This window comes from Macaca mulatta, chromosome 7 (genome assembly GCF_049350105.2).
Source record: "Macaca mulatta isolate MMU2019108-1 chromosome 7, T2T-MMU8v2.0, whole genome shotgun sequence".
NCBI classification, from domain to species: Eukaryota; Metazoa; Chordata; class Mammalia; order Primates; family Cercopithecidae; genus Macaca; species Macaca mulatta.
Genome location: NC_133412.1, coordinates 96,964,305 through 97,193,884, shown reverse-complemented (window position 1 = coordinate 97,193,884; position 229,580 = coordinate 96,964,305). Strand labels below are relative to the sequence as shown.

Here is a 229,580-nt window from a genome sequence, read left to right as displayed (position 1 = left end):
CCCTCCAGGCTTCCTGGGCCTCCAGACCTGCACAGGGTGCTCCTACCACCTCCCGCCTCTCTGAGGGCTGAGGCGAGACTTCTCCTGGGATGACAAGGAGCTGAGAGAGTGCAGCTTTTGTGAATTAAACTGGAAGTCCAGGCAGAATTCTAATGCAATAGGCTAAATGCTCTTGCAATTTAAGAAGTGTTCATTCTTTATCCCTGCTTCAGGCTACTGTTTTGTGTGTCTGTGTGTGGGAGAGGGAGAAAGAGGGAGAGAGAGAAAGAGCAAGAAAAAGGGAAGTCCCCACCTGGAGCTGAGTGGCACATCTGTTATGGGGAGCCAATGGAAATGGGGTGAGGGGCAGGCATTGGAACAGATGGATCCTCCCCCTCTCACCACCACCACCAAACTCAGAAGCCTCAGTGGCCCAACTCGGCCTGTCTGTGGCTATCCAGGTCTCACAGTTTCCATGGTAACCCAGTCCTCCAGTTCAGCAGCCTAAGGGGAGGGCAGATGGGGCCTCTGGGCAGAGCACAGGGGTTGTGCTGGGAGCAGCCACCTCACCAGTTACTGTCATCTGTCCTCTACCGGACATAATAAATGGGAGAAGCTTTCGGGCATGGGGGAAGAGGCTCCCATATGTCCCTCTTCCTTTCTACCCCCTCTCTCCTCCCCCTCCCCAGCTGTCTCTTCTCTTCCCATCACAGTTCTTGCTCCCTCTTCCCCCTCCTCTATCCCAGCTCATCCCTCCTCCACGTAGGAGCCTGCAATGGGAGTCCTCTCCTCCATTGCTCTCAATTTCTCTCATCTCCTCTCCCTTCTCCACCATTGGCCACTGGCTATCCTCTCTGGCTCTGGATTCTCTCTCTGAGGGGCTCACAGAACCTTTAGCTTCTCTTTCTTCATCCCCTTCCACACTCATTGTTGAAGGGAGAGGATGGGGCCGGGAGGGTTCTTCCAGGAGCCCAGCTGTTTCTCTCACTCTAAATTTCACCTGTGTCTATCCTTGCCTGCCCTGGAGCTGTAATTGAGACCCACTACTTTTCTTGTTCACTTTTCTCACCTGCATGGCACACAAAGGCATACAGAACCATCCACAGACACCTGAGCACACAACTAGGCCACATATACCTGGGTCTCAAAATGATACTTCTGGGTCACCTGAATATACTTAAAAAAGTTGCACACTGCGGTGATTAAGAGTAGTGCTTTAGGTGGGGCGCGGTCATTCCTGCCTGTAATCCCAACACTTTGGGAGGCCAAGGAGGAAGTTTGAGACCAGCCTGGGCAACGTAGCAAGAACCCTGTCACTACAAAAATAAATAAATAAATAAAATAATTCAGATGTAATGGCATGCACCTGGAGTCCCACCTACTCAGGAGGCTAAGGTGGAAGGATAACTTGAGCCCAGGAGTTCGGGGCTGCAGTGAGCCGTAATCGTGCCACTGCACTCCAGCCTGCGTGGCAGAGTGAGACCCTGTTTCAAGTTGTAGTTCTACCAGTTTTTTGACCATGGGTGAGTTAAAACGAAGCCTCACTTGATTGTCAGAAAAATGGTGAAAATAATGGTAACCACCTACTGAGAATAAATGCATTTAAATAAGCACTTAGCATAAAGTTGACACATGCTACATAATGATATTTGCTGTTGTTGCTGATGTGATCGTTAAGCGTGTGAATCTGTGTATTCACGCACTGCACATCCCTGAGTCCATGAGTGTGACCCATTAAGGCCATGAACAGACACACACATTGACACACCCAGGAAACCAGACGGTACAGGCCTTAGATGCTCCACTATGTTCCCAGTTTACTAGCAGACCTGCTGCCCTCCTTTAGTACCCCCAGCACCTATTCTTGGCCCGCCCCACAGCTGTGTGGGGGCTGGGGTTCAGCTCCTGGGGGACTCAGCAGGGCCTCTCTGGAGACAGCTATAAGAAAGCTTCAGCCCGCCCCCCTGACAGCCCCTAATTATCCCCGTATCTCCTGTAATTAACCTCCATGGTGTGTAGACCCCCTGGGGTTGGGAGGTGAGGGTGGGGGCTCCTCAGATCCCACTGGCACATAGTTGGGGTAAGACTGCAGAGACAGCAGCCTGCCTGGGGAGCTCTGTCTCAGATTTTGAAAGGTGCTGGTCCTCATTTCTTATGGTGTGTGTGGGTGTGCTGCAGGCTGCCCAGTGGGCATCTGAGGCATGATGGTTAGAGGCTGAGGTGCTAGGAGCAGTTCTCTTTATTAATGGCTAGAAAGTCAGGATCACCCAAGGAAGTCACTGAGGGGCCACAGCATTAAAGGTGTGGGGTTTGGAGAGATAGGAGCAGGGCCCACCACTCACGTCCAGAACCCAGGGGGCACAGCTGGTCCAAGAGGTGGAGGCATTGGTCACTGGAGTCACGAGGGTCAGGACAGGCACCTGGGAGTGGGAGGAGAGTCATAAACACTCTCTTCTACACTACACCCAGCCTAGATGGGCCCTACCGAGCCCCACTTTGCACCCCCTGTGTCCACTCCTTTGGGCCCCCCAGGACTCACTGAGAGGCTGAGGGAGTGTCGGTCCGGAGGGTAGCAGTCATGGGCTAGGGCTGGGAGTCGTGGCCAGTGTGCAGGGCCTGGGAGCCCCAGGGCTGATGCCCTGGCTGGCGTAGTACTCCACCACCTGCCGTGGCACCTCAGCCAGGACACACTTGGCGAGTGCAGAGGGGGCAGCCTAGGGTGGGGACAGTGATGTGGTTAGGGGTGGGAGGAAGAGTAGGGCAGGCAGGGTCAGTTGAGGGAGAAGTGGGGCTTCAGGGTGGTCAGTTAGGCTCCAGCATCCTTAGCAGGACATCAAATGATGGAAGACGAAGGTCAGATTTGGGGGGATGAGAAGCTGAGGAATCCTTCAGCTGGAAGGGGCCCAGGGGACTCACATCCTTGAAGTCTCGGAAGGGCACAAACTGGACAATGTCTCGGGCTGCAGGCACCCCTCGGGGGCAGCGCAAGGGACCGTCGTCGCCATCCAGCAGCCGCATGTCAGAGAAGTCAGCATTGCCCACGCCCACAATGATGATGGACATGGGCAGGCGGGAGGCACGCACGATAGCAGTGCGAGTCTCAGCCATGTCGCTCACCACACCGTCAGTGAGCACCAGCAGCACCGAGTACTTCTGAGGGCGAGCAGAGAGGGTAGAAGGGTTGGCTTTGTGTGCAAGGGCATTGACAGCGTTTCTACCCAGGTGCAGGCCCTGGCCCTGGCACCACTTGAAGACACATGGGGTAGCTCCTGTTTGCCCACCATGTCTTCCTACCGTGGCTTGGCCGGTGCTCTGCTCCCGCTGGGCCGGCTCAGCCACACGGTTGATGATGGGGGCCACGTTGGTGGGGCCGTAGAGCTGGATCTGGGGCAGGCAACGACGGTAGGAGGCGATGACCCCTGAGATCTCTGTGGGTGAAGAGAAGTTGAGAAGCTGGCAGAAATGAGCAGGGCCTCTTCCTGACACTCTTTAAAGCAAGGAAGTGCTTCCAGGTCTGAGGACTGCCCTCCCCTCGAGTTCCTTCATTAAGCAGTGGGAGAGTTGGACGGTCCCTTGGTGGGGAGAGTTGGGGGCAGATGCTGGGCCTCAGCCCTGGAAGCCTCACCTGATGAAGACAGGCCTGGGATGGGTGGAAGGGACAGGAAGCTGGGCCCTTGGGAATGGAGTCTGTGCTCCTGTGTGGGGTGTGTCTAGGGCGAGGTGGGGCAGGTGAAAATCTCCCCTTTTACCTTCACATTCAGGATTTTCCGGGTCAAAGTTGATAGCAAAGTCATGGGACACCTGCGAGGGCAAGGCGGGAGCAGTGAGGGCCTGCCTTTTCTTCCTGACTGACACGCCCCCCATCTCCTTCCTTCCCTCACATCTAGCCTACCTCGAAGTTGGGGGGGATTCGAGCCCCAAAGCCAAAAGCTGGGAACCGCTTGTCACTGGGGAGAAGAAAAGGCTGTGGAATCCGTCGGGCAAGGCCTCCCTGCCTGTTCCCTCCCGCCCCACTCCCTCCTACCTGTCATAGTCCTGGCAGATGCCTCCCACTGCACGCAGGGCCTGCAGGTAGTGGTTGGGCTGTCGGGGGCTGAGGCAGTGCAGGGACTGGCTGCTCCTCGGGTCCCCATTGGAGGCGGTGAAGTCGATGGCCACCTGGGTAGGGGTGGGAAAAAGGTCATGCTGCAGCCATGAGAGCCACCAGATTGCCTAGGCCAGAGCTGGGATCTGTAGGGAGGACTAAGATGAGTAGGGGGGAGGCTACAGGTAGCCACATAATGATGGGGGGTGCATAAGCTGACAATGCAAAGGCTCGTGAGCAGCCCAAGTGGGGGCAGTGGAGATTCCAGGCTCCTTCCATTCACTATGGACTCAGCCCCTCCCTCTTGCCTGTGTGCCCTCCCTCTGAGTCTTTACCGTGAAGCTGATCTGGCAGCCACCCATGATGTAATCCAGGAAGGTGTGTACCTTCTCCACCTGGAGGTAGGGAGAGGGGTAAGGTGAGGGGATGGGGTGGTCCTTTGAGGAGGGAGCATGGGTAGGGCTTCTGTGGGGAACATGGGGGAGCCAGAGTTTTTTGGGTTGCAGTTGGGGGTGAGATAGGGCAAGGGTTCCCAGTTCCCAGAAGCAGAGAAACTGGTCTTTGAAATAAGGGAAGGGTTGAACCTGAGAGTGTGGTAGGGGCAGGGGCTGGGGCAAGGCTTGAAGCAGGAAGTGAAATTTACCGTGCACTGGGCCAGCACTACCGTCCCTGAGCTCTTGTAATTCTTCTTCTTGTCCCGATACTTGGGGTTGATACAGTCCCACTGCATCTAGACCCCACCCCACAAGTTCAGGGTCACAAATCCATCAGGTGACCCCTCTTTCTCCTTTCCAGCAGAGCCTCCCAAAGCAAGACCCCCATGGCTCGGTCCTTCAGCTGAGCCCAGGTGCTTTCCACCCTCTCCACTTCCTATGGAAGTCTCTTCAGAATCACCCCCAGGACTCTCCCCGGGATCTGGGTGGGGATTCTGGGGGTGGGGTATTTGTGGCACCTCCTGCCCAGGGTTTGCCGTCCCTTCCTGCATCTCCTGGAAAGTGCTGGTGAACTCGCCGATGAAGTCATGCTTCCCACTGGAGTCATAGTCATATACCAGGAACTGAGAAGGCAGGGGGAGGAGTAGGGTCAGGTCGGAGATGCTCTGCAGTGTTCACGGTGAGTAGGGGGACTCAGAGGCAGGGGCCTCACAGTCTTGAGGCCCAAACAGACATCCTCAACCTGCCCAGAGAAGCCACCTGCTGAACTTTGTTCTTTGGCTCAATCTGCCAGGGACTGATAAAAGGCACACATGTGGGAAGTTTAACATAGAGCTGTGATCTGTTATTTATCCCACAGTGGGATGTGCTTATCACATGGGGGAGAGGAGGGAGGCTTGCCACAAGCAGGGGAAAGGTCTTAGATAGCAGACTGGCTGCTCCAAGTAGGCGTGCTTGCCTGGCTGGGACTTCACCTTGAGAGGTCGGTGGACATCACAGCTGCACAGGGAATGCAGGGACAGGCGAAACGGCTCCCAGCTGGGGTTCAGGTTGTTCTTCACCACCTTGGAGAGGCACCAGGTGGCTGGTCAGCTCCTGTCTGGGTTTTCTTACTTTGCTCTCCCTCCCTTCATCCCCATAGCCCCAGGCACCAACCTCAGTTCTCCAGACCAGCTGATCACTTTGGTCCCCGTTCGTCTTATAGATTTCCATGAAAGGGTCAGACTTGCTGAATAGATCCTGAAGATACAGGAGAAAGGGTCCCTGAGGCTGCAAGGAGGGTGGGGGATGGGCTCACACTGGGAAAGGAGCAGGCCTGGGCTCCTGGGATCTGTCTTGAGTGGGAGGCCTAGGACTGACCGGGGAGTTGGGGGCCTGGACTCTGGGGTTCCAACCTTGTTGTCCAGCTTGTGGGCTCTGAAGGTGAGTTGCACATAGTCGTTTGTGCCAGAAACCTCCTCAGCCACGATCTGCAAGGGGGATGCGAGTGGCAGGACTCCTCTATCCCTACCACAAGGGCCACCCCATCCCCTTTCCCTTAGGTGGGGGTGGTCCTGGGCATGATGTCACCATAGGTGTCCATGCAGGGGCATTGAATACCTGGACCAAGGGTGAGTACAGGCGATCTTGCTTACCGTGATGGTGGACTTGCCCGCAGTCTTCCCATTCTTCAGCAGCAATGGCTTAGTGATCTTGGTTTGTGACACAATCTGGGAATGGAGGTGGAGGGAGACCCAGCTGTGACAACCCCATCTGCCTTGGCCACGTACAAGGGATGGAATAATAACTGCTCTGAGTGTCCACAAGGGTTGGAACTTTGACTTGGGCTAGGGTTGGGTTCAATTTTTACAGTAGTCTGAAGAGGGAAGCACTCTGACCACTCCCCCATTTTTTTGATAGGAAAAGTAAGACTCAGAGAGGTTAAGTATCTTTCCTGAGGCTGCACAGCTAGTGAATGGCAGAGATGGGAGCCAAGGCTGGGTTGAACTAGCTCTAGAGCTCATGTTTTCTCTCATTTCGGTGTCCAGAGGCAAAGCTGATGGAGGTAGGGTAGGGTAGCCGGGGAGGCCGAGAATGCAGACCTGGCCCAAGGTGCACTCTGTAGAGCCGAGGAAGGTATCATTTCGGGGGCTGGTGGCTCCATCCTCAGCATCGAACACGTGGAACTGCAGGGGCTGCTTCTCCTCAAAAAAATACTCGAGGGCCAGCACCCGGGAGAAGACAGGGCTGGAACAGGAGCGAAGCACCTCCGTGCGCTCTACCTGTGGTAGCAGTTGAAGGGAGGCAAGGGTTCTCTGGGAACCAAGGATACTTTTCCCTGCCCTGGACTACCCTAGTCATGCCAGCTCTTCTTGGGCCCCCACGTCCCCAGCAACCAGCTCTTCTCTTCCTAAGCTGATCCCTGAGCTTGGGGTACTGCCTGCCCACTGGACCCTCAGTCCACTGGGCTATCATGAGGCCTTTGGGAGCAACCCCGCTGCCTCTGGGGCAATCTCAGTCCCCTCCGGGACCCCATCTCCAAGGTTACACAAGCGGCCTCGAGAAGGCACTGCAGAGTCCACATATTTCCCTACAAGGCTTTCACTGCTCCCACCCAGCCTCCCTCCTTCCCAAGCTTAACCCAGGTTAGTTAAGGAGAAACCTGAGCTGCTCTCACCTCCACCCACTGCTCATCAGAGTAGAGCTTGAGCAGCACGCAGGGATGGGGTTTGGTGAGTGTGTCTCGGTCCAGGAGGCCATGGCAGGACACCCGCAGCTCCACCCGAGAGGCCCCCAGCGTCATGGTTGGGGGCTCAGGCACCCATCCCATCTCAGGGTCCGACATGTCACTGTGGGGACAGAGCAGGTGTCCTTGACCCTGGAAAGGGAACACCTGCCAGCAGAGAGGGGTCTACCCTCTGGGGTCCCTGGGCCCCACCCCCCTTAACCTTCTTCCCTAGACCCGGGGGCCTCACGAACCTCCTGCTTCCCCTGCCCTCTGCTCAGCTTCACCAGAGCTCTGAGCAGGGGAGGTCAGTGGACCTGAGCCTCCCACTCCTGCACAGAAGCCCTGTGCTGCTGGCCTAGGTATGCATGGATGGGGCTGGAGAGGGCTGAAGGGTTGGGGTGGGGATGTTCCTGGCAGTCTTGGCTCCTAGGCCATCGATTGATCTATACTTTCTGCGGCCTCAGCACCTTCTGCTATTTCCCGACTGGTGTTGGAGCCAGCGCTGCACTCAGTCTTGGCACGAGGGAGCTAAACTAGGGCAAGGGGGTGGGGCAGGGGGTGAAGAGGCCCCTGGAGGTCTGAAGAGGATGGGTCTCAGAAGTGGAGTCTGCAGTGGGCAGGAGACAGGTTGGAAAGTCCCCTGCTGGGGTATCCCTATCCACCCCCTGCCCCCATTCCCCTACTGGCTAGGTGATGGAAAAGGAGGGGTGTGGGCTGGGAGGCAGGACCAGGGCTCTACTGAAAGCTCTTTCAGGCTCCTGGCAGGAGCTCCAACTATGACAAGCCTCACATCCCTCCCCACCTCCCCTGTTTTCACACTTCTTGGCAGCACTGGCACTGTCTCTTAGCGACAGGATTTTTGGGGAGTCGTGGCTCCCTCCATGCTGCCCGTGGGATGCACGCATGCCACCTTCCCCCAGCAGTGCTACCAAGCCTCGGGCTGAAGCAGGCAGGGGTATGCCGGCCCGAGTTCATGGCCGGTCAGTCCATCTATCTGTGTCTGTACAGATCTCAGGGTGAGGCTGTCTGATCTCATGTCATGCTTCCCCGAATGAGTGTGCATTGGTGTGTCTGAGTGCCCCACCTTCCGTGTCAGTCCCCCCATGTTGTGTGTCCGTTTCCAGGAGGGTGTGACAGTTCCTGTACCTCCCTCAGAACTGGGACCTTTCTCTGGCTGGGTATCTACCTCCCCACAATGTGTGCCTTTCTGGATATGTGAGGGAGGGTCTGGGCTGGGGGAGGGAGATCTCTGCTTTCCAGCCACAAGTCTCCCAGTTCTTGGGGGGTCCCTGAGATAGGCAGGGGCTTGTGGTGGTGAAGGGATTGGGCAGGGCTGGGATCTCTCTGTGGGCTCCAGGATACGTTGTTATGGAGACTGGGCCAAGCTGGGCTGGGCTGGGGCTGGGCTGGGGAGGAAGGGTGGGCTCACCTGGGCTCTCGGTCGGGGGCTCCTCTCTCCGGCTCTCTGGCCCTGGCCCTGACTCCCTTGCTGCTCCAGCCGCTGGCGCTGGCTCCAACTCCGGCTCTGCTGCTATTTATGGGGCCTGGATGGGGAGGGGTGGGGGGGGCGCAGCACCAGCTCCCCCCGCATGGATGGATTGGGAGGGAGAAGAGGGAAGGGGCAGGGCCACAGCCTGGGAGGAAGCCACAGAACCAGGGGAAGAGGGCGGGCTAGGGGTGGCTTAGAGGCAGGACCCCTACAGACACAGTGACACACATCTTCCCCTTCACACCACACCCACACCCAGAATTACAGAGATGCGCACATTGCAGTGGTGCATGCATACACATTCACACAGAGAAATGATGGCGACACATGCACCCACGACTCACAGGCTCACACATATCTTGACACACACAGGCGCCAGTACATAAACTCACTGTGACACCATGACAGTTACAGCCCCCGGCCGATACACATTGGGAAACATACCCCTTCTCACATCACTTTCAACATTGTTATACTAGCTAAGGATATCTGCAGTCACATAGACAGGAACACCGGGCTGTCCTTGTCACACATGTACTCACTCACACTAACCCGGAATACAGCAGAATGTAGATCTTCCCGTGCTCCTTAAAAACCATCACGTACCTTGCTGAACGTCATAGCTTTGAGAATGACGTCCAGTTCCCTAGCCACCATTTTATAAGGAGACACAGGAAATGGACATAATTGCTTAAGGACACCCAACCTCATATCCTGGTCACATGAGGGCATGTGCTGAAGGACTGACTCCCAAGGCTTCTTCCCGGTGCCACAATATACCCAACACCCCCGGAGATTCAACCTATACGGCCTTACCCTTGTGGGAGGGGCTGTGCCATGCACAGATCTTAAGGAAACAAAACAAGTCATTACTGGTGAAATTAGTAATTAAGGGAAGTAAGCAGTTGCTTGGGGAGCTGCAAACCACATGTGAAGACGTTTGGGCACATTGTGGTCTGCCATGAGTATGCAAGAGCATTTACTTTCACCCTCCATCCCCTTAAGCTGCTCATGTATTAATGTAGCAGCCATTTATTGAGCATCTCCTGGGTGTCAGGCACTGTGCCAGGTGCTGGGGCTACACAGGTGATTAAGACACAGCCTCTGCCCCTGGGGGAGGCAGATGTATGTGGAACAGAGAGACAGAGAGAGGATAAGCCAATACACATATGCAATTAAGTGTGACAGGTGCAATGTTACGGACCTGCTCAGGATGCAGTGAGAGCACGTTAAGGCAGGGTGCGATATGGATGAGTGGGGAAGCCATCAGGAAGGGCTTCACAGAGAAAGGGCCTTTTGAGTGGGATCTTGAATGCCAAGACAGTATTTGCTAGGACACCATGGGAGGCAGCGACTTTAGTTGTTGACCTCATGCCACAGAGACTTCTGTTCACCTGCAAGCCACTCTGCTATTGAGATTTCTGACTAGTGAGGGTGCCCCCAGGACGACACAACATCATGTAATTCCCCCATTAGTGTGCATGCGCATGTACACACACACACACACACACACACACACACAGGCACGCACTGCTCCCCAGTGTCCCTCTGGTACACTGGGGCTTCCAATCCCATTACACCCCCAAAAGCTGGACAGACATTGGTGTTGGTTTCTGTCCTTTTGGTTCCTTCTCCAGGGAGCTCAGCCCTGACCCTGTGCATAACACCCACCTTGACTTGGGGACTTATCAGTCCCCTTCCCTCGACAGTTCTCTGTTTTTTTCTCCTGCTCCTCTAAGAAGCCCAAGTCTATCCCTGTGGAATGTTTCTCACTTTTCTCCACTGTGGCCAAGCTCCGAGGGTTTGTGGCAAAGGAGCAGAAGGTGGAGGCAGTGAATGGGGAAGATAGCAGAGACTCGAGGCAGGCAGTGATTTTGTTTTTTTATTCTATACAAGTGGGGAGAGAGTCCCTGGGGATAGAGGGACAGAGATCCACCCTCCTGGGGGAGGAGACAAGCCCCCACCCAGAAGCTCTCTGCAGAGAGAGGCATCGAGGCAGGCATTGACAGCCTCCATCTCTCCAGGTGGCTCCCTCTGTTCTAGTCCCTGTCTCCAGCTCCCCCATGCCTGGTCCTGCCATCTTGCCCCTGTAGGACAGGAGCTGGCAGGAGGCCCTGGGGGACTGGGGGTGGCTAGGGGTCTGAGTCCTTGTGAGGCACATGTCGAGGGCTGAGGAGGGTGTTGTGGCAGTTGTCAGTCTGTTCCTGGCTCACTGGTTCCTGCTGGGGACAAATCCAGGGAGCCCTGTTTCCTGGGCAGGGACAGCCAGCCACCTGGTGTTGGGGCTTCGAGGGGTGTCATGTTGGACAGATAGGTGGGAAGGGGGACTTGCCCTCTCACCACCAGCACCTGTGGGGTCAGGAGGCCGTCTTCTATCAGGTTCCAGCTTGTCACAGGACTGTGCCCGCCGTGTCCTCTTGGGTTTCAGTGGGGCAGTCCGCCGGCCTGGATCAGGGAGCCCTGAAATAACAATCAAGGCAGGCCTAACACAGGAGTGGGGGTCAGGCTGGGATGCTCATCCAGGCTGTGACTCCTGGTTTCACTCATTCCATGCTCTGGAAGAGGACCTGATGTGGGCAGCAAAGTCCTAGAGGTGCCCTGAGCCCCCCTTTCAGCCAGGGTGGCAGACCTTGGACTTCGGGCTCCTCTTGGTCTTGCTGTGATCCCAGCCTCAGCTGGGGTTTGTTGCCTCCTGGAGTTGCATCCCCAGCCTCAGCCTCCTCCCTGACCCCTGGCTCCTGAGGAGGCCAGCGGCCCCTGGGCACAGCCACTGGCTTGGGAGGCCGTGGAGCTAGAGCAGGGTCCTGTAGCTGGCAGAGGAAGGAAGATGCTGGGTCAGTTAGTCCCTTTGCCTCATCAAAGTGCCTCCCCCACCCATCTTGCTGGCCCCTCACCTTGGCATTCCTAGCTGGAAGTGTCCTCTCTGGGAAGAGGGTCCCCTCCTTCTCCTCTTCCCCATCTTGGGAGGCTGGGCTGGGACTCTGGCAGCTGTGGTTGGGGGCACTCTCTTCAGCTGGGGATGAGAGAGAGGAGAAGCTGCAGGAAAAGGCATTCTTGCATAGCTCCTGCCCCTGTCTCCTCTCTCCACTGAAGCCCTGGAGGCCAGGACTTTCTCCCTCCAAGCCCATTTGCTCCTATCCCATTTGCTCCTATGTCTCTGCCTTTTATGTACCTTTTTTTTTTTTTTTTTCTAAGATGGAGTCTTGCTCTGTTGCCCAGGCTGGAGTGCAGTGGCGCAATCTCGGCTCACTGCAACCTCCACCTCTCGGGTTCAAGTGATTCTCCTGCCTCAGCCTCCCGAGTAGCTGGGATTACAGGCACCCACCACCACGCCCAGCTAAGTTTTGTATTTTTAGTAGAGATGGGGTTTCACCATGTTGGCCAGGATGGTCTTGATCTCTTGACCTCGTGATCCGCCCGCCTCGTCTCCCAAAGTGCTGGGATTACAGGCGTGAGCCACTGCACCTGGCCTTTCATGTGCCTTTCTATGTCCACGCTCCTTAGCCCTTGTTTCCCAGGATCATCCTGAGGCCATAACCTCTGGAGGGGACTCTGGCCTAATTGTCCCTCTTGCAGAGCAGTGCCCAACCCCTTTCCTGCTGGGGCAGAGCCAGGGCCCAGGGCCTGCTGGGTCCACAGGCATGCTGCCCATCCAGGCTGCAGTGCCCTGGGGGCTCTGCCAAGGCTGCAGCCTGGCATTCCCAGAACTCTGTCTGAAAGTCTGATTTAGATGGAGGGGTGCCCTGGCACACTCATCCCCCGCCCTGGTGGCCTTTAAGCAACATGAGCCTGTGGGTCTCACACTGGAAAGTGTTGTCTACGTGTGCATCTGTGAGGTGTTTGTGCAGTGGGGCAACTGACTAACTGACTATTGCGGTTTCCTAAATGAAAGATGGAGCCCTACTTTGGGCGCTTTAATTAGCCTGTGCATGGGATGGAAAAAATCAGCAAAGATGCCCCCAGTGCTGGGTTGGCCTTGGAGGAGGAGGCAAGGGCACAGGCACTCCAAGTCTCAGGCTCGCCTGGTTCTGCACTACAGGGGAGAGAGGGGCAGATGCAGAATGGGTGGGATGGGACAGTGGGGAGCATGCGGCTCAAGCCAGACCAGCCAGCTCAGCTCTTAGCTCTTTTCAGCCCTTACGCCCTAGCCTGGTGATGGGAGTGGAAGAGGCTGAGGGGGTGTCACCATTAACAGGGAGATTTTGTTTATGTCAGTATTGCTGGAGGGTCATAGTCCAGGCCTTTGGCAACTGGAGTTGATGCTGAGCTGACCAACTTTTCTTTAGTGACTCCCTAAGTGGAAGGTGCACTGAGGCCAGCAGGAGGGAAGTGTCATGCCTGGGATAATCCCCTCCCTTTTACTCCTCCAGTCATGGGGCCAGAAAGTAAATGACTTGTGTAAAGTTGTGGGTGGCTGAGAAGGACTAATACTGCAGGTTTCTGACCTCCGAGGCAGAGCTCTTGCCCGTGTTTGGGGCACCTTTCTGCGTGAGCTGAGGGTGAGTTGATAAACGACTTCTGGAGGAGGCTGGAATGTGTGAGGTGGGCCTGGCATAGCTGGTGCTTGCTGGCAGTTTGACTTGCCCACCCTCTTCCCAGCAAGGTGCAGAGAGAAGCCTTCTCTACAGAGGCTGCCACTGTGCTGACGGTGACCAGAGGCTGCACCTGCTCTAGAGAATTCACCAGAGCCATCCACAAAGCATTGCTCCTGTCTGCTAACACTGGAGAAGCCGCTTTTGTTCTGTAGACGCTTTCTTTGGATTGGGTTGTCTCTTTTGGATGTAGCTTTGTAAATATCCTTAAACATTTTCACTGTGTTGACTTCTCATTGGCCCACCTTGGCCATACATTCCCCAGCACAGGGGCCATGGGCTTCTGTTTCTCTGGACACACCCTGGGCTTTCAGTACCGCTGCCTGAGAAGAGGCTTTCCATACCTATGTGCCACGTGGCCTCTGCTCGGCGCATGGCACTGAAGCTTGGTTTGGTGCTTTGGGGTGGTGGTGGGGGCTTCCAGGATCCAGGCCCTGGAGTAGAGAGAAGGGATGAGAAAGAGAGAAGGAGAAAGGAAAAAGGTAAATTTGACCCCCGAGAGAGGGGTCAAAGGAAGGGCTTGAATGTGACTGTTCTTACCTGCATCATCCGAAGAGCGCCGTTTCTGCCAGGCCTGGGTGCTGCCCTCCTGGTCTGGGCCCTGAAAGAACAGTGGGTCAGGTCGTAAGAAAGTCTCCTCTGTGGCAGGACTGCAGGTGACAAAGGGCTTCTGCTCTAGCATCTCCCATGTCATTCTCATGTCATTAGTCCCTAGACACTTAGACTGTTTTCCAAAGAATGGCACCCATACCTCCCCAGGGGCACAAGAAATGACTTACACAAATGAGTATACTTCCATCTTTATAGTTACACATGTATTTTATGTGTAGTAGAAAAAAACATGAGTCATTCAAAAAGCCTGTGATTTTAAAGATGATAATGCCTAGGTCTAGCCTAAGTTAAAAAAAAGTGAGTTAATTTAAATAAAAATACGATGTAAGTAATAATTCAGGTAAAAATCAGTCGCAAAGGTTATAATCAAGTCACCATGGCTTGGGAAACAGAGCTCTAGAGATAAGTATTTTTATAACCCCTCATTTTACAGTAAAGAAGAAGAAGTTTCAAGAGGTTAAGTGACCAGTCCAGGGCTCTATGGCAAGTGTGTGGTGGGGGCTGAACAGCAGCTAACATCTTCTAATGCCAAAGCATCTGCTTTCCCTACTGAACCACCAGGGATGAGGGAGTGGGAAGGAGAGGGTGGTGGACAGGTACCCTCAGGACCCACAGTTTGTTGTCCCAGGCTCCACTCACCTCTCGTTTCCCATCGAAGCTCCAACCCTTGGCTCTTTCCAACCCAGGAAGGGCAACACCGTGAACCCGTGGCTGCTGTGCTATCCCAGGGGCTGGGCCCCCCTCCCCTGGCTCCGACACCTCAGTGCCCTAGAACAAGGTCTCTTATTTATTAGCAGTTCCCAGTGGAAGGGAGCTCCCCAGGCTGCGAGGGAGTTGTCAGGAGGACCCCTGCCTCACTGAGTCCCCAGCCGTGGGGAAGCCCTGCGGAGACCCTCTGAAGAGTCCTTCCAACACCTGCATTCGCATATAGCACTCCCAGTATGCTCTTGGCCACTGGGTCTTAGTCCACTCTCAAGGAGAGGAGAATTGAAACCAGTGTTCCTGAGAACCCTGGGTCCTAGCATTTTCCCATTAAGCTTGGGGTGGGGTAGGAGATTGGGTTAAGTGTGGGGCAGGAAAAGGGGAAGACACAGCACCCCCTGCCTCACTTACCATCTTCCTGCAGAAGGAAGGCCCCCGGCCCCCACCAAATCCAGGCAGGAGGCCGCTCTCCTCCTCTGGGCTCCAGCAGGGAGAGGAGTTATTGCCGAGGCTTGGGGGGTCTGGGCTAGGGGGGCTCTCCTGAGTCGGGGGAGGGGGTGGGGGTGGAGGGAGGAGGAGTCCAGTGGTGGGGGACCCCGGCCCCCTGTCCCCCTTGAAGCTCCGGGGCCTGCGAAAGTGAAACAGGCCCCGGCGCCTTTTCTTCTGGAGTGGAGGCAGCGGTGGCTCTGAGAGTCCTGGCCGCACGGTCCTCAGAGTCCGGGGGTAGCTGGGGAGAATCAGGGTAAGTTAGCAACAAATGCCAGATGCAAGTTCAATCCTGGGTCTGATAAACCTGCTTTCCTCTCATCTGGTCTCTCCTGCTGCACTGCAGCCCTTTCCACTTCGTTCTCAGGGAGATGACGCCCTTGCCTTTCCTGTCCCGTTGTAATCCTCCAGCAGCCTTTCCCACAGACTGACTGTTTCTTCCCCGGCACCTCCCCCGCTTCTCCTGAGAGGAGAAGCATCTCCTCTCAGCTTCTCCAAGTGACCCGGCTCCTCCTGGACAGACCCTGGGCAGTCTGCAGGACAGTGACAGTGAATACTACCTCTCAGGCCTCTCAGCATTAATGGGTAACCTGTCCCAGGGCTGCTCCCCACCTCCCTCTCATCCACTGTGGTGTTTCACTCTGGCCTCATTCCTCCCAGGTGTCCTGAGAAGATGCAGAGGTCATGGGCCCTGAGGGCTGGGTGGGGAAGGATGACAATGTGGGGAAATGTCCCACGGAGACTGGCTTTGGGCACTGTTGCTATAGAGACTCCCGTGGGAGGTGGGAGGACACAGGAGCCCTTCTAGGGCCTTGGGGCCTGCTGAAAATGGGAGTGTTTTTAGGCATCACACCTGGAACTTTCCTCCATGACCCTTCGGCTGAAGAAGTCCTCCAGCCCCTCATCCAGGCGGGTGGCCATCCCATTCTCTTGACGAGTCCCAGGTGCTGGCATCTGCTGGGAGGAAAGTCCCATGGGACATCTCATCTAGGTCAGGAAGCCCCACCTCCCATCCACTCAGAGCATTCCCCTTTGGGCTTGGACATTTATGGACATTTAGACTTCAGTTCACCCAGTGTTTCCTAAGCTTGGTGGCTCTTGGTGTTCTTGGTGGCTCTATCCTTCACCAAAATAAGAATGACACTGCCCGGCAGACAGAGATTTCTTATCTGTGACAAGGTCTAGCTCTCATACAAACTGGACAATCCCTTATCTGTTCACTGGCATGCCTGGGCTCCTGCCCAATCCCTCAAGGCTATTGTTTCTGGAATTTGGGTCCTAAAGGTAAAACCCCTGGCTCTGGCATCACTAAGTGAAGGGGATCCTCTTGTGAGGCCTTAGGGACTCACACTGGGCCGACCAGGTCCTGGAGGCGTGGTCCTGGGGGGGCGGGGCCTCCCTTGTGTTTGATGCCTTAGTTTGTAACCATGAGTGGGCAGCTCAGATAGACCTTCCCAGGAGCCAGTAGCTGTGGGCTGGCTGCCCCCGAGTCCTGAGAACCAGCCAGGGGGGATTCCCAGGTTCCCCAGTTGGCTTTCCATGTCCTGAGGGCTCCCGCCTGCAAAGACAGTAGCATTAGAGGGACTAGCAGAGGAATGGGGAGCAAGCAGGATGGGGAGACAGAGAAAAAATCAAGGGAAAGAGGGGCTATGGAGGGTGGGAGTCTGGAGTCCATGAGAACGGAGGCTGGGAGACTCACTGATGAAGGCAGACACCGGCCGGATCTTGCGGCAGCGTTTCTGCTTTTTGATGGCCATGGTGTCCTGCAGAAATGAAGACGAGTGGCAGGGCCAGAGCCATCCATTCATCATGAAACCTTATTTGAGCCCATCCTGCCCCTTGCTCCTCAGAGGGCTGAGGCATTGGGATGAGGGAAGAGGTTGGGTTGGATTGGGATTGGGGGCAGAAGGCCAGGCTCAGGGAGGTGGCCAGGGGAGTCCAGAGCAGTGAAAGGGGACAGTGTTGTGCAGGTTTAAGGGCAGGGCCCCGGTTATTAAGGAGGAGCAGGGAGCGGGGGGCTCACAATGTTGGTCCCAAGTTCATCATCTGTGGTCTCCTCGTGGTCATGGTTCCGGCCTCGGCCCCGGGAGGACAGATCCTGCCCTTGGCCTGGGCACCCTGGTGGATCTGACAGCGTCCTTAGCTGGGTCAGGTGCCGGGCCTGGGGAAGGGCAGGTGTGAACAGAATTCCAAGGAAGCTGCCCACCTCCCAGGGCCTTGAAGGGGAGAGTGATTAGGGAGACGGGGTAATGTGGGGTAGAGGGTGTGCCTGAGTCAGGCCAGGCTGCAGAAGCCTTACCAGGCTCTTGTGGGAGTGGTAGAGCTCTTGCAGGATCTCATCCACTATGGAGTTGGTTAGGTAGGTGACGACTGAGAGCTTGACTTCACTGTGGGCACAGGTGGGGCTACTCAGAACAGTAGTACCTCAGTCCCTCGCATGGCCCCTGAGCCACTCCCTTTCCCAGAGGCCTGAGAGAATGGCCAGCTGGCCTGGTCTGTCTGCCCACGGAGCGCATGTGGCTGCTGAAGGAGGCAGCCTAGCCCGCGACACTCATTTGTCCATAAATACAGATCTAGTCCCACCCCGGAGCCCCCAGCCCAACTATGTGTGGGGAAAGAGGAATTCGAGGAGAAGAAGGAGCAAGGGGGCCCTAGGTCAGGCCCCTGGAGCCCCAGCGGAACAGAACTAGGTAATTGGGGTGCTGACTAACTAAACCCTGCTAGTTGCTACTGTGAGGGTAGAAAAGACCCTTCCTTGGACCTAGCTGTTTCATGGATATGTGTAGTACTTTTCCTTTGCTTTGGTGAGTGGTGGCACCCAGACCCAGAATGAAAGAGCTCTAGGGGCAACGAAAACTGGAAGGAAGACAGTGCTTCCACACACCCAACTTAGGGACTTTTCTTTGTCCACGCCTCCAAGGAGGCCCTGCTATCCCATTCCTGGTGTATTTGTGTGGGTATGTGTGTGTACACCTGTGTGGGCACAACCTTTGGCTCCTAAACCCCAGCTCAGCACTTAGATTTCTAGGGCAAAGACCAGTCAGACCCTAAATAGCAAGGTTGCATTTGGTTAAAGATTGATCCTTGTAATGGAGATTGTGCCATTCATTATTCATTGCTGATAGCTCTCCAGTCCCAAGTCCCTAAGTGATCTCGGCCAAATCCAGCTCAGCCCCCAGCCCTGCCCTTCGCCTCTCACTCCAGCTTGTTCTGAATGTCCTGTCCTGCTTGCTCCAGCAGTGCCCCTCGGATGAAGTTCCGGGGCACTGTGACACGCTCCGCCACATTGCTCAGCATCTTGTTGTGCCCCTCGGCCACCCGCATGGCCACAGGGCATAACTCCTGTGTCAGGCTGACCATGGACTCCAGGATCACCTAGTATGGGGGAAAGGGAGGCCAGAGGCCCAAGGGGGACAGGGTCAGGGGTGGCACCACAGCAGGGGAGACTATCTATTTCAGCCCCTCATGCTGAGACCAAGGGACCCACCTAAGGTCACAAAACCGTTAGTGGCAGAGTCTTGGACACTAAGGCTTCCCTACTTTCTGGTCAGTGCTCCTTCTACCCTACCATATAGACAGGGGGAGTCAGTCCAAGGATCCAAATCCAGAAGGGGTGGGCTCAGAGTTCAGGGACTAACATCAAAGCTCGCAGAAAAAAATCCAAGCCTGATATTGCAGCAATGCCTTGGTAACGTGGGACTGTGGGTGGTCTCAACTCTGCACATGTCCTCCTGGCCCTCCAGTAGTCTCCCAGCTCTGACTTTAGCTCTGGGCTTAGGGCCTCAGTCAACACTGGGTTCCCACCATGGCTTCCTCCCTCCTCCAGGACTTGCCTGCAGCTCCTTGTCCACAGCTTTGGACACCTCGCTTGCTACTGATTCCAGCCTCTGCCGCACAGGCCCGTCATTGGCCAGTACGTGGCCCAGCTCATAGAGGCTGGGAAACAGCTGGAGAAGGAAGGGGTTATGATTAGCAGGCCAGAACCAGGACTTGCTAGATCTCCGGGGTCCCTGGGCTAGGAAGGCAGATGCACAGGGCAGGGCTGGCATGGCTTAGCATGGTCGGCCTTCTTGGGTTCTCCAGACTTCAGGGGAAGGGTAGCCTGTGGAGGGCTCACCGCCCGGGAGTTCTTGGCATCTTTGATGAGGTCCCGAGCGTAGAGTAGCTCATCCTGCACGGGCTCCAGGGGGCAGAGTCTCAGGGCCCGCACCTCCTCCTGCACTCGTCCACACAGCCGCTGCAGCATCTGGAGCACAGTGGCAGGGGTGTCAATGGGACCCCTGCTTCCACATCTTCGCAGGTGGGACCCCTTAGGCAGTGCTACTGGTGCTAGCAGTGGTGGAGGTGATGTCTCTGGCTGGCCTGGTCCCCCTTGCTACAGCCTTTCTGAATACTCAGCTGAGCTCCCAGAGTCCTGTGCACTCCTGCTGTTCGCCCACGTATGTTTGAAGCCCATATCTGGCATGCCCTCTCTTTTTGCTTCCCCACATGGTTCAGTCCAGTGACAGGCACCATGCAGTGCCTCTTCATGCTCCCCCCACTCAATTTTCCATCACATCACACCTGTGCCCTGCATGCCCCAGGTATGCCCCCTGTGTCCCAGAGGGAAACGTTTACTTGCTCGGCGCTGCTGGTCACCAGGCCCTGCTGCAACCTGAAGGCCTGCTCCTGGGGGCACGTCTGGGAGTGGTTGTTCCTCACTAAGCACCATTGGATCTGGAGATGATGGGGTTGGTGGGTCAGGGCCTGGGGATGTGGGCTGCGCCCTGCCCCTTGCTGTCCCACCCTGCTTAGGATAGCACCCTGCACCTTCTGCCAGACGTCCTCCGTGCGCTCAGGGGCACTGCGATAGGCTTGGGAGATGTCGCTCACGGGGAAGGACATGAAGCGCAGCGTGTGGTTGCTGTGGGACACAGGGCACAGCTGGGTGGGAACAGGTGAGGATGGGAGGCCCCTGCCTCCTCTGTTGGTGAGCAGCCCGCCAGCCCCCTTGCTCATCATTTCTCTCTTCCATGGCCCTTCCTAAAATTTCTGTGCAAATAGGTCAAAGGGGCTAGGGTGGGGCAAGAGTAGTTCAGGCCTGATCCAGGCACAGGGAGGCTGGGGACTTGGATTAGGGTAGAAGCATCGTCTACTCACCTCTCCAGGGCCCTTGCTATGTCCAGGAAGCCCAGGGCAGATGTATTGTTCCGATCCCATAGGATAGTTCTGGGGGGAGGGTAAGCACCAGTTTAGCATCCCTCCCCCTGGGTCCCTACTAGGGGCCAGGGACACAATCCTCTTGGGGCAATAAGGATGACTCAGAGATGGTTCTGGGGTTGGGGGTCTTCTGAAAGCTGGGGTCCAGAGCATCAAGGCAAGCAGGGGGATTGTATATATATGGGGAAGGGCTGGGGCTCCAGGTCAGGGGGACCCAGTGTGGGCCCCACCTGAGGGAGGAGTTTATCTGCAAGGCCTTAGACAGCATCTTGGCCCCGATGTCCTCCATGCCATTGCCGCTCAGATCCACCTTGGCCAGGCAGGTGTTGCTGCCCAGGGCATTGATGAGGATGCTGGTGCGAAGCTTCAGCCGGGAGTCTGCCACCGACAGTGACTGCAGGGACTGTGTGGGCAAGGGGGGGTTGGGCCCAGCCCCACAGCCTCCTCCGACTGCAGGTCCCCTCCCAGGCCCAGGCACTCACACAGTCCTCTTCCTGGATTAGCTGCACCAGCTTGTGGAGGATCTCCTCCAGGGTCCTGCAGGGAGGTGGGGCTCAGAGTAGGAGGGGAGGGGCTGGGGTCATGCTATTGGAGGAGGAGAGAGGTGGCCAGAGGTAACACGGTGAGCCAAGAGGATGGGTGAATGATGGGATAAGGGTCTGTGGGCACGGAAAGGGGGCCTCACTTGGCCTTGACATTGAAGTTCTTGCCCAAAAACAGGTGCTTGAGGGACTTGTTCTTGCCAAGTGCCGGCACCAGTGTCAGGAGGTCCGAGTCGAACCCTGGTGAGCAGACGGGAGAGGCCTGGCCTTGAGGCCTGAGGCTGACTGGTGTCCCCTCAGGGCTGCTTCTGCATGCTCCAGGTCCCTGTTCTCCCCGGCCCCAGGGAAGTGAGGCACCACTACTCACCATTGTCCGACAGATCCAGGCTGCCTACACAGGTGACAGCTCCCAGCTGCTCCTGCAAGGCTTGGGCTCCCGCTGAGCGGAGCTGCAGGGACAAGGTGAGGGGTGGAAGGCAGGAGTTGGGGTGGGGGATAGGGCACCTTTAAGGCTTAGGATAGAGTAGTCACACCAGAAATCAAATTCATGCCAGGATCTGGGTGTAAAATCAGGGAGACTCTTTCCCCATACCAGATCCTTCCCTAGAGTGGCTTCCCCCACTTAGGCCAGAAAGGCTGCTATTCCTGAGACAGCTTGCTCCTGCCCTCTGGTGGAAAAGTCTGGTATCTCCCACCCCAAAGCTTCAAGGGCAGAGATACTAGAGACTGAGAGTGAATGGCCTCTGGAAAAGAGGGCCACAGACCCCAGACTGAGAGGGGAAAGTGGTGGTGTGGCCAGGTCAGGGGGTCGCAGAGGGTCAGCACAGAGGCTAGATGGAGCCAGGGGTTGACTTAGGTCCGAGAAATACACATGGGTCAGAGGCCGGCAGAGGGGTTGGGGACTGACGGCTCACCTCACAGCTGCTGAGATCCAGGTGTAGGTCACTGAGGTGACTGTTGAGGGAGAGGCCCTGAAGCAGCGCCCTGTGGGAGGGAGGTCAGCAGGCCCTCCTTTACCTCTCCCCGCTCCCCGTGGTTCCCTTGGATGCGCCCCCAACCCTGCACCCACCCGACCTGAGGGCCTCCAGGGGCAGCTTTGTGGCTGACAGGTTGACGTGGCTCAGTGTGTAGGCGCTGCTGAAGAACTGCTTGAAGGCCGGCGGGGACTCTCGACCCTTCCTGTGGAGAGACCCCTGGGGTCAGTGAGGGAGGGGGTTGGCCATGTCTTGCTCTGTCCTCCCTTCCCCCTCCTCTCCCACCTGTGGGAGCAGCTGTTGCGAGCCAGGTTGAGGTAGGTGAGGTGGGAGCAGCAGCCGTGGAGTAGGGCACCGAGAAGCTGTAGGGGGAGACATGGTGGGTCTCAGGGGAGCTGGAAGGGGGTGGGGAGTGGCAGGAAAGGACTCCCCCTTCCTCCCCATCGAGGTTCCTGGCTCTTCACTCTCTGTGGTCAGCCTGTGTGAGCCCCACTGTAGATGCCCACTCAGATTGTTGAAGCCTCTGTTTTCTCCCCTATGGAACATGGGTCTACTCCCTGCCTGGCTTACAGGGGCATAGAGCTGCTCACAGGCAGTGGATGTGTAAAGTCAGGGCCACCATTGACTCCTAAGGTGCCTTTTCAAGTCAGGAAAAGCATCCATTGCCCTGAGGGTGCCAGGGCGCACAGCTGGGGAAGGGAGCAAGGGCTGGCTTTTAAGCACAGCAAGCACAACCTTGTGGCCTGGATAAAGTGCCACACAGGTATGAACTACAGACATTGCTTTATACTTCAGCTGAACCTGAAGTCATCCAGACAGCTCTGTCCACCTGTGTACTCAGGGATGGGGGGTGAGACCGAGGTCCACTCTGGTCTCCCCACATCACCTCGGACTGGCTTCCCATCACCAACTGCTCACCAAGTCGATGACGCAGTCAGTTCCTGACAGGTCCAGGTGCACCAGAGCATTGGGTTGGGCCAGGAAACTGTAGAGGGCCTGGAGCAGGAAGGATAGAGAGGTTGCAGGGGAAGGGACGACGGAGTTTCGCCACCCCCAGAGGCCATGGGGCAGAAGGCCTCCCAGCTCCTGAAGCTTGAGCATGCTTTCTTCAGGGGACTGAGGCTGCTCTGAGGACTCACATTGGCCTCGTCCGTGGCGAGGAGCCCAGGGTTCTTGCTCAGGTCCAGGTATCGAAGGGAGCTGGCAAATGCTGGGTTGGCCCCGAAGGTCTGGCCGAGTGCCTGGAGCCCTGAGCATAGTGGGCACTGGACTGGATTGGCCCCTAGCCCCACCTCTTCCCCTCAGCACATAACTCTTCCCCGCTCCCCAAATGTGGCTCCTTTTCACTCTTCCATCCCTGAGATGGTGTGTGAGTGTGTGGGTGTACCTCTGGAGCTCAACACTCCAGGCAGCACCAGGGTAGGGTCAGAGGTCAGGGGTCCTGGTGTGAGTACCTCGAGGGGAAATGGCAGTCTTGGCCAGGCACAGTTTGGTGAGGCCAGTGGGGAAGCAGAGGAGCTGCTGGCTCAGACTGAAGAAGCCTGGGGAGTGGAGAGAGAAACGGGCCCAGTGAGGGGCAGGGCAGTGGGCGTGGGTGGCACAGAGTCAGGTTGGGGGCTCGAGTAGGGTACAGGCCTTGGGTCAAGGATGGAGGTTTCAGGGCAGGGGCTGGAATCAGGCTGGAGAGCTGCTGTTCAGACCTGGTTGGGTTCTGGGCTAGGACAGGGGTCTGCATTGTGATGGGGACAGGATTCAGGGCTGGGGCTCACCCTTGTCCTCGATGGGGTTGTGGGACAGAGTGAGGGCATGCAGCACACAGCTCCCGTTCTCCCCAAACACCCCGGCCAGCTTCTGGACAAAATCCCTTCAGGGAAGGGGAGGAAGGATTTGTCCTGAGCTGAGCCCCAGGTCCCAGCCTCTGGGCTTCCCCTCCTCCTCTACCTGCCTGCCTGGCTGGGGCTGCAATGGTCAGAGGTCCCCACAACAGGGGAATAGCTCAGGGCCTGCCGGGGAGCTTGTCACCACTCCAGAGTACCTGGGGGCATTCCACACCTTAGGAAGTTGTGCTGAGACAAAGGTCAGCTTTGGGTCCTCAAGACTGGAGCAGCCCACCCTGCTTGGTAGTTAATGGAAAAAGAGGACAGGGCATGGAACATCCTGGGGAAAGGCCATGGAGCTGGGGGTCAGGAGGCTTGGGTCTGAGTCCTAGCTTGATCTCCGAATTGCTTTGTGCCCTCTTTTGGCCTTGGTCTCCTCTTCTGTAAAGAGAGGCACTGGATAAGATAGTCCAGAGGCCTGCATCATGCTCTGAGGTTCTGGGACCCTAAAACTACATTAAGGGTGCACTACTGCCCAAGGAGGAGGCTGGCCTCACGTCTTAAGCCCGGCGTTGTCCAGCACCAGCTCTTCGAGGCTCCCCGACTTGCTCAGGGTATGTAGCACCTGTTCTAGCACTTCAGAGCCCTGAGGACAGAGGGGGTCTTGTGATCAGGGGCCAAGGGGGACACTACTCCTCCCCACCTCACCAGCCCCTCCTAGTTCCTACCAGTCGCAAGTCCTTGCAGTAGAGTTTGGTGAACCACTGGTTGTAGGCCAGGGCTGCTACCATTAGGGCCAAGTCTCTGTGGGGATATGGAAGTGGGCAGGAAAGTGGTGAGCAGGTGGCTGGGTCAGAAAAGAAGAGACCAAGGATAGGTAATTGGGCTGGGGAAGGCCTAGATGGGTAGATGGGGATGGGATGGAATTGGGGAGTTAGAGCTGGGGCTGTGGGACCAGAAGGGTGCTCCTGGGAAGGCTGGGGTTGGGCTGAAGTTGGGAATTTGAGGGTGGAGTCTCTGCCCCATCTGCTTACCGGCTCTCCAAGTGGCTGAAATCCAAGAGATTGAACTCCCGGTTATCTTCAGCATGGTAGATGGTGTCCACATCCTTGGAGAGGTGGAACTGGCTCACACCTTCCCCACTTCCTCCTTAGCCCCCTCCCTCCAGGCCCCACTTGTTCCCTATGGGGTCCCTGTCCAACGTACCCACTGAACCTCCTCACGGCAGTGTAACCCATTGTAGTCACACAGAGCAGCGTAGGTCTCAGAGAAGCCACCTGTGGGGCAGGAGATAGGCTGGTTCCACGAGGGTAAGGAGATGGGGAATAGGCTTGGATTCAAGAACAGTCAAGTTCACTTTAATTGGCAGTGCTCTTGGTTCTTGCTATGCCGTGAACTTCCTGAGGTCTGGGAGCTGGGAGTCCTTAGGGCAGGCAAAGCAATCCACGCAGGCAACACCCAGTGCACAAAGGGCTGTGGTCATGGGCCAAGATGGTGGAGTGCCTACTTTCCTCATATCTGCCCCTGCTCACCGCAGACACTGTGGGTGGTAGATGTGGAAGTCTCAGAGTTGGGGGATGTGTCTCGGGGCCCCTCTGGGGTGTCTGCGTTTCCACGCCGGATCAAACACCTGGAAAACAAACAAGTCATTCCAGAGAGGGCTGGAAGGAGGCTCTCAATTCTTTCCCCGTTACAGCTCCTGCATCCCAGGAAAAACCAGGAGTGGGGACATAAGAGCTCTTCTCAGCCCTGGTCCAGGGGAAGGAGGAAGGGAAGGAGAACTCTCCCTCTTATCTAATGCCTTAAGAGACCCCTCATTTGCCACTCACCCAGGGCCAGGGCAGACCTTGGACAGGGCAGAGCTCACATGTCGTGTCACCTGGTCCACACTTTCAGCTGATGGCAGCCGCATGCTCACCATGCCACGCTCCGTCTCCACCAGGATCTGGGGGAGAGGAAGCATCAGAGCCTCAGACTCCCTCCTCTCTGCTCCTTCCTCCAGCTGGCCCAGTAGTGGGGCCCAGAGCCCTGGTACTCACCTGGTTCTGACTGAGCGTGTTGAAGGCACGGATCTCCAGGACATTGAAGGAGCTCTCCACCTAGGAGGGATGGAGATGCTCAGCTCCTGGTAAGGACCTGGGTTGCCAGGCTCGGGAGGTAGGGAGAATGCTAGGTGCTCTCCTGCTCCTCAGCCCAACTCACCTTGGCTGGGACTTTCAGGGGGAAGAGGTGGAGGCGCCAGGAGGTCAAGGCCTGCAGAGAGAGGAAAAGAATGTCGGCGGTTCATGGCAGCTTCTGGGCCCTAGTGGCCCTGCCCTCCTTAAGCCCTTCAGCTCTGCTCTTGGATTGTCCCCCCAACCCGATGCCCTACCCTAGACTTTTGGACATCAACACAGTCCAGCCCTGCCTCCTCCCCCCAGGTTTTGTCTCTTCAGTGTCCACCCACTTCTGTCTCCTCTGTCCCCCCAGCTCCCTGCCCTCTCCTGGCCAGCTGCCCTTGCCAGCCACCTCCTGCCTCCCCACATGCCCAGTGCCCTCACCAGCACTCGGTCCTCAAACTTCTTGGGTTTTGTCTCCAACTTCACACGATGTTGTTGGAGCACGGCCCCTTGGCTCAGGCACCTCCGGATACTGTCTGAGGGTGAGTGGGAGCCTGCTCAGAGCTTCCCCTTACCCTGGCCACCTCCACCTCCCAGAGCTCTCCAGATAGAGGCAGGGTCAGGGTCAAATGGGATGAGAGAGAAACAGAGAGACAAGGGAGGACAGGGACAGAGGCCTTTCCTGCTTGGGTGACTTTTCACACTCTTTCTTTTTGGCTTTTCTCTTCCTATTAGAGAAGGAGTAGAATATGGAGAAAACTCTGGCTCCTGATGTCCCTGAGTCAGGGGACGGTTGCTGACTGTCTGTGGGAGGGTGTGTCTTACACTTCTAAGGGTGTGAAGAATTTCCAACCCATGCACTACAACAGCCATTGACACATACACAGTGAGTCAGTGTGTGGGGGTGTGGGGTGTCCCTTTGACTATATTCTAGGTGGTCTGGGTGTGAGTGTCTGCCTTTACTATGAGAGTGTGCATGCCTCCTGGAGATGTCAGGGAGTCTGAGTGTGGCATTGGTGGGGACAGGTAAGTGTGAATGAGTATGCTGTGGAAGGGGCACAGAGCCAGACAGTTCCTCCCTGTGTGTTGGGCAGGGAGAAGAATTAACGTTTAAATGAGACCCATACCATCTGCTGGCAGAACCACCCAGATATAGTGTGTGTGTGTGTGTGTGCGCGCGCGCGCGTGTGCTGGGGTGCCATCTCTGTGAAGATGTGTTTACACACGTCTCACGATTGTGCTGTGTGTGTGTGCAGGTGTGGGAGACCGCCACGGTGCAGCATGCCTCTGAGTATCCATGAGCATCCTGCGCTTTGCGTGGGCTAGCCTGTGCTCCCGTCTCTGGGGGTCAGGGTTGTGGCAGTGCTGGGTGGCCGGGCCTGGGTTTGGGCTAGGTCTGAGAACCATGCAAACGGGAGCAGCCTTGATGTGTGGGTGGTGGGTAGCTAGAAGGAGGCAGGCTGGGACGGGGGCTGTGGGAGGCGAGCCGCAGAGACCCTCCTGCTCTTGGTTTTAGCTCCAATCCAGGGCCTCTTCCCTGACTCTCTTCTTTGCCCCACTGGCCTGGGCGCTGCCCAGCTCCTAAGGGGCTCTTCAGGGCCAGTTCCGGGGCGGGGCCGGGAGGAGGGAGGGTGTTAAGCCACGCAGCGGTCAGGACCAGGGGCAGCTCCCATTGCCGGGAGGGGCGGGCTTGGCCCCGCCCGGCGGGGAAGCGGGGACTCTCCGGAGGGGAGACCGGACGCTTCGCCGAAGGTGGGCCAGGAACGCCGAGAGTCAGCCCCAGAGAGCGCCAGGGAACTGCACCTGTCACCGAAGGGCGGGACGGGCGGCTCCGGGACAGGAAGGTCCCGACCGGGTGAGGCGAAGCAGGCAGCGGAGGTGCTCCGGGGACAGCGATGCCCGGACTGGGATGCAGGGGCTGCCTTGGAGCCGGGATGCATGGGGTGAGGGGTGTGAGACACCGGGCTGGGGTGCACCGCGGGGAGGAACGCGCTGGGTCTGGGATGCTCCCGGACGGGGCGTCCCGGAGACCGAGGCAGCCTCGTACCTTGCAACTCGCGGGTGAGCTCCACGCTGGGCTTGGCCATGGCGGCCGCTGTTGCTGAGGCTGCTGCAGAGGAGCCGCCGCCACCGCTGGGGAGCCGCAGCACATGCTAGACCCGGCTTCGGCAGGGCCCAGGCGCTGAGCGCTGCAGCAGCGGCCGAGCCCGCTCGGGTCAGGGGCGGCTGCTTGAGCGCTCCTCCCCCGGCCACGGAGCGCCGGCTCCCCCGCCCCGCCCGGAGAGCTGCCCGACTGAGCATGCGCGACGCGCGGCCGAGCAGCGTGAGACCCCCCGCGCGCGCTCACGCGGACCCCTCTCGCCGGCTCCCGCGTGAGCGGGCCGGTGTGCGTCGCCAGGTGTCCGGGCCTTCGGGGTAGGGGGCAGCGTCCCCGCTTTCCGTCTACTATTCCTCGGGCCAGTGGGCAGAACCCATTTCTTTTGTTTGTGGGCCTGGGCAGCTTGCAGGGCGTTTCTCTATTCCCCACCGGCTCAGGACCTGTTCAGCTTGTCCTTGCTGACTCGGGAGGGAACTCGGGACCTAGGGCCATGCCAGAAGGGGACCTGGCCAGATCTGGGAGGCAAGGGGCGGGGAGATGTTAGAGAGTTCATCCTTCCCCACCCTCGCCCGGCTCGCCCTGCCTCGGGGATCCCCGTGGTGTCCTGGGAGTTCCCGTGCCACCTTCCTTCCAGTTGGCAGCTCTGCAGACACCTCCACCCCTGCACATCACGCTCAGGTCCTGGAGACAGGGAGGAGGGCTGGGGGATCCAGAGATCCAGCCTGGCCAGACTTCTGCTCTCTGCTCAGCTAAGCACCCCACACTGAGAAATGAACACGTGGATTCGATTCAAAGCCCTGCAATCATCTGCATTTTATTTGCACCTCATTTGCAAGTTGTTAATTTGCAACTCTGCTCCTTCCACTCCAGCTTCCTTCTCTCCCATCTCCCCTCAAATTCCCCAGTGGCCCGGGCAAAAAATATCTGTTGGTCTTTGCCAAGGTAGACTCAGCCTTGTCAGCAGACCTGTCCTGTGTTCTCAGGGGAGGCCTTTACCCAAGGCCACAACAACAGCAGGAATCCTGAGTAAGACACCACCTTGACTGCAGGGAAGGCTGCATCTTTTCACAGGGCAGAACTGATTTTATGAGGTGAACAGTAAGGTGAGGAGAGGTGGGAAAGGCCAGTGGATGAATGGAGGAACAGCACCAGGAGCTAGAGCCCAACACTGCCCCATGGGCTGTTTCCAGGTCCTCAGAGGCGGGACGGGGTTCCTCCACCCACCACCACTGTCTCCCCAGTGATGTAGGTGGCATATTCAAAGCACAGGAAAGACAAGATGCCAGCATAATCCTCTGACTCGCCTAACCTGGGGAATAGGGGAAGCAAGAAAGGGAGTAAAAATCAAACAGGTCTGCCTCCCTCACTCGGCCCACAGGGAATGAAATTTGCTTAATCAAGAATTATCAGATGACTTTTCAGGATCAGTGTACAAGCTTTCCGCCTATCAAATAGTGTTACCATGAGGATATGCTGTTATAATTTAGTATGAGCATACTGTACTCTGCAAAAACCATTACCCATAATATTCAAATACTGTAGAAACACACTGTTTTTTAGAGAGCTCAGGACACCAAAATCCAAAGTTATACAGATAAAATAGTAAGCAATTATTTCATACTTCAGAAAAAAAAATGGTTTCACATGTGCACACACTAAAGTATCAGGGAATCTGTGTGACAGTAAATGGTGTGTTTAAAATGATTCCATTTGTACAGGTTCAACTTACAGACAACTTTTTCAGGAATCTATACTTGTCCCTTAAAGTTAGGTTCATTTGGTGAGAATGTGCTAATTCTTATTTTATCAGTGACTGCATAGTTAGGAGACACTTTAATTTGCCTGCCATAGAATGCTCTAGAGGTGGGCAAAGTGAGTAACTCAAACATACAAGGGCTGAATTAATGGTTCTCCATTCTAGCTGTACCTTGCAATCATTTGAGAGGCTTAAACAAACAAACAAAACAAAACAAAAAAACAAAACAAAACAAAAAAAAGAAAAGAAAAGACAAAGAAAAACAAAAGCCCAGATGGTCAAGTCCTACCTTGGACCAATTACAAAAGAATCTCTGGGAGTGGGTGGGGCCTGAGCATCTGCAGTTTAAAAAGCTCCCCAGGTGATTCTAATGTGAATCCAGGATCGAGCTACATGGGCTAGATCAATTCATTGGAGCTCTAGGATGACAATCCCGAATTATTAATGAGTTACAAACTAGGCCTGCAGCTCATGCCTGACATCAGAATGCCTTTGGGAAGATTTGGGATGTCTGGACCAGTACAGAGTTAGGCATTGCTGGCATCTGTCCTCGAAGCCAGAAGATAGAGAGAGGCAGGGAATTTAGAGGAAAGGGAGCCCGACAAAGGTGCTTGAACAGTTCACCCAGCTCACTGGGGAAGAAAGTAACTCCTTAGGCAAGGGGAGTTTGGGGCTTAGTAAAGCTCTTCATTCTTTTCATTTGGATTGTAGATCATCAACCTGAGTTTCATAAACATGTGTCATTATTCAAGGGAACTAAAAATGCATGGTTTTGGTTTTGGTCTTTGGTCTCCATGGATGCTCAGAGGTGGAGGCAATCTCCCAGGTGGAGAAAGGACTCAGGACTTCTCCCAGAGCTCTGCACTGCTGAAACCCCGATGTCTCTGGGTTTACCTTTTGAAAGGGAAGCTGACTTCTTGCTCAGGCCACTGCAGTGAGAGTGTTTATGAATTTGTGGTCTGTGAGGCAGAGGAGAGCCTGCCTGTGTTATCTGTGGGACTGAGACAGTGGACTGTGGGCTGCTAGGGACCAGACCTTTCCATCTTCATGCCTCTTAGGGCCCTTGACCGCATGATGGTTTTACCTTCTGATCTGCAGAGTTTCTTTCATTCTTTCCTCTTTTTCCTTGTCTATCCAGAGCTGCAGGAAGAAGGGAAATGTCTTTATGTTTAAGAAGAGGAAAGCGAAGAACAGAAAGGGAAGAAACTGCCTGTCCTCATGGCAAGAGAGTAAGGATGGACAGACTTCCCTCTTTCACTTCCTATTTCTTTTTCTAGCTCCCAGCTCTCCCCACTGCCGTCATGTGTTTCATTTGTTTCAGGTTCTAGTGATGCATTTTGCTGCATCTCTCCAATTCTCATCCATGTAAGGAGAGAGGAAACAGTGTGAGTAGAGTCTGAATACCTCAGTCTCCACCCTATACCTCAGGAAAGGTTTGATAGGAGTCTGGCTTGGAAAGGGCAGTTGGTACAGAGAGGGAATATGGAAAAGCCCAAGGAAGGAGAATGGAGTGGTTGAGAGTTTAGGAATCAGGTACTGGGCTTCCCTGTCCAAGAAGATGGATGCCTTTCAAGGGGTTCCAGTGGGATGCAGAGCTCCCCTTCCTCACCATCCTGCTGAAGCTGGTCTTGATAAGTCCAGGTGCTAGGCAGTTCACCCTAATGTTCCTTGGGGCTAGCGCTATGGCCAGGGTCTTGGTGAGGCCCAGTAAGGCTGTTTTACTGACACTGTAAGGACTGAAGCCCTGGAGAAAGAAGGGAATGTGTCAGACTCATAGTTTCCAGGTCATTCTTGGTTCTAATTACTAGACAGAAAGGGCAGTGCTCAATAGGGATCTCCTGTAAGGGAGGGGCACAGTTAGGAAACTGTCTTGTGGCTAAACCTCCCCCAGGTTATGGTTTGTGGAGGCAAGGCATCTTGCAGGGCAGGGACTTGGTGTGATTCTAAAAGGGGACACAAACTTCTTTGGGTTATGTAACAGGAGGGGTGGAAAGATGTAGAGTGGAGGATGGGATGGAAGGGGCAGACAAAAGGTTTCTTACAAGAGATGGACTGAAGGCTGCTACAGAGGGCAGGAATACCACTGAGCCACCCCTGGAAAAAGAAGAGAGCTGACCCTCTTCCCAGTGTGGACCACTGCCCTCAGCCCGTGTGAGGTCCCATCTCACCCAGGCTCTCCCTCACTCTCTGTACCCTCGTTTCTCCATTTCTGGCACCACTGCCTTTGTCATCAGGGCTGGGGCCTTCACATTAATGTCCAGAGTCTGAAGCCAAGAGAAGAAGGGGAAACAGCATGAGTGAAGAGCACTGGAGGAGGCATGGCAATGAGGAGTTAGAGTGGGTTCCTAGGATGTTTGTCAGAGCTGACGAAGATCTTAGGATGATTCAGCTGCATCTTGCACATGAAGAAACTGAGGTTCAGGGAGAAGTAGCTCTCACCAGCTGCTCAGCTAGATAATGATACATTAGGTTCAGGTGAGAAAAAATGGAGCCTGGTTCATCTTGTTTCGTAAACAGCCAGGTATGATGTGGCCCAGAAGGGGCCTAAATCCTCAGGGCTCCTTTGGATTTGAGCTGTGTTTTCTGCGTTTCTTCAAAATAGGGAAAGTCTGCAATTGTCAGCCTCCTGGACCTGTCTTAGAGTGGGCCATGCTTCTCAGGGAAAATGTGGCCTGACCTTGGATTCCTGGGGTTGTTCTAGCACTTCTCTGGCTTCTGTGCTTAGGGAGTGAGATGCTCTTGGCCCTCTAGGATGGACTGCCTGGCTAGACCTGATTAGAAAGTGGGATCATGAGGAGGCACCTTCTGGGGAAACTGGAAGACAAGGTACAATCAGAATCCCCACATCCATAATCTAAAACAAATGCATGACCCCTGTTTACATTGTTCTAGACAACTGCTTATATTAAAATATTTCAATCTTACAGAAAAATTGGAAATAGAAATACAACGAGTATCTAGAGATCCTTCACTTAGATTCACCAATTGTTCTCTACTAAAAATACAAAAATTAGCTGGATGTGGTGGCATGTGCCTGTAATCTCAGCTACTTAGGAGGATGGAACAGGAGAATAGCTTGAACCCGGGAGGTGGAGGTTGCAGTGAGCCGAGATCCCACCACTGCACTCCAGCCTGGGCAATAGAGTGAGACTCCATTTCAAAAAAAAAAAAAAATAAATAAATAAAAATTAAAATAAACAAACTTAGTTGCAGATACTAGAATGCTCTATCCCTAAATACTTACCATACATTTCCAAAGAGCAAGGATGTTCTTTTACGCAACCATAATCCATTATCACACCCAAGAAGTTTGACATTGATGATAATTTAATCTAATATATTGGCCTCAATTGTCCCCAAATGTGTTTTTTTTAAAAAGTTCAGAGTTCAATCAAGGATCAGGCATTATGCTTGGATTTGATGTACTGTGATATTTAAAAAATATATATAATCTAAAAGAAAAGTTACAGGTACATCTTATTTTATCACACTTTGCAGATATTGTGTTTTTTTACAAATTGAAGGGTTTTACAGATGGAAAGTTCATGGCACTAACTGGAGCCATTTTTCCAACGGCATGTGCTCACTTTGTCTCTGGGTCACATTTTGGTAATTCTTGGGAATATTTCAGACTTTTTCATTATTATTATATCTGTTACAGTGATCTGTGATCAGTGATCTTTCATATTTTTATTATAATTGTTTTGGGGTACCACAAACCACACCCAGAAAAGAAGGTGAACTTAATCGATAAATGTTGTGTGTGTTCTGACTGCTCTGCCCATCTCCCGTCTCTCTCCCTCTCTGTGGGCCTCCATATTCCCTGAGACACATTTACACTGAAATTAGACCAATTATTAACCCTGCAATGGCCTCTAAGTGTTCAAGTGAAAGGAAGAGTCACACATCTTACACTTTAAATCAAAAGGTAGAAATAATTGAGCTTAGTGAGGAAGGCATGTTGAAAGCTGAGGCAGGCTGAAAGCTAGGACATGTGCACCAGTTAGCCAAATTGTGAGTGCAAAGGAAAAATTCTTGAAGGAAATTAAAAGTGCTACTTCTGTGAACACATAAATGATAAGAAAGCAAAACAGTTTTATTGTTAATATGGCTTCCAAAACTTCAAAGGACAGGCTTATTCTCTTGTTAGGGGCTAATGCAGCCAGTGACTTTAAGTTGAAGCCAATGCTTATTTACCATTCTGAAAATTCTAGGGCTCTCAAGATTTATGCTAAATCTACTCTGCCCGTGCTCTATAAATGGAACAACAAAGCCTGAATAACAGCACATCTGTTTATAGCATGGTTAACTGAATATTTTAAGCTCATCGTTGATAGCTACTCCTCAGAAAAAGATTCTTTTCAAACTGTTACTGCTTCTCGACAATGCTCCTGGTCAGTCAAAAGCTCTGATGGAGATGTACAAGGAGATTAATGTTGTTTTCATGCCTGCTAACACAACATCCATTCTGCAGCCCATGGATCGGGGGTAATTCTGACTTGCAAGACTTATTATTTAAGAAATACATTTTGTAAGGCTATAACTGCCATAGATAGCGATTCCTCTGATTTATCTGGGCAAAGTCAACTGAAAACCTTCTGAGAAGGATTCACCATTCTAGATGCCATTAAGAATATTTGTGATTCATGGGAGGAGGTCAAAATATCTACATTAACAGGAGTCTGGAAGAAGTTGATTCCAACCCTCATGGATGACGTGGAGGGGTTCAAGACTGCATCAGAGGAAGGAACTGCAGATGTGGTGGAAATAGCAAGAGAACTAGAAGTGGAGCCTGAAGATGGGACTGAATTGCTGCAATCTCATGACAAAATGTAAACGGCTGAGGAGTTGCTTCTTATGGATAAGCAAAGAAAGTGGTTTCTTGGGATGGAATCTATTTCTGGTGAAGATGCCATGAACATTGTTGAAATCACAACACGGGATTTAGAATATTATATGAACTTAGTTGACTAAGCAGTGGCAGAGTTTGATAGGATTGACTCCAATTTTGAAAGAAGTTCTACTGTGGGTAAATGCTATCAAACAGCATTGCATGCTACAGAGAAACCTTTTGGAAAGGAAGAGTCAGTTGATGTGGCAAACTTCACTGCTGGCTTATTTGAAGAGATTGCCACAGCCACCCCAGCCTTCAGCAACACCACCCTAAGTCAGCCACCATCAATGTGGAGACAAGACCCTCCACCAGCAAAAAGATTACAGCTTCTAAAGTCTCAGATGATTGTTAGCATTTTTTAGCAATAAAGTATTTTAAAATTAAGATATGTATATAAATTTTAAGACATAATGCTATTGCTCATTTAATAGACTATCATTAGATGACCATTATAGTGTAAACATAACTTTTATATGCACTGGGACACCAAAAAATTCATGTGACTTGCTATATTATAATATTGAATTTATTGTGTGGTGGCCTGGAACCAGACCACAATGTCTCCGAGGTGTGCCTGTACTTAGTTTAAAACTGACTTTCATATGGTCTCTATTCAGACTGTTCATGAATGATGTTCCTCCATTTTAAAGACTATCCGAATCTGTCTAGGTGCGGTGGCTCACACCTATAATCCCAGCACTTTGGGAGGCCGAGGTGGGTGGATCTGTTGAGGTCAGGAATTTGAGACCAGCCTGGGCAACACAGTGAAACCCTGTCTCTACTAAAAATACAAAAAATTAGCCTGGTGTGGTGGCACACGCCTGTAGTCCCAGGTGCTTGGCAGGCTGAGGCACAAGAATTGTTTGAACCTGGGAGGCAGAGGTTGCAGTGAGGTGAGATCGCACCACTGTACTCCAGCCTGTGTGACACAGTGAGGAAAAAAAAAAAAAAAAAAAAAAAAAAAAAAAAAGGAGAGGGAAATAGCCTAACAGAATAAAAAACCAGCTCACTGAAGAACATTTTGGCACTTCAGTCTTTATGTGTATGAAACACTGGTAAATAAATCATAGTATTTTCGCATCCTGATACTGTAGTGTTGAGAAATATTTGATGACATCTGATATAGTTGGTATGTTTGTGCCCTCTAAGTCCCATGTTGAAATGTGATCACCTGTGTTCAAGGTGGGACCTGGTGTGAGGTGTTTGTGTCATGGAGGTAGATACCTTATGAATGGCTTTGTGCCCTCCCTGTGGCAATGAGTGAGTTCTCACTCTATTAGTTGATGCCAGAGCTAGTTGTTTAAAACCCTGGTGTCTCTCTTGCTTCCTCTCTTGCCATGTAACACGCCTGCTCCCTTTTCCCTTCTGCCATGATTGTAAGCTTCCTGAGGCCTCATCAGAAGCAGATACTGGCACCATGCTTCTTGTACAGTCTGCAGAACTGTAAGCCAAAACAACCCTCTTTTCTTTTTTTTTTTTGTTTTGAGACAGAGTCTTGCTCTGTCGCCCAGGCTGGAGTGCAGTGGCGCAATCTCGGCTCACTGCAAGCTCCACCTCCCGAGTTCACGCCATTCTCCTGCCTCAGCCTCCCAAGTAGTTGGGACTACAGGTGCCCAACACCACTCTCGGCTAATTTTTTGTATTTTTAGTAGAGATGGGGTTTTACCATGTTAGCCAGGGAGGTCTTGATCTCCTGACCTTGTGATCCGCCCGCCTCGGCCTCCCAAAGTGCTGGGATTACAGGCGTGACCTGCTGCGCCTGGCCACAACCCTCTTTTCTTTATAAATTGCCCAGCTCAGGTATTCCTTTATAGCAACATGCAACAGACTAATACAACGTCAGAGTAAAAAGCAAAACCATGGGAGATCATAAAAAAATTAGCGTTTCCAAATCATGTGGGAATATTAACCTTAGTAAACAAAGACAAAAATTTTAGTTAAAGCTTTGTAATTAAAGAATGTCTGTGAAATATATTACGAATATAATGTAATTATATACTTACACATAAAACCCAATATTGTACCACTTGAATTTAGACATCTGGATCTCAGATTTTCTTGACATTGCAGTTAACAAGAAAATAATATAGGTTTTTATTTTTATTTTTTAAAGGATGTATGTTATAAAGTGGCAACTGGTCGTTTCACCAGAATTAGTATTTTACTTAACTAGCAGCTTTTAATATTTCCCAACTAATGAAACATGATTCCTTTTTGGTAGCTGAAAGGGGGACAGTTGGGTGTGTACGTTTAAGTGTCATAGTTGTTGGCATATTAGCTGCCATGTCTCTGTTGGAAATCAACAAGGTAGAAGAGCTTGCCGGGGAAGAATGCTGGGGAGGGGAGCAGACGGCGGATAGTGAAGAGCAGATGGAGGCAGACAGAAGTAGGAGCAGCAGAAACGAATAAGAAGGGCAGGGACAGAGGAAGCTGCCCCCACCCACCCTTTATGAGGTGTGCTCCACGTGTGTGGCATGTGGCAAAGAGTCCTCACATTTACACTGCTCTTGACAAACACATTCTAAAAGCAGACGGAGTTTGTGCTGAATGTGTTCTGAGGCCCGCCCCTTGCTGCTTTAACCCCCTCTCGCCTTGTCCCATATCTCCTCGGTGATATCCATTAGGCTTCCAAAGGAAGTGCTGGCAGCAGCAGTGGAGACTAGGATATCGATACTGCCATGAAGCTTCACAGCCTAAAGAGAGGGGTGATGTCTGGACCAGGGCCTCAGTAAGTCAGGGAGGTGCATTTGTCCATGTTGATAAAAACTTCCTTTTGAGCCAGGCCCTGTGGCTCACACCGGGAATCATGGCACTTTGGGGGCCATGGTGGGAGGATCACTTGAGCTGAGGAGTTTGAGAGAAGCCTGGGCCACACAGTGAGACTTTTTCTTTATATTAAAAATGACAACAAAAACAATGACGACAAAACCTTCCTTCTTAGGAACTATCATCAAAATAACTTCTCTTTTTTAAAATATCTTTTCTTCAAAACTGCCCTAAGATCTGCTGCTAAGCATTTAAGGTTGGCTTCTTTCTTTTCTTAGACAGATTCTTGCTCTGTCTCCTAGGCTGGAGTACAGTGGCATGATCTCAGCTCACTGCAGCCTTGACCTACTAGGTTCAAGCCATCCTCCTGCCTTAGCTACCCAAGAAGCTGAGAATGCAGGTGCGTGCCACCACACCTGGCCAATTTTTTTTTTTTTTTTTTTTGAGACGGAGTCTCGCTCTGTCGCCAAGGCTGGAGTACAGTGGCCGGATCTCAGCTCACTGCAAGCTCCGCCTCCCGGGTTCCCGCCATTCTCCTGCCTCAGCCTCCCGGGTAGCTGGGACTACAGGCGGCCGCCACCTCGCCCGGCTAGTTTTTTGTCTTTTTTGGTAGAGACGGGGTTTCACCGTGTCAGCCAGGATGGTCTTGATCTCCTGACCTCGTGATCCGCCCGTCTCGGCCTCCCAAAGTGCTGGGATTACAGGCTTGAGCCACCGCGCCCGGCCCCAATTTTTGTATTTTTTGTAGAGACAGGGTCTTGCCATGTTGCTCAGGTTGGTCTCGAACTCTGAGCTCAAGCCAGTCGCCTGCCTCAGCCTCCCAAAGTGTTATAGGCACGAGCCACCAGGAAGTTGGCCTTTTTTCTTTTGCAGTGTTTTCTTCCCACCTCCTATTCTTCTAAGGCTGTCTCTGACCCTTTGCTCTTTTCTTTACATTTTCCCATTCGGGAGCTTCTTCATTCTCATGATTTCAAGTCTCACCTCCAAATCTATTTCCAGTCCCCTCCTCTTCCTTTCACACTGAGTTCCACCCCCATTTCTCCAAGTGCTTACTGTCCAGTTCTCCTTGAATAAGTTACCCTTATCTCAAAGTCAATCTGTCCACACTTACTTGAATGGAAAAACGGGCTTAAATAGAGCTGAAGAAAGTTACCCTGGAGGGGCCTTTGAGATCATCTATTCCAATGTCCTTAAGGTGGAGATGATGAAACAGGTTCTGGGAATTTTCTCAAGATCATATAGTTCAGTAGTGACACACTGAGGGTAGCTAAGAACAGGAAGCCTGCTTATTCTATGTTTGGGAAAGTGATTTGCTCAGGGCACAAAGCTAGTTAGTAGTGGAAGAACTGAGGTCAGTCTCCCATTCTGTAGCACACTGCTAATTCATAAGAGCCCTCTGAAAGTGAGTTGGGGTCATTAGGAAACTGACTGCCCAGGAGAGCCATGATGGGAGAAGATACCAGCCTGAATTTAAAGCAATTCCATATTTGGTTATAATGTCATTTTCTCTGTCTCTCTCTCTCTCTTTTGACCTGGAGGCATGAAAGATTTAAGGCAGAAACTGACATTTAAACTGAGAAAGCCAAGAAAGGCAACATCTCACCTCCTTAATATGTTATAAGTAGGTAGTGAGGCGTGTGCTAGAGTAATGAATGGCCAAGCAGAATCTGCCAACAAGAGTTTTCAGTACAAAGCGACCCTGAAACCAGACTTTGCATTTGCCCAGAACTGGCAATTTTGATGCCTTGGGCAAGTAGCAGTACATGGGCCCTTGGTCAACTTTGTGCTTCAGATTTGGCACACAGAGGGGTGTTACTAACAATGTACACCATCTGCTAGCTTCCCGTTTTAACTAATTATTCTTGTTAACTAGGTGCTAACCTTCTACATGGTTGAAGGAATGCCTGGGCTGTCAACAAAATTAAATCTAAGAAAATTTAAAGTCATATACTCTTTTGAAACCAGTATTAATACTTTCTTGCACCCTTTAAATTTTGGTATCCTGGCATAAAGCCCAGTCACCTGCCTTGGCTCTGTATAAGTCTCACCAATGGACTTGTTACTAGGGAGGTGCAGAATAAGTTAATAAGTGACGTGTGCTGTGCTCAGTGCACGTGTGTTTGGGCTGGGAGAAGACAGTGGATTGCTCTAGAATCACCTGGAGACATTTTCTACTCCGCTGTATACCCCATGCCCCTCTCCTTCTAGGTCTGCAGCACAGAGACGGGAGGAGGCTGGGTTTTGATTGAACAGAGATAGGAAACCATAAAAGAAGAATGAGGCTGGGTGTGGTGGCTCACACCTATAATCCTAGCAGTTTGGTAGGCCCAGTGGGGTGGATTGCTAGAGGCCAGGAGTTCAAAACCAGCCTGGGCAATAAAGCCCTAACTCTACAAAAAAATTAAAAAATGAACTGGTGTGGTGGTGCATGCCTATAGTCTTAGCCACTTGGGAGGCTGAGGTGGGAGGACTACTTGAGTTCAAGAGTTGGAGGTTATAGTGAGCTATGATCCTGCCACTGCACTCCAGCCTGGGCAATACAGTGAGGCCCTGTCTCTGGGGAAAAAAAAAAAAAAAGATGTCTTCTTAGTCTTGTTCTAAATTGTGTGATCACTACACTAAAACGGTTAGGAGGTGTTTGCTCTGTGTTCTGATAGTTATACATTTTTAAGAAAAAATATAATCAAGCAGATAGGCAGCTAATCTGGTTTCCGCTTACCACACACTTAGAAGCTTTGTGGTGCAGATGAGGAGGCCACTGGGTAGTGACCATTCTCAGGGCAGTGGCTTTTCTCATTGCAGGGTAACATGTGGCAATTGGCAGAAGACATTTCAAATAGCTGACAAGTATTCTATCATTCTCCTCTCTGACAATGGTCACACAAACTACCTGAGAGTCATTTTTGACTTCGCTCATGTTTCCCACTTTTTGACATGGGGTTGGAAAATCTTGGTTCGTTCCCACTAAATGTCTCCTGGGCACATTTGTTCCAGTCCCACCACCACTGCTCTAAACCTGGATGACAGCAACAGCTTCCTCACTAATGCCCTGGATTCAGTGTTTTCTCTGTATATCCTTCCTACCAGAGCCATATTATCTTTCTTAATAACCATCTTTCTCTTCCTCAAAACCTCACATGGCTTCTTATTTGCTACAAGAATGTCTAAACATATCCTTTTAAGAGGCCATATCCTTTTAACATCCTTAACATATCCTTTTAAGAAGCTATGGCTGGGCATGGTGGCTCTCGCCCTTAATCCCAGCACTCTGGTAGGCCCAGGGGCTGGATCACCTGAGGTCAGGAGTTCAAGACCAGCCTGGCCAACATGGTGAAACCCCGTCTTTACTAAAAATACAAAAATTAGCTGGGCATGGTGGCGGGCACCTGTAATCCCAGCTACTCAGGAGGCTGAGGCAGGAGAATTGCTTGAACTTGGGAGGTGGAGGTTGCAGTGAGCCGAGATGGTGCCACTGCACTCCAGCCTAGGCAACAAGAGTGAAACTCCATCTTGGAAACAAACAAACAAACAGGATATAGAGGCCCGTGGCCTCTATCTTTCTAATGCAGCCCCTTTCCCAGCAGTACTCCTAAGCCTGTGCTCTCCACTGTGGACTGCCAGTGCTCCTCTCTTTCCTTCAGTTCCTCCTTGGCTGTCTGCTCATTTTGCAGAGTTATCTGGAACCTCATCTCTATTCCATCTGAACATTCCCATCCATTCCTAAAGGTTTAGCTCCAGTACCGCTTCTGGGCCAGGCCTGTAGCCCTGTTAAGTGAACCTGGTGGGGGCCACAGGATGTATTTCCACCAGGATTTTCACATTACATTGCTACTTACATGTGATATGGTTAGTCACTGATTGACCCAGACTCCCAAATGGCTCCTTCCACCATCAGGATCAAGTCCCCAATCTTGGGCTCTGTCCACCAGCCTAGGCCAGGCAAGGTGACTTTCTAGGACTCACATTTGGCTCTTTCCGATGCATATTTGAGCATTTGCCAGAGAGTTCCTTAAAAATGAAATTACCCTATACAGTCTACCATACTATTGTCTACTATTGCTTAAGATCCCCCTCTTCTAAGATTATGCAAATTATTTCTGCCAACCTTCCAATCTGTTAGCACAATCCCGTACTCTCCATTTTTGGGTAGATTCTCCCTTCCACTCTGGGGAATAAAGTGTGTCCTGAGCCTCAAGGGAAGAGGAGCTTCCTTTGCTGGATGGTTCATATTTCCTTCTGCAGCTGGAAGGCTGGTGTCCACTACTAACTGTGACATTGACTTATATACTTTCTTTGAGACTAAAGTCCAGTACCTGGTAGTCTGTAGGCAGCCAATAAAGGAAGGGAGCTTGGGAGGTCTGGGTCGAATCACAGCTCTTTCCTTACTGGCTGTGGGACCTTAGGAAGTAGCTCCAGCTATCTGAGCCAGTCTCTGCAGACTGAGAGAATAGTCCTTGCCTTGCCTGGGTTGTTGTCAGGTCTAGAGATAACCTTTGTAAGGCTTTGAACACAGGTAATGGCACATAGTAGGTGGTTGAAACATGGTGGGCTGCTTCCCGAGGTTCCCAGGGACTTGACTCTATAAGCTGAAGAACAGGGGATTGTTTATTAGCTCATGGGTGGGAACATCTATTTTATGATTGTATTTACCCTTGTCATCTGTCCAGTTAGATTGAAAATTACTAGAGAACCAAAACCAGTTGTTTCTTTGGGGTATTCAAGGGATGATGCAGGATTGAAGCACTAGAATGTTTTAACATTCTCTGATTGGGATGGGATGATTCTCCAACGTTAGTATATGAACATAATAGAAAGGCATACAATAAAAATGTACCGGTGGGCTGGTGTGGGTATGCAGAACGCACTGTTATGTTTTAGTTAACAGCAGTGCATTGGATTCACCAAGGCTGTCGAGGAAAGCAGGGAAGGCGGCTCAGGCTGGCTCCTTTTTCTACCTCCTGGCTCTTTGCCCATTTCCCTGCAGTTCACCGTGTCCACCAGCCGCTCCCAGTCCTCTGCCTTCCCCACATGGCACATAGTGCCCGTCACGCTGAGCCCCTCCCCCTGCAGGGTGGCTGCCGAGTTCTGCTGCTTCTGACTGCTGACAACTACGTGGAGCCCATCTTGGGCCAGATGCCCGCGATGGCAAAGCGGATCCTGTGAGCAGAAAGACACAAAGACTGCCAAAGCCTGTGCAGGGGAAGAGGTCGAAGCATGGGCTGTGAAGTTAGACTGCCCGGGTTTGAATTCAGGCTCTTTCCCTATCTGACCTCCAGGTGTCTCTACTCTGTGTAAAACAGGCTTGATGGCACGGCCTTTTGGCGCTCATTTACTTATTTTTATTATGATCTGGAACCGCAGCCTCAGTTCCCAAGAACTTACATCACTTTCTACAGTTCCCACCACGGGTGACAGGCTTCATCCCCTGTTGGGACTGAGAGGTGAGAAATGAGCTGGGTGTGCAGCAGCCACTTCCATGATTTGAGGGTCTCACTCAGAACAGCCTTGCCCCCAAGTTTCTTTCTTACTAGTCTACCACATTCTCAAAATTCTATCCTTAGTTATTTTTTTGGGGTGCATGTGAGAAGATGGTCTCCTGTCAAAAATGTAAACATTGCCTTGGGAGGAAGAGTTACACATTCTGCACTTGTCAGTCATTAGCATTTTACCTGCATTTGTATTTTAGTTTTGCGGAGAGCTGGCATCTAGCAAAGTCCCGTAGAAATGAGAACCAGGATAGACAAGAGTGGTGGGTGAGAAACAGGCTGGACAAGGTAGGCCCAGATGTACTGAGCTAAACAAAAATCTTGACACAAAGCTCTTGTGTCCCATCTAGGTAAGGGGGCGGGGTTCCTGGAGACTTTCCGGTGCCCAAATAGAGTGTCTGGTACATTTTCAAAGTGCTGGAGACCCTGGGATAGGATATTGAAATCCAGGTTCCCTCACATTTCTAGTTTCTGGTCTTCCCGGACGCTAGGTGGAGCCGGTTGACTGGGGCAGGCCAGAAGCCCGGCGGGGACTGATCGATGGGGCTGCACAGAGGTGGCACGGTTGTGCCAGAGGCTGCAGGGACACGAGGGCTGGCAAGGTAGGGCCCAGGGCCAGGAGATTCGGAGGGGGTTCAGGCAGACCACGTGGCTACTTTTTTCCAGGGCCAGACTTTGGCCGCATGTGAGGTCTGAGGACAGGGGCACTGGAGGCAAAGGATGAAAGACCAGTGCCTGTTTGCAGGCAGCCAGGGCCTCAGAAACTCCAGCACTAGCACTCACCCGTCAGTGGAGGCCGTTACCAGGGCCACCTTATTAGCGAGCAGGTTCCGGGGGGTCATCCTGGAGCTGGCCATCGGCACCGACTTCCATGCCCGGGCACAGTGGCCTAGCAGCCCCGCCTTGTGCATGGCTCAGACCAGCAAGTCTGGGTTCCACTCCTTCGAGGGGAGGTGACAGATAGTAGGGCAAGGGAGCAGGACGAAGGGCGGGCCGCTTTCCCTGCCACCCCCTCCCTGCCCTCGGCCCGCTGAGAGTTGTCTGTGACCCTGGGCGCCTCCCTCCGCCGCCGCTCCCCGCAGCCAGCTACCTTCCGCCTGACTGGGGCTTGCCTTCCGGGCTGGCAGGCTGGCGGGTGATCAAAGCGCTCTCTGTTCAAGTTTTCTGTAGGGCTCGCCCCTCCCCTGGACCCCGCAGGAACCCGCAGACTTTGGCCACTGCCCTTCTGCATCTGCTTGCCCACGTTTTTCTTCTGGGGGAAGTGGGGGTTTTGAGTTGCTTTTGCTTCTTCAGAATTTCTTCTCCAAGAAAGTCTAGGTCAATGTATGTGACAGCCCACAGGAGGACAAATGTTTTGAGACTGCCCATGGAGGTGAGTCCTGTGGTCCCCGTGGAGTCCACCAGGTGAGGCTGGAGGAGCCTGGGAGAGATGTGATACGGAGTAGCTGCACCAGGCCTGGCACTGCCCTTCACTCTGCCCAAGGTCTCCTCCATCTTCATGGGCCCTGGAGGGCAGACTATGGTCATTGACCAAACAGTATCTCACATCCCTCTCCAAAGGGACTTCCTCCTTTACAGGGGCTAAGTGCTAGAGAGGAGGCTGCAGAGTCCCTGGAGCAGTGGTGGAAATGCTGAGAACTGGGGGCACTCAAGTTCTCCCTAACCACTATGTCCCCAGGTCTTAGCCTCCATCCTAGTTCAATAAATATTTGTTGAATGCAAAATCTCTTTATGAACTGTAAGCTATAAGCACATAGTAGTTACTGCCACCATGTAGTGATTATTATTGGTGCCCTGGGCCAGACTCTTCATCTGTAAATTACTGAGGGTATGGAGTAGATGATGAATAAAGTCCTTACTAGCTATAAATTCTGTGTCCAAGACTTCAGCCTCCACTTCTGCTATGTGGGCTGAAGTGATCTCCCTCCTGGGTTTCTGGGAGAATCAATAAATGTGGATGGCTTATGGTGCACTGTAGAAAGGCCCCAACAGACGCAAATGTAAGCATCAGAATTGGTTTAACCCACTGGCCTCCAAAGGCCAGACTGAGAAGCAGTGCTGGTCCATGGCAACGTTTTCACTAGTGTAAGGCAAAATGAGAAAAGGAAACACATTACAGTGTGTTTCATGAAGCTAAGTTTATTTAACAGTCCTTTATTGTGGAGCATACGTTTGCTCCTTTTTTTGTGTGTGTGTTAGTGTTTTCTTTCAGAAAAGATGATGAAAGCAGATGGGTAGGTTTAGAGATGTGTTGTTGGTGAAATCACCAGTTTTGCAGCCTTATTTCCCTATAATTAGCAGGGAAAAGTCCTGATTTGTGAAATCCAGTTCTAGGGATGACTTTTTAATAGAATTCATGTTTGCTCAAGATTCATTTAGTATACGTGCAGGTCAACTGAGCAGCTGAAAAAGGATTTCAGCATTCAAAAGGGGTGTATGGCAAGCAAGTACTAGAACAGGCCTGCACTGGATTTATAGTATTTTCCTCAGCCAAGAAGTTACAGCTGCAGTACTCTGCTTTGGTACTGAGCACATCCCCATGAGATAAGAGAGCTTAAGTATAATTTTCCCCATGTCCAGGGAAAAACGACTCTGACTGGTGCTCCTCAGTCTGAGCCTCATGAATTATTGACAGAGGCTGGAAGGGCCACGCTCCTTGTCCTCTTGCACTATTTGGAGCTAATGCACTGTGGAAACCCTTCCCAGGGCTCTCCATCTGTGTGTGGGGCTGTGAGGAGGGTACACAGGAGGACTGCTGCAAGGGTTCTCAGGGCTTGGTTCAAAGGGACAGGCCTGCAAGGGGCATTTAATCTCTCTTCCCCTTCTCTTGAGAGGTAGACAGGCGGACTCAGGGTCTGAGGTTGGCAGGAAGGTGAGGAAGACTACACTTCAAAGAGCAAAGTATTCTGGGAAAAGAGAATTGTGGCTTGGGAGCTTGGTGAACATCACATGGCCCTTCCTTGTGTGGGCAGGGTTGCTATTTGGCCTCCAGCACTATTTCTTTTTCTTTCTTCTTTTTTTTTTAAATTATACTTTAAGTTCTAGGGTACTGTGTACAACGTGCAGGTTTTTTACATATGTATACATGTGCCATGTTGGTGTGCACCCGTTAACTTGTCATCTACATTAGGTATATCTCCTAATGCTATCCCTTCCCCCTCCTCCCACCGCACAACAGCCCCCAGTGTGTGATGTTCCCCCCCATTTGTCCAACTGTTCTCATTGTTCAGTTCCCACCTATGAGTGAGAACATGCAGTGTTTGGTTTTCTGTACTTGACATAGTTTGCTCAGAATGATGGTTTCCAGCTTCATCCATGTCCCTACAAAGGACATGAACTCATCCTTTTTTATGGCTGTATAGTATTCCGTGGCATATATGTGCCACATTTTCTTAATCCAGTCTGTCATTGATGGACATTTGGGTTGGTTCCAAGTCTTTGCTATTGTGAATAGCGCCGCAATAAACATACGTGTGCATGTGTCTTTATAGCAGCATGATTTATAATCCTTTGGGTATATACCCTGTAACGGGATGGCTGGGTCAAATGGTATTTCTAGTTCTAGATCCTTGAGGAATTGCCACACTGTCTTCCACAATGGTTGAACTAGTTTACATTCCCACCAACAGCGTAAAAGTGTTCCTATTTCTCCACATCCTCTCCAGCACCTGTTGTTTCCTGACTTTTTAATGATCGCCATACCAGCTCCTCTTTGTACATCTGGTAGAATTCAGCTGTGATCTGTCTGGTCCTGAGCTTTTCTTTGTTTGGTAGGCTATGAATTACTGCTTCAATTTCAGAACTTGTTATTGGTCTATTCAGGGATTTGTCTTCTTCCTGATTTAGTCTTGGGAGGGTGTATTCGTCCAGGAATTTATCCATTTCTTCCAGATTTTCTAGTTTATTTGCATAGAGTTGTTTATAGTATTCTCTGGTGGTAGCTTGTATTTCTGCGGGATCGGAGGTGATATCCCCTCCATCATTTTTTAAATTGTATCTATTTGATTCTTCTCCCTTTTCTTTTTAATAGTCTTGCTAGTGGTCTATCTATTTTGTTGATCTTATCAAAAAACCAGCTCCTGGATTCACTGATTTTTTTGAAGGGCCTTTCATGTCTCTATCTCCTTCAGTTCTTCTCTGATCTTAGTTATTTCTTGTCTTCTGCTCGTTTTTGAATTTTTTTGCTCTTGCTTCTCTAGTTCTTTTAATTGTGATGTTAGGGTGACGATTTTAGATCTTTCCTGCTTTCTCCTGTGGGCGTTTAGTTCTATAAATTTCACTCTAAACACTGCTTTGACTGTGTCCCAGGGGATTCTGGTATGTTGTGTCTTTGTTCTCACTGGTTTCAAAGAAGTTATTTATTTCTGCTTTAATTTCATTTTGTACCCAATAGTCATTCAGGAGCAGGTTGTTCAGTTTCCAGGTAGTTGTGAGATTTTGAGTGAGTTTCTTAATTCTGATTTCTAGTCTGATTGCACTGCAGCCTGAGAGACTGTTTGCTATGATTTCCATTCTTTTGCATTTGCTGAGGAGGGTTTCACTTCCAATTATGTGATCAATTTTAGAATAAGTGCGATGTGGTGCTGAGAAGAATGTATATTCTGTTGACTTGGGGTGGAGAGTTCTGTAGATGTCTATTAGGTCTGCTTGGTCTAGCTGAGTTCAAGTCCTGGATATCCTTGTTAATTTTCTGTCTCATTGATCTGTCTAATATTGACAGTGGGGTGTTAATGTCTCCCATTACTATTGTGTGGGAGTCTAAGTCTCTTTGTAGTTCTCTAAGAACTTGCTTCATGAATCTGGGTGCTCCTGTATTGGGTGCATATATATTTAGGTTAGCTCTTCTTGTTGAATTGATCCCTTTACCATTATGTAATGGCCTTCTTTGTCTCTTTTGATCTTTGTTGGTTTAAAGTCTCTTTAAACCAGGATTGCAACCCCTGCTTTTTTTTTGCTTTCCATTTGCTTGGGAAATATTCCTCCATCCCTTTATTTTGAGCCTTTGTGTTTCTTTGCACATGAGATGGGTCGCCTGAATACAGCACACTGATGGGTCTTGACTCTTTATCCAATTTGCCAGTCTGTGTCTTTTAATTGGGGCACTTAGCCTGTTTGCATTTAAGGTTAACATTGTTATGTGTGAATTTGATCCTGTCATTATGATGCTAGCTGATTATTTTGCCCATTAGTTGATGCAGTTTCTTCATAGTGTCGATGGTCTTTACAATTTGGTATGCTTTTGCAGTGGCTGATACCGATTGTTCCTTTCCATGTTTAGTGCTTCCTTCAGGAGCTCTTGTAAATCAGGCCTGGTGGTGACAAAATCTCTCAGCATTTGCTTGTCTGTAAAGGATTTTATTTCTCCTTCACTTATGAAGCTGAGTTTGGCTTCATAACCATTCCTCATGGCATGGTCCCTCTTGGCTTCCCTTGGCTAGGGGAGGGTTTCTTTGACCCCTTGTGCTTCCTGAGTGAGGTGATGCCCACCCTGATTCAGCTGGCTCTTCATGGCTGCACCCACTGTCTCACCAGTCCCAATGAGATAAGCCAGATACCTCAGTTGGAAATGCAGAAATCACACGCCTTCTGCGTTGATCTCGCTGGGAGCTGCAGACCGGAACTGTTCCTGTTTGGTCATCTTGTCAGTAACTCTTTTTATTTTTTAAAATACATTCTTGGTGAATGGGTGGTACATAATAGACCTGCTTTATTCTCTTTCTTCTTTTATAAAATAGCTGTACAGTATTCTATTGTGTGGCTATTCCATAATTTATTTAGCTAGTCTCCTACTGATGGATTTTTAAGTAGCTTCCAGTGTTTTGCTATTTCAAATAATACTATGGTGAACAACCTTGGATGAATGTATATTTTTGTGTGTTTGGTACAAATACATTTGTATGCTGGGTCAAATATTTTAAATTGATAGCTATGATGGTCAAATTACCTTAAAAAATATTTGTCAACTGAAAATAATAAAAGGGTCAGAATTGAAGTTAAGGAGCCTTTATTCAAGTGCAAAGTGTGAGGATGGACCATCTGGAAACATCAACTCCAAAGGAATGCAGTCAGCATTCTGAAGTAGAGAAGTTAAGGTTTCAATTATATATCCAGAGAGAGAGGAGTGTTTAGCAAAATTATAACAGTATTTGTACAAGGTTGGCATATAGTTACAGCCATTTGATCCTTATAGGCAGTGTTTCTTTTTGGGAAGGATATATTTAATATGTTTTTTAGAGGGTGTAATAATTGTGGGATTTTGTCATCTGGTCTAAGCAAAGCAGGACAACAATGGGAAATTAATCTATAACAAGGGTCATTAATTAAGAAGGCCAGAGGTTTTTTTCCATGATGTTATTTAATTCTCTCTAGTCTTTGTACAGTAGAAGAAAAATAAGAAAGCTAGTTAATCTATAATTTGAGAACAGAAGTTATAACCATATGTGACTCAGCTCACAGTCACGTCTCAAGGCTTAAAGTGATTTTTGGGGTTCCCACAGCTTTTAAATTTTATTAATTTTCACAGATTTAAGCAGTTTTGATGAATTTTTCCCCCTAAAGTGAATTTACCTGCTGCCCTACCTCCTTATGCATAGTATACAGAATGGCTTAAACTTTGGTGGTGGCTTAAGCTCAGTGATAAATGGTAACACACCTTAGGTCGCAGTGGCCAACTTGCAGAACCACAACTTGCAGATCTGAGGTACACCCAGTTCCACTCATGTTTGTCATTGAGAATGCTGCCTCAGCATTGCCAGCCCTTGGGGTTTTTAAACAGAAGCTAGAAATCTGGGTGGTAATCGGAAATATTTAAATTTTAAATGTAGGCAAATTATATACTTAAAAAAGAACCCAGAAAACAAAACCGTGAATGGATCTGTAGGTGCCAGAGACTGACTGATGTAGTCTGTCTATTTAAATGGAATGGATTATTAATTTTGTGAGATATTGCTCTATCTAGATTTTTAAAAATTATTATACTTTATGTTCTAGGGCACATGTGCACAATGTGCAGGTTTGTTACATAGGGTATACATGTATCATGTTGGTTTGTTGGACCCATCAACTCCTCATTTACATTAGACATTTCTCCTAATGCTATCCCTCCCCCAGCCCCCCATCCCCCAACAGACCCAGGTGTGTGATGATCTCCTCCCTGTTTCCATGTGTTCTCCTTGTTCCGCTCCCACTTATGAGTGAGAACATGCAGGGTTTGGTTTTCTGTCCTTGTGATATTTTGCTGAGAATGATGATTTCCAGCTTCATCCATGTTCCTGCAGAGGACATTAACTCACCCTTTTTTATGGCTGCATAATATTCCATGGCGTATATGTGCCACATTTTCTTTATCCAGTCTATCACTGATGGGCATTTGGGTTGGTTCCAAGTTTTTGCTATTGTGAACAGTGCTGCAATAAACATATGTGTGCATGTGTCTTTATAGTAGAATGATTTATAATCCTTTGGGTATATATCCAGTAATGGGGTTGCTGGATCAATTGGTATTTCTGGTTCTAGATTCTTGCAGAATGGCCACACGGTCTTTCACAATGGTTGAACTAATTTACACTCCTACCAACAGTGTAAAAGCATTCCTGTTTCTCCAACATCCTCTCTAGCATCTGTTGTTTCCTGACTTTTTAATGTTGCCATTTTAAGTGTCATGAAATGGTATCTCATTGTGGTTTTGCTTTGCATTTCTCTGATGACCAGTGATGATGAGCATTTATTCATATGTCTGTTGACTGCATAAATATCTTCTTTTGAGAAGTGTCTGTTCATACGTTTTATCCACTTTTTGATGTGGTTATTTGTTTTATTTTTCTTGTAAATTTGTTTAAGTTCTTTGTAGATTCTGAATATTAGCTCTTCGTCAGATGGATAGATTGCAAGAATTTTCTCCCGTTCTGTAGGCGGCCTTTTCACTCTGATGATAGTTTCTTTTGCTGTGCAGAAGCTCTTTAGTTTAGGTAGATCCCATTTGTCTACTTTGACTTTTGTTGCCATTACTTTTGGTGTTTTTGTCGTGAAGTCTTTGCCCACGCCTATGTCCTGAATGGTATTGTCTAGGTTTTATTCTAGGGTTTTTATGGTTTTAGGTCTTACATTTAAGTCTTTAATCCATCTCGAGTTAATTTTAGTATAAGGTGTAAGGAAGACATCCAGTTTCAGCTTTCTACATATGGCTAGCCAGTTTTTCCAGCACCATTTATTAAATAGGGAATCCTTTCCCCATTGCTTCTTTCTGTCAGGTTTGTCAAAGATCAGATGGTTGAAGATGTGTAGTATTATTTCTGAGGCCTCTGTTCAGTTCCATTGGTCTAGATATCTGTTTTGGTACCAGTACTATGCTGTTTTGGTCACTGTAGCCTTGCAGTATAGTTTGAAGTCAGGTAGTGTGATGCCTCCAGCTTTGTTCTTTTTCTTAGGATTGTCTTGGCAGTGTGGGCTCTTTTTTGGTTCCATATGAAATTTAAAGTAGTGTTTTTCCAATTCTGTGAAGAAAGTCAGTGGTATTTTGATGGGAATAGCATTGAGTCTATAATTTACTTTGGGCAATATGGTCATTTTCACGATATTGATTCTTCCTATCCATGAGTATGGAATATTCTTCCATTTGTTTGTGTCCTCACTTGTTTCCTTGAGCAGCGGTTTGTAGTTCTCCTTGAAGAGGTCCTTCACGTCCCATGTAAGCTGGATTTCTAGGTATTTTATTCTCTTTGAAGCAGTTGTGAATGGGAGTTCACTCATGATTTGACTCTCTATTATTGGTGTGTAGGAATGCTTGTGATTTTTGCACATTGATTTTGTATCCTGAGACTTTGCTGAAGTTGCTCATCAGCTTAAGGAGATTTTGGGCTGAGATGATGGGGTTTCTAAATATACCATCAATTCATCTGCAGACAGAAACAATTTGACTTCCTCTTTTCCTGATTGAATACCCTTTATTTCTTCCTCTTCCCTGACTGTCCTGGCCAGAACTTCCAATACTGTGTTGAATAGGAGTGATGAGAGAGGTCATCCTTGTCTTGTACCGGTTTTCAAAGGGAATGCTTCCAGTTTTTGCCCATGCAGTATGATATTGACTGTGGGTTTGTCATAAATAGCTCTTATTATTTTGAATTACATTCCATGAATACCAAGTTTATTGAGAGCTTTTAGCATGTAGGGGTGTTTAATTTTGTCAAAGGCCTTTCTGCATCTATTGAGATAATCATGTGGGTTTTGTCATTGGTTCTGTTTATGTGATGGATTATGTTTATTGATCTGCTTATGTTGAACCAGCCTTGCATCCCAGGAATGAAGCCAACTTGATCGTGGCAGACAAACTTTTTGATGTGCTGCTGGATTTGGTTTGCCAGTATTTTTTTGAGGATTTTTGCATTGATGTTCATCAGGGATATTGGCCTAAAATTTTCTTTTTTTGTTGTGTTTCTGCCAGACTTTGATATCAGGATGATTCTGGCATTATAAAATGAGTTACGGAGGATTCCTTCTTTTTCTATTGATGGGAATAGTTTCAGAAGGAATGGTACCAGTTCCTCTTTGTACCTCTGGTAGAATTCGGCTGTGAATCCACCTGTCCTGGACTTCTTTTGTTTGGTAGGCTATTAATCATTGCCTCAATTTCAGAACATGTTATTGGTCTATTCAGCGATTCATCTTCTTCCTGATTTAGTCTTGGGAAGGTGTACATGTCCAAGAATTTATCTGTTTCTTTTAGGTTTTCTAGATTATTTGCATAGAGGTGTTTATAGTATTCTCTGAGGGTAGTGTGTATTTCTCTGTGATCGGTGGTGATATTCTCTTTATCATTTTTTATTGTGTCTATTTGATTCTTCTCTCTTTTCTTCCTTATTAGTCTTGCTAGTGGTCTAGTTTGTTGATCTTTTCAAAAATCCAGCTCCTGGATTCCTGATTCTTTGAAGGTTTTTTTTTTTATGTCTCTATCTTCTTCAGCTCTGCTCTGATCATAATTATATTTCTTGTCTTCTGCTAGCTTTTGAATTTGTTTGCTCTTGCTTCTCTAGTTCTTTTAATTGTGATGTTAGGGTGTTGATTTTAGATCTTTCCTGCTTTCTCCTGTGGGTATTTAGTGCTATAAACTTCCCTCTACACACTGTTTTAAATGTGTCCCAGAGATTCTGGTACATTGTGTCTTTGTTCTCATTGGTTTCAAAGACCATCTTTATTTCTGTCTTCATTTTGTTATTTACCCAGTAGTCATTCTGGAGCAGGTTGTTCAGTTTCCATGCAGTTGTGCAGTTTTGAGTGAGTTTCTTAATCTTGAGTTCTAATTTGATTGCACTGTGGTCTGAGCGACAGTTTGCTGTGATTTCTGTTCTTTGACATTTGGTGAGGAGTGTTTTACTTCCAATTATGTGGTCAATTTTAGAATGAGTGCGATGTGGTGCTGAGAAGAATGTATATTCTGTTGATTTGGGGTGGAGAGTTCTGTAGATGTGTATTAGGCCTACTTGGTCTAGAGCTGGATATCCTTATTAATTTTCTGTCATGTTTTCTGTCTAATATTAACAATGGGGTGTTACTGTCTCCCATTACTATTGTATGGGAGTCTAAGCCTCTTTGTAGGTGTCTAAGAACTTGCTTTATGAATCTGGGTGCTCTTGTATTGGGTGCATATATATTTAGGTTAGCTCTTCTTGTTGAATTGATCCCTTTACCATTATGTGATGACCTTCTTTGTCTCTTTTTATCTTTGTTGGTTTAAAGTCTGTTTTATCAGAGACCAGGATTGCAACCCCTGTTTTTTTTTTTTTTTTTTTTTTTTTGCTTTCCATTTGTTTGGTAGGTCTTCCTCCATCCCTTCATTTTGAGCCTATGTGTGTCTGCATGTGAGACGGGTCTCCTGAATACAGCACACTGATGGGTCTTGATTCTTTATCCAATTTGCCAGTCTGTGTCTTTTAAATGGAGCATCTATCCCATTTACATTTAAGGTTAATATTGTTGTGTGTGAATTTGATCCTGTCGTTATGATGTTAGCTGGCTATTTTGCCCATTAATTGATGCAGTTTTTTCACAGCGTTGATGGTCTTTACAATTTGGTATGTTTTTGCAGTGGCTGGTACCGGTTGTTCCTTTCCATGTGTAGTGCTTCCTTCAGGAGCTCTTGTAAGGCACGCCTGGTGGTGGTAAAATCTCTCAGCATCTGCTTGTCTGTAAAGGATTTTATTTCTCCTTCACTTATGAAGCTTAGTTTGGCTGGATATGAAATTCTAGTTTGAAAAATCCTTTCTTTCAGAATGTTGAATATTGGTCCCGACTGTCTTCTGGCTTGTAGAGTTTCTGCTGAGAGATCTGCTGTTAGTCTGATGGGCTTCCCTTTGTTGGTAACCCAACCTTTTTCTCTGGCTGCCCTTAACCTTGGTGAATCTGACAATTATGTGCTTGGGGTTGCTCTTCTCAAGGAATATCTTTGTGGTGTTCTCTGTATTTCCTGAATTTGAATGTTTTTTTCCTCTCTTTGTCTCTAATCTTATCTTCTTGCTTTATTTCATTAATTTTATCTTCAATCACTGATATCCTTTCTTCCACTTGACTGAATCGGCTATTGAAGCTTGTGTATCCTTTGCGAAGTTCTCCTACTGTGGTTTTCAGCTCCATCAGGTTATTTAAGCTCTTCTCTACACTCCTTATTCACACCCACCTGTATGAGGTGTCTCTCCACCCCTACTGGGCAGTGTTTTTCAGTCAAGCTACACGGGAGTCATGGGCCTACTTGAGGGAGTAGTCTGTCTGTTATTGGAGCTCCAACCTCCTGCTGGGAGAGCCACTGCTGTCTTTAGAGCTGTCAGGCAGGGACACTGAAGTCTGCAGGAGCTGTCTGCTGCCTTTTGTTCAGATATGCCCTGTCCCCAGAGGTGGAATCTAGAGAAGCGGTAGGCCTTGCTGAGCTGCGGTGGGCTCTGCACTTTGTTTACACTGTGATCATAGAAACGCCTACTCAAGCCTCAGCAATGGAGGAGGCCCCTCCCCCCACCCGCCCCATTATGTGATGCAGTTTCCCCGCCGCCCTCTCCCCCTTACCGGTCAAGATCTAGCTCCAGCGGAGGATGCTCCAGGGACAGCGATGCCGGGACTGGGATGCAGGGGCTGCCTTAGAGCCTGGATGCATGGGGTGGCGGGGTGTGAGGCACTGGGCTGGGGTGCACCGCCGGGAAGAACGCGCTGGGTTTGGGATGCTGCCCGACTGGGCGTCCCATAAACCGGGGCAGTCCCCTACCTTACAACTCTCGGGTGAGCTCCAAGGGTAGGCTTGGCCATGGCGACCGCCGCTGCTGAGGCTGCTGCACAGGAGCCCCCGCCACATACCACATCCCCACCGCTGGGGAGCGGTGGCACATGCTAGACTCGGCTTCAGTAAATCCCGGGCGCTGAGCGCTGCAGCAGAGGCGAGCCCGCTCCAGACAGGGTCGGTTGCGTGAGCGCTCCCACCCCGGGCCTTGGAGCTCCAGCTCCCACGCCCGCCCGGAGAGCTGCCCGACTGAGCATGCGGGCCGCGCTGCCTAGCCTGCTGAGACCCCACGCGCTGGCGCCGACATCTCTCGCCAGCTCCGGCGTCAGAGGCCCAGCGTGCGTCGCCTAGTGTCAGTGTCTTGGGGCGGATACAGCGTCCCCACTTTCCGTCTACTCAATACTCGGGCCGTGGGCAGAACCCATTTCTTTTGTTTGTCTACCTGGGTACCTTGCAGGGCGTTTCTCTATTCCCCACCGGCTCAGGACCCGTCCAGCTTGTCCTTGCTGACTCGGGAGGGAACTGCCGGGAGGGGAGGTGGCCTGATCTGGGAGGCAAGGGGAAGGGAGGTGTTAGAGTTCATCCTTCCCCACTCTCGCCCGGCTGGCCCTGCCTCGGGGATCTCCGTGGCGTCCTGGGAGTTCCTGTGCCACCTTCCTTCCAGTTGGCAACTCTGCGGACACCTCCATCCCTGAACATCATGCTCAGGTCCTGGAGACAGGGAGGAGGGCTGGGGGATCCAGAGATCCAGCCTGGCCAGACTTCTGCTCTCTGCTCAGCTAAGCACCCCGTACTGAGAAATGAACACGTGGATTCAATTCAAAGCCCTGCAGTCATCTGCATTTTATTTGCCCCTAAATTACAAGTTGTTAATTTGCAACTCTGCTCCCTCCACTCCAGGTTCTTTCTCTCCCATCACCCATCAAATTCTCCAGTGGCCAGGGCAAAAAATATCTGTTGGTCTTTGCCAAGGTAGACTCAGCCTTGTCAGCAGGCCTGTCCTGTGTTCTCAGGGGAGGCCTTTACCCAAGGCCACAGCAACAGCAGGAATCCCGAGTGAAACGCCACCTTGACTGCAGGGAAAGCTGCATCTTTTCACAGAGCAGAACTGATTTTATGAGGTGAACAGTAAGGTGAGCAGAGGTGGGAAAGGCCAGTGGATGAATGCAGGAACAGCACCAGGAGCTAAAGCCCAACTCTGCCCCGTGGGCTGTCGCAGGGTCGTCAAAGGCGGGACGGGGTTCCTCCACCCACCACCACTGTCTCCCCAGTGATGTAGCTGGCATCTTCAGAGTGCAGGAAAGACACAATGCCAGCACAATCCTCTGGCTCACCTAACCTGGGGAATAGGGGAAGAAAGGAAGGGAGTAAAAATCAAACAGGTCTGGCCCATTCACCTGGGACACAGGGAATGAAATTTGCTTAATCAAGAATTATCAGATGACTTTTCGGGATCAGTGTACAAGCTTTCCATCTATCAAAAAGTGTTACCATGAGGATATGCTGTTATAATTTAGTAGAAGCATACTGTACTCGCAAAAAACCATTACCCATAATATTCAAATACTATAGAAACACACTGTTTTTTTTTTAGAGAGCTTAGGACACCAAAATCCAAAGTTATATAGGTAAAATGGTGAGCAATTATTTCATACTTCAAAAAAATGGTTTCACATGTGCACACACTAAAGTATCAGGGAGTCTGTGTGACAGTAAATGGTGTGTTTAAAGTGATTCCATTTGTACAGATTCAGCTTGCAACTTTTTCAGGAATCTATACTTGTCTCTTAACTCAGGACTTCTCCCAGAGCTCTGCACTGCTGAAACCCCGATGTCTCTGGGTTTACCTTTTGCAAGGGAAGCTGACTTCTTGCTCAGGCCACTGCAGTGATAGTGTTATGAATTTGTGGTCTGTGAGGCAGAGGAGAGCCTGCCTGTGTTATCTGTGGGACTGAGACAGTGGACTGTGGGCTGCTAGGGACCAGACCTTTCCATCTTCATGCCTCTTAGGGCCCTTGACCCCATGACAGTTTTACCTTCTTATCTGCAGGATTTCTTTCATTCTTTCCTCTTTTTCCTTGTCCTTGCAGAGCTGCAGGAAGAAGGTTTAAGAGGAGGAAAGTGAGGAACAGAAAGGGAAGAAACTGCCCATCCTCATGGCAAGAGAGTAAGGATGGACAGACTTCCCTCTTTCACTTCCTATTTTTTTTTCTAGCTCCCAGCTCTCCCCACTGCCGTCATGTGTTTCATTTGTTTCAGGTTCTAGTGATGCATTTTGCTGCATCTCTCCAATTCTCATCCATGTAAGGAGAGAGGAAACAGTGTGAGTAGAGTCTGAATACCTCAGTCTCCACCCTATACCTCAGGAAAGGTTTGATAGGAGTCTGGCTTGGAAAGGGCAGTTGGTACAGAGAGGGAATATGGAAAAGCCCAAGGAAGGAGAACGGAGTGGTTGAGAGTTCAGGAATCAGGTACTGGGCTTCCCTGTCCAAGAAGATGGATGCCTTTCAAGGGGTTCCAGTGGGATGCAGAGCTCCCCTTCCTCACCATCCTGCTGAAGCTGGTCTTGATAAGTCCAGGTGCTAGGCAGTTCACCCTAATGTTCCTTGGGGCCAGTTCTATGGCCAGGGTCTTGGTGAGGCCCAGTAAGGCTGTTTTACTGACACTGTAAGGACTGAGGCCCTGGAGAGAGAAAACAATGGGTTAGACTCATAGTTTCCAGGTCATTCTTAATTCTCATTATTAGACACAAAAGACAGTGCTCAATAGGGATCTCCTGTAAGGGAGGGGCACAGTTAGGAAACTGTCTTGTGGCTAAACCTCCCCTAGATTATGGTTTGTGGAGGCAAGGCATCTATTTTGTGGGCAGGGACTTGGTGGTGTGATTCTAAAAGGGGACACAAACTTCTTTGGGTAACATGAGGGGTGGAAAGATATGGAGTGGAGGATGGGATGGAAGGGGCAGACCAAAGGGTTCTTACAGGAGATGGACTGAAGGCTGCTATGGAGGCCACGATCACCACTGAGCCGCCTCTGGAAAAAGAAGAGAGCTGACGGTCTTCCCAGCGTGGACCACTGCCCTCAGCCCGTGTGGGGTCCCATCTCACCCAGGCTCTCTCTCACTCTCTGTACCCTCGTTTCTCCATTTCTGGCACCACTGCCTTTGTCATCAGGGCTGGGGCCTTCACATTAATGTCCAGAGTCTGAAGCCAAGAGAAGAAGGGGAAACAGCATGAGTGAAGAGCACTGGAGGAGGCATGGCAATGAGGAATTAGAGTGGGTTCCTAGGATGTTTGTCAGAGCTGACGAAGATCTTAGGATGATATACCTGCATCTTGCACATGAAGAAACTGAGGTTCAGGGAGAAGTAGCTCTCACCAGCTGCTCAGCTAGATAATGATACATTAGGTTCAGGTGAGAAAAAATGGAGCCTGGTTCATCTTGTTTCGTCACCAGCCAAGTATGATGTGGCCCAGAAGGGGCCTAAATCCTCAGGGCTCCTTTGGATTTGAGCTGCGTTTTCTGCGTTTCTTCAAAGTAGGGAGAGCCTGCAATTGTCAGCCTCCTGGACCTGTCTTAAAGTGCGCCATGCTTCTTAGGGAAAATGTGGCCTGACCTTGGATTCCTGGGGTTGTTCTAGCACTTCTCTGGCTTCTGTGCTTAGGGAGTGAGATGCTCTTGGCCCTCTAGGATGGACTGCCTGGCTAGACCTGATTAGAAAGTGGGATCATGAGGAGGCACCTTCTGGGGAAGCTGGGAGACAAGGTACAATCAGAATCCCGACATCCATAATCTAAAACAAATGCATGACCCCTGTTTACATTGTTCTAGACAACTGCTTATATTAAAATATTTCAGTCTTACAGAAAAATTGGAAATAGAAGTACAACGAATATCTGGAGATCCTTCACTTAGATTCACCAGTTGTTCACATTTTGTCCTATTTGTCCTCTCTGTATTTCTGTACAGTTTTTTAAATGAACCATTGCAACTCAGTTGCAAGTTTTCTGATTTTATGTAATAAAATGAAAAATTACTAAGAACAAAAATAAAAAAATGTAAATTAAAAAGAAGAAACTCAGAGGTGGGAGTGGTGTCTCATGCCTGTAATCCTAGCACTTTGGGAGGCCAAGGTGGGTGGATCACTTTAAGGCCAGGAGTTCAAGATCAGCCTGGGCAAAATGGCAAATATTGTCTGTACTAAAGATTCAAAAATTAGCCAGACATGGTAGCATGTGCCTGTAGTCCCCGCTACTCCGGAGGATGAGACAGCTGAATAGCTTGAACCCAGGAGGTGGAGGTTGCAGTGAGCCGAGATAGCACCACTGCACTACAGCCTGAGTAATAGAGCAAGGCTCCATCTCAAAAAAATTAATTAATTAATTAATTAAAATAAGTAAACGCAGTTGCAGATATTACAGTGCTCTATCCCTAAATAGTTAGCATACATTTCCCAAGAGTAAGGATGTTCTTTTACACAACCATAATCCATCATCACACCCAAGAAGTTTGTCACTGATGATAATTTTATCTAATATATTGGTCTCAATCGTCCCCCAAATGTGTGTGTTTTTTTCTTTTAAATCCAGAGGTTAATGAAGGATCAGCCATTATGTTTGGATTTGATGTGCTGTGATATTTAAAAAAATATATAAACTAAAAGGAAAGGTACAGTCACACCTTATTTTATTATGCTTTGCAGATACTGTGTGTTTTACAAATTGAAGGTTCATGGCAACCCTGCATTAATTGGAGCCATTTTTCCAACGGCATGTGCTCACTTTGTCTCTGGGTCACATTTTGATAATTCTTGGAATATTTCAGACTTTTTCATTATTATCATATCTGTTATGGTGATCTGTGATCAGTGATCTTTCATGTTTTTATTATAATTGTTTTGGGGTACCACAAACCACACCCAGAAAAGGTGAACTTAATCGATAAATGTTGTACGTTCTGATTGCTCTGCCCTTCTCCCATCTTTCTCCCTCTCTATGGGCCTCCATATTCCCTGAGACACATTTATATTGAAATTAGACCAGTTAATAACCATATAATGGCCTCTAAGTGTTCAAGTGAAAGGAAGAGTCACACATCTTGCACTTTAAATCAAAGGCTAGAAATAATTGAGCTTAGTGAGGAAGGCATGTTGAAAGCTGAGGCAGGCTGAAAGCTAGGCCATGTGCACCAGTTAGCCAAATTGTGAGTGCAAAGGAAAAATTCTTGAAGGAAATTAAAAGTGCTACTTCTGTGAATACATAAATGATAAGAAAGCAAAACAGCTTTATTGTTAATATAGAGGGAAAGTTCTAGTGTTCTGGATAGAAGATCAAACTAGCCACAACATTCCCTTAAGCCAAAGCCTAATCAGAAAAAAGCCCTAACTTTTTAATTCTTTGAAGGCTGAGAGAGGTGAGGAAGCTCCAGAAGAAAAGTTGGAAGCTAGCAGAGGTTGGTTCATGAGGTTTAAGACGCCATCTCTGTAACATAAAATTGCAAGGTGAAGCAGCAAGTGCTGATGTAGAAGCTGCAGCAAGTTATCCAGAAGATCTAGCTAAGATCAGTGATGAAGGCGGCTACACCAAACAACAGATTTTCCATGTAGATGAAACAACCTTCTAGTGGAAGAAGATGCCATGTAGGGCTTTAATAGCTAGAGAGGAGAAGTCAACGCCTGGCTTCAAAACTTCAAAGGACAGGCTTATTCTCTTGTTAGGGTCTAATGCAGCCAGTGACTTTAAGTTGAAGCCAATGCTCATTTACCATTCTGAAAATTCTATGGCTCTCAAGATTTATACTAAATCTACTCTGCCCATGCTCTATAAATGGAAAACAAAGCACATCTGTTTATAGCATGGTTAACTGAACATTTAAAGCTCACTGTTGATAGCTACTGCTCAGAAAAAAATATTCCTTTCAAACTATTACTGCTCCTTGACAGTGCACCTGGTCAGTCAAAAGCTCTGATGGAGATGTGCAAGGAGATTAATGTTGTTTTCATGCCTGCTAACACAACATCCATTCTGCAGCCCATGGATCGGGGGTAATTCTGACTTGCAAGACTTATTATTTAAGACGTACATTTTGTAAGTCTATAGCTGCCATAGATAGTGACTCCTCTGATGGATCTTGGCAAAGTTAACTGAAAACCTTCTGAAAAGGATTCACCATTCTAGATGCCATTAAGAATATTTGTGATCTCTACTAAAAATACAAAAAAAAAAAAAATTAGCCGGGCGCGGTGGCGGGCGCCTGTAGTCCCAGCTACTCAGGAGGCTGAGGCAGGAGAATGGCGGGAACCCGGGAGGTGGAGCTTGCAGTGAGCCGAGATCGCGCCACTGCACTCCAGCCTGGGCAACAGCGTGAGACTCCGTCTCAAAAAAAAAAAAAAAAAAAAAAAAAAAAAAAAAAAAAAAAAAAAAAAAAAAAAAAAAGAATATTTGTGATTCATGGGAGGAGGTCAAAATATCTACATTAACAGGAGTCTGGAAGAAGTTGATTCCAACCCTCATGGATGACGTGAAGGGGTTCAAGACTGCATCAGAGGAAGGAACTGCAGATGTGGTGGAAATAGCAAGAGAACTAGAAGTGGAGCCTGAAGATGGGACTGAATTGCTGCAATCTCATGACAAAATGTAAATGGCTGAGGAGTTGCTTCTTATGGATAGGCAAAGAAAGTGGTTTCTTGGGATGGAATCTATTTCTGGTGAAGATGCCATGAACATTGTTGAAATCACAACACGGGATTTAGAATATTATATGAACTTAGTTGATTAAGCAGTAGCAGAGTTTGATAGGATTGACTCCAAGTTTGAAAGAAGTTCTACTGTGGGTAAATGCTATGAAACAGCATTGCATGCTACAGAGAAATCGTTTGTGAAAGGAAGAATCAACTGATGTGGCAAACTTCACTGCTGGCTTATTTGAAGAAATTGCCACAGCCACCCCAGCCTTCAGCAACACCACCCTAAGTCAGCCACCATCAATGTGGAGACAAGACCCTCCACCAGCAAAAAGATTACAGCTTCTAAAGTCTCAGATGATTTTTAGCATTTTTTAGCAATAAGGTATTTTAAAATGAAGATATGTATATGCTTTTAAAGACATAATGCTATTGCTCATTTTATAGACTATTATTAGATGACCATTATACTGTAAACATAACTTTTATATGCACTGGGAAATCAAAATATTCATGTGACTTACTTTATTATAATATTGAATTTATCGTGGTGGCCTGGAACCAGACCCACAATATCTCCGAGGTGTGCCTGTACTTAGTTTAAAACTGACTTTCATATGGTCTCTATTCAGACTGTTCATGAATGATGTTCCTCTATTTTAAAGACTATCAGAATCTGTCTGGCTGCAGTTGCTCACGCCTATAATCCCAGCACTTTGGGAGGCTGAGTGGGGCAGATCAGTTGAGGTCAGGAATTTGAGACCAGCCTGGGCAACACAGTGAAACCCTGTCTCTACTAAAAATGCAAAACATTAGCCACACGTGGTGGCACATGCCTATAGTCCCAGGTACTTGGCAGGCTGAGGTACAAGAATTGCTTGAACCTGGGAGACAGAGGTTGCAGTGAGCTGAGATCACACCACAGCACTCCAGCCTCAGTGACACAGTGAGAAAAAAAAAAAAAAGAGGAAAGAAAAAGAAAGAGGGAAAAAGACTATCAGAATCAAAAAGTAGCTCATTGGAGAACATTTTGGCACTTTGGTCTTTATGTGTATGAAACACTAGTAAATAAATCATAGTATTTTCACATCCTCAAACTAGTGTTGAGGAATTTTTGATGACATCTGATATAGTTATGTTTGTGCCCTCTAAATCTCATGTTGAAATGTGATCACCAGTGTTCAAGGTGGGACCTGGTGTGAGGTGTTTGGATCATGGGGGTGGATCCCTTATGAATGTCTTGGTGCCCTCCCTGTGGCAATGAGTTCTCACTCTATTAGTTCATGCCAGAACTAGTTGTTTAAAAGAGCCTGGTATCTCTCTTACTTCTTCTCTTGCCATGTAACACGCCTGCTCTCTTTTGCCTCCTGCCGTGATTGTAAGCTTCCTGAGGCCTCATCAGAAGCAGATACTGGCACCACCATGCTTCTTCTACAGTCTGCAGAACCCTAAGCCAAAACGAAACTCTTTTCTTTTATAAATTGCCCAGGTCAGGTATTCCTTTATAGCAACGCAGAACAAACTAATACAACATCAGAGTAAAAAGCAAAACCATGGGAAATCATAAAAAATTAGCATTTCCAAATCATGTGGGAGTATTAACCTTAATAAACAAGGACAAATATTTTAATTAAAGCTCTATAATTAAAGAATGGCTGTGAAATATATTATGAATATAATGTAATTATATATTTTCACATAAAACCCAATATTCTGCCACTTGAATTTAGACATCCGGGTCTCAGATTGTCTTGACACTGCAGTTAAGAAAAAAATGATATAGGTTTTTATTTTTATTTTTTTAAAGGATGTATGTTATAAAGTGGACACTGGTCATTTAACCAGAATTAGTATTTTACTTAACTAGCAGCTTTTAATATTTCCCAACTAATGAAACATGATTCCTTTTTGGCAGCTGAAAGGGGGACAGGTGGGTGTGTAAGTTTAAGCATTGTAGTTTTTAGCATATTAGCTGCCACATCTCTGTTGGAAATCAACAAGGCAGAAGAGCATGCCGGGGAGGAAGTCTGGGGAGGGGAGTAGACGGCGGATAGTGAAGAGCAGATGGAAGCAGACAGTAGTAGGAGCAGCAGAAGCGAACCAGAAGGGCAGGGACAGAGGAAGCTGCCCCCACCCATTTACCAGGTGCATTCCAGGTGTGTGGCATGTGGCAAAGAGTCCTCACATTTACACTGCCCTTGACAAACGCATTCTAAAAGCAGACAGAGTTTGTGCTGAATGTGTTCTGAGGCCCGCCCCCTGCTGCTTTAATCCCCTCTCACCTTGTCCCACACCTCCTTGGTGATATCCATTAGGCTTCCAAAGACAGGGCTGACAGCAGCATTGGAGACTAGGATATCGATACTGCCATGAAGCTTCACAGCCTAAAGAGAGGGGTGAGGTCTGGACCAGGGTTGCAGTAAGTAAGGGAGGTGCATTTATCCATGTTGATAAAAACTTCCTTCTGAGCCAGGCGCGGTGGCTCACGCCAGGAATCACGACACTTTGGGAGGCCAAGGTGGGAGAATCACTTGAGTTGAGGAGTTTGAGAGAAGCCTAGGCCACACAGACTTTTTCTTTATATTAAAAATGACAACAAAAACAATGACGACAAAACCTTCCTTCTTAGGAACTATCATCAAAATAACTTCTCTTTTTAAAAACATCTTTTCTTCAAAACTACCCTAAGATCTGCTGCTAAGCATTTAAGGTTGGCTTCTTTCTTTTTTTAGATGGAGTCTTGTTCTGTTACCCAGGCTGGAGTGCAGTGGCATGATCTTAGCTTACTGCAGCCTTGACCTACTGAGTTCAAGCCATCATCCTGTCTAAGTCCCCAAGTACCTGAAACTACAAGTGCATGCCACCACACCCGGCCAAGTTATGTATTTTTTTTAGAGACAGGGTCTTGCTGTGTTGCCCAGGCTGGCCTCGATCTCCTGAGCTCAAGCCATCCACCTGCCTTGGCCTCCCAAAATGTTACAGGTGCGAGCCACCAGGAAGTTGGCCTTATTTATTTTGCAGTCTTTTCTTCCCACCTTCTATTCTTCTAAGGCTGTCTCTGAGCCTTTGCTCTCTTCTTTACACTCTCCCTTTGGGACGCTCCTTCATTCTCATGATTTCAAGTCTCACCTCCAAATCTATTTCCGGACCCCTCCTCTTCCTTTCACAGTGAGTTCCACCCACATTTCTCCAAGTGCTTACTGTCCAGTTCACCTTGAATAAATTACCCTTATCTCAAAGTCAATCTGTCCACACTTACCTGAATGGAAAAATCGGCTTAAATAGAGCTGTAGAAACTTACCACTGGAGGGGTCTTTGAGATCATCTATTCCAATGTAAGGTGGAGATGATGAAACAGGTTCAGGGAATTTTCTCAAGACCATATAGTTCAGTAGTGACACACTGGGGCTAGCTAAGAACAGGAGGCCTGCTTATTCTGTGTTTGGGAGGGGTGAAGTGATTTGTTCATGGCACAAAGCTAGTTAGTGGTGGAAGAACTGAGGTCAGTCTCCCATTCTGTAGCACACTGCTAATTCATAAGAGCCCTCTGAAAGTGAGTTGGGGTCATTAGGAAACTGACTGCCCAGGAGAGCCATGATGGGAGAAGATACCAGCCTGAATTTAAAGCAATTCCATATTTGGTTATAATGTCATTTTCTCTGTCTCTCTCTCTCTCTTTTGACCTGGAGGCATGAAAGATTTAAGGGAGAAACTGACATCTAAACTGAGAAAGTCAAGAAAGGCAACATCTCACCTCCTTAATAAGGTATAAGTAGGTAGTGAGGTGTGTGCTAGAGTAATGAATGGCCAAGCAGAATCTGCCAACAAGAGTTTTCAGTACAAAGCGACCCTGAAACCAGACTTTGCATTTGCTCAGAACTGGCAATTTTAATGCCTTGAACAAGTAGCAGTACATGGGCCCTTGGTCAACTTTGTGCTTCAGATCTGGCACACAGAGGAGTGTTATTAACAATGTACACCATCTGCTAGCTTCCCGTTTTAACTACTTATTCTTGTTAACTAGGTGCTAAGTTCAATTGTTTTTATGCGGTTGAACGTATGCCTGGGCTGTCGACAAAATTAAATCAGACAAAATTTAAAGTCATACACTGTTTTGAAACCAGTATTAATACTTTCTTGCACCCTTTAAATTTTGGTATCCTGGTGCAAAGCCCAGTCACCTGCCTTGGCTCTGTATAAGTCTCACCAATGGGCTTGTTACTAGGGAGGTGCAGAATAAGTTAATAAGTGATGTGCGCTGTGCTCAGTGCACGTGTGTTTGAGCTGGGAGAAGACAGTGGATTGCTCTAGAATCACCTGGAGACATTTTCTACTCCGCTGTATACCCCATGCCCCTCTCCTTCTAGGTCTGTCAGCACAGAGACGGGAGGAGGCTGGGTTTTGATTGAACAGAGATAGGAAACCATAAAAGAAGAATGAGGCTGGGTGTGGTGGCTCACACCTATAATCCTAGCAGTTTGGTAGGCCCAGTGGGGTGGATTGCTAGAGGCCAGGAGTTCAAAACCAGCCTGGGCAATAAAGCTCCAACTCTACAGAAAATTTAAAAAATGAACTGGTGTGGTGGTGCATGCCTATAGTCTTAGCCACTTGGGAGGCTGAGGTGGTAGGATTGCATGAGCTCAAGAGTTGGAGGTTACAGTGAGCTATGATCATACTACTGCACTCCAGCCAGGGAAACAGTGAGGCTCTGTCTCTGGGGGAAAAAAAAAAAGAAAAAAGGTGTCTTCTCAGTCTTGTTCTAAATTGTGTGATCACTACACTAAAACGGTTAGGAGCTGTTTGCTCTGTGTTCTGATAGTTACACATTTTTAAGAAAAAATATAATCAAGCAGATAGGCAGCTAATCTGGTTTCCACTTACCACACACTTAGAAGCTTTGTGGTGCAGATGAGGAGGCCACTGGGTAGTAACCATTCTCAGGGCAGTGGCTTTTCTCATTGCAGGGTAACATGTGGCAATTGGCAGAAGACATTTCAAATAGCTGACAAGTATTCTATCATTCTCCTCTCTGACAATGGTCACACAAACTACCTGAGAGTCATTTTTGACTTCGCTCGTGTTTCCCACTTTTTGACATGTGGTTGGAAAATCTTGGTTCGTTCCCACTAAATGTCTCTTGGGCACATCTGTTCCAGTCCCACCACCACTGCTCTAAACCTGGATGACAGCAACAGCTTCCTCACTGATGCCCTGGATTCAGTGTTTTCTCTGTATATCCTTCCTACCAGAGCCATATTATCTTTCTTAATAACCATCTTTCTCTTCCTCAAAACCTCACATGGCTTCTTATTTCCTACAAGAATGGGTAAACATATCCTTTCAAGAGGCCATATCCTTTTAACATCCTTAATATATCCTTTTAAGAAGCTATGGCTGGGCATGGTGGGTCACACCTGTAATCCCAGCACTCTGGGAGGCCCAAGGTGTGGGTCACCTGAGGTCAGGAGTTCAAGATCAGCCTGGCCAACATGGTGAAACCCCGTCTCTACTAAAATACAAAAATTAGCTGGGCATGGTGGCGGGCACCTGTAATCCCAGCTACTTGGGAGGCTGAGGCATGAGGATTGCTTGAACCTGGACGCCGAGGTTGCAGTGAGCCGAGATGGTGCCACTGCACTCCAGCCTAGGCAACAAGAGTGAAACTCTGTCTCAAAAAAAGAAAAAAAGTAAAAAAATAAAAATAGAAAAAAGGATATAGAGGCCCATGGCCTCTATCTTTCCAAGGCAGCCCATTCTCATCAGCCCCTCCCCCAGCAGCGTGGCCACTGCCTGGTCCACATTCTGCTGCTTCCAGCTGTTGACAACCACGTGGGCCCCGTCCTGGGCCAGATGCCGGGCGATGGCAAAGCCGATCCTGAGAGTAGAAAGAGACAAAGACTGCCAAGGCCTGTGCAGGGGAAGAGGTCGAAGCATGTGCTGTGAAGTTAGACTGCCTGGGTTTGAATTCAGGCTCTCTCCCTATATGACCTCCACGTGTCTCTACTCTGTGTAAAACAGGCTTGATGGCACGGCCTTTTTGGCGCTCATTTACTTATTTTTATTATGATCTGGAACCGCAGCCTCAGTTCCCAAGAACTTACATCACTTTCTACAGTTCCCACCACGGGTGACAGGCTTCATCCCCTGTTGGGACTGAGAGGTGAGAAATGAGCTGGGTGTGCAGCTGCCACTTCCGTGATTTGAGGGTCTCACTCAGAACAGCCCTGCCCCCAGGTTTCTTTCTTACTAGTCTACAACATTCTCAAAATTCTATCTTTAGTTATTTTTTGGGGTGCATGTGAAAAGATGGTCTCCGGTCAGAAATGTAAATATTGCCTTGGGAGGAAGAGTTACACATTCTGCACTTGTCAGTCATTAGCATTTTACCTACTTTTGTATTTTAGCTTTGTGGAGAGCTGGTATCTAGCAAAGTCCTGTAGAAATGAGAACCAGGATAGAGAAGAGTGGTGGGTGAGAAACAGCCTGGGCAAGGTAGGCCCAGGGGTACCCACCTAAACAAAAATCTTGACACATGGCTCTTGTGTCCCATCTAGGTAAGGGGGCGGGGTTCCTGGAGACTTTCCGGTGACCAAATAGAGTGTCTGGTACATTTTCATAAAGCTGGAGGCCTTGGGATAGGATTTTGAAATCCAGATTTCCTTGGATTTCTAGTTTCTGGTTTTCCCAGAGGCTAAGTGGGGCTGGTTGACTGGGGCAGCCCAGAACCCAGGAGGGGAAATAGATCGGTGGGGTTGTACGGAGGTGGCATAGTTGTGCCAGAGGCAGCAGGGACACGAGGGCTAGCAAGGGAGGGCCCAGGGCCTGGGGATTTGGAGGGGGTTCAGGCGGATCACGTGACTACATTTTTCCAGGGCCAGACTTCAGCCACACGTGAGTTCTAAGCACAGGGGCACTGGAGGCAAAGAAGAGACCAGTGCCTGTTTGCAGGCAGCTAGGGCCTCCGAAACTCCAGCACGAACACTCACCCGTCGGTGGAGGCCGTTACCAGGGGCCACCTTATTCGCGAGCAGATCCCGGCGGGTCATCCGGGAGCTGGCCATCCGCACCGACTTCCATGCCCGGACACAGCCCCGCCTTGTGCATGGCTCAGACCAACAAGTCTGGGTTCCACTCCTTCCAGCGGAGGTAACAAAGATTAGGGCGAAGGGGCAGGACGAAGGGCGGGCTGCTTCCCGGCACGCCCCCTCCCCACCCCCTCCCCGCCCCTCCCCGCCCCCTCCCCGCCCTCCCCACCCCCTCCCCGCCCCCTCCCCGCCCCTCCCCAACCCCTCCCCGCCCCCTCCCCGCCCCCACCCCCTCCCCGCCCTCCCCACCCCTCCCCGCCCCCTCCCCGCCCCTCTCCTCCCCCTCCCCACCCCCTCCCCGCCCCCTCCCCAACCCCTCCCCGCCCTCGACCACTTGGGAGTCCTGTGTGGCGGTGGGCGCCTCCCTCCGCCGCCGCGCCCAGCAGCCAGCTACTTTCCGCCCTTGCCTTCCCGGGCAGGCGGGTGTTCAAAGCGCTCTCTGTTCAAGTTTTCCGTAGGGCTCGCCCCTCCCCTGGCCCCCGCAGGAACGCGCAGACTTTGGCTGCTGCCTTTTTGCATCTGCTTGCCCACGTTTTCTTCTGCGGGAAGTGGGGGTTTTGAGTTGCTTTTGCTTCTTCAGAATTTCTTCTCCAAGAAAGTCTGGGTCAATGTATGTGACAGCCCACAGGAGGGCAAATGTTTTGAGACTGCCCATGGAGGTGAGGCCTGTGGTCCTCATAGAGTCCACCAGGTGAGGCTGGAGGAGCCTGGGAGAGATGTGATACGGAGTAGCTGCACCAGGCCTGGCACTGCCCTTCACTCTGCCCAAGGTCTCCTCCATCTTCACGGGCCCTGGAGGGCAGACTATGGTCATTGACCAAACAGTATCTCACATCCCTCTCCAAAGGGACTTCCTCCTTTACAGGGGCTAAGTGCTAGAGAGGAGGCTGCAGAGTCCCTGGAGCAGTGGTGGAAATGCTGAGAACTGGGGGCACTCAAGTCTAACCACTATGTCCCCAGGTCTTAGCCTCCATCCTAGTTCAATAAATATTTGTTGAATGCAAAATCTCTTTATGAACTGTAAGCTATAAGCACATAGTAGTTACTGCCACCATGTAGTGATTATTATTGCTGCCCTGGGCCAGACTCTTCATCTGTAAATTACTGACAGTATGGAGTAGATGGTGAATAAAGTCCTTGCCAGCTATAAATTCTGTGTCCAAGACTTCAGCCTCCACTTCTGCCAAGTGGGCTCAAATTATCTCACTCCTGGGTTTCTGGGAGAATCAATAAATCTGGATGGCTTATGGTGCACTGTAGAAAGGCCCCAACGGACCCAGATGCAAGCATCTGAATTGGTTTAACCCACTGGCTTCCAAAGGCCAGACTGAGAAGCAGGTGCTGGTCCATGGCAATGTTTACACTAGTGTAAGGCAAAATGAGAAAAGGAAACACATTACAGTGAGTTTCATGAAGCTAAGTTTATTTAACAGTCCTTTATTGTGGAGTATACGTTTGCTCCTTTTTTTGTGTGTGTGTTAGTGTTTTCTTTCAGAAAAGATGATGAAAGCAGATGGGTAGGTTTAGAGATGTGTTGTTGGTGAAATCACCAGTTTTGCAGCCTTATTTCCCTATAATTACCGGGGAAAAGTCCTGGTTTGTAAAATCCAGTTCTAGGGATGACTTTTTAATAGAATTCATGGTTGCTCAAGATTCATTTAGTTTGCTCAAGATTCATTTAGTGTATCTGTAGGTCAGCGGAGCAGCTGAAAAAGGATTTTGACATTCAGCCGGGCATGGTGGTTCACGCCTGTAATCCCAGCACTTTGGGGGGCCAAGGCAGGCAGATCACGAGGTCAGGAGATCCAGTCCATCCTGGCTAACACGGTGAAATGCTGTCTTTACTAAAAATACAAAAAATTAGCCGGGCATGGTGGCATGCGCCTGTAGTCCCAGCTACCCGGGAGACTGAGGCAGGAGAATGACATGAACCTGGGTGGCAGAGCTTGCAGTGAGGTGAGGTCACACCACTGCACTCCAGCCTGAGTGACAGATGGAGACTCTGTCTCCAAAAAAAAAAAAGGATTTTGACATTCAAAAGAGGATGTATGGCAAGCAAGTAATAGAACAGGCCTGCACTGGATTTATCGTATTTTCCTCAGCCAAGAAGTTACAACCGCAGTACTCTGCTTTGGTACTCAGCATATCCCGATGAGATAGGAGAGCTTAAGTATAATTTTCCCCATGTCCAGGGAAAACTGACTCTGACTGGTCCTCCTCAGTCTGACCTCATGAATTATTGACAGAGGCTATTCACACTCTTGCACTCTTTGGTGCTAATGCACCCTGGTAACCCTTCCCAGGGCTCTCCATCTGTGTGTAGGGCTGGGGAGAGGGTACACAGGAGGACTGCTGCAGGGCTTCTCAGGGCTTGGTTCAAAGGGACAGGCCTGCCGGGGGTGTTTGATCTCTCTTCCCCTTCTCTTCAGAGGTAGGCTGACTGAGGGGCAGAGGGTTGCAGGAAGGTGAGGGACTACACTTCAAAGAGCAAAGGATTCTGGGAAAAGAGAATTGTGGCATGGGAGCTTGGTGAACATCACATGGCCCTTCCTTGTGTGGGCAGGGATGCTATTTGTCCTCCAGCTCTATTTCTTTTGCAGAGAGCACAAGGGAGGGGGCCTGTGAGCAGAAAAGGATAGAAGGAAGTCAAGAAGTATGGGAATCTCTAGCACTACTCCTCATCAAGCTGGCTTATTGGAGATAAGAATGAGAAATCTTGGGCTGGGCATGGTGACTCATGCCTGTAATCCCAGCACTTTAGGAGGCCATGGTGAGTGCATCACTTGAGGTCAGGAGTCCGGGACCAGCTGGCCACGATGGTGAAACCTCATCTCTACTGAAAATACCAAAATTAGCCGGGTGTCGTCTGGAGTTTGAGACCAGCCTGGCCAACATGGTGAAACCCTGTCTTTACTAAGAATACAAAACTTAGCTGGGCGTGATCAGGAGTTCCAGTCCAGCCTGACCAACATGGTGAAACCCTGTCTCTACTAAAAATACAATAGCTAGTTGGGCCTGGTGGCACGTGCCTGTAATCCTAGCTACTCAGGAGGCTGAGGCAGAAGAATTGCTTGAACCTGGGAGGCAGAGGTTGCAGTGAGCCGAGATCACGCCACTGCACTCCAGCCTGGGCAACATCTCAAAAAAAAAAAAAAAAAAAAAAAAAAGCCGGGCGCGGTGGCTCAAGCCTGTAATCCCAGCACTTTGGGAGGCCGAGACGGGCGGATCACGAGGCCAGGAGATCGAGACCATCCTGGTTAACACGGTGAAACCCCGTCTCTACTAAAAAATACAAAAAACTAGCCGGGCGAAGTGGCGGGTGCCTGTAGTCCCAGCTACTCGGGAGGCTGAGGCAGGAGAATGGCGTGAACCTGAGAGGAGGAGGAGCTTGCAGTGAGCTGAGATCCGGCCACTGTACTCCAGCCTGGATGACAGAGCAAGACTCCGTCTCAAAAAAAAAAAAAAAAAAAAAAAAGAGAACAGGAAATCTTTCAGGGAAATACATGCATATATACATGCATATGTGGGAGTTTCTCCTTGAAATGGGAACTGTAATAGGCAATGGGATTGTTCTTGTGTGGAGGTGGTAACATCTGCCTATCTTGAGGAACAAATGCCTCCATGATTGAAGGCTGTACTCCCATCCTTTTCAAGGGCTGCCTGTGGTCCAGAAGAGGATTCACCTGGGGTGGAATTTAAGTCTTGCATTTTGCAATAGCTGTCCTAGATTGACTGTCGAGTCATGCATGACTGACACAAGCCAGGATTAGGCAATGTGGGAGGGCTGGTGTGGGGTTAGGACAACTGCCAAGCAGAGAAAGTAAGAGTGTTAACTATTTATTGAGCACTTCCTTACTAAGTGCTGGCAAGTTTTAAGTGCTTTTTAGAAATTTTATTGAATATTTTTAATCCGGTGAAATGGGTATTTTAATGAAGGGAGCCAAAGGCCTAAGGGTCGTGACCAACTCAGCATTCCACTGAAGGCTATATGATCAAACAGCAAACTGTTTATCATGAATGCAGAATGTGGGCCAACTCACTTCTGCATCTGCCACCAGGAGGTTTGCTGAGGGCAATCACTCCCTGGTGCGGTGCTCCTTGAGGTTATCTACTGGAACATCTGGAGACTACTGTTCAAAGAACGCAGTCATGCAAGCCTGCACTAAGTCAAGCAGCTGACTGACAACCACCCCTTTCTCCCCACTTCCTTTACTCAATAAATATGAAGCACTATAGAAGCTCAGGGCCCTTGTTCACTAGAAGCAAGGAGCCCCCAACCCCTTCTTCCAAATATACTCATCTTTGTCTTTATTCCTGCATTAATATTCTTTTGTTCAGTCCACCAAGGACTGCGGCATTTTAAATTCGTTTTTTTTTGTTGTTGTTTGTTTGTTTTTTTGAGATGGTGTCTTGCTCTGTCACCAGGCTGGAGTGCAGTGGCACAATCTCGGCTCACTGCAACCTGTTCCTCCCGGGTTCAAGCGATTCTTCTGCCTCAGCCTCCCGAGTAGATGGGACTACAGGTGCACACCACCTCACCCAGCTAATTTTTGGGTTTTTAGTAGAGATGGGGTTTCACCATGTTGGCCAGGATCGTCTCGATCTCGACCTAGTGATCTTCCTTCCTTGGCCTCCCAAAGTGCTGGTATTACAGGTGTAAGCCACTGCGCCTGGTCGGGTGTTTTAAATTCTGTATGTGAAATCAGAGTGAGTGATGACAACCTCAATCACTGTCTGTGTTGTATAGTTACATTTCTTTGTTCTGGCATCGTTGGGGGATTGATAGTTTTCATAGAAATCAATTTTCTCTGAATTGGAATTTTAACTTTCAGGATCATTGTGTTTTTCAGATCAACACATCTATTCATTAAATTATAAAAATAACACATGCTCATTATTTTAAAAAGGGATAAAAAGTTACGTGAAAACTGAAAGGTAACTCTTCCTTATGGTTCCTTTACCTTTTTCCCATATAGCTCTTGGCTTTGTGTATCCTTCCAGAAGTTTCCTATACATTTACATGCATTTTTCTTCTAAAAATTGTTTCACAAATGAGATGACACTATACATACTGTCCTTCAAATTGCTTTTCTTTTATTTCTCCCATGTTCCAACCCCCACTTTTTTATTTCTTTTTAAAAATTTTTTTCTTTTTTAAAATTATTATACTTTAATTTCTGAGATACATGTGCAGAACTTGCAGGTTTGTTATATAGGTATAAACGTGCCATGGTGGTTTTCAGCACCCATCAACCCATCATCTACATTAAGTATTTTTTCAAATGCTCTCCCTCCCCTAGCCCCCCATGCTGCCGACAGGCCTTGTTGTGTGATGTTCCCCTCCCTGTGTCCATGTGTCTCACTGTTCCACTCCCACTTATTAGTAAGAACTTGCAGTGTTTGGTTTTCTGTTTTTGTGTTAGTTTGCTGAGAATGATGGTTTCCAGCTTCATCCATGTCCCTGCAAAGGACATGAACTCATCCTTTTTTATGGCTGCATAGTATTCCATGGTGTATATGTGCCACATTTTCTTTATCTAGTCTGGTGTTGATGGGCATTTGGGTTGGTTCCAAGTCTTTGTATTGTGAACAGTGCTGCAGAAAACATACATGTGCATGTATTTTTATATTAGAATGATTTATAATCCTTTGGGTATATACCCAGTAATGGGATTGCTAGGTCAAATGGTATTTCTGGTTCCAGATCCTTGAGGAATGGCCACACTGTCTTCTGCAATGGTTGAACTAGTTTACATTCCCACCAACAGTGTAAAAGTGTTCCTCTTTCTCCATCTCCTTTCCAGCATCTGTTGTTTCCTGACATTTTAATGATTGCCATTCTAACTGGTGTGAGATGTTATCTCCTTGTAGTTTTGATTTGCACTTAGATTCTGGATATTAACCCATTGTCAGATGGATAGATTGCAAAAATTTTCTCCCATTCTGTAGATGGCCTGTTCACTCTGATAGTTTCTTTTGCTGTGCCGAAGCTCTTTAACTAGGTCCCCTTTGTCTATTTTGGCTTTTGTTGCCATAGCTTTTGGTGTTTTAGTCATGAAGTCTTTGCCCATACTTATGTCCTCAATGGTATGGCCTCAGTTTTGTTTTAGTGTTTTTATGGTTTTAGGTCTTACATTTAGGTCTTTAATCCATCTGGAGTTAATTTTTTTATAAGGTGTAAGGACGGCGTCCAATTTCAGATTTCTGCATATGGCTAGCCAGTTTTCCCAACACCATTTATTAAATAGGGAATCCTTTCCTCATTGCTTGTTTTGGTCAGGTTTGTCAAAGATCAGATGGTTTTAGATGTGTGGTGTCATTTCTGAGGCCTCTGTTCCATTCCATTGGTCTAGATATCAGTTTTGGTACCAGAACCATGCTGTTTTGGTTACTGTAGCCTTGCAGTATAGTTTGAAGTTAGGTAGCATGATGCCTCCAGCTTTGTTCTTTTTGCTTAGGATTGTCTTGGTTATATGGGCTCTTTTTAGGTTCCATACGAAATTTAAAGTAGCTTTTTCCAATTCTGTGAAGAAAGTCAATGGTAGCTTTTTGGGGACAGCATTGAATGTATAAATTACCTTGGGCAGTATGGCCATTTTCATGATATTGATTCTTCCTATCCACGAACATGGAATGTTTTTTCATTTGTTTGTATCCTCACTTATTTCCTTGAGCAGTGGTTTGCAGTTCTCCTTGAAGAGGTCCTTCATGTCCCATGTAAGTTGGATTCCTAGGTATCTTATTCTCTTTGTAGCAATTGTGAATGGGAGTTCACTCATGATTTGGCTGTCTATTATTGGTGTATAGGAATGCTTGTGATTTTTCCACATTGATTTTGTATCCTGAGACTTTGCTGAAGTTGCTTATCAGCTTAAGGAGATTTTGGGCTGAGATGATGGGGTTTTCTAAATAGACAATCATGTCATCTGCAAACAGGGACAATCTGACTTCCTCTTTTCCTAATTGAATACCCTTTATTTCTTCCCCTTGCCTAAGTGCCCTGGCTGGAACATCCAATACTATGTCGAATAGGAGTGGTGAGGGAGGGCATCCTTGTCTTATGCCAGTTTTCAAAGGGAATGCTTCCAGTTTTGCCCATTCAAATAGTTCTTATTATTTTGAGATGCATTACATCTATTCCTAGTTTATTGAGAGTTTTTAGCATGAAGGGGTGTTCAATTTTGCCAAAGACTTTTCTGCATCTATTGAGATAATCATGTGGTTTTTTATCCTTGCTTCTGTTTATGTGATAGATTACATTTATTGATTTGCGTATGTTGAACCAGCCTTGCATCCCAGGGATGAAGCCAACTTGATCGTGGCGGATAAGCTTTTTGATGTGCTGCTGTATTCAGTTTGCCAGTATTTTATTGAGGATTTTCGCAATGATGTTCATCAAGGATATTGGCCTAAAATTATCTTTTTTTGTTGTATCTCTGCCAGGCTTTGTTATCAGGATGATGCTGGCCTTATAAAATTAGTTAGGATTACTTCTTTTTGTATTTATTGCAATAGTTTCAGAAGGAATGGTACCAGCTCCTCTTACTACCTCTGGTAGAATTCGGCTGTGAATCCATCTGGTCCTAGACTTTTTTTGTTTGGTAGGCTATTAATTATTGCCTCAGTTTCAGAACCTGTTATTAGTGTATTCAGTGAATCAACTTCTTCCTGATTTAGTCTTGGGTGGGTGTATTTGTCTGGGAATGTATCCATTTCTTCTAAGTTTTCTAGATTATTTGCATAGAGATGTTTGTAATATTCTCTGATGGTAGTGTGTATTTCTGTGGGATCAGTGGTTATATTCCCTTTATCATTTTTTATTGTGTCTATTTGATTCTTCTTTTCTTTCTTAGCAGTCTTGCTAGCGGTCTATCTATTTTGTTGACCTTTAAAAAAAAACCCAGCTCTTGGATTCATTGATTTTTTGAAGTTTTTCTTTTTGTGTGTCTCTGTCTCCTTCAGTTCTGCTCTGATCTTAGTTATTTCTTGTCTTCTGCTAGCTTTTGAATTTTTTTGCTCTTGCTTCTCTAGTTCTTTTAATTTTAAGGTTAGGGTGTTGAGTTTAGGTCTTTCCTGCTTTCTCTTGTGGGCATTCAGTGCTATAAATTTCCCTCTACAAACTGCTTTAAATGTGTCCCAGAGATTCTGGTATGTTGTGTCTTTGTTCTCATTGATTTCAAAGAACATCTTTACTTCTGCCTTCGTTTTGTTATTTACCCAGTAGTCATTCAGGAGCAGGTTGTTCAGGTTGTTCAGTTTTTATGTAGTTGTGCAGTTTTGAATGAGTTTCTTAATCCTGAGTTCTAATTTGATTGCACTGTGGTCTGAGAGACAGTTTGTTGTGATTTCTGTTCTTTGACATTTGGTGAAGAGTGTTTTACTTCCAATTATGTGGTCAATTTCAGAATAAGTGTGATATGGTGCTGAGAAGAATATATATTCTGTTGATTTGGGGTGGAGAGTTCTGTAGATTTGTATTACACCTGCTTGGTCTAGAGCTGAGTTCAAGTCCTGGACATCCTTGTTAATTTTCTGTCTAATATTAACAGTTGGGTGTTAACGTCTCCCATTATTATTGTGTGGGAGTCTAAGCCTCTTTGTAGGTCTCTAAGAACTTGCTTTACGAATCTGGGTGCTCCCGTATTTGGTGCATATATATTTAGGATAGTTAGCTCTTCTTGTTGAATTGATCTGTTTACCATTATGTGATGACTTTCTTTGTCTCTTTTCATCTTTGTTGGTTTAATGTCTGTTTTATTAGAGACTAGGATTGCAACCCCTGCTTTTTTTCCCTTTCCATTTGTTTGGTAGATCTTCCTCCATCCCTTCATTTTAAGCCTACGTGTGTCTTAGCACATGAGATGGGTCTTCTGACTATAGCCCACCAATGGGTCTTGACTCTTTATCCAATTTGCCAGTCTGTGTCTTTTAATTGGGCATTTATCCCATTTACATTTAAGGTTAATATTGTTATGTGTGAATTTGATCCTGTCATTATGATGTTAGCTGGTTATTTTGCCCATTAATTGATGCAGTTTCTTCATAGCATTGATGATCTTTACAATTTGGTATGTTTTTGCAGTGGCTGGTACCGGTTGTTCCTTTCCATGTTTAGTGCTTCCTTCAGGAGCTCTTGTAAGGCAGGCCTGGTGGTGACAAAATCTCTCAGCATTTGCTTGTTTGTAAAGGATTTTATTTCTCGTTCACTTATGAAGCTGGTTTGGCTGGATATGAAATTCTAGTTTGAAAAATATTTTCTTTCAGGATGTTGAATATTGGTCATGACTGTCTTCTGGATTGTAGGGTTTCTGCTGAGAGATCCCCTGTTAGTCTGATGGGCTTCCCTTTGTTGGTAACCCAACCTTTCTCTCTGGCTGCCCTTAACCTTGGTGAATCTGACAATTATGTGTCTTGAGGTTGCTCTTCTTAAGGGGTATGTTTGTGGTGTTCTCTGTATTTCCTGAATTTGAATGTTCCTTTTTTCTCTTTTTGTCTGTAATATTGTCTTCTGACTTTAATTAATTTGACATTCAATCACTGATATCCTTTCTTCCACTTGATTGAATTGACTATTGAAGCTTGTGTATCCTTCATGAAGTTCTCGTACTGTGGTTTTCAGCTCCATCAGGTCATTTAAGCTCTTCTCTACACTCTTTATTCTAGTTAGCCATTTGTCTAACCTTTTTTCAAGGTTTTTTAGCTTCCTTGCGATGTGTTAGAACATGCTCCTTTAGCTCGGAGAATTTTGTTATTATTGACCTTCTGCAGCCTGCTTTTATCAACTCGTCAAACTCATTCTCCATACAATTTTGTTCCCTCGCTGGCGGGGACTTGTATTCTGTTGGAGGAGAAGAGACTTTCTGGTTTTTGGAAGTTTCAGCCTTTCTGCTCTGGTTTCTCCCATCTTTGTGGTTTTATCTATCTGTGGTCATTGATGTTGGTGACCTATGGATGGGGTTTTGGTGTGGTTGTCCTTTGCTATTCTGATGTTGATACTGTCCTTTGCTGATGTTGATGCTATTGGTTTCTGTTTGTTAGTTTTCCTTCTAACTGACAGGCCCCTCAGCTGCAGGTCTTTTGGAGTTTGCTGGAGGTCCACTGCAGACCCTGTTTGCCTGGGTATCACTAGCAGAGGCTGCAGAACAGCAAATATTTTTGCCTGATCTTTCTTGTGGAAGCTTGGTCCCAGAAGGGCACCCACCTGTAGGAGGTGTCTGTCGACCCCTACTGGGAGGTGTCTCCCAGTCAGGCTACACGGGGGTCAGGGACCCACTGGAGGAGGCAATCTGTCCATTATCAGAGCTCAAATGCCTTGCTGGGAGAACCACTGGTCTCTTCTGAGCTGTCAGGCAGAGAAGTTGAAGTCTGCAGAAGCTGTCTGCTTCCTTTTGTTCAGGTATGCCCTGCCCCCTGAGGTGGAATCTAGAGAGGCATAGGCCTTGCTGAGTTGAGGTGGGCTCCGCCCAGTTCGAGCTTCCCTGTGACTTTGCTTACACTGAGCATAGAACTGCCTACTCAAGCCTCAGTAATGGCGATCGTCCCTCCCTCGTCAAGCTCCAGCTCCAGCGGGGGATGCTCCAGAAATATGAATGCCCAGACTAGGATACAGGGGGTGCCTTGGAACCGGGATGCATGGCGTGGCGTGGGGGGGTGCGTGTGAGGTACCGGGCTGGGGTGCACCGCGGGTAGGAACACGCTGGGTCTGGGATGCTCCCGGACTGACAGTCCCAGAGACCGAGGCAGCATCTTACCTTAAAACTCGCGGGTGAGCTCCACGCTGGGCTTGGCCATGGGCTCCAGCCGTTGAGGCTGCTGCAGAGGAGCCGCCGCCACCCCTGCAGCCGGGGAGCCGGGACACATGCTAGACTACGCTTTGATAGGGGCGCTGAGCGCTGCAGTAGTTGCAGAGCCCGCTCCCGTCAGGGGCGGCTGCATAAGCGCTCCTCTCCGGCGCCTCTTAGCGCCGCTCTCCCGCCCCGCCCGGGGAATTGCCGGACTGAGCATGCGCGCCGCGCTGCCGAGTCGGGTGAGACCACAGGCCGCTGGCCTCTACCCCTCTCCTGGGCTCAAGCATGAAAGGCCCGGCGCGCATAACCTGGTGTCCGGGCCTTCGGGGGTAGCGTTCCCCCTTTCCGTGTACTCAGTCCTCGGGCCGTGAGCAGAACTCATTTCTTTTGTTTGTCGGTCTGCGTACCTTGCAGGGCCTTTTACTATTCCCCACTGGCTCAGGACCCGTCCAGCTTGTCCTTGCTGACTCGGGAGGGAACTCGGAAACTAGGGCCATGCTGGGAGAGAACCTGGCGGGATCTGGGAGGCAAGGGGCGGGGAGGTGTTAGAGAGTTCATCCTTCCCCACCCTCGCCAGCCTGGCCCTGCCTCAGGGATTCCCGTGGCGTCCTGGCAGTTCCCGTGCCACCTTCCTTCCAGTTGGCAGCTCTGCAGACACCTCCACCCCTGAACATCACGCTCAGGTCCTGGAGACAGGGAGGAGGGCTGGGGGATCCAGAGATCCAGCCTGGCCAGACTTCTGCTCTCTGCTCAGCTAAGCACCCCACACTGAGAAATGAACAGGTAGATTCGAAGCCGCGCAATCATCTGCATTTTATTTGCGCCTCATTTGCAAGTTGTTAATTTGCAACTCTGCTCCTTCCACTCCAGCTTCCTTCTCTCCCATCTCCCCTCAAATTCCCCAGTGGCCCGGGCAAAAAATATCTGTTGGTCTTTGCCAAGGTAGACTCAGCCTTAGCAGGCCTGTCCTGTGTTCTCAGGGGAGGCCTTTACCCAAGGGCACAGCAACAGCAGGAATCCTGAGTAAGACGCCAACTTGACGGCAGGGAAGGCTGGATCTTGTCACAGGGCAGAATTCATTTTGTGAGGTGAACAGTAAGGTGAGCAGAGGTGGAAAAGGCCAGTTTATGAATGCAGAAACAGCACCAGGAGCTAAAGCCCAAAACTGCCCCGTGGGCTGTCTCCGGGTCCTCAGAGGCGGGATGGGGTTCCTCCACCCACCACCACTGTCTCCCCAGTGATGTAGCTGGCATCTTCAGAGCACAGGAAAGACACGATGCCAGCACAATCCTCTGGCTCGCCTAACCTGGGGAATAGGGGAAGAAAGGAAGGGAGTAAAAATAAAATAGTTCTGGCCCCTTCACCTGGGACACAGGGAATGAAGTTTGCTTAATCAAGAATTATCAGATGACTTTTCAGGATCAGTGTACAAGCTTTCTGCCTATCAAATAGGGTTACCATGAGGATATGCTGTTATAATTTAGTAGAAGCATACTGTACTCTGCAAAAACCATTACCCATAATATTCAAATACTATGGAAACATACTGTTTTATAGAGAGCTCAGGACACCAAGATCCAAAGTTATATAGATAAAATGGTGAGCAATTATTTCATACTTCAAAAAAAAAATGGTTTCACATGTGCACACACTAAAGTATCAGGGAGTCTGTGTGACAGTAAATGGTGTGTTTAAAATGATTCCATTTGTACAGGTTCAACTTACAGACGACCTTTTCAGGAATCTATACTTGTCCCTTAAAGTCAGGTTCATTTGGTGAGAATGTGCTAATTCTTTTTTTGTCAGCGATTGCATAGTTAGGGGACACTTAATCTGCCTGCCATAGTATGCTCTAGAGGTGGGCAGAGTGAGTAGCTCAAACCTAGAAGGGCTGAATTAATGGTTCTTCATTCTAGCTGTATCTTGCAATCATTTGAGAAGCTTAAACAAAAAAAGAAAAGACAAAAACAAAAGCCCAGATGGTCAAGTCCTACCTTGGACCAATTAAAAAAGAATCTCTGGGAGTGGGCGGGGCCTGAGCACCTGCAGTTTAAAAAGCTCCACAGGTGATTCTAATGTGAATCCAGGATTGAGCTACATGGGCTGGATCATTCATTGGAGCTCTAGGATGACAATCCCGTGACTTATAAACCAGGCCTGTAGCTGATGCCTGACATCAGAATGGCTTTGGGAAAATTTGGGATGTCTGGACCAGTACAGAGTTAGGCATTGCTGGCATTTGTCCTTGAGGGACAAGATGGAGGAAGTAGATAGTGCCCTGAAGCCAGAAGGTAAAGAGAGGCGGGGAACTTAGAGGAAAGTGAGCTCAACAAAGGTGCTTGAACAGTTCACCCAGCTCACTGGGGAAGAAAGTAACTCCTTAGGCAAGGGGAGTTTGGGGCTTAGTAAAGCTCTTCATTCTTTTCATTTGGATTGTAGATCATCAACCTGAGTTTTGTAAACATGTGTCATTATTCATGGGAACTAAAAATGCATGGTTTTGGTTTTGGTCCCTGGTCTCCAAGGATGCTCAGAGGTGGAGGCAATCCCCCAGATGGAGAGAGGACTCAGGGCTTCTCCCAGAGCTTTGCACTCCTGAAACCCTGATATCTCTGAGTTTACATTTTGAAAGGGAAGCTGACTTCTTGCTTAGGCCACTGCAGTGTTAGTGTTTATGAATTTGTGGTCTGTGAGGAAGAGGAGAGCCTGCCTGTGTTATCTGTGGGACTGAGACAGCGGGCTGTGGGCTGCTAGAGACCAGACCTTTCCATCCCCATGCCTTTTAGGGCCCTTGATCCCATAATAGTTTTACCTTCTTATCTTCAGGGTTTCTTTCATTCTTTCCTCTTTTTCCTTGTCCATCCAGAACTGCAGGAAGAAGGGAAATCTCTTTATGTTTAAGAAGAGGAAAGTGAGGAACAAAAAAGAAAGAAACTGCCCGTCCTCATGGCAACAGAAAGTAAGGATGGAGAGACTTCCCTCTTTCACTTCCTATTTTTTTTTTTCTAGCTTCCAGCTCTCCCCACTGCCCTCATGTGTTTCATTTGTTTCAGGTTCTAGTGATGCATTTTGCTGCATCTCTCCAATTCTCATCCATGGAAGGAGAGAGGAAGCAGTGTGAGTAGAGTCTGAATACCTCAGTCTCCACCCTATGCCTTAGGAATGGTGTGACTGGAGTCTGGCTTGGAAAGGGCAGCTGGTACAGAGAGGGAATATGGAAAAGCCAAGGGAAGGAGAACGGAGTGGTTGAGAGTTCAGGAATCAGGTACTGGGCTTCCCCGTCCAAGAAGATGGATGCCTTTTAAGGGGTTCCAGTGGGATGCAGAGCTCTCCTTCCTCACCATCCTGCTGAAGCTGGTCTTGATAAGTCCAGGTGCTAGGCAGTTCACCCTAATGTTCCTTGGGGCCAGCTCTATGGCCAGGGTCTTGGTGAGGCCCAGCAAAGCTGTTTTACTGACATTGTAAGGAGTGAAGCCCTGGAGATAGAAAACAATGGGTTAGACTCATAATTTCCAGGTCACTCTGGGTTCTAATAACTAGACATAAAGGGCAGTGCTCAATAGGGATCTCCTGTAATGGAGGGGCACAGTTAGGAAACTGTCTTGTGGCTAAACCTCCCTTAGGTTATGGTTTGTGGAGGCAAGGCATCTATTTTGTGGGCAGGGACTTGGTGGTGTGATTCTAAAAGGGGACACAAACTTCTTTGGGTAACAGTTGGGGTGGAAAGATGTACAGGATGGGATGGAAGGGGCAGTCAAAAGGGTTCTTACAGGAGATGGACTGAAGGCTGCTATGGAGGCCACTGTCACCACTGAGCCGCCTCTGGAAAAAGAAGAGAGCTGACGGTCTTCCCAGCGTGGACCACTGCCCTCAGCCCGTGTGGGGTCCCATCTCACCCAGGCTCTCCCTCACTCTCTGTACCCTCGTTTCTCCATTTCTGGCACCACTGCCTTTGTCATCAGGGCTGGGGCCTTCACATTAATGTCCAGAGTCTGAAGCCAAGAGAAGAAGGGGAAACAGCATGAGTGAAGAGCACTGGAGGAGGCATGGCAATGAGGAGTTAGAGTGGGTTCCTAGGATGTTTGTCAGAGCTGACGAAGATCTTAGGATGATTCAGCTGCATCTTGCACATGAAGAAACTGAGGTTCAGGGAGAAGTAGCTCTCACCAGCTGCTCAGCTAGATAATGATACATTAGGTTCAGGTGAGAAAAAATGGAGCCTGGTTCATCTTGTTTCGTCACCAGCCAAGTATGATGTGGCCCAGAAGGGGCCTAAATCCTCAGGGCTCCTTTGGATTTGAGCTGCGTTTTCTGCGTTTCTTCAAAGTAGGGAAAGTCTGCAATTGTCAGCCTCCTGGACTTGCCCTAGAGTGGGCCATGGTTCTCAGGGAAAATGTGGCCTGACCTTGGATACCTGGGGTTGTTCTAGCACTTCTCTGGCTTCTGTGCTTAAGGAGTGAGATGCTCTTGGCCCTCTAGGATGGACTGCCTGGCTAGACCTGATTAGAAAGTGGGATCATGAGGAGGCACCTTCTGGGGAAGCTGGGGGACAGGCTATAATCAGAATCCCCACATCCATAATGTAAAACAAATGTGTTACATTGTTCTAGACAACTGCTTATATTAAAATATTTCAGTCTTACAGAAAAATTGGTAATAGAAATACAACGAATATCTGGAGATCGTTCACTTAGATTCACCAATTGTTCACATTGTGTTCCATTTGTCCTCTCTGTAGATCTGTACAGTTTTTTAAATGAACCACTGAAACTCAGTTGCAAGTTTTCTGTAAGATTTTATATAATAAAATGAAAAATTACTAAGAACACAAATAAAAAAATAAAAATGTAAATTAAAAAAAAGAAACTCAGGGCTGGTCATGGTGGCTCATGCCTGTAATCCCTGCGCTTCGGGAGGCCAAGGTGGGTGGACCACTTTGAGGTCAGGAGTTTGAGACCAGCCTGGGCAACATGGCAAACTTCGTCTGTACTAAAAATACAAGAATTAGCCGGATGTGGTAGCGTGTGCCTGTAGTCCCAGCTACTCAGGAGGATGAGACGGCAGAATAGCTGGAACCCAGGAGGTGGAGGTTGCAGTGAGCTGAGATAGCACCACTGCACTCCAACCTGGGGAATAGTGTGAGGCTCCATCACAAAAATAAATACATAAATAAAATAAAATAAGTAAACTCAGTTGCAGATATTACAATGCTCTATCCCTAAATACTTATCATACATTTCCAGAGAGTAACGATGTTCTTTTACACAACCATAATCTGTTATCACAACCAAGAGTCTGACAATGATGATAATGCTATCTAATATATTGGCCTCATTTGTCCCCCAAATGTGTGTTGTGTTTTTTAAAGTCCAGAGCTCAATCAAGGATCAGCCATTATGTTTGCATTTGATGTACTGTGATAGTTTAAAAGATATATAAAAGAAAATTTATAGACACATCTCATTTTATTATGCTTTGCAGATACTGTGTGTTTTCTTTTTTTTTTACAAATTGAAGTTTCATGGCAACCCTGCGCTAATTGGAGTCATTTTTCCAATTGCATGTGCTGACTTTGTCTCTGGGTCACATTTCAGTAATTCTTGGAATATTTCAGACTTTTTCATTATTATTATATCTGTTATGGTGATCTGTGGTCAGTGATCTTTCATGTTTTTATTATAATTGTTTTGGGATACCACAAACCACACCCAGAAAAGAAGGTGAACTTAATCGATAAATGTTGTACGTTCTGACTGCTCTGCCCTTCTCCCATCTCTCTTCCTCTCTGTAGGCCTCCATATTCCCTGAGACACATTTATATTGAAATTAGACCAATTAATAACCATATAATGGCCTCTAAGTGTTCAAGTGAAAGGAAGAGTCACACATCTTGCACTTTAAATCAAAGGCTAGAAATAATTGAGCTTAGTGAGGAAGGCATGTTGAAAGCTGAGGCAGGCTGAAAGCTAGGCCATGTGCACCAGTTAGCCAAATTGTGAGTGCAAAGGAAAAATTCTTGAAGGAAATTAAAAGTGCTACTTCTGTGAACACATAAATGATAAGAAAGCAAAACAGCTTTATTGTTAATATAGAGAGAAAGTTCTAGTGTTCTGGATAGAAGATCAAACTAGCCACAACATTCCCTTAAGCCAAAGCCTAATCAGAAAAAGGCCCTAACTTTTTAATTCTTTGAAGGCTGAGAGAGGTGAGGAAGCTCCAGAAGAAAAGTTGGAAGCTAGCAGAGGTTGGTTCATGAGGTTTAAGACGCCATCTCTGTAACATAAAAGTGCAAGGTGAAGCAGCAAGTGCTGATGTAGAAGCTGCAGCAAGTTATCCAGAAGATCTAGCTAAGATCAGTGATGAAGGTGGCTACACCAAACAATAGGTTTTCCTGTAGATGAAACAACCTTCTAGTGGAAGAAGGTGCCCTGTAGGGCTTTAATGGCTAGAGAGGAGAAGTCAACGCCTGGCTTCAAAACTTCAAAGGACAGGCTTATTCTCTTGTTAGGGTCTAATGCAGCCAGTGACTTTAAGTTGAAGCCAATGCTCATTTACCATTCTGAAAATTCTATGGCTCTCAAGATTTATGCTAAATCTACTCTGCCCATGCTCTATAAATGGAAAACAAAGCCTGAATAAGAGTACATTTGTTTATAGCATGGTTAACTGAACATTTAAAGCTCACTGTTGATAGCTACTGCTCAGAAAAAGATTCCTTTCAAACTATTACTGCTCATTGACAATGCAACTGGTCAGTCAAAAACTCTGATGGAGATGTACAAGGAGATTAATGTTGTTTTTATGCCTGCTAACACAACGTCCATTCTGTAGTCCATGGATCAGGGGGTACCTCTGACTTGCAAGTCTTATTATTTAAGAAATACATTTTGTAAGGCTGTAACTGCCATAGATAGTGATTCCTCTGATGGATCACAGCAAAGTTAACTGACACTTTCTGAAAAGGATTCACCATTCTAGATGCCATTAAGAATATTTGTGATTCATGGGAGGAGGTCAAAATATCTACATTAACAGGAGTCTGGAAAAAGTTGATTCCAACCCTCATGGATGACGTGGAGGGGTTCAAGACTGCATCAGAGTAAGGAACTGCAGATGTGGTGGAAATAGCAAGAGATCCAGAAGTAGAGCCTGAAGATGGGACTGCATTGCTGCAATCTCACGACAAAATGTAAACGGCTGAGGAGTGGCTTCTTATGGATAAGCAAAGAAAGTGGTTTCTTCGATGGAATCTATTTCTGGTGAAGATGCCACGAACATTGTTGAAATCACAACACGAGATTTAGAATATTACATGAACTTAGTTGATTAAGCAGTGGCAGAGTTTGATAGGATTGACTCCAATTTTGAAAGAAGCTCTACTGTGGGTAAATGCTATGAAACAGCATTGCATGCTACAGAGAAATCTTTTGTGAAAGGAAGAATCAACTGATGTGGCAAACTTCACTGCTGGCTTATTTGAAGAGATTGCCACAGCCACCCCAGCCTTCAGGAACACCACCCTAAGTCAGCCACCATCAATGTGGAGACAAGACCCTCCACCAGCAAAAAGATTACAGCTTCTGAAGTCTCAGATGATTGTTAGCATTTTTTAGCAATAAACTATTTTAAACTTTAGATACATACATATATTTTAAGAGATAATACTACTGCTCATTTAATAGACTACCATTAGATGACCATTATAGTGTAAACATAACTTTTATATGCACTGGGAAACCAAAAAATTCATGTGACTGGCTTTATTATAATATTGAATTTATTGTGGTGCCTGGAACCAGACCCACAATATCTCCGAGGTGTGCCTGTACTTAGTGTAAAACTGACTTTCATATGGTCTCTATTCAGACTGTTCACGAAAGATGTTCCTCTATTTTAAAGAGTATAAGAATCTGGCTGGGTGCGGTGGCTCGTGCCTGTAATCCCAATACTTTGGGAGGCCAAGGTGGGGGGATCTGTTGAGGCCAGGAATTTGAGACCAGCCTGGGCAACACAGTGAAACCCCATCTCTAATAAAAATACAAAAAATTAGCCTGGTGTGGTGGCACATGCCTGTAGTCCAGGGTACTTCAGGAGCTGAGGTTGAACCTGGGAGGCAGAGGTTGCAGTGAGCTGAGATCGCACTATAGCACTCCAGCCTTGGTGACACAGCAAGGAAAAAAGAAATGAAAAAAAAAAAAAGAAAAGAAAAAGGCAAAAAAGACAGGGCAAGACTGTCTAAGAAAGGAAAGAAAGAAGCCAACCTTAAATGGTTAGCAGCAAATCTTTGGGTAGTTTTGAAGAAAAGATGGTTTAAGAAAGAGAAGTCATTTTGATGATAATTCCTAAGAAGGAAGGTTTTGTTGTCATTGTTGTTGTTGTTGTTGTTTTTTTTTTTTTTTTTTTTTGGAGACGGAGTCTCGCTCTGTCGCCCAGGCTGGAGTGCTATGGCCGGATCTCAGCTCACTGCAAGCTCCGCCTCCCGGGTCTACGCCATTCTCCTGCCTCAGCCCCCCCCCCCCCCCCCCCCCCCCGAGTAGCTGGGACTACAGGCACCTGCCACCTCGCCCGGCTAGTTTTTTGTATTTTTTAGTAGAGATGGGGTTTCACTGTGTTAGCCAGGATGGTCTCGATCTCCTGACCTCGTGATCCGCCCGTCTCGGCCTCCCAAAGTGCTGGGATTACAGGCTTGAGCCACCGCGCCCGGCCCTGTTGTTGTTTTTAATATAGACAAAAGGTCTCGTTGTGTTGCCCAGGCTTCGCTCAAACTAGCTCATCTAGAATCAAAAACTAGCTCACTGAAGAACATTTTGGCACTTTGGTCTTTATGTGTATGAAACACTAGTAAATAAATCACAGTATTTTCACAACCTGATACTTTAGTGTTGAGAAATTTTTGATGACATCTGATATAGTTGGTATGTTTGTGCCCTGTAAGTCCCATGTTGAAATGTGATCACCAATGTTCAAGGTGGGACCTGGTGTGAGGTGTTTGGGTCACGGGGGTGGATCCCTTATGAATGGCTTGGTGCCCTGCCTGTGGCAATGAGTGAGTTCTCACTCTATTAGTTCATGCCAGGACTACTTGTTTAAAACAGACTGGTTTCTCTCTCTTGCTTCCTCTCTTGCCATGTGACACCCTGCTCCCTTTTTCCTTCTGCCATGATTGTAAGCTTCCTGAGGCCTCATCAGAAGCAGATACTGGCACCATGCTTCTTGTACAGTCTGCAGTATTGTAAGCCAAAACAAACTTCTTTTCTTTATGAATTGCCCAGCTCAGGTATTCCTTTATAGCAACACAGAACAGACTAATACAACATCAGAGTAAAAAGCAAAACCATGAGAAATCATAAAAAATTAGCATTTCCAAATCATGTGGGAATATTAACCTTAATAAACAAAAACAAATATTTTAATTAAAACTTTGTAATTAAATATGTGTGAAATATATTATGAATATAATGTAATTATACATTTTCACATAAAACCCAATATTCTACCACTTGAATTTAGACATCCGGATCTCAGATTTTCTTGACATTGCAGCTAAGAAGAAACTAGTACGGGTTTTTATTTTTTATTTTTAAAGGGTGTATGTTATAAAGTGGCAACTGCTCATTTCACCAGAATCAGTATTTTAAATAACTAGCAGCATTTAATATTTCCCAACTAATAAAAAAGATTACTTTTTGTCCACTGAAAGGGGACAGGTGGGTGTGTAAATTTAAGTGTTGTAGTTGTTGGCATATTAGCTGCTATGTCTCTGGTGGAAATCAGCCACATAGAAGAGCATACTGGGGAAGAAGCCTGGGGAGGGGAGTAGACTACAGAGAGTGAAGAGCAAATACGAGCAGTCAGAACTAGGAGTAGCAGAAATGAATAAGAAGGGCAGGGATAGAGCTACCCCCCCCCCCGCCCTTTACCAGGTGTGCTCCACGTGTGTGGCACATGGCAAAGAGTCCTCACATTTACACTGCCCTTGACAAACACATTCTAAAAGCAGATGGAGTTTGTACTGAATGTGTTCTGAGGCCCGCCCCCTGCTGATTTAATCCCCTCTCACCTTGTCCCACACCTCCTCGGTGATATCCATTAGGCTTCCAAAGAAAGGGTTGACAGCAGCATTGGAGACTAGGATATCGATACCTCCATGAAGCTTCACAGCCTAGAGAGAGGGGGTGAGGTCTGGACCAGGGCTGCAGTAAGTAAGGGAGGTGCATTTACCCATGTTGATAAAAACTTTCTTTTGAGTTATGCCCTGTGGGTCACGCCTGTAATCATGGCACTTTGGGAGGCCAAGGTGGGCGGATCACTTGAGCTGAGGAGTTTGAGGGAAGCTAGAGCCACATAGCGAGACCTTGTCTTTATATTAAAAAAAAAAAAAAACAATGACAACAAAACCTTCCTTCTTAGGAACTATCATCAAAATAAGTTCTCTTTCCTAAAACATCTTTTTTTTTTTTTTTGAAAACTACCCTAAGATCTGCTGCTAACCATTTAAGGTTGGCTTCCTTCTTTCTTTTTTAGACGGAGTCTTGCTCTGTCACCCAGGCTGGAGTACAGTGGCATGATCTCAGCTCACTGCAGCCTTGATCTACTGGGTTCAAGCCATCCTCTTGCCTCAGTCCCCAAAGTAGTCGGGAGTATAAGTACTTGCCACCACACCCCGCCAATTTTTGTATTTTTTGTAGAGACAGGGTCTTGCCCTGTTGCCGAGGCTGGTCTGGAACTCCTGAGCTCAAGCCATTCACCTGCCTCAGTATCCGAAATTGTTACAGGTGCGAGCCACCAGGAAGTTTGTCTTATATTTTTTTACAGTCTTTTCTTCCCACCTCCTATTCTTCTAAGGCTGTCTCTGACCCTTTGCGCTTTTCTTTACACTTGCCCTTTGGGACGCTCCTTCATTCTCATGATTTCAAGTCTCACCTCAAAATCTATTTCTAGACCCCTCCTCTTCCTTTCACAGTGAGTTCCACCCCCATTTCTCCAAGTGCTTACTGTCCAGTTCTCCTTGAATAAGTTACCCTTATCTCAAAGTCAATCTGTCCACACTTACCTGAATGGAAAAACGGGCTTAAATAGAGCTGAAGAAAGTTACCCTGGAGGGGCCTTTGAGATCATCTATTCCAATGTCCTTAAGGTGGAGATGATGAAACAGGTTCTGGGAATTTTCTCAAGATCATATAGTTCAGTAGTGACACACTGAGGGTAGCTAAGAACAGGAAGCCTGCTTATTCTGTGTTTGGGAAAGTGATTTGCTCAGGGCACAAAGCTAGTTAGCAGTGGATGAACTGAGGTCAGTCTCCCATTCTGTAGCACACTGCTAATTCATAAGAGCCCTCTGAAAGTGAGTTGGGGTCATTAGGAAACTGACTGCCCAGGAGAGCCATGATGGGAGAAGATACCAGCCTGAATTTAAAGCAATTCCATATTTAGTTATGATGTCATTTTCCCTGTCTCTGTCTCTCTCTTTTGACCTGAAGGCATGAAAGATTCAAGGTAGAAACTGACATTTAAACTGAGAAAGCCAAGAAAGGCAACATCTCACCTCCTTAATCAGTTATAAGTAGGTAGTGAGGTGTGTGCTAGAGTAATGAATGGCCAAGCAGAATCTGCCAACAAGAGTTTTCAGTACAAAGTGACCCTGAAACCATACTTTACATTTGCCCGGAACTGGCAATTTTGATGCCTTGGGCAAGCAGCAGTACATGGGCCCTTGGTCAACTTTGTGCTTCAGACTTGGCACACAGAGGGGTGTTACTAACAATGTACACCATCTGCTAGCTTCCCGTTTTAACTAATTATTCTTGTTAACTAGGTGCTAAACTCAGTTGTTTCTAGATGGTTGAAGGAATGCCTGGGCTGTCAATGTGTAAATCTAATAAAATTTACAGTCATATAATCTTTTAAAACCAGTATTAATACTTTCCTGCACCCTTTAAATTTTGGCATAAAGCCCAGTCACCTGCCTTGGTTTTGTCTCTCACCAATGGACTTGTTACCAGGGAGGTGCAGAGTAAGTTAATAAGTGATGTGCGCTGTGCTGAGTTCACATGTTTTTGGGCTGGGTGAGGACAGTGGATTGCTCTAGAATCACCTGGAGACATTTTCTACTCTGCAGTATACCTCATGCCTGTAGTCCTAGCCACTTGGGATGCTGAGGTGGCAGGATTGCTTGAGTTCAGGGGTTGGAGGTTACAGTGAGCTATGATCATGCCACTGCACTCCAGCCTGGGAAACAGAGTGAGGCCTTGTCTTTGGAAAAAAAAAAAGTATCTAAGTCTTGTTCTAAATTGTGTGATCACTACACTAAAGCGGTTAGGAGCTGTTTGCTCTGTGTTCTGATAGTTATACATTTTTAAGAAAAAATATAATCAAGCAGATAGGCAGCTAATCTGGTTTCCGCTTACCACACACTTAGAAGCTTTGTGGTGCAGATGAGGAGGCCACTGGGTAGTAACCATTCTCAGGGCAGTGGCTTTTCTCATTGCAGGGTAACATGTGGCAATTGGCAGAAGACATTTCAAATAGCTGACAAGTATTCTATCATTCTCCTCTCTGACAATGGTCACACAAACTACCTGAGAGTCATTTTTGACTTCGCTCGTGTTTCCCACTTTTTGACATGTGGTTGGAAAATCTTGGTCCGTTCCCACTAAATGTCTCTTGGGCACATCTGTTCCGGTCCCACCACCACTGCTCTAAACCTGGATGACAGCAACAGCTTCCTCACTGATACCCTGGATTCAGTGTCTTCTTTGTATATCCTTCCTACCAGAGCCAGATTATCTTTCTTAATAACCATCTTTCTCTTGCTCAAAACCTCACATGGCTTCTTATTTGCTATAAGGATGTCTAAACATATCCTTTTAAGGTCCTTAACATATCCTTTTAAGAAGCTATTGCCGGGTGCGGTGGCTCATGCCTGTAATCCCAGCACTTTGGGAGGCCGAGGGGGCGGATCACCTGAGGTGAGGAGTTCAAGACCAGCCTGGCCAATATTGTGAAACCCCATCTCTACTAAAATACAAAAATTAGCTGGACGTGGTGGTGGATGCCTGTAATCCTAGCTACTTGGGAAGCTGAGGCATGAGGATTGCTTGAACCTGGAGGCTGAGGTTGCAGTGAGCTAAGATTGTGCCATAGCACTCTAGCCTGGGCAACAAGAGTGAAACTCTGTCTCAAAAAAGAAAAAGAAAAAAAGGATATGGAGGCCCATGGCCTCTATCTTTCCAATGCAGCCCCTTTCCTAGCAGTACTTCTAAGCCTGTGCTCTCCACTGTGGACTGACAGCGCTCCTCTCTTTCCTTCAGTTCCTTCTTGGCTGTCTGCTCATTTTGCGGAGTTATCTGGAACCTCATCTCTATTCCATCTGTCCATTCACATTTATTCCTAATAATAAATAATTCCTAAAAATTAGCTCAAGTACCACTTCTGGGCTAGGCCTGTAGGCCTTGTTAAGTGAACCTAGTGGGGGTCACAGGATGTTTTTCCAGCAGGATTTTGACATTAAATTGCTACTTACATGTCATATAGTTAGTGCTAATTGACCCAGACTCCCAAACAGCTCTTTCCACTATCAGGATCAAGTCCCCAATCTTAGGCTGTGTTCACCAGCCTAGGCCAGGCTTTTTTGGACTCATATTTGTGACTCTCTTGGACTCACATTTGGTTCTTTCCAATGCACATCTGAGCATTTGCCAGACAGTTCCTTAAAAACGGAATTACCCTATACAGTCTACCACACTACCGTCTACTATTGTTAAGATCCTCCTCTTCTAAGAAGATTATGCAAATTATTTCTGCCAACCTTCCAATCTGTTAGCACAATCCCGTACTCTCCATTTTTGGGTAGATTCTCCCTTCCACTCTGGGGAATAAAGTGTGTCCTGAGCCTCAAGGGAAGAGGAGCTTCCTTTGTTGGATGGTTCATATTTTCTTCAGCAGCGGCAAGGCTGGTGTCCACTACTAACTGTGACATTGACTTATATACTTTCTTTGAGACTAAAGTCCAGGACCTGGTAGTCCATAGCCAGCCAATAAAGGAAGGGAGCTTGGGAGGTCTGGGTTGAATCACGGCTCTTTCCTTACTGGCTGTGGGACCTTAGGAAGTAGCTCCAGCTATCTGAGCCAGTCTCTGCAGACTGAGAGAATAGTCCTTGCCTTGCTTGGGTTGTTGTCAGGCCTAGAGACAACCTGTGTAAGGCTCTGAACACAGGAAATGGCACATAATAAGTGGCTGAAACATGGTGGGCTGCTTCCTGAGGTTCCCAGGGACTTGACTCTATAAGCTGAAGAATAGGGGATTGTTTATTAGCTCATGGGTGGGAACATCTATTTTGTGATTGTATTTACCCTTCTCATCTGTCCAATTAGATGGAAAATTACTAGAGAACCAGTACCAACTGTTTCTTTGGGGTACTCAAGGGATGATGCAGGGTTGAAGCATTAGAATGTTTTAAAATTCTCTGACTGAGATGGGATGATTCTCTGAAGTTAGTTTATGAACATAACAGAAAGGCACACAGTAAAAATGTGCTGCTATCCAGGAAAGCAGGGAAGGAGGATCAGGCTGGCTCCCTTTTCCACTTTCTAGCTCTGTGCCTATTTCCCTGCAGCTCACGGTAGCCACCAGCCGCTCCCGGTCCTCCGCCTTCCCCACATGGCACACGGTGCCCGTCACGCTCAGCCCTTCCCCCTGCAGCCTGGCCACCGCCTGGTCCACATTCTGCTGCTTCCGGCTGCTGACGACCACGTGGGCCCCGTCCTGGGCCAAACGCCGGGCAATGGCAAAGCCGATCCTGTGAGCAGAAAGAGACAAAGACTGTCAAGGCCTGTGCAGGGGAAGAGGTGGACAGCATGGGCTCTGAAGACTGCTCGGGTTTGAATTCTGGCTCTTTCTCTATATGATCTCCACGTGTCTCTTCTATGTGTAAAACAGGCTTAATGGCACGGCCATTTTTGGCACTCATTTACTTTTTCTTATGACCTGGACCACAGCCTCAGTTCCCAAGAACTTACATCACTTTCTACAGTTCCCACCATGGGTGACAGGCTTCATCCCCTGTTGGGACTGAGAGGTAAGAAATGAGCTGGGTGTGCAGCAGCCACTTCCATGATTTGAGGGTCTCACTCAGAACAGCTTTGCCCCCAGGTTTCTTTCTTACTAGTCTACAACATTCTCAAAATTCTATCCTTAGTTACTTTTTGGGAACATCTATTTTGTGAAAAGATGGTCTCTGGTCAGAAATGTAAATATTTCCTTTGGAGGAAGAGTTACACATTCTGCACTTGTCAGTCGTTAGCATTTTACCTACGTTTGTATTTTAGTTTTGTGGAGAGCTGGCATCTAGCAAAGTGCTGTAGAAATGAGAACCAAGACAGACAAGAGTGGTGGGTGAGGAACAGGCTGGACAAGGTAGGCCCAGATGTACCGACCTAAACAAAAATCTTGACACATGGCTCTTGTGTCCCATCTAGGTAAGGGGGGGAGGTCCCGGGAGACTTTCTCGTGCCCAAATAGAGTGTCTGGTACATTTTCATAAAGCTGGAGGCCTTGGGATAGGATTTTGAAATCCAGATTCCCTTGGATTTCTAGTTTCTGGTTTTCCCGGACACTAGGTGGAGCTGGTTGACTGGGGCAGCCCAGAACACTGCCGGGACCAGAAAGATGGGGCTGCACAGAGGTGATACAGTTGTGCCAGAGGCAGCAGGGACGCGAACCTGGCAAGGGAGGGTCCAGGGCCAGGGGATTCGGAGGGGCTTCAGGCGGACCACGCGGCTGCTTTTTTCCAGGGTCAGATTTTGGCCGCGTGTGAGGTCTGAGAACAGGGGCACCGGAGGCCGAGGATGAGAGGCCAGTGCCTGTTTCCAGGCAGCCAGGGCCTCAGAAACTCCCGCCGGAGCACTCACCCGTCGGTGGAGGCGGTTACCAGGGCCACCTTATTCGCGAGCGGGTCCCGGCGGGTCATCCCGGAGCTGGCCATCCGCACCGAATTCCAAGCCCGGACACAGAGGTCTAGCAGCCCCGCCTTGTGCATGGCTCAGACCAGCAAGTCTGGGTTCCACTCCTTCCAGCGGAGGTGACAGAGAGTAGGGCGAAGGGCAGGACCAAGGGCTAAGGGCAGGACGAAGGGCGGGCCGCTTCCCTGCCCGCCCCCTCCCTGTCCTTGGCCCGCTGGAAGTCCTCTGTGGAGGCGCTCGCCTCCCTCCGCCGCTGCTCCCCGCAGCCAGCTACGTTCCGCCCGACTGGGGCTTGCCTTCCCGGGCTAGCTGGTGACCAAAGCGCTCTCTGTTCAAGTTTTCTATAGGGCTCGCCCCTCCCCTGGCCCCTGCAGGAACCCGCAGACTTTGGCCGCTGCCCTTCTACATCTCCTTGCCCACGTTTTTCTTCTGCGGGAAGTGGGGGTTTTGAGTTGCTTTTGCTTCTTCAGAATTTCTTCTCCAAGAAAGTCTGGGTCAATGTATGTGATAGCCCACAGTAGGACAAATGTTTTGAGACTTCCCGTGGAGGTGAGTCCTGTGGTCCTTATAGAGTCCACCAGGTGAGGCTGGAGGAGCCTGGGAGAGATGTGATAGGGAGTAGCTGCACCAGGTCTGGCACTGCCCTTCACTCTGCCCAAGGTCTCCTCCATCTTCATGGGCCCTGGAGGGCAGACTATGGTCATTGACCAAACAGTATCTCACATCCCTCTCCAAAGGGACTTCCTCCTTTACAGGGGCTAAGTGCTAGAGAGGAGGCTGCAGAGTCCCTGGAGCAGTGGTGGAAATGCTGAGAACTGGGGGCACTCACGTTTTGCCTAACCACTATGTCCCCAGGTCTTAGCCTCCATCCTAGTTCAGTAAATATTTGTTGAATGCAAAATCTCTTTATGAACTGTAAGCTATAAGCACATAGTAGTTACTGCCACCATGTAGTGATTATTTTTGGTGCCCTGGGCCAGACTCTTCATCTGTAAATTACTGAGGGTATGGAGTAGATGATGAATAAAGTCCTTACTAGCTATAAATTCTGTGTCCAAGACTTCAGCCTCCACTTCTGCTATGTGGGCTGAAGTGATCTCCCTCCTGGGTTTCTGGGAGAATCAATAAATGTGGATGGCTTATGGTGCACTGTAGAAAGGCCCCAACAGATCCAGATGCAAGCATCAGAATTGGTTTAACCCACTGGCCTCCAAAGGCCAGACTGAGAAGCAGTGCTGGTCCATGACAACATCTTCACTAGTTCAAGGCAAAATGACAAAATACAGACATTACAGTGAGTTTTACAAAGCTAAGCTTATTTAACAGTCCTTTATTGTGGAGTATACATTCGCTCCTTTGTGTGTGTGTGTGTGTGTGTGCTTGTGTATGTGTTAGTGTTTTCTTTCAGAAAAGATGATGAAAGCAGATGGGTAGGTTTAGAGATATGTCGTCGGTGAAATCACCAGTTTGGCAGTCTTATGTCAGTCGCTACAATTAAAGGGGAAAGAATTCTGATTTGTGAAATCGGTTCTGGGCATGACTTTTTAATAGAATTCATGTTTGCTCAAGATTCATTTAGTGTAGGTCAGCTGAGCAGCTGAAAAAGGATTTCGACATTCAAAAGGGGGTGTACGGTGAGCAAGTAATAGAACAGGCCTGCACTGGATTTATAGTGTTTTCCTCATCCAAGAAGTTACAGCTGCAGTACTCTGCTTTGGTGCTCAGCACATCCCGATGAGATAGGAGAGCTTAAGTATAATTTTCCCCATGTCCAGGGAAAGCTGAATCTGACTGGTACTCCTCAGTCTGAGCCTCATGAATTATTGACAGAGGCTGGAAGCGCCACACTCCTTGTCCTCTTGCACTGTTGGAGCTCATGCACTGTGGGAACCCTTCCCAGGGCTCTCCATCTGTGTGTGGGGCTGTGAGGAGGGTACACAGGTGGACTGCTGCAGCGCTTCTCAGGGCTTGGTTCAAAGGGACAGGCCTGCAAGGGGCATTTGCTCTCTCTTCCCCTTCTCTTCAGAGGTGGACAGGCGGACTCAGGGGCTGAGGTTGGCAGAAAGGTGAGGAAGACTACACTTCAAGGAGCAAAGGATTCTGGGAAAAGAGAATTGTGGCATGGGAGTTTGGTGAACATCACATGGCCTTTCCTTGTGTTGGCAGGGTTGCTATTTGGCTTCCAGCACTATTTATTTTATGGAGAGCACAGGGGACATTAGGGAGGGGGCCTGTGAGCAGAAAAGGATAGAAGGAAGTCAAGAAGTATGGGAATCTCTAGCACTACTCCTCATCAAGCTGGCTTATTGGAGATAAGAACAGGAAATCTTGGGCCGGGCACGGTGGCTCATGCTTGTAATCCCAGCACTTTAGGAGGCCGACTTGGGCAGATCACTTGAGGTCATGAGTTCAAGACCAGCTGGGCAACACCGTGAAACCTCATCTCTACTGAAAATGCAAAAATTAGCCGGGCCGGTCAGGAGTTTGAGACCAGCCTGGCCAACATGGTGAAACCCTGTCTTTACTAAAAATACAAAACTTAGCTGGGCGTGGTCAGAACGTTGAGATCAGCCTGGCCAACATGGTGAAACCCTGTCTCTACGAAAAATACAAAAACTGGCCAGGCCTGGTGGCACGTGCTTGTAATCCCAGCTACTCAGGAGGCTGAGGCAGGAGAATTGCTTGAATCTGGGAGGCAGAGGTTGCAGCGAGCAGAGATCATGCCACTGAACTCCAGCCTGGGCAACAGAACGAGAGACTCCATCTCAAAAAACAAAAACAAAAACAAAAACAAAAAAACACAACAGGAAATCTTTCAGGGAAATACATGCATATTTGGGAGTATCTCTTTGAAATGGGAACTGTAATAGGCAATGGGATTGTTCTTGTGTGGAGGTGGTAACATCTGCCTATCTTGAGGGACAAATCCCTCCATGATTGAGGGCTCTTCTCCTATCCTTTTCAAGGGCTGCCTGCGGTCCAGAAGAGTATTCACCTGGGGTGGAATTTAAGTCTTGCACTTTGCAATAGCTGTCCTAGATTAATTGTTGAGTCATGCATCACTGACATAAGTCAGGAGTAGGCAGTGTGGGAGGGCTGGTGTGGGCTTAGGACAACTGCTAAGTAGAGAAAATAATAGTAAGAGTGTTAACCGTATTTATTGAGCACTTTGTTACTAAGTGTTGGCAAGTTTTAAGTGCTTTTTATAAATTTTATTGAATATTTTTCATCTGGTGAAATGGGTGTTTTAATGAAGGGAGCCAAAGGCCTGAGGGTTGTGACCAACTCAGCATTCCACTGAAGGCTATGTGATCAAACAGCAAACTGTTTATCATGAATGCAGAATGTGGGCCAACTCACTTCTGCACCTGCCACCAGGAGGTTTGCTGAGGGCAATCACTCCCTGGTGCTGTGCTCCTAGAGGTTATCTACTGCAACATCTGGAGACTACTGTTCAAAGAATGCGGTCGTGCAAACCTGCACTAAGTCAAGCAGCTGACTGACAACCACCCCTTTCTCCCTACCTCCTTTACTCAATAAATATGAAGGGCTATAGAAACTCAGGGCCCTTGTTCACTAGAAGCAAGGAGCCCCCTGACCCCTTCTTCCAAGTTTACTTTTTTGCCTTTGTCTTTATTCTTGTGTTAATCTTCTTTTGTTAAGTCCACCAAGGACTGTGGCATTTTAAATTCTTTTTTTGTTTTTTGAGACAGAGTTTTGCTCTGTCGCCAGGCTGGAGTGCAGTGGCACAATTTTGGCCCGCTGCAACCTCTGCCTCCCAGGTTCAAGTGATTCGTCTGCCTCAGTCTCCCAAGTAGCTGGGACTACAGGCACATACCACCTGACCCAGCTAATTTTTGTATTTTTAGTGGAGAGGGGGTTTCACCATGTAGGCCAGGATGGTCGCGATCCCTTGACCTAGTGATCTGCCCACCTCAGCCTCCCAAAGTGCTGGGATTATAGGCATGAGCCACTGCACCTGGTCAGGTGTTTTAAATTCTCTATGTGAAATTCGAGTGAGTGATGACAACCTCAACCAGTATGTGTTGTATAGCTACACTTCAGTTTTCTGGCAATGTTGGGGGATTGATAGTTTTCATAAAAATCAATTTTCTCTGAATTTGTATTTTAACTTTCAGGATCAGTGTGTTTTTCAAATCAACACATCTATTCATTAAATATAAAATAACACATGCTTATTATTTTAAAAAGGGACAGAAAGTTATTTGAAAAGTAAAAGGTAACTCTTCCCTATGTTTTTTTTTTTAAACTTCTTCCCATATAGCTGTTGGCTTTGTGTATCCTTCCAGAAGTTTCCTATACATTTACATGCATTTTTCTTTTAAAAATTGTTTCCACAATTGAGATGAGACTATACATATTGTCCTTTAAATTTCTTTTCTTTTCTTTCTTCTATGCTCCAACCCCCACTGTTTTTTTCTTTTTTAAAATTATTATACTTTAAGTTCTGAGATACGCGTGCAGAATGTGCGGGTTTGTTACATGTGCCATGGTGGTTTGGTGCACCCAACAACCTGTCATCTACATTAAGTATTTCTCCTAATGCTATCCTTCCCCTAGCCCCCCACCACCCCCAAAAGGCCCTGGTGTGTGATATTGCCCTCCCTGTGTCCATGTGTTCTCATTGTTCAACTTTCACTTATGAGTCAGAACACGCAGTATTTGGTTTTCTGTTCTGTTGTTAGTTTGCTGAGAATGATGGTTTCCAGCTTCATCCATGTCCCTGCAAAGGACATGAACTCATCCTTTTTTATGGCTGCATAGTATTCCCTGGTGTATATGTGCCACATTTTCTTTATCCAGTCTATCATTGATGAGCATTTGGGTTGGTTGCAGGTCTTTGCTATTGTGAACAGTGCTCCAATAAACATATGTGTGCATGTGTCTTTATAGTAGAATGATTCATAATCCTTGGGTATATACCCAATAATGGGATTGCTGGGTCAAATGGTATTTCTGGTTCTAGATCCTTGAGGAATGGCCACGCTGTCTTCCACAATGGTTGAACTAATTTACACTCCCACCAACAGTCTAAAAGTGTTCCTCTTTCTCCATCTCCTTTCCAGCATCTGTTGTTTCCTGACATTGTAATGATTGCCATTCTAACTGGTGTGAGATGGTATCTCATTGTAGTTTTGATTTGCATTTTTCTAATGAGCAGTGATGATGAGCTTTTTATCTTGTCTGTTGGCTGCATAAATGTTTTCTTTTGAGAAGTGTCTGTTCACATCCTTAGCCCACTTTTTGATGATTTTCTTTTTTCTTGTAAATTTGTTTAAGTTTGTTGTTGATTCTGGATATTAGCCCATTGTCAGATGGATAGATTGCAAAACTTTTCTCCCATTCTGTAGGTGGCCTGTTCACTCTGATGATAGTTTGTTTCTTTTGCTGCGTTGAAGCTCTTTAATTAGGTCCCATTTGTCTATTTTGGCTTTTTTTGCCATTGCTTTTGGTGTTTTAGTCATGAAGTCTTTGCCTATACTTATGTCCTGAATGGTTTGGCCTCTGTTTTCTTCTAGGGTTTTTATGGTTTTAGATCTTATATTTAAGTCTTTAATCCATCTTGAGTTAATTTTTTTATAAGGTGTAAGGAAGGGGTCCAGTTTCAGTTTTCTGCATATGGCTAGCCAGTTTTCCCAACACCATTGACTAAATAAGGAATCTTCTCCTTATTGTTTGTTTTTGTCAGGTTTGTCAAAGATCAGATGGTTGTAGATGTGTGGTATTATTTCTGAGGCCTCTGTTCCATTCCACTGGTCTAGATACCTGTTTTGGTACCAGTACCCTGCTGTTTTGGTTACCGTAGCCTTGCAGTATAGTTTGAAGTCAGGTAGCATGATGCCTCCAGTTTTGTTCTTTTTGCTTAGGATTATCTTGGCTATATTGGCTCTTTTTAGGTTCCATATAAAATTTAAAGTATTTTTTTCCAATTCTGTGAAGAAAGTCAATGGCAGCTTGATGGGATAGCATTGAATCTATAAATTACTTTGGGCAGTATGGCCATTTTCATGATATTGATTCTTCCTATCCATGAGCATGGAATGTTTTTCCATTTGTTTGTATCCTCACTTATTTCCTTGAGCAGTGGTTTGTAGTTCTCCTTGAAGAGTTCCTTCACATCCCTTGGAGGTTGGATTCCTAGGTATTTTATTCTCTTTGTAGCAATTGTGAATGGGAGTTCACTCATGATTTGGCTCTCTGTTGTCTGTTATTAGTGTATAGGAATGCTTGTGATTTTTGCACATTGATTTTGTATCCTGAGACTTTGCTGAAGTTGCTTATCAGCTTAAGGAGATTTTGGGCTGACACTATAGGGCTTTCTAAATATGCAATCATGTCATCTGCAAACAGAGACAATTTGACTTCCTCTCTTCCTGTTTGAATACCCTTTATTTCTTTCTCTTTCGTGACTGCCCTGGCCAGAACTTCCAGTACTATGTTGAATAGGAGTTGTGAGAGATGGCACCCTTGTCTTGTGCCTTTTTTCAAGGAAATGCTTCCAGTTTTTGCCCATTCAGTATGATATTGGCTGTGGATTTGTCATAAATAGCTCCTATTATTTAGAGATATGTTCAATCAATACCTATGTTATTGAGAGTTTTTCGCATGAAGGGGTGTTCAGTTTTGTCGAAGGCCTTTCTGCATCTATTCAATTAATCGTGTGGTTTTTGTCATTGGTTCTTTTTATGTGATGGATTATGTTTATTGATTTGCATATGTTGAACCAGCCTTGCATCCCAGGGATGAAGCCGGCTTGATCATGGTGGATAAGCTTTTGGATGTGCTGCTAGATTCGGTTTGCCAGTATTTTATTGAGGATTTTTGCATTGATGTTCATGAGGGATATTGGCCTAAAATTCTCTTTTTTTTGTTGTGTCTCTGTCAGGCTTTGTTATCAGATGATGCTGGCCCCATAAAATGAGTTAGGAAGGATTCCCTCTTTTCTATCGACTGGAATAATTTCAGAAGGCATGGTACCAGCTCCTCTTTGTACCTCTGGTAGAATTTGGCTGTGAATCTATCTGGTCCTGGACTTTTTTGTTTGGTAGGCTATAATTATTGCCTCAATTTCAGAACTTGATATTGGTCTATTCAGAGATTTAACTTCTTCCTGGTTTAGTCTTGGGAGGGTGTGTGTGTCCAGGAATTTATCAATTTCTTCTAGATTTTCTCAATTATTTGCATAGAGGTGTTCTCTGATGGTAGTTTGTATTTCTGTGGGATGGGCGGTGATATCCCCTTTATCATTTTTTATTGTGTCTATTTCATTTTTCTCTGTTTTCTGCCTTGTTAGTCTTGCTAGTGGTCTATCTATTTTGTTGATCTTTTCAAATTACCAGCTTCTGGATTCATGGATTTTTTGAAGGTGTTTTGTGTCTCTACCTCCCTTAGTTCTGCTCTGATTTTAGTTATTTCTTGCCTTCTGCTAGCTTTTGAATGTGTTTGCTCTTGCTTCTCCAGTTCTTTTAATGGTGATATTAGGGAGTTCATTTTAGATCTTTCCTGCTTTCTCTTGTGGGCATTTAGTGCTATAAATTTCCCTGTACACACTGTTTTAAATGTGTTCCAGAGATTCTGGTCATTGTGTCTTTGTTCGCACTGATTTCAAAGAACATCTTTGTTTCCGCCTTCATTTCATTATTTACCCAGTAGTCATCCAGGAGCAGGTTGTTCAGTTTCCATGTTGTTGTGCAGTTTTGAGTGAGTTTCTTAATCCTGAGTTCTAATTTGATTACACAGAGGTCTGAGCGACAGTTTGTTGTGATTTCTGTTCTTTAACATTTGCTGAGGAATATTTTACCTCCAATTATGTGGTCAATTTTAGAATAAGTGTGATGAGGTGCTGAGAATCATGTATATTCTGTTAATTTTGAATGGAGAGTTCTGTAGATATCTATTAGGTCTGCTTGGTCTAGAGCTGAGTTTAAATCCTGGATATCCTTGTTAATTTTCTGTCTTTTTGCCTGTCTAATATTAAAAGTGGGGTTTACAGTTTCCCATTATTATTGTGTGGGAGTGTAAGCCTCTTTGTAGGCCTCTATGAAGTTGCTTTATGTATCTGGGTGCTTCTGTATTGGGTGCATATATATTTACGATAGTTAGCTCTTGTTGTTGAATTGATCCCTTTACCATCACGTGATGGCCTTCTTTGTCTCTTTTGATCTTTGTTGGTTTAAATTCTGTTTTATTAGAGACGAGGTTTGCAAACCCTGCTTTTTTTTTGCTTTCCATTTGCTTGGTAAATATTCCTTTATCCCTTCATTTTGAGCCTACGTGTGTCTTTGCACGTGTGATGGGTCTCCTGAATATAGCACACCGATGGGTCTTGACTCTGTATTCAATTTGCCAGTCTGTGTCTTTTAATTGGGGCATTTATCCCGTTTACATTTAAGGTTGATATTTTTGTATGTGAATTGGATCCTGTCGTTATGATGTTAGCTGGTTATTTTGCCTGTTAATTGATGCAGTTTCTTCATACCATTGATGGTCTTTACAATTTGGTATGTTTTTGCAGTGGCTGGTACCGGTTGTTCCTTTCCATGTTTAGTGCTTCCTTCAGGAGCTCTTGTAAGGCAGGCCTGGTGGTGACAAAATCTCTCAGCATTTGCTTGTCTGTAAAGGATTGTATTTCACCTTCACTTATGAAACTTAGTTTGACTGGATAGGAAATTCTATTTTGAAAATTCTTTTATTTAAGAATGTTAAATAACCCCTATTGGCTTGTAGGGTTTCTGCTGAGAGATCTGCTGTTAGTCTGATGGGCTTCCCTTTGTTGGTAACCCAACCTTTCTCCCTGGCTGCCATTAACCTTGGTGAATCTGACAATTATGTGTCTTCGGGTTGCTCTTCTTGAGGGGTATGTTTGTGATGTTCTCTATATTTCCTGAATGAATGCTTCTTTTTACTCTTTTTGTCTCTAATCTTGTCTTCTGGCTTTATTTCATTAATTTTATCTTCAATCACTGATATCCTTTCTTCTGCTTGATCAAATCGTCTATTGAAGCTTGTGTATCCTTTATAAGGTTCTCGTCCTGTGGTTTTCAGCTCTGTCAGGTCATTAAGCTCTTCTCCACACTGGTTATTCTAGTTAGCCATTCGTCTAACCTTTTTTCAAGGTGTTTTAACTTCCTTGTGATGGGTTAGAACATGCTCCTTTAGCTCAGAGAAGTTTGTTATTACTGACCTTCTCTCTGTCTAATTTTATTCCCTTGCTGGCGAGGACTTGCATTCCTTTGGAAGAGAGGAGTCATTCTGGTTTTTGGATGTTTCCGCTTTTCTGCTCTGGTTTCTCCCATGTTTGTGGTTTTATCTACCTTTGATCTTTGATATTGGTGACCTACGGATGGGGTTTTGGTGTGGATGTCCTTTTTGTTGATGTTGATGCTATTCGTTTCTGTTTGTTAGTTTTCCTTCTAACAGACAGGCCCCTCAGCTGCAGGTCTTTTGGAGTTTGCTGGAGGTCCACTGCAGACCCTGTTTGCCTGGGTATCACTAACGGAGGCTGCAGAACAGCAAATATTGCTGCCTGATCCTTCTTCTGAAAGCTTCGTCCCAGAAGGGCACCCACCTGTAGGAGGTGTCTGTTGGTCCCTACTGGGAGGTGTCTCCCAGTCAGCTACGTGGGGGTCAGTGACCCACTTGAGGAGGCAGTCTGTCCATTATCGGAGCTCAAATGCCACACTGGGAGAACTACTGTTCTCTTCTGAGCTGTCAGGCAGGGATGTTGAAGTCTGCAGAAGCTGTCTGCTTCCTTTTGTTCAGGTATGTCCTGCCCCCTGAGGCGGAATCTAGAGAGGTAGTAGGCCTTGCTGAGCTGTGGTGGGCTCTGCCCAGTTTGAGCTTTTTTGCCACTGTGTTTACACTGTGAGCCTAAAACCGTCTACTCAAGCCTTAGCAATGGGGGACGCCCCTCCCCCTGCCAAGTTCCACTGTCCCAGGTCAATCTCAAGCTGCTGCACTCACAGTGAGCTAGCCTCTGTGGGCATGGGACCTGCCAAGTCAGGCATGGGAGGGAATCTCCTGGTCTGCCAGTTGTGAAGACCATGGGAAAAGTGCAGTATTTGTGCAGGAGTGTACTATTCCTCCAGGTACAGTAACTCATGGCTTCCCTTGGCCCGGAAAGGGAAATCCCCTGACTCCTTGCTCTTCCCGGGAGAGGTGATGGCCTGCCCTGCTTCAGCTCACCCTTTTTGGGCTGCACCCACTGTTCAAGCAATCTCAGTGACATGAACCAGGCACCTCAGTTGGAAATGCAGAAATCACCTGTCTTCTGCATCAATTATGCTGGGAGCTGTAGACTGGAGCTGTTCCTATTCAGCCATCTTGTAAGTGACTCCTAGAATTTTATAACTCTGTTGTGTAGTTACTCAAATTTTTGGTTTTCCAGTTTTTTCTCTGACTGCTCAGTATTTAAGCAGTTGTTTGTGAATACTGGTTGGAAATATCCCAGTATTTGCATGGTCCTAGCAGGCAGAACATTCTTTTAAAACAGGTATAGGCTTCTCTTTCCCCTCATGCCTAGGATTGCTTTCTGCTGTATTTGGGAAGGGGTGGTATGGGAAGGGGGTTTGTCTATGCAGTTCCACAGTCTATTTTCAAATAGCAGGTGGCTCCGTCTTGGGCCTCAGCACTCTCTTCTGCTGGCCACTTCTGGGAACTCCAAGATTATGGCCCTTGCATGATTTCCATGTGGATGCTGAGATGCAGGCTTTGGGGCAGGGATGGGATGGGGAATGCCATACTTCCTGATACAGTTTGGATGTTTGTCCCCTCCAAATCTCATGCTGAAATGTGATTCCCAATATTGGAGATGAGCTTGGTGGGAGGTGTTTGGGTCATGGGGGTGGATCCCACATGAGTGGCTTGGTGCCCTCCCCTTGGTGATGAGTGAGTTTTCTCTCTATTAGTGCATGTGGGAACTGGTTGTTAAAAGGAGCCTATGACCTGTTCCATGCTGGTACTGTGCCTGTACAGCCTGCAGAACTGTGAGCCAAACAAACCCTGTTTTATTACAAATTACCCAGTCTCAGGTATTCCTTTATAGCAACATAAAATGGACTCACACACTTCCCCAGCTGCCTATTCTTTATTCCTCACAATGCCACGGCACTAAGAAATTCACTGAAGATTTGGGGGCAGAATGAATCACAATACAGAGGGACAAATCCACAGGCATTGGATGCCTAACATAACTTCCCATTGGGTCTTTTATTGGCACCAGCAAATTCCTAGCCCTGCTTTCAAAACTGAGGTTTCCTCTGTCCTCCAGAGATAGTCCCTGTGGCAGATGTGGAGATGCAGGTCACAGCTCAGGTTTTCCTTCTAGACAGGACTCATGGCCCAGCTGCTGAGAGCCTGATTAGCTGTGAGTGTCCAGCTGTTAACTCCTTCTGGTCTACTTCAGCTCTGGACGGAGGTCACAGTCTTCTCAGGGTGGCCCTGGCCATTTACTGAGCAGGACAGTTTGGTCAAGGACCTCGCTATTTCTGCCCAACATGTGGCTTCTCTAAAGATCCTCTTTTCTTTGGAGCTCTCAGTTAGGCATTTGTCAGACCTGCATCTCGTGGTCTAACACTTTCTTCTTCTCAATCCTGCTTCCTTCCTTTTCGTTTCACAGGTGCCACTTCAGATAAGCCCTTTGGACTCCTAACTCCAACCAGGTGTCTGCTTTATTGAGGACTCACAGACACAGTCTCCTTTCTTCAAAACCTTTACAATGTAAGACCTCACTAACACACAGGAGATGGTCTCCCAGAGGGTCTGTGCTGTTCCCTCACTCAGAACATCAAGATGCACTGAAGTAAGAATCCTCTACTCTACAGTTCCTGCTAGCTGAGCTATTCCATGGGGGCTTCAGCAGTAAGTTGCAGGGTTGGCTTTGATAGGTGAAGGCTGGCTGGTGGAGCACATCGAGTTCTGGAGGTTCATGTGTGTTTTCATGAAGATCTCTCTGCCAGTAGCAGATAAAGAGGTGTTGCCTCACTCTTCCTGGGGTCTTCTATTTTCCTGGGAGGAATTTCTGAATCAACTGAACACACACACACACACACACACACACACACCTTTGAAGCATCAACAGTAATTCTGAGTTCTTAGGGACAATGCAGATTAAATCCACATTAAGAAAGACAACTATGGCCAGGTGCGGTGGCTCACGCTTGTAATCCCAGAACTTTGGGAGGCTGAGGCGGGTAGATCACCTGAGGTTGGAAGTTCAAGACCAATCTGACCAACATGGAGAAACCCTGTCTCTACTAAAAATACAAAATTAGCCCGGCATGGTGGCAGGCGCCTGTAATCCCAGCTACTCGGGAGGCTGAGGCAGGAGAACCGCTTAAACCTGGGAGGCGGAAGTTGCAGTGAGCCGAGATTGTGCCGTTGCACTCCAGCCTGGGCAACAAGAGCAAAACTCTATCTTAAAAAAAAAAAAAAAAAGAGAACTATTGATCCAGAGGTGGCCATACTGGCCTCACTGGAGATAACAGGTGACATTATTATGCAAAGTGGTTTCATTTCCCTTGTCTTGTTTTTGGAATAGTATAAGAGGCCTATGATACGAATAAATAAGGCCCATCGCAAGCCTCACCAAAGGACAAAACAAATCTACTTCTGAAGAAGGCTCTTTGTTGGGCCAGATCAAATCCTTGGACAGAATTGTACTCTTAATCTCTGCAGTGGAAGTGGGGGGTAGTTTAAGAATTTATTAACCTTCTACCTTGAGCAATCCCTCAGGAGTAAAAGGTATCAGGCCTCTGAGCTGAAGCTCAGCCATTGTAACCCCTGTGACCTGCACATATACGTCCAGATGGCCTGCAGGAGCCAAGAAGTCTGGGGCAGCTGAAAAACCACACAAGAAGTAAAACAGCCAGTTCCTGCCTTAACCGATTAACCAACATTACAACATTCCACCATCGTGACTTGTCCCTGCCCTACCTTGACTGATCAATCGACCTTGTGACATTCTTCTTCTGGACAATGAATCTTATGATCTCCCCACCATGTACCTTGTGACCCCTCCTCTGCTAACAATAGATAGTCACCTTTTACTGTAATTTTCCATTACCTACCCAACTCCTACAAAGCAACCTCTTTCCCATCTCCCTTTGCTGATTCTCTTTCTGGACTAAGCCCACTTACACCCAAGTGAATAAACAGCCTTGTTGCTCACACAAAGCCTGTTTGTGGTCTCTTCACAAAGACGTGCTTGACAAAAGGGAAGGGTGGATTTGTCCTTCTGGTTACATATGTTCTGCCAGCTCATTTTGAATTTAATTAAACAAGGATTGTCCTTACCTTTTCATACTTTGTAAGAAACCATAAATATTTATACATCTTGATTTTTCAAAGAAACATTTTTTATTTTGAAGTAATTATAGTCTCATGGGAAGTTGCAAAAGTAGTACATAGAGTCCCTGAGTACTCTTCCCACAGTGGTGACAACTATACTATAATATCAATTCTGGGAAATTGATATTGGTACAGTACTAACTAGACTATAGACCTTATTCAGTTTTCATTATTTTTTACTTGCACTCATTTGTGTGTGTCAATGTGTGTCTGTGCTTCTCTGCTTGTTGATGTATTTAGGAGAACTTTGACTAGCAAGCCATACAGATCTACTCCATTCTTATTCCTTTGTTCACTATCTGGATGAACTATCACTTATCAGTCCCCTATCGGAATCCACTTCAGTTGTTTATGGTTTTTCTCTAAGGCATGATGTTGCAATAGCACCCTTGTACATGTAGCTAGGAGAACTTGTACTAAGCCCAGGTAAATAGTTGAAGTACAAGGGCAAAGGAGTGTGTCTTTGATATTTTAATAGAAATTGCCTGTCTCCCTCTAGAAAAGCTGTGCCCTTTTCCAGTGGCAGAGAACCTTCCTGAAAGGCGATCCTGTGTGATGGTGTCCATTTCATCATACCCTTATAACACTCAGCTTCAACAAACATACAGATTTTTGCTGATGTGGGAGAAAAATATTAATGGTTAATGATATTAAGGTGATTATCTTTTCATTTGTTTATAGACATTTATATTTCTTTTTAAATGAACTGCTCATGACCTTTGTCTACTTTTAGTTGGTTGTTTACTTCTTTCTCATTTATTCCTATAAACTCTTTACAAAAGGAAATTAACCATTTGATTGTCATATGTTGTGAATATTTTTACCAGTTTGACTTTTGAATTTATGTCTTTTTAATGAATTGTAGAAGTTTAAAATCTTTATGAAATAAATTTATTTAGTTTTTTGTTTATGGCTTCTGAGTTTTGTGTCATGATTAGAAAGGCCTTTCTTATTCCAAAAATATAAGATATTCAATTGTAAGATTTCCTGTAGTTATTCAATGTGTGTGTATGTATGTTTAAATCTTTGGGCCATCTGATATTTGTGCTTGTGTGGGAAGTGAGATAGAAATCTGGGTTAGTTTTTTCCCCAAATGGTTAACCAGTTGTCTCAGCACTGTTTGAATAACTCTTCCATGCCTTGGTTTCTTTATCATTACCATATGTATTTGAGCCTATTTCTGGACTCTAGTTCATTTCATTGATTTGTCTGTCTGTTTCCAAGTCAGGATTTTAATAGATATTGCAAAGAGGAAAAAGAAAGTGCTAAAATTGCCATAAAATAATCTCAAATAGAAGAGTATGGCAATTCAGAGGGGGAGAATTTTTAATTGGGGTCTGAAAAAGCTTCACGAAAGAGGGACATTTAAGACGAAGCTTGAATGATGAGCAATGTTGGGCAAAGGGAATAAAGAACAAAGTCATGGAGGTGGTGAATATTTGTGCACATGTGCATCGTGTCTCTGCAAAGGAACTCTTGCTCCACCACTGGTGTTTTTATACATGCATGTCTTGAGCATGGTTAAGAGGATACAGAAATTTTCATGTTACTCTTTTGAGGCATTTTGAGGACACATTTATTAATCATAATAGCTACAAGTTGAATACCTACCGTTATCCCATAGACATAGTGATATCTACGTCATTTTTGATTTTCACTACAATGAACAAAGTTGATATTCCCATTTTAGAAATGAGGAAAATGCCCCAGGCAGTTTAAAGAACACCTAGAAGTGGCTGTATTGAGATTAAAATGCATGACCGGCAATTTAAAAAATCGGAATAGAAAATATCACAATTCATCACCTGTGGTTAGGGTGTTTGTAGCAGAAGTTGTTCCTGCTCTACCTATGTCATCTGGGATCCCTCTGCTATCTCTTTGTAGACCAGTTGAATCCCAGTGTGCATTCTTTCCCAAAAGCCAGCATGCTGTTGGAAGGTACAAGAGAGCCAGAAATGCCTGGGAATTTATGTCCCTTCCCTCCCCTCACAGCCTTTAACCAATGACTGATGGGGGTGGGGATAGACATACTCTAGCTCTTTTGCCCTCTCACTGGGATGGCTGCGATGTGACCTATGATGTTCCCCAAGCCTTCTGCGGGAATGAATCAAAATTGCCTTCCATGGGACTTGGCTTGATGTTGTACCCTTACTTGGCCCCTTTCTACTCTTACTTTCTCACATATCTCTTTTCTTTGGGAATAGTTCCTAATAAATCACTTTCATTTATATCTTCCTCTAGGGCAGCACTGCTTTAAGAAGCTTCTGTTGTAGTGATGTAGGAGTGTGTGTGTGTGTGTGTGTGTGTGTGTGCATGTGCACACATTGCGTTATCATTTAACTTGTATTTCTTAGTGTGGAGCCAGTTTGAAAGCCACTGTTCTATACTACATTAAGCTGCCTGTTTGTGTATAGTTCACTGAGCTGGAAATTCTGCTTGATGCCCCCAAATAAGAACTGCAGATCAGATTCCAAATCTTATTGCTTATTTGAGTACAGTGACTTAAAATATATTAAATAAAAATGTAGGCTGGACACTGTGGCTCACATCTGTAATCCCAGGACTTTGGGAGGCCGAGGTGGGTGGATCACTTGAGGTCAGGAGTTTAAGACTAGGTTGACCAACATGGCAAAACCCCATTTCTACTAAAAAAAAAAAATACAAAAAAAATTAGCTGGGTCTGGTGGCATGTGCCTGTAGTCCCAGCTACTCAGGAGGCTGAGGCAGGAGAATAGCTTGGACCTGGCAGGCAGAGGTTGCAGTGAGCTGAGATCAGGCCACTACAATCCAGCCTGGACGACAGAGCAAGGCTCTATCTCAAAAACAACAACAACAACAACAACAACAACAACAACAAGAAGTGTTAGTTGTGGCTCTAAAGAACACAGTCAACTTTGAAACTATTGGCTAGGCTGGTCTTTGACTTCTTGGGCAGCCAACCCTACTAAACAGTTTCCAAAGTTCAGGCTTCCCTTTGCCAAAGCTGATAAATGTGGTGTAAAGGTTGTGTTAGTTGACTGTTAATTTTTTGCAGACTAGCAGAAACGAGAAGACCAGGTTTGCCTTGTAGCAGAGCCAGAAGTTGTGCCTGACCACAGGGCAGGATACCACAGGGCAGGACTCTGACCCTCAGCTTGGCTTAGATGGAGAGAGGCAAGATGTACAGAATTGCTTTGCATTTGCCCTCAAAGACAAGGTAGTTAAAAGAAAGGAAGATAACACACCACATACTCACTACCAACCAATGAGACCCAGCGAAGACGTCACACAAATCCTTGTCAGATTTGTTGGGATCCTGGGGCAGTCCTGACTGCCAGAATCCACTGGAGGCCATGAGTTGAGGGCTGAGGACATCATTTCTAAATACAGTGGAGATGAAATCTGGAAGGCAGTGCAAAGAAAAGGGCAGGAAATTCATCTTCTCAGGGAAGTCGTGGGATCCCTGCCATCACGTATGTCTGCTGATGACCCTTATTTGTCAGTGCATGACGTGACATTGTCTACATGTTTAAGAGCAAAAATATGTTCAAAAATCTGATGGAATTATTAAGACACAAGGAAGGAGGTCTAAACTCATCAAATGTAGGGTGAAGATGGCTGTGAGTTAAGAATTTATAGGGAGTTGGGCACAGTGGTTCATGCCTGAAATCACAGCACTTTGGGAAGCAGAGATGGAGGATCACTTGAGGCTAGGAGTTTGAGACCAGCCTGGGCCATGTAGTGACACTCTTATCTCTACTAGAAATAAAAAATTAGCTGATTATTGTTGCGTGCACCTGTAGTGCCAGGTACTCAGCGGGCTGAGGAGGCAGGATGACTTGAGTCCAGGAGTTGGAGGCTGTAGTGAGCTATGATTGTGCCACTGCACTCCAGCCTGGGTGACAGGGTGAGACACTGTCTCTGAAAAAAGTGGAATTTTTAGAGTCAAATATTGTCCCAAAGAAGATCCATATGTTCTGGTAGGCATGGATATTCTGGACACCCCGAAGGTGTGCTGCAGCGTGGACAGTGGGTGCGCATCAGCACCACCAGCGTCTCTGTTAAACAGAATACTGTGCATGGGTATTACTCCCTGGTGGGGAATTCTGTGCAACTATCAAGAATCCCAGAGGAGAACTCTAAACACCTCGCCAACTTCTACCAAGGTTCCTAGATCTGGCAGATTTCTAGATCTGGCAGGAGGTTTTGCCCAAACCCAGCTGTCAGTGTATGAGTTTGGTGAGACAGAGCACTTGTGCAACATGTCAGGCAAAGCAACTTTGGTACTCCCAGGCAGGCAGTAAGGGCCAACGGAAGTCTAGGATCCATGATGTGCTGGTCCCCCAAGGCTCAGGGAAGCTGCCCAGGGTGAATGCAGTCTTATCTGTATGTGCTCTACTTTACATCTGATATAGTTTGGATATTTGTCCCCTCCAAATCTCATGTTGAAATGTGATCCCCAGTGTGGAGGAGGGGCCTGGAGGGAGGTGTTTGGGTCACAGGGATGGATCCCCCATGAATGGCTTGGTGACCTCTCAGTGGTAATGAGTGAGCTCTCAGCTATTAGTTCACGTGAGATCTGGTCGTTTTAAAGAAACTGGCACCTTCTCCTTTCTCTTTTGCTCCCTGTCATGCCATGTGACATGCTGCCTCCCTCTTTGCCTTCACCATGAATGGGAGCTTCCTGTGGACCTCACCAGAAGCTGAGGAGATAGATGCTGGTGCTAGGCTTCTTGTAGAGCCTGCAAAACTGTAAGACAAATGAACTTCATTTCTGTATAAATTGCCTAGATATTCCTTTATAGCAACACAAAATGGACTGATATAGCACCACTACTGAGGGACCCTGAAAGCATTCTGCTCTGTTTTTTGTTTTTTTTTTTGAGACGGAGTCTCGCTCTGTCGCCCAGGCTGGAATGCAGTGGCACAATCTCAGCTCACTGCAACCTCCACCTCCCAGGTTCACGCCATTCTCCTGCCTCAGCCTCCCGAGTAGCTGGGACTACAGGCGCCCGCCACCACGCCCGACTTTTTTTGTATTTTTAATAGAGACGGGGTTTCACCATGTTAGCCAGGATGGTCTCCATCTCCTGACCTCGTGATCTGCCTGCCTCGGCCTCCCAAAGTGCTGGGATTACAGGCGTGAGCCACCGTGCCCGGTCTCTGCTCTGGTTTTATACCTCAGAGACCACTTGGATTGATGAGCTAAGCATTGCAGGCTGTTCTAGGAATGACAGAGACAAAGCCTGGGCTATTCTGGGCATTCCTCCTATCTCGGAATGTTACATTCTCTGTACATTCTGCCCAAGAATTACAAGCAACAGAGGGTCAGCCAAGGCTATTTGTGGACTTGTCATCCTGTCTGGTTGAAGGATCCTTCAGCACCAGCCAACTCTCTCTCCTGGTTCCATGTTCACTCTGCTACTTTCTAATTATGACTCCAGGTTGGAGGGATGGATGATGGACAACACCTTTTCTCATCACTGGAAGGGCATGTTCCCCACTGAAACTGAATCCACTGTTTTTTGTTTGTTTGTTTTTGTTTTTGAGATAGCGTCAGGCTCTTTCGCCTGGGCTGGAGTGCACTGGTGTAATCTCGGCTTATTGCAACCTCTGCCTCCTGGGTTCAAGAGATTCTTCTGCCTCAGCCTCCCAAGTAGCTGGGATTGCAGGCGCGCACCACCATGCCTGGCTAATTTTTGTGTTTTTAGTGGAGATGGGGTTTCACCATGTTGGCCAGGCTGGTCTCGAGCTCCTGACCTCAAGTGATCCACCTGCCTTGGCCTCCCAAAGTGCTGGGATTACAGGCGTTAGGCCAATCCACTGGGTTTTGAGACTCAGTCAATTTCATGTGTGTTTAGGTTACTTAGCTGCATTCCTAAAGTCTCTGAACCAGTCAGCCAGGAGCTTGGATATCAAGACCTTGGAGGGAGTTTGGTGCCAGTTTTCAGCATCAAATTCCCTCCAAAGTCTTGATATCCAAGCTCCTGGCTGACTGATCTGAGAGCCACACCAGGGGTCAGGACCCTGTGAGCCCAGCCTGAAACTGGCAGTCAGATCTCACAGGCTTCAGGAGCACTAGGACCCCACCAGAGGTGGTTCTGAAGCTGAGCTGAAGGCCCAGGGGATGGGCTATGCAAGCTAATTGCTCACTGCAAGTAGCAAGAGGTGAGCGTTGCTGGGACTCTAGAGTTCAGCAGCAAAGTGTTGCTTTCACATGAGGGTAGCATGAGACAAACCTCTGACTGGAGAGGGCAGCAGGGGTGGAAGGGAGATGGGGGGTCAGTTTTATCTACAGTTTCTGGTTTGCCTGCTGTTCCTGAAGAGTTACATGAGAAAGAGACTTTTGGGCTGTTTCCAGGAGGAGCTCTGATAAATTCCAGCAGTGAGGAGGCCCCCTTCCTGCTCAGGATTCAGTTTCTGTCCAGTTTTCAAGGTGGATGGTTCCCATGAAGCATAGCAGGGCAGGATATGTGGGAAAGCCTTGGCTCATAGTGCACAAGTATTAAATATTTTTTTTTTCTTTTTTTTGAGACGGAGTCTTGCTCTGTCACGCAGGCTGGAGTGCAGTGGCATGATCTCCACTCACCGCAAGCTCTGCCTCCCAGGTTCACGCCATTCTCCTGCCTCAGCCTCCCGTGTAGCTGGGACTACAGGCGCCCGCCACTGCGCCTGGCTAATTTTTGTATTTTTAGTAGAGACGGGGTTTCACTGTCTTAGCCAGGATGGTCTCGATCTCCTGACCTTGTGATCCGCCCGTCTCGGCCTCCCAAAGTGCTGGGATTACAGGCGTGAGCCACCGTGCCCGGCCTTATATTTTAAGCTACATGATATTCATACAGTACTTCCATATAAACCTTAACTGTAATTGTTGCAAGGATGCACCGTTTTCCTCACGAGCAGATTCTAATTAATCAACAATATGCTGATTAAGCGTCTGCAGGAGAAGCCCTGTGCTAAACACTGTAGAAAATTAAAGATTTACAGCATAAACTTCATCTTTGCACTCAAGGAATTTACAAGCTAGCTGAGGAAATAGGACACAACAACGAAACACCTAGAAAACAACTGCCAAAAAAAGTGCTAAACTAAGTGGGATTCATTGGCACCTCTTTTCCACCCTTCCACTACATCTTCCCTGCAGAGTGGCTCAACCTTGCCTCAGTCGGCAGAACTCTGGGAGCACGAGGCAGATCATATGAATCTTCCCTCCAGTGTCCCACTCGTTCTTTACCCCATGGAACATAGTCACTGTTGGTAAATAGTTCCTCTGCACCCTTCACTCCTTCCCACAGGGCTCAGTGGACTGGTGTGGGGGAGAGTGTGAGGGTGATGAGAGGAGAAGGTGGTTTTGTGTGGTTATATCCAGAAAATGGACCCTGCAAACCTGTTAGATAAAAATAGGTTTAATTTCTTAGGTTGTCTTCTGTTAAAATGGAATGGGTCTGGTTAGTTGGAGGGGTCAGATATCTTTTGTTAAATTGATAAGCATCTACTGAATCTCATTCATGCAGAAGGAAGACAAAAGGCCATCAGGAGACTGGGTGTGACCTTCTTGGGGCTCTTCTGGTTGCCTAGTAGCTTTTCCATATTCTCTCGCTATGTCTTTATATCCATGTCTTTTCAATATACATTTCTCCCTAGTTGTGCTGATGCTTGTGTGACTGTCATCATCTGTGTATGATCCTCTGAATTAGACAGGTTCAAGAGAGTGACAAAAGTATTACTGGAACCTACTTTTGCTATTAGGCCAGCCTTTCTCAACAGGATTTCCAGGAAAGAATTAAGGTCTACAGAATATTATTTGAGTGACCGTCTTCTCAGTTTCCCTAGGATGTGACATAACTAGTTCCATTCTAGAAGAAGGAGAAATATAAGTTAATTCATTACATAAAATAGATGCTTTTGGGCATTAGGGTTTAATTTTCTCATGGAACCCAGATTGAGAAGGGCTGCTCTGGGTCCTCGTCCAAGGGTCTCAAGCAACATCAGAGCTCCCTCCTTTTCTTGGCCTGCCTCAGTTGCTACAACTGACCCATAAAGACTTCTTGAGTCGTGAGTTTGACAGTGTACACTAAATGTAATTGGCGTTCAAAGGAGAGACCAAGGCCCTGTAGGGGGTGGTATGTTGAGTTATAATGGCTTAGGCATTCTTAGGTCATCTAATATTAACTTAGAATAGGCAGTAGGCAGTGAACTTGGAGAGAGAAGACTCTGAAACTTTGCTCTCTCCCTCATTCCCTACTGGGGACTCTGTAAGGCAGGAAGGGGAGTAGTGGCTTCCCTCTGTGGTATGGGAGTAGAAGTTCTCTGTTCAAAAACCTTTAGATCTTGTAAACAGGGATCTAAATCAGCAGTCCCCAATCTTTTGGCACCAGGGACTGGTTTCATAGAAGACAGTTTTTCCATGGACTGTGGGGCTTGCAGGTGGATGGTTTTGGGATGATTCAAGCTCATTACATTTATCGTGTACTTTATTTATATTATTATATTATAATATATAATGAAATAATTATACAATTCACCATGTTGTAGAATCAGTGGGACCCCTGAGCTTGTTTTCCTGCAACTAGATGGCCCCATCTGGGGGTGATGGGAGACAGTGACAGATCATCAGGCATTAGATTCTCATAAGGAGCATGCAACCTAGATCCTTTGCATATGCAGTTCACAATAGGGTTCATGCACCTATGAGAATCTAATGCCTCTGCTGATCTGATAGGAGGTGGAGCTCAGGCGGTAGTGCGAGTGATGGGGAGTGGCTGTAAATACAGATGAAGCTTCCCTCGCTCACCCACCACTCACCTCCTGCTGTGTGGTCTGGTTCCTAACAGGTCATGGACTTGTCTGATCTGTGGCCCAGGGATTGGGGACCCCCGATCTAAATAGCAAAGCTGAATAAAGTATGCCTATCCCACCTGATAAAAATTTAGAGTTGTTATGATTTGGCATGGCGAGTCAAGGTGTTGAGTAATCTGGTGTTCATCAGTATTGACAGGTAGAGAAGATAAGGATGTTTTGAGCTCATCAAGACAGGAGGAGACACCTGTTGGGACAAGAGAGCCCAGCAGCAGACTGGTTCTCCCATCCTCGTTCCCTATCATATGATGCTGGTTGGGAGGATGCTGGGGAAATATTGTGATATGGTAAGTTAAATCTTTGGGAAAGCATTTTTTTGAGTCAGGCTTGCTCTGGACATTGCCTGACTCCTGTGGCTTGGAGGTTGCCAGGGGGATGACACATTCCTTCAAGATTCTGGTTTCTTTCCTGGCCAGATCTAGCAGAGCCAAGGTTTCTTGGGTGCCTGCAGGCTGTCAGAAGAACTCCATCCTCGCTTCTCTGTCACTACTGTGCACTGAATCCTGCCTGAAGTCCTTCACCTCCCCCTTTGGCTAGGGACCCTTCCTTTCTTCCCTGCTGGATCCAGGGAGGAGGAGAGGCAACATCAGAACTGTGCTTCCACCATAGCTGTGGGGCTGTCTCTGTGTAACGTCCCGCTGGCCTAGAGTTTCTAGCTTCTAGTGTCACCACAAAATGTATCCTTATTCCAGGTTAAGTTCCTCTGCTATGCATTCTCATGTACTTCCGTTTTGAAATAATTATTAAATGAATGAGTGCTTATTTAGTATTTATTTTCCTGGGCTAGACTATGAGCTCCATAAGATCTGGAACGAAGTCTGTTTTGCTCACTGCCATATTCCTATCGCCAAGCACAATAAAATCATTGTAGGCATTTCAAACAGGGAATTTAAAACAGGAAATTGGTTACACGATGGACTGGGCTGAGAAGCCAAACGGGCTGGTTAAACAAGCACATATCAGTGGCAGCAGAAGCTGCTACCACCCTGAGGGCGGGAAGGACACAAGAAAGGAGTGGGGAACAACTTTATTCTGATTAACTTCATTCTGAATTATATGGAATTAAAATTTTTTTCTTCTGGTAGGAGTGCCCACAATACTAGTAAAAATGTAGGCCACTTAACAGTACTCTATTTGAAATCCACCATAGCCTTCTTGAGTTTCCAGTCTGAAATCTGTAGGGATAATGTTTCTCAAAATGACAAAAGCACCATTTCTGAGGCAAAGATCCAGCCTGTCCTGGGCAGGTTGGCCCTTGGTTAGGATTTCAGGTCACGCTTGCAGATCAGAACCCTGGGAGGCTTCCATCTCAGATGGGCTGCGACCTTTTGGAGACAGAGAAGGCTGTAATGCCACCTTTGTCCACCAGAGGGCTTCGGGGCCTCCCCTCACAGTCCAAACGGCTGAGATTTGGTGGCTCACCCATGCCGTGGCAGGGTGCTGCCTTGAGGGGTCTCCTCTTAAGTACCTCATGTGTTGGAGCAGATCTGGGGGTGCAGAGGCTGCCCTGATTCCAGAAGGGAGGAATTTTGTATTCGGTTCCCTCATTTTCTCTCTCACAGCTTCATTTTGTGTTTAATAACAATTGATTTGAAAAATTTAAAAATTGGGAAATCAAAGTGGGGGTGTGTGTGTGTGCCTTTTGTGGGCAGGGTAGCAAGAAGTGGGAATAATTCTGGTTACATTAATTCATGCCTGAACTCGCAGCTTAAATATTATTTAATGTTGTAGAAATTCAGAGATGGAAAAGTGACCTTGGAAATAATTTAGCATCCCTTCATTTATAGCTAAAGAAATGACTGTGGCCTTTGCTGCTTGCGAGATACCTGGAAGGTTCAGAGCCTTTAGGAATGCAGCTAATATGTAAGGTTATTAAAGTGTTTTTAGTAAGATTTTATTTCAGCATTCCAATCTTTCTTCTCTTTTCTTAGACTCAGCCTGAGCCTTAACAGCAGCAACAAAGCACAAAAAGGCATTTTTCAGTTTTCTGTTGAAAGTACTTGGCTTTCTTGTTCTAATCCCATCATTGGTCTTTGGATTCTTTCCAGATTCCATTGAATCAGAAGATAGAAAGGCCTGACATGGTAGAAAAATTATCCAGGAAAATATTGGAGTGAGTAGAAAACCAGTCAAACTCCTAATTGCAAATTCTCTTAAAATTAATTTTAAAATGTTACTAAATAATTTTCAGCAGTACAGCAAAGACCAGTCACTGAAGTAACTTAAGGGAGAATGCACTAAACTGAAAAAAAAAAATCAGTGTGGGTTTCCTTAAAAAGTTTCAAAAAACACTCAATGAGCCCACACAAAAAACTTTATTTTAATTAATCCTAAAGAAAGAAACAACCACAGGGAACCATACACAGAATTCAGAAAATGGCTGGAGCCTCTTTTCAAAGAAATAAAGGGGACATTACATCCTCACTAGTGAAAGTCAGAATAAAAAAGAATGAAGGTAATGATTATTGCAAAAGACACATTGAAAATCATGTTTAAACTGCACAAAGCAGAAATGGCACTTAAATCAGTAAAGAAACCTGAGCAATAGATCCAGAATTTAAAGAAACTAAATTAAGAAACAAAACACTTCAGGAGGGCAGATCTGGGGAATAGATCTGAATATTGCAATTTCTGAATAGTTAGACTTCCTGAGTAAGCCAAACAAAGAAAAGGTCCTAAATCAATAACTAAAGATGCAGGAATACTTTATTCCAGAATCAATAAGAGATTAGACTTGAAATAGAGAAGAGTCACATGGTCTAACAGAACAGTTATGAACATTTAGGAAACAGTTCTCACACTTATACATCTTTTCATTTGACTTTTACAACAACAATGTGAGGTAGACAGATATTATTAATCTCTCGTCTTACAGATAGGGATTAACCTCCAAGAAGCTGAGTGATTTGCCCAAGGTATATAACTAGTAAGTGAAGAGCCCAAGTTCAAGTCCAGGTCCTGCTCTCCAAAGTGGGAGGGGTCTTATACATATTTTAAATAATAAGGGAAATACATCTTTGATGACACGCAAAAAGAGAAGATCACTCTTAAAAGAATATACATTGGAAACACGGTTGGATTTTCTAGTAATGTAAAGAGAGCTCAGTGGATATGAAACGATGTTACCAAGGATGAGAGAGAGAGAGAATGCATCCCCACCATACTTGACCTTGCCAAACTGCCTTTCATGTGGGGCGCAACAGAGAACTAAAAGCTCTTTGAGGTCCTAGAAATCCAACCAGTCACTCACTCACCTTATTCCAACAGGCTGTCAGGACTGCTTCTAACAGAAGTCTGCATTAAACACAGAAACCTAAAGAGAAGACATTGACCTGAGTTATTTATTTATTACAGACATACATAAAGAGAACATTATGAGGAAGCATTTTTTGTTGATAAGTATAATTATTGTATTTGATGGAACAAAAGTAAGATGTGTCCTTATACCTGTATGAGGAATTACCAACTGCTCTCATCTTTCTAAGAGAGTTATTTGGCTAAATGTGACATGAAACATTCCTTAGATTCAGTACTACCACTCTAGGAACTTGTCCTAAAGCAATAATTCAAAGAAGAAAAAATTGTAGATTGTTATCCTGATATTTACAATTGCGAAAACTTGGAATAAAAACGGAAGAACTGAGTTTTACCCCAAATGACTATTATATAGCTGTTAAAAATAATGAAGATGAAATATGTGTATGAAATTAGCAATGGAAGTAGAACTAAATTTTTAACCATAGTATGATTAAAACAATGAAAAATGTGTGTATGTAGATAAAAATTGGGATGCAATTTAGAGAAATGATGTGAGTTAATTTAGGGTGGTGGAATCGAAGCTGAATTTTAAAAATCTATACACACTATTACATTCACAAATGGTTAGAAAGTTGCCAGTGCTGCTGCTAAAACACAGCATTGTTTCATTGCCCAGTTGAAACACTGCCCGATCCCACCCAAGTCAGAGGTTCATGGACTACGTCTGGAAGCATAAGAAACTGCTTACAGTCGCTGCCCCTGAGTAGGGGAAGCGGGGCTTGCGGGCCTGGGGAAGAGGGCTAGGAAGTGACTTAATTTCACTATATGTGCTATATTCGTTGGTGCCTTTTGGATTTTGTATTCCTTGCGTGTGGTGCCAATGAAAACATGATGTCTAGGCTCAATAAATCTACATATTTCTGATCTGAAAAATTTCCCCAGTGGTCTGATGGGACAGAAGAGTTGAAGTCAGTGAGGTGTTGGAAAATGCAAAACATTTAGTTACTGCACCATATACATGGAAAGGCAGAGAGTGGAGACAATGCCAAGGCTACAAAGAGAACAACAGGTGGGAGTGAGCCTGCCTCGGAGTCCACATGAAGCAGTGGAGACCAGGTAGAATCTTGGGGCTGTGGCCAAGGGAGCAGAAAACTGCAATGCAGAAGATGAGCGGAGATGGTGGCACAGATGGCAGATGAAAAGTGTCCGTGGATGGCAAGGAGAGGGGCCACAGGGTGGAGCCAAGGGAGACCAGGACTACTCACTGTGCTGTAGTGTGGACAGACACTGAGGTTATGGCCCGTGCAGTGGATGGCTGCTGTGACTGGACATGCTGGGTGCATAAAGTTGGGGCACCAGGGAAGTGTGGAGCCAGGGTGCCTCCTGGGATGGCTGCCGAGACCAGTGTGAGCTGGGGAGGAAGCAGACGCACAGGCTGGTCTCAAGGCTGTGGAGCCAGTGGGGTTGGGTTAGCTGCAGATCTTAAAGGCTTCTTCTCTTAAACAATGAGTAGGATGGAAAGAACAGTATTGGCAGTCAGAAGGCCAAGGTTCAAGTTCCACTTTGAGAACCAGCTCTGTGACCTTCCTCACCATTTTGTCATCCTCAAAATGGGTCATATTAGCCACCTTGTGGAGGCAGAACAAGGAGGCAAGAGTGAAAACATCTGCAAGAAATAGCAGAGATAAGCGCTGTCTGAGCTATAAACTGTAAAACCAGCATAACTCATCAGAGCATAGAGGAACCCAGTCACATTAAGGAGCTGGATTGACTCTCAGGCCTGAATGAAGGTATTTTGTTAATTAGAGCAAGGACTAAAGACCCACAGACCCCAGGAGGAGGAGAGGCAGGCGTACATGCTAGTCTATGCCCTGCTTAGGTGAGGTGCCCAGCCCAAAGCCATGGTGTCTCTGGGTCTAGAAACAGGCATCGTGTTTCTGTGGAAAAGGATGTATTAGGCTACCTTGACCCCATCAAGCACTTGAGTTACCGTAACCCTTTTCCAATTGCATGCTTACCATGTAACCTCTCATGGCATTATTTGGCTTCCCATGTAGCCTGACCCTCAGGGATAGAACTTTCTGTCCTCCAAAAATTCTCATTGTAGGCCAAAGTAGTTAGAAGCACTGATTTTGGAACCAGGTTGAGATTCTGGCTCTGCCACTTCCTATTGGTGACCTTGGGCAAATTATGTGACCTTCTTTGTATCAGTTTCCTCATCTGTAAAATGAGATACTAAGAGTAGCTTCCTGTTCCTTGTGAGGAATAATGATAAATCATGTAAGGGCCCTCGGTGCCTGGCCTGGTAGGTGCTGTACACACGTTTGTGGGGTTTATGGAAAATCGCTGACTTGGCATTCTGATTCATCCACGGTAGACTCTGTGAGCCTGCTCAGGGTGCTGCTGCCTAGAAGTTTGCTAGAGGGAGGGCGTTCCAGGTAGAGGGCGTGGTTTGCTTGAGTCTTGGAAGGGTGAACAGGCTATAGGTAGCTGGGGTGGCTGCAACCTGGGCACATGGGGCAGAATGGTGGGAGATGAGACAGAGCCGATTGGGGCCAGATCCCATGAGTATGGGCAACAACAGTTTGTACTGTGCTAATACATTCTGATTTCATCCTATAGGCCACGGTGCTTCCCTGGAGAATTTTAGGCAGGTGAGTGACAAAATGGAATTTGTGTTTTAGATTTCGAGATCCTTGACAGTGAGGTTGGCAGGGGGGTCTTGTTCATCCTTGTGACTTCAGTAAGTCACCCATCTTTTGACTCAGAGCAAGAAATCAATGAGCATTTGTGAAATGAGTGAAAGACAATGCCGGAGACTATGGAGGCCAGATGGGCATCAGGGAGACCACCCAGGGCCTGTTGCATTAGCCCAGGTGGGAGCAATGAGGGTGTGGAGAGAGGCAGCAGGAGGTACTGGGGAAGGTCACAGCAAAGATGACTTTATCTTTTTAGCTAGGGTGATGGCAAAACTACTAAAAATGAAAGGAAAACAGGAGGAAGACCAGTATGCTTAAGTTTAGGACAACAACACAATGTGAAGTACCTAGTGGATGTCAATGAGTTTTTTTTCTTAATAATTTGCCTGTAAGCAAGGCTGTCATTGCTAACACTTCCGATGAGCTCTCTTGAATTTTTGAGGGGACCAATGATGGCAGTTTCAAGGTGGGATCTGAAAAAAAAAATCATGTGAACAGTTTTCACCCATATATTTTTGGTTTCATATGTTATGAGACATGTTTGAAAAGGCATGTATAAGGAAATTTGTCTAAATTCAAATGTTACAAACACACAGCTATATACTTGTGTATGTTGTGTGTATATCCCCAACTCTATACTGCTGGAAGTTGTGGAGACAAGCAGTACCATCTGACCCTGGACCTGGGGCCTCTCAGTTGCCTGAAAATGAGCCAGCTCTCAGACTCAATGTCCCACAGGACGGAGGGCTCCCAAAGTCTCCAAGTTCTGGATGTGGTGACGTCTGAGAGAATTTCCCTACACAGTAGGCACCTAAGATTGAAACTGCTTGGTGTGTTATCTAACATGTTTATTCCCCCACGCAAGACTACCTTTATACATACCTCATTGAATGGAAGAATATCAAGGGGTGGAGTTTCCCTGCTGGCATCCCCATGGCACATTTATCCATTTGGCCCAAGCACACCTTTCAACAGGAGGCTGGGAGGGCAGGGACCTGGCTGGGCTGATCCTGCTCTCATGAGTTCCAGCTGCACCAAATGACGCTGGTTAGTGTCTACCCTGCGCCCTTTACACAAACACCTGTGCAATCTTGTTTTAGATCCTGGGGAAATAACAACTGATTTCTGTGGATGAGAAGTTCATATCGGGTAGCAGAGGAAAATTTATTGTTTCATCTCATAACGCATGTGTTTTAATTATTTCTGCAATCAGATTTAACAAAGCTCTAAAATGAAATTTAAAGTAGCACAAAGATTTTATGAAGATCTTGTATAATAAATTTCAGCTATATTGCCTTATTCACAGAATCTAAAAGACTGCTATTTGCTTTTCTTATTATTTTCAAGGGGAAAAAAAATTTAAATCTTTCTCCCCAGGTCTCTTGAATAATAGTGGTGTATTTTTCTCTGTCGTGGTGTGCAGAAAGGCCCTCTTCTGCTGAGTTTGTGGATTTTTTTTTAAGTTAATGATAGAGGTTTGTTTGTAGATTTTTCTATGTGTGTGTTTGAGGTGAAATTCCTGCAAAAAGAGAGGTGAAATAGTCATCAGGGTTCTTGCTGTGACCAAGAAGGTTTTATCTCTTATGGGGGAATGAAAATAACACTTAAAAATCTTAGCTGGCTTCGTCATGTAGTCAAGTATTAAAAAATAACAAAAGCCTCATCAATGACATTACCAGATTTTTTGTTGTTGTTTTATTATTATTATTTTTTTGAGCACCCACACTGGAGTGCTGTGGCATGATCTTGGCTCACTGCAACCTCCACTTTCCAGGACTCAAGCCATCCCCCCACCTCAGCCTCTCGAGTAGCTGAGACTACAGGTGTGTGCCACCACACCCAGCTACTTTTTACATTTTTTTGTGGAGATGGTGGGGGGCGTGGTCTCACTATGTTGCCCAGGCTGGTCTCAAGTTCCTGAGCTCAAAGCCATCTGTCCACCTCTGCCTCTCAAAATGCTGGGATTATAGGTGTGGGCTACTGTGCCCAGCCTAAAGCACTTTGACTTTCTAATTAGTCAGGATACACTCGATGCTGGTAACTGCTACCTGCATCAGGGATACCTGAAAGTATCTCTGAACATCATCTCTAAGGGAAAATGTTTTGAAAAAAGTGAAAAGCTATGTGAGGAAGTACAGAATCACAAGTCACATAGAAACAAAACAGAGCCAAAATATAAATACAGAGTGTGTGTGCATATATACACACACACATTTTTTATATGCCTTATACTTTCTTCTACTCTGAAGTAGAGAGTATTATCATTCTCTTCTATATATTCAGGAACGTAATAGGTAATTACATATTTTTAGTGATCCCCTACAAATCTTGATAAAGTTGACCCAAAGTAGGAAACTGTAGTTAAGCTTAGTCTTAGTTTTGGTGGCATAAAATAAGGGAAGACTAGCCCAGGAAACTGTGGGCAGAGTCCACTAACTACTTTTTCTGCCCTGTGGTTCTTTATAGTCCTTGTAAAACCAGTAGATAACAACAGTAACTAAGGGTGTAGACCCTGGAGATGAATCAGAAGGAAACCTGGAGACTGTGAAGTGAGTTAGTAAGAGCTCTACACCCAATAGGACAAGGAAGACAATACTAGCTAGCTCATTCCTTTCTATCTCCAACTTCTAAACATTAAAAGCCACTTTTTTGGTATGTGTTTTTCTGGAAGGAATGATTGGAATATCCAAGGACGTGAGGGGAGAGGAAAGTGGTAAAATGGCATTTGCCGTAAAGGGGTGGGAAAAAAACGGAATTGCTCCAAGGTTGGTTGTGTTCTTCCAGCTCCATCTGTGATAAAGAGAATGAACAACTGGGTGTTTTCCTTCTGGACAATGATTATGACACGGATTACTACTGGGACGAGAAGCATCACCACTGTGGACAACACGGAAGAGAAGTATTATTGAGAATCACTTATAATGAGATGCTACTTCAAAATAGGAAAAATTTGATAAACAAATTTATAATACAAACGATTATAAAGACCTAAAGGTCATTCATGACAGAATTTTTAAAATGATGTGTTAATTATAAATACCAGTATCTTGCTAATTAATGTGCCTTGCTTGGGCATGTCAAGTATATAACCTATTAATATAATCTATCTGGACTGAAATGCCTTATTAAGACCCCATTCTGTAAGAGATATTTTATTCCCTGGTTTTGGGACCTGACCACTACTAATTTGAATTTTTACTATAGTCATTCCTAGGAAACGTTCAATAAAAATTTTTAGATGAATTGCTCTCAAGCCCAATTCAATGCTTGTTAATTTGTTAAGAAGATAACTAATGAGTCTGCTCATCCAGAAAGGGTATGAAAATGAGGAATTCTGGAGTTGACAAATGATGCTTATGTAGGCAGCTAGTTTTTAAAAAGTACGAAAGTTTAGAGTTCCATTTCAAAGGTTACCAAAACATGGAGTCCACATCAGCTGTTGGGAGGGGAGCCCATGGCAGGATAGTCTGAGGTGGCAGGGGTGCACACTCAGGTCATGGGAAAACACTTCTCAAAAACAAATGACAAGAGGCTGAAGTGTGGGAATAACAAGATTTTACCCCCCCAAGTTATGTTAGGGCTGGTAACAAGAAAGCATCAATGGTATTGAGTCCACTGGGGGCTCACTTCTGGGTGCTAGGCAACAAGGTATGAGTTTTGAGCTGTCCAAAGCCAGTGGTTTTTCTCAAATTTAGATAAATCTTCCCATTTCTTAGTTTTGGGACAAGGATTTTATTTGTTTGTTTGTTTCTTCCTTAAACAAAGGATTCTTGGATTCGAAATTAAGAATGACTGCAATAAAATTTAGCATGCATTCTGTTTCAACCCCAGCTGGTCTGACACCACCTGGCATACTACAATTCTGGTGGTAACCTTCTGGAGCTAGTGCAGACCCCATCAGTTACAGGCTCAGTTCTCCATAAGACTTCCTTCACTTTAGTTGCCAGCTGCAATTCAGAGGTCCTTAAGCCACCTGCACTTTTGACCAAGTGGCTACAAATTTAGGAGTTCTCACAAACCCCTCAGGTTAAAAAATTCACTAGTATGTCTCACAGAGCTTGAGAAAACACTTTTTAAAAAAATAATTACAATTTTATTATAAAGGATGCAGATCAGGGGTAGCCAAAGGAAGGGATACACAGGGTGAGTTCTGGGAGAGTCCAGAGTGTGGAGCTTCTGTGCCTTCTCCTGTGGAATCAGGGTGCTGTCACCCTCCTGACACATCAATGTGTTCACCAGCCAGGAAGCTACACTAAGCTTTGGTGTCCAGAGTTTTTATTGGGGTTTCATTATGTAGTCATAGTTCATTAAATCAGTGGCCAACTGATTGAAGTCAATCTCCACCCTCCTTTGCTCTCCAGAGGTCAGACTGAGCTGATATCACATTTCTCAGAGTCCCAACCCTCTAATCATGTGGTTGTTCTTTCTGCTGAGTCTTTCTGGTGAACAGCCCCATCCTGAAGCTATCTAGGGGGCCACCATGAGTTTCCTCATTAGCATGAACTCACTTGGCTCATGAATAATGAAGACACTTCCATCACTTGGGATATTCCAAGGGTTGTAGAAACTCCATGCCAGGAACCCTGGACTAAGACTAGACAAATTCTTTATTAAACACCACCACAGGAACACAGGTAATGTGGTCCTGCTTTCAGAGAATGAACTTTAAATGATGTACAGGGGTTCAGATTTGTTTTCCAAATGGGCCAGGGTGATCTTACCAAAACACGTGTGCTTGAAACCCTTCAGTGGCCTCCCACTATTCTTAGGACAAAGAGTAAAATCCCTAACCAGGCCTCCTGGGTCCTGCATGGCCTAGCTCCTGTCCTGTCTGACCTCATCTGACACAGCTCTTGCTCCTTGCTCTCATGGGCTGGCCCTTCAGTTTCTTGAATGCACTTGCTGTCTTGTCTGGGCCTCTCCCCTTGTTGTTCTGTGCTCGGATCTGTCGTCTCCCCAGCCTCTTGGTCTATGTGTTCCTACAGCACTTTGGCTGCTTTCCTTCATGGTCCTTGATCTGTCTTCCCTATTAGCTGTAAGCTCCAAGGTGAGCTGTTTGTGCTCGTGGTTGTATCCCTGCCCCCAAACTGGTAAGTTCCTAGTCCAGAGAGGATGCTCCACATACCTTTGTTGAATGAATTAATGAAGTGGTTCTAATTCACCCCCAGGGAATTGGCAAAAACCCTTGCCCAGGGCTGAGAGAATACTGTTTGCTCTGCCTGGACTTCCCTTGTTCTTGTGTTTTCATGTTCTGCTTATTTTTATTCTTGGTGTCTCTCATTATTTTTGCCCCATGTCATTCTGTACAGGGCTCTATCTGAAGTCAGGGCCTTTGCTTATGCACTTGCTCAAAGTCTGCCCCTCCAGAGTCTTAATCAGTTGTAATCCTGAGGAGACTCTAATGTGTTTTACAAAACCCCTGCTGCTAAGTTACTAATCTGGGGAAGGCTTCTGGCTCTCCGTGGTATGGGGATTCTACCTGTGCTGCTGCTCTGCTTTGAGCCTTTTTAAAAAGCCTGCTTTCTTTGTGCCATATCCTAGCTTGGTCTTTTAACTGCTGTGTTGTTCTAGGTCATTCCTTACCTTCGTTTTTCCTGTTTAACACCATTAAGCCTCTCCTGGGCAGTACCTGCCCGTAAGGTTGTTTCTGTTAAATGACTTGATGCCTACTTTCAGGTGTATTGGTCTTGGTAAGTATAATAATTATGCTGGAAGGATATAGGAAACAGACACAGAGGAATTAAGTTAATGTTACTCGAGAACATACAGCTAGTTAGCAGCATAACTGGAATTAGAATGCCAAACTCCTGACCTCATCATATCTAGCTGTTCTTTCCACTCTACCCTGAATTGGCTCACATTTGTGAACTGGCTCACATTTGTGAATAGGAAATTGTGTTAGCTATCTTTCCACTTATCAAAGTGTTTGGAACCATAGCAAGCTATTTGCCCTATTCATATCATATCACCTCATTTGATTCTTGGACTGCAGAAACTGGGAGAAGCCATTAATAGCAGTAAACTCGACTTTTCTCAACTTTCCCCTTCAGATGTTCTGAACAAAGAGAACAAGGAACCCAGATCACAAAAAGCGCCAATTAAAGGGAATTTGACTGCATATTCAGATGTTAAAATTACTACCAACCCTCTAGGTTTCCCTTCAGTGTCCATGTTGTAAAAAATGGCTGGAAAATGTATTCATATTTGCCACCGATATGTTCATAGAATAGATGAGAAAAAAACACCTCGGTATTCCCACCTGAGATAAGAAGGTGTTCTGAAAATATCTTGTTGGCTGGGCATGGTGGCTCATGCCTATAATTCCAGAACTTTGGGAGGTCAAGGCAAGAGGATTACTTGAGCCCAGGAGTTTGAGACCCGCCTAGACAACATAGGGAGACCCTGTCTCTATAGAAGTATTAAATTAAAAAAAAAATTTGGCCGGGCGCGGTGGCTCACGCCTGTAGTCCCAGCACTTTGGGAGGCCGAGGTGGGTGGATCATGAGGTCGGGAGATCAAGACCATCCTGGCTAACATGGTGAAACCCTGTTTCTACTAAAAATACAAAAAATTAGCTGGGCGTGGTGGCGGGAGCCTGTAGTCCCAGCTACTCGGGAGGTTGAGGCAGGAGACTGGCATGAACCCCAGAGGCGGAGCTTGCAGTGAGCTGAGATCACGCCACTGCACTCCAGCCTGGGCGACAGAGTGAGACTCCATCTCAAAAAATAAATAAATAAATAAATAAATAAAAAATTAAAAAAAATAAAAAATTTATAAAACAATAAAATTAAAAAATCTTATTATGAATGGCTTGTTTATGGTCATCATAAAGATTCATAAAAGATGAAATGTAGATATAATTTAAAGGAGATAAATTTTAGAGTTTTATGAGATTAAAAAATAAAAAAGGGCCGGGTGCAGTGGCTCACACTTGTAATCCCAACACTTTGGGAGGTCGAGATGGGTGGATCCCTTGAGCCTAGAAGTTAGAGACCACCCTGGGCAACTTGGAAAAACCCCATCTCTACCAAAAATACAAAAATTAGCTGGGAGTGTTGGCGTGCACCTGTAGGCCCAGTTACTCAGGAGGCTGAGGTGGGAGGATCACTTGAGCTTGGGAGGTGGAGGGTGCAGTGAACTGAGATTGCACCACTGCACCCCAGCCTGGGTGACAGAGCCAGACCCTGCCTTATAAATGAATAAATAAAATAAAACATAAAAAACAAAAAGGTTGCAGAGAAAGAAAGTTTTCAGCTCTTCCAGTGGATCTGACAGGTGCTTGAATTCTGCCTTTGATCATCTTGTTTTTTGTCTGCAGTCCTTGTGTTAAAAGGGATAAAATGGAGATGATTAATCCCCAGACAAGCAGGTCATCTGATAAATTGGAAGAATAAATACCCGACAAGATGACCCGTCCTTCTAAAATGTGTGCCTCTCCTCTGAGGTTTAAGGACATTTTTTGTCTTCCCCATAAAGCCTCTCCAGTGTCATGAGTCCCGGGCCTTCTTGCTGTAGACCCTGCTTCCACAGTCCACACTTCACACAAAGCCACGACACTGTGTTTCATGATTTAGAAGAGGGTTTCCCTTTCTAAGGAGGATACAATCAGACTTTTTTGTTTGTAAAGCCCAAGTTAATAACCTTTCAAAACGGATCTCAAAATGGAATGGCCCACGCTGACAAACGTGGTCAGAATTCTGGCACACAGAGTAAGCAGCCCTGTGCATCACAAGGCACTGCGCCCCCAGGCATGTTTCTCAATCCTTACATGTTGTTTTGTCAATCTTTTCATGTCACTAATGGAGGAAGATGGTAAAGCAGTTCAGCTCCTTGTCCCTTTCCTCTGTTGGTTCCTGTACTAGGTGTCTTCTCTTTGCCTTTCTAGAGCCACATTTTACCTGTCCACTCCAGACCAAGGAGGGAGGCTGGCCCAAATGAACATCATCAACAGACTCATGCTTTCTGGCTTCTAGCTGGGTTTGGGTAAAGGAAGTCATCAGCAGGCACTGGGAAGTGGGGTGCAGAGTGAGGTGGGGAGTTTATTACTGCAGCTCACTCCCAGTTCAAGAGGGTTAGCTCCTCCCACTTCTGATGGGTGGTCCTTTCCTGTAGCTGCTCTCTCAGGGTGCCCAGAATCTCCCTTCCCTGACAGCCTTCACGCTTAGAGATGGTAACCAAGGAACTGCACGACCCATTGTTGGTTTCATAAGTTCTTCCTACATATTGGTAATAGTCCCTTTATTAAAAATTCCTCAACTAGCCTGTTTGCACAAGCCATCAGGTTCTTGTGGGGATTCTAATTGATAGTACTTTGTTGTGTTTCTCTCTCACTTTTTCTCTCTTTTTTTTTTGTTCTCTTATTCTCCTTTGTCCCACTCCTCTCCTCCAATTTCTTCTCCGTGTCTACCATTTTTTCTTTCTATCCCTATCTCCTCCATCTGAATACTCAATTTTTTCTCTGTTGTTTTAAAGTATTACTATTAGAGTAATACAGCCCGGTGCGATGGCTCACGCCTGTAATTACAGCACTTTGGGAGGCTGAGGCAGGCGGATCACGAGGTCAGGAGATTGAGACCGTCCTGGCTAACATGGTGAAACCCCATCTCTACTAAAAATACAAAAAAAAATTAGCCAGATGTGGTGGTGGGCACCTGTAGTCCCAGCTACTGGGGAGGCTGAGGCAGGAGAATGATGTGAACCCAGGAGGTGGAGCTTGCAGTGAGCAGAGATCGTGCCACTGCACTCCAGCCTGGGCGACAGAGTGAGACTTCCTCTCAAAAACAAAACAAAACAAAAAACCCAAAAGCAAAACCAGAAACAAACAGACAAACAAAAAGTAATACTGCATTTATTTACCTTATTTAGGAATGGAGATGAGCATCAATTAACAAAAAACTTAAATAATTTGAAGAACACAAAAACAAGATATGGTGGCTGCTGGGAGTGTAAAATGGTACAACCACTTTGGAAAACAGTTTGACAGTTTCTTAAAAAGTAAAATACACATCGACCATGCAATCTAACCATTCCATTCATAGGTATTTATCCAAGAAAATCAAAAGCATATGAGGACTTTTACATGAATGTTTGTAGCAGCTTTATTTTAAAAAGCCAAAAAATGGAAATAATCCAAAAGTCTACTAACAAGTGAGTGCTTAAAGTATATCTAAGCAATGGAATACTACTTAGCAACAAAATGGAATGAAATATTGATATATGCAACAGCACGGTTGGATCTCAAGATAACTAGGCTGTGCAAAAGAAGCCAGACAAAAAAGAGTACATACTGTATGACTCTAGTTATATATAAAAGCAACTAATTTATAGTGACAGAGAACAGATCAGTTGTTATCTGGAAAGCAAGGGCTCAGGGAGGACCAAGAGTTATAGATTATGAGGTGTGTAAGCTAACTTTTGAAGATAATGAATACGTTCACTATCTTGACTATGATGATTGTTTCATGTGTGTATACATATGTCAAAACTTATCAAATTGTGCACTTTAAATATGTGCAGCTTATTTAAATATGTCAGTTACACCTCAAAAAGCTGTTAAAAATAACACACAGTGATGAGTTTAAAGATGGTGTATTACTTTCCTGTTGCTGCTGTAACAAATTACCCCACGCACTTAATGGCTTAAAACAATGTAAGTGTATTCTTTTACAGTTTGCAGGTCAAAGGTCCAACCAAGATCAGTATCACTGGACTCAAGTCAAGGTATGGGAAGGGCTGATCTCTTTTGCAGCATCTTAAGGGAGAATCTATTGTATTCTTCAGCATCTGCTTGCCACCTGTTTTCCTTCTCTGTGGCCTCTTCCTCATCTTCAAAGTGAGTTACTTAAATCTCTGCATCATATCACCTTCTTTCCCCCGTGCTAAAATCACCTCCTCTTCTCTTCTCCTTCATGTAAGTACATTTATTATAACTACATTGTGATTACGTTTATTGCCCACTCAGACAGCCCAGGATAATCTCCCCATCTCAAGATGCTTAACTTAATCACACCTGCAAAGTCCTTTCTGCCACATAAGAAAACGTTTGCAAGCTCTGGGGATTAATGTGGGTATATTTGGGGCCATTATTCAGTCTACTGTAGATGGTATATTGTTCGCTCTGTGAAAATGCATATTGCTTAGTATCTAGGAATGGCTTATCTCCTTCTGCTTTGCACTGAAGTATTTATAAGTAGTGTTGGCTCTTGAAGAGAGGGGAACAACTTCCAGGTTGGATATTATATGAAAAAGCTCACTGTGCAGAAATCATCCACTTCCTGTGTGGAATTATAAGGCATCCCCAGTATAGCAGCCTAAACATGTTAAGTCCATTCTCACATGGGCCATACTTTTTCTTGAAGAAAGGGCTTAGGCAGCTGGGGGAAGGATGACCCTTTAGACCATTGTTACGATTTTGTGCAAAGTTAATCCTTATCTCAAAGGCTTCAGTCTGCCCCTTGTTAACCCATCTTTAATCATATCTGTGGTCTGACCCGGGAGATGCTGGGAAAATCCTCACCACCTGATTGCCAAAAGCAAACATCAGGGCCTATGTGTGGAGCTACTTCTAGGGAAGCTACTGAGGTGATACTCTCATTCCTAAAGTAGGGTAGACCCTTGAGCTTTGTTGACTGCGGACCTTGACCCTGGTGAACCTTCTCAGAAAAGCAGGGAGTCTAGAGATAGGGTGTATTATGATAGGGAACAGGGTCAGAGGGAGATTTTGCCTCTTAAGTCCCGCAGGGGTAGCAGATGGAGTGATGCTGTGACTGCCTACACCCTCTAGAGTGGCTGCCTCTTGTCTGCAGTCTGGCCCACACCGACAGTAGGCCCAATTTGTGGAAGCAGCCTTGCCCAATCCAGAAATGTCTCCAAGACTGAGAGTTCTTCAGTGTGATCTCCTTCAAAAGGGAGACAGTCATAAACAAATGACAAATGCAAACAAATAGAGACTGGGGATAGCTAGTGGTTGGGCTTTGAGTATCTCTAGCAATGCCTGTGGGGCTCATGGGATGGTTCTTGATCTGTAAATTGACAGGGATAGCCCACATTTACAGAGTACTCTCCTGTGGGCAGGGGAGAAGGTCTTATTTGTTCCTACTTGTTGCTCTGACAGGCCAGGTTTCCTCCATGTAGTTTAGCATCTGGGGACTCTGTCTTTCCTTTGCAAAGGATCAGGTGAAGGAGGTGTGGGAGCCTGGGGAGAAATGGGAATGAGCTCTGTGGGTGTGGACACAGCTGAAGTTCCTTCCCTTGCCTGAAGGGGCCAGCAAAGACCCAGATAGGGTGTAGACGTCTTGACTCCCAGGAGGGAAAAAAAATTCCTAACAGCCCATAAAACTCAGGAGACGGACAACTCCTATCTAGCAACTGTGTGATTTCTCTGCCTGGACATTGACAGATCCTCCCACAGGGTTCCCTACCTGCCTGGAGATACTTGGGCTGGCCCTAGATGTTGGAAAATGGCAGTCTGTGTGGGATTCAGGAGAGGGAGTGCTCCCAAGGGCCTGGATGGAAGGGGCCACAAGGGTATAGGATCTCCCACCGAGTAGCTTTGCCCTCTTGGATATTCCTGGGATGCCTGTGCCCCAGCCAGAGCCTGTAATCAAGCCATCAGAACTAATAAGATAATTTCCGCATTAAATTAAACTGTGGATGAAGGATAGGGATGCAGGAACAGACTAATGGCTCTAATGATTTTCCCCAACCTTTCACATCTCAATATAGTACAGTCATCAGACTCCTTGTTCATGTGCTAGAAAAATGATGACTCCTCGGAGAAGCTGCTGGCAATGATCATTTAGTTTCTAATTCTTTTGTGTTTAGTTGGGTGGGGTCAGGCAGGATAAACCATGGTAGAGGAGAACAGTCAATCACAATCTGCTCCATAGATAAGCATCTCTTTTCCCACCCAGTTTCACTGGTTGCCATATTTTCAACAATCAAGAATATTCTTATTTGTTAATTTACAAAAGTAAATTCTTCTTATAAAAAACAAATAAAAAACAAAAGCCTCCTTTTACTTTACTCCTCCCATCTACTCGCTTTCTCAGAAGTATCTATCATTGTTGATTTGGAGAATGTCCTTCTCTCTATATGTAGTGGTTTAAAAATATGTCCACAACTATTTGACATGACTTCTTTCAAAAGGTGGAACCCCCTCCCCTCATCTTAAGTGCAGGATGGACTTAGTGACTCATGTTTAAAGCATAGAATGTGGCAGGAGTGATGATTTATGATGTCTGAGACTCGGATGTAAGTGGTGTTGAGCCTTCCTCTCTTGTTTTCTCCAACCCCTTGTTCTGGGGGAAGCCAGCTGCCATGTTGTGAGGACACTCAAGCCAACCCAAGGAGAGTAATGTGTGTTGAGGAACTGAGGCCTCCTGCCAGCAACCACATGAAGATCCATAAACAGATTATTGTAATGGATTCTGCCACCTGTGAAGCCATAGGCTCCCAGATGTCAGGGGTACTCTGAAATTCAGGATTCCCAGGTACAGGATAATGAGCAGAGGACAGAGCACACAATCCCCAGGCACATTTTTATATTGACATGCAGTACCTAAGGATGTATATAACAGGTGTGTCTATTTTCAGTAGCTTGGGTTATGTGGTGGTTGCTGATATTTGCTGCACAGTCGCCCTTCAGGGTTAGAGGATTTATTACCCTAGCTGCTGGGAGAACTGCTGGCAGAGAGCCCTCACCCATCAACCTCCTCTGCGATTTCCTAAACTGAAGAGAGCCATCGTGCCCAGGGTTATGCCACTTCCCAGCAGCCCACATCCAGGATCGAATAATGAGTGGTATAGAGCCCGGCCCTTACACCCCAACTCAGGAGAGGCTCTGATGGCCACCCCATCTTCAGAACTCCCTGCAGGATTGGCTGAGGCATTCATTGAGACTGCATTGCAGCTGAACTTCATCATCTTCCCATTCCCACGTCGTTCCCTTCCCTTTCACAGGTGTTGATACTCAAAGCACTCCCCAGTGAGCTTCTTGCATACTAACCTCCATCTCGGAGTCTGCTTCCTGGAAACACAGGCAGGGACAGTGGGTTGTTCCAGGATGTTCTTGGAAAGCAGATGAAGAGACAGTGTCTTAGAGCAGGATTACTGGCCACCCATCTGGCATCACTGGTGGTAGATGGGGCATCAATAGCTAGTAGCAGAAGGTGGTGGTGCAGTCGCTCACTGGTGATGCGCTGCAATGGTGTACTTGTGGAAGGGAGTGCATTAACTGGAACAAGGTATTAGGCATTTGAGAAATATAGGGGGTGTGGTAACTATACTGATGCTCAGGAAAAGGATAATGAAAAGCTGAAAGTAATTAATCAGGTATTACAAGCTAAGTGTTGGCTGGGCATGGTGGTTCACACCTGTAATCCTAGCACTTTGGGAGGCTGATGGGGGTGGATCACTTGTGGTTAGGAGCTCGAGACCAGCTTGGGCAACATGAAGAAACCCTGTCTCTACTAAAAACACAAAAATTAGCCCGGCATGGTGGCAGGTGCCTGTAATCCCAGCTACTTGAGAGGCTGAGGCAGGAGAATCGCTTGAACCCCGGAGGTGGAGGTTGCAGTGAGCTGAGATTGCACCACTGCACTCAAGCCTGGTGAGTGCAGAGTGAGACATCACTAAAGAGAAGAAAAAACTGTCAAAGCTGGAGGACCTTTTAAAAAAGAGTAGAGGAGCTCCAAAGGAGGTTAAACTCCCACATAAGGCAGGTCTGCCATGCCAAGGACAGGGCATCTGGGTGGGAAGAAGTGGGACCCTGACACATATCTGAGTTGATGTCCCCAGATCTTGACTTCCCAGTTTCCCTGGGAACCAAGGGTTAGAAGCAGGAGTGGCTCTGTTTACCATCACACCCAGTGGCCAACTCGGGGACATCCCACACCCCGTACCCTGCTGCATTCCTACATCTGTGGACTCTGTTAATTTAGAGGTCTTAGATCTCAAAGGGGAATGCCTTTATTTGGGAGTAAGCAAAAGCCTTGTTCAGCTATAAGCTATGGCTGCCATTTGGATACTTTGAGCTTCTTGTGACAAAGAACAGCAGGGAAATAGAGGATTCTCATCCTCACAGGACTGAATGACCCTTATCATTAAGTGGGGTCAGGACACATTGAGAAGGCAGTATGGGGAATCTCTTCAGGTATAAATGGATATAAGCCCTTGACACAGAAATCTACTTTATGGATGTACAGCTAGTCATCTGTATCCATGGGTTCTGCATCCGATGGATTTGACCAATGGTATGTTGAAAATACTTTGTTAAAAATTGTGTCTGTACTTAATATGTACAGACTTTTTTTTCTTGTCATGATTCCTTAATCAATACAGTACAACAACCATTTACATAGCAGTTACATGGTATTAGGTATTATAAGTAATACATAGATGATTTAAAGTATATGGGAGGATGTGCTTAGGTTATATGAGATTTTGGCATTTGCAGGAGGTTAATGACATTTGGAGGTGGAGCCTTTGGGAGGTAATTAAGATTAGATAAGATCATCAGGGTGGGGCCCCCATGATAAGACTGGTGGTTTCATAAGAAGCAGAAGAGAGACCTAAACTGGCACACACACTTCCCTCTCACTATGTGATGTCCTCTGTCATGTTATGACATAGTGAGAAGGGCCTCACCAGCAGCAGCCTCTCAACCTTGGACCCCCTGAAGAAATGTAAGAAATAAATTTCTTTTCTTTATAAATTATCTAATTTTTGATGTTCTGTTATAGCAAAGAAAATGGACTAAGATAGTGGGTCTGGAGGACTTGGTTCTCTGTTAGGAGGAAATGCTGCCACCAGAGAACACACTAAAGGTTACCCTGAATCTAAAGGTATGATTACCCTCTGATTATTTTGGAATCCTCATGCTAGTAGAACAGCAGACAATGGACGGGAGATATAATTGCCTCTGATCACCATAAAGAAGTTGGATACCTGATACTAAATGGCGACACAGAGGAATATATCTGAAATTCAAGGGATCTGTTTGGGCATCTGTTGGTGGTCCCATGCCTCATATTAACCATGAACAGACAATTGCAGGGATGGTGGCCTGACAAAGGGAAGCAGGGGCTCAGATTCATCCAGGTTAAAGATCTGGTCACCTCCTAGGGTAAGTAAGCTTTGTTACATTAAATTTGAAGTGCTAATCAGACTATACAAGTGGAGATGTAGAGTAAGCAATTGGATACACAATTCTGGAGTTGGGAGAGGTCCAGGTTAGAAATATGTATTTAGGAGTCATTATCATATGGAATGGATGAGTCTACCTAGTCGGTGAGTATAAGTTACAAAAAGAAGAATTGAGGTCTGGGTCACACCAATGTTTAGAGGACATGACCTTTCAGTATTCGTTTGCAGAGGTGACAGGTGGGAGGAAAATCAGGCATTTGGCATTCTCAAAGCCAAGTGAAGATAGTTTCCAAGGAGGAGAGTTATCAGCTGTGTCAGATGCTGCTGGTAGTTGAAGTAAAATGAGGATCGAGTATTGACTCTTGGTTTTTGTGGTGTAAAATTTATTGGTGATCTTGACAAGATAGGTTTCAGTGGAATGGTAGGGGCACAAAACCTGAATGAGCTTGAAAATGGCGAGGAAACAAATAAGAGACAGTAGATGTAGAAAACCCTTTCAAAGAGTTGTGTTGTTTTGAAAAATGTGGGAGTTGGGAGAGAATAGGCCAGTGAGGAGGATCCCAGTGATCCAGGATAGAGGGTGAGCTGGTCAATGCAGGGGTGCAAGGGTAGACCAGTGAGGAGCATCCTGGGATAGGTAGAAGGAGATAGGACCAGAATACAGGGTGGGGGTGCTTTTGGCCAGGAGCTCCTAAAATCTACCTAGAATCAGTGGAGAGAAGAGAGAGTGAATGGGAAGAGATGTGTTTGGGTGGAGAGATATGTGGTGGGAGCTTGGAAAGTCTCTTCTAATTGCTCAATTTTCTTAGAGAAATAGAAGGGGGGTCATCAGCAGAGAGTGAGAAGCTAGAGGTTTGAGGAGACATGGGAGGATGCATATAGGCTATATGCAAATATCATACCATTCTATACAGCATCCATGGATGAATCACACAGTTGTCAAGGGAGTGGGAGTATGAATGCAGGTAAAGTGTGAAGCTGGGCAGTATCAAGGGGTCACCCAAAATTAGGGGTCAGGGAGTTAGATTATGGATTTCATGATGTGACTGGGTAAAATGTACTTTCATTAGCTTGCTGATTGATCTATATTGGCTCTGAAGAAGTCAGGTAAATTTTTTGTTCTTGGCCTTTATCCAACTTATCTTGAAAACTTTGGCAGTGTCACTAAGCAGTTGAGCTTCTTCTGTCCAAAGGTGATTATTCCCCTGGCTAATAACATAACCTATTGGTGAACGTTGAGAAGAGCTGAAAATGATTGCACACATTTAAATACCTGGAAAAGCCAGTTGCAGCACTAAATGTTGTGTATCCATGCTATCGTTGCTCATTTCTTGTAGAACTTTCCTTATCTGTGTTCTTTGATAAGGGTTGAGGTGTGGAAAGGTGAGGTCCTTAAAGGATAATTGTCAACACATCCACTGCCTCATTCCACCATATATTCAAATTCAGAACATCTCAACACAGATTAAAACACTTAATTTCCAGTACCAAGCTACACTCTTAACCAAATTAAGTATAAGATAGGGAAGATAAGAAGCCCTAAGGCGTTAATCATTAGAAGAGTCATCCCAGTAACCAATATTTATAATGGTCTTTCTGTTGGCAACTTAGAGGTTTCTTCACTCGAATTCACACACCATAGTAAAATAAGGATAGGAGCAGAATAAGACTCTCCTCCTTTTTGAGCTTGGCCAACTAAAAGGGGAGGTAGTAAAGCGAATTTTACATCGCCTTGAACGCAGGTGCTTTCTCAGGTGGATCATTTCTCAGGCAGGTCATTAGGAAAGAACACACATGGAGGCTGAATATCTGAAAACTGATTTCTTGTTTTAAGAAACAACTTTGTTGAAGCATATCGTAAAATTTAAGTCTACAATTCAATGATTTTTGTAACTTTACCAAGTAGTGCAACCATCACATTTGGTGAGTTGTAGAGCATTTTTATTGCTCCAATAAGACCCCTCATGCCTTTTACAGTTGATCCCTGTTCCAAGCCCCAGACCTAGGCAACCTTTATCTATTTTGTCTCTATAAATTTTATAAATTTGCTTTTCTGAATCTTTCATACTAATGAAGAAATTGATTTTTAAAACATATATATGCCTGCTAATACCTCTTGGAAAGTCTTTGCATATATACTGTTCTGTAGCATTCTCTTGCCCAAGGGATGGGACACCTGTCTCAGGCCTATGGCATTTTTGGAGGAATATCTATTCATATCTCTGTATCTCTATGGATCTATTTATATAAAATATTCAACATACAGTTTTCATATTACCTTGGTGGTGAGTCCCAGTTCCTTTGTCTAGGGCACAGAGGGAATCCCAGCGACAGGAATAGCTCAAGATTGGGCAGGTCCTGGGTGTCTGGGCAGCTGCTGTTCTCTCTCCTCTCTAAGTCAGGCCATCCTTTCCTTTCTTCTCCCACCAGGACACACCAGGATGTCTCCCTGCCCTCTTTCCAGACTTCACTTTGTTAAGTCACCAAAGCCCCAAACCAGGACGGAGACTCCTTCTGAAAGACACCAAATCACATTCTGTCCATCATGCAGGGCATCTTTCACAGCTTTGCTTACCACCACAGGGCACAGGGACCTCTCTGAATCTCTATGGACTGTGCACATGAGCTCTCAGGAATTCTGGTCCTTTCCTTATATTTTCTATGTTAACATATGGGCCCACTGTCGATTCAGTTGTCTATGTCAGAAACTGTAGTCAACCAAGATCCTTCTCACTTCTTCCATACCCAATTGTCACCAAGCCCTGCTAATATGATATCTGCTATCTTTTAGTTGATCTTCTCCTGATTCCCTGGTCGCTGCGTTTTGTTGGAGTGGTCATCTGTCTTGCCTGGAGTGTAGTTGTAGCTTCTGTTCTGCTCTTACTTCAAAACTAAGCTGGAGGAACCTTTCCGAGGTGAAAAGCTGATCAAGTTCGTCTCATTGTGGAGATTCAACCATGGCTCTCCCTTGGCTTTGATGATAAAATGTACATTTCTTGCCTTCCCACACTGGGACTTTGTTGATTTGTTCCTGACTCCTCTCCCTTTGCCTTCACAAGCTCCTTCTACTACAAACATAACAATGTTCTTGCATTTCATGCTTGCATCTTCTCATTCCCTGGATTGTTCCTACTCTTCCCTCAGACTGAACAAAGCCATCCCTTCTGCAGGGAAGCCTTATAAATACATCTACTTGGTTTTACATGGCTGTCTCTCCAACCCAACTTTCAGGGTTTCCCCTGCCCCTCCTCCCACTGCCATCAGGCTGACAATATCTTAAGGGCACAATTTATATTTTATACTTCTCCAGAGTCATTGAATGTGATAGATAGCCATTCATTATTTGGAGTTTCTTAGTCTCTTAAAAAAACACACCTCTTTTCGGAGAAAGGGAAACATGTACACTGCTGCTTGGACTATAAATTAGTTCAGCCAATGTGGAAAGTGGTTTGATGATTTCTGAAAGAACCTAAAAAACAGAATCACCATTCAACTCAGCAACCTTATTACTAGGTATATACCCAAAGGAATGTAAATCATTCTGCTATAAAGACACATGCACACCTATGTTTATCACAGGACTATTTACGATAGCAAGGACATGGAATCAACCTAAATGCCTATCAATGGTAGGCTGGAGAGAGCACCCTGGCCAACATGGTGAACCCTGTCTCTACTAAAAATACAAAAAAAAAAAAAAAAAAAATTACTGGGCGTAGTGGCGGGCGCCTGCAATTCCAGTTACTCGGGAGGCTGAGGCAGGAGAATCGTTTGAACCCAGGAGGCGGAGATTGCAGTGAGCTGAGATCGCGCCATTGTACTTCAGCCTGGGAGACAGGGTGAGACCCCATCTCAGGAAAAAAAAAAAAGTGGTCTGGATAAAGAAAATATGGTACATATACACCATGGAATACTATGTTGCAGTAAAAAGAACAAAATCGTGTCCTTTGCAGCAACTAGCATGGAGCTGGAGACCATTATCCTAAGAAAACTAATGCAGGAGTAGAAAACCAAATACTTAATGTTCTCCCTTATAAGTGGGAGCTAAACATTGAGTACATATGGACACAAAGAAGGGAACAGCAGACATCAGAGTCTACTTGAGGGCGGAGGGTGGAAAGAGGGTGAGGCTGGAAAAACTACTCCTGTGACATGCAATGTACCTATATAACAAACCTGCACATGTACTCCTGAACCTAGAATAAAAGTTAAAAAAAAGTCACATCTCTGTCTTAATGTCTGTCCCCTGTAGATGCCTTGAGCCTCTTATGGGATCATGAGGATTGTGTTCTGGGATCCCGGGAGACAAAGCTGAGATTTAGCTGGATAAAGCAGGTGTGTAGCACAGCTGATGTTTGTTCTCTGTGGAAATCAGGCTCTTTTTTCCTAAGGAGAGTTCTAGAGCAGTTGTTTCTATTATTAGTCCATTTTTTGGGAGTGTATTCTATGTACCAAACTCAGGTTCATTTGGTGTTTTCATCTTCATGCAAGCCCATTGAAGTGGGTGGTACTATCCCTGCTTGGCATATAGGAAACTGAGTCATATACAAGTTAAATAACCTGCCCAACAAATATAATCATTATTCATTAACACATAGATTTGTCTTTAAACCCCATGTTCTTTACTTTTTTTTTTTTTTTTTTGAGACAAGGTCTCACTCTGTTGCCCAGGCTGGAGTGCAGTGGTGCCATCTTAGCTCATTGCAGCCTCCTCCTCCCGGATTCAAGCGATTCTCCCACCTCAGCCTCCTGAGTAGCTGGGGCTACAGGCATGCACCACCATGCCTGGCTAATTTATATATATATATATATATATATATATTTTTTTTTTTTTTTGAGACAGGTTTTCACCATGATGGCCAGGCTCCCATGCTCTTAACTTCTAAGCCATAATGTTTTATGAATTCGGTTATGAATTGGATATGTGTTGTGAACTAAAATTCGAGCACTTTTGTATTCTAATCCAACATGAACACTGAAGTTAGTGGGGTGTCTAAATGCAGGCTGAGGGTGGGAAACCAAGTTAACTACAGAGCCTCTTGCCTGGTCCTGCCTTCAAGCGCACCTCCCCAATCTCAGCCTGGGCTACTCTGAACAGGTTTTCTTGGCTACCATTTTCCTGGTCTCTATTCCAAAGACCATGATATAGGAGGTTTCTGTTCTTTTTCAAATATTACATGTCTAAGACTTGTCAGCAAGATACAGGCTTCCACTGACAGTTTTGGAGTCAGGCTTAAATGTGTAGAAACTGCTTCTATTCCAGGCAATTTCTTTCCAAAGTATGCCTACCTTTATCTGGCTTTCACCATTGTCAGTCTATACATTCTTTTTTTTTTTTTTTTTGTACTTTAAGTTCTAGGGTACATGTGCACAATGTGCAGATTTGTTACATATGTATACCTGTGCCATGTTGGTGTGCTGCACCCATTAACTCATCATTTACATTAGATATATCTCTTAATGCTATCCCTCCCCCCTCCCCCACAATAGGCCCCAGTGTGTGATGTTCCGCTTCCTGTGTCCAAGTGATCTCATTGTTCAATTCCCACCTATGAGTGAGAACATACGGTGTTTGGTTTTCTGTTCTTGAGATAGTTTGCTGAGAATGATGGTTTACAGCTGCATCCATGTCCCTGCAAAGGACACGAACTCATCCTTTTTTATGGCTGCATAGTATTCCATGGTGTATATGTGCCACATTTTCTTAATCCAGTCTGTCACTGATGGACATTTGGGTTGATTCCAAGTCTTTGCTATTGTGAATAGCACCGCAATAAACATACGTGTGCATGTGTCTTTATAGCAGCATGAGTTATAATCCTTTGGGTATATACCCAGTAATGGGATGGCTGGGTCAAATGGTATTTCTAGTTCTAGATCCTCGAGGAATCGCCACACTGTCTTCCACAATGGTTGAACTAGTTTACAATCCCACCAACAGTTTAGAAGTGTTCCTATTTCTCCACATCCTCTCCAGCACCTGTTGTTTCCTGACTTTTTAATGATTGCCATTCTAACTGGTGTGAGATGGTATCTCATTGTGGTTTTGATTTGCATTTCTCTGATGGCCAGTGATGATGAGCATTTTTTCATGTGTCTGTTGGCTGTATAAATGTCTTCTTTTGAGAAGTGTCTGTTCATATCCTTTGCCCACTTTTTGATGGGGTTGTTTGTTTTTTTCTTGTAAATTTGTTTGAGCTCTTTTCTAAGCCAAAAGAACAAAGCTGGAGGCATCATGCTACCTGACTTCAAACTATACCACAAGGCTACAGTAACCAAAACAGCATGGTACTGGTACCAAAACAGAGCTATAGACCAATGGAACAGAACAGAGTCCTCAGAAATAATACCACCCATCTACAACCATATGTTCTTTGACAAACCTGATAAAAACAAGAAATGGGGAAAGGATTCCCTATTTAATAAATGGTGCTGGGAAAATTGGCTAGCCATAAGTAGAAAGCTGAAATTGGATCCTTTTCTTACTCCTTATACGAAAATTAATTCAAGATGGATTAGAGACTTAAATGTTAGACCTAAAACCATAAAAACTCTAGAAGAAAACCTAGGTAATACCATTCAGGACATAGGCATGGGCGAGGACTTCATGTCTAAACCACCAAAAGCAATGGCAACAAAAGCCAAAATTGACAAATGGGATCTAATTAAACTAAAGAGCTTCTGTACATTCTTTTGAGTAGAAAAGTGGTTTGCATCCTTGACAAAGTAGTTGGCATTAGAACCTAGTCTTGTCAGTGTTTGTTTGGCTTTTTGATTTTTTAAAATTCAGAACAAATAGTAATGTGACTCAGGTCTTGAAGGTATAACTCAGTGTTCCTGCACCAGGAGGGAAGGAGTGTTCTCCATCTTTAGGTAGAAAAGTTCTAGGGATATCACATAAAATTATATATATACACATATACATGAATATACACATGAATATATATGAATATATATGTGAAATATATATGTGAATATATATATTCAAGTATATATACATGAATATATATGTGAAAATGTTTTGACAACTGTAAATTGGTATACATATGCTGGGTATGTAACTTTGTTAATTTTGTAATTTTGTATATAGCAGCTCTCATCCTATTTGCTATATTTAGCAGTCTTATTTTTCTTAAAATTCCTTTCCTTTTCATAGCTCTTAATGAGGCAATTTTTCCCTTCTGTTCTTTCCCTGACACACCCCATCCCCACAATTTGCCCTAAAGAGGAAAACAAAAAATTTTCTTTGTGACCATCAACACTTTCAACACTTCTGTGACCAAATGAGTGGCTTCCCCCAACACTCCCCCCACACCAACCAATTCTCCTATTCTTTGGACACCAGCTAGGCATCTATAGTTCAATTGTGACACCAACTACTTGGAATTAGTGTTTGTACAGGTTAAGGGCTCAGTCCCACAAGACTGTCCCGGTTCCAGAAGCCAATTGCAAGCACTGAATCCCCAAGTTACCGGCACTTCTGTCAGCCTTGGCTACAGATGGAGGGTTCCCAGGACCTCCTCTTCAAGTTTGACAGTTTGTTGTGTTGGCTCTCAGGACTCAGGGAAACACTTTTGCTGGTTTATTATTAAGGATATGATAGAGGATGATATGATATGAACAGCCAAATGAAAACATATATAGAGCAAGATCAGCAAGGGTCCTGAAAGCAGGGGCTCAGTCCCCATGGAGTTGGGGTGCACTGCCCTCTGGGCACATGGATGTGTTCACCAACCCAGGAGGTCTCTGAACTCTGTCTTTTAGGGATTTTATGGAGACTTCATGTAGGCATGATCAATTATTAACTCAACCTCTATCTCTTCTCCCCTCACTCAGGATGGGAGTGGAGCTGAAAGTTCCAAGCTTCTAACCACGGCTTAGTCTTCCTGGAGACCAGCCCTCATTAAGGAGCCCAGCAAGAGTCACCTCATTAGAAGAAAACATGCTCTTGTCACACAGGAAATTCCAAGGGATTTAGGATCTCTGTGTCTGAAACTGGGGTCAAAAATCAAATATTAGAACAAAAGATACTCCTAGCACCTTTACGGCTTTGACAATTACAAAGGTTTTAGGAGGTATGGCCAATAGCTGGGAAAGAAGATCAAAATATAAATTTCTTATGTCATAATATCACAACCTTTAGTTTCCCCTCTGTGTCTCTGAACATATAGACAGGAATTCATATAATTACATAATTTGGTACATTTACATAAATGTATTTACATGCTATATATCATTTGTTAACTTGTCTTTTTCATGTTAATGTGTCTCAGAGATATTTTTGAATCAGCACATGGTATATTTACCTCATTTAAGAGCCATTCTGTGCTTTTTGATGGAAGGCGCTCATAAGAATACAGGGAGACTAGCAGTCACGTTTCAATCCTGCAGTGAAGCTGATGCCCAACTGGGCACTAGTGCTCTACTTGTGCAAAACGATGTCATTAGTGGATCCTGCCTTTTGAGTGGCCTGAGGTCAGTGGTCAGTAGACCTTTGCTCTTCACAGTCCTCGAGGATCAGAATGTGAGCAAACGAGAAGGCACAGAAACCCAAGTCACACTGACACAGTGGCAGTAGGTTCTAGTACATTCTCAATCTTTCTACTTTGAAGAAATGCTTGAGTTAATTTTCAGTTCTCCAGGAATCCCTGCATAAACCCAATTACATCTAAAGCTATGGATCATTGTTATGAGAGTAAGCTATGGATATAATAACCTACTATTATTTGTCAGTGTTATTTTTTATAGGGACTGATATTTTTCAGTGGATCTATTTACTGTAGCCAATCTATCAGCCACTCTTTTTCTGTGGTCCCCCTCCCCTCTGCCCCACAAAGCATACCTCTTCTACTGCAAGTCAGTCACGTAGGTGAGGAGACTTCAGTTTCTTCTTTTAATAAATTCCTACTGATTTTTGAAAAATTTTGTCCAAGTAGGCTTCAAAGTTTTATCACACATTCATAGTATAAGATGCACTAATGAGGTATGGGACATGGTACATGATATACGCAAGAGTAATTATTTCTCCTATTTAAAGCTAACAATTTTTTTAGCCAATCTGTGTTGACTAGAATCAGGTAGCTAATGATTGGATAGCTTTTTAAAATTAATGTCTTTCTTTTTCATACATTTTAAAAACCCTTAAGGTAAACATAGTATATTTCTTTTAAATAACTGGCTTAAACCAAAAAGCAAATGAATTTTTGAAATGTCAGCTTGGTAGGTTTATCTAAATAAGGATTATAAAGTTATTTTAATTAATGTTATTTACTATATAAAAGTTTTTGCCAGTATTGAATAGTAAAGCAATTAATCACAAGTCAAAGCAAAATGAGTAAGAATATAGTTTAAGACATTATTTTATTAAAGCTTTGAATTTTTTTCCACTAAGTGACATGATAAAGGTCAAATAAAAGTCTAGCAGATGCAAAATTATTATGCACATATATTAGTTTCTTGATTTCCTTTATAGGCTTATGTGTACATATAAAGTGTTTTTTTGAGGTTAAAAATATAGAATGAAATTCACATCTTTTATCTAAAACACATTCTTACTTTTAACTGCACAAATACGTACTGAATTCCGGGCCAAACTCGTGATAAGCACACATGGATATCATTTTCACCTGAAACGAGGCAATATCTGTCCCAGTTCTTGGTGGTTGTTAAACAAAAGAAAGCTTGCTTACACGTGTAAGAATTTGAAAACTTCAGCAGATTGTTCATTGCTTTCTTATGAGTGGTAGGATCCTCTTACAGAAATCCAATACTTTTCTAGGGCAGATCAGGGAATCTCATGTGATTTACTTCACAAAGTTCTTCCTCTTTTCTCAGTCAAATTCTCAGGATGAGCAGAATGTACAGATTCAGAGACAGGATCCTCACCCTGCAATATGCTTGTGTGGAAAGGAAGGAAAATACTGTTAAATTTTGTTCTACAGTTTTCCTGATGGTTTTCAATAAGGCTTGAGACTCGCTGTATAATAAATAATTTAACTTTATCCAAAAAGATGTCTGATCACCTTTTTTTCCCCTCTTTGCTCACAGCTTCTGGGAGGTGGTCTCTAAGCCCTTAGAATGTCCTGTCTGGTAGTAGTTAGTGGCTTTTTGATTGATCTTACAAATGCTTTTTCTGTCTCAATCCTAGAAAAGAATAAATTGGAGTTTGCCTTTTTGTGACGATGATTCCAATTTACATTTACTGAATTACTATAGGGTTATTTGAATTCACCAGCTACTGTCATAAACTGGTGAGAGGAGGTTTGGATTGATGCAGGTTCTGAGTGGAATAGTACACTATATTGATGATATCATGATAACGTCTGAAACTGAAGACCAGGGTGGACTGACCCAAATGGGGGATGACACACTTGACCAGCAGAGGCTTGTTGATAACTCCTGCAAAAGTCAAAGAGCCTGCTCAATTGGTGAAATTCTTAGGAATAACCTGGGTAGGAGCCACCCATGACATTACACAGGTGACTACAAACTGCTGTCAATATCTATTCCTAGATCTAACTAAGAACGTTAGTTATAATCTAGTTCAACATTTGTGTGGTAGATTTGAGTTTTGAAGGATGCATATTCTACCTTGGGTATATTGCTAGATTTTATCCATACAACTACCCCCAAAGAGGGCCATACCCGAATGCAGACCCAAACAAAATCAGGCCATGTCAGAAGTGTGAAAAGTATTTTCTCTCTGGATGCTTTTGGGCCCTTATGCTCCACACTCATACATGATTTTGGAAGTCTCTGTAACATACTTACACAGGCTGGAGGTTATTGCAAAAGCTTATGAGTGCCACCCAGAGGGGGCCAATGGAATTTTGTACCAGAACGTTCCTGGATGGCATGGCTTACCATATATGCCAGTAGAGAAACAACTACTAGTTTGCTATTGGGAATTAATGGAGAATGACCCTATGACTGAAGGATGTAAAATACTCCTGAAACCTGAAATACCCATAATGTCTCGGGTGATGTCAGAGAAAACTCTAATAAAGAAGGCAGTGTCTGGACATGTTCCATGATAAAATGGAAATGGGTTTTATAGGAACATGTTACTGGGGGAATGCAGAGGAACTCATTGTATCTACAAGCAGGTAGGCTCTTTCCCTCTACCACTGACTTTGGAACTGTTGTCAGTGGGCTGGTTCAGGTTCTTGACTTTGCCGCACAAAAGAATTTCAGAGTGAATCCAAAGTAAGTAGGCAAAGAAGTTTATTCCAAAGCGAAAGTACACCATGAGTATTCATAAAATACTGGTGAGGTCAAGTATGCAAAGGCAGACCTGCGGTTGGCATGTGTGCTCAGTATCTACATGCTCTAACATGGGTCACATTTATCATTAGCATATAAAATCTCCACCTAGGGGTGTGTTTTTTACTATAAAAATGAGGAAAAGGTCACTAGAAGCTAAACCTGAGCCTAGCTGCACATGCAGGACCCTCGAGAAGTGCCTATTTCCCTTAAGGCAGAAATTTGATTGGCTGGAGATTGGGGAAGCCACATCAGGAATAAGGGGCTTTTGTTCTCTTTCCCAGGCTGTACTGGGTATCAGGAACTTGTGACTATCTGGCAGCTGCTGGTATCCTGGAGGACTGCTTATCTTGCATAATATGTTAGGTGCTGATGCATGAGTTTGCAAGGCATGCAGAGTCTGCTGTGAGAAAAGCCCATAGGACTCCACACAGGAGGACAAGTCAATATGGCTTCCTAACCTTACTTATCCTACCTCAAAACCACCTGAGAGGCTGCTGGATCCTATCACCACCTGGACAGTGCCCTGTTAACAGATCTGCATTAACCAACAAACACAGATCTGTATTAACCAAAGAGCTGCTTGGTTTGTAGATGACAGTTCCAAGATGGATGAATGGCATCCTGTTTGGAAGGCCACCACACTAAGACTGGCAGATTGAAAGGCTCTGTTTGAAGAAGGTAACAAATTAACTCAACAGACTGAATTACATGCTGTTTTCCTGGCAGTAATGGGAGAATTGAACAACAGTAAAAGAATCTTTAGGTTTGGGTTTTTACTGACTCATGAGTAGTGGCCAGTGGCCTGGCTATATGGTCAAGTAGATGGGCAATGGCATGACCTTATGGAAATTAGGCAGGTCTCCTTTAAGAAAGACTTGGTCAGAGACCGGGGGTGACTAATATATTAAAATATACCCCTGAATATTTAAGGAGTGCATTAAAATAGGACATGTTGATGCCCACAAGAAGAGCTCCTTTCTAGGCTCAGAAAGTAAGTAGAATTGGCAGCAATATATCCTGGTTTGCTACTTGAGGTGGCTACTTGGGTCTCTGAAATGAAAGGATGTGGAAGTATTACAGCAATGCAGAGATGAGCTGAATCCAGCCATTTTCCTCTTGCAGAAATTGCCAACAAGACCTGTTCCGTGTGCCACTAGAAGAGACAGAGACTGCAGATGGCTATGGGACAGATTTCCTGGGGAAAGGGTCCTCCCATAGCTGACAAGTTGATTACAATTCTTCTCCAGATCACCTCAATTTTTTTTTTGCTACATCATTTCAATTTTCTTTTTTCCTACTTGATGTAGTGATCCCAGCACCAGAGCTGTGACTGCAGATTCAGGAGTCAGGGATGATCCCTAAGCAGGAAACTGTAATTGTACTTTGAAACTTTTGAAACAGAATTCCTAAGATCCTGATGAAATGAATTGTGCCCTCATGCCATCCTGCAAAACTGGGGTTGACAATGACTGCAACAATATTGCCTAGTGGTAATAATGTCCCACTAGTTCTGTGTCTCTCTAACCCTACCCTATGTCAGCAAGAGTGAACTGAAGGGGTGACACCTGCTGGACTAATCTTGTTGCTGGACATCTGGATCAGGACAGTGGCTGAACCTCACGTCTCTCAAAGGTGGCAAAGGATGGGTCAAAAGAAAAAGGGAGAGAGGAGGAATGCAGTTGAGGATAAATGAATGAATAAATGAGCTATGTAATGAGGAAAATCCAATATTACATTTGCACCTCAAGAGAGACTCGAAGCAAGAGATGATATTGTCTCTCTTAGCTCAATCATACCAGATGCCTGAGGGTGAGGCCATGTGTTGCCAAGACCACTTCTGCTTTTGGAACCTGACAAACTAGAATGGAAGCCTACCAACCTGAGTGGCATTGCTCTGGGAGACATTTTGGGCATATGAAATTATGATAAACTGAATCAACTGTTAATGACTGAGTGAGACTGTGGTAATGTGCCAAGATCTGTTGATTTTTACTTTTCAGATCTCATCTACTACCATTCTGCAAAAATGGTATGACACTGGTATTGCTGATAAGGTTGTAAGACTGATACTGATGGTCAATGTATTGGGAAATGGGGTTAAAGGCTCCTTAGGATGTAATGTTGATGGAAAATGACTGCCTTGTGGAAGAACTGGAGTTAGCTAATCATAAGCTAAGTTTTATGCTAAATAGTTCTGCACAAATTTATCACAAGATACAAATAGTGGTATATGAAGGGGGGAAATGTAACCAAATCAATATTAATATATCAATTGTATGTAATGGCTTTATAGAATGGATTAACTGTTTCTTGTAATATATTTCTATCCCTCATTGGCTCCTCCAAATATTAAGGTTATATTTGTTTTGCTTTAAGAGAGAGTCAGAGACCAGGGAGTGGCCAGTATATTAAGGGATGCAGTCTTGCCCCTCAAATGCCTGTCCTTTGCCTTCAGTTTCTATAATAAACTGTAGTTTGTGAGGGTCCTCTTCCCGGTTTGTAGAAGGACACCTTCTTGCTTGTATCCTTGATCCTTGTATGATGGTGAGGAAGAGCAATCACCTCTCTTGTGTCTTTCTTTCTTTCTTTCTTTCTTTCTTTCTTTCTTTCTTTCTTTCTGTCTTTCTTTCTTTCTTTCTTTCTTTCTTTCTTTCTTTCTTTCTTTCTTTCTTTCTTTCTTTCTTTCCTTCTTTCTTTTCTTTCTTTCCTTCCTTCCTTCCTTCCTTTCTTTCTTTCTTTTTCTTTCCTTTCTTTTCTCTTTCTTTCTTTTTTCTCTCTTTTCTTTCTCTTTCTTTCTTTCTTTCTTTCTTTCTTTCTTTCTTTCTTTCTTTCTTTCTTTCTTTCTTTCTTTCTTTCTTTCTTTCCTTCCTTCCTTCCTTCCTTCCTTCTTTTCTTTCTTCTCTCTCCCTCTATATCCCTTCCTTCCCTTCCTTTCTCCCTCCCTCCCTGCCTTCCTTCTTTCTCTCCCTCCTTACCTCTCTCTCTCCTTTTTTTCTTTCTCTTTCTTTCATAAAAAATTAAATAGAAACAGGGTCTCACTATGTTGCCCAGGCTGGTCTTGAGCCCCTGAGCTCAAGTGATCCTCCTGCCTCAGCCTCCCAAAGTGCTAGGATTACAGGCATGAGCCACTGCACCCAGCCAGCTTGTGTCTTTTCTTATAAGGGCAGTAATCCCATTCATGAGAGCTCCACCTTCATGACTTAATTATCTCCCAAAGGTCCCACCTCTAAATACCATCACATTGGGGATTAGAGCTTTCGCATATAAATTTTGGGGGCACACAAAATTTAGTTCCTAGCACAAGTTTTTGTACTAGTGCACTGAAGTGACCTACATGACTGCAATTCTTTCCCACAAACCTTATCAGCGAGAGAACTGCAAGAAATTGAAAGAAGTTCACAGTACATTCACTTCTAGCTTACATAATTCAAGTTTTTTAACATTTAGAAGAGTAAAGCTCTTGCTGGGCAGCTGCTGGGCATGAAAGTTTGCTCCTGATTTTCTATTGCCCCTGTCGAGCATGTTCACTACTGTCAGGGAGTCAGTTGTTTATCAGGGAAGGTTAGGGAGGAAAATCCACGGGGAGATACTGACATCAGCAGCCTACCCTCCCTCCTTTTGTGCAATACAGTGCTCGCCAATTATCAATACCCTCTTTTACATTAAATATTGAGAATGGACGCAAACAAATGACCACAGTTCTGCGTCTCACTGCCACACAGGACAGAAAGCTTTCCAAAGAAATTGCTAACGTGGCTGCTCTGTCACTGGAAAACCTTCACTGGAAAACCTCAGTATCACCCAAACTGCAAAGTTCAACAGCTGTTTTTTAAAATAATTTTTTCTTCTCTTATTTTCAAATATTTAATTGACAATTTAGATTGTGTATCTCACATTCAAAGTGTACAATGTGATGCTTTTATATAAAAATGCATTGTGTAATAATTATCAAAATCAAATTAACACATCTGTCACCACCCATGCTGTATTTTAACTCTCCAGAACGTGTTTATCTTACGACTGAAGGTTTGTACTCTTCGATCAACCTCTCCCTATGTCTCCTTAGCCTCCAGTGCCGGCAACCATTATTCTACTCTCTGTTTCTATAAGTTCAACTTTTTTAGACTCCACGTATAAGTGAGATCATACAGTATATGTCTTTCTGTATCACTTATTTCATTAAACATGTCCTTCAGGTTCATTTATATTGTCACAAATGGCAGTGTTTCCTTTTTTAATGGCTGAATATTTGTCATACATACACACACTCACATATATATAAACACACACCACAATTTCTTTATGCATTTACCCATTAATGGACACTTAGTAGTTTCCAAGTCTTGGCTATTGTGAATAATGCTGAAATGAACATGGGAGTGCAGGTATTTCATCGAGCTACTGATTTCATTTCCATTGCATATATACTCAGAAGTGAGATTGCTAGATCATATGGTTATTCTAGCTTTAATTTTTGAGGAAACTCCATACTGTTTTCCATAATGGCCGTATCAATTTACATTTCCACTAATAGTGTACCTGTTTCTCTCCATCCTTACTAACACATATCTTTTGTCTATTTTGATAACAGTCATCCTGATGTGAGAGGTGACATCTCATTGTGGTTTTTATTTACATTTCCTTGGTGACTAGAGATGTTGAGCACCTGTTTATGTAGCTGTTAGCCACTTGTACACATTATTTGGAGAAATGTCTATTCAGGTTCTTTGCCCATTTTAAAATCAGATTATAAGTTTTTGTTATTAGGTTGTATGAGTTCTTTGTATATTTTAGATGTTAATCCCTTATCAGATATATGGCTTGCAAACATTTTAACCCATTCTGTAAGTTGCCTTTTTGTTTTACTGTTTTTTTTTTTTTTTCTGTGCAATAACTTTTTAGCTTGATGTAGCTACTTATTTATTTTGCTTTGGTTACTTTCGCTTTTGGTGTCATATCCAAAAAGTAATTGCAATGACTAATGTCAAGCAACTTTTTCTATTTTTTTTTCTAGAATTTTTACCATCTCAGGTCTTACATTTAAATGTCTTTAATTCAATTCAAGGTAACTTTTGTGAGTGGTGTAAAATAAAGGCCCAATTTTATTCTTTTGCATGTGGATATTCAGTTTTCCCAGCACCATTTATTGAAGAGATGATCCTTTCCCCATTGTGTGTTCTTGGTACCTTTGTCAAATATTAACTGATTGTATATGTGTGGGTTTATTGCTGGGGTCTTGATTCTGTTCTATTGATCTATTTATCTGTTTTTATGCCAGTACTATACTGTTTTGATTACGATGCTTTTGTAATATACTTTGAAATCAGGAAATGTGATGCCTACAGCTTTGCTCTTCTTTCTCAAGATTGCTTTAGCTAGTTGGGGTCTTTTGTAGTTCCATACAAATTTTAGAATTGTCTTTTCTATTTCTGTAAAGAATGCAATTGGAATTTTGACAAGAAATTGATGAATTTGTAGATTGCTTTGGGTAGTGTGAATATTTTCACAATACTAATTTTTCCAATCCACGAACATGGAATATCTTTCCATTTATTTGTATATTCTTCAATTTCTTCCATCAGTATCTTATAGTGTCCAATGTACAAGTCTTTCACCTCCTTGGTTAAATGTGTTCCCTAGGTATTTTATTGTTTTTGATGCTATTATAAATGCAGTTATTTTCTTTATTTCTTTTTCAGATATTTCATTGTTAGTTGATAGAAATACAACTAATTTTTTGGTGTTGATTCTGTAGCTGCAACTTTACTGAATTTGTTGATTAGTCCTAATTATTGGTGGAGTCTTTAGATCACGTCATCTATAAACAGACGCAATTTTGCTTCTTCCTTTCCTATTTTGATTCCTTCCTTCCTTCCTTCCTTCCTTCCCTCCCTCCCTTTCTTCCCCTTCCTCTTCCCTTCCTTTCTCTTTCTCTCTTTCCCTTTCTTTCTTCTTTCCTTCCTTCCTTCCTTCCTTCCTTCCTTCCTTCCTTCCTTTCTTTCTCTTTCTTTCTTTCTTTCTTTCTTTCTTTCTTTCTTTCTTTCTTTCTTTCTTTCTTTCTTTCTTTTTCTTTCTTTCTTTTCTTTCTTCTTTCTTTCTTTTCTTTCCTTCCTTCCTTCTTTCTTTCCTTCTTTTCTTTTTTCCTTTCCTTTCCTTTTCTTTTCTTTCTTTCTTTCTTTCTTTCTTTCTTTCTTTCTTTCTTTCTTTCTTTCTTTCTTCCTTCCTTCCTTCCTTCCTTCCTTCCTTCCTTCCTTCCTTCCTTCCTTCCTTCCTTCCTTCCTTCCTTTCTCTCTCTCTCTGTCTCTCTCTCTCTTTCTTTCTTTCTTTCATTGCTTGGCTGGGACTTACAGTACTACATTGAATAGAAATGATGAGAGTTTTATTCCTCATCTTAGCAGAAAAGTTTTTGACTTTTCACTGTTGAGTATGATACTAGCTGTGGGCTTGTCATATATGGCCTTTAGTATATTGAGGCACATTCCCTCTATTCCTAATTTGTTAATAGTTTTTACCATGAAAGGATGTTGTGTTTCATCAAATGCATGTTTTTGCATTTATTGAGATGATCATATGACTTTTAGTTTTCATTCTATTAACATAGTGTATCACATTTGCCGATTGTGTGTGTTGAACAATTCTCACATCCCAAGGATAAATCCCTCTTGATCATGGTAAATGATCCTTTTAGTAGGCTGTTCAATCTGGTTTGCCAGTATTTTGTTGAGTATTTTTGCATCTGTGTTCATCAGGGATATTGGTCTGTAATTTCCTTTTCTTACAGTGTTTTTATCTGGCTTTGGTGTCAGAGTATTGCTGGTCTTATAAAATGAATTTGGAAGAATTTCTTCCTCTTCAATTTTTTGTACAATTTTGAGTAGGATTGGCATTAATTCTTCTGTAAATGTTTGGTAGATTTCACCTGTGACACTATCTGGTCCTGGAATTCTCTTTGTTGGGAGATTTTTTTTCAAGAAGTAAGCTTAAATCTCATGTTGGGAGGTTTTATTAAAAATTATTAATTCAGGCTGGGCACGGTGGCTCACGTCTGTAATCCTACTACTTTGGGAGGCCGAGGTGGGCAGATTACCTGAGGTCAGGAGTTCAAGACCAGCCTGGTCAACATGGCAAAACCCTGTCTCCACTACAAATACAAAAATTAGCTGGGCATGGTGGTGCATGCCTGTAATCCCAGCTATGCAGGAGGCTGAGACAGGAGAATTGCTTTAACCTGGGAAGCAGAGATTGCAGTGAGCCCAGATTATGCCACTGCACATCCAGCCTAAGCAACAGAGTGAGATTCCATCTCAAACAAAACAAAAAATTATTAATTTAATCTCCTTACTTTATTTGTGTATTACTTACTTGTTCTTGCTCTGTTCAGACTTTTAAATGCTTCATGATTCATTCTTGGTAGATTATATAATTCTAGGAATCTATCCATTTCTTTTAGATTATCCAACAGAAGGAAAATTGGAAAATTTACAAATATGTGGCAATTAAACAATACAACACCTGACCAATAGGTCAAAGAAGAAATAAAATGGAAAATCAAAAAAATCTTGAGAGAAATGAAAATGGAAATAAAACATGCCAAAACTTTTGGGATGTAGCAAAAGCTGTTCTAAAAGGGAAATTTATAGCTATAAAGCTATAAATGCTTACATTAAGAAAAAAGAAATATCTCATATAAGCAACCCAACTTTACATCTCAAGGAATGAAGAAAGAACAAACTAAGCCCAAAGTTAGCAGAAGGAAGGATATTAAATATTAAATATTTATTATTAAATATTAAAGCAGAAATAAGTGAAATAGAAAACAGAAAAAAAGAAAGAGGACTTAAATAAATATAATTTTAAAAAATCTTAATCTCTCTCACAACCATGGTAGAGAAAACCAGACTGTGAGGTTAATATTACAAGTGTAACCAGTTTTGCCAACTTAATAAAGAAAGCTACTATTTCTCCAGTATTCTCCAAAACCCAAATAATTATGAAGTCTACTTCCCCTGAGGAATTCCTTCCCTGATATGTCCAGAAAGCACTTGATAGTTGCCTCAAGGCTCAGGACCACCCTGGGCTGCTCACCAGTATCACTAAGAACTTCCTTGATGTGGAAGGATCCAACAGGCCCTACCAGAATGTCACTGCCCTGGAAGTTGGCCTCAGCTGGGCTGCTAGGGCTGTTGCCACCAGCACTTCTGTCAGCTCTTCATTTAAAGTCTTCGTTCTGCTTTTAAGTTGCAACTGTCTCAATTGCTCTCCTCTTCCCTCTTCACCTCAGACAGTCTAATCAATCCTCTCAGAAAAGCACTTAATCTTCTAAGCCACAAAATAAAATTTAAAATATCTATTCTCCAGAAACCATAAAGGAGCAGATTGATCTGTTTGGCAAAAGACAAGACAGACTGAAAATGTAATTGCAGAACATATGATAAAATGGCTAATTGCCTTAATTTGCAAAATAACTCTCATACAAATGAATGAGAAAGTAAAACAACTCAGAAGAAAATAGACATGTTATAAGAACAGACAGTTCACAGGAAAAATATAAATGGCCTGTAAAATTATGGAAATGTACTTAGTCTCGCACGTATTTAAAATATGGAGATAAAAACATCAGTAAGACAGAATCTTTCAACTTTTAGATTGGTAAAAAATGTAAAAAACCTTTATAATATCTAGAGCTGGAAAAAGTATGGAGCAATAGGTACTTTCAGATGTTTTTGATGAGATTTTGTATTGTTGCAACCTTTGGGAAGGCAATTTGGTAACGTCTATCAAATAGTTAAGTGTATGTGTATTTTGACTGTTTTGACTGATAAATTTCATTGCTTGGGATTTACCTTGTGAATATTTTTGACAAAATTTCCTGTTAGTGTATGTGCAGGAATATTTGCAGAAGCATTGTTTTAAAGGAAACAAAAATGTTATTCCTAAATATACTTCTTTGACATATTTTGAGATGGCTATTCAGAGGGCCTGCAGATAAGAATAGCCCAGAAAAGCTACCTTTTCTGGAGGTTTCATCTGTAGAGAAAAATCTACATTAGTGAAATAAAGCTAGGCTTTCTCTGAGGCACCCTTTTTTAGTCCAGATCTAGGAAAGATTAACTCAAGCGCAGGCTACCATCTACTCTTTCTGAGAGCTGCTACCTGCGAGGTTTCATCTACCTCATAAGACTGCCTTTGGTAGCCATGCCTTTCCTCTTCTCTCCCTCCCATAACCTGTATTGTGATGATCCAAGCTCTTTTCTTTCCGTAACCTCAAGATAGTATAAAAGCATCAACCATCTGGCTCTTTCTTTGAGTTTTATATTTTGTATGTCTCCTGTGAATACATGTGCACGTTAATAAATTTTGTATGCCCTTCCTCCCGTAAGTCTGCCTTTTGTGGATTGATTTTCAGTGAACCTTCAGAGGGCAAAGGAGGAATTTTCCTTTGGTCCCTACAGTTTAATAGTGTGATCTGGGAGCCCAAATTAAATGCCCCTTTATCAACTAATGTAGACTCTAAGTTTAAGGGAACAAAGTTACCTACGAGTGGAGGGTTCAGGGCCCAGCTGGCATGGCAAATTTCTAAATTCCCAGGGCTCTACACTTTCTAACTATCGCAGCCATTGGACCTCTCCTAAATCTGATTTATAACCAGACTACTATAATTCTGATTGGACAGAGGACTGGCCTTACAAACACTCTTTTCTGATAAGCTACTATAAACAGTAAGCCAGTTTCAGTCAGCTTATGGAGGCTGTGAACAAAAGGTCTTTGTGCCCTACAGTTAACCTTTTGATGTAAAGAGCCAAATTCCATCTCATTTTAATGCTAAAACCCTGTTTCAAAGTAAACATGAGATGTATGTAACATGTGTGTTTACCCATTGCTCCTTAGCTCAGCTCCCCTTATAAATATGTATAGCTTCTCCCCAAACCTGCTGAATATGTATGGCTCTATTGTGTAACACAGACCCATGAGGAATAAAACCCAGCTGTTCCTTCCCCTCTTCAGAGAGAGACCACCGTCAGTCCGTGCTGGTTTGCTGGTTTCTCTTCCCAGCTTACAAACCAATATTGCCAATAAAGCTCTCCTTACTACTATTTAACCATCCTGGTGGTCTTCTGAATGACAACAGTGAACAATTTAAAAAACAAACTTGTTTAATAGTAAACAACTTAAAAAGCAAGCTTAAGTATCTATTGACAGGAAAATTAAATTGGGGTATGTAAAAATAATACAGCTGTTTAAAAGTGAGGTAGATTTGTAAGTGCTGAAAGGGAAAGATGTCCGAAATGTATCATGAGACAAAAAGAACAAGGTACCGAATAATATGATGTAAATAAGAATTACATGGCCATAAAAACGTGCTAGTAGATGCATTCAGCAATTTTCTAGGAAATGTACAACACACACAAACACTCATGCGTGCATGCGCATGCACACACACACACCCACACACAAACACACACACACAACAGCAGTTGCCACGTAGAGAAAAGCCATGGAGAAAGACTTTATTTGAGCTTTTTGTTTTTTTGGATGTACAGGGTTGGGTTAAACACAGTCTTCAGTTCATGGCACTCCCCATCATTGGTTTAGACAGGCCCCTTAGCCTCATTCCCCACTTTCATTTGCCTCCTTCTCCCTTGAAGAAAACACTTCTGTTTAATGTATGTGTTGTTAGTTGTACGTATTCTTCTAAAATGTGTATTGTCTGTTTGGTATGTTGTATTAATTTTTGTAACTGATATGTGCGATGGATCCTATTTTTTCTTCCTTTTTTTACTCAGCATAATGCATGACACTCTGGGTGTGTGTAGTCATTGCTTCTAACTGCTGATGGTACTCCACATTTTTCCTATCTGCTTTATTTTAGATAGACATCTGGGTCACTTTCAGTTCCTCACCATCACAGTCTGAATAAACATCCTCAGATAGGTACTCAAGTAAACTACAGTGTGAGGTTTTTTTTTTTCAAGTACAGATCCAAAAGTGGGTCTTGATGGTCATGAAGCACAATGATACATAACTGAGAACTGTCAGATTGCTCTTTAGGGTGGCTGTACCTACCGGTCTACATGCCCACCAGTAACACAAGAGGACACCTCTATCCACACATTTCTGCTAATACTTGGCATTGTTCAGCTTTATGATTTTTGCCAGCATAATAAAGTAATATCTTGTTATTTTAAAAAGTTGAATTATTCTCATAGCCAGTTTGGGCCTCTCCTTATACACTTGCCAGCCTGTTTGATTTCTTCTTTTTGCAAATTGCCTGTTTATTTCCTTTGTTCATTTTTCTTTAGAATTTTCTGCTTTTTAATCTTAATTTTAATAGTTTCTTGTATGTGTTAGATACTGTGTTAATTTTTAAAAAACATTAAGGATAGCAAATAACACTCAATTTGTCACCTGTTTGTTAACTTTGATCATGACGTACTGCCTTGAATAAATTTTCTTAATTTGATGTAATTGACCTAATCAGCTTTGGCCTTATGATTTGTTCTTCTGCTATTCTTTAGAAGTCCTTCCCTGCCTGGTATTGTTAGGAAGATATTAACCCACAATATTTACCATCGACTTATAATCTTTTGCCTTGAGGTCTTTAATCCTTCTAGAGCTTTCCTTGTATATATATTCTGGTAAGTAGGGATCAGTTTTATTTTTTTACCTCTAATGAGACAGTTTTTCCAACATCATCTCGTAAACAATTTGTCCTTTTGTCAATCAACTGTGATGCAAGATTAATTGTATGTCAAATTCTTATTATGGGTGTGAACTTTTTCTCAGTTCTTTATTCTATTCCATTTGTCCATCTTTTGTCCTTGTGCCAATATCATACATTATTTAATTTTTTATCATGAGATATAAGACAAAGAAAAATGCACAAAACATAAATCTACCACTTAGTGATTCAAAATGAGCCCCTAGGTCATTACCACTCAGGTTAAGAAAGCGTTCTGCCAAGAACCCAGAAGCCCCTGTGTGTTGCTCAATTTCTGATGCCTTTCCACTATCTTAAGGCAATCATCCTCCCAAAGCACCACCCTGACATTTATGATGATTAATTTCCCACTTAAAAATACTTTTTTAAGCATGTATTTATAAACCCTATACTTTAGTTCTGCCTGTTTTCGAACTTTATATAAAAAGAATTATACAGTATATATTCTTTTTAGCCTGGTTTATTTCACTCAACATTATTGATGAGATTCATCCATGTTGTCATGTGTAGTAGCAGGTTATTGTTTTTCACTTCAATCACAATTTTCTGTGGTAGATTAAAAAAAAGACTCACAGTCCTTCACTCTTTCCAACACCCATGTCTTTTGCAATGTGACTTTAGAGCTCCTCCCATGAAGAAATGGGGTCTAGTTCTCTTCCCTGGAATCTGGGCTGGCATTGTGGCTTCCTTTGGCCAATAGAATATGGTGAGGGTGACCACATGCCTATTCTGAGAACAGGCCTCCAGCAGCCTTGTGTGCTTTTGCTCTGTATTTCGGAACTCCTGCCTCAGCCACATGAACAAGGCTGGGCTAGACTGCTGGAGAATGATGTATGTGGAACACAGCTGAGTAAGCTTGGTTGTCTGGGCTGAGCCCTCAGAAATTAAAAGAATCTCACAGATGCATGAGGCAGCTCAGTTGAGACCAGAACTCTCCAGCTGAATTCAGTCTAAATTGCTGATCCATAAAATTGCGAGCTCAATGAAAATCACTAAGTTTTGGGGTAGTATGATAGACAACCAATACACATTTCATTGATGTCTATACCACAATTGACCCATTCTACTGTTGATACAAATTTAACTTGTTCCAGTTATATAAATTGTGCTTCTATAAATTGTGCTGCTCTAAAACATTCTTATCATGCCTCCTAGGGCATATGTGCATGCAGTTCTATTGGGTGTATATCCAGAATTGAAATTTCTTTAAAAATTTTTTATAGTTACATAATAGTTTTACATATTTATGGGGTTTGTTTGATATTTTGATACAAACATACACTGTATAATGATCAAGTCAGGGTAATTGGGATGTCCATCACCTCAAGCATTTATCATTTGTTTGTGTTAGGAACATTCCAATTTCACTCTTCTAGTTATTTCAAAATGTACAATAAATTACTGTTTAGTTGCCCGATAGTGTTACCAAACAACAGATCTTACTCCTTCAATCTAACTGTATTTTTGTACCTGTTAGCCAACCCCTTTTTATCCCCCAACCACCTCCACAGTCCCCAGTTCCTGGTAACCGTCAACCTACTCTCTATTTCCATATATGAGTGAGAACATGTGATATTTGTCTTTCTGTGTCTGGCTTATTTCACTTAATATAATGTCCTCCAGTTTCATCCATGTTCTTTCAAATGATCGGATTTCATTACTTTTTATGGCTGAATAATATTCTGTTGTTGTATATGCACCACCATTCGTCCAATGATGGTTACTTAAGTTCATTCCATATCTTTGCTATTTGTGGATAAACATGGAAGTGCAGATATCTCTTTAATACACTGATTTTTTTTTTGGATATGTAGTCAGCAGTGGGATTTGCTGGATCATATGGTAGCTTAATTTTTAGTTTTTTGAGGAACCCCCATGGCTGTACTAATTTCTATTCCTATCAACAGCACATGAGCATTCCCCTTTCTCCACATCCTCACTGGCACCTGTTGTTTTATTGTCTTTTTGATAAAAGTCATTTTAACTGGGTTTAGATGATATATCATTGTAGTTTTGGTTTGCATTTCTCTGATGATTAATGATGTTGAGCATTTTCTTCATATACCTGTTGGCCATTTGTATATCTTCTTTCGAGAAAGGTCTGTTCACATCTTTTGCCCATTAAAAAAATTAGATTACTTGTTTTCTTGCTGTTGAATGGTTTGAGTTCCTATATATTCTGGTTATTAATCCCTTGCCAGTTGAATGGTTGGCAATTTTTTTTCCCATTCTGTAAGTTGTTTCTTCACTTTGCTATTTGTTTCCTTTGCTGTGAAGAAGCTTTTTAGTTTGATGTGATCCCATTTGCCCATTCTTACTTTGGAGAGTGCCTGTGGTTTTTAGGTCTTACTCAAGAAACCTTTGCCCAGACCAATGTCTTGGAGCATTTCCCCAATGTTTTCTTCTAGTAGTTTTATAGTTTCAGGCCAAATTGGAATTTTTAGCTCATAGAGTATTATATCTTTACCGTTAGTAGTTAATGACTTTATTTTCAAAATAGTTGTATGAATTTATACTTCTATCATCAGCATATAAGAGTTCTCATTGCTTCACATTCTGTGCCAACACATGGAATTGAAGAAACATTGAAAACTTTGCCTTTGAGTTCAGGAACAAGACAAAAATGCCCACAAATATGACATCTTTTCAGTGTTATACTAGAAATCCTGCCCAGTGTAGTAATTCAAGAGAGTGAATAAAAGGCATAAATATTGGAAAGGAAGAAAAAAAGTGTTATCATTCATGGATCATCTGATGATTGGATATTTAGAAAATCCAAAAGACGCTATAGATAAATTATCAAAATTAATACATTTAACAAGATGACAGAACAAACTTCACATCTGAAAATAATTTATTATATATTAGCAGCAAAGAGGTAGAAAACAAAATGAAAAGAAAGATGCTATTAGTAATAGCATAAAATATTAAATAATTAAGAATAAATAAAGCACAACATGTGCAAGCCTTTCGTGCAGAAGTCTATATAAATTACAAAGAGATGTTAAAGAAGATCTTACTTAATGGAGGGAGGTATTATGTCTGTGGTTGGATTATTCAGTATTATATACATTTTCCTCAAGTTTGTCTACTGATTCAATGCAATACTAACAGGTTTGTTGAATTGTTTCTTTTGCTTTTTTTTTTTTTTTTTTTTTTTTTTTTTTTTTTTTTTTTTTTTTTTTTGAGACGGAGTCTTGCTCTGTCGCCCAGGCTGGAGTGCAGTGGCGCAATCTCGGCTCACTGCAAGCTTCGCCTCCCGGGTTCCGGCCATTCTCCCGCCTCAGCCTCTGGAGTTTTGTTGAATTGTTTCTAATGCAAATATGCTGTAATTCCCTTTAAAAACCTCTGTATGTTATGTTTCTTTTAGCTCTGACTGCCTCCATGATTTCCTTATTATCTTTGATACACAGAAGTTTGAATGTCCTATATCTAGGGGTAAGTGTGTGTGTGTGTGTGTGTGTGTGTGTGTGTGTGTGTGTTGTTTTATTTGTTTTTATTTTGCTTGAGGTTCTCTAAGTTTCTTGTACCTCTGGTTTGATGTCTTTATTGATTTCAAAAACTACTTGGCTGTTATGCATTTAAATATTTCTCTTCCGTTCTGTTCTCTCTCTTCTCACTCTGGACAATTAAACATATGTTAGACAGATTATATTGTCCTACTACTTGTGGATGTTCTGTTCTTTTTTTTTTTTTTTGAGATAGAGTCTCACTCTGTCTCCCGGGCTGGAGTGCAGTGGCATGATCTCGGCTCACTGCAACCTCTGTCTCCTGGGTTCAAGAGATTCTCCTGCCTCAGCCTTCCAAGTAGCTGGGATTACAGGCACACGCCACCATGCCTGGCTAATTTTTGTATTTTTAGTAGAGATGGGGTTTCATCATGTTGGCCAGGCTGGTCTCAAACTCCTGACCTCAGATGACCCACCCACCTTGGCCTACCAAAGTGCTAGAATTACAGGCGTGAGCCACTGCGCCCGGCGTGAATTCTTCATCTTTGATGTCATGTTTTCATTTCTAACATTTCTATTGGACTCTTTAGGATAGTTTCCATCTCTCTGCCGAAATTCCCCATCTACTCATGCATGTGAGCTACTTTTTCCAATAGGCCTTAAAAAAGTATTAGTCACAGTTATTTTGAAGCACTCATCTCATAGTTTCAACATCTAGGTCATCTCTGAGTTAGGTTCTATTGATTGCTCTATCTCCTTGCAAATCTCCCTGCAATGAATTATTTAAATTGATATATGTGTGTTTCATAATTCGTGATTGCATGGTGAACATAATATGTAGAACAGTAGACACTGAGTTAAATAGTATTCATGTATGAAAATAGACATGCCTTTTCTTCTGTTAGACAGTGTGGGAGGTTGAGTCAATCTCGTCAGAAATGGAGGTAGGCTTGGGTTTTGGTTTTGTTTTGAGACAGAATCTCACTCTGTCTCACAGGCTGGAGGGCAGTGGCGTGATCTTGGCTCACTGCAACCTCCACCTCTGGGTTCAAGCGATTTTTGTGCCTCAGCCTCCCAAGTAGCTGGGATTACAGATGAATACCACAATGCCCAGCTAGTTAAGCTTGGGTTTTATTGTTGCTCTCTTTACTTTCTTTATACCACTGAGTTAAATCCCTCTAGCGCTGTGAAATTGTTGCCTTCTGCTTAAGGTTGAAGCTGAGGTCAGAGGATTTTTCTTGGTTTCCATAGTTCACCTTCAGCATTTAGTCATCCCTATATGCTCATGCAAAAGAGGGTTTTCTTTCCATTCTCTTTCCCCTTTCCTAGTGGCAGACTACTACAGTTTGTTATTTTGTGCTACGCTTGTGGTGAGGGTGGGGGAAATTGTCTGTTGTCCTGGTTCAGTTTCAGTCTTGGGTAGGCCCTCTCTGTGTGCTTGGACCTTAGGGATGGGGCTTTCTCAGCATTGCTATTCTTCCTTGTGGCAACCAAACTCAGATTTAGATCTGAGGCTGGTCTTGGGCAGGAGTTTCCCACCCCTCCCATAGTAATAGCAAATCTGTTTTTTTGTTTGTTTTTTAGATCGGATTTCACTGTGTTGCCCAGGCTGAGTGCAGTGACATGATCATAGCTCACTGTAATCTCAAAGTTCTGGGCTTAAGCAATCCTCCTGAGTAGCTAGAATTCAGACTCCTGAGTGGCTAGGACTACAGGTACAGGCCACTGCAATTTTTTTTTAGGGGTGGGGTCTTGCTATGTTGCCCAGGCTGGTATTAAACTCCTGACCTCAGGCAATTCTCTCCTGCATTAGCCTTCCAAAGTGCTGGGATTACATTCATGAACCACTATGCCTGGCCATAGCAGATCTGCTATGTTGGGAGCATGGGCTTCACTCTCAGTAGCTCTGTGGAGTGCCCAGGGCTTGGAAACCAAGCACACAAGCCCCAGGCACATTCTTATCCTGACAAAGAGTGCTTATAGGTTTATACAACTGTCATGTCAAGTTTCATGAGCTCATGCTCTAAGCAATGTGACCGACACACTAAGCTGTCAACCCAAATTCTGTCTTTAAAACAGACAGAACAACTGGATAGCAAAACCACAAGCCCATGGAAAACATTTATAAACCTCCATGACAAGCCATCTCCACAAACCCCAAAATAGAACTGGTGACAAATCCCCAACAGCTACAAGACCTGCATGGTAGTAACATCTATGTAGAAAGAAGACAGAAGTAATGGGGCAGTGTCTGAAGGATCGGAGAACAGAGAATTCCAAAGAGCTGACAATAATTCACTGGCAAGCACAGTGGGCATCTTTGGAAACAGCTGCTGAAACCGGGAGGGGCTTTGTTCAGCCCAGTGTTGGGTGACTGCAAGGAGTGCCCGGTAGGCTATGAAGGGGCTGGCATGGTCCAGACCCTGTGAACTTTGAAAAGAACCTGCACAGGTTTGTTTCTAGGGCAGAGTCCCACATTGAGGAGAGATTGCTAGGGGTGGAGGCAAAATTGAGCCAGGCAGGGGCAACAGGGATGAAGAAAGAGAGGGCCAAATAAAAGTAGGTCAATGAGAATAGAGCCAGGACATTTTAGGGGACTATTTTATTTTTAAACAATGCATAAAACCAGGGAATACAGGGCAGTTTGAACTTATACAGTTTATCATGAACCATGTTTCCTTCTAAAAATTCAGGAAAACAAAATTCACATAAAATTAGTACAGGAAAAGATCACAGTCAAATGTCATTTAAAGTTATTATCCAAAAACATAAAGAAAATGTGGAATACTATGTAACCATAAAAAGGAATTAAATCATGTTGTCTGCAGCAATGTGGATGCAGCTGCAGGCCATTATCCTAAGTGAATTAATGCAGAAACAGAAAACCAAGTGTTGCGTATTCTTACTTATAAGTTGAAACTAAACATTGGGTACATATGGACATAAAGATGGAAACAATAGACACTGGTGACTCTAAAAGAAGTGACAATAGGAGGGGGAAAAAGTGCTGACAAACTTCCTATTGGGTACTGTGTTCTCTCTTTGAGCAACAGGATCAACAGAAGCCCAAACATCACAGCATCACACAACATACCCTTGGAATGAACCTGCACATGTACCCCCTGAATCTAAAAATAAAAAATACAGTTATTATCCAAAAAGATATGTGGGGGAGAATAACATCCCCACACGTGGTAATGCTTCATATACACAAAGAAAGAAAATGTAAGCAAAGGGTTTCATATCCAATGATACTGACTTTCAAGTAGTCATGCTTCACTTTATTGTGTTTCACAGATATTGTATTTTTTACAAATGGAAGATTTGTGGCAACCCTGCATCTAGCAAGTCTGTCAGAGCCATTTTCCCAACAGTGTGTGCTCACTTCATGTCTCTGTGTCATATTTTGATAATTGTCACGACACTTCAAACTTTTTCATTACTTATTGTGTCTATAATGGTGATCTCTGATCAGTGATCCTTGGTGTTCCTATTGAAATTGTCCTGGAGAGCCACACACTGCACTCATGTAATACAACAAACTTAAAAAAAAAATTTTTTTTAAATGGTAAGTTCACGGGTACAAGTGCAGGTTTGTTACATAGGTAAATTTGTGTCACAGTGATTTGTTGTACAGATTATTTCATCACCCAGGTATTAAGCCTAGTATCCATTAGTTATTTTTCATGATTCTCTCCCTCCTCCTACCCTCCACTCTCAGAAAGGCCCCAGCCATGTGTCCTCATCATTTAGCTCCCACTTATAAGTGAGAACATGCAGTAATACAGCAAACTTAATTGATAAATGCATGCATTCTGACTGCTCCACTCACTGGCTGCTCTCTTGTCTCTCTCCCTTTTCTCAGGCCACCTTGATCTCTGAGACAAAACAATATTGAAATTAAGCCAATTAATAACCTTACGGTGACCCCTAAGTGTTCAAGTGAAAGCAAGAATTGCATGTCCTTACTTTAAATCAAAAGCTAGAAATAATTAAGCTTAGTAAGGAAGGCATGTCGCAAGCCAAGACAGACTGAAAGCTAGACCTCTTGCACCAAACAGCCAAGTTGTGAATGCAAAGGAAAAATTCTTGAAGGAAACTAAAAGTGCTACTTCAGTGGACACACAAATGGCAAGAAAGCAAAACAGCCTTATTGCTGATATACAAAAAGTTCTAGTGGTCTGGATAGAAGATCAAACCAGCCACAACATTCCCTTAAGCCAAAGCCTAATCCAGAGAAAGGTCCTCTCTTCAATTCTGTGAAGGCTGATAGTGGTGAGGAAGCTCCAGAAGAAAAGTTTGAAGCTAGCAGAAGTTAGTTCATGAGGTTCAAGGAAAGAAGCCATCTCTATAACAGAAGTGCGAGGTGAGGGCGCAGTGGCTCATGCCTGTAATCCCAGCACTTTGGGAGGCTGAGGCAGGTGGATCACCTGATGTTGGGAGTTTGAGACCAGCCTGACCAACATGGAGAAACCCGCCTCTACTGAAAATACAAAATTAGCCAGGCGTGGTGGCACATTACTGTAATCCCAGCTACTCGGGAGACTGAGGCAGGAGAATTGCTTGAACCTGGGAGATGGAGGTTGTGGTGAGCCAAGATTGCGCCATTGCACTCCAGCCTGGGCAATGAGAGCAAAGCTCTCTCTAAAAAAAAAAAAAAAAAAAAAGTGCGAGGTGAAGAAGAAAATGTTGATGTAGAAGCAGCAGCAAGTTATGCAGATCTAGCTAAGAGAATTGGTGACGGTGACTACATTAAACAACAGATTTTCAAGATAGACAAGACAGTCTTCTATTGGAAGAAGATGCCATCTAGCATTTTCATAGCTAGAGAGAAGTCAAGGCCTGTCTACAAAGCTTGAAAGGACAGGCTGACTTTCTCGTTAGGGGCTAATGCAGCTGGTGCCTTTAAGTTGAAGCCAATGCTCACTGACCATTCCCCAAATCCTAGGACCCTTAAGAACTACCCTAAATCTACTCTGCCTGTACTCTATAAATGGAATAACAAAGCCTGGTTCACAGCGCATCTGTTTACAGCATGGCCTACTGAATATCTACTGCTTAGTAAAAAAAGGTTCTTTGCAAAATATTACTGTTTATTGACAATGTACCTGGTCACCCAAGAGCTCTGATGGAGATGTGCAAGGAGGTTAATGTTGTTTTCATGCTTGCTAACACAATATCTATACTGCAGCCCATGGATCAACAAGTAATTTCAATTTTCAAGTCTCATTATTTAAGAAATCACATTTCATAAGGCTGCAGCTGCTAAGATAGTGATTTCTCTGGTGGATCTGGGCAAAATAAATTGAAAACCTGGAAAGGACTTACTATTCTAGATGCCGTTAAGAACATTTGTGATTCATAGGAGGAGGTCAAAATATCAACATTAACAGAAGTTTGGAAGAAGTTGATTTGAACCCTCATGGATGACTTGGAGGGGTTCAAGAGTTCAGTGGAAGAAGGAACTGCAGATGTGCCAGAAATTGCAAGAGAACTAGAATTATATGTGGAGCCCAAAGATACGATTAAATTGCCACAATCTCATGATCAGATTTGAATGCATGAGAAGTTGGTTCTTATAGATGAGCCAAGAAAATGGTTTCTGGAGATGAAACATATTCCTTGGGTGAATATGCTTTGAAATGACAAGAAAGATTTTTTTCTTTAGTCTTGCTCTGTTGCCCAGGCTGGAGTGTAGTGGCATGATCCTGGCTCACTGCAACCTCTGCATCCTGGGTTCAAGCAATTCTCCTGCCTCAGCCTCCCATGTAGCTGGAATTACAGGTGTACACCACCACACTCTGCTAATTTTTGTATTTTTGGTAGAGATCGGTTTCACCATGTTGGCCAGGCTGGTCTCGAACCCCTGACATCAGGTGGCCCACCCACATCAGCTCCCAAAGTGCTGGGATTACAGGTGTGAGCTACCACTCCCAGTTGACAAGAAAGAATTTTGAATATTATGTAAACTTAGTTGATAAAGCAGCAGCAAGATTTGAGAGCATTGACTCCAACTTTGAAAGAAGTTCCTGTAGGTAAAATGCTACCAAACAGCGTTGCATGCTACAGAGAAATACTTAGTTAAAGGAAGAGTCAACTGATGCGGCAAACTTCACTGTTGTCTTATTTGAAGAAATTGCCACAGACACTCCAACGTTCAGCAACCACCACCCTGATCAGTTAGCAGCCATCAACGTCAAGGCAAGACCCTCCCTTCATCAGCAAAAAGAGTGTGACTTATGGAAGGCTCAGATGTTTGTTAACATTTTTTAGAACTAAAGTATTTTTACATTCAGGTATGTACTTTTTAAAAGACATAATGCTATTGCACACTTAATAGACTACAGTATACCGTAAACATAACTTTTATATGCACTAGGAAACTAATAGATTTGTGTTACTTCCTTGACTGAGATATTAGCTTAATTATGGTGTCCTGGAACAAAATCTGCATATCTTTGAGGTATGCCTATATCACACAGAATATTTCTTCCTGTCCAAAAAATCCTCTGCTCTCTGCCTATTCGCTCCTCTGTCCCCCATAACCTCCGGCAACCACTGACCTTTTTACTATCTATGTAGTTTTGCCTTTTCCAGGATGTTGTATAGTTGGAATCATACAGTATGTAGCTTTTCAGATTGGCTTCTTTCACTTAGTAATATGCACTTAAGATTCCTCCATGTATTTTTGTGGCTTTGTAGCTCATTTCTTTTCAATACTAAATAATATTCCATTGCCTGGAAACTGTATATTAGTTTATCAATTCACCTCCTAAAGGACATTTTGGCTACTTTAAAATTTCAGCAGTTACGAATAAATGCCCAAGTGTAGGTTTTTGAGTGGACATAAGTTTTCAGTGCCTTTGGATAAATATCAAGAACAGTTATTGCTGGATTGTGTAATAAGAGTATGTTTAGTTTTTGTGAAAAACTACCCAACTGTTTTAAAAAGAAGCTGTACCATTTTGCATTCTCACCAGTAATGAATGAGAGTTCCTGTTGCTCTACAGCCTCACCAGCATTTGATGTTGTCTGTGTTCTGGATTTTGGTCATTCTAATAGGTGTGGAGTGGTAATAGCTTTTTGTTTTAATTTGAATATTCCTGATGACATATGACATGGAGCATCTTTTTATAGGCTTATTTGCCATCAGTATATCTTCTTTGGCGAGGTGTCTGTTAAGGTCTTTGGCTCATATTTTAATCAGGTTATTTATTTTCTTATTGTTGAGTTTTAAGAGCTCATTTTATATTTTAGATATAAATCCTTTATTAGATATTTATATTGTAAATATTTTCTCCCAGTCTCTGGATTATCTTATCATTATCTTGACACATTTAATTTTCTTTATACTTTAAGTTCTGGGGTACATGTGCAGAACGTGCAGGTTTGTTACATAAGTATACATGTATCATGGTGGTTTGCTGCACCCATCAACTCATCATCTATGTTAGGTATTTCTCCTAATGCTATCCCTCCCCTAGCCTCCCATCCCCCAACAGGCCCTGGTGTGTAATGTTCCCCTCCTTGTGTCTATGTGTTCTCATTGTTCAGTTCCCACTTATGAGTGAGAACATGCAGTGTTTGGTTTTCTGTTCTTGTGTTAGTTTGCTGAGAATGATGGCTTCCAGCATCATCCATGTCCCTGCAAAGGACATGAGCTCATCCTTTTTTATAGCTGGATAGTATTCCATGGTGTATATATGCCACATTTTCTTTATCCAGTCTGTCACTGATGGGCATTTGGGTTGGTTCCAAGTCTTTGCTACTGTGAACAGTGCTGCAATAAACATATGTGTGCATGCGTCTTTATAGTAGGATGATTTATAATCCTTTGGGTATATACCCAGTAATGGAATGGAATGGAAAATATCACAGTGCATTGAAACTATAGTGACAGTGAAAATTTCTTTAGAAATTTTTGTTTCATTCGTGTGTGTGTGTGTGTGTGTGTGTGTAGAAGATTGCAATAGAAAATGTACTTCTTTCTATTGGTTGAAGTAAAGGAAGAGGTAGGAGAAGGAGGAAAGAAAAAGTTGGAAAACACTGCTTAAGTGAAAACATTGCATAGAACTTGATGCAATTTATCTTCTTTCTTTCTGATACTTACAAAGTCTTGTTTAATGACTAACTGGCAGATTCTTAATCATGTAGGAGTACAAATATTAGGAAACAATGCTTATAAACAATGACATTAAGTCACTCATGAAACCAATATTTATTAAGGATCTATTGTGGATTAGGCTTCAGTGAAAGAATTTGGAAATTTCAGGGAAAAAACCTCAACTAATCTCTTTTGAATAGATCAATAAAATTAAATGAGATATTTGAACAGGTATTTAAGCTGGTTTACAATCATAATGAACAGAAAGATGCCAACATGAGAAAACAGGGAACAATCAAGCACAGTTATCAAGGCACTGTCTCTGCTTGGGTCAGAGTGGGTGGCTGGGTTGGACTGCAAGATCAGAACAGGCTGCCATGATGGTACCACAATTCCATCTCAGCAGTTCCCGCCCTCTGCCCCTGGATGGGGACGTCAACCTTCTGGGGCCAGAAAATATTCTCTTCACCTGGACAGGCTTGGTTTTTCTTACATAACTGACTCAAAATGTGTCAAGAGGTGGGAAACAATGACGATTTTCATTTGGAAAGTTAATTTTTGAAAAGGAACGAGTGGTGAAGGAAGTGAGAGAGGGAGGGAAAGGAAGGAATCCATATGGAAGGTGACATTGGCCGGGATGTGGAAGAGTTACCACTGAAGGACGGTCTGTGCCATGCCACTGTCATTCATTGGTAGTGATTCAAAGTGAACCACTGGAAACTTGGAAAAATATGCCTGTTTATAGCTGAGTTGAAAGTTCTAGAAAAGGGACAATCCTGGAATGAGAATAAGTTGTAGATATTGTGGTATCTGACCAAGATGGCCTTAACATTCCCCTCAGCTTCACTAAACTTTAGACAGGCTTCTTCCTGACTCTGGAGCCCCATGATCTCCCTTTTCTCAGAGCCCTTACTTTTGAAAATCTGTAATTGTAAATACCTTCTCTGCCCCTTTGAGAGGTAAGTATTTTTTTGAAGCCTTTTGCTAATTTTATAACTAAGGAATGTCCTTCTCAAGGACCTTGGAGCCATCTCTTTGAAATGTAAGCATCAAGGGATGTAGTGCCTTATCTTCCAGTTCCTGTCGGGGGTGGGAGGGAGTGGGAGCCTCACTTCGGTGGGTGCCTTGCTCCAAGTTGTAAAACTAACCTTCTGTCATGAAGACATGAGAAAGTTTAATTTTTGTTTGGGTAAAGTTTATTAGCAAACACAGATAGCCTATAATACTCCTCCCTACTCCGTCTCTTAAAAACTCCTTTTGTTTCAGCAGAATTGTGTTCACACTGAGTTCTGGCCTCTATCTCCTATTGCAACAACCTTGAATAAAGCCTCCTTTGCCCATTTAACTTTGGTACAATTTTTGTTTTGACATAGCCATTATCTAGTCAGGAAAAAACCTACTTGAACTTAGAGTAGAAAGATGAATCAAAGTTCTTCCTCTGCTCCTAAATTACAGGGACTATGGACAAAATTCATCTCACTGAGCCCAGAGATTTCACCTGCAAAATTTACAGGTTGAACAAGATGGTCTCCAAGACCTCTTCCAGCATCAAGGTTTTTTTTGATGGCCAGATGCACTTGATTGACTAAGGATACATATTTTTGTATTTTATATATAGTATTATATATTATGCTATTTAAATATTATATATAAAATACATTAATATATTAAAACATATGAAATAATATATAATGTATAATATATATATTCAGAGAAACATATACATGATTTAAATCCAGATGGGTTGTCTTGAGTGCCAAATAACAATTAAAAAACCATTAAGGACTAATTGGACCATACACTGAAACACTGCTCTTCTCTTGTCCTTAGAGGACTGAGGGGCTCTTTAGTAAGCATGAATGTGGCCAGCAGATGGAAAATCCTTGTGTCTAGAGGAATGGCAGACCCCCAAGATGCTGCTCTCTTCTGACTTCCCAGAGATTTGTTTCTAGGAAGGCACCTTTGAGGCCATTTAAAATAACCATTCTCTACAGACTCTTTTCAGTTGTCATAAAAACTCATCTGTCCTATCCTGGGTCAGACACCGAGACAGCTAGTGGGGATTTGGAACAACAGGTCTGACAGGGACCCAGACAGCCAATTAGGGAATTGTGATGACCACTCCATACTACTTAACTCACTTTGCATTTTCATTGTACGAACCCCATCACCTTCTACCCATTCTCCCAAAGTAGAAGTATAATTCATTCATTTATCCAGAAGAAACATCAATAACCTATGATGTGCTAGACACTGAGCTGGTTACTGGGAACAAAGTTACTACATTCAAGGTAGCCATGATCCCTGCTCACATAGATCTTGCAGTCCAGTGGGGAGCCAAACATTAAGCAAATAATCATAAAAATAAACATTTAAATTTCAACTATGATAAGCTCATTGAAGATTGGATAGGGGGGTGAGGGTAAGCTTAGTAAAAAGGGTCAGAAGAGGCTTCCTTAAAGAAACTACAAATAAGCCGAGGTGCTGAGAATATGGAGAGAATGGAATTCTTGTGGTAATGTAAAATGGTGCAGCCACCATGGAAAACAGTATTACCATATGATCCAACAATTTCATTTCTGGGTGTATATCCCAAAGACTTGAAAGCAGGGACTCAAAGAGATGTGTACACCCGTGTTCATAGCAGCATTTTTCATAATAGCTAAAATGTGGGAGCAACCCAGTGCCTGTGAATGGATGAATGAATAGGCCAAATGTGATACATACATATAATGGAATATTAATCAGCCTTAAAAAGGAAGGAAGGGAATTCTGCAATATACTATAACATGGATGAATATTGAGGACATTATGCTAAGTGAAATAAGCCAGTCACAAAATGAGAAATACTGTATAAGTCATTTTATGAAGTAGAGTGGTCAAATTCATAGAGACAAAATAGAATGGTGGTTGCAATAGGCTTGGAGGAGGAGAGAATGGGGAGTTACTCTTTAATGGGTTTAGAGTTTCAGTTTGACAAGATGAAAATATTCTGGAGATGGACAGTGGTGACAGTTGCACAACCATGTGAATGTACTTAATGCCTGGGAACTGAACAGTTACAAATAGTTACAATGGTGAGTAAATTTTATGTCATGTATATTATACCACAATAAAAAAAATAAGCCAAGGCTTGAAAAATGAGTGTGACTGCTGGTAGAAATTTAAAATAATACAATAACTGTGGAAAAGTTTGGCAATTCCTTTTGAAACTAAAAATGGAACTTACCACATCACCCAGCAGTTAAGACTCTTGGACATAAACCCCACAGAAATGAAAACTTATTTTAATGCAAAAATGCGTACACAGATGTTCATAGAAGCTTTAATTATGAAGCTGAAAATTGGACACTCTGCAAATGTCCTTCAATGGTAAATGGTTAAACAAACTGAGGGATATCCATCCCATGAAATACATCCCGTGAAATACACAGCAATGAAAATAAAAATACTATTGATAAATGCAACAACTTGGATACATATTAGGGAAATTGTATGGAAGCATAAAAAGCCAATGTCATAAAAATGAAAAAAAAAAAAAAAAAAAAAGAAAGATGAGTGTGAGATAGACAAGGAAGAGGGCCAGAAACAGACTTCTAGGCACAAGGAAGAGCATATTCTGTCTTGGGTGTAGACATGAATACTTATGAGAACCAGAAAGAAGGCCAGTGCTGCTGGAATGTGGGGCAAAGAGATAAAACTGAGGGGGTACTCTCACGACTCTCACAACCAGTCAGCCACCAAAACCCACAGGTGCAACCAGAGCAACCTCCCCTGGATCCACTAAAGCAGCTGCCACTGCTTTAGTTGAGACCCTAACCATCTTTTGGTGGCATAACTAAAACCTAGTTTTTCCCCGCATGGTTCCCAATGTATTACGTGAATGAGACCACAGGCTCTGGAGGCAGACGGTCTGGGTTTGAATCCTAGCTTTGCCACTTACTAGCTATGACTTTGGGCAAATCACTTGGCATCCTGAAATGGCCATGGTTAAACATGGAATAATAGTGTCTAGCCCATAGCGTCTTTGTGAAGATTTAAGACATGGACTACATGTACGAACCTCAGGCAACAAACTCGGCTGTTCAAGAAATGTAGCTTTATTCTCTTGTAACTAAGCTTAAGTTTTATTTTGAGCCACTGTACTGATAGCTTCCAGAAAGTTAACCATAGTCAATTCAAGGCATCCTCAGGGCTTTCATTTCTGAGGACCTCCCAGTGCCACTGCAATAGTTGAGAGGAGCTGTTTGATCAGACTCTTAAGAGTGAGATGGAGGGCAAGCAGTCTAATTCAGCGGTGACCCCAGGAAGCTCCAGCAAGGAGCTGGGTGGATGTGGGACACAGAAGGGCAGGAAGCCAATACAGGGAGCTCTAACGAGCAAGTAACTGCTTTGGACTCCTGGTAGGTTTGGCAGATAAAATACAGGACTCCTGGTTAAATTTGTATTTCAAACAAACATCAAATAATTTTTAAATATATGTATGTCCTGAGCATTACAATGGGCATAATTATACTAAACATGATTCATCATTTATCTGAACTTCACATTTGAGTGAGTGTCCTGTATTTTTGTTTGCTAAATCTGGCAACTCTAGCTACTGGGGCTCAGTCTCCCCAGAGAAACTTTCATGGAATTTGACTCAGAGACAAAGCATGCCCCAGATTTGTCCCCAGTGGTGTGCAAAGAAGATGGGGTTATTTATCCACCTGCTCCCATCATTAGTTGAGAACTCCCCTCGCATTTCTGGCCTCCCCTGCTCCCAAGCTGAATGTCCTTTGGCCAGCCAAAGCCCTTGAATGTAGTCACAGGTACTTACCTTCAGCTGCTGTCTGTGGGAATGTTGAGTGCAGAAAGGGAAAACAGACAGGGCAGCAGCAGTGTCTGTTGCAGTGGTTCTCATCATATAACAAGGCTGGCATACACTGAGACATCCACATCCCCACGTTGTCCTTAGTTTCCTCTATCCCTGACAATCAGCTTCCCTAAGGGCATATTTGTGCTAAAAACAAAGGAAATATGAGATCTGTGATAATGGACAAGTTCCTTGTGTGACACTCATATCTGTTTGCTTGAGGAAGCACTCCACATATGGCTTAGAGTCTAAGAGTGAATATCTATCTCTTTCATTCTGCATAATTCACGCAAATATCTTAGACTACAGCCAGGTCATGCATTAGCCAGCTAGATCATCTTAAGTGAAGTACCTCAGTCATGCTGAACTCTAGCCAATGGAAGGCCACAAGAGGAGAAATAAAATCTAATCCTATTTGTTCTGCACCACCAGGGGTGACTGCTATTGTACAGAAAGGGTCTCTGGTCACAGAGTTGGAGAATTATCTGGAAGCTGCCTGCTCTGCTATACTGAAAAATTTGCTAGGAGTTCTCACTCCTAAAGGTCACCCCCAACTACCACTATGATCATCATGAAGCGAGGGGAGAGGGGAGGCTGCAGCACTGTTCTATCAGTCAGGGTTCTCTCAGTGAAAGAGAAGTACATCTGCATTGCAAGGATAAAGGGTTTTAAAACAGGAAATCAGAAGCTTACACAATGATTAGAAGGATTGGGGAAGCAATATGAAAACTGCTGCTACCTTCATGAAATTAAGAAGGGCTGGATTCCAGTAAAGCTGCTAACAATAACCCCAGCTGTCTACAATAGCAAAGCAGGTGATTCTCAGGAGGTTGCCTGGAAGTTGGAGCAAATCGTATGCCTGCCATATGTCCAAGCATCTGTTCACAGCTGCCAACAGGGATACTGACTTCTCTTCGGCTTTCCAAATGCCTCGTGAGTGCCTTTAATTGGCAGACTCTAACCCAAGGCCATACAGGAAAGTGACACTGGGAAATGATGTTCCAGACCTCCCTACAATGCAGAGGAAAATGCAGAGAGGGTAGGGATGATGCCTAATTGACAAAGACGGTCTGGTATTAGCAAATGAAACCAAATACTTATGTCAAGGGTGGAAGGCACACAGGATAATATCAAAGCCCTGTGACCCCTTGTGTATTAGTAAAGTGTCTTATGGATGCTGTTAGCAGAATCCTTAGGGAAAATTAAGCCTGGGCAGATGTCATGGCCCAACAATTCAGCCAGCATCTATTTCCTTCTCAAATGTCAAACTGCCTAGAAGTCTCAAATGTGACTCTGACACACACCTAATTCTCATGTGGCATAGGCTATCTTTTCCTTGCAGCTTGGTAGTGCCCTCAAGCATAAATAGACTCTTCAAAGCCTAGATCCAACAGAGTGAGGTCCAGAAAGGGCAGGAGCTTCCTCTTTACCAAGTCTAAGTCCTTCCTGGGACAGCCTTCACAGGGCCCAGAGACTCCCTGATGACTCATAAAAAAAATCTGTGGCCATCTGCTTTTGTGTGACCAAATGGCTATGGCCTGAACCTATGGCCCCACGTCACTGCAAAAAACCTACAACCCTAATTCACCATACAAGACATATGGTTTAGATGTTTGTCCTTTTCAAATCTCAAGTTGAAATGTAATCCCCAATGTTAGCTGTGGGGCCTAAGTGAAAGGTAATTGGGTCATGGGGACGGATCCCATCAATGGCTTTGTGCCCTCCTTATGGTAATGAGTGAATCCTTGCTCTGAGTTCTGGTTGTTTAAAAGTGTGTGACACCCCCCCTCCCCCCTGTTGCCACAACTGATCAGAGAGTAGGAGGTCTGGGAAAAAGACAGGTGGATGGACCTGTGGCAGTGGGGACAAGTTGTGCAGATCTTTGTGTTTACATCAGTGCCCACAAGAGAGCAACCACCATAGAGAAGGCATGCAGAAACAAAACAAACAGAACGACTCCCTTTGATTACTCACAAGCTCATGCAATGGCCGGTGATAGCCAGGAATGGAGGCTGTGCATGAACCCAACAGCATGTACTCCCTTTCATTAACACCGATCTAGCTATCTGCACTACTGAATTCCGAACTTTCCAGAAGCAGAGACTGGCCCTGAACACACTCAGTATAAACCATTCTTCAAGGAGAGCAGCCAGCCTCTTGGGCACAGGCTGATTATACTGGACTCCTGGAGGAGGCAGTGATTTCTCCTTACTAAATATGTTCTGCCTTCTTACTTGCATGGTTCTTCCAGCACTGCTACCTTATGGTTTACAGAATGACTGAATTGTCAGCACTAGTTTCTGCACAACATTGCTTCAAATCAAGGGACTCATTTTATGGCAAAGGAGGTATAGTCATGGAGGTATTACCATGGGATCCACTGGCCCTACCATACACTGGAAGCCTTTCATTTGCTACTAGAACAACGGAAAGGCCTTCGAAGGCTAATTTAAGTCACTAACTGTGGACAAGACACTGTAGGATTGGAACTGTCCTCAGTCAGTATGTACACTCATTATATATGGTATATATAAGATATACACCAATATCTAGAACACATGGATCTGCAAACTGATGAGTGGAAGTAGTAGTAGCCTCTCTTATGATCAATCCCATTGACCCACTGTGGACTGCACACTTCCTGATCCCATAACCTCAGGCACCGCTGAATCAGAAGTGCTAGCTCCTGGACAGTGGGGACCAGGGGGACATTTTCATAGAAGGAGTCAGTAAGGGTCCTCAGTACTCAAAGCTGTGAGTACCACCTCATCATTCTGGGCTCCTCATGCCAATGGGTCAATAGGAAAAGAAAGGAATCACGACGTAAGAGAGCAAATTGACCTCAATTACCGTGAGGATGTAGGCAGCTGCAACACAAGAAATGAGAGAACCTCATAATATATTAGCCAGAGTCTTCTAAGAAGCAGATACCAAAATAAGATTAAGTGTACAAGGACCTTATTAGGACAAATACTTGTGAGATAAAATGAGGAAGGATCCAGAGATGCTGGGAGAGCATCAGACTGCCATGTATGTCTGACCCTGAATAAAAAAAGAGAGAAAGGAAAGTTAGGTGTAATTGTTCTAGACTGCTGTACAGTCAAGGAAAGTTCAGCAAGGCTGCTGGGAGTCCTCAGGCCCAAGTCTGCTGTCAGAGGAGTTCTGCATCTCCCAGGAACAAGCCTGCCTTAGTGTCCCTGCTGTGATTGGTCATTGGCTGGGAGAGGAGGGCATAGATCCCTAGGAAACACCCAGATGGATTTCAGAGTGCAGCAGTTGGAGCCTCTGCTTAATTATATTCCCTGTAATTGTAGATCTTCAAAGCACATTCTATTAGTACCATGGTAGATAGATGAATGGGTGGATTATAAGGTAGACAATAGATACATAGGTAAAATGGGCATATATAATCTCTGTATTTATTGTAATTTGTTCAGCCCTTGAGGAGCAACTGCCTCAACTTCCCTTTTCTCCCTTCACTTCAGGCATTTTAATGATTACTCTTAAGACTGACAATCTAAGCTTCCAAGCCACAAAAGAATGATCAATTTTATTATGAAAAAATTTAAAACTTATGGTTGGTAAATGACAAAACAAACTGAGAAAGATTTTTTCCAACATATATGATAAAAAGACTAAATCTTTTAGTGTATGAAATTTGAGGCAAATGAAAATGTTAACAACTTAGTAGAAAAATGTGTAATGCAGAATAAACTGAAGTACCTTCCTGTGAAGATTAAGGGGTCATTCTACGTATCACCAGGACGTGGTAAATCTCAGTACAATCCAAAGTTTTATACACAAACTTGAAAGTCATCACAAGTTACAAAGTGTTGTTTCAGGACATGGTTCGCAGTAAAAAATGCAAAAGATTCTCAAGCAAGCTGCAAGGAGAAAGAAGATGCAAATACTTGGTCCCTGATATAGTCTAGATATTTGTCTCCTCTGAATACCATGTTGAAATGTGATCCCTAATCTTGGAGGTGGAGCCTGGTGGGAAGTGTTTGGGTCATGGTGGGTGGATCCCTCACTATTGGCTTGGTACCACCCCCTTGGAGATAAGTGAGTTCTCACTCTATTAGTTCATGCAAGAGCTGGTTGTTTAAAGGAGGCTGGCACCTCCTCCTTTCTCTGTTGTTCCCTCTTTCACCATGTCACATCCCTGCTTCCTCCTGGCCTTTCACCACGAATGAAAGCTTCCTGAGACCTCACCAGGAGGTGAGCAGATGCTGGTGCCACACTTGTACAGCCTGCAGAACCGTGAGTCAAATAAATCTTTTTTCTTTATAAATTACCCAGTCTCGAGTATTCCTTTGTATCAGTGCAAAATGAACTAACACAGTCCCCTTAGAGAATCTTAGTTGAAATGAATGACAAATTAGCTATCAGCTTGAACAAAGTGTCTCCTAAAATAGTCCAGTTCTGTTTACTGAACCCATATTTTCCAAGCAAATTTTTGCTAAGAATTATGTTCTCCAGTCAGATTACTCTTCTGGGAAAGAGGCTCTGACTGGCTGACATGACATCGTTAACCTTTCGGTTGATAAATATATGGGAATAGAATGTCCTGACACAAATCTGTTTCAATAAGGTTATAAGCTGGAGGCATTTTCCAGTGGTCTGATCACTCATGAATAAGATGACAGTGAAGATATGAACATGCCCAGCTGAAGGCAAACTTCAGACTGGTAAAGGTTGCCCTACTAAGGTGAGATACTCCAGGAATCCCAGCCCCAGTGAGAATCTGGGCCCCAAGTATTTATGGCTTCTCCATTGGAGATACTTTATTTCGTTATGTTGCACTTATGAAGAGGAAAAAAGCCTGGAGAACCCGCTGTGAATCTCAGGGCTCCTCTTTCCACATCACCATTGCTGACACTGTGGAAGCCTGAGGCCCAATCCTCATGAGTTCTGTCCTGAGGTTGGGATTGAAGATTAGGACAGTAGGGTTCACAAGGTTATGAGTTTTCATCCAGGGGCCTGAACCACTAATTAGGGCATGGGGTGGAAGCAGAAGACACAAGAGGTCTTTGCTCTAGTAAAAGCTAGGACAGGATGAATTTCTTGGAAAGGCCAGAAGATGACTGAGTGGAATTATATTCCTTCAAAAGAAGCTCAAAGCCCTACAGGAACTCAAACTCACAGTCAACGCTGATGCTCATCCATCTTATCTTGGCACAACCAAGATACCTTCTACTCTAAGAAGCTGAAATCTGCCTTGTTAGTATTTGACAGGGAGAAGGGGAGAGGGGAAAGGAGAGTACAGGTTATGGGTGGGGCAGGCAACAGAAGGGAAGGCCAGCAGTTCACAACTACCACACACCCTCTCTTTTTCCCACTCACATGCCTTGATCAGACGGAGGTACAACTGCTTCTTACCAGAGAATAGTCATCTTGCTGGCTGTGCAGGGATAAGAATGGTGATAGTTGTACAGACTGATTGTAGCAAGAAGGGTTGGGGAAGAGAGAGAAAACTACTCTAAACCTTTTATTTTTGTTTTAGGGACCACATTCATGTAAACTGAAATACGTTTTTAGGTGACTGTGAGAAGAGGTAATGGTAATCCCAAGGGCTTGCAGGTGCCAATTACCTTGTGTGTCTCACAACATTTGAGTGATTAATTTTAATGGGACAAAAGTAAATTAAAAACCTGGAAAGGACTCTTGTCCTTTCCATATACATGGACTATGAGAAGAGAGTAAATCTGTATATGGGATCTTTATAGAGATAAGAATTAGGGCCAGTGGTGGCTTACAGGTTCCTGTAGAGGGACGGCTTACTGCAAATATGAATGGCTGAGACCTCAAGGATTTGAGAAGGTGGAGAGCAGAGTCATCAGGACTGTTGGAAATGGAGAGGGAGCCCAGAAAATAGAGAGAGAGCCTGGAATCCTGCTCAGACTCAATTCTTCTCAGCTGTCCGCCCAGAGGAGATGCTTTTCCTAATTTGAACAACAGTGCCATCCAGTCAACAAGCTGTGCACCCCTAGTACTTTGCCCAGACAGGACTCTTTTCTAATTCACACTAGGGTAAATTCTAATTGCTCAATCTCAAAAGCAGCTCAGAATGTGGACAAAGGGTTAGGGAGGCCCACTTAAGATAAGACCAGCTAGGATTTGATTAAGTCTTATGCAGCCTCTTCCTGCACATAGATATCCTCCTGCTTTTAAAGGTATTTGAAGGCTCAGGATTCAACATGGCTTAAATTTGAATTCACCATATTTCATTTACTCATAATTGAACTCCTAGGAGTGACATGTTATGAACATGGGCTTTAAAGATAATCAACCAACCTAGTAGATTAGTGCCACCAACCTCACTAATCCAGTGAGGTTATTATGAAAATGAAGTGAAAAAATGAGTTAATGGACCTGAGGCTCATCCAAGGCATCTCTTCATATGGTTTTCTTCTCTCTAGGCCCTACACACAATTTATTATGATATAATATAAGACTGGGCTCTCCTAAAAATGACCTCTCTTAAGCAAGAGATTTGTGCTTTGGAGAAGGATTCAAGGAATTCACAAACATATAATGGCTAACCAAAACTGCAAATATGGACTCTTTAGGAAAGCAACAAATTTTAACATCTTACCCTTAATGCATTTGCAGTCAAATTCAGAAAAAAAAATTGGGGGAAATGAACAAGACAAAGCGGTAGATGAGGTTGAAATGAGTGGTATTCATTTGTTAGTTCAGCAGACATTTATTGAGCATCTATTTTTAGACTAGGTACTGGGCTAGATGCTGAAGATACAGAGTGTGGTTGAAGGGACAGAGAAGCAAGGAAGGCTTCCTCTCAGAAGCAATCATTTCCAGAGGAGGTGATGTGGGGTCTTGATAATTCAACCAAGTGAAATCTGGAAAGATGGCAGAGAGACCTCAGGGGTGTGTCCTGGGAGGAGGAGAAAGGGAAGGATAGCCTGCCTTTAAAAGCAGAGAGAACAACAGCTGCCCAGACACCCAAGGTCCTATCCAACCTTAAGAATAACTCCGGTCACTGGGATCACCTCTAGGCCATAGTCAAAGCCTATGAATTCTTCACCAATTTAAGAAGAGATTAGCTACTGCTTGACAACTTTTCTGCCAAATTCAGGTGTCATGCCCCTTAGCAGGCCTATGCTATAACTAGTTAATTGCATGTGTGAGTATGTGTTCCATTCTCATATCCTTTCCTGCCAAAGAAAAGAAAATGGTGCCATGGAGTGTTCTAATGTGGGATGCTGACCAATGCATTGGACACCAAACCAGTTAACTCCAAAAGACACCAAGTCCTTGCACTGAGATGAGCTTTAGGACATTTGGCAACTAAATATAATTATTATCTAATATAAATCCAGATATTTGAAAATATAGGATGTTAAGAATATGATTCATGCTGTCAACCTAAAACACACAGCGAGAGAGGTTTAAATATATATATATATTTGTTTTTTTTTTTTTTTTTTTTGAGACAGAGTCTTGCTCTGTTGTTACCCAGGCTAGAGTACAGTGGCGCGATCTCGGCTCACTGCAACCTTCGCCTCCCCGGTTCATGCCATTCTCCTGCCTCAGCCTCCCCAGTAGCTGGGACTACAAGTGCCCACCACCATGCCTGGCTAATTTTTTTTGTATTTTTAGTAGAGACAGGGTTTCACGTGTTAGCCAGGATGGTCTCAATCTCCTGACCTCATGATCTGCCCACCTTGGCCTCCCAAAGTGCTGGGGTTACAGGCGTGAGCCACTGTGTCTGGCAAAAAATTATGTATTTTTTAGAATAGGGCATCACAATGGAAATATGCATGCCATAGTAAACCACGTTCATATTCAGGGAGACAAAAGAAGACAAAGATTTTTAAAGAAAAAATAGATGATTTCATAATTGTTTTAAGATAATTTTCCTTTGTTACAAGGATCAATAATGAGTGATGTCAGTCCAAGTTTGTATAGGCAGTTGCTGGGCAGATTTTCTTGCAGCTGTATTTTTTATTTTATTTTTTTTTGCAAGATTGCAATGGCCTTTGTGCAAGATTTCAGTTTCTACAGAATCTTTTGTGATAGTTTTTGTTATTAGGCATTAATGCATAGAACTCTTTTTTTTCTTTTTTCTTTTTTTCTTTTGGAGACAGGTTCTGACTTTGTCACCCAGGCTGGAGTGCAGTAGTACAATCTCGGCTCACTGCAACCTCTGCCTCCTGGGCTCAAGTGATACTCCCACCTCAGCCTCCTGAGTAGCTGGCACTACAGGTATGTGCCACCATGCCCAGCTAATTTTTTGTACAGATGGAGTTTCACTATGTTGCCCAGGCTGGTCTCAAACTCCTGAGTTCAAGCAATCTGCTCACTTTGGTCTCCCAAACTGCTGGGATTACAGGTGTGAGCTGCTGTGCCCAGCAAAACTCTCTCTTCATTGCTTTCTCCAGCTCTATTTGTCAATTTTTTTTTTTTTAACATAAGTGATTCCATTTTCATTCTGACAAATTTCACATTTTCCCCATTTGATCAAGTTCTTTCTCCAAAAGCATCACTAATAAGTCATCCTGTAGTGAGGTTCTGATATTCCTTGGTGCTAAGATAAACCTGTCCTTGGTTGCTGGTCTAGACGGTCCAATGTTGGAGAAAGCAAACGACAGTGAGACGTCAGTATCAAAACCCTTTTAGCCACAATTTAAGCAACAAGAGAGGTTTGAAGGGAGTGGCTCTCAGGCTGAGTATACCTGGAGTCCATTGTTAAGTTTATTTTTGTGTTTCATAGGCATTTGTTATCACTTCAAAGTGCTAAGCTAGCATTATTCTGCCAGGAATTGCACTTCTGCAAAATTTAGCAAGTAACAGATGCAAAGTTTAAAAAGAAAAACACAAAGTAAGATTAATAGTAGTTTGACAATACCAGTTTGCATAATGGCTTTGAGCCATGAACCTAAGTAACCAATTGAATAAATCAAATGACCATTATCCTGTCAAATGAAAAAGGTTGACATTAAGAGGGTAAGAGTCTCATTACAATATAGAGTCCTATTCTGATGTCTTGGGAAAAGCTGTTAACAGTATGAAAAAGCCAACTTTTTGGCCAGGTGTGGTGGTTCACCCTTGTGATCCCAGCACTTTGGGAGGCGAAAGCAGGTGGATCACTTGAGGTCAGGAGGTTGAGACCAGCCTGGCCAACATGGTGAAACCCCATCTCTACTAAAATACAAAAATTAGCCAGGTGTGGTGGCACACCCCTGTAATCCCAGCTACTCTGGAGGCTGAGGCAGGAGAATCACTTGAACCTGGGAGGCAGACGTTGTAGTGAGCCAAGATCACACCGCTGCATTCCAGCCTGGGAAACAGAGCAAGACTCTGTCTCAAAAAAAAAAAAAAAGAAAAAGTCAACTTTTCTCATCCTGGTTTGCAGTTTGAATGTCTCTGGTTATAGCACTGGGTAGTTTGGTGAACTTTCTGTGTGGCCTATACATTAGGCACAGGACTCAGTTTTAGAAATTTGTCAAGTTTCAGTTTATAGGGCTTTAGAAACAAATTACTGTTTTTAGTAATTTCATGGAAGAAGGTTGGATTGGAGGAATCTAGACAAATTCAGGATCTAGTGTAGTCTATAGGCAGACAGCAAGAACTTGAAAAAGTGCAGAGCTACAACCCAATAACAGATGTTTTAGCTTTTTGTTGGAAACATAACTTTTTCTCTCCACATAGATCACATAAGAATCTCAGATTTAAAAACCTCTTGATGTTAGAAAGCCAAACCAAGGCAGACTTTAGGTTTTGCTAAAATCTAAATTAAAATCTAAATCTAAAATTTAAATTATTAGGGTTCCTGAGTTTTCCAGGAAGTGATCGTTTTTTATCTACTCATGATAAGGCTGGAAACCAGAATGCCTGGTAAGCCAGGCATTCTATGCACATTCTCAAAATGACATTTTCATCAAAGCTTTGACAATATAGCCAATGTTTCTAATTGTATCCTGCTGTAAAGAGAGAACAGATTTTCACTGGACTTATGCAAATAACCACATTGCCATAGGAATACTTATGAATAGTTTCCAAATTTTGGAGGAATCAAGTGGAGAGAAAAAGCAAATGAATCCATCTTTGTTTACAAAAGTATACTTTACCAAGTTGCCATAAGCTACAGATAGCTTGAGAGAGAAAATTTCTTTAAATCTGAAAAACAAAACATTTAAGCAAAGGATCAAAAATGTTTTTTTTTGTTTTTTTTTTTTTTAATGAGACGGAGTCTCGCTCTGTCGCCAGGCTGGAGTGCAGTGGTGCAATCTCGGCTCACTGCAACCTCCGCCTCCCAGGTTCAAGCAATTTTCCTGCCTCAGCCTCCCGAGTAGCCGGGACTACAGGCACGTGCCACCACGCCCAGCTAATTTTTGTATTTTTAGTAGAGATGGGGTTTTACCATGTTGGTAAGGATGGTCTTGATCTCTTGTCCTCATGATCTCCCCACCTAAGCCTCCCAAAATGCTGGGATTACAGGCATGAGCCGCCATGCCTGGCCAAAAACGTTTTAAATAAAGAGCACAAAAACATTATCTTCATCAGTTTTTCAGTTTCACACAATTAATTTTTGTCTTGCTTGATCTTGAATAGCAATTTGACGAACTAATCAGTTTCTTTACTGGAGTTCTGGGAAATTTTTATCTAGTCCATTGATCTTAAAGTTATTAAAAACCTATATTTAAGAGTACTTCTAGAGTATTTTCTGTGAAAAGTAATTTTGGAGTGTAGCTTATTACAAGTGCTTTTAGAGAAAAATCAAAACAATAACTGTGAATGACCAAAACTTAGGCTAGTCATGATTAAAAATCTGATGAAAGTTCATTGTAATCAGCAATTGACAAGGAAATTCAGTTATTTTTGCTGTACACAACATAATATCCAGTATTATGACTGATGACAGATTTCTAAGAGTCTTATTAAATTTTGGAACATTCATATCAAAAACACATTCATGAATGGAACTGAAAGAAGATCTAGCATCACTTATCATTTGACGGTGTTCCCCATACAATTTACCAAGTAAGCCCTAATCATTTAATATCTCCACAAGATGAGAAGTACATCCTTTGAGACTCTCCAGGGGCTCAAATGGAAAATTCCAAAGTGAAATCTAGGTCAAAACTATTTAATTTAGAATTTTGATCCTGGGGAAGCATGCCAAAGATGGAAAAAAGGTTTGAAACAGTTGATCAAAACAGGATCATAGGTTGCTGTAAACTAATAGCCATGCATTTAACCAGAGTGATAAACACTTCAAAAGCAATATAGAAAGTTATATGGCTTTAAAAACCTTAACACTTTCAAAGCTCAGTTTTCCTAAGTAATCAGAAACCTAGTAAAGACAACACAGAGTTACCTTGTTTTTATTAAACAATGTTAGTCTGACATATCAAAGAATTGCATAAAGATCATTTTGTCTTAAGCTGGGTTTACAGTTTTATAATCTTTATGTCAAACTCTAACGCCTTAAAATGTTTGGTAGAGATGACTATAAAGCTGTCTGAACAGTAAACACAGGCAAAAATGTATGCTGACAAATTTTAAGGTATTTCTATTTTTTATTTTACCAACATTTTAAAAACCAGCTTACTTATCAAAGATTTGTGTAAGTCATATAAACTAAAAGGTATTTGGGTTAATTGCTAAATATTTTACATGAGTGCTCATTTATTTAAGTCAATCTGAATAGAGTTCCTTTAGGGATTTCTGGATGAGTATGACAGATTATAACATGTAAATATAGCATATAACATAATATATGCACATATGAGTAGATACACCTAGACATAGATACATACACACAGAGATCTTATAGCTTTCACTTTAGAATTTTAGGCATGAGACACAAAACATATAGACTCACCAGTTTATAGAAGACAGTTGGGTCAAAGATGGGATCTGTTCATATGGGTAAACTTTATTTGCCCTCATAGGTAATCTAATAAGGCTGCAGACCAAAATTGTGGGTGAAGCAATTTGGTTAAAAAAAAAAAAAAACAAAAAAAACCAAAAAAAAACCTCTTTCTTTTTTTCTATTTTTTCAAGTTTCAAATGAGTTTAGGGTTAAATTTTCGATGTTTACATTTTAGCTAGGACAGACTGAATTTTATAAGAAAAAAACCCCAAAATCTCCAAATAGTCTTTTTTAGCAACAAATCTATCTTTTGTTTGCCGGTTTGGTTTGCTTGACAGTTGATGCAGGTGGAGAAACATTTTAGCTGGTTTCTTTTGTTTTTTTCCTTTTTGACCTCTGCATAGCAGACAATAGAAAATTTATACCAGACAAAGACACCTTATATTATTGCACTGAGCTCAAGATTTTGATCTGTTTGATCTGAGAGTATAATTTTCATAAATATTTGTCTAGTTCTTCCCTTTTAGACTGTCAATCCTTGGATTAACTGTTCCATCACCATAAGCAACTGCTAGTGAAACAAACCTAAATATGCATTTCCAAAAGGTGTCTAGGTTGTTGGTTACCATGGAGCTATTTTAATTAGTAAAGCCATTAAACAGAAAGCCCTGTGAAACTTTTTAAAAACCTTGGCTGGAATGCCACAAGCAGTGAGTTTTATCTCAACATCAGTAGAAAAGTTGACAGACTAAAAGTTGGTAGAAAAGAAGTAGAGATAAGGAAGTTAGAAGGCTCTACATGTTAACTCTGTAGTTGCAGGATTTTTTAAAAAAGAGCTTGAGAAATGATCATTTGGGCACTGAATTTTTCTTGATATAATTTGCCCATCAATTTTAAAATTGCACATGAGAATAGGCCATAATATGTGGACAGTGGGAGTCCCAGAAAACTTGGTATGCTTTAATATTTGAGAATTCTGCTTCTTATTAATTTCTCAAGAACAAAGAAAATGCTATAAATTCTTTCATAACATATCAAGAGTTTGGACCAGTGTTTTAGATGATGGTGATCATACTAGTGGCTTTCAATTAGCTATCTTGCATACGCCATCTAGAACGTTTATTTTTGCTCTTGGAAGATTTTTAGAAACAAGCAAAGGAAAAAGGCCAAATCATTTACAGATGGGCATAACCAAGCCAAAATGGAACCAAGATAAGAGTGTTCACAAAACTTTTAACCCAGGCATTCAGATCAAACAAAATATTCAATTATGCATGCAAAAAGGACCAAAAGTAAATTTACCAGAAAAGATATGCCTTATAATAACTAATGGTATGCTATTTTCAAGAGACCCATCTCACTGGTAATGAAACCCTTAGGCTGAAAATAAAGGGATGGAGGAAAATCTACCACGCAAATGGAAATCAGAAAAAGCAGGGGTTGGAATCCTAATTTCAGACAAAACAGACTTTAAACCAGCAAAGATCAAAAAGACCCTTTACATAATAGTAAAGGGTTCAATTCAACAAGAAGACTTAACTATCATTAATATACGTTCACTCAACACAGGAGCACCCAGATTCATAAAGCAAGTTATTGGAAACCCACAAAGAGACTTAGACTCCCACACAGTAATATTGGGACACTTTAACACTTCACTGACTTCCCTGACAGTAGTAGATGGATTATCAAGGCAGAAAATTAACAAATTAACAAAAGTACTCGGGACTTGTACTCAACATTGGACCAAATGGATTTGATAGACCTTTGCAGAACTCTCTACATCAAACCAACAGAGTACACATTCTTCTCATTGCCACATGGCACATACTCTAAAATTGGCCACACAATTGTACATAAAACAATCCTCAGCAAATGCGAAAGAACCGAGATCATACCAAATACACTCTTGGACCACAGCACAATAAAAATACAAATGAAGACTAAACAAATTGTTCAAAACCATGCAATTACATGGCAATCAAACAATCTGATCCTGAATAACTTTTTTTGTGTGTAAATAATGAAATTAAGGAAGAAATCAAGTTCTTTGAAATTAATGAGAACAAAGATACAACACACCAGAATCTCTGGGACACAGCTAAGGCAGTGTTAAGAGGGAAATTTATAGCAGTAAACACCCACATCAAAGGTCAGAAAGATCTCAAATTAAAAACCTAACATCACAATTAAAAGAACTAAAGAAGCAAGAGCAAACCAATCCCAAAGCTAGTAGAAGACAAGAAATAACTTAAATCAGAGTTGAAGATTAAGACATGAAAAAACATTCAAAAGATCAATGAATCCAGTTTTTTTTAAAATAAGATTTTTTATTAGTCTAGCTGCTACATAGATTAATAAAGAAGAAAAGACAGAAGATACAAATAAACACAATTAAAATGACAAAGGGGATGTTAACACTGACCCCTCAGAAATACAAACAAACATCAAAGACTACTATGAGCACCTCTATGCAAACAAATTAGAAAACCTAGAAGAGATGGATAAATTACTGGACACATACACCCTCCCAATACTAAACCAGGAAGAAATTGAATCCCTGAACAGACCAATAATGAGCTCCAAAATTGGATCAGTAATAAATAGCCTACCAACCAAAAAAGTCCAGGAGCAGACATATTCAGAGCTGAATTCTACCAGATGTACAAAGAAGAGCTGGTACCATTCCTATTGAAACTATTCCAAAAATTGAGGAGGAGCGACTCCTCCCCAACTCATTCTATGAGGCCAGTATCATCCTGATATCAAAACCTGGCAGAGACACACACAAAAAAGAAAACTTCAGGCCAATATCTTTGATGAACATTGATGCAAAAATCCTAAACAAAATACTGGCAAACTGAATCCAGCAGCACATCTGAAAACTAATACAACACAATCAAGTAGGCTTTATCCCTGGGATGTGAGGTTGGTTCAACATATGCAAATCAATAAATGGGATTCATTACATAAACAGAACTAAAGAAGAAAGCCACATAATTATCTCAATAGATGCAGAAAAAGCTTTCAATAAAATTCAATATACCTTCATGTTAAAAACTCTCAATAAACTAGGTATTGAAAGAACATACCTCAAAATGGTAACAGCCGTCTATGACAAACTCACGGCTGACATCATATTGAATGGGCAAAAGCTGGAAGTATTGCCTTTGAAGACTGGCACAAGGATGCCCTCTCTCACCACTCCCATTCAATGTAGTACTAGAAGTTTTGGCCAGAGTAATCAGGCAAGAGAATGATTAAAAGGCATCCAAATAGGAAGAGAAAAGTCAAACGATCCCTGTTTGAAAATACCATAATTCTATGTTGAGAAAACCCCACAGCCTTGACGCAAAAGTTTCTTTAGCTGATAAACAACTTCGGCAAAGTTTCAGGATACAAAATCAATGTACAAAAATCACTGGCATTCGTATATATCAGCAACAGTCAAGCCAAGAGTCAAATGAAGAATGCAATTCCATTCACGATGGCCACACACAAAAAATATACCTGGGAATACAGCTAACCAGGGAGGTGAAAGATATCTACATAGAGAATTACAAAACACTGCTCAAAGAAATCAGAGATGATATAAATGGGAAAACATTCCATGCTCATGGAAAAGAAGAATCCATACTGTTAAAATGGCCATATTTCCCAAAGCAATGTATAGATTCAATGCTATTTCTATTAAACTACAAATGACATTCTTCACAGAACTAGGAAAAAAACTATTTTATAATTCATATGGAATCAGAAAAGAACCCAAACAGCCAAGGCAATCCTAAGCAAAAAGAACAAAGCTGGAGGAATCATGCTACCTGACTTCAAACTGTACTGCAGGTCTACAATAACCAAAACAGTGTGGTACTGGTACAAAAACAGACACATAGAACAATGGAACAAAACAGATAGCCCAGAAATGAGGCCACACATCTACAACCATTTGGTCTTCAACAAAGCTGACAAAAACAAGCAATGGGGAAAGGACTCCCTATTCAAATAAATGGTGCCAGGATAACTGGCTAGTCATATGCAGAAGATTGAAACGGACACCTTCCTTACACCATATACAAAAATCAACTCAGGATGGATTGAAGACTTAAACATAATACCCAAAATTATAAAAACCCTGGAAGACAACCTAGGCATTTCATGAAAAAGATGCCAAAAGGAATTGCAACAAAACCAAAATTGACAAATGGGATCTAATTAAACTTAAGAGCCTCTGCACAGCAAAAGAAACTATCAACAGAGTAAACAGATAACCTATAGAATGGGAAAACATTTTTGCAAACTGTGCATCTGATGAAGATCTAATATCCAGCATCTATAAGGAACTTAAACAAATCTGCAAGAAAAAAAAAAAACAACCCCATTAAAAAGTGGGCAAGGGACATGAACGGATACTTTTCAAAAGAAGACATACATGTGGCCAACAAACATATGAGAAAAAGCTCAATATCACTGATCATTAGAGAAATGCCAATCAAAACCACCATGAGATACCATCTCACACCAGTCATAATGTCTATCATTAAAAAGTCAAAAAATAACAGATGCTGGCGAGGTTGTGAAGAAAAGGGAACACTTATATTCTATTGGTGGGAGTGTAAATTAGTTCAAGCATTGTGGAAAGCAGTGTGATGATTCCTCAAAGACCTAAAAACAGAACTACCATTTGATCCAGCAATCTCATTACTGAGTATATACCCAAAGGAATATAAGTTGTTCTACCATAAGGACATGCCTTCTGACCCTAGAAAGGATCTTTTCTGATGAACATTATCATATTCTACTTTAATGTGCTCCTTAAATTCCTATAGTAATTTCCATGAGGTTGTTCCCCATACAAGTGTCTACTTAATAGGCCAGTGTTCCATTGACTATATAGCTAGGTCGTGGGCTACTGTCATGAGTCAGTAAAAACCGAAATGTAAAGGCCTTTATTATTGTTCAATTCCCCTTTCACTGCCAGGAAAACAGCATGCGATTCAGTCTGTTGAGCTAATTTGTTATCTTTTTCAATCAGTCTTTCAATCTGCCAGTCTTAGTGTGGTGGCCTTCCAAATAGGAGGCTATTCATCCACCTTGGAACTACCATTCATGAACCAAGCAGCTCTTTGATGATTAATACAGATCTATTAACACGGCACTGTCCAGGTGGTGATAGGACGCAGTAGTTCTTCAAGTGGCTCCAAAGTCAATCCTAGAGGGAAACAGTCTACCTGCTTGTAGATTCAGTGAGTACCTCTGTGTCCCCCTAGTAACATGTTTCTCTCATTTCCACTTTATTATGGAACTCTTCTGGATGCTGTCTTCCTTATTAGATTGTTTCTCTGACATAACACAAGACAATAACAGCATTTCAGGTTTCAGGAGTATTTTATGTCCTTCAGTCATAGGGGCTGTTACCATTAATGTCCAATAGTAAGGTAGTAGCTGTCTTTCAAATTGTGTATATCTTACTACATCATTTAGGAATATTCTGATACAGAATCCCAGTGGTCACCTATGAGTGGTACTCACAGGCTTTCGCAGTAATCTCCAGTCTACATATAATAGGCATATGTTACAGACACTTCCAAGATCATATATGATATGGAACGACAAAATAGGCAGTGAGAGAGGAACTACTTTTTGAAATTCAGATGTGGCTGCTTTTTTGGTCCCTCATTCAAATACAGCATTCTTTGGGTAGTTTTGTGGATAGCAGTGAGCAACATTTCTAGATGTGGAATATGCATCCTCCAAAATCTAAATAGATCAATGAAACATTGGGCTTTTTTGTTTATTTCAAGGGGTAGTAATGAGATCAGTTTATTTGTGCTCACCTATGGAACGTCATGGTGGCATCTGCCCAGGTTATTCCTAAGAATTCCACCATTTTGAGAGGCCTTGACCCTTGCTAGACTTATCAGCCAGCCTCTGCTGGTCATGTGTGTCACTGCTGCATTTAGGTCATTCCTCACCTGGTTTTCAGTTTCAGATATCAGGATATAATCAATATAGTGTATTATTACACTCAGAACCTGCTTTAATCCAAATCTCTTTAAACAAATTATTGTAGTAGCTGGTGAATTTAAATAACCCTATAACAACATAATCTTTCCATGAACTTTCTCTTGTTTGAACAACCATCAAGAACTGGGATATTATCTCATTTCAGGTGAAAATGGTATTCATGTGTGGTTGCCACAAATTCGGTATTCAGGATTCAGTATTTGCACAGAGGAAAGGTAAGCATAAGTTTCAGGTGAAAGACATAAATTTTATTATTTATTTTTAACTTCAAAAATATTACTTTCTAGCATATATGACCTTATAAAAGAGATCAAGAAATTAATACATGTATATAATACATTTATAACTGCTAGACCTTTATTTGAGTCTGAACATGTTACTTAGTGAGAAAATTTTTTTCTAAGTCTTAATGAGATAATGTCTTACACCATATTTTTATTTATATTGCTTTGGCTTGTGATTAATTGCTTTGCTATTCAATAGTGGCAAAATTCTTTATATAGTAAATAACATTAATTAAAATAAATTTATTACTCTTATTTAAATAAATCTATCAAGATGACCTTTCAAAAATTCAATTCCTTTTGGTTTAAGCCAGTTATTTAAGGGAAATGTATTATGTTTGCCTTAAGAAATTTTTAATTTATGAAAAGGAAAGAAAGAGATTAATTTCAAGAAAGGTTATCCAATCTTGGAGCTACCTACCTGATTATATTCAAGACAGATTAGCTTAAAAATTTTGTTAGCTTTAAATAGCAGAAATAACTACTCTTGCATGTATCATATACCACGTCCCATAACTCATCAGCATGTCTTATACCATAAATAAAACTTTGAAATCTACTTGGATAAGACTTTTTGAAAATCAGGTAGGAATTTATTAAAAGGAAAAACTGAAATCTTCTCACCTACATTACTGACTTGCAGGAGAAGGGGTTATCCTTTGTGGGGTGGAGGGTAGGGGAACCACCCAAAAAGAGCAGGCTGATAAATTGGCTACAGTAAATAGATCCATAAGAAAATATCAGTGCTTATAAAAAATTACATGACAAATAATGGTGGGTTATTATATCCATAGCTTACTGTCACGGTAATGACCCATAGCTTTAGATGTAATTATATTTATGCAGGGATTCCCGCAGACCTGAAAATTAACTCAAGCACTCATTCAAAGTAGAAGATTGAGAATGGACTAGAGCCTACTGCCACTGTGTCAGTGTGACTTGGGTTTCTGTGCCTTCTCGTTTGCTCACGTTCTGATCCCCGAGGACTGTGAAGAGCAAAGGTCTACTGACCACTGACCTCAGGCCACTCAAAAGGCAGGATCCGTTATGACATCGTTTTGCACAAGTAGAGCACTAATGCCTAGTCAGGTATCAGCTTCACTGCAGGATTGAAACATGGCTGCCAATCTCCCTGTATTCTTATGAGTGCCTTCCATCAAAAAGCACAGAATGGCTCTTAAATGAGGTAAATATAACATGTGCTGACTCAAAAATATATCTGAGACATATTAACATGAAAAACAACTTATTAAATGGAATATAGTGTGTAAATACATTTATGCAAACACATTAAGCTATGTAGTTACTGTCACGCATCACTTAACCACCAGGAAAATTTTGAGAAATCTGATGTTTGGGAATTTCTTTGTGCAAATATCAGAGTGTATTTACACAAACCTAGATACGTAGCCTACTACACACCTAGACTGTATGCTATAGCCTATTGGTCCTAGGCTACAGACCTGTACAGCATGTTACTGTACTGAATACTCTAGGCAACTGCAACACAAATCACTAGGCGATGGGAATTTTTCAGCTGTATTGTATATGTGATCTGTCATTGACAGAAATGTTGTTACACGTGGGATGACTGTAAATGATTTTCTGTGATTATGTATTCCAAGTCACAGAGGTGAAGTTAAAGATTATAATATTGTAATATTAATTATAATAATAAACATTTATTTTGGTCTTCTTCCCTGGTCAGAACTTGGACAGAGCTCATGAAACCTTTATAATTTCCCAAATGATAAAGGTGCTAGGAGCATATTTTGTTCTAATAAGGTCACTCTTGCTGGGTTCCTTAATGAAGGCTGGTCAGCAGGAAGATCAAGGCATGGTTAGAAGCTTGGCACTCTCCCTCATCCCCCATCAACAGTTAGGGGAGAGGAACTAGAGATTGAGTTTGTAATTGATCGTGCTTATGTGATAAACCCTTCAAAAAATCTCCAAAAGACAGGATTCAGAGCGCATCCAGGTTGGTGAACACATCCTATGTGCTAGGAGTGGGGTGCATTCCAACTCCATGGGGACAGAAATTCTGTATTCAGGACCCTTCCAGAGCTCTCTCTGTATCTCTTCATCTGGCTGTTTATCTGTGTCCTTTATAATATCTTTAATAATAAACTGGTAAATGTCTTCCCCTGAGTTCTGTGAGCCATCATAGCAAATCATCAAAACTGAGGAGGGAGTTGTGGGAACCCTCCATTTGTAGCCAAGGCTGATAGAAGTTTGGGTAACCTGGGGATTCGCTACTTGAAACTGGCATCTGAAGTGGGGGCAGTCTTGTGGGACTGAGTCCTTAACCTGTAGCGTCTGCATAAACTCCAGGTGGTTGGTGTCATAGTTGAATTATAGGATGCCCAGTTGGTGTCCAGAGAGTAGGAGAATTGGTTGGTATTGGGAAAACCCCCACACATTTGGTCACAGAAGTGCTGAAAGTGTTGCATGTCATAGAGAAAAGCTTTGCTTTCCTCTTTACGGTAAACTGGGGAGAGAACAGAAGGAAAAAAGTGCTTCTTTAAAAGTCACAGAAAGGAAAGGAATTTTAAGAAAAATAAAACTCTTAAATATAGCAAATGGGATGACAGCTGCTGTATACAAAATGACAAAATTAACAAAGTAATATACCCATTATGCGTACAGCAATTTGCAGTTATCAAAAAATTTTCATATATAATGCATGTGTGTATATTTTATATATATATATAGATTATATAAAATGTGTATGTGTGTATAAATTATCTTCCTGAAGATAGAACCAACTGATTCTTTCCTGGGGCAAGGACACTGAGTTATAGCTTCAAGACTTGAGTTGTATTACTATTTGCTCTGAATTTGAAGGTCAAAAAGTCAAACAAATTTACAAGACTAGGTTCTAATGGCAGTTACTTTGTCAATGATGCAAGCCACTTTTCATTTCAAAAGCATATGTGGACTTAAAGCTGTGAAAACCAGATAAAGGTAGGCATATTTTTTGAAAGAAACTGCCAGGTATAGAGGGATTAATTGTTTCCACACATCTAAGCCTGACTCCAAAACTGGCAGTGGAAGACAATATCTCACTAACAAGTCTTAGACATGTAGTACTTGAAAAAGAACAGGTACATCCTATACCAAGGTGTTTGAAATGGAGACCAGGAAGATGATAGGAAAGAAAATATGTTCAGAGCAACCCAGGCTGAGACTGGGGAGGCACAATTGAAGACAGGACTAGGCAAGAGGTCTCATAATTAACTTGGTTTCCCACCCATAGCTGCATTTAGACTCTACTAACTTCAATAGGCATGTTGGGTCAGGATGCAAAATTATTTGCCTTTTAATTCACAATATTTTATCCATTTCATAACACATATGGCTTAGAAGCTGAGAGTATGGGGCTTGAAGACAAATCTCAGTTCTAATGAATAATAATTATAATAGGTTGGGCAGGTTATTCAACTTCTCTCTGATTGCTTCCTTATGTGTCAAGGGAGGATAGCACCACCCACCTCAGTGGGTTTGCATAAAGATAAAAACACCAAATGTGCCTTAGTTTGGTACATAGAACACACTACAAAACATGGACTCATGAATAATAGAAACATCTGCTCTAGAACTCTCCTTAGAAAGAAAGAGCCTGATTTTAACAGAGAACAAACATAAGCTGTGTTGCACAACCCTTTTCTCCAGCTGAATCTTCACCATGTCTCCCTGGGTCCCAACGCACAATCCTCATGACCACATAGGAGGCTCAAGACATCTACAGAAGACTGACGTTAAGACAAAGGTGTGATTGTTTTTAAAGAGACTAAGAAACTCCAAATAATGAGTCTATCATGAGCAATGACTCTGGAGAAATATAAAATATGAACTCTGCCCTTAAGATATTGTCAGCCTGGTGGCAGTGGGAAGAGGGGCAGGGGAAACCCTGAAAGTTGGGTTGGAGAGACAGCCATGTAAAACCAAGTAGATGTATTTATAAGGCTTCCCTGCAGAAGGGATGGCTTTGCTGAATCTGAAGGAAGAGTAGGAACAATCCAGGGAATGAGAAGATGCAAGCATGAAATGCAAGAACATTGTTATGTTTGTAGTAGAAGGAGCTTATGAAGGCAAAGGGAGAGGAATCAGGGACAAATCAACAAAGTCCCAGTATGGGAAGGCAAGAAATGTACATTTTATCATCAAAGGGAAGGGAGAGCCATGGTTGAATCTCCACAATGAGATGAACTTGATCAGCTTTTTACCTCGGAAAGGTTCCTCCAGCTTAGTTTTGAAGTAAGAGCAGAACAGAAGCTACAACTACACTCCAGGCAAGACAGATGACCACTCCAACAAAACGCAGCGACCGAGGAATCAGGAGAAGATCAACTAAAAGATAGCAGATATCATATTAGCAGGGCTTGGTGACAATTGGGTATGGAAGAAGTGAGAAGGATCTTGGCTGACTGCAGTTTCTGACTTAGACAACTGAATGGACAGTGGGCCCATATGTTAACATAGAAAATACAAGGAAAGAACCAGAATTCCTGAGAGCTGATGTGCACAGTCCATAGAGATTCAGAGAGGTCCCTGTGCCCTGTGGTGGTAAGCAAAGCTGTGAAAGACACTCTGCGTGATGGACAGAATGTGATTTGGTGTCTTTCAGAAGGAGTCTCGGTCCTGGTTTGGGGCTCTGATGACTCAACAAAGTGAAGTCTGGAAAGAGGGCAGGGAGACCTCCTGGTGTGCCCTAGGGGGAGGAGAAAGGAAAGCATGGCCTGACTTAGAGAGGAGAGAGAACAGCAGCTACCCAGACACCCCAGGATCTGCCCAATCTTGAGCTACTCCTGTCACTGGGATTCCCTCTGTGCCCCAGACAAAGCAACTGGTACTCACCACAAAGGTAAGAAGACTGTATGTTGAATATTTTATATAAATCTATAGAGATACAGAAATATGAATAGATATTCTTCCAAAAATACCACAGACCTGAGACACGTGTCCCATTCCTTGGTCAAGGGAATGTTATAGAACAGTATATATGCAAAGACTTTCCAAGAGGTATTAGTAGCCATATATATTTTTTAAAAGTCAATTTCTTCATTAGTATGAAAGATTCAGAAAGGCAAATTTATAAAATTTATAGAGACAAAATAGATAAAGGTTGCCTAGGTCTGTGCTGTTTTTCTCCCCTTTGCCCTTGCTCATGCTAACTTCCTTGCTTGGTATGCCCTTCTATATTTCCAAATTCCTTACTCTATTCATCCTTCAAGAATAAGCTCTGAAAATTAAAAAGAAAAAACAGGTCATGTATACTGTGGTCCCATTCATGCAAAATTGAACACACAGCTATTATATGAGAATGGATATGTGGAGAGGTGACTTAAAGAATGGCAAAATAATTATAATAGTTAACAGTGAAATATCAAATTTTCACTTTTTTGTGTTGGATAATTTTTGAGAAGGTAAGATAATGACTCCCATACAAATATAAAAAGAACAAGTACCAACCTTTTAAAACTTGTTAATTAATGAGGGGAACCACAAAGCCATTACAACTGATTCAAAGGTAAATTCAAAGAACCACACATATATAGGCCATAGGGAAGAGCAAAATTTGCTTAATAGATGCAAAGCTGATTTCTTCCAATGTAGAGGGAAAATTGAATCTCCTCCAGATTAAATTTATATGCATCTCTGGATAGATGCAAATATTTATTAGTTACCTAAAACTCTGAGTTGTAAATAGCTCAAAGACAATGTATGATACAGAGACCCCACAGAATTAGGTTACCTAGAAGAGTAGCTAGACAACGCCTAGTTTTTTACTGAAGATATCCAGAGTCCATTTCAAAGTCAGGTCTGTTTTAAAGTCTTTTGCAACTTTTCCCTCAACTTTCTTATACAATTTTACAAATATTTTACAAATATTAAAAAAAAATTTATAATGAACATATATCCTTTTTTAATTAAAAAAGCATGCCTCCAAACAAACAAACAAACAAATGCAATATTAGAAGCTCCTTTTCCTCGATTGACTTAGGTGTCACCTTTTCCAAATTATTTATCTAACCACTGCCACCCCAAGGTTAAGTTAGGTGCCGTTCTTCTCCTATGCTCCCATAAAAGCATGTGAATCATATGTTCCTCCTACCACAATGTATTATAATCATATTTTTCTGCAGGCCCAGCTCAGGCTGTGAGTGCTTTGAGTACCCAAATCATGAGTCATCTTTGTATTCTGGCCGCCCAGCCCATAGCAGGTTCCCTATAGATGCTCACTGAATGAATGAAGAGACTAGTGCATGCATTGATTCTGTATCTTTTGCCAAAATTATATTGGGGATGGGAAGGGGAGAGAGAGAGAGAGAAACGCTTAGCATTTGCTTTTAAAAATAAATTGTTTGGAGTGACATTAACAAAATGTTGAGTAGGAAGAGAAGGAAATCCAATACTATTTTGAATCCTTGGCTACAAGGGAGGTAGGGAACCATAATGAACGAGTAGGGATTGTAGGAGTCAAATTTCAGAGAAAAAAAGAATTGTGAATTTATCTTTAAAGTTTGCTTCAAAAGCATTTATCTGCTGTGATATTTGCCTAAGATTTACTAAGGTTGAAGTACTTAAATAAGGGAATTGGCTTTATGTAAATAAGTTCATAGCTACAGATTTGTGAAGATTTGAATAGAGACTCAGTATTCTAAATATCAGGAAAACACAAGTTCACAGTGTACACAATGCCTGATGCCACCCAAAGCCTGAACACTTAAAAATCACGAATGGGTACTTTACAATAAATGCTTTAAGACCAGAGCTGAACTAACACCACAGACTGCACAGGGGAAGGGTCTGACATGCAGTAACTAAGGAATTTGACCTGTAGGTCCAGTGAGGCCCCTAAGAAATCATTACATCATTGCAACCAAATCTTCATTCATTCATTCATTCTTTCATTCATTCTTTCATTCATTCAACAAATACCTATGAAGCAATCACTAAGTGCCGGACACCCTGCTAGAAGTGACAAATGTAACACTGTCACTTAGAGTTAGAAAGGTGAATGTGAAAAGTAAGCACAGGAGGGAGGACATCAGGTCACATGGAGGAGACAATAAATCAGCTTTGGGGTGTCAGGAAGGACTCCTCTCATGTGCTGAAAATGAAGATAAGTCTAGAAGAAGAGGCTGAGGGATGCAAAGCAGCCAGGGTAGAGCACTGGGAGCAGGAAGTCAAATGTGTCTCGAAGCTTGAGGCTAGAGACTCATGGAGGACAAAATGATAAAACACATCACTCTTAAGAAGCTGTGGAACTTTAGGAACTTGAGAGTTTACAAAGCCCTCTCACATCTTAATTTATTTGGGCCTCTCACAACAAACCTGTGAAGTAGATGTTCATTATCCTAGGGGTTCTCAATGAATAAATATTTATTGAATATGTTGACCTAAGAGGATGAAGCTGAGGCAAAATTAATACAAGTAGAGAGTTTATTTGGGCCAAACTTGAGGATTGCAACCCAGAAGCATAGATTCAAGTTGCCCTGAATGTACACTCCAATTAGCAGGAGTTACAAGTGAATTTTTAAAGGCAAAAACGGGGACAGGGAATGGACTGTTACAAAATTGTTTGTCAGAAATTCTCATTGGTTTACACAAAGAACATTGATTAGTGATTGGCTATACATTTTTAAACTACAGAGTATGTGTTATAGTGTCTGGTGTGGCATTATTAGGTTAAATTTCCAGCTACTTGTGGCAATAGCAAGCAGTGTCAAGAGATGAATACTTAGGTCAAAGAGGGGAGTAGGGTGTGGGATTGTGGCCTCATTTTAATGTCTCTCTGGGCCTAATAATTAAAAGGATTTGTATTCCTCAGATACAAATTTCTTTTCTCAAGCCTATGTGTGCATATGTCAGAATTTGATATCAGATAACAGAAGCCACTCAAGCTAATTTAAAGAGAAGAGATTTCATATACAAAATTCTGTGTTCATAAAATCACTGGAAAGGCTCACTGGAGCAGGCTCGAGGCTGATCTTCCAGGAGCAATTCTTAGACCCACCCAGTTCTAGCCCAAAAAGGGAGATGATATTTCATCAGAAACCACCATGTTTAGGCCCCTGACCCTGGGTTGGGGGTCCTCACCAGCAATGGAGCCAACTATAAACTTAAATTAGCCAACAAAGTTGCCATGATCACAGGATCTACAAACAGTTGAGAACAACTCTTTGGGAATTTGGGAACTGTGGGTGTCTTTGGGTTTTGTTGACTTCATTTCTTAGGCTCATCCCCACAAAGCAAAGTTTACTAGGCTTAAGTGCTAGTAGTTTTTTGGGAAGGTGATCTTAATGAGCAACATCGAGGAACAGGAAAGGAAACTAGGAAAGGAGACAAAACCAGTGCAGGATGTGTTATGGAGTCAGCCCACTATAGGTCACTGGGTGAGAGGTTTCAAAGGTCTTCTAGGAAGCAGGAAATGCATCTCAGAGGCATCTCTCAGGGGAAGAGGAGAGAATTCCTCCATCAGTCAAGAGTTGCCCTATGTGGGTTAATGCCTCACACTTTGAAGTTGCATGCCTGTGAACACTCAGTGGTTTCACATGCCTGAAGCAGGGAGCTCTCTGGTTGCAGCTACAAAGCAAACTAAAGCCTTGAGAAACTAAACTGAGAACGAGTTTTCATAGTAGGAATTTTCGTGGGAGGGGAGGCCAAGAAGATCTGATGTGGACATAGGAAGTTCAATGCATCTATGGACCCTTTATCTCTTTATCTCTTCTAGTCCTCTGACCATCCATAGTGCAGCATGAGGTTATCTGCTCTGAGTTAGTGGAGAGAATTCATTTGGTGCCTCAGGGCTAGAAATGCAGCAAGAAAAGTCTCAGTCCTAGTCTAAATTGTCACCTCCTTCTCATCTCTGCCCCAGGATCGGCTTCGCCATTGCCCAGCATCTGGCCCACTATAGGGCCCACGTGGTCATCAGCAGCGGGAAGCAGCAGAAGGTGGCCACGCCCTAGGAGGAGGGCCACGCCCTAGGAGGAGGGGCTGAGCATGTGCCAGATACCCTGTGCTACATGGGGAAGGCTGAGGACCGGGAGCGGCTGGTGGTCATGGTGAGGGGCATAGAAGGAGGTGCAGACAGGCTCAGGGATTCTGATATTATGCCCCACATTAGGGCAGAGGGATAAAGCCACCATCACAGGAATCAGGTCAACTGTGTGTCACTTGAGCCTTGTCCACAAGGCCCAATCTCCAGTTAACCGACCTGGGCACAGAAAGGACCAGCTTATGGAGGGCATCCTTTCTCCACCCAGGTTTGTTCTCTCCCTCAGGGAGAGAGGGAGTGCATGTGGCCTGGGACTCAGGGAGATGTTGGGGTGGGGACCATGCTGGTGGGAAAGGAGAAGCTGGTTTCTCCACCAGCTCCGTGGGGCCAGCCAGGCCCTCCTGGAAGATTCCTGAGGAGGGGTCTGAGGGGACAGAGATGTTGTACAGAAGGAAGCCCTGGTCTTATAGTCAGAGGTAGAGTATTCAGGGATTTGGAGAGGGGACAGTGAAATTTCAGGACACAGTGCAGGTGAGAGGTGTGTTTGGGAACGGGTAGCCAACAGTGCCTAGGACTAGAAGGAGGACGTGAAAGGGTACTTGGGTGATGCTCCACTGCTTTTTATCCAGAAACTCAGTACCTGGCTCCTAAAGGAAAAGAGAGAATCTCCATCCTCACATCATATTGTTCTCCTGTGCTTTGAACTTGACCTAGGTACAGCCTCTGGGACATTAAACAGGAGTCACCTCTCACTGCTGAAGACACCCTCTTCTTCCGTAACCTTATTCCTTTATGTCCCTTTCTTACCCTCAGGCCCTGGAACACTGTGGGGGTGTGGACTTCCTGGTGTGTGTGGCAGGGGTCAGTCACTTGGTGGGAAGTGCCTTGGGGATCAGTGAGCAGGTCTGGGACAAGGTGAGGTCTAGGGAAGCCAGTAGGGGGCAGGAAAGCCAGACTTCATCCTCACCTTCCTGCCATGTAACCCTCTCTCCATCTAGGCTCACATATCCAGAGCTGATCCTCAGCTCCCACCATCCACCTTCCCATGACAGATTCATTGGTGCAGAGTGAGGCCTGGGGCTTGAACTCTCTGAGCCTCAATTTCCCCATCTGTGAGATGGATGTAGGAGTGTTTAAGTGGCAGTTTTGGTCCCCACTGTTCAGGAGCTACCATTCTGCAGGGAATGTCCAACCAAAAACCAAATAGTCACAAAAAATATGGGGCACAGAGAAGAGAATGACAGCCTAATCCCTAATATGGATACCTTCTGGCTATCACCCCAAAACCTAGCCTTCCCCAGACTCAGCTGTTGATGCCTCCTCTGCTCCAGATGAAACTGGTGTGCTTGGAAACATAGGGAGACAACCTGTATACTCTGGGGTCTTCTGCTGGAAGAGCCTTCAGCCTAACCCATTTACTCCTGCATCTTCAGGATGCCCCATTTCCATGAATGCACAGGAAAGCCAACACTCCACCCACATCATGGGCGTCAGAGGTCATCATGCCCACATTCTAACCTGGTACATTTCCCAATACGGTGAGACTGCTGGACTGACCGTATCTTCACTCCCCCACCTCCTGTTTTCTCTGATTTCAGATCCTAAACATCACTGTGAAAGCCCCAGCCTGCTGCTGAGCCAGCTGCTGCCCACATGGAGAAGATGGGGTAAGGGTGGGGAAGGGGAATAAGGAGGTAGCTGCTTGATATCAAAGAGGGGGCAGGGGAACTAGAGTGAGAGGGGGCAGATTTCAGTTAGACATTCCTACTGGGAAACAGGCTTAGCTGAGCCAGTCATACAATAATGGTGAGTGTGTGGCTTTCATACTTCTGGGTCAGCCCAAAAAAACAAGAGTTCTATCCATTAGTGTTGTTCCCTCACATCTGGAGTGCCCAGGGGGTCTGGCAAGGTCTTGACTGGAATAAGGAGGAAGGATCCACAGATAGAAGGTCCCAGAGTCCTGACAATGGTCTTGGAATCAGAGACCTTTGGGCTATAGGAGCTCTGGCCACAAGAGTTCAGGCTGATGACTCTGAGGCACCCCATAGCAGGCCTATAACTAGAGCAGTTGTTTCCCAGGTCCACTCAACTCTTATCCCTCCTGCTTCCTCTGACACCTGTCCTACCCAACCTTTTCCCAGCCCCTGCCAGTCAGTTCCCAAATTAGGAAGCCTATTTCCTTGCTGTCCTCACAGCCCGTGATAGATGCATCACCTGTGGGATGGGCCTAGGGCTGTCTCTTGCTGTCAAATCCCCACTGGTCTTAGCAACTCGGGATGTTCCCAGATGTTCCCCCATGCCATTTGTCCTAGGGTTGGAACAATCTGCCTGTGTTCCTGGGAGCTCCTTGTTCATTCTTGGATTTCGGCCCAATCTTTAGAAGGTTTCATTTTCTGACCAGCTCAGGAACACAGCTTCTCCTGAAGGTGCTCTAGCCATCCCTGTCCAACTCCTCCAACTTAGGCCTGTCTCATTCCTGTTCTAAAACAGATCCCTCTGGCCATGCCCCAGCCTCCTAAACATCTCCCTCCTACTTAGCCATGCCTCCTCTGAAGGTTAGGACCACCCAGTTATCTCCACCAGCATTGTCCTCATTCTCTTCTTTAAAATGGTCAGTGGAAGTAAAGTGAATTTTTGTCAGTCTCAGGTAAAGTGCTTTGCAGATAGATGTAGTTTTAAGACTCTTTTCCCAACTGTTTTTCTTCCCTTCAGTTCCCATATTGACATTCTGGAGCAGTCACTGAATTCAGCAAGCATGTACTGAGCAGCTAGTATAGACTGGGCTGCTTCTCTGGACTTGTGTGATCATCTGTGAAACACAGCCAGGACTTTTAATTAATGATGACTTCTGAGGCCCCTTCCAGCTCTAACACAGGCATGGCGTGATATTAGATTGAATCTCAGTGGTCCCGAGTCACTGAGAACAGTGGGGAATTGACAGGAGGAGCCAGCCCTAGGCCCATCCCACAGGTAATACATCTACCATGGGCTGTGGGGAGAGCAAGGAAGCAGACTTCCTAATTTGGGAAATGACTGGCAGGGGCTGGGAAAAGGTCGAGGAGGACAGGGCCAGTGTAAGAGGCAGTGGGAGGGACAAAAAATATGATTTTTATTGATAGAAAATGGCCAAGTACAGTAATTTATGTGGTTAAACACAGTACCATGGTTTTCAAATTGTTTTTAATGGCAGAAACCTTTTGTCAAAGAATAACCTCCATAGGAGTCCAATGCGTAAAACAGACAAAAGCAGAAATGCCCAGGTTAAAATTGGATTAGGGGCCTGATGCTCAACCATTTGGTCCCTGTTCCTGGTACTGGGCACCTCTTGCAGAATCTGGCTTCACAAAACTGGTTGCAAACTACAAATGTAAAGAAGACAGTGTGGGCTTTGGAGTCAGAGACACCTACCTTTAGATCCCTGCTCTGTCACTAGCTACATATGCTTGGTAATTAAACTCTCTGGGCCTTTGTTTCCTTACCTATTAAATGGGATAATGATGCTTGGCACACCTCTTGTGAACATTAAATGGCATGATAAAATATCTTGATTATGCACGTAGTAAAGACTGTTTATATTTACTAGAGTAAATAATAAACATTGGCTGGGTGTGGTGGCTCACACCTGTAATCCCAACACTTTGGGAGGCTGAGGCAGAAAAGTCGCTTGAACCCAGGAGTTCAAGGGTGCAGTGAGCTATGATCACACTACTCTACTTCCAGCTGGGTGATCAAGTGAGACCCTGTCTCAAAAAAAATTATTTGAAAATGAATATTATCATTTTCACAGCTACAAGAATGTCACATACTAAAGTTCTTTACAAGTGAAAGAACTTTACATCACAATTAAAAGAACTAGAGAACCAGGAGAAAACCAACCCCAAAGCTAGCAGAAGACAAGAAATAACCAAAATCAGAACTGAACTGAAGGAGATTGAGACACGAAAAAACCATTCAAAAGATCAATGAATCCAGGAGTTGATTTTTTGAAAAAAATTAATAAAATAGACTGCTAACTAGACTAATGAAGAAAAAATCCAAATAAACACAATTAGAAATGACAAAAGGGGTCATTGATCCCATGGAATACAAATAGCTACCAAAGAATATTATGAACACCTCTATGCACATAAACTAGCAAATCTAGAAGAAAAGGATACATTCCTGGACACATCCACCCTTCCAAGACTGAGCCAGGAAGAAACTGAATCCCTGAACAGACCAATAATGAGCTCCGAAATAAAATCAGTAATAAATAGCCTACCAAGAAAAACCTAGGAATGACAGATTCACAGCTGAATTCTCCCAGCTGTACAAAGAAGAGCTGGTACCACTCCTACTGAAACCATTCCAAAAATTTCAGAAAGAGGAACTCTTCCCCAATTCTTTCTATGAGGCCAGCATCATCCTAATACCAAACCCTGTCAGAAACACAGCAAATAAAGGAAATGTTAGGCCAATATCCTTGATGAACGTTGATGCAAAAATCCTCGACAAAATACTTGCAAACTGAATCCAGCAGCACATCAAAAAGCTTATGCACCACGATCAAGTAGGCTTTATCCCTGGGATGCAAAGTTGGCACAACATACACAAATCGAGAAATGTGATTCATCACATGAACAGAATTAAGGACAAAACTACATGATTATCTTAATAGATTCAGAAAAGGCTTTTGATGAAATTCAACACCCTTCCTGTTAAAAATTCTCAATAAACTAGGTATTGAAGGAACATACCTCAAAATAATAAGAGCCGTCTATGACAAACCCACAGCCAACATCATACTGAATGGGCAAAACTTGGAAGCATTACCCTTGAAAACTCACACAGGACAAGGATGCCCTGTGTCATCATTCCTATTCAACATAGTATTGGAAGTCCTAGCCAGAGTAATCAGGCAAGAGAAAGATATAAAGGCAGCCAAATAGGAAGAGAAAAAGTCAAATTATCCCTGTTTGCAGGTGACATGATCCTATATTGAGAAAACCCACAGTCACGACACAAAAGCTCCTTAAGCTGATAAACAACTTCAACAAAGTTTCAAGATACAAAATTAGTGTACAAAAATCACTGGCATTCCTATACACGAACAAGAGCCAAGCCAAGAGCCAAATGAGGAATGCAATTCCATTCACAACTGCCACAAAATATACCTAGGAATACAGCTAAACAGAGAGGTGAAAGATCACTACAATAAGAACTACAAAACATTGCTCAGAAAAATCAGAGATGACAGAAACAAATGGAAAAACATTCCACACTCATGGATAAGAAGAATTTATATTGTTAAAATGGCAAAATTGCCTAAAGCAATGTATACATTCAAGGCTATTCCTATTAAACTACAAATGACATTCTTCACAGAACTAGAAAAAGAACTATTTTAAAATTTATATGGAGCTAAAAAAGAGCTTAAATAGCCAAAGCAATCCTAAGCAAAAATAATAAAGCTGGAGGCGGTTCCAAGATGGCCAAATAGGAACACCTCCAGTCTACAGCTCCTAGTGTGAGTGACATAGAAGATGGGGGATTTCTGCATTTCCAACTGAGGTATGGGGTTTGTCTCACTGGGGCATGTCTGACAGTGGGTGCAGGACAGTGGGAGCAGCTCACTGAGCGAGACCAAAGCAGGGAGAGGCATCTCCTCACCCAGGAAGTGCAAGGAATCAGGGAATTCCCTTTCCTAGCCAAGGGAAGCCATGACAGATAGCACCTGGAAAATCGTGTCACTCCCACCCAAATACTGCACTTTTCCACAGGTCTTAGCAAACGGCACACCAAGAGATTATGTCCTGCACCGGGCTTGGAGGGTCCCACACCCATGGGGCCTCCCTCATTGCTAGCGCAGCAGTCTGAGATCTACTAGAATAACCAATGTAGAGAAGTCCTTAAATGACCCGATGGAGCTGAAAACCATGGCATGAGAACTACGTGACGAATGCACAAGCTTCAGTGACTGATTCGATCAACTGGAAGAAAGGGTATCAGTGATTGAAGATCAAATGAATGAAATGAAGCAAGAAGAGAAGCTCAGAGATAAAAGAGTAAAAAGAAATGAACAAAGCTGCCAAGAAATATGGGACTATGTGAAAAGACCAAATATACATCTGATTGGTGTACCTGAAAGTGACAGGGTGAATGGAAGCAAGTTGGAAAACACTCTGCAGGATATTATCCAGGAGAACTTCCCCAACCTAGCAAGGCAGGCCAACATTCAAATTCAGGAAATACAGAGAATGCCACAAAGATACTCCTCAAGAAGAGCAACTCCAAGACACATAATTGTCAGATTCATCAAAGTTGAAATGAAGGAAAAAATGTTAAGGACAGCCAGAGAGAAAGGTCAGATTACCCACAAAGGGAAGCCCATCAGACTAATAGCAGATTTCTTGGCAGAAACTTTACAAGCCAGAAGAGAGTGGGGGCCAATGTTCAACATTCTTTTTTTTTTTTTTTTTTTTTTTTTTTTGAGACGGAGTCTCGCTCTGTCACCCAGGCTGGAGTGCAGTGGCCGGATCTCAGCTCACTGCAAGCTCCGCCTCCCGGGTTCACGCCATTCTCCTGGCTCAGCCTCCCGAGTAGCTGGGACTACAGGTGCCCGCCACCTCGCCCAGCTAGTTTTTTTTTTTTGTATTTTTAGTAGAGACGGGGTTTCACCGTGTTAGCCAGGATGGTCTCGATCTCCTGACCTCGTGATCCACCCGTCTCGGCCTCCCAAAGTGCTGGGATTACAGGCTTGAGCCACCGTGCCCGGCCCAACATTCTTAAATAAAACAATTTCCGACCCAGAATTTCAAATCCAGCCAAACTAAGCTTCAGAAGTGAAGGAGAAATAAAATCCTTTACAGACAAGCAAATACTGAGAGATTTTGTCACCCCTAAGCCTGCCTTACAAGAGCTCCTGAAGGAAACACTAAACATGGAAAAGAACAACCAGTACCAGGCACTGCAAAAACATGCCAAAAATAAAGACCAACAATGCTAGGAAGAAACTGCATCAACTAATGAGCAAAATAACCAGCTAACATCATAATGACAGGATCAAGTTCACACATAACAATATTAACCTTAAATGTAAATGGGCTAAATTCTCCAATTAAAAGACACAGACTGGCAAATAGGATAAAGAGTCAAGACCCATCAGTGTGCGGTATTCAGGAGACCCATCTCACATGCAGAGACACACATAGGCTCAAAATAAAGGGATGGAGGAAGATCTACCAGGCAAATAGAAAACAATAAAAGGCAGGGGTTGCAATCCTAGTCGCTGATAAAACAGATTTTAAACCACCAAAGATGAAAAGAGAAAAAGAAGGTCATTACATAATGGTAAGGGATCAATTCAACAAGAAGAGCTAACTATCCTAAATATATATGCACCCAATACAGAAGCACCCAGATTCATAAAGCAAGTCCTTGGAGACTTACAAAGAAACTTAGACTCCCACACAATAATAATGGGAGACTTTAACACCCCATTGTCAACATTAGACAGATCAACGAGACAGAAAGTTAACAAGGATATCCAGGAATTGAACTTAGCTCTGCACCAAGTGAACCTAATAGACATCTAGAGAACTCTCCACCCAAATCAACAGAATATACATTCTTCTCAGCACCACATCACACTTATTCCAAAATGGACCACATATTTGGAAGTAAAGTACTCCTCAGCAAATATAAAGGAACAGAAATTATAACACACTATCTCTCAGACCACAGTGCAAACAAACTAGAACTCAGGATTAAGAAACTCATTCAAAACCACTCAACTACGTGGAAACTGAAAAACCTGCCCCTGAATGACTACTGGGTACATAAGAAAATGAAGACAGAAATAAAGATGTTCTTTGAAACCAATGAGAACAGAGACACAACATACCAGAATCTCTGGGACACATTTAAAGCAGTGTGTAGAGGGAAATTTATAGCACTAAATGCCCACAAGAAAAAGCAGGAAAGATCTAAAATTGACACCCTGGCATCACAATTAAAAGAACTAGAGAAGCAAGAGCAAACACATTCAAAAGCTAGCAAAAGGCAAGAAATAACTAAGATCAGAGCAGAACTGAAGGAGATAGAGACACAAAAAATCCCTTCAAAAAAATCAATGAATCCAGGAGCTGGCTTTTTGCAAAGATCAACAAAATTGATAGACCGCTAACAAGACTAATAAAGAAGAAAAGAGAGAAGAATCAAATAGATCCAATAAAAAATGATAAAGGGGATATCACCACCAACCGCACAGAAATACAAGCTATCATCAGAGAATACTATAAACACCTCTATGCAAATAAACTAGAAAATCTAGAAGAAATGGATAAATTCCTGGACACATACACCCTCCCAAGACTACACTAGGAAGAAGTCGAATCCCTTAATAGACCAATAACAGGCTCTGAAATTGAGGCAATAATTAATAACCTGCCAACCAAAAAAAGTCCAGGACCAGACGAATTCACAGCCAAATTCTACCAGATGTACAAGGAGGAGCTGGTACCATTCCTTCTGAAACTATTCCAATCAATAGAAAAAGAGGGAATCCTCCCTAACTCATTTTATGAGGCCAACATCATCCTGATACCAAAGCCTGGCAGAGACACAACAAAAAAAGAGAATTTTAGACCAATATCCCTGATGAACATCAATGCAAAAATCCTCAATAAAATACTGGCAAACCGGATTCAGCAGCACATCAAAAAGCTTATCCACCATGATCAAGTGGGCTTCATCCCTGGGATGCAAGGCTGGTTCAACATATACAAATCAATAAATGTAATCCATCATATAAACAGAACCAAAGACAAAAACCACATGACTATCTTAATAGATGCAGAAAAGGCCTTTGACAAAATTCAACAGCCCTTCATGCTAAAAACTCTCAATTAATTAGGCATTGATGGGACGTATCTCAAAATAATAAGAGCTATTTATGACAAACCCACAGCCAATATCATACTGAATGGGCAAAAACTAAAAGCATTCCCTTTGAAAACTGGCACAAGACAGGGATGCCCTCTCTCACCACTCCTATTCAACATAATGTTGGAAGTTCTGGCCAGGGCAATCAGGCAGGAGAAAGAAACAAAGGGTATTCAATTAGGAAAAGAGGAAGTCAAATTGTCCCTGTTTGCAGATGACATGATTGCATATTTAGAAAACCCCATCGTCTTGGCCCAAAATCTCCTTAAGCTGATAAGCAACTTCAGCAAAGTCTCAGGATACAAAATCAATGTGCAAAAATCACAAACACTCTTATACACCAATAACAGACAAACAGCGAGCCAAATCATGAGTGAACTCCCATTCACAATTGCTTCAAAGAGAATAAAATACCTAGGAATCCAACTTACAAGGGATGTGAAGGACCTCTTCAAGGAGAACTACAAACCACTGCTCAACGAAATAAAAGAGGACACAAACAAATGAAAGAACATTCCAGGCTCATGGATAGGAAGAATCAATATCATGAAAATGACCATACTGCCCAAGGTAATTTATAGATTCAATGCATCCACATCCAGCTACCAATGACTTTCTTTACAGAATTGAAAAAAAAACTTTAAATTTCATATGGAACCAAAAAAGTGCCTGCATTGCCAAGACAACCCTAAGCAAAAAGAACAAAGCTGGAGGCATCAGGCTACCTGACTTCAAACTATACTACAAGTCTTCAGTAACCAAAACAGCATGGTACTGGTACCAAAACAGAGATATAGACCAATGGAACAGAACAGAGCCCTCAGAAATAATGCCACACATCTACAACCATCTGATCTTTGAGAAACCTGACAAAAACAAGAAATGGGGAAAGGATTCCCTATTTAATAAATGGTGCTGGGAAAACTGGTTAGCCATATCTAGAAAGTTGAAACTGGATCCCTTCCTTACATCTTATACAAAAATTAATTCCAGATGGATTAAAGATTTAAATGTTAGACCTAAAACCATAAAAACCCTAGAAGAAAACCTAGGCAATATCATCCAGGACATAGGCATGGTCAAGGATGTCATGTCTAAAACACCAAAAGCAATGGTAACAAAAGCCAAAATTGACAAATGGGATCTAATTAAACTAAAGCGCTTCTGCACAGCAGAAGAGTGAAGAGGCAACCTTCAGAGTGGGAGAAAATTTCTGCAATCTACTCATCTGATAAAGGGCTAATATCCAGAGTGTACAAAGAACACAAACAAATTTACAAGAAATAAAACAAGCAACCCCATCAAATGTAGGCAAAGGATATGAACAGACACTTCTCAAAAGAAGACATTTATGCAGCCAACAGGCACATGAAAAAATGCTTATCATCACTGACCATCAGAGAAATGCAAATCAAAACTACAATGAGATACCATCTCACACCAGTTTGAATGGTGATCATTAAAAGGTCAGAAAACAACAGGTGCTGGAGAGGATGTGGAGAAATAGGAACATTTTACACTGCTGGTGGGACTGTAAACTAGTTCAACCATTGTGGAAGACAGTGTGGTGATTCCTCAAGGATCTAGAACTAGAAATACCATATGACCCAGCCATCCCATTACTGGGGATATACCCAAATGATTATAAATCATGCTGCTATAGAGACACATGTACACGTATGTTTATTGCGGTGCTATTCACAATAGCAAAGACTTGGAACCAACCCAAATGTCCATCAATAATAGACTGGATTAAGAAAATGTGTCACATATACACCATGGAATACTATGCAGCCATAAAAAAGGATGAGTTCATGCCCTTTGTAGGGACATGGATGCAGCTGTAAACCATCATTCTCAGCAAACTATCACAAGGACAGAAAACCAAACACCACATGTTCTCACTCATAGGTGGAAATCAAACAATGAGAACACCTGGACACAGGAATGGGAACATCACACACCAGGGCCTGTTGTGGGGTGGCAGAGGGCAGGGGAGGGATAGCATTAGGATATGTACGTAATGTAAATGATGAGTTAATGGGTGCAGCACATCAGTATGGCACATGTATACATTTGTAGCAAACCTGTACATTGTGTACATGTGCCCTAGAATTTAAAATATAATAAAAAAAGAAAAAAGAAAAAAAATTAGGATAACTAGAAAAAAGATAACAAAGCTGGAGGCATCACGCTATCTGACTTCAAACTATACTACAGGGCTGCAGTAACCAAAACAGCATGATAGTGGTACAAAAACAGACACATAGAATAATGGCACAAAATAGAGAGCCCAGAAACAAGGCTAGACATCTACAACCATCTGATCTTTGACCAAGCCAACAAAAACAAAAAATGGAGAAAGGACTCCCTATCCATAAACAGTGCTGAGATAACTGGCTAGGCATATGCAGAATATTGAAACTGGATGCCTTCCTTACACCATATACAAAAATTAAATGAAGATAGATTAAAGACTTAAGTGTTAAACCCAAAACTATAAAAACACTGGAAGACAACCTAGGCAATATCATTCTGGACATAGGAATGGGCAAAGATTTCATAAAGAAGCCAAAGCAATTGCAACAAAAGCAAAATTGACAAATGGGATCTAATTAAACTTAAGAAATTCTGTATAGCATAAGAAACTATCAACAGAGTAAGCAGACGACCTACAGAATGGGAGAAAATTTTTGCAAGATACGCATCTGACATAGGTCTAATAGCCAGCATCTACAAGGAACTAACACATATTTACAAGAACAAAACAAACAACCTCATTAAAAATTGGGCAAAGGACATGAACAGATGCTTTTCAAAGAAGACATAGATGCAACCAACAAGCATATGAGAAAAAGTTCAATATCACTGATCATTAGAGAAATGCAAATCAAAACCACAGTGAGATACCATCTCACACCAGTCAGAATGGCTATCATTAAAAAGTCAAAAAAGTAACAGATGCTGGTGAGATTGCAGAGAAAAAGGAGTGTAAATTAGTTCAACCATTGTGGAAACAGTGTGGTGATTCCTCAAAGACCTAAAAACAGAACTACCATTCCATCCAGCAATCCCATTACTGGATATCTAACCAAAGGAATATAAATCATTGTATTACAAAGGCACATGCACACGTATGTCCATTGCAGCACTATTCACAATAGTAAATACATTGAGTCAACCTAAATGTCCATTAATGGCAGATTAGATAAAGAAAATATGATAAATATACACCATAGAATACTATGCAGCCATGAAAAAGAATTAGATCATGGACTCTGCAGGAACATGGTGGAGTTGGAGGCCATTATCCTTAGCAAACTAACACAGGAACAGAAAAGCAAATACTGTATGTTCTCACTTATAAGTGGGAACTAAATGAAGAGAACACATGAATACATAATGGGGAATAACAGAGACTGGGGCCTGTTGGAGGGTTGAAGGTGGGAGAAGGGAGAGGATCAGGAAAAATAACTAGTGGGTACTAGGTTTAACTCCTGGGTGATAAAATAATCTGTACAACAAATCCCCATGAAACAAGTTTACCTATGTAACAAACCTGTACATGTACCCCTGAACTTAAAATAAGAGTTAAAAAAAGTGAAGAAAATAAATATTAACTATAGTATAAATTATCACATATGTAGTATAAATAACATTTAATAATAATTTAATTGGTTTCAATATTTACAATAAGTGTTATTAATATTATTATTACTACTACTATTATTAGTTGTGAGATCTGAGCAAGTAAAAGATTGCTTTCTCCAACCTTGTGGATAAGGCAGGACTTTATGAAGGAAGCTCCACTTAAGTTGTTTCTATTTATTCTTATCTACTTGCCAAAATCCTATTATTCCTAACCCAATTTAAATGGAGATACCCATATGCTAAAAGAATATAACTATCGACCTAGAATTCCATATCTATCAAGTATATCTTTCAAAAATTAGGGCAAATTTATAACATTTTCAGAGAAATGAAAACAAAGTTTACTGCCAGAAGATCTTCACTAAAGGAAATTTTAAATGGTACTTTAGGCAGAAGGAAAGAAATGATCTCATATGGAAAATCTAAGATGAAAGTAAGAATGAAAAACACAGAACATAGTAACATGAACAAATTTAACTACTCCTTGTAAAAAGAAATCGTTCCGTGGAGTTAAAAACATTAACTCCACAAAATAGTTAAATATGCAAAAATAATATTTAAATCAGGAGATAGAAATGGAGTTAAGGTGTTAGAAGATTTTTATATTGTTAGAGAGAGGGTAAAGATATTAATCTTAAACTTTGACAAGCAAAACAGGCCTGCTTATAGGGCAAAGCTACAAGAATGGCAATGGAGTATACAGTATATTTTCAAATTAATAGAGAGGGAAGTGGAAATTGAAAAAATAGTCTAAAAAAAGCAAGAAGGGACAGAAAACAAAACAAAGAACTGGGGGAATTTTTTAAAAGCACAAAATTGGATGCTAGACATTAATCCTAGTATATCAGTGATGACAGTTAAAATATAAAGACTGTCAAACTAGATTTTTTATTCAAATTAAGCATTTCAAATCTGTTTAGACAGAAATGACACATTTTATTAAATTTTTCATTTCTGTTGAATGAGTTTATAGAAATGTATTTATAGAAACAGTTCTAGGAAAGGCTAGCAATCAAGAAATTGAAGTAGGACAGATAAACCTCAGCACATTTATAAAATGTGCTCAGCTCAACTAGCTACTCAGGAGGCTGAGGCAGGAGGATCACTTGAACTGGGAGGTGGGGGTTGCAGTGAGCCAAGATTAAAATGCACATTTTAATCCTTCTTTACAGAATTAAAGTGGATCTTTCTTGATGGTAACCTAAGTATTATATTGTCAATGCTAAGCAAAAGTCAAAGTTGAAGTGTTCAGGAGAAAAAACACTCAGAAAGAAAAAAGAAAAAAATATAGAGCAGAAATCAATGGAAAATAAAACAAAGTACAATATAGGGATCAAGAAAACAAAAAACCTCCTATTTTTTTTAAGAAAATGAATGTTTTTAGCAAATTTCCGATGGGATTGATCAAGGAAAAAAGGAAAGACATAAATAGCCAATATCAGGAATAGGATCAAAAGACAGATCTTGAGGACAATAAAAAGGCATGAAAAGAATGATAATGCCAAAAAGAAATTTTTATGTCAAATTTATGTTTATGCTGAAGTTATAATAGAAAAAATTTTTAAACTTATATATCTTACCAAAGCTGACTCAAGAAGAGATAAAAACTCGACCAGTCCTACAACCATTAAATAAATGTAATGTGTAGTCAAAGTTTTTCCTACAAAAACAAAATCCATGGACCGGGCACAGTGGCTCACACCTGTAATTCCAGCACTTTGGGAGGCCAAGGCAGGTGGATCGCTTGAGTTCAGGAGTTGGAGACCAGCCTCGGCAATGTAGTGAAACCCTGTCTCTACCAAAAATACAAAAAATTAGCCAGATGTGGTGGCATGTTCCTGGGGTCCTAGCTACTCAGGAGGCTGAGGCAGGAGGATCACTTGAACTGGGAGGTGGGGGTTGCAGTGAGCCAAGATTGCCACTGCGCTCCACCTCCACCAGACCCAAGGTATTCTTTTTCACTCACATAGTCCTCCACCCCTCTTCCATACAGCCTCCGTTCTCAGCCACACACAAGATAATAACTGTCTTCCACTCACATACCACCCTATCTTAATCTTTCCAGGCAAGATTCAGTGGTCCTGGTCTCCTCAGTTTCAGCCTGTACTCTACTTGCTGTAAGTATGACCATCTTGTGTCTCCAGGTTAGATAAGCAGAAACTCTCATTTCATCTGGAAAACTGGATGTATGGAAATATCCAGGGTTTGACAATTGCTCCCTCAAGACTACTCCAATGCAAAAGTGATTATTGTGTGTCTCACACCTTGCCTTTTACATAATGCCCATAGTAGAAGCCTCTTGCCATCTCTTTTGGGCATTGTCTCCCATATTTGATGATCTGGAGGTGTTATTGGGTTGAATTTCCTTGGGCAGAACCAAGGAAATTCAAGTGACTCTCCCTTATTCCCAGTTCTAATCTATTAATCTATTTCCCTTTCTTTCCACAGAGGCTGGGGGCCTATAATGTCAGTGAAACAGCCCTGTTGGGCCTCAGCAAGACCCTTGCAGGGAGCTGGCACACCAAAGAACATTTGGGCAAACTGTCTGATACCAGGAATCATTGACATATGCTTCAGCACCATGGTGAGGACCACCATGTTTCTACCCCATGTGCCTTCCCCTTCCAGGCCATGCCCCACAGAGAGCTGGACTCTCTGGCCTGGACCTATGGACTTTTGCTCCGATATTCACAGCCTTTTGGGATCAGCAGCAGAATCAGAATCAGTTTTTTGTGAGAGGCCACCCCAACAGTTCTTTCACAAGGACACAGGCCTGCAAGATGCACAGCCTACGTGACATGATTCCATCTGTATGAGTGGCACTGACTTTTTTACCTTTCCTGTAGCTCCTTGAGGACCTGGTCTTGGGGGATCACATGAAAAGTCTCTTGAGAGTACAGAGGTAAGTTGTGGAGAGGCCCTGTCCCCTGTGGAGCTGGATTAACATGACCCCAGAACCTTCATGATGAGCGAAAGATCACACACTATCCATCACAGGCTTACTCATTCCTGTTTCTGGGGTCTGATGGTCCTCTTGGGCCTGGAATGACCTCTGCAGGTCCCTGCAAAGCCCACATCTCTTCACTTAGAGCCCTTCGCTCATCCCCATAGGGGTCTTGACTTCACAGCATCCCATGGGAACCCAGGGCTCATGGGGAAGGTGTAATTAGTCTCAGCCCCACCTCCTTTTTCCATGCAGAGTGGGGTGGCCTGAGGACTGTGTGGGCTCGTGTCCTTCCTGTGCTATCCAGACACCAGCCACATCACTGGAGACAATATCATGGTGGCCAGCATTTCCCCTCACCTCTGAGGGTCAGGAGCTCTGAGCTTGGGCTTGTGTCTGGTGCAGGAGCTTCAGAGGGTCCTTGGGCCACCCCACTGCAACACTTTGTTAACAATGGTTCCATGCTCCAAATACACACATTGATTCAAAACTGTCACTGGCAGAAATAATAAAGAACTTCAGAAATATGTCATATCACAAGAGGGCTTGTGGTATGAAGCTATCATTAAAATCAGATAAAGTGATGTCAGATTCACCAGAAACTAAATGGTGTTCTTGGGAGTCTTAAGGAAAGGCGCTAAACTCAGGCAGAGAGAGAGAGCTGGAAGGAAGGAAAGGAAAAAGGCATTTTGAGTATGCTGCTAGATGCTGTCATGTGGATTTTCTCCTAAACATCTCTGTGAGCCTGATGACTTGGAGCAATTTAAGGAAAATGCTTTGAGGGCACACAGCTAGGCCATGATCAGAAACAGAACCCAGTCTGTTGGTGCACCAGGAAGGGATCAGCATGGAACCTGTATTTGAGAGGAAAGATCAGCCGCTGCAGTTCTCATTCTTCTCTCAGATCCTTATCCTAAAAGTCTGGCTCTGGTCTACCTGCATTCACACAATTCAGCCTTCCACAGATAAGTGCCACGGCAGTAACTATCATCTCTCATACAATTTAAACCCTTGGTGCTTGAAAGTCAGGAACAGTGCTAGACCTTGAGTGCCCCACCCATGTCCCTTTGGCCCACACTGGGATCAAAGACATCTTTGGTGAATAATTCCCAGATACACGGAAGGCTCCCCACCTCAAGCCCTCGTATCTCTCTCCTGGAGAGAGGTAAGCCTGTATAAAGGGGCACAAACCAACGTAATATGTAAGAACTAGAGACTTGCTCGCATCAGCCCTTCCTGAGAAATCTCCCGGAAGACAAGCTTTCGACAACCAAATTAACTAGAAGGACATTGACATAAGAAATGACGGTGAATACTATAGTTCCTTATAGAACTAAAACAAATGAGTTTAAAAGGAAGGCAGTATGACATGCAATGGCTTTCTGCTCTGATGATATAGATACAGCAGAACTATAAAAAAAACTAAATATTGGCCAGGTGTGGTGGCTCAGGCCTATAATTCTAACACTTTGGGAGGCTGAGGCAAGAGGATTGCTTGAGGTAAGGAGTTTGAAACAAGCCTGGCTAACGTGGCGAAACCCTGTCTCTACTAAAAATACAAACACTTAGCCAGGTATGGTGGTGTGTGCCTGTAGTCCCACCCAGCTACTGGGGAGGCAGAGGCATGAGAATCCCTTGAGCCTGGGAGGCAGAGGTTGCAGCAAGCTGAGATCGTGCCACTGCACTCCAGCCTGGGCAACAGAGTGAGACTCTGCCTCCAAAACAAAACAAAACAAAACAATAAAACTTAACATAGTTACTGTATTAGTCTGTTCTTAGGCTGCTAATAAAGACATACCTGAGACTGGGTAATTTATAAAGAAAAAAAGATTTAATTGACTCACAGTTCCACATAGCTGGGGAGGCCTTACAGTCATGGCAGAAGGCAAAGGAGGAGCAAAGTCACACCTTCAATGGTGGCAGGCAAGAGAGCTTGTGCAGAGGAACTCCCATTTATCAAATGATCGGATCTCGTGAGACTTATTCACTACCATGAGAACAGTAGGGGGAAAACCACGCCCATGATTCAATTATTTCCACCTGGACCACCCTTGACATGTGGGGATTATTAAAAATCAAGGTGAGATTCGGGTGGGGACACAGCCAGACCATATCAGTTACTTATAGAACCAAAACTAAATGAGAGTTATAAGAGAGGGAGTATGGAATGTAATGGCTACATGATTTGATAATGTAGGTATAGTACAACTATAAAAATGAAGGGGAGGTTGGAGATGGCACTTGCAAAGGAAAATTTTAGCTATTTTCAAAAATAGTGGTAATAGAATAGTTTTGTATTCCTCAGGCCTTTGTGTGGTTTCAAATTTGACTTGGGAGTATCATTAAACCCATGATAAATTATTTCTTAGCTCTGTCCAAAGAAAAAGCCTAGATACACCAACCAACCCAAAGCACTTGCACCCCTGGCATTCACATTATGGTCTTAGAATATCGTTTCCCACCAAAAGACCCCAAGGCTTCTTAGAGACGTGCCTGATTCCAGGTCAGGGGCAGGAAATGAGCAAGATGAGTAAAGAACTGTGATCTTTCATTGTCTCAGCTGACGTCACTCTTCTGCTCAGCTGCTCTGTTTCTCTGAGCACCATAGTCTATTAGCTATTGTCATAAATCCCTGTGGGTCAGAGTCCCCTGGCTACCATTCTAGTTTTGCTGCTTAATAGAACAATGAGAACTGATCGGCCTTTCCTGTTTTAGATTTTTTCATTATACTGACAAAAGGGACATGAGCTCCACAGACGCCTTCCTCCTTGTCATTCTTTGCTTACAAAAAAGACTCTTGAGCTTCTCTGTGATGTCAGTCTCCCTTTTCTAGTTGATTTCTCATTCTTTTAGTAAAGGGAGTATCCTCTGTAGCATAGTCAACTTACACATTATCTGGTCTTTTAAATAAATCCATTCCCACATGCCTACTCTGTGGTTCAGCATTTGGGGATAGGTGTTCCCTGAGATTTTGTTTGACTATGTAATTCATGTTTCCTATTTCAGGTCTTGTCTTCACACACTCTTGTCCTGAGCCTTAATTCTCCTCTTTTTTCACCATACCACCTATCTCATTTATCCATTTTCTTCTATATTCTCTCATGGCTTGTGGTTCTCTACAGGGGTCAAAGCCAACCACAATGGAATGGCAGTAAGTTGTATCTTGCAGCTCCTTCCAGATGATGATACTTCCTGGCCCAGCTGAGGTTGCGAGACAGTGAGGGTTTGTGTTAACCATCTGAGAGTGGGTGGAGTCTGGTGGACTCTGGAATTGGGTTTTGAGAGAGGAAGCATCAATTCTGTCACACTGAATACTGGAAGTGTAAAAAATTTAGAAGGGGAGAAAAAAAGCAGGAGTCATGCCTCAATTTGGTGTATAGCTTAATATTTAAGAACATGGGCTTTGGAATTGATGGACTGGTTTCAAATCTTCTCTCTATTGCTTACTATGTGAGTGACTTTGGTAAAGTTAAAGTCTCAATTTTTTCCTCATCTATAAAAGTGATGAGTAAATAATATGTGTATGATGGTTAAATGACATATTAAGCATTAGGTAAATTTACCTTTATTAGTAATAATTGTATGAAGAATCTAGTAAAGGTCTTGATGATCTATCCTCAGTGGCTCCAGAATTTGCAATCAGGACTAGTTTGGGAGCTGCACACTGCCTTGCTGTAGGCGAGTGGTAGTGGAGGGGCCTAAAACTATATTTCTAAGACACTTTACAAAAATTGAGAAAATAAATAAAATGACTCTGGGAGATGTTTCCTGTCTGATGACCAAAAGTGATGAGAGGGAACTGGGATTGCTTAGCAGAGAGAAGGCCAGGCAAAACTGGGACAGGTGAAGGTAACATAACCTGTTTCATGGTTTGAAGGGCTGTCATAGGGAAGAGAAAATTGACTTGCTCAATAATGCTCAATGGTGGCCGGGTGCGGTGGATCACACCTGTAATCCCAGCACTTTGGGAGGCTGAGGCAGGTGGATCACGAGGTCAGGAGTTCGAGACCAGCCTGACCAACATAGTGAAACCTTGTCTCTACTAAAAATACAAAAATTAGTTGGGTGTGGTGGCACGCACCTGTAATGCCAGCTACTTAGAAGGCTGTGGCAGGAAAATTACTTGAACCCCAGAGGTGAGGTTGCAGTGAGCTGAGATCACACCACTACATTCCAACCTGGGTGACAGAGACTCTGTCTCAAAAAATAATAATAATAACAATAATAATAATAATGCTCAATGATGTAAGTAAAAGGGATGCATCTAATACCAATGGGAAGAAGCTGTATATAGAGAAAGGTTTCTGCTCCTATTAAAAAGATGTTTTCAAATCCCCAAAGAGAAAATATAGCCATGGGTAATGGGAATTTCCCATGTCACTAGAACTTTTCAAGAAAGGATGGAAGGTCTACTTTGCTGTAAGGTTGCAGAGGGAATGAACCTCTGACAGGTTTTAAGTAGATAATCTAAAGACAGTTCCACACCAGAAAGTCTCTGATCTTTATTGAGGTATCTTGTTTTTAAAGGAATAAAAAGATAAACTTGCGGGAATGGGTCAGAGCAATCTCAAGGATCAGATGAGAGTAAGAGCCAGAACGTTGAAGTGATTTGAACTGGATGAAATGAACCAATAATGCTTTTAAGCAGTGTTATGCCCACAGAAAAGTATGAACCCATATATTTATAACCCGCCAAATTTGTGCATATGCTGTATTCCTGAAATAAACTGCTCTTTTCTATCAGGGGAACCTGCCCCTGATAATTCAATGTTACTTCGTGTAGGTTCTTTTCTATTTCCCTAAGTGTTGGCCAGTCTGAGAAATAAAGGGAAAGAGTACAAAAGAGAGAAATTTTAAAACTGGGCATCTGGGGAAGACATCACATGTCGGCAGGTTCTGTGATGCCCCCCAAGCCGCCAAACCAGCAAGTTTTTGTTAGTGATTTTCAAAAGGGGAGGGAGTGTGTGAATAGGGTATGGGTCACAGAGATCACATGCTTCACAAGGTAATAAAATATCATAAGGCAAATGGAGGCAGGGTGAGATCACAGGACAAGAGTGAAATTAAAAATGCTAATGAAGTTTCATGTCCCACCGGGCACACATTGTCATTGATAACATCTTATCAGGAGACAGGGTTTGAGAGCAGACAACTGGTCTGACCAATATTTATTAGGCAGGAATTTCCTCATCCTAATAGGCCTGGGAGTGCTATGGGATACCAGGGCTTATTTCATCCCTTATCTGCAACTCTATAAGACAGACATTCCCAGAGTGGCCATTCAGAGACCTCCCCCCAGGAATGCATTCTCTTTCTCAGGGCAGTTCCTTGCTGAGAAAAAGAATTCAGTGATAGTTCTCCTATTCACTTTTGAAAGAAGAGAAATATGGCTCTGTTCTGCCTGGCTATCAGGCAGCCAGACCTAATGGTTATCTCCCTTGTTCCCTGAACATTGCTGTTATCCTGTTCTTTTTTCAAGGTGCCCAGATTTCATATTGTTTAAACATACATGCTTCGAGAACAATTTGTGCAGTTAACGCAATCATCACAGGGTCCTGAGGCGACATACATCCTCAGTTTACAAAGATGATGGGATTAAGAGATTAAAGTAAAGACAGGCATAGGAAATCACTAGAGTATTGATTGGGAAGTGATAAGTGTCCATGAAATCTTCACAATTTATGTTCGGAGATTGCAGTAAAGACAGGTGTAATAAATTATAAAAGTATTAATTTGGGGAGCTAATAAATGCCCATGAAATATTCACAATTTATGTTCTTCTGCCATGGCTTCAGCTGGTCCCTCTCTTTGGGGTCCCTGACTTCCCGCAACACTTTTTTTAGTTGACTCCTAAATAATAGCTCCCAAATGACTCTTCAGGAATGAAACTTCTTTAGAGCAAAATCATCCAAAATGGAAAGGAAATCTTCAAAAGACTAGAAACATTACTTTTGGCTGAACATGATGGCTCACACCTGTAATCCCAGCACTTTGGGAGGCTGAGGTGGGTGGATCATGAAGTCAGGAGTTCAAGACCAGCCTAGCCAAGATGGTGAAAACCCATCTCTACTAAAAATACAAAAAACAAAAACAAACAAACAAAAACACTAGCCGGGCATGGTGGGGCTCCTGTAGTCCCAGCTACTTAGGAGGCTGAGGCAGAGAATTGCTAGAACCCTGGAGGCAGAGGTTGTAGTGAGCTAAGATGGTGCCACTGCACTCCAGCATGGGCAACAGAGTGAGACTCCATCTCAAAAAAAAAAAAAAAGAAAGAAAGAAATTAGCCAGGCATGACAGCATATGCCTATAGTCCCAGCTACTCAAGGGGCTGTGGTGGGAGGATGACTTGAGCCTGGGAAGTTGAAGTAAGCTACAGTAAACTGTGGTTTCACTACTGCACTCCAGCCTGGACAACAGAGCAAGACCCTGCCTCAAAAAGGAAAGAAAGGAAAGAAAAGGAAAGAAAGGAAAGGAAAGGAAAGGAAAACATCGCTCTGTCAAGCATGACAGAACCAAACAACAGTGAACCAAAGTCCTAGTATGTGTACAGACATACATCAGAGATACAGTAGGTTCAGTTCCAGACCACCACAATAAAGCAAGTATTACAATAAAGCAAGTCACAGGAACTTTTTGGTTCCCTAGTGCTTACAGAAGTTGTGTTTACACTATACTGTATCATAAGTGTGCAGTACCACTATGTCTAAGAAACAATGTGCATACCTGAATTTAAAAATACTTCACTGCTAAAAAATGCTAACAATCAGCTGAACATTCATCAAGTCACACTCTTTTTGCTGGTACGGGGTCTTGCCTCAATGTTGATGGCAGCTGACCGATCAGAGTGGTAGTTGCTAAATGTTAGGGTAGCTGTGGCAATTTCTTCCACTAAGACAACAGTGCAGTTTGTTGCATTGATTGACTCTTTCTTTCACAAAACATTCCTCTGTAGCATGCAATGCTGTTTGATAGCATTTTACTCACAGCAGAACTTCTTTCAAAATTGGGGTCAATGCTCTCAAACCCTACTGTTGCTGAATCAGCTAAGCTTATGTAATATTCTAAATCCTTTGTTGTCATTTCAGCAAAGTTCACAGCATCTTCACCAGGAGTAGATTCCATCTCAAGAAACTGCTTTCTTTGCTCTTTCATAGAAAGCAACTTCTCATTTGTTCAAGTTTTATCAGGAGATTGCAACAATTCAGACACATCTTCAGACTTCACTTCTAATTCTAGTTCTCTTGCTTTTTCCACCACATCAGCTATTACTTGCCTTCCTTCACTGAAGTCTTTAACCCTTCAAAGTAATCCATGAGGGCTGGGAATCAATGTCTTCCAAACTCCTGTTAATGTTGATATTTTGACCTCCTCCTATGATCACACTTATTCTTAATGACATCCACAATGGTTAATCTTTTCCCGAAGATTTTCAATTAACTTTGCCTAGATCTGTTAGAGGCATCACAGTTTATGGCAGCTATAGCCTTACAAAATATATTTCTTAAGTAATAAGACTTGAAAGTCAGGCCAGGCGTGGTGGTTCACGCCTGTAATCCCAGCACTTTGGAGACTGAGATGGGTGGATCACTTGAGGTCAAGAATTCGAGACCAACCTGGCCAACATGGTGAAAACCCATCTCTACTAAAAATACAAAAAATTAGCCAGGTGTGGTGGTGCACACCTGTGATTCCAGCTACTCAGGAGGCTGAGGTGGGAGAATTGCTTGAACCCAGGAGGCAGAGGTTGCAGTGAGCGGAGATTGCACCACTGCACTCCAGCCTGGGAGACAGAGTGAGACTCAGTCTCAAAAAAAAAAAAAAGAGACTTGAAAGTCAAAATTACTCCTAATCCATGGGCCACAGAATGGATGTTGTGTTAGCAGGCATGAAAACATTACTCTCCATGTACATGTCTATCAGAGATCTTGGGTGACCCGCTGCATTGTCAATGAGCAGTCATATTTCTTTTTTTTTTGGCATGTGAAGAAAAGCATGTAAAATTCCATTTTATTTGCTTTCAATAATATCAACATGAATGATAACAAAAGATGCTGTATTTCTAATATGGCAATGGCCTACAGATAATTACCTTAGAGGAGGGGATGGGCAATGGAGATCCCCGTGTATTGGGTTATTTCTTTTTATATATATATATATCTCAACCCGTCATTTACATTAGGTATTTCTCCCAATGCTATCCCTCCCCCCACCCCCCATTCCATGACAGGCCCTGGTGTGTGATGTTCCCCACCCTGTAACCAAGTGTTCTCATTGTTCGATCCCCACCTATGAGTGAGAACATGCGGTGTTTGGTTTTCTGTCCTTGTGATAGTTAATGAGCAGTCATATTTCAAAAGGAATCTTTTTTTTCTGAGGAGTAGGTCTCAATAGTGGACATAAAATATTCAGTAAACCATGCTGTAAACAGATGTGTTGTCATGCAGGCTTTGTTTTTCCTTTTATGTAAGGCACAGGCATAATACTTGTGGAACTTAGGATTTTTGGAATTGTAAATGAGCACTGGCTTCAACTTAAAGTCACTAGCTGCATTAGCCCCTAATTAGAAAGCCAGCCTGTCCTTCAAATCTTTGAAGCCAGGCACTCACTTCTGTCTAGCTATGAAAGTCCTAGATGACATTTTCTTCCAATAGAAGGCTGTTTAGTCTACATTGAAAATCTTATGTTTGGTGTAACCACCTTCATTAATGATCTTAGCTAGATCTTCTGGAT

The 229,580-nt window shown here is 44.0% G+C and overlaps 6 protein-coding genes and 4 long non-coding RNA genes across 30 annotated transcripts; 5 read left to right on the top strand and 5 right to left on the bottom strand.

The window, feature by feature from the left end:
• Positions 1 to 2,200: 2,200 nt before the first annotated feature.
• On the bottom strand, positions 2,201 to 9,372 carry CPNE6 (copine 6). The gene is given in 19 exon segments (XM_015143423.3): positions 2,201 to 2,399; positions 2,519 to 2,693; positions 2,896 to 3,132; positions 3,274 to 3,407; positions 3,729 to 3,780; positions 3,872 to 3,926; positions 4,004 to 4,137; positions 4,399 to 4,458; positions 4,707 to 4,793; positions 5,016 to 5,120; positions 5,472 to 5,561; positions 5,653 to 5,736; positions 5,892 to 5,966; positions 6,132 to 6,206; positions 6,579 to 6,758; positions 7,154 to 7,325; positions 8,634 to 8,748; positions 9,246 to 9,264; positions 9,266 to 9,372. Coding segments are annotated over 18 exon segments (1,839 nt in total). The 5' UTR covers positions 9,293 to 9,372; the 3' UTR covers positions 2,201 to 2,399; positions 2,519 to 2,555.
• LOC144330191 (uncharacterized) lies at positions 8,123 to 39,639 on the top strand. Its single transcript, XR_013396138.1, has 3 exons — positions 8,123 to 8,184; positions 33,785 to 34,286; positions 37,921 to 39,639. It is a non-coding gene; the product is annotated as an uncharacterized LOC144330191 (long non-coding RNA).
• On the bottom strand, positions 10,562 to 28,350 carry CARMIL3 (capping protein regulator and myosin 1 linker 3). 8 transcript variants are annotated; one of them, XR_013396131.1, is made up of 40 exons: positions 27,764 to 28,350; positions 26,158 to 26,252; positions 25,820 to 25,870; positions 25,657 to 25,716; positions 25,447 to 25,562; positions 25,150 to 25,247; positions 24,824 to 24,894; positions 24,652 to 24,725; positions 24,346 to 24,421; positions 24,175 to 24,263; positions 23,570 to 23,664; positions 23,255 to 23,341; positions 22,940 to 23,049; positions 22,719 to 22,796; positions 22,086 to 22,162; positions 21,901 to 22,005; positions 21,741 to 21,810; positions 21,194 to 21,275; positions 20,970 to 21,066; positions 20,767 to 20,821; positions 20,515 to 20,687; positions 20,225 to 20,293; positions 19,895 to 19,988; positions 19,703 to 19,801; positions 19,203 to 19,331; positions 18,919 to 19,032; positions 18,285 to 18,460; positions 17,385 to 17,472; positions 17,109 to 17,246; positions 16,785 to 16,848; positions 16,435 to 16,643; positions 15,939 to 16,039; positions 15,011 to 15,326; positions 14,533 to 14,665; positions 13,826 to 13,886; positions 13,630 to 13,719; positions 11,588 to 11,706; positions 11,323 to 11,503; positions 11,043 to 11,153; positions 10,562 to 10,912 (listed from the first exon to the last, which is right to left on the bottom strand). XR_013396131.1 is itself a non-coding variant. In XM_077940733.1 (40 exons), the coding sequence occupies exons 1-40, from the start codon at positions 27,801 to 27,803 to the stop codon at positions 10,887 to 10,889; spliced, it is 4,122 nt and encodes a 1,373-aa protein (XP_077796859.1). In that variant the 5' UTR covers positions 27,804 to 28,350; the 3' UTR covers positions 10,562 to 10,886. The 8 variants fall into 8 exon arrangements, 7 of the variants coding, with proteins under 7 accessions (XP_077796859.1, XP_028707268.1, XP_014998908.1 ...); XM_077940733.1 differs by having other exon boundaries at positions 10,562 to 10,915; positions 11,037 to 11,153; positions 14,537 to 14,665; XM_028851435.2 differs by having other exon boundaries at positions 10,562 to 10,915; positions 14,537 to 14,665.
• LOC144330192 (uncharacterized) lies at positions 11,716 to 13,501 on the top strand. The gene is made up of 2 exons (XR_013396139.1): positions 11,716 to 13,192; positions 13,293 to 13,501. It is a non-coding gene; the product is annotated as an uncharacterized LOC144330192 (long non-coding RNA).
• On the bottom strand, positions 28,598 to 55,174 carry DHRS4L1 (dehydrogenase/reductase (SDR family) member 4 like 1). Its single transcript, NM_001277870.2, is given in 5 exon segments — positions 28,598 to 29,123; positions 30,655 to 30,710; positions 31,180 to 31,314; positions 42,133 to 42,387; positions 54,765 to 55,174. Coding segments are annotated over 4 exon segments (441 nt in total). The 5' UTR covers positions 42,268 to 42,387; positions 54,765 to 55,174; the 3' UTR covers positions 28,598 to 29,008.
• Positions 43,223 to 62,751, top strand: LOC144330188 (uncharacterized). Its single transcript, XR_013396135.1, has 5 exons — positions 43,223 to 43,318; positions 57,063 to 57,139; positions 57,232 to 57,295; positions 60,375 to 61,166; positions 61,408 to 62,751. It is a non-coding gene; the product is annotated as an uncharacterized LOC144330188 (long non-coding RNA).
• Positions 55,790 to 71,903, bottom strand: LOC714145 (dehydrogenase/reductase SDR family member 4-like 2). Its single transcript, XM_077940742.1, is given in 9 exon segments — positions 55,790 to 56,311; positions 57,009 to 57,064; positions 57,520 to 57,554; positions 57,556 to 57,654; positions 57,954 to 58,005; positions 58,105 to 58,175; positions 63,937 to 64,038; positions 68,641 to 68,859; positions 69,031 to 71,903. Coding segments are annotated over 7 exon segments (468 nt in total). The 5' UTR covers positions 68,716 to 68,859; positions 69,031 to 71,903; the 3' UTR covers positions 55,790 to 56,311; positions 57,009 to 57,030.
• A 353-nt stretch (positions 71,904 to 72,256) lies between these two features.
• On the top strand, positions 72,257 to 227,127 carry LOC106999362 (uncharacterized). 7 transcript variants are annotated; one of them, XM_077940739.1, is made up of 9 exons: positions 72,257 to 79,765; positions 82,393 to 82,485; positions 82,580 to 82,643; positions 123,573 to 123,604; positions 133,319 to 133,369; positions 196,194 to 196,263; positions 200,960 to 201,196; positions 206,932 to 207,000; positions 220,355 to 227,127. In XM_077940739.1, the coding sequence occupies exons 1-7, from the start codon at positions 79,598 to 79,600 to the stop codon at positions 201,004 to 201,006; spliced, it is 525 nt and encodes a 174-aa protein (XP_077796865.1). In that variant the 5' UTR covers positions 72,257 to 79,597; the 3' UTR covers positions 201,007 to 201,196; positions 206,932 to 207,000; positions 220,355 to 227,127. The 7 variants fall into 7 exon arrangements, 3 of the variants coding, with proteins under 3 accessions (XP_077796865.1, XP_077796866.1, XP_028707275.2); XM_077940740.1 differs by lacking the exons at positions 133,319 to 133,369; positions 196,194 to 196,263; positions 200,960 to 201,196; positions 206,932 to 207,000; positions 220,355 to 227,127 and adding an exon at positions 126,434 to 126,892 and having other exon boundaries at positions 82,393 to 82,643; XM_028851442.2 differs by lacking the exons at positions 123,573 to 123,604; positions 133,319 to 133,369; positions 196,194 to 196,263; ... (1 more) ...; positions 206,932 to 207,000; positions 220,355 to 227,127 and adding an exon at positions 107,125 to 108,680 and having other exon boundaries at positions 82,393 to 82,643.
• DHRS4 (dehydrogenase/reductase (SDR family) member 4) lies at positions 80,313 to 96,018 on the bottom strand. Of its 8 annotated transcripts, NM_001194475.3 has the most exon segments (8): positions 80,313 to 80,832; positions 82,339 to 82,394; positions 82,868 to 83,002; positions 83,297 to 83,348; positions 83,448 to 83,518; positions 89,587 to 89,688; positions 94,147 to 94,324; positions 95,436 to 95,619. In NM_001194475.3, coding segments are annotated over 8 exon segments (837 nt in total). In that variant the 5' UTR covers positions 95,564 to 95,619; the 3' UTR covers positions 80,313 to 80,717.
• On the top strand, positions 89,975 to 94,340 carry LOC144330189 (uncharacterized). The gene is made up of 2 exons (XR_013396136.1): positions 89,975 to 90,085; positions 91,766 to 94,340. It is a non-coding gene; the product is annotated as an uncharacterized LOC144330189 (long non-coding RNA).
• Positions 227,128 to 229,580: the final 2,453 nt, after the last annotated feature.

What these genes read in the sequence shown, in the direction of transcription:
- CARMIL3 (XM_077940733.1), bottom strand. Translation starts at nt 27,803, where the DNA reads ATGGCCAAGCCCAGCGTGGAGCTCACCCGCGAGTTGCAAG. An exon ending in TACCACCCACAGTGTCTGCG is followed by an intron (nt 24,895 to 25,149) that starts GTGAGCAGGGGC and finishes CCTGCCCCACAG; the next exon opens with GTGGCTTCTCTGAGACCTAC. An exon ending in ACTGCAAGGACTTGCGACTG is followed by an intron (nt 24,264 to 24,345) that starts GTAGGAACTAGG and finishes CTCTGTCCTCAG; the next exon opens with GGCTCTGAAGTGCTAGAACA.
- LOC106999362 (XM_077940739.1), top strand. Translation starts at nt 79,598, where the DNA reads ATGCTAGACTACGCTTTGATAGGGGCGCTGAGCGCTGCAGTAGTTGCA. An exon ending in CGTCCTCATGGCAACAGAAA is followed by an intron (nt 82,486 to 82,579) that starts GTAAGGATGGAG and finishes CATTTGTTTCAG; the next exon opens with GTTCTAGTGATGCATTTTGC. An exon ending in ATCACTGGACTCAAGTCAAG is followed by an intron (nt 133,370 to 196,193) that starts GTATGGGAAGGG and finishes ATCTCATTTCAG; the next exon opens with GTGAAAATGGTATTCATGTG.
- DHRS4 (XM_028850478.2), bottom strand. Translation starts at nt 95,563, where the DNA reads ATGCACAAGGCGGGGCTGCTAGACCTCTGTGTCCGGGCTTGGAATTCG. An exon ending in GTAACCGCCTCCACCGACGG is followed by an intron (nt 94,325 to 95,435) that starts GTGAGTGCTCCG and finishes TTCTGCTCACAG; the next exon opens with GATCGGCTTTGCCATTGCCC. An exon ending in GGGAGCGGCTGGTGGCTACC is followed by an intron (nt 83,519 to 94,146) that starts GTGAGCTGCAGG and finishes TCTTGGCTTCAG; the next exon opens with ACTCTGGACATTAATGTGAA.